We start from the raw sequence: 264604 nt of genomic DNA, 5'->3' as shown, positions 1-264604 counted from the left end.
CTGGGATGAGAACCCCGGACCCGTGAGACCAGCCCGCCCCACCGGCGGCTCTCCGGCTGCCAGCGGCAGGCGGGGCGGGCGGGGGGGGGACGGGCAGGCAGCGGGGGGGCAGCGGGCAGGGCAGGCAGCGGGGACGGGGACGGGGACGGCGGGGCGGGCAGCGGCGGGGGGGCAGGCAGCCCCCTGCCCGGCGCCGCGGGGCGGTGCCGCATCCCCGCCAGGCCGCGCCGGGGCCGGGCCGTGCGGCTCGGAGAGGACGGGCCGAGCCGCGGGTGCCGGTGGGGGGCAGCCCCCGGGGGGGGCGTTGTGGCAGCAGGGCGCCGCCCGGTGCCCCGCGGCCGCAGCGGGCCGGGGAGCGGCTTCGGCGGCGCCCCGGCTCCCGCCAGCCCCGAGCAGCGGCCGCCTGCCGCCTTCCTCCTCCGCCTCCCGCCCCTGCTCCGCGGGGGCCGGCGGAGGGGCCGCGGGGCGGGCGTCCCGCGGGACGGCGGTGTGTGCGTGTCGTGTCCCGGCCCGGCCCCGGCGGCGGAGGGCGGGCGGAGGCGGGCGCGGGCTGCACCTGCCGGGGAGGCGCGGGGCGGCGCGGCCGGGCTCGGCGCGGCCGGGCTCGGCGGAGCCATGCCGGCAGCCACGGCGCCGGAGCTGGACGCGCCGCGGACCGCCGCGCCCGGGCGGGACGGCGGCGGCCCCCACGGATACACAGGTACGAGCGCGGCCCCGGCTCCGCGGCGTCCCGCGGCGTTGCTCGCACAAGTTCCCCCCTGCGCCTCGCCGGGAGGGGGGGGGATGCCAGCGGGGGCAGCGCCGGACCCCGGGCAGGGTGCGGGACCCCCGCCCCCCCGCGTAGGGATGCGGGATACCCGGAGCATAGATGTCGCGGCCCGGGTTGCGTTACCCCCCCCCCTCATCTCCAGGCAGGGCACCCTCCCCGTCACCCCTCTGTGCCGGCTCCGGGGCCGGTCCCTGCGGCCGCAGAGGGCGGGGGGGGGGGGGGAGGCATCTCGCCCTCACCCTCAAGTTCTCGGGGGCACGACGACGCCGCGGGGCGACCGTCCCACAGCCGCCCCCGGCACGGGAGGGGGCTTGGCGGGGTCTCGGCGGCCCCGAAACGGCTCCGCCGGGGCTGCGTTCCGGGCGGCGAGCGGGGAACGACGGCTCCTGCGGGGAGAGGCTGCGGTGCCGGCCCCGGGGGTGCGGGGTCAGGCAGGCCGAGGGCCGCCCCGGGCACCCCCGGGGACGGGTGTCCGAGCAGGGCTTCCTACAGCGGCCCCCAGCGCAGAGCCACCCCGGCGGTCACCCCGGCTGCCTCCCGAGGTGGCTGCTGGAGCCCCAGGAGCGACTGAGGGAAGAGCCCCGCCTGGGGTGTCCTGCGCCGGAGGGCCTGGCCGGGCGGCAGCTCGCTGCCCGGGCCTCGGCGGGGCTTTAACCGCTCTGAAGTGGGAAGCACTGGGCTTCGTGTATGGGAGCGGGGAGTCGGCTCGGTTGGGGGAACGCGGGGTGCTGCGGGGCGGGCGGCTGTGAGGGCCGGGCAAAGGGGAAGCCGAGGGTACTCCTCGGGGGGAAGGGACAGCACGCATCTTCTCGCAGCCTGTCGGAAGCTGCTGGTCCTCCAGGAGGCTTCTTCTCCGGGCAGATGTCAATTGCCTGGGTGGAAAACGAAGCTGTCCGTGTCCTGATGGAATAGGCTAACACACTGAGGAGTGGGACGAGAAACCAGTCAAAGCTTTTTTGCTTCCTTTTCTCTCTCTTCCCCCTCAGTTTTGTTCCTCAGTTTGATCGCGTAGGTCATAGCACCCTTTGCAAACCTCTTTGAGTGGAGTGACCCCGCTTAGCGGGACGATAACGGGCGTCCGGCCCTGGCCCGGGTGGGCCGTGCCCACCGCGGGGGCTGGAGCCCCTGCGGGCGCCTGGGGCCGGGCCGGCGAGCTCGGAAGCCTGGGGGAGGGGGAGGCGGAGGGAAGGAGCCCGCGGGAGCGGGGCTGGAGCTGCGCACCCAGGGGCCTCCCTGCCGCGCTGCGGGTCGCAGGGCAGGCAGGGCTCTTCCCTGGCTCCGGGGCGAGCAGAGCCGAGCACTCCCGAAATTCAGGGACCTCCCTCGCAGCCTTGTCCCCACGTATCCCCGCGATTTCATTTGCTCGCGCGGTTCCAACAGACTTTATCAATGACCTGATTTTGTTTGGGCTGATAGAAATGAGCAAACGTGTTTGGGGCTAACAGGGTAGCAATGCTTTAAATTGCATCTGCTGAATGTGCTTAACTGTGCATTTAACTTGAATTTAATAGAGCAGTTCATTTCAAAAATGTGAAACAAGTTCTGGGAAACCCACTTAGAGAATTAACGCAAACACAAGTGTAGACCCTGTTGCTGTGGTTTGATGCTAATGTTACTAATTATTGACTTTTTTCTTTTGTAAAATCAAGTATATTTGGCTGCTTTTATTTGTTGTGTTAAATTGTCTTCTGGGGCTGGGTTCGCCCACAATTAAGGTGAGGTTTGGAAGTGGCCCGTCCCGTGTTGGACTCAGCCTTTCTGTTCCTGCCTAGGCTAATCTTGCCCTATGTAGATCTGTGGCAAAACTCCCAGAAATGTGGGATCCACCAAAAAAACTTGGCACTCGGACTAGAAATCCACCCTCAGTTAATCCCTCAGGTATCTACAAACCTGACTTCTCTCAGCCATGTCTCCAACCAGAACAGCAAACACCATTTTTTCCAAACCAACTACACCAAAACCATGGAGCAGGAGTTCTCAGTAAGGTGCTGAAGTGGGGTAAAAAGGGACTCTGCAGGATCAGAGCATGGCTGTGTCTGCACGTAGCTGCTCCATCTGTTGTAGGACCAGCAGAGATGCTCGCGGCACACGGAGCTTTGCCGGACCTTTGCTGGGTGTCCTGCTCCCTCGTCCCCTCTCCTGTCGTTGCCCTGCTACTTTATGGAGGTTTGTCTTGGCCTTCACCATCTGTGCAGATTTCACCTTTGTTGAATATCCATTTGTTACTATGAATGTATTGAGTTAGGTGGATGTGTTGCTGTTAAATCTGAGTGGCTTAGATATAGCTAAAATTATGACTACTTGTTGTATAATATTAAATTAAACTCTTGTTCGGGATGCTTAATTTAAATGCGACTGCGTTATTTATGCAGCAGTATTTGCTGGAGAAGTGACCTCTGGAGAAAGCTGATGACAACTGTTTTACAGTATCTTTCATTGTATCATGTTATTATTGGTGATCATTTTTCATGCTGCTTTGATTGAGTGCCCCTCTTGTAAAATTTCAGGCCATGAGCAATAGGGTGATAATAAAGATTTGCATGAACAAACTCCCTCACACATTCGTTTTGCAGAGGATGAAAAAAAATGTGGCAAGATTTCCATTTGAATTAACGTGTGAATGAGAGAGAAGTTAAAGGAAATTCCTTACTGCAGCCTGATGCCTGTAACACTTAGAGGGTCTTACAGCTTCCTGAAATGCAGCTGTGAAATTCAAACACCCTCTGCTTTTCCTGGTCTTGCCTACTTTTTGAGGACTGTTTTCTCCCTCTGACAGTCTCACCTTGAGCAGGGAGAATGATACCACCCTGTGCTTGAGGAGGTTCAGCAGTGCACTTGCAAAAGGAGCTGTGGCAGCCTGACTTACAGCTTGGGAAGGTCAGCGTGTTGCTTATATATTCCGTGAATCAGAAGGGCAAATGTGCAGAGCGGGAGCGTGGGGTGGGGGAAGACTGCAGCGCATGTCTTGAAGCTGAGAAGAAGCCTTCTTCAATTCAGCCTCTTACATTTTCAAATGATACAGATGCTTTTATGTGTTCCGTATCGTACTGTGGTTGTTTTGCTGTCACAGCAGCATTACAGTATTATTGCCTTTCTGCAGTAGTTTACTATGGACAGATACTCATCGACCATCTCTTGCCAGGCTCATTATATTAGCCAGAAAAGCCTCTGAAGTACTCATGTCACTGGTGACCCGCATGCTTTCCTGCCCTCTGGAAATTGCCATGAAGCGGGGTGCTGTCATCAGCCCAGCTGCTGCATTGTCACTTTGTTGTTGCCTCTAAAGCTGCTCAAATTATATTAGGGCCTCTTTGGGTGAAATAGGAAAAAGAGGAAGGAGTATCAAAGGTGTATCATTATTTTTAGTCTCCATGTTGCTGAAGCTGGGGGCTCTGGCCCTCTGTTTTTCCAGGGTAGTACCTTGGGTTTTGCTGTGATTCCTCTCTCATTCCTCAATGCAATCCTGTAGCTCTTTCAGACCAGGGCCACACGTACTTCTGTAAACATATAGATGCATCTACGAACACGTCAGTGCAGCCACAGACAAAGGGAATGTGGGAAAGAAATACAGGACGCGACAGAAACAATTGTTATGCCGGGTTATAATTAGTAGGTCTCTTGCCGCTGGGTTGTTGTCTGTGGTTGTTGTTCTGCTTCGTCACTCTGCCCTCCCAAACTAGGGAAGAAAAGAGACCGCCTAAGGTAAGGTGGAACGTGCTGCAGGACGCTGTGAATGCTACCTCCAGACCAAGTCATGGAAGAAATTATCTAGCAGACACCATTTAAAAGAAGAGACATGATGTCTAGCTCAGGACAGAGACAAGCTGCTGTTTGCTGGAGGATGGAAAAGGTATCCCCATGCATTTGCTCGGTTATACTCTGGATGACTGGTAGTGGCTATGGTGGGATGTAGGTACCAGGCTGGATGTATCTTTGGCATGACTCGAGGTGTTCGTTCTTCTGTTATGAGCCACTTTTTTTCCTGAAGTGAGTTTCCTTGTCAGTGCAGAAACTGTGAAATCATGTCACTGAGAACTTACAGTTGCTCTTCCAGGAAAGCAAAAGCAAAGTTGTTCTTCAAAGCTAAGAGCACTGCTGCTCTGCAGAAGGGCTGCAAAGAGGTTTCTCGCCCTGTTCCTGCAATCCTGAGATGCAGCTCAGTTTTTAGACTGGGGAAGAAAACACAGATCCCGAATTTCCATTTCCACAGGGCAGAAAGTGACACAACTTGGAAGATATGGGCTTGTTATTTCTTCAGGGTTATTTCTCTTTCCTTTTTCTCCCTTGAGATCGAAGTGAAACCTTTTATTAAGTAAGGTGAAAGAAGTGACAGTTGCAGAATTTCAGCTAATTGGTTTTATCTCCTGTACTGCAAGGTGCTAATCTTAGTGGTTAGGCATTTGCACCAGGCATTGTTACTGTTTTGAGGGAATGATTTTTGTGCTTGTCATAAAAACTCTAGAACGGTACAAAATAGAAAAGGGAAAGAGTTATTAGGTCTTCTGGCACAGTCCTCCACGGTGCAAGATTGTTCCCTGCGGTATTATCCGATACTTGGTCCTAGCCACTCTTAAATTACCTGGGTTATAGAGATTAATTTTGTCTAGACTTCTGAATTTTAGCTAGGGACTTAAGTGAGCTGAATGTTTTGGACCCAAAACATTGGTATTTCAAAAATCAGAAGTCAGCCTCAAAACATGGAAACAAACCCACCCAAATGACAACAGATAACCCAGCACTTTCCGGGTTAGTTGTGACCAGAAATGTGGTCCATTTTAAAGGACCAAAATGCTGCCGGTTTGGTTGTTCTCACCATGGCAGAGCCGGGAGGTCTTTGGACCTTTCCCATGAGAAAGTGGAGCCTCCCAACGCACATCTCCAACTCTACAACAAAGAGAATTTTAAACGTGCTGAAATTAGCACTACTTAGCTTATTTAGTCAACGATTGCCACTGACTTTTTATGTGCCTGGCACTACACGGTCTTGCCTTCAATAATTTGACAGGGACAAGCCAACATGTAGGACAGGTGCTAGTTTTCATTTAAGCACTTCATTGACATGCTGTCTTTCAAATGCAGTTGCAGATAAGCAAGCATGTTATTCTGAGGAGCAGTTTTGACTAGCTCAGTGGATCAAAAGATTGACAGAGAGATGATTTTGCAGTCTTGGTGGAAGTCTGCCTCCCTTGCGTTTTGTTTTGTTTTAAGATGACAGTGAGAAATGCAGAAGTTGCAGAATGAGCAACCACTCACCAAAATAAATCAATTCCTGTATCTGTTGAGGGTCTCGGAGATGGGGTTGAGCTGGTGCCTGGTTTACGTACAAGCTTTTGCGAGCAGAGCCGAGCTGGTGTGGCAGCTGCAGAGATGCTGGCCCAAGAACCCCCAGGCTCGGGGAGGCAGCGCTCACAGCTGTGTCGGTGTGAACTGGAGCAGCAGCGGCTGGTAGAAACACTCGTAGGGCAAGAGGATGGGTTAACTGCTTGCTTCTCCTCTAACGGAGTTGGAAGGGATTATTAAGTTATTATTTCTGGGGTGACTGCTCACATGTACAAGTCTCCTAAGCAGAGGGTCTTTGATTGGGAATGATTCTGAGGAGGGGTGAAAATGGGGCAGAAGCCGTGTTAGGTGAAGGGAGGAGATGGTGTACAAAAACCTGAGCGCATGCGTGGGTTGGGAAACAGTGTTTGGGAAGACGTTTTGGGCTGGGGTGGCTGAAGGAGGTGCAAGGGGTGAGTTTTGGTGTTTGATCCCTCCTGTTCAGGAGAGCAGAAATTGGTGCCTTCATGTAAAAGAACAGAATTCTACCCAGGAGAGCTGCTGCTCACAACTGCATTAATCTCCAAGGCTATGACCTTTGCTAGTTGGTTGAGTCAAAAGAGGCATCTGGACTGGACACCCAGGTTTTGCCTTGCTCTAAGAAGAGGTGCCCCGCAAAGCTAGGGGTAGTTTTGCATAGCCAAGAGAGAGCGCTGGTGTTTGGCCCGTTATCGTTAATAGATACAAAACTATAGATTGGGACTAAGTTTTTACTCATTTTAAATATGAATCAGGGACTATCCTTGCCCCATATTCTGGCTGTCCAAAAGCTGCCAGTGATTTAGCTGGATTATCTGATGCGGATCTTAGTTTCTTAGACATGTGCAGTACAAAAAGGGAAGGGCATGGGGCTGGTGTCCTTTCAGCTACTCGCTTAAGCTACTTGTCATTCTGCGTGTAACTCCCCTGCAATCATTGACTTTTTTAACAGGAAAAAGTAAACACAATGGACTGGTTCCCTGTCCTTATACTGGCATCCCCGTCAATCTTCACGCCATCTTTTACTAATTCCTATGGCCAGGGAGGCCAAAAGCAGATGTGCTTATTGACTCGTACTGCTAATCATTGCCGTGCTTGAATCGTTTCTGGCAGGATGCTGTGTGACTTTCACATGTTGCAGTTGCAGGTTGCTTTTGTGTCCGCTCCTGGCTGCATACCCCTCTGCCGTCATGGGTGAAGCCCAGGAACAGGAAAGCCAAACCCAGCAGCAAAAAAAAAAAAAAAAAAAAAAGAGAGAGAAGAAAAATAAAAAGTGATAAAACCACGGAGAAGGTTTTTAAATCTGGCTGTTCATTTCTCAGTCCATGAATGATTTCTATCACCATAATAAATTGCATGCTATTGCTAACTCTTTCAGACTGGTGTCTAAAAAAATCAATTATTCACAGAAATTCTTGCTGACAGTTACAAATGCTGGGTCACAGCTCTGTGGCATGCGTTTAGCAGCTTAACACAGCAAACCAAGTACAGGAACAGCTTCAGTTTGCTGTTGGGAAGCAAAAAGGACTTGCAGAAGCCAAAACAGGCCAGCCAGGGGGAGCAAATGCAGGCCACATCTCTAGCACTCAGGTTGGTTTTGCTTAACAGGGTGGTTGGAAATTCCCCTAGAAAACTAACAAACCTATATTCAATAGTCCCGTTTTAAAACAGGAAAGTAGTTTCAAAGAGAAAAGGTTGAAAAGTTTCTATATTCTTTACAAATAAGTGTTTTGTGCAAATGCAATTCCTACATTTGGGGGCTTTTTGGATAAAAATGAGCGTGTAACCATCAAGTAGCAAGCATTTCTGGCCCACTTGAAATTTCACGGTGGGGGTGAATTTTCAAATGCCTGAGGTGGTTTTTGGCCAGCTCTGGACCCTTCCAGAGCATTTTTCAGTCAAGGTAGTGTCGGTGCAGTGCTCACCCCATGTCCCCACCACCGGCAGGGATTTCTACCATCCACAGAGGTTGTGCCCAGTCTGGCAAACGTCACGTAGAAGCAAGAGGCCACCGGCTGCATCATCGGGGGACATCTGCTCTTATCATTGATGTTCATTACCCCGAGCATGTTTGCACTCTGCTGCGCACAAACCAGACCCAACAGTTGCTGCAGGCAGATAACCCGGAGCCGTCACTGTGCAGGGGCCAAACACAGAGCCGGGCCAAGCTCCATTCCTCCGTAGTGCCCGGCTTAGTGGTGAGGAGTGGGAGCACGTCGGGGTACGGGCGGTGGACGCGCAGGGATGGTGCCCGCTGTTCCGGGGGACGTTGCAGGAGAGCTCCCCGACTGGGGGCTCTGCGGGGGCACGAGCAGCAGCCGCTGCCCTGTCGAACTGTCTGGTAGAGCATCCTTCATCCCTCCGCCATCCGTGGCTCCTAACAGACACGTGCTTTCCCTGTGAAAATAGGTGTGAGGTTTTCTTTTGGCTTCTCCAGTGGCTAGCTTTTCTGTGAAGCACTGGATTTCTACCTTGTCTATTGCAAATTAAATGGACTATTGAAAACCATGTTAAAAGCCGGAGATGTCTGATGTTGCTAGGGCATCATAGTCAGACTCATTTTTCCATCAGATGTGTTCAGATAATAATCTTCTATCCTTTTCCCTTTAATTCCTGAGATTCTTAGCTAAGTTCTGCCCAGCTCTCCTGCTCGTTGCTGCAGCCCACTGGGACTCACCAGAAGCACCAGTGATTTATATATGGAATCTGTAGATCCAGAGCTTAATGGACATCATTGCTGCTGGTTTCTCTCTATTTTAGTTTCCTCATCTGCAAGAAGCAATACAATCTGAATCTTACTCAGTTTACCAAAGATGTATTAAAATGTTTAATTTTGGCAACAAAACTTCGATAATTATCAAGGGAAGCCAGAAAATGTTGCATTTGTTACTAGCTGGCTTCCAGGTTAAGTATAAATTTGATCCACTTAGGTGTTAAAAAACCCTGTCTGCTCTGCAGGGAAAAAGCCAAAGGGTTTTGCAGAGGTCCTTAGAAGTGCTAGGCCATTTTGTAGGTGAAAAGCCCCAGAGCTGAAGCTTTTCTGACAGCGAGCCCTTCTTGGGCCCATTGATCGGATGAGTGCTGATAAGGTATTTGTATTAGAACTGGCCGAACAAGGAGGTTTTGACATTTTTCTTCTTCCTGTGTTTTAAAGGGAACAAAAGCAAGAGAGTGGATTGTGTCAGAGCATCCCCTTTCAGACAAAAGGGTCAGGTTTTCCAATTCAAGTTCCTACAAGCAAGTGCCCACAGCCTTCTCCAGACCCCAGAAATGCCCATCATCATCTCTGTGTGAAGACAGAGTGCTGAAATAGTTTTGCTCTTGTAAGCAGTTGTTGGTTCTTTCTCACGTCAGGCTCCCATACAAGCACGGAGAAGGGCTCGCCAAAGACAGGCTGCTAGTAAAACTTGTCTCTTTTTCTCTTGGTACCTGATCCATGTTAGCAAGGTGCTAAATATTGAGTTTGATGCCGAAATCTGAATTTCCCCAAATCACTGGCCGTCTGTAGCAGGTTTGTTTAACTTGTATTTTGTTTGCGGTGATTGTTTTCTTGCAGTTATTGTGGTGATGAAAAATGCTTTGAGCATTGGTCCAAGATAATCTTTTATCTCAGCTATGGACAAGGGAAAATTTTAACATTTCTGGTCATCATAGTTTCCATTGGAAAAGATACGGGGTCTGGTTAATGGAGCCCATGTATCACTTTGCACCATCTGCAGAAATGTTACAGTCGGCTGCACAGGTTTAACGAATGAGAGGATATTCATGAGCACTGGGGAAAAATAATGGTGAAAGTTGAAAATACAAACCTACAGACTTCACTGGTCTGCTGTTTCATGAAGGAGACTTCCACCAGCAAGGATGTGCCTCTCAAAACCGGGCTGAGGACAGAGGGACCTGATGGCGGAGTGAAGGTGTGGGGGTGCTCCTAGTCTTTGTTTTTCCCTGGAGAGGAGGAAAATGATATAGAAACAGATTCCTGACCTGCAAATTTCAAATTCAGAGTTGAGCTGATAGATTCATTTGTCTTGCTTCATGTTTCTGACATCCCTGATTCTGCTTGGCTTTCCCTAAAGATGGGGTGACAGATCCTGGGGTAACAATCACATCTTGCTTTGGATTTGAACCTCTCTGGAGACTGCGGATGTAGAGGTGCATGGAGGAGGCTGAGGACCATCTGTAGAAGACTGTGGTGTTGTGTAACCAGTTACTTCTGTCCTCCTTCTTGTAAATACCAATGCTTATTATGCAAGAAGCAGTGCTAACAGACTTTGCAGGCAAGCAGAACAAGGGCTGGATCCCTCACTGCCTGTTGGGGATGGCGTGCTGGGACTCAGCTCTCTGGAGCAGTGGATTTTGGTTGCACCCCAGGGAGATCACCTGCCCATTGGGTCTGTCTGCTCCAGGACATTTGATACATTCAAGGTCTCCAGGTGAAAAGCTCATTTCAAGTTATTCCTCTTAATTTTAGTCTTTTTAGGATCTTTGTTTTAGAAACTAGGCCACAAACTCTGCATTGTGCAGTATGTAATTTATTTATTATCTGCTTTAGAATGACAAAGAGAGGGGACCATCAGCAATATTGGCTCCATTCACTAAACAATCAGTCACAAAAGTAACTGTTGGCATCACTTCCATGAGTAATTTTTAATTTGTAACAGTTTGAATTAAGGCATAATTCTAGTGTGCTCCATAGTGGAGATATAGAGAGAGAGACAGATAGATGTAGATATAAAATTACTTTTTTTTTCTTAATATGGAAGTAATGGTGAAGAGAGAAATAGATAAGCACTTCTAAATTGCTTTAGGTTTAACAGATCCTTCCTGTTCTCAAAGGTTGCACTATTATTAACTTTTCAGAAGTGTCATAACCTATTTTTTCAATTCTGTTTGTAAACAGACTAATAAAGCACAGAAAACCCATCTGTTCTTGCTTTAGTGGGAACTTCATAAAATACCTCATTTTTCAGTTAGTTCTTATTTCCCATTTAATTGTTCCCATAAGAAGAGAAATACTCAGTATTGCCCTCCTTACTAGATATAAAAGTAAAATCTACAGATGAGAGTAACCTGACTTTGATGTAAATTGGCAAAAAAATCAATCATGGAGGTGGCAGTACGGTGACTGGAACAAATCCTTTTTTAAAAGAGTAACATAAAAAATATGAATAAGAATCATTTTACAGCAATTCTGCACATTATTTTTGTTTGAAATAGGAGTGGATTGCACATGTCATCAAACTCTAATCTAGCACTTGCATGATATGTAGCGTGGATTTTACATGGATTAAAATCGCTTGCAGCCCTCTACTGTTTCACAGTAGAGTTGGGAAGTGCTTAGCGCTGACTCCTAAACCTTGCTGCATCTCGTTCACTACACGGAGCAGCTCAAAAGTCAGATGAAAATGCTGGAAGAGAGAAAAGAAAAAGGCTCAATATCATAAAGAGAGATGAATCAAATTTGTCTGCTTCAGATTTGGATGTAAGATTTTGCAGCAGGCATAGCACAAGGGTTTCTTTTGGAGGTGGAAGCCAAGAATTTGCTGCTGTCTGATAATCCACTGCCTTTCCAGGCATGAAAAGATCTTGAAGTAGGCTTTGCCATCCTTCATCCACCAAAGGGCACCCTGAGTTGTCAAGGACCGTGCGGTGGTCAATACATTACTGTGTATTTTCCCGTCTGGATGTAGGGATCGCAGCTCGACAGAGTAACTGCCAGCCCCGCGTGAGGTGGGTATGGCCACCCAGCAGCTCTGGATTGCGCAGGGGACAGCACCAGTACCGGCTCTGCTGCAGCCATGTTGACAGGCTGGTTTAATGCCTTGCCCACGACTTCTCTTCTCGCCGGCTTCACACCAGCTTTGTCCAGTTGGAGGATGAGGCTCGGGTGGATCAGATTCCCACTGAAGCATCCCTGGCATCCAGCAGCAGTTGGGTCTGGGCTTTTGCTCACTGATCTGAAAAGGCCGTGTTGGCGAGCGCTCCTGCCCCTCTCGCGCTTCAGAGCTGCGTGGCATTTGACGCTGTGCTGTTTCTTTCTTTTCTCTGGATGCATTTGCTTCTCTGTTCTTCCGTATGCGCACCGTACCTGCTCCAAGCCAGGAAGGATCCTGCTCTGTGCGAGAGCAGCTGCTGCCGTGGCCAAACTGAAATGGCAGAAGTGCTGCTGACGGAAACTAGCCGCTCTCGGGGAAGCACGTGGGGTGCTGAGATCTGCTCGCTTGTCCTGCGGGCTCCCGCCTCGCCAGTGACCTTGAGCGTGGTGAGACAGAAAGCAAAGCTGCCTGAAAAGCGACCGGCGTGACTCAGCCCAGCGTGGGAGTCCCAGCAGCCCTTCGCGCTGCGGAACTGTCGCATGTTGTTAATTATGTTGCAAACAGTGTGTTGAAAAATCAGTTTTACCTACAAAACAGACCACAGAAGAAAAAATTAGGGAAGTCGGTAGGAGCAAGCCTAAGGTGTAATAGAGGTGTGAGCAGAGCTCATTTGAGTATGGATGTGTAAACACAGAAGAAACTTGCTTCAGATACCTTTTTTCTCTCCTTTCTTCTTTCCTTCCTTCCCTCCTTCTCTTAATTGCACGGAAATTCCTTATCAATGGGAGAAAAGGCTTTTTTGAAAAAGCATTTCCACGAGTGTTTAATGGTGGCCTGTAAGAATGATCAGAAATTGATTTCCATTTTTCACAATTTTAGAATTTATTTTCAGTAAAAACCCAGAATGTTTTATAGGGATTATTTTCATTTGGAAATGCTGAAATCAGGCAGATGCAAGACCCATGTATCATTAACAAGCTGTGTTTCTTTTTTCAGACTACGTGCTCTGACAGATGTCTTCTGTAGGTACCTTCAAGTTTCACTGTCTGCAGTTGCCCAGATGGTTCTTCTATGGGAGCGATGCGGGGGACCAGCTGCCTGCATGGCTGCTGCTGCAGTTCTTGCAGGTCTCCATCGGACTCTGGAGCGCGAAGCTCCCCTGGGCCCGCCAAAGGTGGTCCTTACAGTGATGTGTGTGCAGAGGCCTGTGTTTTGGTGCATGTGGTTTGGGCCACACCTGGACCTCCAAAACCTCCCCCAGGGGAATAACTTTGTAGGGCCATACCTGTGCGTTAGATGGCAGACAGGTCAGTAAGAGCTTTCCAGCATCTCAGCTTTATAAGTGACTCTCGGAAACCAGTGAAATAGGTAGGAAGGGTCAAATTGTGTCACTGCTGACATGTACTTTTGTTAGAAAAGGTTGAAGCAGGTCATTACCTGGTGCCACCAAGCAGTAGGAGGTCTCGGTAACACACCTCCCGGGGGCTGCGGCACGGCTGGGGACCTTGTTCAAGCTCTGCAGCTTCAAGAGCCTGGACCTCCCCCCATCTCATTTACTGCTGGGGTGGTGGTCATGTTTAACACTAATTTATTAAAAAGCTGTGTCAGTGTCTGAGTTTTCTAGTGGGAGGATAAGCTGCTCCTGCAGCCATTTCTTGTTGCAGCACTTCATGCAATTAAGAGCTTGCTCCTGGCAGGACTCGTGGCCAGCTCTGAGGGAGCAAAGGCAAGGTTGCGAGGGGACCGATGCCAGGGCCAGGCAGTTTCACTCACACAAGATGCTTTACTACATCTGCTTTATTTCATATTTCACTTCTAGCTGCTTTTCTTTTGCTTTTTGACAGAGCGAGCTCTTCCAAGAGCTCTTCTGTGGATGTTCAACATTATGCCTGTGACTTCAGGGACATAATTTCTAAGGCGTGCTTCTGTAGGAAAACAGACTTACAGAAATATCAGAATTTTTCTTTTCTGCAGGGTTTGTAGAACCTAATGTTCTGTCTCTTTCTGACATCTGGTTATTCCAGTGTGTTTTAGTTGCATTAAATAGTCAACAATAAGCAATGCAAAGGCTTGAGTTATGTGTGTATGGGCAATAATGAGGTGAAGTCATGGATTGCTCCCTTTCTCCACAAACAGCAAGTGGCAATCTTGATAACATGCTTTCAGGTAATTATTGGTGTGTTTTAGATCATTTTGGTATATACTTATGCGATGTATTTGATTTTTAGTCTCTATGTTTCGCTGTGGAAGGAGCACAGGAAATGTTTAATGGGCAAGCATGCCTAGGCTGCTCTCTCATTTCTGTTGTCTTATCAGCAAAACGTAAATCTGCAGCTTGCTGACAATGAAACCATATGGTAACTCATTCTGACAAATCGATTTTGCAATACAGATAATCCTGGCTGTGCATGAGAAGAGATATTTTGGATTATTTTCTCTTAATTCTTGCATTACTCTTTATTTTTCAGTGGCTGGAAATTATGTATGTGGCTATTTCTGAACGCAGCGGTTTGGGTGAATTAAGAATTTATGGAGTATGCTACACTTTAGTGTCTTTACTTTGAGGATCGTTATTTGTCATACAAAATAATCTGTTTATTTGCTGTAGCCAATGCCCTTCTTCTGTCTTGGCAGGCAGTAGCAGCAGATTCAGATACTTTTTGAACACTGGATATCCTCTTAGTGTGAAGCCAAGCTAAGAAATGCATTTGTATAAATCAGCTCTTGCTTTACAAGAGGCTGCAGAAGTAGCTGCAGGAACTTGAAGGTGTTTGGCTCTTTGTGCCCTGAAGCAAACTGGCCAGCTGATGGCTGATGGTCATCTCAGTTCACCAGAGCTGATGCTGTACGTTGGCATGGTATGCAGAGAGGACAGGGTGGTTTGTTAATCCTTTTCAATGAGTAAGATGAGCAAGCTAGAGTCCTCACAGCTTCTGTTGGACTTAAAAAAAAAAAAAAAATTATTTCCAGCCTTTGCTTCATAGGGATGTATCACTAAGTGAGTTTTCTTCTTGAGCTTGGAAGTAGTAGTCAGTATCTGGACGTGTAAGCAGAGCACGAGCCTGGGAGTGGAGAACAGCAGTGAGGAGTAATGTGAACTAGGCACTGGAGACATGTATCAAGTCTAGGAACAATGCCATGAAGCTGATCAAAGCTAAACAACACATAATGAGCTTTCATGTTTATTGCAAACTATGTAGAAATGGCTGATAGGCTGTTAGTTCCTCAAGCGTTCCTCCTAGCTTTAGGTGCTGGCTCTCAGGCATGAATCTGTAGGGTTTGAAATGCAGCTATTACAAAAGCTACGTGAGCAATAATTGGGGTTTTTATTAAATTTTACATTTCGGGGTGCTAACAGTTACTGTTAAAACCAAGTTTAAACCAAGACCTGAATGTGATATTTTCTAGATGTTCAGAAAAGAAATATAAATCAAGATGTAAATCTCATCAGCACAAATGTTTATGCAGTATTTGCGTTTTACTTCAGGAGACAATGCAGCCTCAAACACCAGCCTCAGCTGAAAACAAAAATATAAAATATTATTTTTGAAAAAAAAAGATTCTTGATTGTAGTAGATCTAGTCAGGTAGACATGCCTGAAGAGTATTCAAAGGATAAGTCTATATGGAATATCTGCTTATATAAATATGAGGATGGAAGCTTATCTAGACAATGATTTTCCTGAGATGGAAGGGTAAAATTAACCTAGTAGAAAACTGGTTGCAACAAGTAACCGCAAAAACATTATAGATAGTTAATAGCAAAGGATGCTAGAGCTTACAGGAGACGTTTTACAAGTGAGTTACTAGAAGACCATTGCTGATGAAAGTTAGGGCAAATTTTATCCAGAGGTAGTAAATCCGAACTGGGATGAAATTCACAAAGTCATACCAGCAAAAATCCATCTATGCATTTCAATAAAAGCATTTGTAAAAAGCAAGAAGTAGTGACACATTTAATGTTTTTACTTCAGTGGGAAGAAATTGTGTTGAAAAGCCCTTAGAAGAAGAGGAAGAAGAAATGGTATTTCTATTCTGGCCAAATGCAGGTACATGAAATGCAGTGGATGAACTTTCAGCTCAGGATCTGTGGAAAGCCAGGCATAGAGGCTTTCAAAAGTTTAGCTCTCATTAGCTGTCATCAAGATGAACCTCTGGGGTTCCTGCCCCAATTACATTCATACGGGAATGATGCTCTGGACATGACATAATGCTGTCAGTGCCCTGGCCAAAGTGACGAAATATCCACATTTTCATGGCACACTGGCTCTTAGAAATCTTTGTAGTGCTCAAGTGAAGAAAAATATTTTAAAATCCACAGCTGAGGAATAATGCTGACAAGGTCACTGACATTCAGAGGTTCTAATCACTCAGCATATACTGTCGTGGGCAAGGACAGTGCGGGAAAAGGTCAAGAGCACCTGAACCAGGTACAGCTGCACTTATTATTCAGGATGGTCAATGCTGGATTAAATGAAGTATATCTTGAAAGAAAGGATCCAGTGCCAAATGATCTGTTCTTTGGAGAGCAGAGGCTGAATAACAAGTCCAGGTAAACTGGCAAGTCAACTGAAAGCGTCTCATGAGGGCTGTAATAGTGGCTAAGCAGATGTACTTTGAATCAAAGTTGGCTCTGAATTACTTTCTGCATCTCATGCAGCTAAAAGTGTCACTGATGTGAACTCTAAGTATGTGATCTGGTATCTAAAAATAGCCTTGAAAGTGCAAAATGCAAAAAGGTAGATATTTTGCAGCTTAGGACAGTGGGTTTTCATGGTAAGTCTCTGAGTGATTAAGGTAAAAAGAAAAGCCCAGACTCATAAGGCTGGTCTGGAGTCAGGAGGAAGATTGTCTGATGCACACATCCCATGTGTTCCAGTAATGGGATGTTGGAGGGAAGAACAAGAGATGAAGGGAAATGACCCTCTAGAAGATATTTATTCTCGTTGAGGCAAATTGCTGCTGTAGTAAGAGACTGAAAGAAGTGGCAAAACAGAAATAATCTGCCTGGAATTAAAACAGGCATGTTTTTAAAAGCTAGTCCTCAGTACATGTTTACTTAGTGGATTTGACCAGTAATTGTCACTGTGGCTTTTGTTTGGTCTTTTGCTGAGATTTCTTTGGGTTTGTTTTCTAGGGGGCTGAAGTTTTTAAGAGTGTAAATTTAAGATAGGTAGTAAGCCTGTCTGCTGTGGTTTGATCACTGGAAGTTAACATTAGTTAATGACCAGGGGGGAGTTTTAATATTAAAAATAAAATAGATTTGCTATCAACATGTGATTCTGTCAAGGAGGCTATTAAAACTCTAGGTGTCTTTTTGCTTTTAAGTGTGGGAAGCATGTGTTCCCCCTTTTAATTTAATAGTGCTTGGAACTCTGGTCTTCCAACTGCAACACAGTTGCCTCTGAGTCTGCTGCAGTCATTTGGAAATCCAGTGAAAGATAGGAAACTTGGGCTCTGAGGCAGAAGCAGTGCTGGTATTTAGTAAATGTTAAAAAAAAAAGATTATGTAAAACAGTTTCCTGATTCTGTCAGCACACATGTACAAAACCAGAAAATGTATTTATTGTTGTTATCTTTGAAGTGTATCTGGATATTATATGTTGTCCTAATGACTGATCATTAAAATTTGTGTTTAAAATGAGTGTGAAACAAGGAATGTTGTGAGAGTAAAACTCAATGTATAAAGTTAGTGGCTGACATTAGGTGGCCAAGAGAAGAGCTCTGTGACTCAAAGAACAGCTGTCTGAACAACAAAAAAATAAAAAGAACAACAAAGAAAGAGAAAAGCTGAATGAAGAAAAATGTACTTTGAATGTTATACTATAAAGCAGAGTTTGTCACTTGAAAATGGAGATAAGTTGAATGTAGTTGTGCTGTATATGTATGTCTCTGTCTGTCCCCTCCCTGTGGCTTTTGAACCTACTGGCTCATTTCAGCCAAGACTAACAGAGGTGCAGTGCTCTTGAAAGATAGGAAGTTTCTGTAGGATCTTGAAAAGATGCTACCAAGTAGACTGACATGCTAAAATATGTGATCAATCCATTAGATCTTGAAAAATTTGCATGGGGGAATGAATACTCCCAGCATGGAAGATGCTAGCCTGAATACTTTATTAAACACACAAAGTCCAACAAGACAGGAATCCGTAGGAGACCACACCACTCACAGAATGACTTTTTTTTTTTTTCCCAAAAAAATGTTTAATATGTACCAGTCTAAGCAGATAATGTTGCAACATGAGTAAAACCCCCCTTTGTGCCGGAGGTCAGGGCAGTGGAGCTGTTGAATGGCACTGAAGGGGGTTTGGCCTTGGGCTGGTACTTGGCAGAGCAGTCAGCATCACCCACCCCAAGGTCTGTTATTTGTTTTGACCATTAACTTGGACTGATTTACAATCTGTTCGCAATAAAACTAAGTGGACCTTCGCTTTTGGCTCTGGCGCTGCATTGTTTTGCTTTGTTTTTGTTCTGCAGGGCAGTGCAACCGCGTCTTCCCTCCCCAGTTCGGCATGCTACAGATCATTCATGGCAATGGCACGGCCGTGGGGACGGTGATAACGTTCCAGTGCTCAGGCGAGCACCAGCTGGAGGGACCGGGCGTCATCACCTGCATTTGGAAAGGGAACAGTACCCAGTGGACAGCTGGAGTGCCCTTCTGCAAGCGTAAGGTTCTTTCCAAACCATTCCCAGTCCTTTGGGCTGCATTGTGTTTATTTTGCCCTGCCTATCTCCTACAACGTTAGGATTAATTCTAGACATCTGTGCAAGGAAAAAGACAAATTCAATTTCCTTCAAAGTTGCCCCCACTGACTGTAATTGCGCTCCATATGTGTTCTGACATCATTCATTATCATGACACAGAAAAGATTCGGTCAAATTTATGCCTGATCTCACATCACTGGCCCTGGTAGTGTTGCACTTGGAATAACTGTGGCTCTGTAGCTGCAGGCTGTACCCTTCTTTAGAAAATGTATAGATATGACCAACTAATGTGCAAGCATATTTGCAAACCCTCTAATCTCCTGGCATTCTTCTCTGAAGAAATTTTTGCTGTAAAAGAAACACAGTGATATTTTTTGAACAATTGTATGTTGTTGCCTGTGGGCAGCCACATGGGAAGGTTACCATATTGACAAATCTTGTTTGAATGGCAACAACATTAACTACCTTTCATGCTGTGTTCCTTCTTATTTATTATAAGGTTGTTAGTAATTTGATGAGAAGTAGGCCCAAGCAAAATATGGTACCTCTGAGCTTTGAGAATTTCAGTCTGTGTCTCAATCTCAGTCTGTGTCTCAGACCTTGTGTAATTTTAAATCGTCAGTAGATGGATGGCTCTTTTAGACACTTATCGCGCTCTCACAAACTCAGCTATTCTTATCTCTCATTTGAGACATTCTATTAAAGAGAAATGAGAGAAATCCTTCCCTCCAGAGGCTGCAGACATACAATGCTTTGTGTGGTGCTCAGCTGAACCATTTCTGATGCTGGTCATTGTGGTGTTGGAAGAACTAGATGAGTTTTGAAGCAAGGCTTACTTAGTGCTCCAAATGAGTTGGCAGAGATCTGCGTTAGCTGTGCCATACCACATTCCCCCTCCTCCTTTTGTCTGGATAATTCACTTCCAGCATCAGATCACTGTGATCACTCAGCCCTGCAGATACTGTCCCTTCTTCCATCCTGCGTCTTTCCCCAAACAGAGGAAGACCTGTTGGTCGCTGCCTGCCAAATAGGATGTAATTATATGGAACTGTCCTTGCTCTAAAGGGCTTCTTTAAACACATTTACCCTATCAGTATTTGGTTTTGCAGCTCCAGTCCTTGTTAACAATTGCTCATAAGAGTCTGCTAGCTCATCTGCATTTGATATGCCGACAAAGTTGTGCTTTTTAGCTACTGCAGCGCCAAAGGCATTGTGTTTAATTAATTGCAGTGGTGAAATACTTGAGAACAATTCATTAGTAGCTTATAAACAGGAGATTTTTAAATAGACCAATTTGAAGCTTGCATAGCTCTAAGCTGAAGCCAAGATACTCTGGTATCTTGACACATACTAACGTGAAAGTCCTCACTGAGCTATTATTAGCAGAACTGTGAAGCAGGTAGGTTTCGGCATGCTTTAATGAAAATGTGAGTGATAAATTCATGGGTTGACCTTAGAAACATTCTTCTGTGTTTGCTTTCCTGCAGCCATATCAAAATATGAGACTTTTGGATTTAAGGTCGCAGTGATTGCCTCCATCGTGAGCTGTGCCGTCATTCTGCTGATGTCCATGGCTTTTTTAACTTGTTGTCTTATCAAGTGTGTGAAGAAAAGTGAAAGGAGGAGGACTCAAAGGTATGTCAAGAAAAGATTTTTAAAACCGGCGTAAGACTGTACGTTGTATGGACCCCATTGCTGTGATAGCAGAGAGCTTCAAAGGACTTGGTGCTCACAACACTGCAATGATGTTAATTACTTAAAATCCTTCATTTGTAGGTCAGGCTTTAGGCACAGAAAGACTTGGAATTAAAGAGTATTTAGGCACCAAATGCCTGTTAATATCAGATGACCTTGGTGGGCCTGGACAGATCTGGATTTACCCAGGATTATGCAGAAGCTGAACATACCAGTCTTATTTGCTGGCCAGTCTTTTTCTCCTTGAATTATTTAAGATTGGCTGCATTTTCCCTTCTTCTCTCTCTCTTTCCTTTTTTCCTTTGCTTTCCTTGGACACTGCTGGGAAAGTCAATCTACCCGTGTCAAAACCATCAAAGCCCTCACCATCTGCAAAGCATACTTAAAGCTGTCACAACGCTGTGCTGGAAGGACATAGGATTTTGTCTTCTGGCTTGAAGCGCAAGTCAGCGGGCAGGATTATAAACAGGCATGGGAAGAAGTAAAATTTACCAATCCAGTCCATTAGAAAAACTCAGTGCGAAGGGTGGCTGCATGACCACATCTGGCTGTACGCTAAAGCTGAGCCACTGTTGTTCATGAGAGCATCCATCCAGAGTCACCTGCTGCAGAAGGCTTTCCCTTGGCACCTCTTCTTCGCTGCCCTCTTGCTTTTCCTGCTCGTTGTTCCCACTGCTGCATGTAGCTCGGTGGGGTGGCTGCACCCTGTCCCACTGATGCCTGCTGTGCAGACAGTAAGCTGCACTTCTGGTTGATTTTAAGCCTCTTTTTGCTTCAGAGAAGTGTTTGGAGTGAGGTGGGGTAGTGGTGGAGTAGAGGGAGACTGGGGAGGACATGAGTGAAGGTCTCTCTGCTCTGAGCTGTGTTTTATCTAGAGCTGCATGGGAACCAGCTCAGGGGGGAAATTCTGTCATTTCGAAATCTGATTGTAACCAAAATACAGATTTTCTATTTCCCTTGAAAGGATTTTGTGAGGCAAAAAAGAAAGTCTTTGGTGTCATTCGTAATATTAGGTTTTCACTGATAGCATGAAATTTTATGAAATGAAGGAGTTGATCGGCATTTTTGGAATCACTGCTTTTCTTTTGATAAGACTATTCATATCAAAGTCCTTGTTTTTCATTTATTTTAAATGAAGTTTTGTCAAAATTAGCCATTCACATGACTTTGATGACTTGATATTTTTCTCTTACAAAAGAAAAGCCCTTCACACCGGACGTTTTGACCTGGTTCTGTCATCAGAACATAAAATGATTCCCTTTGCTGGGAGCTTCTCAGTTCCCTGCTGCCCTCTGTCCTCCCTTCACTGCCTCCTGAAGGAGCTGCCCCAACACAGCCCATCCATGACTGAGCCCCACTCCTGGGGGCACTATAGGCATAGTGTGGCTTGGCCCAGCTGTCAGAAAGCAACTAAGACGATGTAGAAACTGTCATGTCATGCGAGAAAGAGTAACGCATCCCTGTATGAAACTGGCTCAACCCGTGCTGCAGAGTGCCAGAGCCAGCGGTAGCATCTCTTTTGTTGATGTCGGTGGAAAACGTGGATTGACTTTTGGATGCACAAAGCATTAATCTGAAGAGAAGCTGCAGGCTTGATAACCTAATACAAAATGAGAATACTCAGTAGGGGATTAGTTAAATAAGTGTGTCTTAGACCATCTCTGAAAGAAAAGGTAGCCTGTACCTGTGGAGTAAGGAGGATGTCCTCATCTTGCCTTTAGCTTTGAAGTCTGCCTATCTACTTTTTTTTGGCTCTTTTAGTTGGTCTACTAGAAGACATCAGCTCTGCCTACAAACCTGTCTTGCAAGGTACCTGTTTGATGATCTTTGAAGTGCCATCTTATGTTTTATCCTTGCATTTGAAGAGAAAAAGGACAAAGGCTGCTGAAGATCCTCACGTATTTTAGCGTCCTTGCAGACCTTGTCCACTGCGTGAGCGTAACTGCCAATTTCTTTGGTAGCAGCAGGATTGCATCCTGAGAGGACAGAAATGGCACCAAAATCGGCATTGCCAACCCTCACAATTTAATCTTGTTCCATCAGCTAGTGTGAATGTCTGTGATTGTGTGAATCTTAGACTTCTTTTAAAAAGAAGAAAAGAATTTGTCTTTTTTTTTCCCCAGAGTTGTAGAGAGCAGCATGAAAAGTGCCTTGAGCATTTCCGAAAGGAAATCCTGAAGGCAATCGAATAAGCCCTGCTCTTAACAAAGGCAACATTACCTGTCTCCTCCATTTTGAAGTAAATTCTTCTTTTCAACCTGCCTGATGATTTTTGAACCCTTAGGAATGGCAGTGCTGCAAAAATTCACAGTAAATATTTTTTTTTCTGAAATAATTTATTCCATGAAATGCGGGTGGTCTGTAGTCTTTTCACGTACAACAGGATCTGGCCTGACGTGTGTCACTGATGAAGGTCACTGAGAACATTGACACAACATCACACCTTAAGTGACTTTCCCTATTATCTGTACTTTCAAAATCCACTGAATCAAATTAACATAATTATTGGGGTTTTGTTCCTTTGAACTATCCACAGGTGCTCATAAGAAAATTGCTCTTTTTGTTTGTTTGCTTGTTTTCTGAGGAGTGCTGGATAATACTTAAAATAACACTATTCTACAGAAAAATATTTATGCTTTTTAAGAACCCCCCACCTTAAGGTGTTTAAGCTGGTATTTAGGTCTCTGGAAATTTTGCTTACACTTGAAGTTTAAGTGCTGTCTTCAGTAAACCTGGATTTAGATTTAAACTCTAGGGAGTCAGGGCTGTGGTCAGATAAAAGCTCAGATATGCAGCCATTTATCACAGTAATGTATTTTACCCCTTGCTTTATTCACAGAGATATGCAGCTGTGGTACCAGCTCAGAACTGAAGAACTAGAGCACATGCAAGCTGCTTACTTTGGTTTTAAGGGAAGAAACAATAACAACAACAATAAGAAACTCAGGAATAAACCTGTATTTGATGATGTGACTAACATGGCATATGATAACCAAGGCTTCTACAGGTAAGGCTATTAAAATACAGTGGGATGGAATGAGTTTGTTGAACAAATTTTGGAAAGAGGTTTCCTTGAAAATGCATTTTAAAGGGATGCCCCTGAAGAGGACGTGATGCCAGTGGGTTGTTAGGGCTTTTCCTTGAACTTGCCCGTCTTTTGGGGAATTAATGTTCCTGAAAGGTGAGACAGCAGAGAAGCTGAGCGTGACCTCCCTTCTTACAGCTTCTTTCATCTATCCCCAGTAGTGCTTTGTTGAGCTTGGTCTGCAGAGGACGTTGCACGAGATTAACTGGAGAGAGGTTTTTAATTGGCTTTGTTAAATTGATGCTGAACTGCAGCAGGAAGTCACTACTCTGTATTGGTTAGTGGTGTCAAGGTGCCGGCTTGCCTGAAAGCCTTAGGAGAGGAGGCAGCCAGGGACACCTGGGGCTGCGGTATGGCTCAAGGTGAGCATTGAGCATCACTGTTTATCCCTCGGCGACTGTGAAAGCTGTCTTGAGAAGTATTGTTTCATTACCAGGGTGTGCAGGGCAAACACAGTGGGATCCTCATCTGAAAGGCAGCGTGAATGCTCACGGTGTGGGAACCCCAAGCCTGGGGTAGTCCAAAGAAATGTCCACACTGAAATAAGTGCATCATGTACTGTGGATGCATGGATGGTGGGCATAGGTATTTTTTGTGTCAGTTCAAAATTGACTCTAAAAGTGTCCGGATGTGTTACACTGGCTGTGTTGTTGCCAACAAAAGAAAAACAGAAAAACAGAAAAATGAATATGTGTTAAATTCTAATGCTGTTTTGCTATTACATTCATATAAACACACGTCATTGTGTCTTTCATATCCTTTGGGTTCTGCTTTGTCGTCATAGCACAATCCTTGTTTGCTTTTAATTCACTGCTCACTTGTACAGCTTTTATGTACAGCAGTATCTGTGATTTGTAGTGGTTACCTGCAGAAAACAATTTTATGCAGATTATAAACCTACTTCCATGTCACAGTGCAGCTGGAAATTATATTCATATGGAGCACTTGCACAGAAGTCTGATGGCTGCTTAATCAATTCCTAGCTTTGGGTGATTTCAGAAAGATGTATAAACCTAATTAAATGCTGATTATAACCTAAACAGTTTTTAGAAGACTCAGGATGCAATTTTTAATTTTGGGAAACTTCAATCTGCTACGATGTTAATGTTTTGTATAAGTGTAATCTGCTTTTAAAATAACATAGATAAACTTATAAAGGGCTGTAAACAGAGATTAGTGCTCTGCTGGATCCTTGAGCTCCTTCTGGGTTCTTATCTGCACCCGTCCACAGAGCAGAAGCTCCTGTAGTATGTTTACCAAATTCTGTACACTTAACTGAAAGTAGCAGGGAACATACAATTCCTCTGGATAAGCAGCTTTTCTGGGGCCAGAAATCAACAAGTTTATTATTTCTTTAGAAAACTGGAGAATATATAAACTTCAGTGGGGAATTGAAGAGGGCAGGAGGAAGGAAGCCTGCGAGCTCTTTATTTCCTACATAGAACAATACACATGCTGTGTTAAATACTGGTGCACATACCCACCTCCTGATGCATCAGGTCCACTATTAATCAAGGTCCACTTTATTTCCACCATGCAGAGGTGATGTGAGCCTGGCTAATCAGTAGCCAGAGCAAAAATCAGCTAGGAGAGCAGGTGTATTAATCTGTGCACCCCAGAGCAGTCTAGCCGTTTCGCACGTGGAGAACAGGCGCTGCTTCTAATCAGAGATGGAAATGGCATTGAAGCTGTGACAGACTCTGAATGAAACTGTCTTGGAATTGCTCTATGAACAGGTGTGACCCTTCATCAATTCGTACCTTGCTCCCTTTCTTCACTCAAATAAAATCTATTTAATCAAAGTTAGTGAAAGATGCTAATTTCTACTGTTTAATTCTGTTGCATGGATATATGCACAGGATGAGATGTGGGAATTCTGCTAACATATTTCATGCCATCTCTTGAAGACAACAAATGATCTGTCAACTTTGTGTTTCACTTACAAGACTTACTTTTTGTGTGTGGCAAATTAGGCTAAGTTTCATCATCATGTGCACATCCAGTTACCGGGAACAGCAGGACAGTGTAGGCAAGTCCCTGGGCAGATGCAAACATGAAGCTGGCTTATGCTGGGAAGACCAGCAGGAAAGGACATGTTCACTACCTGGGTTATTTCTGCAGTACCTTTCTCCGTTTAACGTGAAGCAGACGTGTTGGCAGCTTACGCTTGGAGGATGTCTCTAACCATGTGGCTGTTGCTGTAGGGGCGGAACTGTTATAGCACTAATTGTCCAAGGAAATAAATAAAGGCATGCAGTGTGGTTGGAAAAGAGCAGCAAAACTGAGGGCGAGCAAGCCCAAAGGAAAAAGATTTCTGTATATTGCTGGATGCATGTGAACCAAAGTGTGTGTCCATGGTCACAAACAAGCCAAAAGATAATTTAACCAAGGCTCCTCAAGGAAGGTTCAGACTTGACATAAGGAAGTATTTCTTTGCCGAGAGGGTGGTCAAACCCTGGAACAGGCTTCCTGGAGAGGTGGTCGATGCCCCAAGCCTGTCAGTGTTTAAGAGGCCGTTGGACAATGCCCTTAATAATTTGCTCTAACTTTTGGTCAGCCTTAAAGTGGTCAGGCAGTTGGATGAGATGATCGTTGTAGGTCCCTTCCAACTGAAATAGTCTAGTCTATTCTGTTCTTTTCTGTCCTGTCCTGTCCTATCCTATCCTATCTTAGTCTTGTGTTAAAGTTTCAGACATTTGGAGGAATTTGTGCAATGCATTGCTAGATCTCTGAGCAAATCAGAAATCCTGCTTTGATTTTCTAATAAGGAACTGTCCTAAGAAGCACAGGAGGCTGATCATTTTCTCCCTGCCTTTTTCAGGGCTGCAATATGTGTTGTTCTCTGTGTTACAGCCATGGGAAGTGACTCTGCAACCCGCTTAGAAGGGGAAGGCTGAAAGATGAGTGGTACCCTTGTCTGAGAAAAGAGTGGGTGGAGGCTTGGCAATTTAAGTCGTTTTTACGATAGCATTTCCTTTTCTTAAAGAAAATTGTTCTGCTGCTTCTTCATTTAACATATGAAGTATCTGGAAGAGTGAGAACTCCTCCACCCTTGAAAAAGACCCTCTTGAATATATCTTAGCCTGTTTTTGACTAGGAAAGGATGTAGGTCATGCTGCTTTTCAGACTTAATTGAAATAGGTTTAGAGATTAACTAGAGGTTAACATTTTGATTCACATACTTTCAGGATCAAAAATACTGTAAGAAAAAATAAAATGAAAAGTCAATTCTTTCAGGTAGGCCCATATAAAATAAAACAAAAAGCCAGTTCTTTCAGACAGATAAGATATTTGTTATGGTTTACAGAGTAATTTAGGATTAAAAAACTATCACCTGTTAAAGTAGTGCCTTAGTATGCCAATGAGATAATTTTGGCTGTAATGACGTGACATAATGTGGGTGGAGAATGCTGATGTATAGAAGTTATAAGTAATGTAGAAGCCCAGCTGTTGGACAGGAGACACTCCAGTGTGCTACTCTGGACCTGTCTGCCTCAAAATGAGATCGTTTTCCCCTCGTGTTAGAAGCATGGAACAAATGTGATGAATGTATAGTTTTACAGGGAAATGTTGAATTTTAGTGGCAACTATTCTAATTATAATGAGCTCCATTCTGGCTTCTTGGCTGCTTGAACAAATTGCTTTAAAATCCTGAAAAATATGTCTACAAATACCTGGGATCGTTAACTACAGAGTGCAGTCACTATTGATACCACCTCTTTAATTTGGATCTAAGGAATCCTAATGAGGGTAAAAATACCAATTTTTAGCATAAAGTCTTATATGCAGGAGTTGCAAGCATTGGCAGCATCTTCGCTCTTTTATAATATTTGAAGAGCTAACTAATACTGAGCAGGGAAAGACAAGTTACAAGGCATGGGGCCACTGGGCGGGACTTGTTTTCCCCAGCATTGCTTCTCAGAAGTTTAGAGCATAGAGCAGAGATAGCAAGTTTCTGCATGATGCAGAGGTTTGAGACAGATTAGCTGAAGAAAAGGGTCTGCTGTCTATGGGAGGGAGATTAGCTGCAGCTCTGGGCCACGTAGTTAGAGGAGAACAATGTGCATGAACCTCCAAAACAGCCCCCCCGGGAGGATTGCTAGGCAGAGGCAGGACTTGTCAACATGGGGCTATATTGGGAATAGCTCTCACAGCCTGACTGCAGCATGTGTCAGGAGAAAATCAGTAAATTATATTCTGCTCTCTTGAACATTTTAAAATTTAAAAGTCTTGCCAGTTCTGCACACGAATGAAGCCAGGACTGTTGGCATCATTCATCCAAAGTGAGAGACCTTCCTCAAAGCAGCTGAGAGCACCGGGCCTGCTTGGGGTTAGACAGGCACTGTGGCTCTCGCCGGGACGAGCCCTGAGCACCAGGGACATTTGGTATTGCAGAGGAACTAGCATTTGAAATGCCATGCTGCGTTTAAGAGTTTTGTTGAAAATGGGTACCTTCCTGAGCAGGATATGGGTTTTTTTAGTCAGTTGTTTTCTGATGAACAATAATACCTGCCCCTGCAGTAATCCTTCTCTGGAACAATTGCTTGGGCAACCACCACCTGAGATGAACAGTCCTCTTCCATCGCCAGCAAACAGCCATGTGGGAGAGCTTGGACTTAGTCAGCTGCCTGAGCAGACAGGTTGTCCTCTGCCCTATGACAGGCACAGGGTAAAATATCAACAAAGAGAAGCTTAATGACATCTGTCCTTCCTCTGGGCCAGCTACCGGTAATGTTTGAGAGATGGAAGTGAATGTCAGTAAGAAATTATATTAAAGAAACTGGTGTCGGAAAGAAGAATGAGGTCACCCTAACGGGGGCACGGGGGCACGGGGGCACACTCACCCGCTGCCATGGGTCAGCAGTAGCTGTTCCCCAGGTGAAAGGTTGGTACAGGTGGGCTGAGGCCAGTTTGGCCTTAGGATCCCCTGCCTGGAGTAAGGCAGAGAAACTCCAGCAGCTTGCTTGTAACTCCCAAACTGAAATAGCAGCCTCCTCTTTTCCATTAAGTAGTCCTAGCCATGCCTTTAGGAGAAATCATAAAAATATAGAATCATAGAATCCTAGAATCATTTAGGTTGGAAAAGACCTTTAAGACCATCAAGTCCAACCGTCAATCATGCCCACTAAACCATGTCTTGAAGTGCCTTGTCTATGCATTTTTTGGATACCTCCAGGGATGGTGACACCACCACTTCCCTGGGTAGCTTGTTCCAATGCCTGACAACCCTTTCAGTAAAGAATTTTTTCCTAATATCCTATCTAAACCTCCCCTGGCACAACTTGAGGCCATTTCCTCTTGTCCTATCACTAGTTACTTGATAGAAGAGACCAGTAACCACCTCACTACAGCCTCCTTTCGGGCAGTTGTAGAGAGCGATAAGGTGTCCCCTCAGCCTCCCTTTCTCCAGGCTAAACAACCCCAGTTCCCTCAGCTGCTCCTCATAAGACTTGTGCTCCAGGCCCTTCACCAGCTTGGTTGCCCTTCTCTGGACACGCTCCAGCAACTCAGTGTCTTTCCTGCAGTGAGGGGCCCAAAACTGAACACAGCACTCGAGGTGCGGCCTCACCAGTGCCGAGTACGGGGGGACGATCCCTGCCCTGCTCCTGCTGGTCACACGATTTCCAATACAGGCCAGGATGCTGTTGGCCGCCTTGGCTACCTGGGCACACTGCTGGCTCATATTCGGCCGGCTGTTGACCAACACGCCCAGGTCTTTTTCTGCCGGGCAGCCCCAAGCCTGTAGCGCTGCATGGGGTTGTTGTGACCCAAGTGCAGGACCCGGCACTTGGCCTTGTTGAACCTCATACAATTGGCCTCAGCCCGTCAATCCAGCATGTCCAGATCCCTCTGTAGAGCCTTCCTACCCTCAAGCAGACCAACACTCCCACCCAACTTGGTGTCATCTGCAAACTTACTGAGGGTGCACTTGATCCTCTTGTCCAGATCATTGATAAAGATATTAAACAGAACTGGCCCCAATACTGAGTCCTGGGGAACACCACTTGTAACCCGCTGCCAACTGGATTTCACCCCATTCACCACAACTCTCTGGGCTCGTCCATCCAGCCAGTTTTTAACCCAGTGAAGAGTACACTTGTCTAAGCCATGAGACACCAGCTTCTCAAGGAGTATGCCATGAGAGACAGTGTCAAAGGCCTTGCTGAAGTCAAGGTAGACAACATCCACAGCCTTTCCCTCATCCACTAGGTGGGTCACCTGGTCATAGAAGGAGATCAGGTTGGTCAAGCAGGACCTGCCTTTCATGAACCCATGCTGACTGGGCCTGATCACCTGGTTGTCACAGTCTAGGGTATCCATTGTGAGAGCAAACAGCAAACCCTTTTTGGCATGCAAAGACATTAAAGAACTGGGCACTCCACTGCTTGAGCCGTGGCATATTTATACATCAGCACGCCCGGAAAGATAGCTGTCCCAGGAGAAATACAGATAGCTAGTAATAAGAAAAAGCTGAGAGCGCTCTTTTCAGTTTGCATCAACTGCCTAATTATGAAAGAAATAGCCACACCTAGGGAAGCCTCTATTTTCTTTGCTGCTTCAGCATGATAGTCTTGTAACCTGTCCTGGAATAGGTACTCCCTTGACTCAGGCATGTGCTATTATTTTGCAAGGGAGAATTGATGGTGCAGTATTTTCCACACTGAGGGAGAACTGAATTTAGCTGTAGACTACCTTCTTTTCATCCTCTGTCAGCTAAGACGACAACCAGAAAGAAACTAGTCCAGCTCAAAAATACATCTAAAGAGCAGCAAAGAAATTTGGTGATTTTTTTTTTCCCCTGGTGTGGAAGCATTTGGAAGAAGTTGTGCGTTCCAAATTTGGACTGTTTTGAGGTGAATTATTTTACACAGCTCTAGGCCAAGTTATAAAACATTCTCTATGAAGTAGTTGATCTGACTGCAGGAGTGAGTCAAATGGAAAAGCCCGTGTCTCAGTAGGTTTAAAGTCCTCCTTTCAGATATCCACTACAGCTGGAGCATATTATCAAGAAGAAAAAATCTCTTCTGCAGAGAAACAGGCTAGTATATTCTCCCACAGAAGGTATTTTTAGTACCTGAAATTTTTGTACTGAAGCCCTTTCTGACTACAAGATGCATTACCAGTGTACCTGGCAAAAAGCAAATAAGGGCAATTCAACAACAAAGATGTCCAAGTGAAAAGGTTTTGCAAAAAAACCAAAGCCAGCATGCTCTTAGGAGAGGCAACTCAGTGTTTTCAGTCAACCCAAGAAGTCATGTGCAAAGTTGGTGAAATTGGCTCATAGCTTTGTCTTCCACAGTCAGATGAAATGTGTTTTCTTTTTCTGTTTGATTTAGTGGCTATTATGGTTGAAGTTTTCCACTACCTTGTGTAAGGGGTTGCAAGGAAGGCACAAATCAGAAACTTGTGTTGCTCTAAAAAATGTTCATGTCTGCCCAGGCTTGCTGAGGATCATGGCTGTGAGCCAAAGGACCTTCTAGAATTATGGACAAGATGGGATGGGACACTTAGCCACATTCTTACCTTGGCCCCTGCCCCCTTGACGCACTTGCCCAGCTGCTTTTCCCCTCTGAACACCTGAGTAGGAGAGCTGAAAAAGCTGAAGGATCTGAAGGAAGCAGGATAGTGTGGTGTAGATTTACCACAGTGAAAGGGGACAACACTTAAAAAAATACCCATGTTGGGAGACTGGCAGCTGCAAAGCTCAATGGAAAACCTAAGTAGAGCAAGAAAGAACCCCTAGGATACCTAGAATGACTGTCGGGAGGTGCATCAGTGGGAGAATTAAGGGGGCAGAACATCTTCTACAACAGTGCAAGACTGTTAGTGGGCCTGGGGAAACCAATTTATCTGGGTGGTTCTGAAGGTCAGCAGTTTCACCAGAGAGCTGGACCCTTCACTCCCTCCAAAAGATCCATGCGTTTTCCTTTATGATCGGCCTCACTGTCAGAAATTGCTCTTATTTGTCTGAAAGCTCAGGCGTGCAGAGCTCAGCCCTGCTGGCTCCTGCTGCCCAAGGCTGTGGTACATGTGCGGCGTCATTTGCACAGTGTACTTGAATGTCTGCGTGGGTGTGAACGTGTCCCCCCTGCTCAGCTACAAGGCTTAAATGCAGAGAGCCACCAGTGGGCAGCTCCCAGGGCTGCAGGAAGAGATGTAGGACCGATCATCACTGTGGTGTTTAATACTTCACTGCATAAAGCATCCAGTGAAATGGCTGCAAAGAGCAAATGACCTGTTTGATACAATTGTATGTAATTTATAGTTCCCTAAACATGCGATGTTTGATTGTGTGGCACTTAGGACCGGAGGGGAGGAGACCCAATGCAGGAGAGGGGCAGATTTCCTTTTCAAGCTTTTACACATATTGTCCCACTCTGCAAGTTGTCCCACCTTGAGCTTCTCTATTCATGGAGGGGTTTTTTTCCTCCAGTTTGTTATTACTGTGCTCTGTGTTCCCCACCACCACCTTTCAGAGACTAAAATCTTCCAGTAGCTCTTGACACGTTTCAAAGAAAGATGAGGCAGGGGAAGTGAGCTGTGGTTTCATCTTGGGGCCCTGTCACAAAGGGTAGGATAGCTGGCTGCTAAATTATACCAATTTCTGAATTTCAATCTTAATTGTCATCACAACGAGCATGGAGGGTGTGTGCACAGCAACATGTGCTTTCAATAAAGCTGCTATTATTGTTTTCATAATGCTTCCATGATTACCCCAGGGTCTTGTACAAAGTCACCAGACATACAGCAACAAAAAAATCCCCTCCCGTCCTCCAGTATCAAAATGTCTTTGCAGAGCCAGTGCCAGCACCAGGCAGCATTGTGGTAGCCCCACCGCTCTGAGTTCTCACACTTCTCAGATGTCCCCTTAACAGCGTTTTCCCCTCCAGCTAGGAACAGCGCTCAAGTCACACAAAGCAAAATTCTTGTGAATCCTCTGAAACCCATTGACAAATGCTATGGTGGCTGTTCTCCCCAGATGGGACCTCTGACTTTATATGTCAAATGAAGTCTGCCCTTGTCTAATGTATTGTGCATCTAGGCAGGCTGTTCAGCACCTAGCATCCTTGGGTGGGTTTGCATTTCCAGGTAAGAGGACAGGGAGGTCTTCTAATCCTCTTACCGTGATGTTTTGAAGTAGCCCAGCTGGAAACTGGAGTTAAGGAAAGCTGAAGCACTTGAAAAAAAGTCAGACTTATTCGGGATAAAGTACAGACCTCCCAAGGATGAAAGTGCAAACTGAAGGCCGTGTGTGCAGAGGAGAGCCCACTGCGTGCACATTTATCTGTCCCTTGTCACCACTGCAACCCTCTCAATAGCTCTTCTCAGCCTCTGCTTAGGTGGAACTCCACTGACTTCACTGTTCCTCTGACATCCACAGGGTTCGATGTACTGCAGTGAATGGAGGGTGCCTACTGTTACCTCATCCTAGAATTATTTCAGTCAATGGAAGCTTAATAGTTCCTGAAATGGGAGGAAGAGGTTGCTTAGCCAGGGGTATAGTTGTCTTCCAAGTACAGTTTTAGACAATTTGGCTTTCTGAGTTGGTGGTGGACTGTGGGTAATTGCAGAGTTTCACAATGTAGAGCTTTATAGGAGAAGACATCAGAATGGGATGAATTCTGCCCAGGTAAGCTATATTTATTGAACAATAACCAGAATACCTAGATTTGAACTATAATCCTGGCACGCCTATTTGCAAAGGCTGTGGCTACCCCAAGCAAAACTTTATCCCAGTTCTTCTTCCTGTACACACTCTTTTGATTTGATTTTTATGTTGTAACTATTGACTACCACCTCAAGGAGACAGAACTGAGTTCCTCCTACTATAAAAAAAAAAATACACAGTAGCAAGTATCTCATAAGACTTTCTTTCAGCAGTGAGATCTGCAGCTTTACTCCATGTAGCTTCTGGTCCCTGATGGCAAGCCACAGGGATACTCAGATGGGTGTGCTGGTGTCCAACACAAAGATACTTGAGGGCTTGTTGATGCACCAAGATTAAAAGGCACAGTTAGAACAGTACAGGTCAATACAGACTGGGTAAAGTTACCAGGCTGTTTTTTTGAGAAATAGATGGGTTTATTTTGTCCAAATTCCTGGTGGGTAAGTTGTGCTCATCTGAGCACCTCCTTGATGAGTATATTCTGACTACACTGATACAGCACCTTCTCGCATTGGGTGCAGAGGTGTTTTAAGACACCTTTACACTATCTGACTGTAGATCATGCCCCAAATAGTTTTGTAATACAGCTTTCCAGTGAAGAGCAAGATTTATTCTCCTTTATAGGAAAGATGCATCTGCAGTATACCTACTCTGTACCAGAACAGCAAAACCTTGGTTATTTGGTTTTATTTTCTCTTCTTCCCCTGTGGTTCCTACATGTATGCACATTTCATGCATGAGCATTTCTGCCGGCTTTCTGCAACTGATAATTGCAGAATGCAGCTTCTGTTTCCTGACCAGCTTTTCATGTACAAAAGGGTAAGACCACATTGTCCTGGATGTGGGTGTGCAGGCTGCTGCGTTCAGCGGCCAACACTGCCGGCTACAGAGGAAACTAGAGGAGCCACGTGAGCTAGCTCACCTGCAGTGAATGTGGGGCAAGCAACCTCAGCATCTGCCCTGTGTGCAAGTAGCTGCTGTGGAATAGTTGATGTTTTACAAAAGCCCACATGCTCAGACTACAGTATTTTGGCACAAACCCAAAAGGGCTGTGTCTTATCTGCTGGTTCACAGAGCCGTGTCCTTAAAGCCCGCTGCATCCATCATGCCTCTTGCAGCAGAGTTCAAGAACAAGCTGATCCCATCCCCTTGTTTTCCTGAACGAGTTTTGTGTAGTTTACTGAGCATCTTCTCAGCAACTCTGCCATTTCTGTCTGCTGCTGCTGCTACTCTGCCCACACCATCCACTGCTGGGTTATTTGCTGCCTGGGTCAGTAAACTGTGCTGGCTTACCCCACAGCTGGGAAAATCCTCCTTTCCCGGTGTGAAAAGGTGGGGTGCAGGATGGATCGGTGACCGCCAGCACTGCATACGCACACAGCTGGCAAATACAGAGTCCCAGCCTGCGGTCCCTTCTGGGAGGGCCAGGCAGTAGCCAAGTTGGGCAGTTCACGGGCTAGCACAAGCCACGACACGACTGCGCTGCAGTGGCATCGCTGGCAGCTCTGCAAATAATACCTCAGATCCCACGGAGCACAACTGGCTCTTGTGCTCCCAACAGTGCTCTGCTAACCAAGCAAGGACTTTCCTTCTGCAACGGTCTCAGCATTCAAGTGTTCTTAGTAATACTCTCCAGATAGCGCAGCATTAAATTGAAGCTGGGGACTCATTTGATGGAAAACAAACAAGTAACATCTGCCCCAACCTCAAATAAAACCAACCTCACAAGTCTTTTCAAGGTCTGCATCAGCTTTTACAGAGACACAATTATTTGCCCCACTGCTGCCAACTGGTTTCCATGCTAGGAGAAGTGTCCATATGTTAGAGCACAAGTTGTTTGCAAAATGCCTGATGTGCAAATAAAATGGATTAGGAAGTTCGGTATCCTCACCAGAGCAAATGAAACAGAAATAACATTTTCCTTCATGCTTACAGGTTCCAGGAGGAGTGGAGTCAGGACGTCATAGCTCCTGGGTGTTGCAAAGGCAACGATCATCTGCCTGTGTTAACCAAGAGCAGTAGTGCACCTGTGAGACACGCTGTACCAGGACACAACACTGCAGTACGGACAGTGAATTCAATACATGTCGTTGAAGTCTATGGACATAAAGATAGTTATAACAAACCGAGCTGTCAGATACCTGGATAGTTGATGGCTGAAATACAATTGCTCCTCTGGACCAAAATGAAATTTGCATAGAAATACGTGCCTTAAAGACAACATAGAAAGTTAATTATTCATATGAATTTGAAAGTTTTCTATATTCCAGGATGGTTATTTAACAGAAATGCTTCAAGGTCTGATACAAATAAAAAAAATGGACGTTGAGGCTGGCAGTCCATAGCCATTCTCTACGGCGTGCTATGTATTGTGACCATGGCAAAAGCATAATATCATTCTTCTGTACCTCTAGAGAGAAATGGTAGCCAGTTTGTATAGTTGCTTCATACAGAGTCACTGATGATAATTACACATGCGTTAAGATTGCAACCTTCTTTTAACCAGTGTTTTTTGTAAGCATTTCAGAATGACAAATCCCCCATATTTTTACACAGTAGTATGTTAGAACTACAATAAAATTTTGTTTTTAATTAAAAGCCCCTGTTGTTTTGTATCAGGAAGGCCTTTTTGTTTAATTCATCTGCTCCGCATTTAGAGACCATGTGAGACTGGGTGCAGTAGAGGCACATCTCCAGATCCACTAGCCTGTCGGAGAGGGGAGAACAGATGGAGGGATGCGCAGCCTTACTGTGGCCCACTTTGCCCTGCGAGGGAGCAAACCGTTGACCACCTAGAGCTGGCGTACGTGTTGCAGCGCAAGAGAGCAGCCAGTGTGCTGGGTTGCAGCTGGGGAAGGCGGCGCAGCCTTCCTGGAGCAGCGTGGCCCAGCTGATTGCTGCAGCAGTCCTGTAAGAGTGCTCCATATAAAGGGGTGATGTCATTTTTTGGAAACCTGCCTTCTTTTCCTGTTATTAATCTGTTTGCTGTGTGAGGAAACAAGGAGGGGGTGGGTCTTATTTTGTCCATTTTGAATAGTTAAGTAACTGATGTGGCTCTTACTCTGCTGTTTATATGCACGCACATGTATATCTTAGAGTTACAGTATAGTTATTTTTGTTCAAGTTGAAGCCTTATTTATTCTCCGGTCATCAGCTGTCTAATGGGTATTGTCACATTCCTGTCATCATGGAGATATGATCTTATAGCAAGCTCCAGTAACTGTTTTATTGTATATGCCGCTTGTTATGAATCAGGTATCCTCTTAAGACCTTCAGTTCTGAGGTTTTGGGTTTGAAATTCAAATTATTGTAGCTTGCTGGCAGGCCTAGAAATGCCCTGTTCATCCTGGCCATACTCACCAGAGATCAAAAACATGTGCTTGAACTTCAGCTATGTGGAAGTTGCAGCAAAGGAGCCTTTTTTGTTGTTCCTAATAAGCTCAGTTCTTCTATACATTACAGCCGGCTGCAGCCCTGCAATGCACTTCATAATATGTGCTGCAAAAAGGAGAATGGATATACTTCTCAACATTCATTCCAATTAAGTTCTCAATTCATTAAATTAATACTAGGTAATGTTTATCAGGACACATTTGTGCTGCAAACCATTTTGCCTGCAGTTTTTCGGTACCCTGCCAGACCCAGCCAGCTTCTGTACCCAGATGCACTCTTGCATCCCATGTGCAGTGTTTGCTTCTGGCTGTGTGTGGGGCTGGCACTGGCTCCGTTGCCTGTCCCACGCCGCCAGCCCGGCTGCAGCCGCGCCAGGCAGCTCGCAGGATCGCTGGCGATGTTTGGGAGGATGCAAAGGGGTCAGAAAGATTTTGAGAAAACGTGTTCTAAAGTCTTGGCGCAAGGCAGTCCTTAAGAGGGGCCAGCTGGAGGCCTTAGCAGGGTGCCCTCAAGTGGAAAAATGAGATGCAAGGATGTGAAATCTCTGCACAAAGCTGTGCACTCCAGCTGTCACAGCAGCAGCTCTTCCTCACTGCTGGTGTGGGGTTTTCTGGCAGGACAGCTGGGAATGGCTGGGCTTCATTCGCCGGAGGAAAGCACTCCCGGGTCCTGTTTGAGAGAGAAGGCTTGAATAGCGTCAGTGGTGAAAGTCCGCAGGTGGATGAGAATAAAATCAAAATGTGTGAAAGGAGCATAGAGACAAACAAAGGCTGGGAAAACCAGCCAAGCATCCAAGATGCTCCTGTACATATGGCTGGTACATTAAAATTAAATGCAAAGAAGTTAAAGACTTTCCACATAATAAAAGGTAAAACTGAATAAGAATTACTAGTGCTTGTGGGACAAATGATAGGACTAGGATCTTGGCATGGTAAATGATAGCTTGTTCCAAGTAGGACACATGAGAAGAAAGGTCTATACATTCTCTGAAGTTCAGCATGAGGTGAAATGCTCATTAATTAATGCCTGTGGTTGGAGAACGAAGGGCGAAGGAGCATGGAGCATGGGCTACTGGGCGTTCAGTGCTGTTTCTGCAGTTAGGAGGAGGAGCTGGGAGAAGAAGTTTACTTGGGGAACCTATCTTTAATACTGGGTGACTTTACTTGTCTCATTCTCTGCTGGAAGAGTGTACAACCATGAGGAGTTTGAATATATGTCTTGGTGACTGCTTTATTTCTGAAGGTGATGGGAAGTGGGGTGGCAGTTGCTTCTGACTATAGCAGGGAAAAACTTGTTAAAAATCAAAAGTGACATTTGGGTGAATGTGAAAATAAGTGACATTACATTTTTAAGAAAAAGAGGAAGAGCAGCAGAGTAAGGAAAATGGGCTTCAAAAAGGCAAATTTTGACATACTGAAATAACAAGTATAAAGGATCTATGCTGAAACAACCTGATAGATGGAGCGCAGGAGAGCTGGCATTCACTAGCAGAGACTGTTTAAAGGCATGCCAGACAAACCTGATGCAGAGGACAGCAAAAAGTCTGATACAGCTGCTTCAGGAACTCTGAGGACATGAAAATCAGAGTGGAAAAACTCAAAAAATGGAAATGTGGCAGATGACTGAGGAGCACCACAAAAAGAGGTGAGTGGAGCTGTTCAGAAAGGTAAGAGGTAATGTGAGTTACAGCAAGCAAGGGAAATGAAAGAAGAGAACACCACAGTGGAAGAAACAGAGTAAAACTACAGGTCAGGTATTGCTTGGGAAAAGCAAAAACAGACCAAGAGATGACAACCACTTAATGACTACTTTGGATCACGCATCATTGAAATGTTCACTGGTTAATGCAATTAATTTCAACACAGGACTGGGACTGCAGCCTAGAATAAAGCAAGAAAAAGATCACAATATTAAGATAAGTTTGATTCCATGATGAAATTCTTCCTAAAGCACTGAGGAATCAGCTAAGCAATCATTGATACGGCTTCAGGAAACTGTGAAGGGACAAGGGAGGTCTTAGATGATAGGAAAGGGCAAATTAACTTTAATAAGGGGCAAGTAGAAAATGTCAAGAAGTAGCAGAATGAAGGTGTGTCTCCGATATCGAGAAAGAGCGTAGGACAAATGATTAAACAATCAGTTTGCAAAGAAGGCACATCTCAACCTAGGATTAAACAGAGTTGTAGGCATGGGAGGGAACTGCTCTGTACTAGTAGTATCATGCCTGACTTTTCAAAAGCAGATAAGGTACATCTGTGAAGGGTGGCCCAGTTATGCTTCATCCTGCCTCTCTGCAGCTCTTCCGAATTTTCTTCCTCTTCCACATCTTTGTGATTATGTTAATTGGATTTCATGATTTAGCTCCCTGGCATTTTAATTTTATCACGTGACTTTAAAATGCGGTAATATGATTGCAAGTCACTGAGTGAAATAAATTCACTTCTTGGGATGTCTGGGGGAACACACGGTATGAGAAGGGAGCCCAGTTACCCTGTTCTACAGATGAGGCCAATCCGAGTAATGTTTGATGGGGGAAAGGAAAACCTTGAGATGGGAAGGACATTGATAGCCATGGGAAGCAACAGAGAACGTAGGTAAATTTACCATCTTTGTGCCAGAGCATTGGATTACTATCATTTATTTAGGCGTCTTAACACAAGAGGCAGCAAAGTTACAACAAGATAAGGAAACAACACCCATACTGTTTTTGTAAGATTTGTGGCTCGGTTCCTTCTGGGACTGTGCTTAGTTTATGATGGCTGCACCCCCTGGAGTTAGCTTTATTGCTCATGTAAACATTATTTATTGTCAGAAGAAAAATAAGTGCTGTGCAGGAAGGAGATGAAAGCAGCTGAGAATCTCAAATAGACATTTAAAATCTCGTATTTATTAAGTTAACCCTTAAATATTTGCCAGCCAGTAGTTTCAAATGGATTCAGGCTCCCACTTCTGCTACAGAAGACTTGCATTTCCTTGTATTTTTTATGGAGCTGATGGCTTGCACTTAAAGAACAAGTTAAAATGCTACAATCTACATAAACAAGCACAAGACAGCCCCCTTCTTGCATGGATGCTTATAAATTAATTGATGTACATTACAGTATGACAGGCTAATTCTTCACAGATTTAAAAACTGGCAACAGTGTTTATCAGAGCAATTGCTTATTTGCATTCCCTCACCCTGTATTTTAAAAATGTTTACCTAGAGCAGGTAACTCTGCTAAGGCTGTTGCACTCGTCTGTTGTTAAGCTTTGACTGCTTGCAGAAAACCAGAAGACAGTTTTTAAGATCCTATGCTAAATACTAAACAGGGAATGGTTTTGAAGCCAGCTTACTACTATTTGCTAGAGGGTATCTGATCCTTACTTCCTTTTAAATGAAAATTCATTCTTTGAGACAAAGGAAAGAATGCATTTGCCATGCTGGAAACCTGCAGTGCCTGAACCTGGGAAGTGCTGAGTGCTCTGCATGGGAACCCACTGAACCCTGTACCTGCAGCAGTAAGTCCTTACAGAAATACCTCCTGTGGGGAACACGTACTTGTATTTGTGGGATATCACAGCGTACAGTGTTGCCAGATCCTGTGATTTTTTGTCACAAGTCTCGTGATATTTTCTTAAGCCACAAATGGTAGAGTTGGATGAATATATGAAAATCACAGCTTCTATTTAAAAAGAAAAGTGTCTCACGCTTGAGTTTAAAGGGAGAAGTTTTGGTCCTGAAGTGTCAAACAACAGAAAAAACACACAAATCTCTTAAGTTTCTCTGATGGTAGTGACATGATGTGGGGGAGGCCTGGCTCATGCATGATTCATGAATACTTAAGCTATCAATGTATGTATGTATGACCTTGACATGTCTTGAATGAAAGGAAGCGACTACATTTTGATCTGGATGGAGCAATGAAGCTTGGGATGGACACTAGAGTATCTACCATAGAGTTAACATTGCTTTCATGGAGACTTCCACATGGATTTTTGGCCATGCAGGCTTTCTCCAGGACACCTGCCCCTTGGGTATTATCCTGGAAGTCTCTAAAGATGTTGTTTTCCTCAGCATGCTCTGCCACTGACAGTCTAACTTTCGGTTATGGGCTAGTATTGTTCAAAGTTTCCATGAGAAACCCAGAGAAGAGGCAGGACTGTGAAACTGATGGCATGTGACAACCTGCAGGAGGTGGCCGATACCACTGGTCTGAAACAGCATGGCATGGGAAAGCAGGAGTCCTCCACTTATACCAGACATCGGCTGTAAGAACAGGATATAAATGACTGATGATCAGGCAGAGATCTCTAACAATTTTGCTTCCAAAACATCCCAGTCATCAGTGATGTCTTGGAAGCAGAGTAACTAAATGAATCTGCTATAACTTATTGTCAGATGCAAATGGCTTTTGCAACTGTTTACTTTCTTTTAACAATGTGACGCAGCACAACTTTTTAATAACTTTAATTAAAGGGTAGATGTAATTGAATCTTCCGCTTGGAAGGACCAAGAAGAAAATTTGGCAACGTGCCAGCTGGTAGCTTTTGAGATGACTTACAATTGCACCCTTTCATAACATTGATAGCTCAGCATGAAGCTGTTGAACTGTGATACGTGTTTTATTTTGTTTAGGGATTTCTTAAGTGTTCTGTGGAAGTTTCAGGGAAGATCCACATAAATGCTACCTGATGACATCTGATACGGTTTACAAGTTATCTGCAGAATTTACACTACTTTAAATACCATAGTGCAGTGCTTCTTGTGCCCAGAAAAAACACCTGAGGCAAGAGTAGAAAGCAATGTCACAATGAGCACCTTGCAGATGGAGGACCTCCAGCCAGAGCTGAGACCTGCATGCTCCTCTGGCTTGCTTCATAAAGGTGGCTACACTTGAGTGCATCTATAGGCCTGTTTCATCTTCAGCACATTTAGTAACTGTTGAGAAGTTTAAGATCTTTTGGGGGGGGCAGTAGGGTAGGGTAACCCACAAATGATCAGAAGTCCAGAAAAGCTAGTGATATATGTTCAAAATATCCTTGGGACTTGTTTCCCCTCATCTTGGGCTTATTTCCCCACAAGAAACAGCTTGACAAGTCAGCCCACAGGCCAGATAACAACCTCCAACAGGGGTAAAGCAAGGTTCCTCTATGACATTTTAATAAACTCTTGCTATGGGGTGGAGCAGTACCTTTCAGATTTCAGGTGGTATTTTGAGCTACACCTCATAACACATGACTATGTAAAATCTGATCAACTCCTGTCCCCCTAAAAGTGATAACAAGGAACCTGATTTGTTTCTTCCTTCAGTAACCTGAGCAGGTGACCTTTTCTACTTATTTTTTAAGGACTATTATGAAGAGAGAGATTATTGAGAGAGCCCATGTTGAAAGGCTCTTGTATAATTATTCCACAACCAATAGCCATTTCTATTGTCACTGCACCCAGAACATATCAGCTGGTGGGAACACCGTGTAGTCCCCAGCGCCCTGCACATCAAGATGTTTCAAAAGCCAGTCTCCATTCCTAGTAGCTAACGCTAATGCAATGATGGAAACATGAAACTCCTCTGGCACAGCAGCAAGCGAGGCAGTGAAAGTTCATCTGGTGTAAAGCAGAGCAGAAGCAGCTTGTTCCCTGATGCTATACTTAAGCATGTGTGTATTCAGACTGCTCATGTATTTCAAGGTCAAGATCAAGGTCATGGAGTCTGCAGTGGCTTCTAATCCATGCCCAGATGCTGGCCTTTAATTCATAAATCCCTTGTGTTGCACATTAGCTGCATACCATCCTTTCTGTCCTTCCTGGCCCGTGGTGTCAGGTGAGGCACTGAGCTGGCAGGGTGATGATTTCCATGTGAGGACACCATAGACAAAGTGGCTTTGTTCTCTCCCTGGAGCTCTGCTGAATGTCAGTTGCTAAACCTGTCAGCTGTTTATTTATACACCTATTTTAAGGGGAGTATGCTCAAATGGCTTTATTTGCTTCCTGCCTTCAAAGAATTTCAATGTTTTGGGTTTTTTTAGAAAAAAAAATTAGTTGAGTATTTTTTCTCATGTGTATAATTTGATTTGTATTTTATAAGGGAGCAGATATTGAGCTAAGTGCACTTTTGAACATGTATGTGAAGCTGGCTGTTCATTATCCCATGTACAACCTAACAGCCAACACAGTAACTTCTACGATATTTTCAAGATGATTTATGATCAGCATACAAGGGCTTATTCTATATACTGACTTTTCCATTGTGCCAGGAACAAGAGGTACTCAAGTTTTCCATTATCTGCATCATCTTCTTGTTTTACTAACGCCACCAAAAATTTCAAGTATAGGGTGTCATACAGCAGAATCGAGGTGCATGTAATTCACTCATGTAATGAATACAAAAAGTTAAAACTGACCAGGGATTTCCAGACCTGTGGATGCTCCAGGCTGTGATTTCACCTGTCAATTCTGTTCACATCTAATACTTTGGCTTAGCTGGTCGGGAATAAAGAGCTGAGAGCTTGCGGCACAGCTTCTGCCTTTGTGTTTGGAGTCAGAATCATTTTTTTCGTCTCCTAACCAACAAAGAAATAAAAGGTGATTATACCAATAAAAATACTATGACTATATGAATAAGACTGGAAAATTACCCATTCTATATGCAAAGCAATCCTAGAAATTATTAGCACAAAAAAATATATAAACCCCATAACTCTGAGTAAACAAACATCTTAGTTTTCAGAGCTGATTACACGTCCCCTAAAATCAACAGCAAACTGCCGCTGGCTCCCAGGAGCGAAGGAGCAGCCCCACATTTGCACTGCTGGGGTCTGTGCTCCCAGCAGCCGTGACCCACAGACACCCGGGAGGTCTCAGCCGGCTGTACACAGCCGGACCGGCTCCTTCCCAGTGTACTTTCGCTTCTCCAGCTTGCCAGTGACCTCTGCTTGTCCAGGCAAGGAGGACAACACTCCAGCTGCCCCGCTGCTGCATGTGTACCGGGCACAGCACAAACCTGTGAAACCTATGGATGATGCTCTACAAGACATGTAAGTGCCTATTTTTAATGAGGAAATTGGGCAAAATGACCGGTCTGAAAAGTCCGAATCTGCAGGAACAAAAGTGCAGAGTCAGGAAGGGCAGCAGCTCTGACGGGAGTGGCCAGCCGGTTGCTGTCTTCCCTTTTTTTTTTCCCTTCTTAGAGTCTGTTTTTATAAATGATCAGCTAAAAGTTGCTGAAGGGAGCTTAGTGTGTAATTTGAGCTTTTAAGAAATATTTCATTGTATTTTCTTAAACACAAAGAAAGACTTTGTTAAAGGAACTGCCTGCACTGTCTGGATTTAATTTGCTCCTAAAGAGATCCAGTCCTCTTCAGCTGTGGGAAAATAAGAAACCAGATTGTGATTTAACAATTAACAGATAAAACAAGAAAACACTACATGCCGATGCTGCCAGGACAAGGGTAATATTTAGTAAATCAAATAATTCACTCAAATAAACAAATCAGCCAGTTTAGCAGGGGGGGGAAACAGCAATGGCTTTTGAGATTAGCTAACCAGGAAATACATCTGCTGTCCTTTAGACGCTAGGAAGTAAAACATTGTTGGGCTGGTCACTTAGCTTAGCCACTAAATTAGGAGATAGAAATCTGAAATGAACCACGGAGGTTCAGAAAGGAGTTGGGCTCTGCCGATGCGGCATGCTTGCCGTTGGCAGGAAGCGAGGGCTTTGCGCAGTGCCACTCGGTCTGGGAGCGGTTTGAAAATCGGTGTTATTCGCCTCAAAGAGCATAAGGGTTTTGCAGCACTATTTGTGTACGGCTCATTGCTGTTACTAGTACCAAGAGCGCGTGCCCTCCCTATCCGGCTGTGCTCTTTGAATGTCACAGATCATACCGTGGGAGGGGGTTCTGTGGCCCAGCTCCGGCCAAGTATGTGCCTCCCTGGGGACGTGCCCTGTGCATACGGACGGGTGTCCCTGTCTGCTGCCTCTGCCATGGCCGTGCGACTCCCCGAGGACCTGTCTTTCCAAGGCAAACCTAACAGTGATACAGCTGCAGAAGTCCTGCGTGCCATGGGCATGAGGAGGAGATATATTTAACCCTTGATTCTTGTTTCATTATCTGTGTCTGTAGGACAAAAATATCTCCAGGCAATGTGGCACTGTATGTGGCAGCACTCCTGAATGACTGATTTTCACTTCCATTTCACTCCCAGTGCTCAGAAACAGTCTGCTAAAAAGCATTTAAGATTTGGATTAGAGATTTCAGTCTATGTCACATTAAGATGACCAGGTTTTCAGTTTTGTGGTTTAGGTTCTGGTAGCAATTCCAGGGAAACTTTTTAGCAGAGCACAACATGCAGTGAATTCACAAGAGTATAAAATGGTCATAAAAACAAATCCTCAGCATGCCCATACTACCACTGTTTCTTAGTACTAGGCAACACCTCTTGCTGTAATATTTTAATATACATATGAAATAATCTTAAAAATATGATGAAAGGATTATAAAATGACAATTTCCTTTCCACAAGGTGCCTGTTTCTGTCACTACAATACATTGCCAAAAATCACTCTGATACAGGCATGATGAAGGTCTCCATGTGCAATAATAATAATAATAATTCAAAAAACTATATTCATGCTGTTCAGAAGATCCGGATTCCTGAGGGTAAATGGAATAAACTCAGGATGTTTATACTCTATTCTTCTTCCCAAGGACATGCACCATAAATGTCACAGCATTTGACAGCACTAAAAATATTTCAATGAGTTTTTTTTCCCATGTTCTTACACTTTCTAGATAAAGAAGCTGCTTTCATTTGTAGTTCAGAGGTATAGACCAACATTTTCAAGAGTAAACGTGGGGGTGCAGGTATCTCGTTTGTTAATGAAGATGCATATAATCGTGTGAGTTTCAGCAGTTCTCGCTGTGCTCACCAGGAAGGTCTCCGCGATGAGCTCCTCAGAGCCACGGCACAGAGAGCGCAGGGGTGTGCGATACGGTGCTGGGGTGGGACACCACTAGAAACTCCACCCTGGCAGGCAAGGCCAGGCACCAAAACCAAAGGCGAGAGTATCAGAGAAAGAAATTATCCGGAAGATAGCTTCAGGACTGTGTGGCTAACCCTGCTAGCTGGAATGCTGCCCCAGGACATGCTAGAAATGCCCCGGTACACCCCAAGCACAATCTCTGGGGTTGTGCTGGGTATGACACTTCCTCCGTGAGACCACCAAGTGGCAGCACTTGCAAACTTCCAGCAAATTATCTTTTTTCATCTTTTTTTAACTCCGGCTAGCTGGAGCTGTGTCTCATAAGAGGGTGTACAGCATGTATCCAAGCGCAAAGTCAAGTCCTCGCTAAATCCTTTCTTACCTCCCGCTTGGCAACTCGTGCCTACCCTGCAGGCTTCAGAAGTCCCGGCCTGTCAGTCGGCACATGCTGACTTCCAGCTTCAGTGCTACAAATTCCCAAGTCGCCACACCACTCCAAGCAAGGGCCCGTACCTTTTGTTATCTCTCTGTTTAACCAGTCCTGGTATATTGGTCTAGCTTTTACACGCTTGGGTTAAGATGGCACAGAGGCAAAACAGGGCAAATCTTTCAGGATCTTGTGGACTAGTGGCCATCCATGCGATGGTCATGTTTCCTGGGTAAGGGTGTGTCTTGCTGCCTGGGGACTTGCTACTTAAGCTGTTTCAGTAAGAGGCACCTGTGCGAGTGCAGTTGTGGGGTTGAAGCATTTTATGTACCAGTCTGGAGGCAGCTTTGCCTCCTGTGATTTTAATTTCTCCGGAAGATTTCTGTCCCTCTTCAACATAAACATTTTCTTCACGGTTTCAACACAAGTCATGATTACAAATCACCCTGTGCCTTTGCCATGCTAGAAATCTGCCTTTTCCAATGCATTATAGAACCACCAGATTTTGCAGTAAAAAAAAAGAAAAATCTGCAGTAATAAATAATATATCCCTTCCTTTATCGTGATTTGCAAAGCTAAGGTTCAGCCTTGCTCCTCTGCAGCATTGATACTTAGGAAGGCATATTGTCCTCCATACCTCGCTGGGTAATTAAATGCTGATGAAATTTTGCTCTAGCAGGAGCTTTTAGAATGCACAGATTTCCTTGTACTTCTTGCCTCATGAAGTTGATCTATCCCAGTTAATTAGATGCTCCACTGCAAGCTTTTCTGTGCTTGAGAGAAGTCGTCCCTGCTCCTTGGACTTGAATAACTACCTGGCAAATTTGCCTTCCGCATCAGCGCTGCATTTAAACAAACGTGCACAGCGCTGCAGCACGAGAAAAACCACAGGCTGCATGCGACCGTAACGACAAGGTACACGGGTCGTCTCTACCAGTTAAGTTGTTGTGGAACGACTGACTGTGCCCTGGACGGTCTCCGGCCCGCCAGCTGTGCAGGCCTCAATCGCCCCGTCCAGCGGCACCACCGCCCCGACTGACCGGCTGAGCGCAGCCGGCACAAGCGGCGGCCCCCGAACCCTCCGGGCTCTCAGGGCGACGGCAGAGCCGCCGCGAAGCGCCGCGGGCCCGCCCGCCGCCGCCGCCGGCGCCTCCTCCGGGCCCGGCAGGCGCCGCCCCGCCCGGCCCGGCCCCGCCGCCGCCCTCAGCAGGAAGGCCGGCAGCCCGCCGGCGGGCCGGGGCCGCCATGGCCGGTGAGTGCGGGGCGGGGAGAGCCGGGGGGGCGGCGGGGCGAGCCCGGGGGCTCGGCCGGCGGGGCCGCCTGCGGGCGGGAGGCGGTCGCTCTGCGGAGGCGGCGCCGCCGCTTCGCTCCGGGGGTCGGTGACTGGAGGCGGCGGGGCGGTGCCGCGCCCTTCGCGAGGGCGGGTGTTTTGGCGCGTTCGGCGCCCCGTACTCGGGCCGCCGTCGGCTGCGAGGGCGGCCGTGGCTGCCTGACGGCGGCTCGCCCGTGGGCCCCCGGGACGCCGCACCGGCCTCCGCGGGCGGTGGCGCTGCGTGCGTCCCGTCCCGCGTCCCCCCGGCCCTGGGGAGCGGGCGCCGCCCGGCCGTGCCGCTCGTGGCCTGGGCGCCGGTTCTGGGCAGCCTCCCGGCGGCGGGGGGGGCTGTCTTACAGGGGCGGGTCGGAGCCGGCGCCGGGGTTTGCGGCCCCAGCCAGGCCCGTGGCCGAACCGGGGCGCTTGCCTTGCCCCGCCGAGGGCGGCGGTGTGCCTGGACCGTGCCGTGCCCGCCTCCAGGCGTAGCCGGTGCCGGATTTCGCACCTCGGCACGCCGGGCCCGCGCTGCGTGCGGGTGAAGAGAGAGCCGCCGCTGCGGCCCAGCCTCCATCTTCTGCTTGTCAGGAGCGTGCCTCCGCAGCTGCGGGGCGCGCCGGCTCTCCGGCTACTGATGGCCGCCTTGTTTTAGCCGTTGTACGAAGCATCTCGGAGGACTGGGAGCATGTCACGAGTGCCACGCCCGAGTATTGGGAGCATTTTAATATTTTGCTCCCTGTTTTACCATTTTTTCCTCTTCTGTTTTTAAAAGATATCTCAGGTAAAGATGAGACGCTGAACTTGCTGTCAGAGGCTCTTGACTTCTGGTTACTAACTTGCCGGTAGCAGCAGCAGGTGGCAGTGGGTGAGGGCGGCACGTCGTCTTTCACCTCTGTATCGCCACTTCCAGCTCAGAGGAGCAGAGCAGTTGCTCTTCATCAGGGGTGCATTTGGTAACCAGTGCAATCTGATCATCTCAGACTGTTTCTCTGTAGCTGGATCCCTTCTTAAATCCTCAGCAGACCTTTCTTGGGCTCTTGAAAGGGAAAAGCCAAAACCTAAATTAGCATTAAGCTAACATTTTGTTGAGAGACTTTTTCAGCTCTTTGCTGAGGTGCTTCAGCAGGGCGTTTGTATGGAAGCGTACAAATGGCAGGTCACGTGCCTTCAGGCTTTGACTGTCAGCTTGCCTTTACGAAGTTTATGAAAATCACCAGGGAGTTTTACAGGAAGTTGTCACCTGTGTTTGCGCTGCACAGCAGCAGATACCATTGAGTTTTTTGGAATGGATGTATACAGATTATGTGTGTTGTTACAGAGAATGTCAGAGGCATGTGGTGGGTTTTGTGTCTGTTGTATTTAAATTTATCTGCTTGGGATGATCCTGTCTGTTTGCTTGGTAAATTGAAGGAGGCTTTTAAGGGAAAAACAAACAGAAGATGAAACCATAATAAAGATGCAGTGGTGTCAGAGATGGTGTCAAGAGTCCTTACGTAAATATTGGTGGAGTTATTAATTGGAAAGGTCTACCTGCCTGACTTAAGGCAGTTAGCAGCATTTATGCTCTTGGGGCCCAAGCGTGGATGAGGGTGCTTACATGTCACAGCCACAATGAGGAGAGGCTGATCGCAGCTTACAGATTTGAAATGCAGCTGTAATTATTTATTTACTGTGATAAACATGAGGTGGCAATGCAGACCCCAGCCTAAGGTGGCAGGTCCCTAGGGCCATGTGGTTTTATCCAGAAGGGCAGCGCAAGTAGATCATAGAGGAGCATATGCAGGGGACTGCGAGAGACAATATCGCATTTGACATTCCTTGTACAGAAAACAACGTGGGGTCTTTTATGGTAAGAATAATTAAGCAGAATCAAAATTACAAAGGGGTTTTTAACAGCTGTTCTAACCTGAAGGTTAGGTTTTGTGTTATCAGTGTGTTGTGCCAGTGGCTAGTACCACCTTTCAGGGAACAGACACCTTACCACAGGCATATGGAGCAAGAGTGCCAACGCCACAGTGCTTGTCTGATGTCCTGGCTGCTGCCAGGGTCTGGCATGCTGGTGCCTAGGTCAGGAGTTGTCTCTGAAAAGCTCTCGGTGAACACACTCTGCTGTTAAATTAGGAAGAGCTTTGGGACGGGTGGCTGTGTCGCCCTTGACATTTTTTCTGCAGGAGTGTAGAAGACAGTCTGGCATGTAACGATCACATACGATCAGATTTTTGATGAGCCTTGTTACTTCCAAGAGCAGAGTATATTTCAACAGCCTTAAAATGCCAGCACTTAGTATAATGGCTGGGTCATTCTGCAGCTATTGCCAAAAACCTAATTGCCCATTTGGAAGGAAGAACAGAGATGTGTCATTTTATGAAGGGTTGCAATGGGGGAGATTTTTACCTGCAGGTGAAAAATGATGAGTGTGTTGCTTTGTTACTGTCATTTGCTGCTTGTGCATTTATCATCACTGTTTTTATGTATTTTATTCTCTGTTTGAGGAGCTGCTGGCTACAAACAGCCAGTAATCTCTTGGTTTTCTCTGATATCTCTTAATTATACATGTACTTCCTTTCCTTCTGTGTGTGCGGTTAGGTGCAGGCTGTGTATGTTAGCATGGCATGCATATGCTGTATGCCAGAGGCCTTTTGTACTTTGACTAAGAAAAAAGCAGTTGTGTATGATGTGTAATGGGCTTATAGTAATTATAAGTCAATAAAGTGAATCATGTTTTCTTCTCAACTGTCAAAAAACAGTTCCTGGGTTTCCTGTCTGTCTCTTTGACAAGTTTACATTTCCTCTCAGTAAGGAAAATACCGACCTTTTTTTAAGCAAACTTTAGGTCAGCTTCAGTGATGTGGTATCCAGTCTTAGCTGTATTTGCTGCCTCTTTTCAGTGAGGCTGAGCTCAGTACACTGCCACCCCTCCAGCTACATCGAAGCCTGCAGACTCCCCCACCGCAGCTGCGTGCTTGAGCAAACCTGCAGCTGGGTCCAAAGCCTGTGGACAGGATTAAGCCCAGTTAGATTAATGTTCTGGTGGAGGAGAACGTGTAAGTGCCGTAACATCACATTACAAATTCGGAGTTAGATGCAATCCTTGTGCAGTCTGAGGGCATTAAAATGCCTGACAATGCCATGCCTATGCTGTAAGCTGTGATTAATTGACCTGGTCTCCTGATTTTGCTGCTCTGAACTTTCTAGGCAAGTACTGGCTAATGGCATGACTGTCCTCTTAATGCTGGGGTGACTCCTGCTTAAAACCAGAATCTTAGCAAGAAGATTTTAAATTTTCCTTGCAATAATTGTCATCTCTTTGAGGCAGGAGATAAAAGGTGGATAGGCAAAATATCCCAAACAGCTGCTCCCTAAATTCTTGAGACCTTGACAGCACATCAGTAGGTTGCTGCCGTTGCGAGGTTACCTGGTTTGGGGTTTCTGTTACTTGAAAATGTAAATAATGGGCATGTTCAATACTATGTTCAATGCTGCTTGTGGACAGTGATTATAAAACCTCTTAGTACGGACATGTTTGTACACCCATAACTGGGCTGTGACTGGCAGGGCACGGGAGCAGGTCCGTGCCATAACAAAGCTGCCAGAGCTGCTGGGGCAAGCTGAGCATCGTGTGGTGGCTTCAGATGCACACGTGTGCTTTCCAGATATCCTTATCGCTCCAAAGCAGGGTGCCATGTTCCAGCCGCTAGGATTGGTGGGGCTTTTTTTGTTTGTTTTCTTTAAATTTAGTAGCTGGAGCACAGTTCTGCACTGGTGGGTGGTGTTGGTGGGAAGTTTCACTTCTCTGGTCTACCAGAAGCCTGAAGGCAGTTCCTTGTGTGCTTTGGGCAGAGATTTCTCAGAGTTAGAGGTGAGATGAAACATTTTGGAAGAAGGAAGTGAGATATTGGAAATTACTTCTGCTCTGCTTTTATTGAGCTAGTGTTGAGCTTGATAACCTGTCTTCAGGAAATTTTGAACCTTGCACCACATCCTAAATACTGAACTGAAGTCATTTGGAGGAGGTGAAGTTGCAGGCAGGTGAAATGTCTCTGTGGGGACGGGGAGGAAGCAGACTGCTTCATGGGTGCTTCTTAAAAATGGAGCATCCCATAGGATGGGAGAAGTGTCTTGCAGATGCCTGAGCCAGGTGTAAGACCTGTCCTTGGTAGGCACAGTTTAGCAGTAGCCAGAGAGGCCAAGAGCATTGTCTCATTCTCTTCTCCTGCCTTTTGGCTTAGATGGGAAGAAGGCATAGCCACCCCTGAAATCTCAGAGAGGCTTATGCCCCATAATACAGTGCACCAGCGTGCAGGTTTCAGATGGCAGCAAAAAGCCCTCGGTAAGACTGGTGATGGTTTAATGAGTGTGTGTAAATGAAAAGTGCCGCAAGGACTTGGAGTGCTCGTGATTGCTCAGAAAATGATCTTGACTTAAATGCGATCTTCACTTGGTCACAGTTAACTTCACTGGTGTAATTGCTGGTAATAGACTTCTGCGTGCTGCCTGTGCAGGTATTGGTAATGACAAGGCAGCAGCAGAGCAAGAAGCAGGGAAGGAGATGACACTTTGAGCCTGCTTTTATTTTACTCATTCTGCCAGATCCTTGTCATGCTTTTAGCACTTGCTGTGGTTCGTTGTTTGAATGTCAGTGGTATTTGAAGTTTAATTGCTTTGTGAGCTGTAAGACCCTGGTTTAATGCATGTTTTTTGTAAGTTTGCAGAAGGTACAGAGTCGTTGGTGACACTGAGAGTCACTACAAATCATGTAGCTGAGGCAGAACGAGGAGGAAGCTGCAGGGGTTGTGGCACTTCATTCCCCAAAAAGTATTTGCATGAACAGACACAACTTCACAGTCTCCTGGTCCTTGCCTCAGCCTTTTGTGCACGCCAATGAGTTGATTCGAAGAGGAGAAGTTTGATCTCGGCCCTGAATCAGATAACATGGAGCTTCTTGCAACAAAAAGGACTTGCACAGCAAGTATGTCAGGGCAGTATGTTTCTGACAGTACACGAAAAAGCTGCCTTAAGAACAAGCCGTGGAAAAGTGAGGCATTAGAAACACATGGAAATAATAAGGTGTTCTTATAAAAAAGTAAGAATGTAACTGAAATCCTGTTGTGCCTGTAGAATCGCAGCTCTCCATGCAGTATGAATAGCTGTGCATTCTTTTTTGAACAGGAGTGACACTGGCACTGGAGAAGTTACTAGTGTGTGATGGCCACACGGGGAGGTTTTCCTGAGCCCTTTCCTGCAAATGCTCTTAGTCCTATAGAGATACAGAAAAAGGACAATGTAATACAAAAAAACCCAAACATGATATAGAAAGGGCAAGGGCTGTGTGTAGGTGCAGTGCATCATGCCAGAGTTTTCTGGCTCATTTCCTTCATTCTTATATCTTCTCTAAATTGCAGGGAACAAAGGGCTGATGGCTATGTAATTTCTGGTAGCCAAAATACCATAAAACCTATGCATTTGCTTTAAACAGGGAATGTGGTGGGGGTGGCGGTGTTTTGTTTTTGTTTTCTATGCTGCTCACTTATGAAGTCCTGTAGTGACATTTTAACACTTATTTCAGACACAGTCATAAACATTCTCTTTCTGAATCTGATAAGGGCACAATAACCCATGGAACCAGTCTGTGCCTGTATCTTAATCTAGGGACTATAGACAAGCAGCTATAGGGAAACCTATGCTCCTGCAAAATCCATTGCTGTCAAACTGGAATTGGTGCCTAAGGCAAGAGCAAGTCTGGATTTGTGTATTTGCAGAGGTTGGGGTTAATAGAAAAAGATGTGGTTTATTTGTATGTGTATTTGAGTGTACCTCCGTGTTAAAAATGTACTGCTTTTTGAATGCCCTTTCTCCCCACTCCTGTGTGAAGTGAAGGCAGAAGTCCTTCCCTAAAAAACTTCATGGCTCTTTGGCAGAGATGCTGTTCCTGGTGTTCCAGTTCTGTTTCAGTCTGGGCAGTTTCTGCTGGGCAAGTTGCTGAAGTCTCCCATTAGACCAAAGGCAGCAATAAACTCGTGGAGGGTTGGGTGATGTTAGGGTCAAATCACTCCGGCTCAGTCAGCCCCCGGCTTTGCCTGGCTGTGTGAGCTTCTCTGCATCCCCTCCCACCCCACGCTGTGCTGCAGTTGTCAGGTGCTAAGCAGCAGGCAAAGACCAGCCCTGTACTGTATACCAGTATCAGTAAAATACGTTATCTGAAGCCAAATTTATGTCCTTTTACCATTCTACGTCAGAGAGAATCTCTCTCTATGAAATACATATTTACATCAAAAAATTATAAAATGAACATGTTAGTTTCAAGCTCCATCATAATCTGACTTCATAAATGATAGAAAATTTATCTTCAGTGATTTAACAACTTTAGGACTGTATTTGATTAAATATCCATCAGTGCTTGACATCTAAATAATTTAGAACCTTCTCCCTTTGGAAAGAGAGAGGCAGCATGAGTGACCAGCCAGGAGTTCAGAAGTGTGTAATTTTAAGTGGATGGGTCTTTGAAAGCATGTGGCTATGTTGTGTTTCCCTAACAGATAGTCAGCTTTCCAAAATTACATGATGGTGGTAATTTTATTTTAGCTATTTAACCACTGCTAGGAAAACAAAATTTACAGAATTTAAAAATGGCTTGCTAATTAACTGGTGTGGTTTGTTCTTTGTATTATTTTATCTCTAGATCAGTCGTATTGTCATCGGCTGCAGCACGACATGTATTTTCTTACAAGCAACAGCCGACTGAATGAGCAAGTGGTTGATAAAATTATTCTTCAGCTTAACAGAGTCTACCCCCAAATTCTTAGCAATGCAGAAGCAGAAAAGGTAATTTGATGAATTTTACTGTATCTCTGAATGTTGCATGGTTTTTTGCAGGTCAGTAGCACGGCTGCCCTCTTCCTGACTTGACTCTTGGTGCCACATGCAGCCAATCTTCCTCACCTCTTACTTGCTGACCAGTTTATCTGGGATCTCATATCAGAGGAGAAGTCACAGGGCTGGCACATTCCCTGTGGCCCGTGGTTATGAGAGAGGTCACTCTCTTCAGCAGCAGCTTAATGCCACAGTCCCTGCCATGACATCTGATGCCATGCATGCAGAAACACACTATATATATATATATAAAAATATATATAACCACTTATATATGGTTATATATATATATATAACCACTCCTTGGGAAGGATTGCACCCATCATGTGACCAAATGCCCTGCATGTCTGCCTCCTCACATGAGTCGGTGTGGAGTGTTGTGTCAGATGATCTGTGCTGCATCCAGCTGTGTCCACAAAATCATCTATATTAGCTTAATCAGTTTTAGTTGCTGATTAATGTGATTAATAACTCTGAGTATTGGTAGAGAAAGGGGGCATTAGTCCTACCTATAAGTGTGGGAGCTGTGGGAAGTGGGTGGAATTAGTAATATCTTCCAGTGGTGCCACTATGTATGGAGGAAGGCTGCCTGCTCTGGCGTGAAGCTTTCAAAAATGGGTAGCCATTTTTAGGAAGAAAGATTTTTTAAACTTGTGTGGAGTGAAAGTTAAAGCCAGTTAAGAGCTTCCTAGATCCTACTTATAACAGTTTGTACATGCCCTCTGCTGACTTAATTGTCTGCACAAGGCTTGGGGTTTTGGCATACCAGTATTTTAAGAGTAGGCAAAATAGGTCTAATTCTGTCATAATCAAAATCCATGGGGATGAATAGCATTTTGGTGATGTAGAGCAGTGCTAGATCATCAGCTGAGCCAGTCCAGCCACTCAGTTATGATAAACAGTGTGACATGCGCAATTAAAGATCATCTCATTCCCTCAAGAGCTTCAAAATAAATGCATAAAGAATCTTTGAAATTGAATTTGTGACTTCTGCACTTAGCAGACAGAAATGAACTGCTTTCGCGTAGGTCCAGGTTTCTGTCAACTCTATTGAGTGTTTAGGAAGCTTACAATCTCAGCTATATCTGGTAGACCTTTTGTTAGAGTAAGGAGTGTTGTATAAGGTACGTTGCATTCCTGTCCCCCTAGAGCAGGAATTGATCCTAACTAAGTATACTACAAAGGTTATCTACTGTACTGGTCTGAAATATGCTTTGCTGTGAATGGCTTTGGATGTTTTCCAAATAAGCTGAAATTGGTTAGATGTGTGTAAGACTTCATTCTCTTTGTAAGCTCTCCTAATATTCATCACATTTTGACTACAGAAAAAAAGTGCTTTCTTCTGCAGCTGCTTACCCTGTTGCCTGAGTAATGAGAATTTGTACATGTTGCGCTGGGTATGCAGCAGTTAATTGTGCTGGAAACAATGAAACATGTAATCTTGGGGTGATGAGCACTCCAACATTGGAACTAATATAAGTAGTATAAAGTACCTTTTTGGGTGATCATTACTAGGCAACTAAGGGAATACTTAAGAAATAAAACTTTATAATAAGATTTGTTGATATTTTCTATCAACAGCTGTCAGAATCAAATTGTAGGATACTAAGTACCATGTTAGTTCGAATGCAGAGAAAACATCAAATGCAGAGTAGCTGTCACTTTGTTGGGACAGAAAAAAGAATGAGGGAAGGCAGAGGCAATATGCTCTCCGTCAAGCAGTGCTGACCAGATGGAGCTCAGTGTCTTGAAGACAGCTGTGCAATGCATGTATATCCTTTTTAGGTACCCCTCATTTTTTTGGCCCATTCTTTTAGCAAATGTAAAACATGCTGTATATCTTCACTCCCTGGCATATTGTAAAGTGATGTAAAATTGATCTTCAGCTGTTGTAAGCTCTCTTCTGATAAGTGCTTTTCTCTTACAGTTCAGGAATCCGAAAGCATCACTCCATACCAGACTTTCAGATCTGATAAAGCACCTTCAAAAGAAAGGAGACAGACACTGTCAAGAGTTTTACAGGGCTCTGCAGATCAATGCTGAGGAGCTGTATAATGACCTGCCAAGCAGGAAAATCTTGAGTAAGTTGATTTGTCAGTTGATTGAGTTGTGGATTTCCTCATCAGTGTATTACAAAACCTCATTTCAGATGAAGTTCAAGGTATTTAAATAACCTAAACAGGTTATTTAAATAATTTTTGGGGTATACCTTAATTCCTTCTGACTGGAATTTTCCAAAAGCTGTAAGGGGTTCTTGTTATTTGTTGACTAGCATGAGCAGTCTAAAACTCTTTGGTTGTTTTGAAATATTAAATATGTCTTAAAACAGTTTAAGTGCAACATTTAAGACAGCAATATAAGTCATATGAAGTACAATTTCTCTTTAAATAACCGTTGCTTCTTAATGGCTTGTTTGTTTCCTCTGTGTTTATTCTTTGTAGCACATAAGAATATTACAAACCTCAAATTTGTTAAGCTCAAAACTCTGGTGGCCCAGAAGCTTGGCTTTCCCTCAATCCATAAATCTCCAAGTTGTGTCTAGTTTAACGTGAAGCAAACATTCATAGGTCCTTGCAATGATGAACTGTGGTATTAATCACTTAGGATGTGACAGGCCTGACTGGCGGCCATAAAGCTGCCCCCCAAATATACATGTATGAACTTAAGGACTGAGGCTCAAACAGATTTGATTCTATACTGCAAAGGAGCTCATTTCTTTAAGGGAAAGTATCAAGCCTGACTTGCCAACGTGGGATAATGCTTGCTATGTGTTGGTGGTTTTTTTTTTTGTTGGTTTGTTTTTTTTTCCCCTACCTAATGAACTGGAGAAAAGAACAATGTTCCAAATGGATGGGAAATATGTTCAGGCATCCCACATACTGAAATAACTTGAGGAGCTTGAGGGAAAGCTCTCACGTTTAAGTTAATGAAGCTGCAAAGGGACTGCAGTTTAAGAAATCCTTGTAAAGTATCTAACAGCCCTAATGCTTCACCGGTCAATTGATTTCTAATTGTAAGAAACTCCACAGTTAGGTGCTGGGGAGGTTTTACACATGTGGGTCAAATTCCAGTGAGATTCAAACCATTACACCGAAAGTCCATAGGTTTAAAAAAGCCAATTAGGCCTCTCTTATTTCTGGAGTGAAAATAGCATGTAAAATTGTAATTACCTTTGAAGATACTGCATTGTCTAGGTTCATTTCGCTTTTCATTTTGAGGGAAAATGTTTGAATCTCCTCAGCACAAATACATACCAGTGAAAGACTACCATTTGCCTGCCTACACAGGGAGGCTGCAAAATTACCCCAGGTCTCCACATCCATACCTGAACCTTCTTGAACTGGGAAAGTCTGGGCCCATCCCTGCCTCCGAATCTCAGGTGGGCATGAATCCCTATTGATTCAGCCTCGCAGCAGCTTTATGGCAGTGATTTACATCTGATCTTCACCTTGCAGAAGTCATGCCCTTTGAGGGAACAGGCTTTTAAATCAAATAGTCTTGAATCTATCATTTTCACCTAGGTAGAGCTTGAGCAATAAATTTTTCAGCCAGGCTGACTGGAAGGCAGCAGACAGCCTTTATTAATTAAAAGCAACTTAAGAAGTCTTAGTGTAGTCACTAAGAATAAAATTTTAAGTGTGTTGATGGTTTAAGAGTTTAAGCTCTGTTAATGTTCAGTAACACCTTCTACAAGCCATTTCTGAAAGTGTAGCTTAACATACACATACACAGTAGCCAAGGCCTGACTACATCTCATATAGACAGTCTGAATTCAGTTGAGTACTAGAAATAGCATAGCTGTGACCGAGTTCATCCATACCCATAAAACTGACATTGAAAGTTGTGCAGATATTGCAAAGATGAACTCTCACACTGCCTCATGCTGTTGTCATGCCTGGACAAACCAGCTGAAAGGGGGGTCTGCATGATGTTTTCACTTTTAGCTAGACCATAAACAAGCTTATCCCTGCGCCTGATTTATGTGGTTACTTCTGAGAGCTTTTACTCAGGTAGCCACATGAGTTGGCAGGGTTAGGGCTTCTCATGTTCAGACTGCACATAACAAGTACATGTTCTAGAATTGCTTCACAGATAAAATAGAGCTCTTTGTGGTGCCCTGAAACTGTTTTGCTGCTGTTGTATTATGCAAAGGGACTCCAGTAACCATAAGTCATTAAATTCTCTGTATCTTGGTATACTCTCTTTATGTTACCATCCTCAGAACCATGAGAATAATTTAAATAACTGAGTTACAATGCTATGACATGCTGAGACTCTGCAGTTTCCTTACATTGACCTGAGAAGGAAATAATGAGATGATTGTGTTAATATGTTTGCTGCTTCTTAGGAGTTCTGTAACTAAAACAAATGTCTGCATTCTGGGTTAAATGGTCGATAAACTTCTGTGCAGGATTTTAAGCTAAAACCACAAACAATTCTGTTCTTCAGGAAAAGCTTCTTTTTCAGTATGAGGCATTATTTCTCATTTAAGTGAACTTGGGCATTTTGAATATTAAAAGCATTATCCTTCAGACCTCTAACATGTACAACGTTTATGTTACTCAAATGTTACTCATAGCAGGAGTTGTTAAATTTATCAAATTTAGCACAGAGCATTTACCTAATTGACACTAGAGTTTCTAAATGTGAGGAAAAAAGGGAATCCCTAACATGGGGACTTTGTTCTAAGTGCAGGTTGAATTGAAACAAGCAGCATTATAAACACCTGGAGAAATTATTGGTGAGGACACTGATGAACTATGGCCAGGACAGAGTTCTGTAATAGATTACATGCAGCTGTAGATACGAAAAATGTTTTCTATAGAGGAAATCCTTTCAAAGATTTCTTTCTCATTTTTAAAACAACTTTAAAATTCGTGCTAGAACAAAATTTCTTTGCCTCAAGTATAATATTGTAAGTGAAATGTTTAGTAATGTCTCAGAATTCCCACTAGAGGGTGGGTAAGGCACACGGCATGGGCAACTTCAGAGCTATTGAAGCCAAACAGGCTCTTCCAAGTGACTCAGAAAATGTTTTTATTTCTCTCAATGCTGACATGGACTAGAAAGATAAAGGATCAGATCAGCCCCACACAGAGATAGCCTGACAAAAGGGCAGAGATTTCGCTGTGCTCTCCTGTGAAGTGTGAGGATTTCTTAGCTAGAGTATATAGGGAGGACATCCTCCAAAACGGGCAGGCTGTGTAAGGTTGCCATTGATACAGAGTGCACCATGGAGGCTTTGCAGCAATCCTTTCTGCTTCAGTGACTCTCAAGCTTTGCAGCAAAGTGCTTTAGATGTTTCTGTTCTGCTTGAACGCTATGCCCTGTCACCCCACTGAGAGGGATGTATTTAGCATGGGAGACAGATATTCGCTGTCTAATGTTGGCTGACAACAAGTCCCCTTTGCTGACTTGGTGAGCAGAGCAGTTTCCCAAGGCATGTCACCTAGCTCCAGATTGTCACGTAGAAGAAGGAAATCAGTTGAAACCAAACAGTCTCAGATTCTTCCCTACTGACAGCCAGATTTGGAGCTCTCGCTTTTTTCTGCTTTTGGGTTTTTTTAACCCTCTTGACCACAAAGAGGTTTGGCTATAAAAAGTTGTTTTGCAGATTCGTGATGCATTAAAGGAAAGTAATTCCTCTGCCATTTATGGTGACGGTGGTGGTGTTTAGTGTTGCACACACATTCTGCAGACGATGTTATCTCCACATCTGTATGGCAAAGGCACCTCTAAAAGAGCTGCAAGTGTTTTTGCCCAAAGCAGGAACGGCTTTATTGCTACTAACTACTGAACACCTTGTCTTAAGGTGAACCTCTTTTTCTACTCGAGTTTGCAGAAATGTAGAGGCAAAAATTATGTGCACCAAATGTTAGCATGTAGTACCTACAGACTTTCAAAGAAGCTGTACATGTCTTTAGCTGAGAACAGAATTTAGATAAAAAATCTGCGCCAAGCAGTTTGTTTCAAGTGCTTCATCTGCCAGATACATTTATGCCCAGAGATTTACTTAAGAACAGAAAGAATGTTGATGCCTTTAAGGGGTGTTTTCAGATTAGCACATATATTAGCAAATAGTGTGTATTACAATGACAATTTCTGGCATTATGGAAGGATTAGCTCCTGCTTTCCTCACTTGGGAAACAAGTGTAATGTTACTTATGTGGTTAGTGCTTAACCAGATCAGAGGTGTTGCTGCAGCTGTTTCTAGTTGAATTCAAATGACTATGTGCCTGTGTGTTTTGATCAACATATATCCAGATTTAACTATAGCGATGATTTACGTTTGGAGGGGTTAATAGTTTATGTCAAAATTGGATATTTTTCTGAAATGTCTTGTTTTGCACAATTTTGCACGTGCTGATTGTGTTCATTTGTTTGCTTGAGCTGAGTACTAACTTTTCATGTGTTGCTTTTATTTCTAGAAACCACAGATTCCACAGAGATAGACACTGACAAGGAGAAATATATGCTAAGTGACAGGGGTAAATAAATGCATACAGTGTCACTGGATGGAATGGCTTTTCAGATTATGATGCAATTTATTTTATCATGTAATTTGCATTTCATGTAACAAATTGTTTTATGATGTCTTTACTGTCACAAGTTAAGTGGAATTAATGGAGGAAAACATACTGGGCTGCTGTTGAGGAAACCAGTGCCAGGAAATTCAAGAGACTGTAGAGTTTAATCAATATTTACAATGGTATTTTTGCTTACACTGTTATAGCTAAAGTCTTCATTTCCTATGATTTCTTCAGTGCTTGAATAGTAAGGTATATTCAGCTGTTGCTGCTGTCATTTTGCATAAGGCCATCAATAATTTTTTTATATAACTTTCAAATTTTTTCATGTCTTTTTAAGCTTTCAATTTAAGTACAAATCATTTGGAAACAAAGACAGAAAAGAAGATGGTGTGCCTGTGCATTTATTCACTGAAAGATATTTTGAAAAGGAATTGAAGATCTGAAAGCAAGCTGAAGAATTTTCAAAATTTATAATGAACTATTTTATCATTTAGGTTTAATTGATATTTTGTTGAGAAATTTGGATACAATTATGAGAGAATAAAAGCACCTTCTATGAACTGAGCCTTTTGCCAGTTTTCCCCTGAGAGAAAACTGAAATGAGAAGCAGAAACACAGTTTAACTCAATGTATTTTTTTACCTGTGGTGGTGTTACTTTGAATATTGAACCGAATTGCTATTCAGGTTTTTCACATCGCTATTGCTGACTGCAGCATAACAGTACAGGAAGAACCGAGAAAGCACTTGGAAATAAGAAAATTAAATAATTTCTATTCTTACTCTGCTGATGAAAGAGCTGGCCTCAGACTGGAGATTGTCTGGCTGCTAGCCACCCTCGTTGGGAGATTACATCTGAAGGAGCAATCACGTCCTTGCTCCTTTGCTGTTTCTCCAGAGTCCTTGTCCATTTGGTCAGCTCCACTAATTTGTTGGTCTGCAGTGTGTTTGTCCTTAAATTGACAGGTGCAGTTTAATTGTAGCTATAGTTCATAGTGAAGTAGTAAATACAAATAGATTATTAGATAATAAAGAAGCAGATGTAAATCTTTATGAGGTTTTATCTGTGGATAAGTATGAATTAGAAAGGTTTTATTGAACATCAATACTGAACATCAGCGTTAAACTGCATGTAATTCTAGGCAGGCACATGTTCCAGCGGGAGATTTGGTTTAGGAGTGTGTGTGTCTCTGCATTTCAGCTCCCAGCAGAATTGTAAACAGGAACAAGAATATTTGCTCTTGTCATGAAAGTGGAATTTGTGGAACATCTGTGGGGAAAAAACAAAACCCTAAAAATCTGCTTCCAAGGGACTGTAGTCTCACAATGTACTCTTACCCACAGGCAGTGCATTGGCCCAGTGGGGGCTCTTTATAGAGTAAAATGCTACACTGTGTGGTGAGGTCCCAGTAGTCTGGCTAGTATGTTGTTGTAGTGTTTAATGGGGTTTTTGCACAAAGTTTTAGAGTGAGAAAACATCTAAGGAAGTTTTCACTTAAATTTCATAGGATATAGCTAGCTGAACAGAGGCAAATGGTGAATGGTGTCAAAGTAACTGTAGTAAAAATTAATTACAGTATAGTAAATGTGCTTCATAGTACATTAGCTACAGAACATACATAATTGTGAATGTTAGCTTCATCTGAATACACTTAATTATGCATATTAATAGCAATTGATGATTTATGAACTGAGCTAAACTTCCACTGCTCTGTTCTGTCTTAATGTGTTTCCTTCTTTGTTTTCTTTAGGTCCAGTGTTTTTCCTCGCTTGTTTTAGCGTTGCTGCAGGATTTGCATTATTTTGGTATTGCTGTAATTCAGGTAATCTACTTCAGTGTTTTTTCTCTTGGTTGCCTTACTTTAGCACAGGTTGTGAGAGCAGTGTGCCTCTTGATCTACCATGGCTTACTTAATAGAGCAGGTCAAGGTGTCATCATTCATTAATGAGGCTAGAATACAAACTGCACTTCAGACATGCCAAGATATAAATAATGGATAGTTTGCCTACAGAGGATGCCACAAATAGGGTGTCTTTTTAAAGACAGTAGTCATGTGAGCTCCTGTTGCTATAGCAGTGGGTCATGATTCCCAGCAGCCATGAGACAGACCCAAACCTTCTGGCTTCCACATCCCTTGGGAGCTGGTTGAAGCATGACCAGTGCCAGGGCCAGAGGACGCTGGCTCAATTTGCTGAGCCTGAGCAGCTGCAACCATTGCCCCTGTTGCTGGCTCTGGGTGTTAGCTGTGCCTGGAAGCCACCTGCTTCACAGCAGCCAGCAGAGCAGAGCTGCTGCTCCTCTTCGCGGTCCTACCTTCCATTCACCCAACGTTGCTGTGAGAGTGCCAGCTCTTAGCAAAAAGTGCATCGATGTGTCCACATGGATCAACTTCAGTGAAGCAGTGAGTCAGTGCTAGTGGGAGAGATCCAGGGAGAGAGAGTAGCTGATTCAGAGGTGTCACTTGCTCTCGAGTCTTCATACAGTGCTGTGGGAAGTACCAGTCTTCACGTGGTAGATGGGGAGCAGAATCCAAACTCCGTTTTGGTTTAGTGCCTTCTGCTCCTTATACCTGGGTCACAGCAGTTACAGTTGGTCATTGTTCTTTACTATTTTTTTCCCAGAGCTGTAGGCTACAGTAGCACCAGTTCATGGACATTTCAGGTGTTGTGGGAGTCTGGGCTGTGTTACCCTTCATTCCCAGATGAGAGTCCCTCAGCTGGACTGTCCATGGAGTCAGGGTTTAAGGCTGAAAGGGAACCATTAGACCTTCAAGGCTAACCTGTGTGTTTCCTTAGCTGCCATCAGTTCCCTTCATCATATTCAGTCACCAGCATTCAATAGAAGCATTTTCAGAAAAGCATTCAGGGGCTGATACCAAAAAATCAGAGAATCCATCCCTTCCCTTGATCCATTAATTGTCCATAGCATTAGAAGTGTGTGTGTTATTCTCAGTTTGAACTGGTTTCAGCTCCAGCCTATCATTTTTATTAAGCTTTTCTCTACCAGATTGCAGAGTCCTTTAGCCCCTTGTTTCTGTGCCAGCTGACATTTCATATTTTCTCCCTGTGGAGGTCCTTGTGCCTCAAGTTGGCTAACTGTCTTTATTTTTGCTAAAATTACCAACTAATGTCCCCAAGTCTTTTGTTCCAAGGCTCTTTTTTCCAGTTTTTGAGGCTCTTTCCTGTACCTATGCAGTATCTCAATGCCCCATGTGTAACAGGGCCACCAGACCAGGATGTGGTGTTCCAGGCTTGCACCGTCCGGTGCTGTGCTCAGGTGTAAAGCGGCCTCCTTACCTAACTCAGTAATCTCCTCTTCCTGTGTCTGAACTTGCAGTGATGAATCCTAACAGATTCATTGTTATGCCGTCTTGGCAGCTGATGTATACAATATTGAAGGAAATGGACTTTCTTTTAGAGTTGTCTTTTTATTGATTTTTATTTTTTGTAAATGCTGCTTACTAGCTACTAGAATGAAACTAAACCGTGTTCACTTTCTCTTTTTCCTCCCATCTTCATTCTATTTTAGATACCAAAGTCGTAGGAAGAGCCAGGAGAATCTTGGGCTTTTCTCCTATTATCATAGGAAGACACGTTAGAAATATTTGTATGTTGTATTTGGAAGACATATCAAGAAATTAAGGAAAAGCTGCCTCTTCACTTGTCTGTACAGTATACCTGCCAAGGGAAGACAACAGTGCATGAATATTAATGTACTATACTCTCATACCAAAGATTTTTATTAACTAGCTTCATCAATAATTGTATTGCCTCAAGATGTATTCAGAATTTCAGCTATATATGTCCTTCCTTATGGGAATGGACCATTTATTTTTGTAAATGCTTATTTTAGAATATTTATCATTTGGATAAAAAATATTTTTAATACAAACTTTAAAATGATATCCTAAGTGATCATGGGTCTTAAGCCATGTTTGCATATGTGTTTTATACTGGAATGAAGGATCACAACTGTTTTAAGGAATGCTAGCCTGTCTTTTGTGATAATTAATTTAAGAAAAGCACTTAAAAAACACATGTACTCAAAGCCTTACTAAGAAAAGGATCTCCATCTCAGGATTGTCTGTTTTGTCTAGAGCCTTTATACTTACTGCCTGAGCTCAGGTGGGCACTAGCACCTACGAAGTTTATCAGTGCCGGTTACCTTTGTGTATGCCAAGTACTTGCTGTGTTTTCTAATTCTCCTCTTCGTGCCTCATCCCAGCCTGCCTTGTTCATGTTCACACTCAGCTGTTGAGTATGGTTTGAATGCTTTGGAGCTGGTGCAGACTGGTTCTCTCAGCCCGCTGAGCGTCCCAGGAACTAGAATGTCTGATCTGAAGCACTTCAAACTACCAAGATTTTTCAGATTTATTCAGCTTTTCCTTTTCCAGTGAAGTGTTTTACCTTCTGTATATCTAAGAAACTGAAGTAATCCAAGATACTTTGCAGGGACTTAAGTGCCATGACATGGGGCTTTTTTATGGCCAAGAATATGTATACTTACTTGAAGAGCCTGAGGTTGTTCCTAATGTCATTTGATGATGTTATGTTTTTCTTCTGTGAGTTGAAACCTGAAAAACTTGCAGAAACCGTTGTAAGACTAAAATTCTTGAGGGAGATGCAGGGAGTCAGAGCTGAAAGTGAAGCAGCTTGGGCTTTCTTAGCTTGCTCCTGCCTAGCTCAATACAAATGGCTTTCCTCTTCCAGGTGGAGGTGCAAGTAGTTCTGAGAAATGACATTTTGAGTGGATAGTTCTTCAATTACCCGCTCAAGAGTGTAAGGAGCTTGGGTAGACCATGTCCCTCTACTTGGTGAGAAAGATACTTTGTGGGTCTTCATTCACTGACTGAATGAAGAGATTTCCGGATCAAATCAAATGTCACCCGAATAAAAGTTGCAGCTACATCACAAGTTACCATGCACCGGAGGATCCCATGTGAAATTTTCAGTCATTTGGAGTGGTTTTCTTGAAACAGACTGAAAATTGTCTTCCAGCTTTAAACTTTATTCATGCTATAAAGATGTCATCATCTTCTCCAAAGCAAATCGTCTTGTAATAACTGTATTTCCCTCCAGGACAACACTCAGCCTGATACAGTAGCAAACATATAATATAGAGGAGGAATTGGGTACAGGGCTAAATTTTAAAATAAAAGACCCAAAGAGTATTTGTGGGAAATGTCTTGAGAGATGAAAAAGGGCTCAGAGGACCCTGATTTTACTCTTCTGATAAAGTGTTTTTACCTACGGCATTGCAGTGTGGTTGGGACATGAGCCAACCCTGTGTAGAGGTAGCCACAGTCTTCATTAGGTCAAATCTCAAGAACAGACAGTGCATCTTCGTGGCCATCGCTGGTGTGAGCGCAGGTCATCTTGAAACATCCAAGTGAAATCGGACGGGCTGCAGGGGTAACGCTACAGCCACACTGTAAGTCAGCACAAGCTATTTGGATTAAGTGCTTATTCTGACTCTGCCGAGCTCCAGGTTGCTGGGTTTACACTGTGAACGGTGCCTCCACCAGCCACGTTAAAGCTGGCTTGGCTATTACACAGCTGCATTGGCTCCTTTGACTGCGGAGCTGGCGTTTCCCTAACAGCTCCCCTGGTGTAACTGTGCAGCACTGAACAGAAGAGCTTTCTGCATAGACAGGCAGACGTACCCCAAGATCAGCAGTGGGCCGAGGGATAATATAAACACTTAATAGCCTGATTGCTGCAGTGTAAAACATGGAATGAGAAAAATGCCATGCGAACAAAATAACACCCAGCAGAGCAGTTTATTTAGACTTATTTTCCCCTGCCTCTGCCCCACCAGCTCTTGCATCTCTTCGATCTAATCTCCATGGGGACTCTTATTAGGGAGAAAACGGTGACGGAGCTGAGCGCATTTCCTACAGAATTGGCTAACCGTGAGGCTCTGCTGCCCTTGTTACACAACAATCTGCTGTTACGCTGCCTTCCATTTTGGGAAGTGCTTTAATTATATTCTGTTTTCTCTCTGCCTTGCCTTGTGTTTAAGGTGACAACAGGTTGGGTTTTTTCCTCCAGCAAACGAGCTGTAATTTACAACATTTGAAATGAAGTGTTCCTTTCCCCACTGCTGCTTACTTCCTATAGCAGCCCCTTTTTAAGGGACTGGAAAAAATGCCTCTGAAATCTAAAGGGGTTTTAAATCTTTGCCTTGAAGCCAACTTTGAAACCTCATTAGAGGAACGGTATTCTATTTTACACAAAAACCCATTATTCAAAGTAATCGCAACAGTCACATGTCATTTTAAAGCAGAAACGGAGGCCTTACTGCTGCTAGGCAGATTCTTTCTGTTTAGATTATCCACCATGTTACCTTTGAATAACAGGCTGCAAATTGTTCTGAGCTGTTACTAAAACCTACAGAAATTACCGGTGCCTTATTTCATCTGAAGGTGAGAATCTGCTATACTTACTGGTTCAAGGATGCCTTGCAGTGCCAGGAAGCCTCTCGGGTCGATCAGGCTGCTCCAGGAGCATGCTGGGTGTGCGGTAGGACACGGTCCTCTCAGTTCCTTAAACTGAGTGGCTTTCTTGAGCCTTGAAAACCATACAGAATAGGAAAGTTTACTAAAGGCTATGGCTATATTTCTTCCCTTTCTGAGGTTGCTTGAGATGAGGATGCCTCTCGGGAAAAAAAAGAAAAATCCAGGATGAGCTATCCCCAGGGTTAGGGCTGGGAGGAGAGAGGAAAAATGAGTCTTGGTTTGCCCAGGTGTTGTTCGTTAAAGGACCTGACAGCAAAGAATAGAAAATAATCTGTTCCTTTATCAGTGCTAGTTATTAATTTAAAAAGTAAAAGTGAGGCTAGCTATAAAATTGGCATGTGCATAGGTTCGGAGACATTCTTTTTCTTGGAAGAGTTTTCTTTCAGGCGCAAATACTGAGGTTTACTACACTACTCTGCAAGCAGATGAAGTGATAATTCCATTGTCAGTTCCTGGAGGAAGCCCATATGTACCTGCATGGGAGTCAGGTCCTTCTAGTCCTTCTAGGCAAGCAGTGTTATCTACTGGGAAATAAATGAGGCAGGGTCTTGGATGAGCCTGTCTAGATGCAGAATTTCAACTTCCCTGTCAAGTCAAGAATAGCTTGGCATTTGCTGCTGAAACTGTACTGGTATTTAGGAATGTGCTTTACTTTATGTGCAGGGAAGTTGTCCTGGCTGTGTAAAATTCAGTCGGTGGTTACATGTGCAGGGGTTAGAGGCTATAGTGAATGCCATGGTTCTTGTGCTGCAGGCAGTAAATGTATGGGAGCTAATAAAAAGCAGGCATGTTTTCAACATCCCCTCTCTCACCTTGTGCAACTCTCATTGAAGAAGTAAAATATTTGCCTTTCCCTGCAGCATAAGGCGCATTGTGCCTGTAGCGGCATTATGGGCTAAACAGCTGTTGGGTGGGTGATGCTGACTTGGAGGGCTGAACGTGGTTCTCGGGAAAGAGAGGAGCAAGGAGAAGCTGTGGTCTCTGGAGGGTGGGAGTGTGCAGGTTATCAAGCAGTTGGCTCCCCTGCCAGCTTAGACTGTGCTCTGCAGCGAGTGCCTCGCACGTGGACTTGCTGCAGCTCCCACTGGGGATCATCCCTCTTCGCTGCTGTGTGACTTGTGCATGAATCCCGAGGGGAGGGAAGGGGGGATGAGCTCTGCGCTATTCAGCCTGGAGGCCTCCTGATACCTAGCCAAAAATAATCTTCCTTCCCTGTTTTTTTTTGTTATAGATGGGCTTTTTGATTTAAAGTGAAGCTGAACTGCCTCTCATTGGCTCGGTGGTCATGTTGGGGCTATCTAGATTCAAGGACGGGAGTTAGCTGGTGTGGTAGCCCCCTAAGCAGAGCGTGCAGGCGACTGGTCCGAGCCATGTAAATAGTTAAGGTAGAGTGACGGGGCGCCTGCATGGCATGCAGAGAGCGCTGGAAGCAAAGTGACAGATCATACAATGAATTTGCACAATTCCATTTAAAGACAGACTGCTATTTAAAGTACTTCAGAGAATATGATGTGCCTGGAAGCCAGAGCTGGAATAAAGTGATGATTCATTCTGGGACATACTGGGCTACTTCATAGCTGCTGGCTGGAGTTTTCAAAGCTGCCAAGGCAAAGTTACTCCGTTTCTTTCACTTGTGATTTTTTTTTTCCTCATACTGTAATAAATTGGAAACATATTTGGTCAAAATGTGCAGTTGTGGATGCTTTTCACTGTTGTTCTGTATGCAGAAATGTTGTTCCAGAGAGATGCCATGCTGTGGCTGTGTAATCAGCGTTGCTGTTGCACTAACAAATACAGTTTGCTGTACTTCACAGGTCCTGTTTTGTAATCATTTCTCCTAATGTACAACTTCTTGAATTCTGTAGAAATTAATGGATTTTTTTTTTTAATGGGGTGAAGCTGGCAATTAAATTGAAATAAAATCTCTACTGAGAAAAAAATGCCACTGTTTTTCTTGTAGTTAATGCTTTGCGCTTCTTTCCAGAAGCACCCCTTGGCATGTTGTCCTCCTGTGGCTGCTGTCTGCTGACTGACTCCCTTCTGGTCTCTGCTCTGTGATAGTTAAATTTTTGGTTTGGGTATTTCTGGCAAGATTTTTAACGTTTTCATCTGGTTTCAAAAAGTCTTTGCAGTTTTTCTGCTTAACTTGTTTAGTGATCTGAAGTTAACAGGACACATTGGTGCAACGACTGGATGTCTTTTGGTTAAGCCTTGACTTTGTGTCATTTTGGTAGTCCAATGAATCATCAAGACTTGGGTGGAGGTCTACCTCTTGGTATAAAGTGACTTTGACACAAGATTGATTTTAAAGGCTACTTTGACCATCCAAAAAGGGACTCAGGTAAGAACACGCAGACGAATTTGTTACTGGCCTGTTCTTCTGGGTAAGCTTTGAAGGGGGAACTGCTGGCCCAGGTGCTCCTGTGGGCAGTGTTAAAGGATCCTACCAAAGCAGTGCTGTAGCAGGAGAAGCTTCAGGGGGAAGTTGCTGACCCACAGCCTGGATTGCATCCCCTGCTGAAACACTTTCTTTAGGGGCCAAGAGGAACCCCAGAGCCTTGGCACCTTCCCATAGCACGTGAAACGCTGTTAAACAGGAGCTGGGTTGTCAGTGCGAATGGAGGAGGATCTCTTGTTGATCAGCAAGAGACATCCTCTTCATCCTTTGCCCTCCCTTGGAGTGTCTCTGCCTGATGAGTTGAAAGGAGGGTATCTCCCCAACTTTCCTACTGCCTGGCGTGCAGCTTTTCGGGAGAAGAGGGAGAGGAGCAGCTTTATTACCAGGAGGCCACACTTGCATCTGTGCTGAGCAGGCATGTGGTGGCCTGACCCTCTGCCACTGCAGCAAAGGTCTCGTGCCTGGTGCCAGGAGAAGGGACTGGCGCAGAGCTTTTCGCCATGGACGTCACCAAGGTTCTGATAAGAGTGAAAAAACAGCTTGATTAAGCTACGAAACTGTAGGATTTGGGGGAGGGGGTAATTCTCATTATAGCTTCAACTCGTCCTCTTCATAGGGACATTATTCATGTCAAATGCAAAAGAAACCTGTGGCTGGAGCTGAGACAGGTATGCAGCAGCATCGCGCTCTTTAATTCAGTGTAGCTGCTTCAGCATAAAAGAGCATTTCAGGTGAATCCTGACCTGCCCTTTCTATTTTGGAGCACAGACCACTATGCACTGCGGTTGCAAGGAAAAGCTGTCTGCCATGTTGTTGTTGATAAATCTTTAATAACATTGTGCCTAGTAAAGCAAAAACCATTCAGACTTGGTCTGCACTTCGTGAGCTGCTAACAGGGGAAGTCAGATGCCAGCAGCAGGAGCACCACGGCATCTGAAGCCTCAATAAATAACTGGCAAGATGTGTCCTCATGGTGCAACTTACATCAAGTCCTCTCTTTCCAGTAGCAAGATCTTTCATCACACTCAGGTGGGGTTTTTTTCCATTTTTTTTAAGCCCTAGGTTTAGCTACCCTGGGGGTTTCGCAGGACCAAGCCCCGCAGCCCCTGTCCGGAGGATGCTCCGTGCCATCCAGCGGCTGTCTCACACTCACCAGTGCCAGCCCCAGCAATGGCCCTGGATGGTAGCACTGCCTGGTCCCTGCGGCTGCCTCCCTGCTGAATGCCACAGCTCTGCATTAACAGAAGGGGAGAGATCTAAGATTATTTTCCACTGTCTGCACTGGCCTAATTAATTTTAAAATTTCCTAGCCGATGTTGAAAATAGGATGCCTGTGCCTCTTAAATATTCCTGATCCATAATGGTTGTGGACAGCTGTATTACGTTTCTCATCTCTTTGTGGAGGAAAAAATAACACCCACTCAGGCTGAGATTTCCAAATCTACCCGGGGCTGAGAAGCACACTGGAAATGTTTGGAAGAGGTGTGTTACCGTGCTCCCATGGCTGCCTGGGGAGAGCTCAGCCCTCTGTCCCTCTCCCACCCTTCCCGTGTCCTGGGATGACCTTTCCACTTGCCTGAGTGTTTCATTTTCAATAAAGATTTGTTAACAGGGTTCCCAAGCACAAAATGGATTCCGGGTATTTTCAGAGAGGAAGAGGCAAAAAAATCTGCGCTCTCCATCCTACCAATTCCAGCATGTTCTTGCTTTGAAGGACAACACATTTTTAAAATTCACAGGTATCAAAACCAAAAGGTCGCTCCTGAGCAGAGCTGGTGCTTCCTGCCCCTTTCTCCAGCCAGGCAAGCTGGCAAGAGGGCACGGAGCTGCCTGCCCTCTGCTACAGAGGGGTACGGTAACCCCGGCCCTGGGCTGGTTCTTGGGATGCTGGCACAGGGGAAACAAGGGGTAGCACAAGGGAGACAGGCACCGTGCTGCAATAACCAGGAATGATCAGCAATAGCTCTACTCTCACACTTTTTCCTCTACACCAAGAGAGGAAAATCCAGAATTCATCATTACCTTCAAATGCAAAATTGAGCCCATTATGCACAGATGAGCACTGACCAGTCAGAAGCTGTGCTGGATGCTTCTAGATGTGTTTTAGACTCCAAAGGGTACCTTCATATGCTGTTGGTAGCTTTTGTTCTCTGCCCCACACCTTACACAAGCTGGCTGCATTCTGGTGGATTAAGGGTCCTGCAGAGGGGATGTTCTTGTCCCATTGCTGTGTGCATGGGGTCGGACCAGCTTCTGAATCTCTCACCTGGAGGGTTTATAAGGCAAGTACAGGAGCTTGTTCTCCCACCCCATATCATACACCACTCCATACCTGCTTTGCTTTAGTTTTATGCTGGTTTATGGTTGTGCAGCTAGAGCCTCCGGAGGTGAGAAGAAGCTCATCCTTCACTCTAAGGTCTCGCATGTGTTTCTTGGAGGTGGCCCAAGTCACCCTGTTTTATCACTGCTGCTTTGCGCTGCTCTGGAAGACCTCTACCCTACCAGGAGGCAGGAAGATAGTTTATGGTAGGTAGGAACCAAGTTCAAAGTCCAGGTATAATAGGTAGAATGATAGCAGAAAATAATAATAATTATTAATAATAATAATAATTTACATGATAGCAGTTTTCTATGAGAGTTGCAAAGGCATCTTGCAGGGTATTCCCAGGCAGGGACCACTGTGGGGCACAGGTGAAACTTGTCCTGACTAGCATGGAGTTGTTAAAAAACCAAACAAGTAGGAAGGAAATTCCTCATTCAGAGCTGGATGGAATTCAGCCCTGGATGAGTCTAGGCTGGTCCTGACTCTGGAAACAGAAACAAGAAGACTCATTATTCCATTACACCCTGTCTGTGCAAGTGAAGGGGACGTGCAAATTAAACAACATAGTAACAGTTTAAAGATGCAGGCATCGCTATTTGATAACCATGGTCCCTTCGAGATGTTGTGATGACATCTATCAGGGTGGCTGTGGGATGCAGGGCTTTCAAACCTGGGTTTTTATCAGCATGGAGAAAAAAGAGCTTTTACAGAGTGTGAAGGAGAATACTGACCAACACAGGCCTGTCGTGGCTTGCTCTCACACTGCTCCATTTAGTGCACTTCATACAGTTTGATTTCGTTTAGTCATGTTCCCAGAATTTGAATGTCCACGAGCGATGGAGAGGCCCGAGGGGAAATACAGTCATTTCTTTCCTGAACAATGCCTCTCCCTGGCATGCTTGATGAATCATATTTTTTGACACAGAAAAAAATTAATCCTGTTTCAGGGTAAAGACACATAGCTGTCCCCCTTCATAGCTTCCACAAGTCCGACACAAATGTGAAACATAAGGCCTTTCCAATGCTTTAAATTATTTTCATCCTCGATGCCAGGAAACTGGGGTAATGTTGGGTGGTGATGAAACTATTTATTCTCAAATATTTTTGGCACCAGTGAAAATGGTTGGCAATGTTTCAGGAGTCCTGGTGTGGCTCTTTGTACATGGCACCAGATTTATCACTCACCCCCTAACTAATTAAAACCTGTACTGTAGAAAGGGGGTTGGGGCTACCTCTGAACTGGAAGATTGGTAAGCGGAGGAGGGGGAGTGGAAAGCATCGTGAAGGAGGCTGGAAGAAAAAGTAACCAGAGTTTTTGCTGTCTCTGTTTCTGACAAAGCCCAACTTGCCTGATGAGCAGGCATTGGGAAATCTCTGTTCCCAGTTGGGGAACTGTGGCACTCTCCTTGGGAAGGCAGCTAGGTTATTAAATAGTTCTCGTTATTAAATAATCCAAGGGGGGGGGGGGAAATAACCATGAAAACAGTTCTTCTCTTCAATAAACTGTGGAGAAGAGGAAAGTGAGTTCAAAATAATTCATTTCATCCAATAACAGGGAAGGTAATTTTCTGTCACTAACTTTGGATAATAATTGGTTAGATATTATTCTTGAAAAGATTGTTTTCTGTGTCTTCCACTATTTATCATAATGTATCCTGCAATGACAGGTAGGCAATCCTTCCAATATCACAGCCAAGGGCCATTAGAAAAGTGGGGCCGAGGTTGAGCGTGTGCATTTAATACAGAGAAAAGCATCCAATCAGTGTGAAAATGTGAAATTCCTCCTTGCAGAAGAAGAAGCCTTTAAACACCACATTTATTCATGTCAGTCTTTTTGCTGTGTATGTACCTAACACGGCCAGTGTTTGCTCCCTGACACAGCCAAGAGCCACCTGCTAACAGTGTGAGTGTTCCACAGAATCATAGAATCATTTAGGTTGGGAAAGACCTTTAAGATCATCAAGTCCAACCACAAACCTAACACAGCCAAGTCCACCACTAAACTATGTCCCTAAGTGCCATGTCTACACATTTCTATTACCTCTGCCCATGCTCCTGCCTCCTCTGCTCTCCTGCTGCTGTTGAATGTGTTTAAATGTAAGCATATGAATAAATGACAGTGGGGTTGAGGGTAAAACACTGGGTACAGCTGGCACATCACCCCTGCAGTGTTTGGACTTAAACCAGCCTCTGATGAAAAACCTCCTCTAAGAGCCTGCTGTGGCCATGCAGTTATTTATCTCTTCCTCAAATGCTTTCTCTCATTTATTTTAATTTATTTCTTGCTCTAGTAATGTCTTGGTTTAGCTTTTGACTCTGGTCCAGCCTTGTTGATCACCTGCAACCATTAAAAGGCTGCAGCAAGACCCCCGCATGACACCAGGGTGAATGGGCTCCTCTCCTGCTCCTTAAATATTTCAGCTGTAAAGCAGCAACCTCTCCCTTTTCCAGGGGAAAAAGACAGCCTGCGCCTCAGACATGTAGCTTTCTGAGATAAAGGCGGTGGGAATATGAGGCACAGCAAACTTTCTTCTCCTTTGCATACTTCCAAGCTCAAGCTGAGTAGTAGTCCTGAGATAGTTTGCTTACTTTTCAAGACTTTTGACCATGGTGCCTTGCGCTGTTGTATGTGAAAGCTGCTAAAATCAAAATGACACGCTGAAATGTTATTTCATAAAGGAGAACATCATCTCATTTCCCATCACTGTGAGAGGTTTCTTCCAAGATACATACTGTCCTCTAGGGTAGTTCCTTGGGGCAAAATCTGTGTCTGAACATACTGGTGGTGTGGTCTTTGAAATGCGTGAACTTCACTTTAAGGTCATTAAATTTGTGTATGTTTAAGTGATGTTAGCCATGTTCATTTCTACTAGGAAAAAAGTAGTTTACAAAGAGCTACCATCTGGTGATATCTGGGGTACCAGTTGTTTCCTGATTATTCTAAGGGAAATGTGGTATCTACACTATTCTTTTGCAGTATGCTTTCCTGGATATTGGTTTAATAGTGATAATACTGAATGTGTTGTCTGAAGCACTAAACAGGAGTGCTTCTGCTCTGCTAGATCATTTCCCTACAGACAGCGTAGCAAAACTGCTGGGAGTATTCAGAAGGTCTTGGTTTATTATAATTTCTTAATGGAAGTGTAGGGTTTGTGGGGACGGCCATGCAAAGATGGGAGGCTCCATCTCCCACATTGGGATATTGTGCTTATGTATATGACCTGCAAATAATTTCTTTAAAAGCAAAACACTGTCATTTAGCAGCAACGTGGCTTTTTCTTGTATGCAAACAACTAAGGAGATGGCGAGCCTGCTTCTTTTTGGTCTCAGTACTTCTGTATGCCCGATGCTGCCTCTAACCTTACGGCAGAACTGATGAACTATTTTTCTTTAAATGTGCAGGTTATCAAAGATACGAGTTCATACATATGAAAATATATCATCAGTTTTCTTCTAAGTGTTCCTACTGCCCTGCAGTAAGTAAACACACTTTCAGTAGAGCCAGTTCTCCTGTGGTTTGACAAAATTATATTGTAGAACAAGGACCAGCTTTAGACATTGTTGGGGAGGGGTGGTGAAAACAAACTGTAAAACAGTGCATAAATTGGTACCGCATGTAGCATTTCCTGAACCAGATAAAACTTACAATGGCAACACCTTTGGTAAACTAGAAAATAAGCAGAGCTTAGCATTTGGATTCTGTCACTCATTTCTGAGAACTCTTTTGTACATATTTGAATGATTGAGATTATCATGTTTCTTCTTCCTCTAATACCAAAAGAGCATCCAGGCTTTTAGGGTAACAGAAAGTAACAAGCCCGTGCCCTGGTCCAAGGAGATGAGCACAGCACACCAGCACCTCTGGTACAGGGCAGTGTGCCCCAGTCATCTAGTACCTACACCAAAGCATGTTTGGCAGGGCTCAGGGCAACTTGTGGGAAGATGTGCCAGAACACAGGATAAAGCATTTGTTAGAATAAATTAAAACGAGTGACCAAAACCTTACAAATGATAGTTGAGGGGAAAACAGTAACCAGGATTCTGCTTTCTAGTTCAGCCCATTTTATGTAATACTCAGCTCCAGAATAAGCTTCAGGAGTGACCTGGTTTAGAAGACAAATACTTAAAAGTCAGTTCCAGTAAATATAGTTGTTGTCACCTGCTTCAATAAGTACAGCTACACCAAAAATTTCAATCCAGGCAGTCCTAGATGCTGAAGGGACTAATGAGAATGACCAGAGCGGCATGTGTAATTCTTACTCTGCTCAGAAGCTTATGAAACAGAAGTAAACGGATGACCTGGCATGAACCGTTTCCCGAGACAGCCTGTAAGAATTCATCTCGCTTCATTATTGATGACCTCTTTTTAAGTGAAATGTTTGCCTACAACCAAGAATGCTGGAGAAGCACAGCAAACCAAAGAACTATTTAAACCCAGGCATTTGTTTGCTGCCCCTAGGAGATATTTGCTAGGATTTTAAATAAGCACCTGACTTAAAAGAATAATAATCATGTGATTAAATAATTTATACTTGAAACCAACTTGCAGATGCCTTTGTCTGCTAAAAAATACATGATCTCTGAAGACTTCAGAGACTTGAAACACGGATTGCGTGTTTGAGGATGTTTTGCAAATGTTACTTAATCACCTTAAAAGACATGGTAATAAACCAGCATCCTTTTTATTTAAAAAAGACATCCAGCTGCAAGTTGAAACCTCCTGATGCCCAGTACAGTCTTGTAGTCAGATGGATGGCTTTCAGATCAGGTTTTCATGTATTTAGAACCAAAAGAAGAGACCAGGCCCTCTGAAGTTGCAAGTATCTCTGTTGTGATGCTTCAGCCACACTTTCAGGAGCTCAGGAGGCAGAAGGATTCATGACAGTTTTTTGTTGTTGTTCTGTTGTTCTTGTTTTGTTCCGCCCAGCTCTGGCAGACTTCAAGTGAACAGACACCTACCCCCTTAATGCTGATCTCCACAGCCAGCTCCTGGCACCCAACAATGAGTTCAAGCTTGAAGTATTTTTTCTTTCCCTCCTGTATGTCCCAAAACCTGTGTCTTGCAAAGTCCACTGGAATCTGTAGTTGACAAGTCATTGCCTCGTGACTGTTCCCTGCTCTATGGCGCTGGATCCAGTTAGTTCCACAAGCCGCTGGGAGATGGGATATACAAGCCTTGGTAGTTTCTGTTGGACAAGAGCTTAGCAGCAAAGATGCTATAAGAACAGCTATTATGTTTTTCAGGAGAAACCTGCTGTAACAGCTTGTTTGCTTGAGTGACCTCAAAAATTATGCTCCAATAAAAAAGGGAATAAAATGGGAAAAGACCTGGTATGTCCGTACTGCACCCCCCTCTGACTGCTGTTTCAGTGCAAGACAAACATGATCATGCTCATAAGAGAGGGCCATGGCAATAAGTAGCACAGGAACGGAAAGCTACATTCAAAACTGGGCCAAATCACCACCACGTGTAAAGATGGTAAACATCAGTACAGCCTGGGCATCTGTTTGCATTTGCCTTTAGGGTATTAAGGACAAGCCCAAAAGTGAGTGGATTAGCAAAGTGCCAGAAACACATTTCTTCTTATTTTAATGTCTTGCTAAAAAAACGCAGAGATGCAAATCTGGCAATGAAAAATATCTAATATTCATAACTAAGTTAAAAGTAACTATCTTTTGGACAGGTTATGTATTTAGGATGATACAAAGCAACCACTTCAGACACCTAGCTTAGGTACAGTTTCCTGTACAGAAGAGAGGTAGGTGCCTCTAGAGAGCCTCTCCAGACTGAACCAGATGCACAGATGGGCAAATATTCCAGTGAGTAAAAAGGTGAAGGTAACAAAGGTGGTACATTCGAGGATCTTATCAAAATTACTGCCCAATGTTGAGCCACAGATAAATTTGATGCTTGGAATGGCTCTGCTTATAGTTGCCTATTTTCTCTGAAAGAAAGGTTTTTAAGGTTTTCAGCACTGCTATTTGGCCAGTCAATTCACCACACTACAGCATTGAAACTGTGATAGCACAAGTATGTATGAATAGTCCTTCAACAGTTTGCTGGTTTGTTAAAAATAAGGAAAATTGTCCTGAGTGCTTCATTCAGAACTTGTTCTGAGCTACGTTTAAATTAGTACAACACGCACAATTAAAACCATTGCTTGGTAGATACTGGTTAAATACATGTTAAGTTAGAAATGAAGCAACAAAAGATGAATTAAAAAATGAAAAAGAGTGTCTATTCCATTACTAATCACACAAGTTTCTGATTTGTCTTCTGTTAGTAATTCTACAGAACATGTAAATGAAGATATGGTACATCAATGGGCTTTGAGACATAACTAACAAGAAATGTGACCAATAAAAACTGTAAATGAGATGAAACACACGGAAGTCAAACTTCTATTAACATGTGCAAGGGAACATTTAAAAATTAATGGTAAGGAAATGTATTAGTACAAATCTGCATCTACAAGTAAGCACAATTTAGAAAACTAGGATTTTTCTGATTGCAGATGTCATACTTCGGAAATAAAAAATGACTGAAATGTTTTTGTTGCAGAAATTTTTATAACCTACACCATTACTAGCAATACTGTATTTAGAAAAAGTGTCAGTCCCTGAGCCAGCAGGTAAGAACCTAGAAGATATAAATATTTTTATATATATATGTGTGTTTAAAAATAAAAATTAAAAAATTACTTATGCTTTTAGCCATAAACTCATAAGAGTAACACAACTGCAGCAATCAATCTTGGGAAGAGAAGAGGGAAAAGTAAGTTACAGAGGGGTGAACTTCTTTCAATTTGCTACTTGAAATGCTGACAGGTACTCAGTACCAGTTTAGCACGTAAAGTTCACCCTGTATCCTCTAGTTTTCCAGTTTGGCCTAGAAAAAGTAGCGCTTCTAACAGGGTTTCTAGAAATATATTAAAACCCACGGAATACAAAGTATAGCAGTTAATAGTAAGAAACTATTAGTAATTAGGTTATTTGTGTGTCTGGGCACAAAGGAGAGGAAATTTTAAGTGTGGTCCAGAGATGAAGAAACAGGACAAATGAGTACCTGTGAGCAAAACTGGACAAAAGATAGCCTGCTATTTCTGTTTGTCTCATCTTTGGTTTAGCTAGAGTGGACAAAAAAGAAAACAAGGCACAGCTCCCTTTGCACACTGCAAAGAACGACCACTGCTGCGCTTTGGAGTACATAGGTTTGGTGCCAAGCAAGTGAAACAAAGGACAATGTGACCATGCCAGAACCGAAGGCCTGACATTTCTTACCATGGTGGAAATGACAAAATGCCACAAAAACAAAAGGCATGGAAAATGGGAAGCCCTGTTAAGTGCCACGGGTTGCTTTTGCCTTGTTTGATGAGCTTATGCCACTTCTCTGAAAAACAATGAGTTTCTACAGAAACTGAAACGCCAATATTCCAGAAAAACGATGTCCTTGGATCAAAATCAACCTTTCCTTAGATGCCAAAGAGTTTAAATATTAACACATGGGAAAATTTAAGTACGCAAATGTGTTGGTTGTTAGAAACTTGAGAAAGCTGCTCGGTACGTCCAGCTTCTTCAGATTATCTTTTTTTCCCCGCTGTGTCCAAGTGTAACTGTCTCAAGTGCAAATGGCATCTAGAATGAATGATTCAGGTCTCTGAAATACAAAACAAAGATATTGAGATGTTAGTTAAACAGGAATTACAGTAAATGACAAGTTTGCCTTAAAGGGGGAATTAAGTTTTCTTCAGAAAAGTGTCCATAATAGTAAAAGTGAAGCCAGAAAATGGTGGCCACTCATGTCTCTCAGGGCTTTGAGGAGGTTGTGGCAGCAGATCGAAAAAGACTTATTTTCCAAGTTACATTCAGATGACCAGATGTTTTTAGCAAGGGCAATGTACAAATGAGCAAACAACAGATGTAATGTTCCAAAGCAACAAAGAACTTCCACATTGAAGAAGTCTGGAGCAAAAAAACACAGGTCCCAGACACCACATTTGGCCATTTTATTAGGAAACTGCATGCGTGAGAAGCACGAAGGCAGGATCACACAGCTGCTGGTTTAGTACGGATGTAAACTTGCTTTAAACACCCTTTGGTCTTGCCTCTACCTGAGGTTACATAAACCAGCTACTGTTTCTCCTTTATTGAGGCACTGCAAGTTTACTAAAACAATTTCAGCAGTAGATACCGATCATGTTTATGTATGTGAGCAAATACTGTGCCTGTGCATAGCTGTATGTGATATATGATAGATAGCTATATGAGCTAGTACCATCCACAAGGCAGAACAGTGTTTCATGCCTTCATGATGATTTCAGAAAAGTTATATGTGAAATGGTTTCTCATTTAAGACCGAGCTTTCTCACTAGGGATTCCACAATCCCAGTCATAATTAAGCCACAAAGCCCTTTGGGTTGACAGTTTATGGAGGACAGAAGGAATAGTAGAGGAGAAACTCCAACACAAATGCTGTGAAGAGCCCCTTCTTGCCAGATGGTGTCAGCTAAGCAGTAAGACATTGCACAAAACCACTGATGTTTCTGTAAGACTTAGCCACATACATGTGGGAAGGAAGGGGAAAGTAGACAAAATCCATGGACAGGTGGGAGAAATTTGCAGGGGGATGCACTTCAAGTGTTTAAAGAGCTAATGCACAGTAATGTTCAGAAGCCAGCCTGGCATGTTAGTGCTGTCCAAAGCTGAACTGGATTGTAACACAAAAAACAGATCTTCTGCAAATTCTGTAACAGCTGCAGGGTTCTTCAAAGCACTTCAGTATTGAGTTCTGCTGTAGAAAAATACAGCAGTTGTCTTTGGGAAATGCTGCAGAAGCAGCATCTCCTAAAAGCCAGTGAGAGATCAAAAAGTGAGCAGAGCTGGCACTGGTACTGGGGAGAATCAATAAGGCACCTAATTAGAGAATGTGGTACTAGTAGAGAAATAGCGGATGAAATGTGGGTGAGCTCACCCATCACTGCAGTATCCTGGTAAGGCAAGGTGTGTCATACCTACCTTCTGGATAGTAGCTGACTTCTCAATATACCATTATATTAAGGCACTAACTGGCTTGGGATTGGATTGTCAACTCATCTTCCTCTCTACTCAGCATACATCGGTGTGATAAGCAAAACCTGCTTCTCCTCTCTTCCCTCTTGAGTTTTTCTTTCACTGTATCAAAAAGAGGCACAGTCGGGATTCTGGTATGCCACCTTGTCCATTATTTTAATTTCTTGATGTGTATTTCAGATTCTTGTCTCTGCCTCTGTTCCTGGCTGTTGTGCATGTTTGTTCCTGTGAAGACAGCTAAAATTCCAATAATCCTTCATTCAGTTCTCTTGGCTTTGCCAGCGCAATTTTGTGGTTAGTGTTTCAGTATTTTTTTAGTATGTATTACTGAGATGGACATTCTACCTATAATTCTGATAATATCTCAGGTAATCTATGTGCTCTTGCCTGCTAAAATTATGTATTTATTAGTTTATTTGTAGAGACTGTGGCCAGAAACTACAATAAAACTATCTTGTTTCACTGCCAGAATTTCACAGGTTTTGGTTAAAGCAGAAGATTCTGCCCACACCCCAAAATAATTTCATTCTTCATCTTCCTAGTAATTTGTTGCACTGATTTCCCTCCATGCTGTTTAGAGTCCTGGTAAATTTTAGTCTGTTTTCCATTCTTGTTACAGATTTCTGCTGCACCATGCATCTTCAGATTAGGGGTTTAAAGGCCTTGTATCTTCTTTTTCATGGAGAAAGGGTTTCATCTAGAAGTTAACTCAAATTGATAATGTTATATGTATGGGCTGTCTGCCTTGTAGCCAGTGTACCATGGCTTGCCAGGAAAGTCAAGTGATTCCTTCTTCAGCAGGTCTTCTGAACGTGATTTGAGAATTGGAAGATAAAGAGCAGAGCAATGTTGGCACTCACAGACTTAGCAGTGCTATTTTAAAGGCAGATTTTGGACTATATAGTGCTTCTTGGGCTACAAGCCTACAATTTAGGTTTATCTTCCCCCAAATTGTTCAGCATAGCTATGATACTAGGAGGATACCCATTTTGATTCCCACAATTCCTATATTTATCCTTCTGTGTAAGTAAATAACAAACATTAAAATGCAGGTAGAGCAAACAATATTGTTCTAAATGACTGCATGTATCATGTAAAGTGATACTGCACATCTTTGCGGGCTGAGTCTCCCACAAAGCCAAAGCCCTGCAGCTTGGGAGGACAGAAAAGCCACACTATCTGCATAGGATCTGAAGGGCTCCAATGATGTGTAGTATTATATGTTGGACTTAATAGCCCTATAGTTACTTGGATAAAGATTAAGTCTTCAGCGTTCATAACAGACTGGATGTAGTATACTTGAAACCTTTCTTAAAAAAAGAAGAGGCATTTGGAGGAAGCAAAACAATATTATTTTTCTTCGTGGTTTAGTCAGCAATGAGGAAAAGGAGTGGCCAACCCAGAAGGACAACTTTTACACTTCCCGTGCATGACACGTGCAAGGGGCCCCTGACAAAGTTAGATGCCGTCATCAACTTTTGAACTCCTACATTTACAAATACACTGTAATAACTTAGCAGTTCCTAGTCGCTTTGGCTTTTGCAGTAGACTGAAGTAAACTCCTTTGTTTGTGAAGGCTAGAACTGTATAGATAAGCTCGTGGCTATTTTTAAAGCTATGCCCTAGTGTGCACTGCATTCTTGTATGCTATGCCCTACTACCTTAGGGTGCAGAGGCCACACTCACCTTGTACTTACTGTCTTGATGCTGACTCAGCAAGCGGCTTCTGCACTCCAAAGGCAGTGATAAAAATATTCACAACTACTATAATGAATACTAGTCCAGTTGCAAGGTTGTTGAGGAAATCCAGCTTTCCATGTTTTGCAGGGTTGTTAAGGTCATATTTTACTTCAAAGAGAAAGGAAAAAATATTTAATTATATGTATATTTCAAAATCCAGAATAAAAGTCTTCACTACTCATGTGGGTCAAGAATTTCTCTTACACTGAGCTATTTGCATCAGTCATACTCAAAAGGGAAATAAGATTCTGCAGTGTCAGCAAAAGTGCTAAGGAGATCTTTAACCACAAGGAGCCTATTAACTTCCAGTTATTAGCATCTAATCTCTGTGGATGCACATGGGAAGTAATGCATACACAAACATTACTAGAAATCTTCTGAGTTCTTGATCTTTTGAAATCTAGTTTTGTTGCAGATTTTAAGCATTTAAAAATTATTTCAGTCTTCTGACATGAAGCTTGAAGCCCTGACAGGGTGGAATGAAGTTAAATTTCCTACAGCTAAAATGCTACAGGTTCTTCGCAGGCAGCCCAATCTCTTTACCAGTGCTGGATTGGTTTTTGTACTGGTGCCCTTCCCCAGCTGTTACTCCCTGCTTTTGCACTGATTCTGCTTTTAGAAAGCAAGGGCATTATATCTGTTAAACAGAGGAAGATTTCAAAGCAGTGTAGCTGCAAGTTCTTTTTACAGAGAGCATCAGCTGTGTAAACATTTTCTTTTGTTTCTTCCAGTTCTTTGGTTGAACTGCTATAGGGAGTGAGGGAGGAACACACAAGGGAGATGATAGTATTAATTTAGTTTAAGCTTTGATTCCAGGCCTTGTGAAAACATATAAATGAGTTACATTGGACTGATAATAATCTTGATGATAGGGTAAAGCCTGTGCTTGTACAGGACAGTAAGAGTCCGGGGGCGCTTGCCTGGCATCATGTGGAAACCCAAGATTTTCCTCTGTCTGTTCTTTTGCAGTGAGGGGTCTGCCACTCAGACCCTCTGCTGAATTTGTTTGATGCTGGTGGAATGAGCGCCGATGAATTCTGGAGTGTGTTCTGAGAATGGGTTTTGTCTGTTAAGACTCCTAATTCTTAAACGTGTAGACCATTGGAGCTTGCGTGTGCATGTACAGGACATATGAAAGAAAGTTCATACCTGACAAGGTTTTACAGCAACATAAATAAAACTTTGAGCTCCTCCTGATAGGCACATACATAGGTGTGTAGCTTACGACTGTACTGCATGAGGTAAACTTTGCTATACACTTTTAACATAATGACCCTGTCAACACTGCAGAACTTAACCTCAGAACCAAGACTTGCTTGCTTGTTGAAGCAGTTAAGTAGAAGTGGTGGCAAACACTCATGATGCTGAAGTATTAAAAGCCAGGTTCACTTGGTGTCCCTAATTAAGAAGTCCAATGCTGTTTTGGTTTCAAAGAATTCTGGGCGCCTGTTCAAGTCCTGTTTGCTAAAGCAGTATAGTCAAACATCACAAGCCAGTCAAAGCACTGAAGAACAGCATGGGGGAACTCTCTGAAAAGCTTAAGCTACTGCACACCTGTGTAGGCATGAAATAATTTAAGCTCAGCAGTACTTAACCCTGAAAATGAGTTTATACATGTCTGTAAAGCATCTGGAGCTATGTGGATGCTTGCATCCCAGCAGTACCTGGAAGGACTCTAGTACTGTCATGTGAATGAAGTGGAATAAATGAAATGGAGTAATTAATCCTGAAGTATGGAAGAAAAGCATTTCAGGTGGTTGATTTAAAAAAGAAAAGGCAATAATGGGCTCACATGTTTTGTCAGTTAAAAGAAATCATGCTCAAAGGAGAACTGACACTTTCAGAGGTGTCCCCTTGTCCAAATAAGGGTCAGAGAAGAAAACTACTGCTTGTCAGTTTAGGCGGTGCTCTAAATTTTGAAGTAGAATTGCAGTAATCCTATCTTTGTGATTATAGTACTTAAGATGAGGGTGTTTGTGAAAATATTCTTAAGAACAGTTATTCTTTAAGTATTTTATTATAGTGGGATTAGATTACTATGATTTCATGCCACTTAAACTATTTCAAGACATTCTTTGCTTTTCTTCCAAAAAGTTAAGATTACCAAATCACTTTCAAGGACAAGTTTGCTGAACATTTTTCAAAATGTTTTTGTGAAAGGCTCTTTTGAAGGAGGAAAATCTTTTAATCCCTAGTAGAGAACTGTGAGAATGGGTATCTCCTGGGATAAACCTCTGTCTCACGGAAAGAAACTGGATGGTTGCACAGACTTTTGTTTGGACTTGTGAGAGCTTCTAAAAGGCAGTATTTTGTGGCTGGACAGAAAGGCAAACTGTTCCTGCAGGCCAAAACTACCAAACACACATTGTGAAAAGCAAGTTCTTGCTATGGTGCCTGTATCTTTGAGCCTTCATGTCCTGTTTCCTATCTTCAGTACTTCTGAGCTCAGCATGACAGCATTGCTCCAACAGCATACCCCTATAGGCTGAGGGCTTTGTCTTCCTCAGTAGGCTAAACCTACAGCCACTGCTGACTGCAGAGTGCAGGCTGAACCCCTGATTAATCTCACTGTTTGCTAAGTAAGTGGTCTGTGAACGCTACCTCGGCTCAACTTTGGAATCTCCTCTGAGCCATGACCTGGATTTTGCTCTTGTACAAACTCTACTCCAAATGCAGAGACAGCTGTATTCTGTCTCTTTCATAAGAAAGAAGCTGTGTCAGCTGCATATCAATATTACAAGCCTTACATATCCTGGTTTCCTTGGAACTTCCTCCTTGAAGTTTTTTCAGTTGTGCTAAAAAATGGAACATTGAAAGACTAACAAAGATGTCAAAGGTGGCACCAATAACTTAGTAAATGCCATGTGTGAACTCTGTGTAAGATCTGTCATATGGTACCCATTAATTTAAAGGGAAAGATTTGAAAAAAGTTATGAGAATAAATTATCATATATCACTAACAAAAGAAGTGATCCTTAGCTGTTTCATACCTGTGAAGGCGTCATTTATCTCAGTCAATAACAGTGTTCAACTGATGCTGAAACCTAAACATTCCCTCTGATTTCCACATGTATCTTTGATCCACTCTCCAAAGTTATGGTCTAGGGTTTTGGGTGCTGCTAATGAATGTCACAGGTTTTCAGCAACTTTGCAAAGTGCCACTGGATTCTTTTTTGCATTTTGCCTTGCAAAAGCATGGGGGAAAATATCACAGCAGGTTAAGATAGCAAACAAAAGTACTGAAGACTTGTTTAAGGTCAAAACAGAAAACTCAGATTTCCAGAAGAGTGCTGTCTCTCCACACTCTGTGGACTTTTAGTTGGGCTTTTTTGGGTAATCCATGCTCACTTAGTGATGATACTGTTTTAGAAATGAGCCTGGCTCTATAGCTACTTAGATCAATATTCTGCCTTACAGTATAAGGCAGAGGGTGTAGGACATATGTGTGCTACTAATCTAGCAATGCTAACTTAAAATACCTAATTTTTAGTGATAAGTACTGGTTCTTGTGCCTCATAGCATTGTGCCTATTAATACTGAATAGTAGAACCTCTACTTTTGAGAACAGCAAAGATGCTGCATTGAACTTCTAGGAATATCAAGGTCTGTAATTCAACAATTAAGACAGAAAGCGGGGGAGTGGGGGAGGCAGGGAGCAGGGAACTAATTCTACAGCTGTCTCATTAAATGTGTCCAAAGCATGCACTAACACCACTCCTGTCTGAACTCATTCTCTTGAAATGATTTCTAGCATACGTCAAATGTATCACATCACATTTCTTTGGTAGAAAGTAGAAAAGGTTTCCCTAGTGATAAGCAGAATTCAAGACAATCTATTTGTAGTCCCAGGATGCTACCTGGACTGTGTTTTCACATTCTACATAACTTCAAATTTTTTGACTGAAGTCATAGTATGTGGATAATAGATGAGGTATGTTCTTACGTTGAAATCTTGCTCTAACTAGCCTATTTTTCTTTTTAGCTTTAATTTCAGTTTAACACAGGTTTGAAAATGAACAATAAGAAGTACCTTTCTACCACTCCCCACCTAGAGATTCAGGATGCTTTGAATAATTTCATAAATCTAAAACTAAGGGGTTTTTTTCATTATTGTCAAGCCTTTGCTATCAAACCTTTGATTTGATTGCAGAAACACAAACAAACTGAAGACAATATGCACACCAACATGAAGATGGACATTTCAACTTCCACTACTGCTTGAGAGTTCTACATTCGCAATATATTCTTATAATATTACTTATGATATGACTGACACAGAACAAACACATTTCAGACATAAGATTAAGTAACAGGTCTTGCCAAAACCAGTATTATGAAACTGGGCAGGCTGCATGATCCTAGCTGGCCTATTAATGTTTCTTTTACAGTATTTCATAATTTTCCTTCCTCCTCAGGCCTTCTGAAACGAAAAATATTCATGATCTGGGCAAACGAGTATGAGGAAGTTGATCAAAACTGAAGATTCCACATAAAGCTGCCCTTACTCCTTTTGTTGCAATATTTCTATTGTCTTAAGAGAAAACCTTAATCAATTCTGAGGTAAAGCCTTTCAAATATAACAGCCTTTTAAAAATAAAAGGGGAGTCTATATACCATCTTATAGGTGTGTATATATATATATGTCAATGGTTCTTGCTGTTGCCACATACCAAGGAATATCAGGAGCACTCCCACCATGACTTGCAACGTCAGCGACAGGCTGATAAGAATGATAAGTGGGATGTAGAAGGAAAAAGAAGGTCCTTGCTCCATCACGGCTTTCAGCTGGGAGGCATTGGCCATCAGCAGGGCAATGTCCAACATACTCTCCGCAGCGCTCTTCTTATTTGCATAGTGATTGATATTCATAGGTCCATTTCTTTGAAACCACTGTGACGTTCTGCGCTAAAATTGGGAGAGGGGAAAAAGGTTATTCACATCTCTTTTAACTGGTGCAGTGAGCGAGAGATGACTTTGCCCATTGACTGATTTCTGTAATCATACTGATAGAGTAGTAGTGGTACTGAGACTATCAGTGCATCTTTTTCACTGTTACCACTGTCCTCCATCTGATAAGAGAGCAGTAAATAGTGTCTGTACTGGACTTTGGCAGATACACTTTTTCCAGCTTGTAGGATCAGTCTAAACAGTCAGTATGTTTCTACTCTGAGAAAAGGAAAGAGTGAAAAAGCTGAAAAGTTTGCACTGAGAAAAGTTGGGAGGGAAAAACCACTGCAAAACAATCAAGCAAACAACAAATTGTTGCAACTAACATACTCTGAAAGGCATACTTAAAAATACAAATATTTATTAAATTCACTGTCAACATACATCTACATAGCTCCTTAATTACTCATGAGTCTTATTTTGAGGATTTATGTGGAAGTTGGCCACTGTATGAGCTTTGCTTGACCTCTTTCCCTGCTACTTCTTACTCTGTCATGCCACTGTCCAGGTCCATCCATACACAGTGAACTGTTTTTCTGTTTAAACATCATATGATCTGTGGTTGCCAAGCACTGCCCAATTACAAGGAAACTTTTCTTTCCATTTTTGCATCAGCAGTTGTTTTATTTTTTTTTAACTCCCCTGCAAACAAACAGGGCAATATAAACCAACTGCAGGGCAAAACTAGAGCTAGTTGACACTGCAGGATGAATAAAATGAGTTTTTCCTGATGATGATTCATGTGACCCAACTTGGAATTTGACAGCTCATCTCCCAGGGCTGGCTATTTCTCTGCTGATTAGATGCAGCTTTGGGTAACTTGCTTAGGCTTAGATGTCTCACTCTGAGATGAAGGAAGAGTAGGTCACCCTCTTTTCTGCAGTCTCTGAACAGGTTAGGAACTTCACTCTCACTGCTCTCACTTCTAGACTTTGTTTTCAAAAATAATACACAAATACATTATGAGTAAGCTTATTCTAGCTGACTTCTTTAAACCTGCTTCTTAGAGACCTTTTTACTGCACAAATGTGTTCCCACTTGCCAGAAAATACTGTGAGGACAGTCTCTCTTTGAAGGTTAGTTCAAATGTAGAAAACACCCTCTAATTACTCTCTTCAGCAGTACTAGTAACTATCAAATTTCCAACTCCAAAGCCAGGTTTGCCACTGTCCAGACTTAGAAGTGTCCTTTTAAATAGGGCAGGTATTGATGCATACAGCAAACACATTGCCAGTTTTTCCAGGGCATTCAACTACCGAACTTGACCTATTTTCACCAGACACGTTGTAATAATCTACCACAGTCTAAATATTTTACTGAGAGAAAAATGTCATGGAGCAGTGGCAGACTTTTTTTCTGCAAAGGGGAGGAAGCCACATAATCATAGCTTCATGCAGACAGCTTCTTTACTGAGACCAAGGTCCCAGGAAGAAAATGGCTCCGAGATGGATACTGACTTGTCAGGAAGAACTCGACACTCATTTGGTTTTGTCTATATCCCACAATCTAAAAATGCAATTTGGCTGGGGAATCTGTCCCACATTTGTCACCTTTTCTCTCGTCAAGGAGAGTGTCCTCTTCCCACCCCCCTGCCCCATTAAACCACTATAGCATTTGGATGCTTCAGAAAAAATAACTGTAATTCTAGTATACCATCCACCAGAAGCACTAAACCAGGTGTGGATATTCATTTCCTTATGGAAAGCAGCATGGAATATACACTGGCAGTATTCAGTAGAAAAATCCAGGCTAACATTTTTCACTGTTTATTGTACAGTAAAAAGCCCAACACACACATTTAGCTCTTGGCTACCTAATGCTAGCAGTGTAAGAGGGGAGGGGGAACTACGCATGTAATAGCAGAATTCAATTTCTGGGCATGAATTTAAAAGAAACTTTTCTCAGTAGACTGTAGAAGTAATATGATCTATTTTGTCATAAGTTCATAATAGAGGAAGTTTTTTCCTATGTTTAGTAGCTAATTAACTCCTTCCTGCCAAAAATACTGACTTTGAAAAATCTATTGGGTCTACGAGGCTGCAGTGTATAATGCAAAAACTACACAGGCAGCTGTGACTGTTCTTAATCCTGATGGAAGGTGACTGCAGTCAAAACATGACAACCGGTTTCTTTGTTTACACTTGATGTAGAAGTGTGATCATGTTTGACATGGCTTTTTTTTTTTTTAAACTATACAGAAGAGTAAATAGTCTGGGCTACATCTTCCTTTCAGTTACATCTGTGACTACATGATGTAAGACAGTTTCTACATAAACAACAGAATATGATCTTTTCTTTTTCCTGGGGAAATGTACTGCTGCACTTTTAGGACCTCGGTGTTTGCTAATTTTCTGTATGGTCACGTTGCAGGTGGAAATAGCAGGCTGTGGCACTTGAACTATGGTGGAAGCAAAGGTTTTGAGTAATTTCTGAACTCCAATAAATGGAGAAGACTTTTAAAAGTAGGGTGCTGCTAAGGCAAACCAAGGCAAAACTTCTTATTCCTGGAATGACAGCTCAGCTATTTACTACGTTTGGATTCTAAAAAATGGCATTCTACTCTGTTAAGAGGCTTTCAGCTACCACTCCTGAAAGCAGACCAATTCAGAATCTGAACTAGGCATATGGAGAACTGAAACATTGGTTCTACTGTACAGAGCTTTTTCTCAGCCTGTGATCTTGCCTTCTGCCAGGAAAAAGGATCTGTAATCGTGAAAGCCCCAGAAACAATCATTTCCCATCTCCTGATTGAGAAATGGAGCCTCCTGACTTATGCTGGAAAACCATAAAACAAAACAAAGCAAAAAGCAAATTAGCCTTGCCTTCTGGAAGGAAGTTGAAGGCAACTGCCAAAAGTATTGAAACAAATGCAGTCAGTACTAAGGCAGCAGTTTTTAAGACCAGACTACGTGTTACACAGCAATATATAGACAGGCAATGAAAGAAGAGATGTTGCCTTAACCTCAGGATAATGACAGTCATGTACAACATAAATTATATGAGAACTTTGTTATGTGGCTTTATGGTTTCAGGGAGATTCCAAGCATGTAGCAACACACCCAGTCCACAGCACCAATCTACACTTACTGTGCTGCTATCACCTGTAGAGCTGCAGAGAGGGAAAGTGAAACTTCTGGAGATTTTCTAGGATGCATGTAAAGTAAGGCTTTTTCTGCAGGTGTCACTTGGCAAGAGAACAGTATGTATTCCACGTGACCTGCTTCAGTTTCAATGTAATCAAAACACCTCATTACACACTTTCAGTATTCAAATAACCTAGTACAGACAAGCTGATCCCTTCAGTCGAGGTCACCAAATGAGTCTGAGGAAAAACAGCATGTGTGTTCACATGTGTGTGCATAAGGGCCAGGTATAGCTGGAACTGCTTGCTGTATCTTTCTTTCCCTGTCAGTAACAGCCTGCCTTCAGGTCTCCCATCACCTGCAAAGCATCAACCTCTGAGCAGAACAACCTGCTGTGCTAGCCTACACGCAGTTATAAAAAGGAGAGGAGTGAAAAGCCTCCCCCTCTTGTTCCATCCGTGACTGGAAGAATCCCCTGTGGAAGAGCCTATTTTCACAGTCACACGATGCTGTCCCCACAGACAGCACCGCTCCACGTCTCCACACGGCAGCAGGGTCTGTTTGCTTGCCCAGAGCACTGCAGTTTGCAAGGATAAAGCTAAGATGCTACATCAGAAGCTGGTATGTTTTGCTTCTATAAAACCAAACCTTCACACTAGGATTGAATGGTATGGGATACAGTCTTATTGACAACTGTGTTGGTAGAGATTTTGCTGCTGCTTTGCTTCACTCACCATTTTAACCCAGAAGAACTGAGTCCCTTTGAAATACAGAAAGGATTTTTTAATTACATTTATTAAAAAATAAATAAAAGTGGCACTGAGGTGAATGTCCTTAGATGCTGAGTTTCATGAATCACGTCTAAGTCCCACTTGGTGATTCAACAGGAAGGAAACAGCACTGAAAATGGAAACATTTGAAAACAAATAATAAAGTATCTTGGCTAAATACAGTAACTTGTTATAGTAAGGATTTCTGCTTCTATTACAGCATTAAATGACTACTTGTGACAAAATTTACGCAGCTGTTAGTTCAACAGAGTGTTTATCAAACACTAGTGACTGCTGAAGTAGTCAAACTAACGTGCTGGAATTCTGACCAAAAAAAAGGAAGGCCCAAGAGTAAATTTTTTTTTCTCTTGTTCATCTTGACCTCACTGACTTTCCCAAAATGGTATCAGTTAGTCGGTCCTGAGAAGACAGGTGGGGTTTTTGACATGCCAGTCATCTAATCCACAGAGGAAAAAAAAAAGTGTGAAAATGATGTCTATTTTGCATTTGGATTTAGAACTTAGTTATGTTAGTTTTTGTCACTCTGCCCTATGAATTCAGGAGGAAAGAAATAATTTGGATTTTGAGTGCAAGTTTTTAGGATTCATTCCTTCTCTTTTGGTATGTTCCTAGGTACTTTACTCAGGTGTCTTAAATGTCTTCCACCATATATATGTTCCCCTAAAGAGATTGTTTAAGAAAATCTAAAAAAAAGCCAAAACAAAAGCCCCACAAAAAACATAAAAGACAAGCATTGCCTGAACCAATAGGACCCTGACATTTCCAAGTTAAGAGTCAGATCTGTTATGAAGACTGAATTTACTGTTCTTGTAATGAAGTTAACAGATACTTGCAGTAGCACAAGACTGGTTACTGTTTTCTTTTTAAATCTCACTAGAAAACCAGTATTTTGCAGTTAGCAAGGTGAAATTCCAATTTCCCAAATGAGCACTTAGAACCAGAAACTGCAAAGTATAAGCCAGAAGTACAGCCTGAGTTGCTTTAATTTTGATTTGCAATTTGCAATTGCAGCTGCTTAATATCAGCTGGGACTGCAGGACCCAGAGCTCAATGTGTTTTGCTTGTCAGGCCCAGAGTGTCATATCTGGGTTCTGAAAACACACAAATCTTTTATTATTCGTACAGTACTGGCACTAAACACTTTCACGGTATTCTAACTTTAAATCATTATGCAGTAGAATGCCATTACTAAATAGAGGAGACCACAGTTTTGTATGGGTTAATTGGGAAAATAATGCTGATTATTATTTATATATCCTAAACAAGCTGTGCTTCTGATTAATAACACCTTCCTTAAGCTGTCAGAAGGATCTTCGCCTTCAAGTACATTTACTCTGAAACACAGTCTTCATAATCTTTGGCTTGCTCTAACTCTGCATACAGTTTACTTTCTATTTTAGGTTAGTGATTACTGGAGTTGTATGGCAGATTTTAGACATTTTAATAGCCAAAAAGCCTTGATTCAAAATGAGATTGGACAAGACTGTTGACCAGTATGACCTCTGGGTTTGTAACGTCATGAAGCAAGCTTCCTTAAATTCTTATGTTTAGGGACAGTCCTAACTTTAAAATAATAGAAACATGGTACATAATAGTGAGGCTGTGTAAATAAAAGGCTGAGTCATACTGATCTTACAGCAGACTGTTCTTTACTGTGTTTTGCAATAGTCTTTCTAATTCAATCATCTAAAAAGATGCTAAAAAGCCCTTCTGTTTAAAAAGTAACTTTCTAAGTTTTTTAAGTGTTCACCTTTAAGAAAAACACTGCACGGCAAACTTTCCCAGATCTTTTAGTGGTAATTTCATGTTCAGGAAAAATTCCAGTTATATCAAAAAAGAGAAGAATCAGACATAAAAGGAATAACACAGGACTAAAAGAGAACACAACTTCAGAACTTTACTTTTATTTTTTTCTAAGATCAACCCTATAGTTACAGAACTGAACTAGTAACTTTATACAATTATTTAATAATCCTCATAGATGTGGGATTTCTGCCCACATCTCCATCACCTACATACAGAAAATGGGCCATACATGACCACTCTGAAATCAGACTTCCCCTCTGCCTCAGAGATCTTGCTGATCTAATAAAATAGGCAAAATATTCTACAAGAAAAGAAATACTCTTCCAGCAAAAATACTTTAAGCTATATCAGTTATGTAATGGATGATTAGATCCGTTCTACACCTCCTCAGAAGATATTATTTCTTTTCCCCCAGTAAAACATTAGATCACTTATTCAGCTTAGCACTGATTCAGAGAGAAAAAACCCTACATCTGGACTGAATCATCAGTTACATTTCCCACAGGAATTTCATTTTGGTGGGGGGCGGGGGAATCTGTCCATCCAAGTACCAACCTAGTGTAACACTGCAATCACATCTAGAGACAGTATGGTTGCAGGCAATTAACAAAAATAAAAATTAAATACTCGGCCTGTGTTCATATTTCATAGACAGCATCAATTTTCTAGCATCTTTAAAAGTCTATACTTAAGAAGAGCCACTTAAAATATATATAGACAGAAAATGCCAGTATGACTACATTAAGAAAAAAAACGTGGCAACCATGCTGATACCTGAGAGCTAAAAAGTTAGTATGAAAAAAGGAAAAAGTACAGTCATGTTAGTTCAGGGCAGAGCACTGTTTTCCTAAAGCCATACTGGTTCCAGGACCAAGTTAGAATATTTTTACTCATTAAAAGAGTTAAAAATAATCAGCACACCTGATGACTAACTTTGTGAAATGAAGTAACAACTTAAACTTGTTTGTACAGCTATTTAAATAGAAGCTTTCTCCTGTATGATTTTTTTTTTCTGTCTTGCATTACTACTGCTCATTGCAGTGATTTGTTCTTATAATACTGTTTCTCACAATTGGACTGTGGGCTGCCTATTTTGTGTTGTTAAAGCACTATTTATTTATTCTAGCTACTTAAAAAACAAGGAAACAAACACTTATTACCAATAGTTTCAATATTTGGAGTATATCAATTACTCCAAATGCAATTTGATATAAGTAATGCTTTAGAACATACCATTTTATTCTATATGCAGTAAAATTCTTTCAAGTTCCTACAAATTTGAAATTTATTACTTGCAGTGTGATACCAAGAAACTGCCACATCCCAAAATTACTTATGAATTAATATACAATTTTGAATAAATTTTTAGTAATAACATGACTATAACAGAAGCCAACTATTCAAGAGCTGTTCTTTTCTACTATCCAATTCTTATTCACCTTTTTCATAGTTCTTTAGCTCTTTCAACTAGCATTTCCTGTTATCTTGGAAACATTAAACTTGGTTTTACAACGTGGTGAATGTAGACTGTTTCAATATGGACCATGAACAAGGAAAACAAATAGAGGAAGATGAAAAAAACAGTTACTACCTGTATGTGTATAAACAGATCCTTTGCACAAGTGGCCAGACACTTCTGCCAAGTGTAACTACTCACAGTAGCGAGTGAGGTGTGCCAGACCAACCCAGTATTAGAAGCAAGGAATTTCTTGCTTCTAAAATCTTGACAGCTGCTGAAAAAATTTATCCAAATTAATGATGGAGTTAAAATAAGCCACATTAAGCCAATATGTGACCACGCATTCAGAATTACACTGGGCTTAACTAGTCTTTTTAAAATTCGTGTGCTTTGAGTGCTTTGAAGGTAAGACAACTATATCTGCATTTCATGTCAGCTCTTCTGCAAGAGAAGGTAGCAGTCTATTGCTGAAGATGTGCAGGAGAATCTATTTTGAGGAGAGGGCAGACACTGGGATGGGCAGTAAGCAAAACAGGGTGGCCCAAGCTGCGATGCCTGCGAGCATCCCTAAAAGTAGACACTTCCACACTTTCGACTCCAATACCAAAGATTTAGGCACCTGCAGATTTGTGGTCTCTCCAGGTTTAGTTGGCTGCTGAGCTGGGGTGTTCTTTTGTTTGTGTAAATTGTGAACTTGGTCAGATTTTTTAAGGTATCTCCTATTCACAGATTAGTTTTTAAGAAATCTGTTCCCATCTGTTCTACCTTGCATATACTTCTTTTTTGGTTTTTTTTTGTGAGAAAATGAAAAAAAGTGTCTGTAAAGTTCTCTGAAGTGCTACTGTGTACGTATAATACAATATAGTAATACGTCTCACTGCTTATTCTTTATATAGCACTCACATAGAACTTGCAGTTTCTATGGGAAAGATGTAACAAAATGATTGCTTGCAGCTGAAGATGAAGTAAAACAGGAAAGTTGCAGAACAATTCTTGGAGCAGACCAAGTTAAAAAAAAAAGAAATCCCCCAACTAGTACTTGTGATGCAATCACAACTCTATGTTAATAAAAAAAGAAAATTGCTGAGAAGTCAGTGGCTTAAAGGAAGCCCCTTCAGGCCACCAGTTTGACCTGCGTATCCCAGCCTTGATTCTCTTTAGGTACTTTCCAGGATTTATTAAAACCAGATTTTTTCTTCTTGGTATGATATTCATGACTACAAGGGCTTGTCAGGAAGGGAGGGAGGAAGGACAGACCTGCTACACAATCAGTCCAGTCTGTCTGTAACCAGAAACGTTTACCAGTGACATAGAAGGTGGTTTAGTACAACTGTAGCTATGTGGCAGAGCCTTAGGTTGGAATAAGAGCTACTTTTTAGAGTCTAGTCCTTTCCAAAACAACATAAAAGATGCTCTTTTACCAGTCTGGCTTTTCAGCTAAGTGGCATGCTTGGAAAACATCCTTTATGTGTAAACAGAAGAATATGGGATGAAAAGCTTTCAGTGAAGTTTTCTGGTCCTGTTTTGACTACATGGAGTAGTAAAAAGCTGGGTATTTCTCTTCTTGTTTTTATTTGTATTACTGTATGAAAAAAACCAAACCATACGGGCCCAGCCCTTTAAGTAATTCCTCCCACTTTCGTGTTCACTTATCTCCCGTGTAGGTATCCCCGAGCAGCTTTTCCATCCTCTCCCAAGTCACCCTCCCTGGTTCAGAGTGCCGGTGGGCTCCGAGCAGAGATTCCTGGGTGGGAGGACACCTGAGGACCCTCCTGCTGACCTGGGTAGGAACTAAGGGGTCATCGCCCCAAGGACTAAAGAGGATTTTCTTTTCAGTCCCCCCTTGGCACTTGCCTATCTTCGAAGTGAGACAAAGCGGGATGCTTGCAGCCGCATCCCTACAAAAAAAAGTGCTGAATTAACGGAGGGCGTGTTAAAAATAAATGAATAAACAAAAAATACTCGAGAAGTGCCGGTTACGGGGCCGCGGCAGCAGCCAGCACACCATCCCCTCCCCGGCATTTCCTCCCGCCCCGGCTCAGCGGGAGGGCTCCGCGGGGGCACCCGCAGCCGGCCGGGGCGGGGGCGGGCTCGCCGCTGCTGTGAGGAGACCCGGCGCGCCCCCGGCCCGCTTCCCGGCGGGCTCCGCCGCCTCCTCCTGCCCCGCTCCCGCCCGCCATGTCCGGCCGCCGCGGCAGCCCAGCCCGCTCCCGCCCGCCCGCAGCCGGCGGGAAGCGCCCCCGGCCCCTACCCGCTCGGCGACCGCCGGCTCCGCGCCCTCCGCCAGCCCGTTGAGCTCGTGGGTCTCGCCGCCGCCGGAGTCCATCGCGGCGCAGGGCAGGCCGGTGCGGCCCCGGCCCCGGCCCCGGCTGCCCGCGGGGAGCCCTTTCGCGCCGGCCGGCCCCGGCTCCGCGGGTGAGGGGCGGGAAGGGCCGCTGGCCGCTGAGGAGAAAGTTTCCAGTGAGGCGGCGGTTGCTGGGGCTGGCGCGGCGGGCCACCCCCCCGCCCCGCTCCGCTCCGCTCCGCTCCGCTCCCGTCCCTCCCTCTCCTCACACAGGCCGCCCCGGGGGCTGTCGTTCCGGCCCGCCCCGGGGAGGTTCCCCGCCGGTGGAGGTTTCCGTGCGGGGCGGAGAGCCGGCCGGCGGGCAGCCGGGGCCCGGGGCCAGCCATTGCGGCAGAGGCCTCTTCCCCGCCACGGCTTTGGTTCGGCGGGAGGTTTCTCCAGCTCCTGCTGGGCTTGGGGCTGAGGGGGAGCTGGGGTCCCGAGCGGCTGCCCCGCACCGTCAGCCTGGGTGTGGGACTGAACAGCTTGGTGTTAAGACCAAATTTCCAGTGTCGGCCAAGAATCATAGTTTGTGCTGTTCTGGGGAGGAGTACAGGTGGTTGGGACTGTAGGCAAATGTTTCATTTTAGAAAACTCTATCTGAACAAAATTAAAGTTGAGGGCTGGGGGTTTATTTTAAGAGCGCTCTCGGCGGTGGTTTTAGGTTTTCAGGTTTTCTGTCCTTTTTTTTTTTCTTTTTTCTCCCTAGACTTATTTTCCCACCTATACCACAGCAAAGGACACACATAAAAACAATTAACATCATACAGGTTTGATGGTGATGGAACATCAGAGGAACACTCAGATGCGCAGGAACAGCACAACTGGTAACAAGAACGATAAATTAAGCCTAAAGTATGAAACAAAGCAAAATAATTTGAATTCAATTTTTAAATGTCGTTTTTGCAAGCAAACCTTCTGCTACTTAAATTTAACAGTGTTCAGAGTAAAAAATAAATAAAGATGTGTCTTATGTGACCACATGTAATCTCTTTTAAGGCTAGGGAAGGACTGCTCATCTGCGCTGAAAATGTTCTTCAGTAGTTGTTCAGCGAACTTGTTCATATGTGTGGTGTCCAAACATGTATTCCTCAGGTTAACTCCGTCAAAATCTTCTATGTTAGGAATCACTTTTCTCACTCTCTAAACAGAATTTAAGGATATTCTATTTACAGAATGTAAATGAACATATAGAATATAAATAAACAGACAGAATGTAAATGTAAATAAATATAAATTGAATTTTTTAAAAAAGTTATAAAGGCCTTTTGCTAGACCTTGCGTAAAGAGAGACAATGTAGAAGCATTACTACCGATTCCTTTATCACCAAGATAGGGTTTTTACTTAAGCACCTCCTGTGGAGGAAAGCCCCAGTTGTATTGTTTAGTGCAATAAACACAAAGCTGTTGGACCTACAATCATGAACAGGTTGCAAGAGGCCACTGCTGAAAGGAGGTCTAGACACTTGGCTGTTCTCCCTTTATAGCCATTGTGCTTGGGAATTAGCCGTTAGCCTGAGTCTCACAGACACGCACCAAGACCAAGCCGTGTCTGCATGGGGGGATCTGCAGTTCACTTCAGCAGGTCTCCCAGCCAGCCTAGTCAGAAGGTTATATATGAGGTCTCGGACTGCAGCATACCCTACAAAGTGAGTCAGCCCAAAAATGCAGATTGAGGCTTCAGGATTGTGACACATCGAATAAAAAACTCTACCATATACCATATCGCTGCAGCTTTTTCCATGCAACAGATGGGCACGCCTCTCTAACATACAATAGCTACTGAGCAGATATGAGAGTGGAATTATGGCAACCACCTTGAATTTTATGAGTCTCTGACTATTTAATCCTTTGGAGTTTCTCCAGTGGGGTTTGATGGAAAGTCATATTCACCTCAGCATTAAACTGCACTGACATCTTGTATCTGACATTTGTTTTTGAGTTCACAGTGATTTTTCGCTAAAGCAGACTTAGTTGGTGACTGAATCCATTTTAAAGTCCACGCAGAAGCATATGGACAACAAGATGTGGCTAAGCACAAATTAAGCACAAGTTAGGCTTCCATTTTTAATACTAAAGGTCACTGAAGATTACATTTCACTGTACTCAGGACTGGGTTGAATTGATCATTAACTTTTGTCTCATAAAAACCCCTCGACACACTGTAGACTTGCAAGTTACTGTCTTCACAAACTGCACAGCAAACATTTATTTAATTAGACTTTATAGGAAATCCTCATCTATCTTGATTCCTAGTGACCTTCTCTGCCTCTCTTTAGTACAGTGGGCTATAAAGCACTTATTTAGAGAGAGAAATTCAGTTTTGTTGTTATAGTCCATAGAAAATGGAAGAAACAATGTATTATGAGAGCAAAGATATATTTGTATCTTTTGTTCTTAGGCTGAGGAGAGTATACAGTAAAAGGAGAAGAATGGATGTGAGCTGAAAAAAAAGTTTGTTGCACTATTTTGAACCAGTGCTATGCTGAACCCTCACCTGCCATGTTACCAGTGGATGGGAATATCCTGTTAATTGCTCAGGTGGTGTTACAACCTGACAGGGTGGGCACAATTTTGTCAAAGAGTAAGCAGAATAAGGTGACACTGGGGCACTTTGAAGCAAAGCTATAAACCACACTATGTTGTCAGTTCTTAACAAGTCTAAGGCTTGAAAAAGCACAATGCTTTCCTTAGTTTTTGGATTTTAGTAGCTGAACGTCAGTAATGGACTCAACTAGGGTAGCCTATATCACACACATTACCAGTTAACAGTCATTAAATATGCTTGGACCGTAATTGCCATGCTGTTTGGACCCAGAGAAAAGCTGGTCAGAATCCTCTCTGGCTGCAACTGTCAGTGACGTTTTCAGAGGTACTGCTATATTTTTAGTTGCCCCTTTTTCATCTTCTGTAGCTCTTCGCAAATGCATTTTGATAAACTTGTTTGGCAGTTGTAAAGGTTTTATTTGCTCTAGTGAAAATATTCTGCCCTTAATCCTAAAAATTAGAGATCTACTCTCTACAGGTGACACTTAGGAGTGATAGTGCCGAGTTATTCCTTCTCTGTGCTAACTCACATTTGTACTGCACAGTCACATGCCAAAGAGATCTGTGAGAATAGGACCTGTTGTTAATCTTATGGGAAATGGCTGTAATTTCAGTGGAACTGAGAAATAGCTTAGTTTGAGCTTGTGAAATGGCCTGTGAGCCAGTATTCACATACGGTCTGAAACAGTCAATTCTCTGTTGCATCTTTATATTGTTGTGCTTGTCAACCCAATGTCAATTTTTTAACAATAAATTTTCCTGTTATCGAAACTTTGAGTTAGTTCTGCTGGATGAATCTGAAAAAAAACCCTCACCAAACATATATATATATATATATATATTGCTGCTTATGAAAAGGACCTTGTGCTCCCTGTAGAAAAAACGGTGCAGACTCAAGCTGGTGCAGACTCAAGAGATGTAATAGGCTGGTGGTATGATCAGTCTGCAGCCATGTAATGAAGCAACAAGACAATACTGTGTGGTAGGTCATTCTTGTTTATGTGGGAATTTGCGCACAGTCATTATGGAATGAGAACTCTGCAAGTGTTATCACATGAGTCTGAGTCAGCATTTTTTCTGAGTGTTACGCAGAGCGGATACTGGAGGGTGCAGAGAGGGTCCTTTGGACCACTGTCAGAATAGCCACTGAAACCTGGATGGAACTACTCAAGACAAAAAAGACCCATTGCACTGCCTCTTTGCATCTTAGCCATGAAATGAATTTGCAGTCTGTATTAGATTTTCAAGCCAGTAATTTTTATTAAATGTTTTGTTGTTTTTTTCCTCAAAATTGCTGTGATGACTATGGGACAGGCACAGAATGACCCTAGAACACTAATGAAACCTAACTAGAAAGGACAACATTTCGCATTTTCACTAAAATTTCAAGAGTGGTTTGGTTTGGGGGAGGGATTTTTTTGGTTTTGGGTTTTTTTTTCCTAAAATCTAGGAATTAATTTTCTCCGAGTGAATACTATTTATGTGGCCAAAGAAACAATCTGAAGAAGCCCAAAATAACAAGTACATGGTACTACCTGGCATCTGTGGTCACTATAAAAACAAGTCATTATGCAAACTGGTACTTCCTAACTAGAGCACAAGTTTAAGTAAATAAAATGGCATTTGGTATAATCTCTCTATGGGAAAAACAGATGAGTCATTCAGAAATGTAGAATGAGGGAAGAATCTAAGGAGGAGGGTACTGGCAATGAAGAAAGGGAGCTGCTTGAGCTATTTAACATGGATATAGAGGCTGCAATTCCAAAACTGGTACTTTGTATCAGTTACCACTGCATCACCTTTTGTAATCTCCTCCTACCTCCCTCAGCACATCTTACTTTTTTTTTTTGCTGGCATCTAGATTTACATACCTGAAATTTTAGTTCCTTGCCCTGGCAGCTATTCCGAACAACCCACCACCACCGCCACACCTTTCTATCTACTGTAAGATGTGTGTAGTTTGATTGTTAATTTATTTTGGGAAGAGGTGAACGTGTGTTGTATCATTGAAACTACTTGGAGCAAAAGCGCATTGTTTTTTACTGTTTCTTCCTTTTTTGGTTTCCTGTTATTCCTCCAAGCCTTGTATTATACCCTGCAGAAAATCATGGTGTTTTAGAAATAATTTTAATGGCAAACAGTTAATTTAGGCAGTTCTTGCTCCAAATGCCTGACTGATTTTAATGAAAATATCATTTAAAAAAAATAGCTAGCTGTTAGTATCTGGTATCTTCTTAGTTCATGACTCCTGATAGCTGTGAACTCTAGGAAAGAAACTGACTTTTTTTTCTTTATATTTTCACCTGAATTATGCATTTAGTTGTTTTCTTGTGGTCTCCTGTCATAATTTCCTGCCTGATGCTTGCTCTTTGTGTTTATGTAAACTACTCGGGAGTTGGAAGAAGACAGACAAAAAGGAATTTCCATGATGCTCTCTGTGAATGGCAGGATGGGATGCAGCAGAGAGATATTCTTCACCTAAGGGCAAGAGACCTATCCCACTTTCCCTTTTCAAAGAAAAATTGTGTGGAGAAAAAGTGAAAGAGATTTGAAGGGCCTGACAAACATCTAGCCTAGCAGCAGCACTGCAATATTCCCTGCATCTTCCATTCATCTCTCTAAAATCAGTCTTTGCTTCATGTGCTTCTGTCTACTAGTTCCCAGCAAGGCAACCTGTTTACAGTAACTTCATAATGTGTATGAAAATGGTGCTTTTTTCTATTATGAATGGTGCCTGTATGGAATTACTTCTCTGCAGTTGGATATATCCAGTGATGTAACTGACACTGCAAGCTAATCTCCTGTAGTTCCTTTTGTGTCGAGGGGTCATGATACATAATTTAGATCTGACCTGTTGCATACACTGGCTCTTTAGTAGATCTATATTTAAATGATACTATTAATTCCACAGAGCCATAAGGTATTCTGCAATATTTATGTTACAAAATTAATGGCTTCCCACAAACTGCTACTTAGGCTGGAGCCACATAGGGCAAGTAAGAATGGGAGGTCTGGTGCGATCATGGCTATCAAGCACGTACTCACTGCAAAGAAGTTTAAACTGACTATCTGGATGAGGCTATACGTTGGAGATAAAGAAGAAAAAATAGACTTAAAACTGGTTTGGGTTATGGCTACAGCGCCTCTAATAGTAGAGATGGTTGTGGATGGAGGATTTGGTTGGACACACTCACTGAAAGATACTTAGATAAGCTGAAACTTGTCAAAGTTTTGATTTGAGAATTAGTTGTAGCAATACATCTACTATGGCCACACAATCAGAGAAGCAGGCCATTAGAATATTTTTAGGGGCTGTAACAAGTGTCTGGGGAAGAGGGATTTACATTTGTGTGTGTATAATATTGGTATGACAGAGCAGCTTTCTGTATTGTAGGCAGGTAACTGATTCTCTGCTACTTCAGAAACCATTTCATGAATGATTACCGTTGCATAACACAGGGGTAAGCAGGTTTATTGAACCCACTATATAATAGCCTACTTGCATTGCAAGTGGCTGGAGTTGCTCTGGAATAACTTAAATTGTAGGTCTGCCTGGCAGGCCCCAGGAATCAAGATACATGGATGGTTATGACAATATCAAAGTTCCAGAAGTGACCTGAAGGTTTTGATTTCCTATGAGCTTTCATGAAAAGCCAATGATCAAGGCAAGTGATAGTGCCTTTCACTTCTAGTCAGTAGGTTCTGGAAAGACATTTTGTTTATTCACATAGAACTGGTTGTGAGCTTAATGCATGAAGCACATACAGAAATCTCTGGCCTCTGTTATTCAGAAGATCTGATTCAGTGATCACAATTGTCCATTTTGGATTTAAAATCTGTGAAAGTAGTGATGAAATATATTCTTTTGCTTAAGATGTGCTGGCTTGCTTGGCACATATATGTCAAACAGACTTTCAGAGAAAGAGAAGGTTTCAAGCAGCATTAGACTCATGCCAGAAGGAAATGAGTAAGCTCTTACCTAGAAATATGCAGAAACATCTATGCAAATGGTTTAGCATTAAAATAGGAATGTCTGGAGTTTGTGAAAATGATCTGACCCAGGATATACAACTTAACAATACTCTTTTGGATTCATTTTTGATACATTTAGAAGTGTAAGGCAGTTAATTTTCTCAGTAAAGAGGAAGTGCTACCCGTTACGTAAATGAATCTTCCATGCTGTAGTGCTTTTTTCCCCTGGGCTTGCTGTCCTTCACACACTAACACATTTCTGTACAGTGCATTGTACTCACAGTACACATCAAATCAGCTGTGCACTCAAATAAACCTCTTAAGTACTCTATTCTGCATTGTGCAAACAGATGTTCACATAGTATAAAGTGCTTTGTATTGTTTATTTAAGCAGCTAGCATGACTGTAGTACAGAGGTTAGCTAGACCGTGCCTGACAGGATTGGCTTTAGGGAGAAGAGGGCCCTGGTGGCCTTGGCCTCCCATGGAAGGGAGGTGGCTGGGGTGCTATGCTGCACTGACAAAGCATCCAGAAGTGGCTGTGTCTCATACGAATGTAGAGTCCAAAGCAGCGGCACGGCCACACATCATCTGGAAACCAGAGAAATCTGCCTAGGGTTGACATCACATGTCAGCATGCTGTCTAATTACAAACCATGTGTACACACGTAACTGTGCAGCCCCCTAGCCTGGCCCATGGAGCAAAAAACCGTGCTTTGTAAAAATTACTGGCATTCCTCCCTGGAGAGTCTGTTGATCCTTTTTTTTTTTAGATGATGACAGCCAGCCAGGTTGTCAGGTGGTTCTGCTGTTCTCTAATTCCGGAGTGCACTTCCTGAGGAGATCTGGCACTGTTGGCTTAAGCTTTCTATTAACTCCATCCTGGAAAGGCTGCTTCAGTGTGTGCTTATGTTGCTGCATCTGTCTTTCCTGTAAGGGCACAGTATTCACTCTTCAAGAAGTGTTACCACACAGTGCTACCTGAGAAACTAGTTTCAACCTTTTACTTCAAGTAGGAAATACATGTCAAGAGTATGGATAGAAGAGACTCAATAGGAGGAAATAAAGCTCCTATTTTTATCCTCAGTCTTACGGATTTCATAACTTTTACATTTTCAGGCTGAAATAGCTTAACTTAGTCTATTTCTATATATTAATTTCTCCTTCTTAAAGTCCCAGTAAAATCACTGCACCTTTTATTAAACACTGTCTGTGTGTGTGTGTGTGTGTGTGTATTTACACTCTTCTACAATCAGAGAACACATGATTTTTATGCAAAAGTTGTGAAAAATTGTATAGCTGAAATAAGATGGGATATAAAGTTGCAAGTTTGGCATCGTCAGGCTGGTCTAAAAGTTCTGGTGAGCTTGAACACTGTCTTCATTAAAACCGTTTGTGAAGTACTGTGCTATGCATTAATGATTTATCTTAGCTGGTAAAGTACCTAGCTAAGAACAGCACGTTTGCATGCATCGGAAGCTGTGTAAATTAGCTGCATGCTGCAAAGTGTACAAGTAACATACAGGTTTAAGAGGTGGTGGTGCGTTTTTAGAGGGTATACACGTAATTGACTTTAGAGATGCCAAATCTACATCTAGGTATTGAATGTTAGATCAGGAATCAGTTACATCTAAATTTCCAAACTGTGTTGTCATTGTTTTATTCTAGCCAACAGAATCTTATTATCAATAAATTATTTTTATAGGTTTTATTACATAAAATAGATGGACAATGATTTAAAAACCTCTATGTGCAAACTCTAGGAAATAATGTTTATTTTTGAAAGGTTAATTTTAACTTTTATCATCAAATGTATACTCAGTGATAGGTCAGAGATGACACATTATCAATAATACTTTCCAGAACAATAAGTTTAAAGAAAAAGCAAGCCTAATGTATTTTCCAGATATTGTCAGCAGAGGTGGTGCAATGCTGTAGAAGAGAGTGGCAGGAGGTTATCTGTAAGCATGAATCAAGAATGCGTCTCTTTAAAATGCCAGGTCTTTGTACAGGTGTGAATCTGAATTGTATGTCCTTACATAGCTTGTCAACGATGGGGTAAATAAGAGAAGAATCAGGCCCTGGAGCTACTACTGGCAAAGTGTGATTCAATGAAAGGAATAATCCAGTTAAATGAAAAGGCCTCTGTATATGGAGTTACTCCAAAATGTAATTCATAGAACAATGCATGCTATTGAAATGTAGTTTAAAAAAAAAAAAAAGAAACAAAAGAAAAAAAAGACCTGTTCAAAGGGTTCTTTTGTATCACAGACTCATGCTTTTAGGAGTAGTTCCCAGCTCACAAGATATATGGGGAGAGGAGGGCGGGAGGAAGGAAGGAGAAAAGAAAATTTTCCCACAAGGTAGAGCACCAGTTCCACAGGTGCTATAGCAGTGGTAAGGTTCCCGAGGTCCTGAAGCACCTACCCGGCAATGGGCCAGAGGGAAGAAACGAAGAATAGAAAAGTAGACTCCATTGCCAGGGTCCAGCCCATCCCCATTCATTACGTATTTTATTAATTTTACTGTCTTTAAAAAAAAAGTGATCCTTGCGAGATATCACAGTCTTGCAGCAGTCAGTCAAAGTTTTTAGAGCTCTTGTATTGTAATAGGATTGTGACTGTGTGCAGGGCTGCACAGGCCGTAGGGTCTGAACCTGTTTGGTTTTGTTTGGACTCTCCCAAGACTGAGTTCAAGTTCCACTGTGTTTATGTCAAGTTTATGTGCGTCACATGTGCACTGAAATACTGCAAAAGAAGCTTATTAGTGTGACTAATGTATGCAACAGGGGAGACCATCTGTCTTGAGTAGGCAAGTAGTGAGGCTGTTTTCATTGTCTAGTAAGAATGCCTACTTAAGGTTGTTTTTTCCAGAATTTCCAGAAGTTGTATATTCCTAGATTCTTAGGATAATTCAGGTTGAAAGAGACATAAGGAGGTCAGCTAGTCTATCCTTTTGCTCAAAGTAGGATCAGCTGTGGGGTCAGACCAGGTGACTTAGGGCTTTACCCCATCCTGATTTTGAAAACCTCCAAAGCTGGAGACTCTCTGGGCAACCTGTTCCATTGCTTGTCCTCATGGTGAAAAAGTTATTTCTATTGTCTAGTCTGAATCTTTCTTGTTTCAGCTAATGTCTGTTTTCTCGTATCGTCCCACGAGGCACCACTGTGAAGAGCCTGGCTCTGTCTCCTTGGTGGGCTCATTGTAGGTATTGGGAGGGGAGGCTACTACGAGGTCCTCTCAAGTCTTTGTGTTGAACAAGCTCAGTTTTCTTGGCCTCTCCCTCATGGGGCAAGTGCCCCAGTCCTTTGACCATCTTGGTGGCACTGCGCTGAACTCATTCCAGGTTATTGATGTCTGGTTTGTAGTGGCAGCCCAAAACTGGATGCAGTTTTCAACACGTGGTCACTCATGAGTGCTGAATAGTACAGGGGGATAATCACTTCCCACGATCTACTGGCTGTGCTGCTGTTAACACAGCCCAGGAGGTTGTTGGCCACCTTTGCTGCCATAGCACACTGCTGGCTCATGCTCATCAGCTTTTAAGCATGTTTTTTGTAGTTTCTTTGTCATGATAACGTTCCAATATATAAATTTACAAATACCAATTTACATCCCTTTCACATTGTCTTTTTGACACGTTCATAGGCAGAAGTTTTTTGGAAAGCCAGGAATTTGACAGTATAATTTTTTGTTTGTTTGTTTCTTTGAGGAAACTACATGAAATCTTTAGGTCTGGATCATTTAAAATTACATCTGCACAGTTCGATTGCTGTTCATTAGTGAGACACAGTTTAAAGTAGCAAGAGGAAATTCCAGCTCAAATGTATATTTTGAAGCCAGAAATCACTATTGTGATCATTTTGCTTAAATTTCACTCAGCACCACTTACAGTTTCCCCAGTAGCTTGTGGCTGAACCAGAGCATATATTTTAAAAAGACAGTTGGTTTTGTTTAAGTCCTTGGTGTTGCTTTTAAAACTGACATTGAAGGTACTTGACAGCTTTGGAATGTGGTAAACAATCAGCCTATAGACTACACTGGACTGAAACTATTAAATATGATACATAAGGAATTTTTTTAATCATCTTAGACCTGAAAGTGTTCAGTGCCTTCAGCAGAACTTGTAGACAATTTCATTCCACCTGTGATCTTCATTCCCCTCTGCAGTTACACTGAGTGTTATTGGCTGTCTGTAGAAATACAGATTTATGTTGGTGTTTTACTGGCAGACTATCAGAAATACATTGCAAATGTTGTTTTCTTTTGGTTCCTATCTTCAAGAATACATATATATGTAAGCAATATATTCTTTAGAGACCTGTTGCCTAAAGAAAGGAGCGCCATCTGGCTTTTTGTTTCTTCTATGGGTTGAATATTTGATGCAGTATATATATAAAATATTCCCAATGTAGCCAGTTTACTAGCACTGTGTTGCCATATTTTCACTTCATTAGGTGCTTATGCTTGCAATTATTTCCCATTGTTGGCTTTTCTTCTTTTATCTGCTGAGTGACTTTTATATTCTTATTAAATCTTGATGGTTGCACTAGTTGTGAGTAATCTTCTCTGACTTAGAATATAATAAACAGGGAATTAAACCATAAGCCATTAATAGGTCATAAAATAAAGAAAAAGGCTATCAAGAATATCATAAAGTCAGTTACATAGCCTAAATATATAAAAACATCTTTGTGTTTACAGGGTATTTGTTGTAATTTGTTCATATCTACTTTTGTTGTAAGCTTTGTGAGGAGCTTACATGGAATGTGAGTTTAGGGTGACTGCCCCATTAAGATACGTATTTTACTTTTTTAACTTTGTCTGCTGTGTCAGTTTCTGCCATCTGCTGAACTGCACTTCAAACATCTCTGTTTAATGCTGTCATTGTTCATATGAAGAAGTTGAGCATTGGTCCAGTGTTACAAACTGAAATACTGAGGTATGGAGGAAATGAACCAGAACTGATAAATAATTTTTTAAATCAGGCATAGATGGATGGAGTTTAGATCAAAAAATGTGATTTTTAAAACCCCTGTCTAGTTGGAGATTAAAATCAATAGTTGTGCTTCTACCTAAAGTCAAGAACTGCTCACACTGAGCATCTTAATGCTGGAGCCAGACTGAAATCTAAAGGCTGGTTAATTCATCTCCCTGAGGGCTCTGAGGATGGAGGTCTGTTGCCCATCTACCCCAGGGCATGTGCAGTTTGTATTGACAGGACTGGGATCCCTCTAGAGTGCAGGGGTAAGATGCTAGTTTACTTTAAAACGTGGTCCTTAGAGGAGGTAAGGTGGTAGTTCTAGATAAAGATTTGGTGTTGGGTCCAGAAGTGGGAGGTCCAAGGTCTCAGCCCAACATGGAGCTGCTCAGTGGGTGCTTTGCGGAGCACAGGGAAAGCCAATCTGAAATCGCATTTTCCCTGATCCAGCAAATTTTTCCAGGAGTGGTGGCATGACTTCAGCATCAGAGGTGCTGAGCACCCCGACTAGCATAGTGCGAAAGCCATTGTTACAGTCTTCGGGGCATTATAATTATATAATAAAAAATTATATAATAAAAAATAATAACCTGTGTCTTCGGGGCACAGGTTTGATCCTCTCTTATTGAGAAAGGAATTGAACATAACTAAGTACTCTAACAACTACACTGCCACAGTTTAAAAGGGAAACACCGTTGCTTCTTTATTTTAGAATAAAGAATTTCACCCATCTCAGGGCGGGGGGGGGGGGTGTCAGAAAGTCATTCTGGCGTCTAGGCTATGGATCTTAAATGAAATCAAGTGACGTCTCACACTGTCTGTGGATAGAAGGAAGAAAAGTTGCTTGTTCAAAGCATTTGCAAGCCAGGCATACTAATGAAGGTGGGCCCCAAGAGGAAATCTAGCACGCTGGCTACTTCAAATCCCATTTTGATAGACCAGCGAGGTATCAAACACAGAATCCCCAGATTTGCTTTGGGATCAGTTGCTTCAGGAAGAAGTATTGCTGAATGTAAGTTCTGTACTGGATCTGGTTCCTAAGGGACGTTCAAGTGACTAAACACAGGCTACATCTGTGCTTGGAGCAGGATCCAGGTGTCCTTATCTGCAGGCCTGTGCTCTTATTCACTGCCAGCCTCCACAGTTCCAAGGAAGGCTGTTTTTAAGGCAGGGATGCAGGCAGAATTTAATCTTTTGGGCTAGAACTGTCTCTGTTGTAGGACTGTATGTGAATCACTTCTGCAGTGCAGCTGGTTGCCAGGAGGTCTAACTGTGAAACCCTAAATCTACCAGTCAGTGTGATGGATTGTAAAAGGGTTACAATAAAAGGGGAAGTCGTTAGTCCCTTCTGGGGATTTCCTTCTTGAGCACCACCAAATCATTTTTCTAAATTCCTAAGTAGGCAGAAGGAGTGAGATATGAATTTATCTTTCTCTCTGGCATTGCTTTTCTGCAGGATTGATATATAAACAAGAGGTAATCAATGACTGAGAGACAGGAAATGTTCTAATGCTGGGGCCAGGGCAACTGTGGTTTGGATATTGCTGCATGCTGCATTTCTAGGCACTTGTTTTTTATTTCAGAAGAGAAACTTTAATGGTAGTGTGTAAGAATAATGAATGCTTATACCAACACACTAGGCAATCTCAGAACCTTTATAAAGGCATTACTACTAGACACTCAAAAGTACAGAAGAGGAATTCTGAAATGCTTAAAAAAGAAAAGTTTGACCAAGTAGGGGTTTCTGGATGAAAACAGAAATAACCACCTTCACATTTCTAGGAAAAGAAAACATAAGAGTCTCAGCCTAGCTTAGAAACACTGCATTTTTTCATATCTGTGGCCTACAAAGATCCATCAGGAGGATGAGAAGGAAATTTGTATCTGGACTCTCTAGTCTGACCGTGTTGTAAAGCCCTAGTTTATAGTATGGTGTAAATATTTAAATTACCATCAGCAATTATAGTTAATCACTTTCTTGGTAAGTAACATCTCAAATTTGCTCAGCAAATGCTTCTGCAATGGTGCTGGCTGTATGGGAAGTGAAACATTACTTATTACTCTGAACATATACCTTCTTAAACATCTGCTGTCAGGATAAATACAAAATGTAAGAAATAAAACTGCTCTGATGTAGTTAATTGCTTCTGGTCTGCCACTTACCTACCTAAAAATGCACTACTCTAGAACCTAGCAAACATAGCATGAGGACGAAAAGCAAGTGCTTAAAACTGGTGCTGTTTTCCAAACCAATTGACTGGAAATATTGTAGGAAAACTAAGGATTCAAATTTATCCCCATCTGAGGGATGCCTATTTCTGATCATGTGTATGTTCCAAATAATTCTTGCCTTAATACATAAAAAAAGACCAGAATTCAAACTCCAGAAAGCTTCAGCTTTGAGACCTTTATGTCAGATCCATTTGCAGTATCAAAGCCCATGCAATCCAGACACCAAGAGGGACTTAACATAGTTCAAAAAAGCACTAAATTTTTAAGTGTTCTTAACTGTTTTTCAGACTAGACATATTCAAGTACATTTTTTTTATTTTGGTGGAGGCTTAAAAGTGGCTATATAATAGGATAAAATATAAGATGTATGTGTACAAGCTAGCATGTGAAGAGATCCATATTGTTCTGTTCTTCCAGAACAACAAGGTCAGGAAACTAAATGAGATATTTACGTCCATTTTCACTGAGAGAGGTGGAACCAATGTGCTCTCAAAGTGGCTTTCCAGGAATTGAACATTCTTTGGTAACCTTAGGGCAAAGTCTGACGATGAGTTCACAATTTTAATCCTTCCAACAATCGCAACACCCTGCCGCTAGATGGTATTTATCCAAGTCATAAAGAAAACAATGCAAAATAGAGACTGCCACTATTATGTGTGATGAATTATTGGAAACCAACTTCTAGGATTTTATTGTTGTTATTGAAACAGCTCCATTTTATTAAAGGAAATTTAATCCAGTAAGTATATACAAAGCTTGTCTGTCAGTTTATCTGACTATCTACTCTACAATATATTTTTTCCTTTTTTTCCTTTTTTTTTTTTTTTTAAATAAATCTGTTATAAGCAGAAAGGAAAGGGCATCTTTGGTCAGTGGTCTGAGAAAGTTTGTGCCAGTGCTGTTCAGGATACAAAATACATGCTTATATTACCATGTTATAGTAATGATCCCAAGAAAATATTTGCTTTGTTTTTAAGTGGTGTACCTCACTGTAGACAGTCCATTCAGGAAATTAATTGGAAGTATAATTAAGAACAGTTACACAAGGCTTGAAAAACATACAGCCACACAGAGCCAAATGAGCACAACTTAACCATGAGCATGTTGCAGTTCCTTAACCTGTTTTGATTCTTTGAAAGGATTTGGTAATGGCTGTGTTTAACTTAGATTTTTCACAAAGAGTTTAAGAAAGATATCTCTTAAAGCTCTCAAGTAATTGGGGGAAGGAGCTGAATTGCATTGCCTGTTAAACCCTGGTTAAGCAGCTGGAAACAAAGAAAGTCATAAAACTGTTTCTGTAAGTAACACTGCATCAGTGCTGAGGTCCTGGATATTTGCAGTTTTGGGAAGGCTGTGGGGGAAGCTGCTGCCTCTCTGCCAGGAGAGATTTTTCTGCATCCCTCGGCCTGGGAGCAGCTGCTGGCACAGAGCAGAGCAGGTGGCCGCAGCCCTCCTCTGGCTTTGAGACAAGGGGTGAGTGGTGCAGCAGCGTGTGTAAGGCTTTCTCTCCTGCAGGACCTTTTGTGCCATCCCTTCAGATGGGCTGTGGATAACAAGTACAATAAGCTGCTTGTATGCAGAGGCCTTTGGATACCTCAGTATTACTGCCCCTGCCAAAAAGTCGGGATCTGCACTGAAACACGAAAGCTACTCTCAGTGTTTCCAGTATGAGTTAGAAGCCAGAAATTCAGAGTATGGTGAAACCTGCCTTCAGAAATTACTCAAAGGATACAAAAGGCTTCTTAATAAACCAAGCCTGTAGACAGTACATTTGAGGATACTTTGGGTTAGTCTCTCAAAATATGATTCTAGCATACAATTGTAGGCTTTCAGACAGGTTTTCCTGTTATGCAACTGTAAAGCCAGCAACTGAATTAAAAAAAAGAAGAGTAAGATTTAAAAAGTATTCTATGTCTTCATGTATCTGTTCAGGTTTAGAGATACAGCTTGCTTTGCTTTAGTAACTTAAGGGTATCTAAAGCCATTCTCTTCAAACACAGTTCAGTATAAATTTGCTGTGAAAAGCAGCTACACATTACTGGAAAGACCAACAGCCAGGCTAAGGAAAAGGTTCTGAGTAAGTGCAGGAATATTTAACTGTGATAACACTGTTTCTCACTTTGCTATTGTTTCATGGTGCCAGTGATTTGAGAAGCAACCAGGCACACGACTGTGTATTATCCCACTAATATATATACTGAGACATACCAAGGAGAGAGACATAAACTGTCTCCCCCACCCAGTATTTATATCCTAGCTAGATAATACTGTAGTACAGAAGGTAGCTGTGTATTCTGTCTGCTGGACAACATTCCTGGATCTGCTAATGCAATCCCACTGAAGCGGAGCAATCATTCTGATGCATCTTTAAAGAGACTTTTGATTTTTAAAGTGAAATAACTCATGGGGAGGGAGCTGCTACCAACATGATTTCCAAGTAGTAGATGTATGAGTGAGCATCCTGCTTATATTGCCTGTGTACTGTGCCTCTTTCATGATAATGGGAAGAGAACCTGTGTTTTTGTGGGCTGTTCCAAATCTTGCTGAAATTGAAGGAAATCCTGCAGTGAGCTTTTGCTGAGTGCATTGAGCATGAACCAAGACTGCAGTAAAAGATACAAAAGGAAAATATTTCTTTTAAATAAATAAAAAAGACATTTGATACCTGCTGAGTAGTTTGCATGTTTTATCTCCTTTGCCTTACTCTTTAATTGCCTTGCCTACTTTACCTTTTCTAGGTCTCTCTGTTTTAGTTCATATGGAGTGTATAGCTGTGGGTTTATCTTCTTAGCTGGTAGTCTTTTGTAGGAATAAAATACACTAGCAGGAGGGAGAACCAGGCTGCTTCCAGAATAAAAATATACTGCCTGTATCAAATGTCCCATCTACCTTCACAGTCTGATTGGAAAAAAAAGCATATTTAAAGTCTGTATTGCTGTGGGGTTTTGTTTTGTTGGGTTTGAGGTGCGGGGTGGGGTAGTTTAGGGTGATGGTACTTCAGCAGAGTATCCATCTTGTTTTCTCCATCTCCCTCCTTGCCACTCACTATTTTGCCTGCTCCATCTTCCTGTGATGTCTTTTCTGTCCCCAGTGGTTTAACTGCTTTTTAATCCTCTGGAGCATATTCGACAGTTTCTCTATGTGTGCAGAGTGAACAACAATTCCTTTTGGTAGGCTCTGTGCAAATGTTTCTATCATGGCTCTTTGAGCACATGTGCTAGCTCACCATGGAGGGCAGAATTCTTTCTTTGTTACAAAGTACTTTAAGATTAGGGAGCTGCAGATTAAAATGGAAGTAGCAGATCTATGCTTGCATGGTATATGGTGACTGCGCTGCAGCCATGCATGAAGGCTTGGTTATGTTGGGCCCACCTGCTTTGGACAATAATGATTTTATAACTTTGTGGCAAGCAGCATAACCTTTTTCATTAGCACCATCAGTGATGCCTTTTTTGTATCAACAGTCCTGTGGAAAAAAGATTCATTGTATTGAAACAGGCTATAAGGATGCTTAGTGTGGGAAGAGTTCAAATGCTGCAGCAAGTGTGTATATCATATTCTCTCTGCAGTTTGTAATATACACTAATTTTAATATTCAAATGAAAAATGGAAGTGCATAAGCACAACCTGAAGCAATATAGTAGCTCTCTGCAATCTTCCCTATTTATTTATGTATAGCCTGAAATAGGAACACACAACGGAGGGCACAGATACTGTGGGTGGCAGGCAACAAATGAATGGTCCCGTCTTCGATTCTGAAACAACGACTGTAGTCTACGGCTGTATCTGTGTTGAGATGGCGATATCCCCCCACTTGGATAGTCACCAGAACGTGTTATAAGATGATAATGGCCAATTCTGTTAACCTTCATTTTTGTCTAACAGAATGTGGTTAGGATGGTTCATGGAGATAGTGCTTCAATATGGAAATGTGCAGCCCTAAGCGTCCTCCTAAAGGTGACATGGGCAACTCAGGAGGAGGTGGTGTCTGTGCAGAATGTAAATGCAGTTAAGTGAACACCTAGAGGGCCAGATGCCTTGGTGTGTGCTCTCCTCTGCCAGTTCTTTCCTTCCCCCTTTGACAGGGGAATCTGCACAGGTTCCAACTCCAGATGCAAAGGTGAGACTTGGTTCCAGCAGTGGGTCTTTTTCTGCTGAGACGTAGGCTGGAAGAGTAAAGATCTCCTCCTTGCAGAGCTTTTCAAAACCTTACCACTGAAGGACAAGGTCAGAGGCAATTGGTCAAGGGTTTTTTCTGTTCAGAGTGGAGCTGTAGGAGGTGTTAGTGCAGGTGCACAGTGGATTGCTGGGAGCTCTACCCATGGGGAATCACCACCATCCTGCTCAGGAATTCTAATCCATCATATAAAAATGAAAGGCCTTTGATTCCGAAAAAGGTTAGGTGTGTTACTCATCATTCTAAACCCAGGGTTTGAATTAAGTTTGGCAAAACGCCTGATGCTTATGTGAGCACTTTTCAGCTCTGGGTGAGTGCAAGCTAGGTCCAGGGAACAACACCCTGCAAGTCCTTGGAAGAGATGAGGAAATATCTCTTGGGGCAGATTCAGGTTGTCAATTAAAATTTAATGTTCACCTTTGGCAATATAAGAGCAAAGGTTGGGTCTAAAGCCTTTGTTCAGTCATATAAATAAATTAAAGCTGTTAGGTGCATTGGTCTTCATTTAAAAGACAGCTCTTGCCAGTAAACACAATCCCCTTCTCTATTAGACTGTGGAATCATGAGTACAACTGTACAATTACAGAAAATTAAAAATTGGCTTCTACTGCAAGTTTAATACGGTAAATATGTATAGTGACTGAATAAACACAAGCAAGATGGTCGAACATAACTGGAAGTAGCTGATTACTTACTTACCTGTACTGGTTATTGTTGTGCATAGGGGGTGGTGATGGTGGCAAGGTGAGAGAGCCAGCACAGTGTTCTTTCGGGATCTCAATAAGAAAGGCCTGACAACAAATGGCCTCATAAGATAACTGCTTTAATAAGATGGAATAATAAAAGGACCATAGATAGCAAGTAAATCTTACGTCCCTTTAGATGCTGGGTACCACACATTCATGCACATTGGGCAGAGCCCAGACTGATTTTCCCCTGGTGTGCTGCGCAGGGCAGAGCAGATGCTGTCCGTGGAGAGAAGCCCTCCCTGTTGGTCATTTGAGCTAAGATACAATTTCCTACAAAAAACAAATCTGTCCCTAATGGGGGTTCTCATGAGAACTTCTTGCTGGACTTTCAGATAAAGGCAAGGCTGGGCGGGTGGCGTAACCCGTGGTTCGCAGCAGCGGGAGCTGCCCGCAGGCTCCCGTGTCGCACCCAGCTGGCTGAGTCTCCTGCAGCCCGGGCTCTGTGCGCTGCGACAAGGCGCGGAGCTGCACCGGCGTGCAGCACCACACAGGCCCGTGCCTGCTCGGGTTAAGCTGTCCTGTGGGTCGCCAACTCCTAAACGTGCAACCATCTTGGTCAGGATCAACCTTCCACCCCTTGATCTGCATACAGCTTACCGTTCCCAAAGCTGTTATAAACTACAGATGACCTTAATAACATACGGGCTTCGCAAGCCCGAAGTATGAGGTCCAGCAGAGCAGACACAGCCTGCTCAGGGTCGCAGCCTCCTCGAATACCATGTCCTCTGCAAGGTTCCCAGTACAGCCACAGCATCACACCCCAAGCTGAGAACACATCTCACCACCTTTTGTTTAACATCAGCTGCACAGAGCTCCATAACCTACTCACCTTACCCATCGTTTCAGACAGAACAAGCATGGAGAAAACCTGAAACAGGACTGCCTTCCCCCCAGAAAAACAGCAGAAGATGTAAAGAGATGGTATGTCTTGGTAATAAGAGTGTCACTCCCGAGAGCATCCAGCAGCAGAAGGCTTGTTGCTAGGCAAAAGCACAAAGGAGTGTGTAATAATGTTCCAAAGAGGAGTCTGTAGATTTGAATTTCAGAAAGCAGCTGAATTTCAGTAGAGACATTTACATATTTCGTTTGTAGAGCTCGTGTTTGATATTAATTTTAAAAGAAGTCTGTAATTTGCCTTGCTGACTACTGTGTTTTAGCTGTGGCACTATTCTAATGCCACCCATTAATTTTTTTCCCCACTGCAATTAACTTATGTAAAATCAGGTTTCCAGTTTTTTTTTCAAATTTTATGAAGAAAATTGCCTTGAATACAATTCCTGTGCCATGGCTTTTCACAGTGTGTTTGTTCATTGTCTTATACAGTTAAACATGTGTTATTAAACTGCAGTAACAGCAAAATCATAGAGCTGCAATTACATAATGAAAACATTATCTTCATAGAATAATGGTACTTGAGGGACACAGTAAAGTACAGGTTTTCACAAAAGCATCTTGAGGTTATTTTACTGGCATGATGATGTCTTTCTAAGGATGTCATAAGACTTCTGCAATGCTTTTAAATTGAATGCATAATAATAATAAAAAATCCTGAAAAGTAGCTCTTGCTTAAACTTTATGACTTAATTTAAGCAATTTGACTACCATTTTGAAGTTGCTGTTAATAGCTGGAAGATTTTAACTGTTGAGAGAGTTAATATGTACACATATCTGTGTGTATGTACCCTGTATTTACATGCATATACAGACAACATCTATGTGTATGTGGGTGCCCATGGAAGTTCAGCTGGAATACAGACCTGTTAAGTGACTGGATATCAACTTTTTTTTTTTCTTTCACTTTTCTCAGCAAAAGAGAGACATGGTAAAATCTTAAAGCTGGCCTTACCTGTTGCCCTTGCTGGAGCTAGAATTTCAAACCAGGGTTTTTAACCCTCAGGCCAAGGGAAATATAAAAAAATTTAAACATTTGAAGTTTAAATAGGAGAATATTTTTTAAGATTTTGTGTGTGTGTGTGTGTTTTCCAAGCCCATCCTAGTACAACAGGGTAGTAAGAAGAGGGTAAAACTTTTGTAGCCTTTATGGCAAATTTTTCTGCTCTTTGTAGCTGATCTGAAATGTAGAGGCTGTGCCAGCACATGCTAAATGTTCTACAGACACCAAGCAGTGTCTTATTTCCTTGATAACGGCTGGTTCGTTACTTGCTGTAGTACGCCTTGAAACGGGCAGAAAGAATGACATTTCATTTAGGTAGAAAATTAACAGCAATAATTATGAAATCAATGTATAAACTTCTTTACATAAAAAATTAAGTAATTGAAGACAAAATTAACTGCACATAATAGCATGAGTCTTATTAATTCAGATATCTCTAGGCAATTCTATAAAAATGGCTTCAGCATTTATATTACTTACGATGTCTCAGCCAGTTCTGGCATGCAGCTAAGGAGGGAATAGATTATTCTGCAACAAAATGAAGTTATTTGGAGTAATGTTAATATCACTGCTTGTTTATAAAAAAGTAGTCATCTGTGTTTGTGCAGAACTAGCTCAAAACTGATCTCAGCTACTAGGCAAAACAGGGCCACAGGGAAGCTTATGACAAAAGGACTTGCGAGTGAGTCCATGCCTTGCAAGAAGTTTTCACCTGGGGACCGGGTATGTTGGTGTTGCTGCTTCTTTTTCTTCCATGAGGGTGATTAAAGACTTGATTAGTGTCTCAGACTGTGGTAGGGGGGAGGCTCTTTCCGCAGCTCTGCCTCTGCCTCCCCTTCACATCCATTTCCTTCATCCACCAGGTTATCCTTAGGTATGGGCAAAGCAGCCGGGCTGCCCCTTAAAGGGAATGTTGTGCCTTTTTGCAATACAGTGCCTTAGGTAACTGCCACCACTCACAGCTAAGGCTGCTCCTCTGTGTGTATTTATATGCAAGCGCACATATGTGCTCTCTTATCTTTAGCATACTTATACAAGCATTGTCCACAGCTGTTTAACTTGAATAAAGTTTTTTTGTGTCTCCTTACTCTTTTGTATGTCACCTAAGATTGGAACTACTGAACTGCTGAAGGAAATATTTGATGTTTGATGGAGTTATATTTATGTGATGTGTTTGCTTGGTATCTTTGTATTTTTTTCTGATAAATAAGCTTGTCAGTATATAAGCAGCAATCTGCTGCATTAAGCAGCTCTAACTCATGAAAGATGATGCTAAGAAAGTGTAGTTGGTTTATATTGCTATGTGATTTGCTTCTGAGGTGAAGTTTCAAACAATTAGTCTATTCAAATAGACAAAGGCAGGATGGAAAATTTTCTTTTGATGTAGTCTTGGACTCTTAAAGGTATGACAAAAATATTGGCACTAACAAAAGAAGGAACAACTTAAGGTCTTTATGGGTGGAAAAGCAGGAAACCATTTACCATCTCCTAATGAAATAACTGTTCTAAAAATGAAACATCTATTTATTCTACAGCTCTTTTAGAAAAGCCATTGCAAGGACATAGCCTAGCATCTATGAAAGGTTGTGGAGATTGGGTGGGGGGATCCCTGACTGCTGGAGAGATGCAGATGTCATACATATCCTCAAAAAGGGCAAGAAGGACAATCCAGGGAACTACAGGCTGGTCAGCCTCACTTCTGCCTAGAAAAATCATGGAGCAAGTCTTCTTGGGAGCTATTTCTGAGCATGTGAAACAGAAGGAGGTGATTGGTAATAGCCTGTTTACTAAGTGTAACTCATGCTTGACCAACTTGATTGCCTTCTGTGATGAAACTAGATCTGTGGATGATGGGAAAGCAATAGGTGTCATCTAGCTTGACTTTAGCAAGGCTTTTCACACAGCCTCTCACAGCATCCTTGTATCCAAGTTGAGACTTTAAGAGTTATTGTCTGGATGTGTGTTAGTCTAGTTATTATCTAGTAACAGCCTAGACTAACAGGTAAGTGAAAGACTAGCTAGATCGTTGGACTCAAAGAACAGCTCATGCTCAACCTGGAGACAGGTTACAAGTAGAGTTCCTTAGAGATTTGCACTGGGACCTGTCCAGTTGAGTGTATTTATCAATGACCTGGAGGAGGAGGTGGTATGCACCTTCATCTAGTTTGCAGATGACACCAAACCAGGCAGTGCAGTTGATGTGCTTAAGGACAGGGCCACCTTCAGAGGGACCTAAGCAGGCCAGAAGAAAGGGCCAGCGGGAACTTCATGAATCCACCGAGGTCAAATACAAAGTATTTGCCTCTGGGATGGACTAACTCTGTAACAGTGCACACTGAGGATCAAGTGCCTGGGTAGCAGCCTGTGGAAAAAGAATTGGGTGTTCTAACAGCCAGTATGTTAAAAGTGAGTCAGCATCACAGCCTGGTACCAACGAAGATAGGCAATGTGCTGGCCTCAATCAACAGGACCATAATCAGTAGATCAAGGACAGTGATTTTTTTTCTCTTTACCTTGCACTCATTAGACCACAGATGGAATTTTGCATCCAGGTTTGGGCCCCTCTGATGTTGATAAACTTGAATGAGTTTAGTGGAGGGCCCCTAAGATGGTCAAGGACCTGTACCACATGAACTACAAAGAGAGGCTGAGGGAACTGGGCTTGTTCAGCCTGGAGGAGAGAAGGGAACGTAACAGAAGTCTTTCCTCTGACGGGGTTACCAGGAACAACTTGCCTTAGGGGCATGATGGGAAAATGAGAGGCCATGGTCATAAATAGGTTTCAATTACATATAAGGAAAATATTTTTCATTGTGAGGATAATTAACATTGGAATAAGGACCTGGCAGGGTTGTATAAACTCTGTCCTTGGAGATGTCTGGGTAATGCCCAGAGCAACCTCATCTGAACTCATTGTTGACCTTGCTTTGAGCAGGAGGTTGGACTAGAGACCTCCTGATGTGCATTCCAGCCCACAGAGTCTCTGGTTCTACAGAGTAACACAGCAGGTTCTCTGCTGGAGAAGACTCTCAGAGTTCCACTACAACCCATGAAACTATCTCACATTATGTGACTTCCCCTTTTGCTCCTGCAATATGGAAATAGAGAATTGTTCTAATTTCCCTTTTCTGAGCAGGTATGTGGTACCCATGAAAGAGCAAATTTGCAGCACAGCTGGTAGGAAAAAGATATAATCCCAAGAAACTTCTCTGGTGTGATGGAGCCTCAGTGCATGGCTTGTAGGATAACTTTCAGGCCATGATGTACGTTTACAGCAGATTGCATCAGACAGCATTACATACCAAAATAACCCCAGCAGAAACCATCAGCAGAGATGCAAGCAATCTGGCAGCAACTGAATTGACATGAAGTGAATGTGTGGGGTAGGCCAACCTTGAGGGCTGGAGTAGTACACAGAATATGATATGTGTTCATCTCTTGTGCAATTTGTAAGGAAAAGGAGAAAAGAAATAGCGGCCATAGTTTCCAGAGAAGCAAGAGCAAATGAGGAAAGATCAGTTTCTGCCTTCCAATGTGATGTTAGTGGCATTGCCTTCTAGGGAAACAACGCTGCGTAAGACTTGGATGCTCTGGGTGCATGTAAATGCCCTGAAGCTTTAACTGCTTTGCAACTTGCAGTATCCAAAGTCACTGCTGCACCAGGTAGATGCAAGGCAGACTGCCTTACTTTTTGTTATGAGCAGTGTCTTTCACAAGAAAAACTTCTTGCTCCTTGTCACGTGAAGTGTTTTTAGGCTTGTATTGTTTTCTTTTGCCTGTGGCTTTATGAGCTGTGATGCAGGAACATGCTACACAAGACAGGAGTGCAGCATCAGGGTTTCATTTTATAGCTGAGAGGATGTAAATTAGTTGTCCAGGAGTGTTGGTACAGGCAGAGCTTTCAGACTTCTGTTTACTTCAGCCACAAGGCTTGTGACCTTGACTTCCACCTTCCCAACACATAATGTCATTTTTTGCTCTTCTTTCCCATTGTTAGGAACTGAGGGGAAAAAAAAATCTAAACCATGCTGCTGTTGTATACTTGCACTATCGCTTGCATGTCTGAAATAACGCTATTCCTTGTAATCTTTGCAATATGTAGCTGATATCTCACGCTAAACCCAATCCTGTAGTTGAACATACGACGTGCTATGACATACTGAGCTTACAATGATCTTGTATAGGTGCAGACAAGTGTACCGTGGTTAAAAATGGCCTTTTCAAATCTGCTTTTATTGAAATTACCTCTGCTGACTGCTGTTTAAGATTAAAAACACACTCAATGTTGCTGGGATATGAGGCTACTGACAGACGCCCAGCTTGATGGATTTCATGCACCACTTAAATATAAGCCGTATGTCCAACTTATTCATCTTTCTCACCATCCCTTGGGTTGGCAGGTATGTTTCATCTGAAGTCTATATGCTCTGCAGCTGTAGCAGCAGGTTCTCATCTGGGGTAAACTAGCACATCTTGCTACACTACCTGAGGATGTGGTCTTTTATTTGTATTTCTGGATTTAGGAATTGGAGGTATTCGAGGAGAGGAGCCCCGAAGTGTTTGGGGTTCTTTTTTTAAATTATTATTATTATCAGCTGAACAGCTGAATATATATGTTTAAAGCATTTTTTTAGTCTTCTCTAGTGACTCACACTTTCAATGAAACATGGTCTGTAATTATGTTCTCCCTTGGTTTTTACAGTGTCTAAGCATTCCTATTACATTTGTCTAATGCTTGTACTATTTCTTCCACCTCTTTTTAATTTTTATTTTAAGCCTATGACTAAGGGAAACAATTTAAAAACCCATTACAGTGTTGTCCTTGATGATGTGTTCATCAGAGAACAGCTCATAATGCTCTCCTAGGACTGAAATTATTGGGTATCTTCAAAGCTCAGCTGACAGAAACTAACCAAGCAAGGGAATTAGCCTGATCTACGAGATAGAAGAAATTCCTTTCTGCGTTTGCCAAAACATAACAGAAAGGACCATTGTTGGTGTGAGGGAAGCATCCTTCACTAGTGCCCTGGCCATCGGCCTGCATTGTGAAACATGGATTATCCACCACTGGAGGTCTTTTAAGAACAGGCTGGAACAACATGTAACTTGGCAGGAGTATTATATGCTTTGACAAGCCTGCCTCAGAGCATGGGGTTGGACTAGATGACCTCTCTTAAAGTGCTTTTTTATCCCTGCTACTCCAAGAGAGTTGTCTTTTTTCCCTGCGTGACAGGCACTACAAATGTAAATGCCCGTGTGTAGCTAAGCAACGTCTCCAATTAGATCTAAAGATTTGCCCCCAAAAGTAACTTTTTCCATTTTTGTCTTTGAGAAAACACAGAACTGGAGGCTGGCTCAGACCCCAGGGGAAAGCTGCAGAACTGATGAGGAGCGTATGTTTCCTATAGGAGTAGGGAGGGGAAAAGAGCATGTGCTGTTCTCGTGAAACCATGCTCTTAAGGCCCCCAAACCCCAGTTTCAAAGCTTAGGCTTGGAGCCTGGTTCAACAGGTCAGTCAAGAGGCCTTAGCGTGCAGAATACACAAAGAGAAGACAAAGGTATCTAGCTAGGTTCCAGGTGGATGCTCCAAAATCTATTTACATTTCTTTTGAGTCTGCCATTTGAAAACTTTGAAAGAGTTGGTCCAGATCAGGAAAATTAACCTGAATTCAGACTTCTGGGGAAACCTGGTGCCATTCTTCAAATCTGTCCCATGCCTTCGTAATTTTTTGAGTGTGCACTAAAGATGGAGTATATTTGGCTTTAAAAAAATTGAGAAGATACTTGCATTAAAATTTTCTCTAATTCAATTTAAGGCCTTTTGGATTCTTAAAATGACATACCCAGCTAAAGCCAGATGGGGCCTTATTTTGCTTGGGAAATGCAACTTCTGAAGTGGTTGATATTGTGCTGTTACCACAGCGGCTTGTTTAAAAACAATCTGACTGACTTGAACGAACCCTATTAAGTTATGATGCAGCAGTATTTATAATGCAAAAACTTTTTCTTTTCCTTTTTGCTCTGTTAATCACAGTCCAAACAAGCATAGCGATCATTTAGAGCAAAATCAAGCATTGCCAGGTTCATAATGCAGTAACTTAGAGACAGTTAATATGGCTTTTTACCTGTTTCTTCCTATCTTCTAGTGCAAATCCTCGCTGTGTAAAACTCCTGAGGAGGACAGCCAGAATGGAGGGTCCCTTGCTGCTCTGCCCAGCTGAGTGAAGTTTTTCCAAGCAGACTGATCGGATCCAGTCCTTGGCTGGTCCAGATGGGAATGTAGCAAAATCACTGCTCTATTCTACCCTTCTGAGGCAATCTAACCCCCAAAAGGCTTCTCTCTTAAGCAATTTTCAGTTAGTAACTGTACAATAGTGGTTTTATCCAGAAGTGATTACATTCTTTGGTTATTTGAATAATTTGGAGTACTCTGGAAATGTCACAGCATTCAGTGAAAACTGCTGACAGCTCTTCATATCCTTAATGGGGTATCCCATTGTTGTTAAAAATGTATTCAGTATAAAATAATTTAATGAAAATAGGCAGAAACTCTCTCTCTTGATCTAATCTAAATGTAACAAAAAAAAATCCTTGCTTAGTTTTTAATCAAGACAGCTTTGCTCTACTATCTTGTGCATACTAATACAGTCCCCTTTAAATAATAAAGAAGGGAATATTCTTAAAATTAACTTTATCAACAGTTAACGGGTTAGCGCCCATAATACTTGGCGTGATATTATTGGTTATGACTGTGACAAAAGACATCTTCCAGTTTTCAGGCCAAGAGTAGCAGACCTGCGCCGTCACTGCCATTAAACTTTTTTTTTTTTTACATGTTTGTATTTGGATATTCTTTTTCTATCATGTTTTTTTTAATAAAGTTTTTCAGGTCTGTCTCAGATTCTGTGTAAGTAGTGCAGCTCCCAGAAAAGGCAATGGACCAGATCAACCACTGATGCCATTTCACACATACAGCAACCTCATCTAACTTGCACATATGTTATCCAGTTATTTTATAACTTGCATTCAGAAAATGTTGAAGGGAGTATGCAGGTAGAGGAAGCACAACTACTGGAAATTTCCTCAAACAAGACTTGCCTCACAGCTTGGCTGTGATATGTGATAGGGATTGTTCTCTGATAATCTGGTCTACTAACTCTTGCCATTGGGTTGCCAGGTGCAAGGAAAGAAGAATCTCTTTTTTATTGCAAAAAGAAGATATGAAGAAAGTTAATATGAGTTATGAATAGAGCTGCACACCAATATAAGCCATAATGAAAATATACAACAAACTGGAGAACTGCTGAAAGCAGAAGGTTGTTGAAAGTGGTGCACTATGTACTTTATTTATGTTTTTGGCATCACAAAGTGTTTTGGATGGTGTGAATTCTTATCCATCTCTAGCAGAAAACAACAGCTCTCTGCAGTTGCACTCAAACTGTCTCTCTCTCTTTGGTAAGGTATGTCCTTTCTGACAGCAGAAATAATGCCCCAGTAAAGGTTTTATTCCTCCACATGAGTGTTTCTCTGCTGGTTTTCCTTATTTTCCTGTATCTGAAGCTGTTCTTTCCTGCTGCTATGTTCATTAACTTCACCTCCAGAATGAGCATCTGAAATCAGCCCATGTTTCCCTATAAAATGACAATACTTGGCAGCAAGGTCGCAAGATCCTGCCGCATCTTCCTGTAGCTGCTGGTTCGTGGTAATTTTCCATGATAGTGAGGAACAGCTGACCAGCTAGTGATCTGGGGTCAGTGCATGCTTCAAACAGGACAATTCCTGTGCACTGGGGTAGTAAGCCTAGACCAGTGAAGAATATAGCCATTGCATGAGTGACAGAAATCTGTATAACATTTCCTTCCTGTTGTTTTGTGGTAAGAAACTTTGCAAGTTATTTCACAAGTGCACAGATATGACAGTGTTTGTTATCACACTCATTTGTATTATAGCTGTTAAGGTCTTGGGTGTCTCGAAATATTATGTGCTTATGTGCAAGGAAAATGCCTCTGCTGTTCTGCTGAAAGCTTGCTCTGTGCAATATGTTTCCACCAGAGAAGATGCTTGAACCACCCAAGTGAAAGACGTAAAGAAAAAGCTTCTGACAAAACGAGAAGGCACCTTTGCAGGGTTTCAGCTGGTAGCCTGGATGGTAGGATCTGGGCAGAAGGGAATCCCTGTGTCCAGCAGGGAGGGTTTGACCCAGGGCAAGGGTAAAGTGATGTCTGATGTCTGTCTGTCTGCCCTCAGAGCGAGCAGTCCATGCTGCTACCCCGTGGAGCAGCCCGGTCTGTGCGATACATGGGGGGATGATGTCTCTTGCGCCAGATTTACTCACAAGGGTTGTTCATGTTGGGGAATTCTTTACAAACCTGGTCGCAGGAGATTTTGCAACCAGAAGACTGTTTCTATATGTTACTTTGCTAGATGGCTGCATTATGCAGGAATTGGTCGGTCCCTGCATCTAAAACTGACTATGTATTTTAAAGTCACAGTAATTAACTAAGCTAGAGGAGATGATCTGCTAAACCTTTCTCATAGCTAGCATCTGAAATGTGTGTAATAAGACTTCCAGAGTCTAGTGTTACTAAAGATGTGTCTACTTCCAATTACTTATTCCAGTAAGTCCATGCATTTTAGAGTGCTCAATTAATTTTCATCACAGCACTCTGCTGGCTTTTTGGGGTTTTATTACATCTACGGTAGATTAATTTTAGGCCGCTGTATTTGTTCTAACCAATTTTCATAATGAAACTGCAACCTCATTTATTTTTATTTACGTTGTAATTAATGACAGCTACGTATTAGATACTTGGAAAAACTCTGATCAAACACCTAGGATGATAAGCTGGGCAGATGTCTCCCCAAAACAAACTGCCCATGCAATCTGGAGCATGTACTTGACATTTCAGTGGTTTAAGGAAGGCGACCTGTGTGATTATTCTTAAGTATTTCTTCTTCCATTGGGGAGGGTCAAAACCAGCTAAAACAAGGAACTTCCAGAAAGAATGGGAAGGAATGAATTAACTTCTTGAACTTCAGAGTATATCTTTGGTCTTTTCTGTAGGAAAGTTTAATTGTTAATTTCTTCAGATCAATTCACCTACCTTCTGCTGTCTTAAAATGCCTTCAGAAGAATGGGAATATTCATTCTAGCAACAATACTCCACTTCAAAACTATAAAATCTTTTAAGACTGGTTACTAATTATCCTCATCTCTGGAACAGAAGAAATTACAGAAGCCATTAAAACAAAGAGGACAAGGAAATAAACATGAATGTCTTACATGTTACGGTTTTCAAGAAGAAATTTAGTTTAAAGGTTAAACCCTAAAGATTTCAGATAAACCTAACCAACCTAGAGACAATGTAGATATAATTCAGGGTTGATAAAAAGAACCCACAATGGAAAAGAAGCTTGAAGCACCTATAAACCTTGCCAGGATGAAATTAAGGGAAGCTGATCAGAATGTGGCAGTGGCTGTCTCATAAACTGTGAGATGATAGATAATGATCTAGATAAACACTATAGCAAATGTAATCATGTGATATTTGAAATCCACGCCGCAGCCTCACCTGAAGCACAACATTTCATTCTGTGTGCAAAAGGATTTTCAAAATAAAAGCTAATGAGAAAAGTAGGAAAGAGCTAAGCCAGACAAATGGTAGGCAGGGAGAATATGGGTATGAGGGGATATAATGGATGTGCTTAGAGAACTGAAGAGAAATCTTGCACTTCTATGTACTTTTATTGCAAGAGCAAGCATTTTAAATCAAAAGGCATAAAATCTGATGTATCAAAAAGGCAATACGCAGTTTCACTGAAGAGCCACTTGTCTTGAGACAGTGCCTATTTTCTGGACGAATGTACTGAGCACTAGAAAAGAGGTAAAAAAACCCACCTCTAAAAATTGTTTGATCTAGCGTAAATGATTGTCATCCTCAGAAATCTATTTCTTAAATCTAGAGCAGGCCCCGGGGAACTGCAGATATATGAAAGGTTTTCTAGGCACCATATGGTGGTTATGAAAGAATCTAACACAGGCCTATTTTTGAGTCAGAAGAATGGAAAAGAGGAGGGCTAAATCTTGGAAAGCAGTATGTTCATGATTATGAAACCAAATGTGGTAGACAGGCTTAAGCCCTCTACATTTCAGCAGCACTTGCTCTATATCCATTTATAAGTAATTTTGTTAGAAGGGCATTAATCATGTGAGAAAATACTCTTCTGCTCCAGCTTAGGATTGAAGAAACTGTTATGACAAAAGAAAAGCAAATAAAGCTATTTTAAGTTGTTGCAAGAGGCATTAAATATGGCCATATACTTGCAAAAGATTGTTGCCTTTGCTGTTGTCTCGTGTCCTGTGCTGCAAGAGCAGCGGCTGCAGCCCAGCCCCTCCCCGAGCAGGTAGGTTTGCAAAGCTCGCGTCGTATTGCTCTTTGATAAAACAAAGGCTGATATTGCACACCTACCTACAAAAATGCTGGCAAAGCATTTCAGAGAATGTTGATAAAAGCAGACTGAGTGCCTTTAGGACATCTGTCTTGCGCTAGAGGATTACTGTCTCTGTGATCTTCTCCTATCTCGTGTTAGAGAGACACCATGTTACTGGTTTGCTGGTATTGGCACTGTCCTTCTCCATGGCATTCCCAGCACCTCAGTTCCCTTTGTTGCTCTTCCAGCTCTGGGAGTCCCCATAGTGTTTGGGAAGGATGTGGTTTATGTGCTTTAACTGTCCATATCCCTCTTAACAGGACAGAACCTGCTGGGGCTTTTGTTTTACCATAACAATAAAAGCGCTGCAAAGCATCAGTTGTTTGCTCATGACATTCCTCCCATCAGCTTATACCGGCTCCCTGCTTTGGCAAAACCCAGCTCCTCTGGGTGTTCCTTGTAGGAGAGAAAACTTTCAGGGATACTTCCAGGTTGGCTTTGCCTCTTTTTTACTGGTAGCAGGTTTCAAAGAGGACACCGGGAAGAGGGGTCTTTCTGTAAGGCGATGTACAGCAGCGTACCTCCCCAGGCTGAGCAGGGACGAGCAGGATAACTCAGCAAGCTCAGCCCAGCCGAGCTCAGCTCAGTCCGTTTGTCTCTGACTACTGATACCCATGGGAGAGAGCTGTGGGGAGCAAGGAAGGGTACTCAGTCATGTTCACTGTCTTCTAGCAAAAAAAGGTACATTGGGCACACTGGGAAAATGCATTTCCAAGCAGTGGTGATTTCCTTGCTGTGATGCCGTCCTTGATGTTGTCGACTTCATTAATTCCTTTATATCCTTGGTATAAACAATCTTAAGGACAACCACATATATTTAAATAGGTCACACTGGAAATTGAGCTTTTATTTTTCCACTGTTTCTATTATTTAGTAATTAAACCAAATGGATCTGTACCCAATAGCAGAATTTGGCACTGAATAGTTAATCCTGCTGCAAAAACTGCAAAATCAGCAGGAAGAGCTGACTTCAACCATCAGGGTTTCAGTGCAGAGGATAAAGGTATATTTTTGTTCCCCTGTGGTTCAGATCAGGGATGTCCAATCTACTGAATACAGATACAGTTTCAATTACTTATTGAAGTTGGACTCTATGGGTGAAACTAGAATAACATTTTAGAAAATATAAAACCTTAAAAGAAAGAGCTTGAAGAATTCCCTGCTGAAGTATTATTTTACTGCCTTATATAGAGCAATTCTGCCTCACAAAATGAAATAGCAAAAGGCCCAACTGTAACTGGATATTACACCAAAGGGATAAATGAGGATTTTACATTAAAATTTTTAAAATAATTTATAACTGCTTTTCATTTAATTTTTTTGCAAATATTTTTTGCAAACTTCTGAAAAAACTTTGTAAATCCAACTATACAACAGCAAATTTGTACAAAATATTTTATTCTTGAAGTTTGTTCAAACTTGTAATGAAATGCAGTAAAGAATGCTCTGTGCCCTGTTGTCAAAAGCTGCCAAAAATTAATTAGAGTGCCTCTCTGACGCATGACCTGAAAGCCCTATGTTTTAACTACTTTTCCAGCTTATAAGATCATCTTTGGGGTTTTTGCGCTACACCCTTGTTTACAGCAGCATTTAAAAAATAATGATAATATTAAATAACACTATTTGAAAATGAAGACATGCTTTATAAAGTGCAAGTAAGTTATTGAAAAACCATTCACAAATAAGAATAGCAGAAGCATTAGTTATTCTGCTTACCATAAATGTCAAGCTATAAAGCCCGTAGAGCACATCTTAAAGAAAGGATGGAAGGCCAGACAAAAACTGGGCATCCTCATTCAAATCCACGATTGTTTCCCACAGTATTTTCCACCATTCAGCAAGATGACAGGCTTTAACTTACATCTCCTTTAGAAATCTGTGCTTTTGCCAGTTTAGGCTCTATATTCTAAATTTCACTAAATGTTGTGAACTGGTTTAACTCATTGGCCAACAAGTGACTTCCCTGGTAGGAAAGAAGAGGATCAGCTCCCTGCAAGCTAGACTCAGGTGAGCCTGTGCCCGGTGCAGGGCTGAGCCACCTCCAGCTCCCAGTCCGTCACAGGATGGCACATTCACCCTCTAGAAATTATCACCCTCTTTACAGTTTCTTATTTATCAATGTAATGAAAATTGTAGCTTAACCTTTTCAGTACGCACTGAAATACAGCAGCCTCTCATTAATTTCCAGTGACGTGCTCACAATTTCCTGAACCTTGAAAACCTGCTGCTCGAGCATTTAATTGTGAGAGCTACACACTGCTTCTTTTGCCTGTCTAATTCAGATTTCCCTGTCTAATAGAAATATGCTTTGCCCAGTTAAAAAGGTGATTTTTCAGGTGATGTCCATTGTTATAGCAGAGGATTGTGCTTACGGTGTGTTGTCAGCTGATACTGTCAGAAAACATTATCCCTTCCTCACTTTCATCTCCAGTAGCAACACAGACTTCTCCCTCTCTATGGTGTTCTGACAGAAGCTCTGGAAGGTTATATATAGTTTTTAGACAAAAATCCTAGAAGTAAAACAATTCTTATCGTTATGGAAATAGTGTGGATTTGGAAGCCTTTGAAGACCTGGCATCCTTTTCAGGAGAGTAATGAAAGAAATCATTGAGTTTGTCTTAAATGCCTAAAGCCATTCTGGTGTTCAGGGACAGAAAATACTATGCGCATCATTTGAAATAATCAATGACTCAGCAGCTTGGTTTGCCTCTCCCAGGATGATGGGCTCCCAAGCCATTGATCTACCCTCCAATATGCAATTCTGTCTCCCTCTTCCACTCTTTCCCTGGGGTTGCACCCACAATTAGTATGTGTTGATTCTATACCAATGTGGAGATGTGTGTATTTTCATACTTGAGGGGGATGCACATGATTTACTGAGTTTTGCCGAGCTTGGACGTTAGCCTTTAAGGGAAAACATGTTTCATGGGAGATGGATGTGGAGGGTCACAGTGAACAGCCGAGGCTTTTCTTAGTTCTACTTCATTCTCATATAACATAACATCATTGAGACCTCCAGTGAAAGGATGATAATGTTCACAGAATTTAGCTGACATCCAGAAAAGAAATTAGGGTGTTGGAAAAAACCTGTCTTTTAAACTGTTCTAATTTCCAAATTCACTGTTACTTGAATTAAACATTCTGTGCTAGCTTTTCATGTTGATATTATCTTGGAGTTGGGAGGCTATTATTGGAGTTCCACTCCCTAAAACAGCCATTCAATTATTTTGGTGTTGTGTACTACTTACGACCTTTTTAGTATTCTGTCATTTGACTGCCTATTCTTATTCTTTTTGCTATTTACGGTTTTACAGCCCCATGGGGAAGGAATAACCGCACTGACTATTAATGATAATGTAGACTGCTGAAATGAGCAAAATGGTTTCTCAAACTGCTACAGCGCAGTATATTCATGAAGCTTAGGAACAACATCAGCCTTGTCACAATGGTATGCCTCAGCACTAGTTCCACTAAGGTTTCTGAGTGTTTTGCCATTGTCTCATTAATTTGCAGAGAGCGGAAACAGCCCTAAAGAGCTGTTCCAACAAAATTCCTAACAACATCCTGTAAAATTGTAAAGAAAATGAGAAATTATGAATACAGGTGTTACTGGGTTTTTCCTTCTGAAGTTCATAAGTTTTTTTAGAGCAGCACAGAGTACAAGTAATAGGAAATGAAGTCTTAAGATGTGAACCTGAGAAAGAACAAGAATATCTGCAAAAAAAAGTCAGGATCAGGAGGTTAAGATTAACTTCATGTGCCTGGTCAGCAAAATTGAGATCAGAAAGATACACTTGGACTTTCAGCGTAATTTTTTTGTTATGTGAGAACAGTATCAAATAGGAAGGAAAATTGGCGGAGACCTTTTGGTCTCTCTTGCCCTCGGTGCCTGGCCCATGGTAGCATGAAGGAGAGCGGAAGCATCTAGAGCTGAGGCAGCCCGGCGGCTGCTGAGGATCGTTCCTGCCCCCGGGCAGAAATGGTCCGCTCTGAACAGCTGCAAGGGCTCGGTGCTACTGAAAGGTTGCAAAGTGCTGGGAGACCCCTCGCTCTGCTCCTGGGGGCTGGCTTGTCGAGCTAGGAGTTCTGTCCTGTTTTGAATAGTTTATTTTAGAAGAACCAAATGTTAGCAGAATGTTGAAGATATGTTATTGGTAGTGTTGTGTACACAGCTGAAATCCAAGTGATGGTTTTAGAGCAGAGAATTGACAGTATGTATGATAACAGGCAATTATGAGTTTATGAAGGAATTCTTTTACACCTGTCTGAAAGTAATAGTGCAGATACTTGCACACTTAAAGAAGGAGGAAAGGAATGTGAGCTTAGAGTATAATAGGATCCAATTTTTTCTAGCTGTTGTATTACAGTGGCTTTGATAAGATGCGTGGGGTAGCACACCTGTACTTGGGGGGGGGGGTATTTTTTATTTGCTTGTTTTGCATGTGGCACAGGATAGAAGCTGTAACACTCATAGTTAACTTTTGAAGAACATGTGCAAAACACCCAAACAGTGGAGAAAACGTGTGCTTCAACTGAAGGGAGAAAATGACCTCGTACCATGAGCTATCTGCACCATATTTAGCCTCCAATTTTCCCATATGTGTGCTTGCAGACTGTAACTTGTTAGGTATATGTTTGGCTAGAAAGTTAGTTTTGCTCAATTGCTTTGTATCCTGGTAAAGATACAGGTAGCCCACAGGAGTAAACATGTAAAATCACAGGTTGGGATTAAAAGTATGGTCTCCCAATGGTTGATTCTTTACATGTGTTGTCTGTCATGAAGCAAATTACCCAAATTACAAACTGGGAGAAACACAGCGCGAAAATGAAAGAGGAGAGGCACATGCTTTTGATTGACTTTGTAATATCGTACATAAAGAGTATGGGAAGTAGTACTGAAAGAGGGTGTCTAAGCTGGTACGGGGAAATTTGTGACCAGAAATGGCGTGGTTTATATCCTTCTGTATTTCTAATCGTATTGTTGTCTGATCTAATCTAAAGCCTGGAGGCTTCTTGCGGGGTGAAAATTGCATGTGGAAATAGAATCTAGATAAGATGCCTGTCATCTTAATATCAAAGCACTTGAGTCTGGGATGAAAATGGCAGGTTTTTATTTTAGAAAAAGAAAGACTTTTCCTTCTGTGGGATTCTTTGAACAACATGATTCAAAATGTCCCAAATCGTTGGGCTGCAGAGAGTCTGACAGAGTCAATTAGGTTTCAAAAACATGACCATGGCGAGGTATAACTAAACTAGCCCTGACGAATTCAGTACCTCACCAATAAATGTTTGACAGCCATTTCTTACTATCTTCATCTCATAAAGGAAAAGCATAAAATACCTGCAAACACTGTTCTCCAACAGCGTTTTCTTATTTCTCTGGAGTTTATGGAGACTGTTGGCAATAACTGGTTCCAGCCATTTGTGCCACATCTCTTGGCTTTCTGGAAAAGCTGCTTAAAAATCTGCACCAAACTGAAAGTGCCTTGTTGCAGAGATTTTTGATTTAGAAATAATGGCTTTTAGGTTTGCTTTACACAAATTATTTAACACCATGCCTCAGAGTATTCTGAACAACAATGAGAAAAGTCATTGAGGCCCCTTAATTGTTCAGCTGAAATGCAACCGTAGTGCAGCACATTGCCCCAGGCACAATGTTTAGACTACAGACCTCTCTGGTTAGTCCTTAGTTTCAAGGCAAAAATAAATGTATTTAGTAGCAGTCATTTTGGGGCTGTCTTTGAATAGCGCTGGAAAGAGAAGAGTGATGATAATAGAAGAGTGATGATAGGTAGGTGAAACATATGACCAGTAAGTGAAAGATAGCAGTGCAGAAGCCTGGCTAGGGCCAAAGCTGTTGTATGAGGAAAGGCAGATATCTATAAATAAAGTATAGAAGATGTAGAAGCTGATAAGGGGAGGGGACAGCATAAAAAGTTGCTCTGTAAGCCAAATGAAAACATATGGCTTAAGCTTTGGTTGTGTGTACTGCAATTATCACTGTAAAAGTTATCTGAATATTTTCCTCCCATAGCAAGAACCAAAAATATCCCTTTTATCCCTGAATTAACAGAATCAAGAAAAAATACAGAATCTCCCGGAGTCCTTTTGCAGCCCAGTCCCTGGGAGAGAAAGGGAGAGGGTGAGACACCCCTGACATTCAGCAGAGGAATCCTAGTTATGCCTGCTCTTTGCCAAGTCCAAATCTGTCTCTTGTGAGAATGCTGCTGGATTGGTAACATTCAGCATCAAGGAATTTGTGTTGAGAAAGCCACTGGCTCCCAAATGGTGGTGGCTGTGGGCTGATTTCAGGGGTCAAAGGGAAGCCCACAGCCTTTCTCTCCTCCACCAGCCTCCAATGCACCAGGAGGACCCTTTCTCTAAAGTTATTTGTGCTTCACATTTGTCCTAATCAAAGAAAAAGGACTTGCATCTTTATTAGCCAATGGAAGAAATCCCATTTCTCCTGTAGGCACATGAATTCTCAAAACAGTTGCAGTGGGTTCACGAATCTTCTCACAGTTTGTGTGTTGGAATTTTTCTAGGTAATTTTGACTCCTCCACAACAAGATACCATAATGCACGAATGAGGATGATTGCAGTGGTTGGTAATGAAAGCAGGTTAATGTATAGAGTATATTGCATCCGTTTTATAGCTTCTCTAACATTGGGACCACTTGGTAGGTAGACAAACCCAAAGGTTTCCTACCTATCCTAAGGCAACTCCAAAGCCTGTTCAGCCTGCAGTGGTGGTGGGCAGGTGGGGATGTGTGTGTGTGCTGAGTGATTAAACTCCGACTTTGCATCCTCTGCAGCACCTAGCAGGGTCCGGAGCAAACATGGCTGGCAGTTAACATTGGGCATCTTCATTTAATGGGATGGGCTACTGCAGTTCTTCTGTTAAAATGAAGAAATTGAGAGGTATTCTGTGACATTACAGATGAATTTCTCAATGCAGGAAGTAATTGAGTAAATTGAGTGTAATGTTCTTCAAGGCATCTATAACTCAGCCTTTTGGTCTTCGGGTGAGGGATATATTAAAGCAAATACTGTACTACAAAAACACTGACAGCATACCATCTCAGCTGCTTTTGCGTAACTTTGTGTTTTCACTTCACTCATATGTTTTTACAGTAAATAAGTAAGAAAGTGATCCTAAAAGAGCTCAGATGTTGCTCCTGTATGCTGCTCTGTAGAGTGTTTGCTAGCAGTCTGCCTCCTGGTTTAGCCTTGTAGTTAGAGGTTTCTCATAGCTGTTAAATGGGATTAAACCCAAGCAAAGAGCAAATTGCACAATTTTCTGATATTTCTTTCCACATAAGGAACTGCTGGAAAAGTCTGGCTTGGCAAGGAGCTGCCCCAAATCCCACTGCCCTCCTGTTCCTCTGAGACCACGCAAGTGCTTTGAGTGGGCTACTTTCCCTTTGGGATCTGGATTATTTGGCCTTTGCACATTGTACAGTTCTTAATGCCCCACATCCTCAAGTGTTCCTGGGATCTGTGGAAGCCAGTGAAGACTGGACTTCCATTTTAAGCTCCAGACATCCACCCTCCAGTTGCTGAAGGACCACTGGCATCTAGATGTGGGTGAGGCACAGTCCCCTCTTTCTCAGGCTGTGCAATTGCTCCGTTCAATCCCTAAACATCTCTTTCTGCTGGCATCCCCTGATCATGGTGGAGGATCGGTACATGCTACTTTTCTTTGTAGTGTTTTTTCAGGTTGCCAGGGAGACAGTTGTCTGTCTGCACTTTACAATCCAGGCGTTTGTGCCCAATTCCTCCAAGAAATAGTCAGGTGTAGGATTTTTTCCTCTCAACTGTAACTAATTCCCCAGAATCACATCTCTCTACCCATGCCCTGTCATTTCTCTCAGCATTTAGAAAGCCCTGCTCGTGACAGGTGAATGGTCTGGGATGGACAGCGTGATGGCCCAGACAGGGGCTGCTCCTGGGAAGGAGAAGAACCATTTGTCAAGGACCTGGGTCTCCACACCCATGCATCAAAAGCTTTTCCTCAAGACTCAGTGACCTGGCACAACCCTTTCAATCCTCTTCCCTTTCAAAGGAGCTACAGATTAATGTGTGAAGACATGGTGTCACGCAACAACACAAGACAGTGTAACATACGTTTGCTCTGTCACAGGGTGGATAAAGAAAGCAAAACAGATGTGTAGCTGATATCTCTTTTCTTTTTGGCTCGTCTTTGGCCATGACTAATTTCTCTGTCATTTCATGGTCATAAGGAAATTGCATCCCAGGAAATTCTGTCAGTCCCATCTTCCTTTCCTTTCCTGCTTCCCCAAGCATATTAAAAATCTGGTTTGATAAGACTTTTTCTGTGTTTATTGCTCTGTGTGTGGGATGCAGTTCCTGTTGAGGAAGGTGCTCTTGCTGGCCACAAAGAATGTTGGAAAACGTGGTGCTGCAGGTGGATGAGTGACAGCGCTGGTCCGGGACGATCCTTAAGCTGTCCACAGCCTTGGAAACGGAGATAAAATAGCTCCCTAGTTTGGAGAATGTACAGGCTAAGTAATGTGAGATCCAGAAATATTCAGGAGACTGATATTCAGTGAGAAAAAAGGAGATGCTTCCACAGAATGATGGAGAAAGGCAGAAAATACACATTGCTAGACAAGGGTGGGTAGATATTTTCAGGTGTAAGACCAAAGTGGGAGATGGTGAGAAGCTGAACCTAGAAAAAGAAGGCTACTGTTCTGTGATACTATGGGTTGTAAAGGCAAGGATGACAACAGAGCATAGTGACTAGGTCAATCAGAGGGATAGATACAATACGGAAAGCATCACCGGTCTTGGAATACATTCTAGGCTAAGAACACATGTTGCTAGGAAACTTTTATATTAAAAGGCATTAATCTTTAAACCTTGGGAACACAGTAATAGCTTTTCCTCTGTGCTAAGGAAGTTCTTTTAATGTCAGTCCTGACGTTACTTACCCGAGGAATATGTGTGAGAGAGACAAATAACTTGAATTGTCTTGGGCAAAGATTAAAATCCAACATTATTTTTAGACAGCTTGCAGGGTTTTACAGAGCTTTAGTTGTTCTGGTCTGACTAATAGGAGACTGATAAACAAAGAAGACCATGTTTTGTCTGATAAGGTGTTACGTGGAACAAGAATTGAAATATGTCTGGAAAAAGGTTTAGTTAGCCCAACCCAGAAGACAACTTTGGCTTATGGCAAGATTCAACAGGCTGCCATCTGGAGAGGAGGACAGTTAATCAAATTCCTTCAGGTTATTGCATTGTCATCCACAGGTTTTCTGGCTTTTAGTTTTCTCATTTTATACAAGTTCTGTATACAAGTCTCAATGGCTCATATAAACACTTTTAAAAATCCCCAAGCATCAAAACTCTTGAGGCTGGTTTCTAATATTTTTGCTGCTGTTAAAGACCTGCTTCCTGAGCAGAGAAATCTTTAGAAAAGAGTGGAGCTATTTATGGGATTCTCTGCTCAAATGAGACATCCAAATCTGATTCTAGTAGTTCCTAACCCTAAAACTTTAAGATGGCATTACCTATTTTTCTCATGTGCTTTACCCTGCATTTTGTTCACTCCTTTTTATGTTTGGGGTTTCCCCCCCCCCTCAGTTTTTCTTTCTTTCCCTCCCTGACTTGAGGGCAGCTGCCATCCTAACAGTCCCTGACTGATGTGATTATCAGCCAGCATCCTCAGACGCCTGACTGTTGCAGTGAGAGCTTCAGCACCTCCCTCTTACTGCTGCCACACTCTTCATTGCACTGATTCAATCGCCTGGGGAATTGCATGGTAAACCAAAGTTACTGCTTTTATTCTCCCAGTGTGCTCTCTCCCTCTATGCCCTGGGCACACTGAAGGTCTATCTGACTTATTTGCCATGCTAAATTCAGAATTTAAAACACGTTATATGACATGTAATTGTCCTCTTTAAAAAAAAAACCACAAAAAACAAAACACCAAACAAAAACCCACCAAACAAAAAAACCCCCAAAGCACTACTGATAAGAGTATCATGAGTAGTTTTAATGGACTTTTATTAGTAGTATCACTATGTGACATGTCGCAGGGTATTCGGAGCTTTCCCATAGTATGTTCAGCCTCAATCTCTTCACATGTGGCAATGAGAACAGAGAGATCTGCCTTTCAGTCTGGCACCTCCAGAACGCGGGATATTCTGCTCTGGGGGAGCCCTGCAATTCTGAATGATTCACTGAGAGCGGAAAACACCATGTTAGGATTGATATTAAACATGTTGTTAAATGAACCTAAAAAGTAACATCCTTGGAGTTCTGTGCAATGAAGGTGGTTTTTTTCGGGGAGAAGATGATAGTCTTTATCACATCAGCTACACAGCCAGAAAAAGCAGACAAGCTTTTGGACTCAACCTAATCATAACTTAAGACCTGTCTAGAAAAACCAGAGTGGAAGAAGCAATTTGAACCTGTGTGATGGAGTAGGGCTTCTGAAGGTGCTCCTCCCTTGAGGATCAAGACTGTCAGTTAGTGCTTGTGGTATGCTGTTGTCTTTGTTAGCTTCTCTTGCATGCTATCTACTTTTCCTAGTGTTTCATAAAGGGATATGGATTAATTTAAGGGCTGGAAACCTCTCAGGGCAGGAGCCATCTTTGTTTTCTGTGCTGGTAACACCTCGCATGTCCTACCTGATACGCTGCCAGAAGAGAAATGAGTAACACTGGATGTTTGTGTCCCAGATGTGTATGTTCATAGAGGCACTGATTCTGCAAACAGTTATGCAGGAGTGCGACACTCACACAATTAACCTCATAACCAGTGGGATGGATGAGTAAACTTGTAATGCAGGATCACAAGCTGAATATTTTATGAATAATAATTATATTGCAGGGCATCTTTCCCCCAATGCCCTACTCATCTTCCATGCGTGAGTTAGAGAACAAAAGTAGCTGCATACTTAATTATGGCAGACTAAAGGGAGATCACAGTCACCTTTGAAACCATTCCAAAGCACGGACGTTATGGTAACACCTTCTCTCTTATGCCACTTGGTGGAGCTTAGTGATTTTTGGCTATCACATACATCGTTTTGCAAACTTACTCTTTGATTATACAATCGGTTGTTAGTGTATCTTGAAAATGGACCAAATCCCTACTAAGGAAGTAAACCCAAAAGTGTACCATAAGTTCTAACGAACAAGATGCTGATTCCTAGCTGCTAATGAATTTGGTAATCATCCTTTCCCCTCTTGAAAGCAATAAAATATATGGTGTTTTAATTTTTTAAAGAAAAAGTCAAAATACGGGCTTGGGGTCTTGGTATTTATGATATACAAGGTGAGAGATGGGTAGAATTATGTCATGTTTGGTTTATTTTTCAGATTTAAAATAATGTTTTAAATTTTCAATATTATCTTCCCTTGCAGAATTTTGGGAATGTGTAGATGTATCTGGGTGAAAGACCTCACATTTGTTTGAATATATGCTTTTCCTCAGCAAGCATGTGAACAGTGAGCAGATTGACAGTTAAATAGGGAAATGATTACAGCACACACTGGTCCTGCCTTCATTTAAATCAATAGCTAGTCAGGTCAATAAAACCAGAAGTGGGACCTTGGCTAATTATGTGCTCAGTCAAAACACTTGCGCTCAAAGCCTATCTGGAAATTCAGGATACTACACCGATTTGACTCTGTTATCGTCTGAACTATCTGTTGTTAAATATAAATCAGTAGCTCTACAAACCTTACTGAGTCCTAATTTTGAATGTTTACCTAATAAGTTCTTCATTCCAAACTGTCAGACAAATAATATTGTCAGACAAATGCTATCTGGTGTTTTGAGGATACGGACTTTCCACATCTGAATCTGAACTTCAGACCTTGGAGTTTTGCACCCAAAGCGAGATCTGCTGCTTTTATTTTTGTAGGGATGTTGTAACTAACTAACAGGTCTCAACGATTCTTCCTGAACCCTTTCTAATGCAGGATGCCTACTGTCTAAGCAGAGTCGTGAGAAATAAAGCTTTCATACGCTGTCTCTTTGCTGTTGTCAGGAAAGAGAAGGAAAAAGAACAGAGGATTCAGTTCTGAAATCTGTCGTCTGCGGTCTTAGGTGTCTTCCTGTGTAGGCGACTTAGGAGCGTCGGTGGCTTTTCTGGCTTCCTCGTAGGAACTGGAAGCAGTAAGTGCAGCTTCTTTTCACCGTGGTATTGCTCAAATTCTTTTTTGTCGTGTTGGACTGACAGATGAGAAGGAAATTTTTGACATAGCAATGTACCACACATAGTTATCAAATACTGAAAACTGGTAGTATATTAATATTCTTCTGGTGTGGCCTGTTACAAGGGATGAGAGTAAGAGCAAAATTCTCTAGAAGCAATCCAGAGCTGGCTGTAACTTCTGTAACACACATGTACCAGTGGCCAGTGTTCAGTGCCTATCCAGTAGTACTCATTACAAGAAGAAAAGCAGCGCAAGTAAGTCTGCCCAGAAGGACGACACAGCTTAAATTGACTTTTCCAGATGTCTACAGGGGAGCTAGCAGAGAGAAGAGCAAGATTATACTAAGCAATTACATATGACTGTATGCGACGACACTCACTGTGCACATGGCCACCTCTCTCATCAAGTCCACACTCCTTGTCCATGCGTTGTTTCCACTGACGGCCCTCTCTTACCTAGATCGTATTGCCTATTTTCTAATGATCCCCTAGCATTCCAGCAGACCAGCCAGGACCGAAAGGCCAGACGTCGTGCACTTCAGTCACCTTGGGAGCGCGGAAAGCTCCTTGTTGTTTTTGTGACTCCTTAAACAGGCTTGGGGCTCTGTGTGTCTGTGTGGTGACACCTCTCGGGAAGTCAGTGGTGTATGCTGCTTACTTGAAAGTACTTAAAAATGAAGTGTCCGTGTGCAAAATAGGAGATTTCTCATGAAGAGGGCGGAGGACGAAGGCTGTTTGGAGCATAGGCGTTGACTCTTCAGGTGTTTTGTTTTCATCCATGTGTGACATAGTCTCTATACTACTTACTTATGCGGTTTACCTTTGCAAATATTGTCATGAGTTCAAATTAATGCCAAAGTAGATGTCCTTCTGACTTTTGACTGTTGATCATAGTGGCGCGTTCAGAGTCACTGGAACCAGTCAGACGAACGGACGCAATCCTCATACCACAGCGCTGGTTCTTACTCTTGTGTGTAAAATGAACCTAGTCACTTGAACACTCCTTGGACGAAGGGAGGGTTTTGTGCTAAGGTTACATGCTCTCATCACTTCTTCAATTCATAAGAAAAAACAGGATCAAAGAGCTAAGCACAAGCAGCAGCATAGCACAGAGATGGGATCAGCAGATGTTCTTACTAAACTTAGAAGAACTTATGCCCCATCTTTTATGTTAGGAGGAGTAATGGCATTGTCATTATGTCTTAAATCTGCCTATTTTGTAGCACAGTGTGTTACACGGGGTCTTTGATAAAATACAGCTTCGTGCTAAAAAAAAGAAAGTAAAGGCTATTCACTTGCTCAACATAAACACTTGGGAAAGTCCTAACTGTGCTATGAAGTGCCACATTTGACTCATTGATTTGGTCTATTTTGCTCTGTTCCTTATTTTGCTTCAGTCCTTACTTTGCTCTATCCATCTATTTTATTTTCATTACAAAGGTGCGGCAGGGATCATAGGGGAAAATGGCACAAGAAGAGGGAGAGAGGTTTTAAAAATACCAATGTGCTGTTTGAACTCTTGCAATCCTCGTGACCACACAGAACCATTGGGAAATTAATTGGGGAGTTCATCTGAGTTTATTGCAGGCTCAAAGCCATAATTTCCTGGCAAATAAAAGCAGATAAATAATTAAATACAAACTTTCGAATTACGCCGTAATTCTAAAACAACTATTAATCATCGGTCAGATTTGGGGTGGGAAAGGTGATAGCTTGCCTGTCTAAAAAATAAACCTCACCTTCATGAATTGGGGTGGGGAGGTGGCACTCCATGTTAATCATATAGAAATGCAAAATAACTGTGGGCTGTCACTTTGCTGACTCAGCTGCCCTTCAGGGAGGCCTGAACATGGCTCCCTGGGGCACAGCTGTTTCTTGGGCAGGGGAGCGGGGAACTCGCCTCAATAAATCCATAAAGCAATGAAGATACTGTCCATTAACTTCTCTGCAGCACCATTAAGTTTGTTTATTTTAAGGAACCTGAGAGGTAATATTATGGCATACTGTTATGGGCTGTATAAGATCCCATTAAAATCTGTAGGAATTAAAAACACAGTACATTTTTTGAGTTTAAGGTTGTCATGCCTGTTAGGACGATATATTGTACCAGTGTCATACTTGAGGGCAAAGACAAATGGAGTTTATCCCCTCCCGAGGTGGGTGATGCACATCTTCCCCCCCACTTGCTGCTTGGCTCACATTACCTGCCAGGTGATTTCGCCAACGGCATCCGTCATTTTGGCGTACAGAGATGCTTTTTTACACATTTGTGCTAAGTTTGTATTAACTCAATGACTTGAACTATTGTATCTATAAACAAATAGTGAGAACAGAATACAGATGACCTAACTGAGAATATATTGTGAAACTGGGTTTTTAAATTATTATTATTGTTCTTTTAAAGAAAACACAATTGTTATATAACACCGCATTAGGGCCAGTAGCACACGTGCAGTGGTAAGAGCCCACCCTGGGTGCAGCTGAAAGTAGCTCTCAATGGGTATTTGACCTGTTTTTAATCAAGTTATAAATTATATAAAAACAAGTTAATAGAAAACTGGAGGCCAACAGAAATGTTTCCACAGTCCCCTGCAAACATTTATTTTAAACAAATAAAAAATGTCTTGGTATCTGAGAACCCAAAAGCCAAGCTGTTAACACGGAGAACTCGACTTAACTTCCTCACTCCAAACTAACAGATACGGAAAGAAAATAATGGCCGTTGTCAGGAGAAAAGGGTTATTTTCCTCCCTTTTAAAAATAACACTGGCTATTAACTCGGACAAGCTGTCCCACTCTGTGTTGGTTAGTGGCTGACTGTTCCTGCCACCAGGCAGCGGGGCGGTGAGGGGAGTCTCAGACGGAATGGTGTTAATCTGCTTGTCAAGTGGAAGTACCCATCTGTGCTCCGGGGGCGATGTGTGGCTCCTTCAGCTTCTTGCAGGGAGAGAGAACTTCATCCAGGGGACGAGCAGTTTGGCTTTCATCCGCGCAAAGAATGGTTCTCCAAGTCAAAGGCTTGACTAAGTTCTCTATGTCTGAGGTCGCAGCTTCACTACCTTTTCATTGAAACATGCTATAATTTACAATGCCACCTGCATAGCAGCGTGCTCTCAGGGGTGAACCTACTTCCAGCTTGCTCTGCTGATGCTCTAACAACCAGGAAACCTGTAACCGTTTATCTTTTTCTATGCCCTTTGGTAATAAAACATACTAATACGATGTAGGGGTCGGCGTTCGGAAGATCTCGCGTTGTCACGGAAAGTTAGAGGGTTAGTCGCAGCCTTGTGATGTACCTGTAACCCCACCTCCCCTTGTTAGTATAAAAGGAATTAACTGCGCAATAAAAGCGGGAAGTTGGCGCTCACACTGTGTGTGTTATCTGTCTCTTTCCCTGGTCCGGGCCGACCAGTGATCTAAGCGTGGCACCTTGATATGTAGCGAATGCTACAATACGGTATGCTGTATTTGGTAATATAGCATACTATCTGTCTGTCTGTCTGTCTGCTGGCTCGCACAGAGCTGGAATCAGGACGGCAGCAGAATCAGTAACGTGTTTCTGTTCTGGGTAAACTGAGGCAGACAGAGGCTACCCAATAAAATAGCTTATGAAAACTTAGCTTGTAGGGCTCTGTTGACATCTGCTGAGGGGTCTTTGGCTAGATGGTGGAAATGAAAGGTGTGTCAGCCTTTACCTTTAGGTTTCCTTAAAGTCCACCCTGCTCTCGTTACCAAGCAGGGGTGCAACCGGAGTGGCAGGCTGCCTGTGGGGCTGCACAAACAGAGCGTTAGAGAAGCGAGCACGGAATGTCTCTCCAGCTGCCGTGTCCTCTGTGGTCCCTGACACCTGGGAAGGCCTGGACAGACAGCTCCTGAAGGCGAAAGACCGATTCCTCACCTGCTAGGGAGCTGCGTTCTGCTGGGAAAGGCCATCGTTAGGTGCCGTAGAGCACTGGGTCGGAGTACGCACCAGCTCCGGAGCTGCTCACGCTCCAACACGTCCCTCTGCAGGCGTAGTACAGGCCCAGTGCTGTACTGGTCCCGGGTCCTCCTGACGCCGCACATTGCCGCATGTTGTCAGACTGCTGTCCAAGGTTACTCACTTGAGGATGTTGAGCAAGTGTATAGCAGCATGGAAAATGTCAAACAGTAGGAGTGTGGAGAAGCTTTTTCTTTCTGTTTAAGTACTATTAAAAATCCTCCCTGTAAACAGATTCAGAGCACTGGATATTGGGTCACGATTCACTTTGTGACGCGCCAATTATTTTGTTTTTTCAGTAGCCAAATGGACATGGGAAGAGCCCTAGGCACCACCTCAGCATAGGACAGCACAACAAACACCAGAGGAAACTCAGGCGTGAGGAAGCTGTTGTGGGGACGGCTCTTGCTGCGCTCACCCAGCACTGAGGGCTGCTCAGGAGTCACCGGTGCAGCTCAGCCCTGCCTGCATGTCCTCCCGAGGCTGGTTTGTGATGCTGTCCTCACCTGCGAACGAGTAGGTATTTGCCTTCCTCCAAGGAGGCCTGGCAGTGAGAGGCAAATGGGGGAATCGAGTCTCTTTTTCCCCCCCCATATTTTTCTTGATTGCGGGTTTCGGGGTTTGGTATTTGGTTGGCTCTAGAATATTCCCCATTTTCTTCTGTCCACCTGCTGAGTGAAATGTTGCCCTGCTACTTTTAGTCGTCTCATTAGCCTGAATCTTGTCCTTTTTTCTACATGGTGGTGGGAATTTCTCTAGCTGGGAAGGGAGTTCTAGGTCAAGTTTATGTAATAACTAGGAGAAGGTGTCAGAGCTCTTAACCTTCCCTGCTTTTCTCTCGGTAACTTCATACTGCTTTCTGTTTATTACACCTCTGTCTGTGGAGTAAGAAGAGCCCGGCATACGGAACTAACGGTAGGTAATCCTGTATTTCTATACATCAAGCAGACCTGTGTTTTATGCCACAATTGCAAGCCCTCGCAATATCGTATATATTTGCACACTTTGAAAAACAAACCGCTGAAAGGTCAAACGTATCCATAACGCTGAATTATTAGTCATCAACCATGTTTTTTAAAATTAAAACACCAGCGACTCTACTTAAAATAACCACCTGTTTTCTTATTTTAAAAGGGTTTTTTTCAATCGTCCTTAACTGAAAATGCATTAATTGAAAGAAAAACCAATTATGGCTGCCTGGCAGTCAACTTCCATTCCTTCAGAAATCTTGGGGAATAATTACTTGGTAAACCTTCTCTTCTTTTTTTCATTTAGTGAAATTTTAATCGCTCATAAAAATGGTACGTTTGTATGAACCTAGTCCTTAAGAAAGCAAGCCTGACAGTAGTGGACACCAGAGTCCTTCCGTGACCTGATGGAGCAGGACTGTCACAGCCGCTGATGGGCGCAGGCTTCAGCGGGTTGAGCGGCCCCCGACCTCCCCGGGGGGAAGCGCGGCGTGGCCTGCCCACCCGAGTTTGCCCCAGCCTAGCCCAACGCCAAGCTTCAGTCACAACGAACCGCGAGGTCGGTATTGACAGAACGGTAACACGAACTGCTAGGAAGGAAGGAAAAAAACCCCAAAAACCGAACAAAGAAAAACCCAGGCGCGTGTCGAAGCCCACGGCACCGAGAGGCAGGGTGCTGCATGCCGGCGTTACTGCCCGTCCACGCTCTCCCATCTGAAGGGCTCTGCAGAACGACGAGCAGGGAGCGCTCTCCGTTTCCTCCCGGCAACCTGCCCCTCACTCGCGCCCAAGCACAAGCGGCCGTCTGCCGCAGGCACCCCCGCGCCCCCCGGGGGGCCGGGGAGCGGACCCTGCCGCGGGCCGGGACCCGCACCCACGCCGCCCCCCCCCCTCCTCCTCCGTGCGGGGGCACCTGCCCGCGGGGGGCGGGCGCTCCCCCCGGGGCCCCTCCCGCGCCGCGCCGCGGGGCCGGGCGGGGCGCGCGGATCCTCCCATTGTCTCCGCCGGCGGCGGAGGGGGCGGGGGCGGGCCGGGGGGGTAGGGGGGGCCGCCCTCCGCCGCCTCATTGGCGGCCGCCGAGCGCCGGTGCCTTAAATGGGGCGCTCGGCGGGGAGCGCTTCCCATTGACAAAAGCGCGGCGGCGGGGCGGGGGCGGAGGAGCGGGGCCGGGGAGGGCGGGGGGCGGCGGCGGCCGTCGCCCGTGGGGGCGCGGCGGAGGCTGCCGCAGGGCTGGCCGCGGGCAGGGGCGCAGCCCGCGCCCTGAGCCGCCGGGCGCGGAGCGGCGCGGAGCGGGGAGGCCGGCACTGCGGGCGGGGGCGTGCTGCAGCGCGCAGGGGCGGGCCGCGGAGCTCCGCCGCCGGCAGCCGGCTCCCCCGGCACCCTGTCCGCGGCGCGCACACCCAGCCAGGCGCACGCACGGCGGTACCCGCCCCTTCTCCCCGCCGCCCTTCTCATCCCCGTCCATGGCGCTGAGGACGGCAGCCCCCCGCTCCGCACGTAAGTCGGCGGCTCCGCCGCGCCTTTGTGCGCGGCCCTGCCCGCCCCCGCCGCAGGTGAGGCGGCCCGGCCGCGCACCTGAGCCCGGGGCATCCCGCGGGGCCGCCCGGCGCTCCCGGCCCCGCGGCCGCTGCGCTGCGCGGCTGCCCGGGCAGGCGGGAGGGGAGGGGGCGAAGGGAAGGGGGGGGGGGCGGGCAGGGCGGCCGCGGTGGCTGCGGGGAGCCCGGCTCGCCGCAGCCCTCCCGCCTCGAAGCCCCGGTGTGGCTCTGCCCGCTGGGGCGAGCCCTGGGGCCGGGAGTGCCCGCGGGCGGCGGCGGTGGGGCGGGGGGTGGGGAGCGGCGGCCGGCGGCCGGGGCCGAGCCCGAGCGGCGGCCGGCGGTGCGTCAGGGCGCTGCGCTCTGCTTTGCCCCTCGCAGGTGGCGGTGGGGCGGCTCGGCGCGGGCATGGACCACGGTGACTTCCCCGGCCCGGGGGCGGCGGCGGCGGCGGGCGCTGAAACCTCAGACCTAATGGAAACTGGGGGCGATGCCAGATCGGCACCTCGGCGGGGAGGCAGAGGAGGAGGAGGAGGAGGCGGCGGCGGCCGTGGCGGGGTTCCAGCGACTGCCGAGCCCAGCGCTCCCCCGGCTGCGGAGACGAGCATGAATATTGATGGGCCCGTCGGTGGCGGGAGGAGCGGGGCGGCCGCTGCGGCAGCGCCGGGAGCCCCTGCCCCGCCGCTCCGCGCCCCCTGCTCCAGGGATCCCAAACTGGTCCATCAGCGGTTCCTGCGGAGGAGCGTGGTGGACTCGGACCAGGAGGAGCCTGCTTTCGACCTGCCCGAGGCCGAGCACCAGAGGAAAATTATCCTGCTCCCCAAAACCCGGAGGATAATTGCGGAGAGGGCGAAGGCAGGGCACGGGGCCGCGGAGAAGGTGTGCCTGGGGGCCGAGCCTTCTGGGGAGCCGAAGGCAGCGCCAGCCCCCGGCAGCGTCGTGGGGGCTGAAGAGCAGAAGGAAGCGGGCAGAGATGTGGAGAGGAAAGAGGCGTCGGACGCTGCCAAGGACCAGAGCAAGGCTAAGAAAGAGGAGCCTGAGGAGGAGGCCGATATGAAGGCGGTTGCCACCTCGCTGGATGGCAGGTTCCTAAAGTTTGATATTGAACTCGGGAGGGGATCCTTCAAAACGGTCTATAAGGGTCTGGACACGGAGACGTGGGTGGAAGTTGCGTGGTGTGAACTTCAGGTAAGCCGAGCTGATCCTCCTGTGTTTTTTCTGCTTTGTAAGCCTAGGAGCTAAGGGCAACATGCCGGTGTCATCTACAGAAGCTCGGCTTTGAGCAGCCTTTATAGTCACCATCGCTTAGTATCCAGTGTCTAACTATAGCGCAATATTCTCATTGGCTCCCAGTCCACCACCTTATGTACACTCCTCCCAGGCTTAACCCTCTCGGCCCTGGGACCTGACCGCCGACGCTAACGATGTTAGTGTAGGGCCTGTCGTATTGCATAAAAAGGTCATGAGTTACTCGCTCTGAATGCGCAAAGCATGCCGACAAGAGCTGAACGGAGCGCCTCTCTTCCCCCTGACCCCTAGCCGCTGTGGGCTGATGCTTCAGAAGGCAGCGGCTTGATTTAGCAGGAGTGGAGCAGCAGGTCTCTATTAAAAAGACGCTGAACATAAATGAACTTGGGAGTGCATTTGCAGGGGTGAACTTTCCTTTTGCTGTGAATGTAAATGCATTATGCTTTTATAAAGATTGAAGACCTGCTGCCCCCTTGCTCACCCTTTCCCCTGCTCTGAAATTGTGACTGTTGCCACCTTCTTTTGAATCAAACCTCCAGAAGTACCTCAGTGCTTGCCTCTTTTTAGCCATCATGAGCTAGTGCTTCAGTTAGGTCAAAGACCTGTCTGTCCAAATACCTTTTACAAAGAAGATTTTAAATAAAAGATTCGACTTGAGTTCTAGATCTTGAGAGTGAAGTCATCCAGTAATGTCTAAAGAGAGTGAAGGTTTAGATACTGTCTTTTGCTGGTTGGGGACATCGCCATTGCCCTTTTCTTAGTGATTTTTAGATTCTGTAAAAATGACAGTAGCATATGCTTAATTTTTTTTCTTTGTGAAGCTTTTAGTGGCTGTTACTTACCTCATTTCTGTTGGCATCTGTTTGAATGAAACCTATCTAAGAAAGACCTGAGACAGAATTTTTTTTAGCTATTACTTAGTCTGAGTTACTTCGTAATTTTGGTGGGAACCAAAAGATTTAACTCTTAGTTATAATTTGGGGTCCTTAAATGCCCACTGGCTGACTGAGCTGTATGGCCTACCAGAGTATTTGAGAATAGCATGTAAATAATGTGATATAACAAGCCTGAGCTTCTGATTGTTTATTTTTAACATTGGCCCAATCTGTTTGTAAATTGCTCCTGGCTTCCTGGGATAGGTGGGGAGGGATGCACAACCACATCTATTCCCTAATGATTTCATTACACAATATAATCACAATCCACTGCAGTGCTACTTCCTTACGGAGTATGAGGAGCACTTCTCAGTCTTCGTAGTTGTGCGTTCCCCTGGCTTTTATTAGACAGGGATGCAGAACGTAGAGCCGCAGCAGCTGGGCAAGGTATGGCCGCAGAGCGGAAGATGCGATGGGCTGGTGCTGAGGGGTTTAACCCCTCTCCCCCAGCCTGGAGGGGTTCTGGAGGGCTCATGGGGAAAGGGGAGAGCCTGTGGGATTGCCAAGGGGATTTAAAGGGGAGTTGAGCGAGGTGGGTGTTGCTGGGAGGAGAGCCTTGCCGGCAGGCCTGGTCTTTGTCTGGCTTCTGCTTGAAGCTGAATCGCCAGCGTGTAAGGCTTTTACTTCGGCAGCTTGAGATGTATTTTGGATGATAACTGGGATGCCGTCGGAGGGAAGGTTTGTCCGTAGGAAGAGGCTGATGTTGTTCAGCTGTCGGCCTGAGCAGCGCAGCCCAGCTCTGTCACTGCAGAGCAATCGCACAGATCAGGAATTCATCTTGTTGCCAAATTTTCTAGGTATGCTCTAGCAGGGGAATTGAAATAGATGCATTTTCAACATATTTTCTGTAACAGAATAGCTTTAATGACAAAAGACTGCCAAATGTATTGGAGAACTCGGTGTATGGAAATGCCAGTGTTTGGGTCACACCTAAGAAAGAGATTGGGAAGGGAAAATTGCAGTGTGAAGCTTACCTGATGATTGGTTTTCTCATTTCAAGTTACACTGGTTTAGGAATTCCTGAACTGACTGCATGTGAAGAAATAATCTGTAATAATTCCCTGATTCCCACTAGTTTCCATTATACATGCTTCAGCTTAAATCAGATCTTACTACTAGATATTTTCAATTTAATACAGAATTTATTTTAGGGCTCTAATCGTAGAAAGAAAACTCTCTTTATTATTTGACTGCTTTAGAGAAATTGGTGTGAATCCATAGAAGTAGGTGAGGGCTGCTGGTTCTCAAACACTGCTGTCTGCTTGCCGTGCAGATTTGGAGGTGATGCTGGAGGCCAGGTAATGTGAGATGGTATGTGAATTTTGAAAGCCAGTACTTTAGTCTGGATTAGGAAAGCCTGAATGACAAAAGGCTTTACTCACCATGGGATTAAAGCCTTTGCTTCTAGGATGAGTTTGCATGAAGGAAGCAATCAGGAGAAGGTGTGAATAGCTGTGTGTTGTCTTGGGCTTTTTGGTTTGTAGAGTACTCTCTTAATTCGACTAGGGAGTTTTATTGGGAAAACAGTCAGAGGGTGCTGTCAAGTAATTGCTTCATTCATGGCATTTGAAAATTTTTGTAAGCTGTGCCAGTTAGGTATGCTTCCGTTTGTCTCTTTTAATGTTAAGTTCAGGTATACACAGCAGAAGACCAAGTGGAAGTGATCGTCACCATCCTGTTGAAGACAAAGTGACTTCACTTCCTCTGCAGTCTCCACCATCAAAACCCATCCCAGAGCCTTTTTGTGGAAAAATGGCAACAAATTGTACTTTGCCCTCTGGAGATGCACTTGTGCTTGTTACTTCCAGAGCTGGAGAGTTAAAAACTAACAGTATTGAGGTTCTATGCAGGCATTAATCCTCTGTCCTTGCTCAGCATTTTTTTCAGCCCAGTTGTACTGTTGCCTGTGTGTTTATCTCTTTTTGTCCGTCTGTACAAAGACCTTGCGAGCCATTCTTGTTCAGTGGTTTTATTTCATTGAAAAGATGCCTTTAGGGTTCGGAACCGAAGTTGTGGCTTGGATTAGGGTAGGATCCAAATGCTAACCAAACTAGATCTGGGGTTTAGGCCTGCCTGAAGATGGGAAAGCCCACATGTTGTAGGTCAAATTCTACCTAGAAAATAAGTTTATTGTTCCTTCCTGAAACTGGTGTATTGGAGCAGGATTAGTGTGCCCTTGCAGTTTGGAAAGGTTTGCATTCTAAGGTTTTCAACAACTATAATTAATTTTAATTGGTGGCATACAATTGCTGTGTGGTGAGGCTTCAGTGTAACAGTATTTCGGTGTTGTGCTCCTGAGTAAAATGTTAGGTCATGAATAAGGAATATAGGCTTTTGCCAGTCTACTGCTGGCAAGCCAAATACTCCTTTTAGTTAGATGAACGGTTTCAAAATCCCCATCCTATTTCCCTTTGGGAACACATAGGGAAACTGCAGAAGAGTCAAACCTGGTACTATCTCAAATGCAAGGACCTCAGTGTACTTTATGGTTCTCGCTTGGACTGTGAATATTGAGCTGCTGTTTGTATTTTATTTTAGTTTTTTGTTGAAAATGTGGAAGGGATGGACTGTCTCATCCTGCTGTTGCTGTACCCATGGTGGGAAGGTGAGAAATGCCCATTGTTGAACACCACAGGGGAGCCAGGCTTTTTCCACTGGTTGCCCAAGACTTGTTCTCCACTCCATGTACTGGTGCGTAGATGGATGCTGGTTTCTTCAGGACACTTGGCCTCCAGGTGCTCTGTGTGAGAATGCGTGGGAGTCCTTGGTGCTCCCTGGGACAGAGCTCAGTTCAGGTATCGGATGTTAGAGGTATTTGGGGAGCTATGTGAGAGAGAAGGATGGGCAGAGGTCAACTCTCCTTCCCCCGCCCATATAGCTGAAATTAGAAATCAAGGGTATTAGAATAGCTCTGATGGCATTTTCCAAATGGCCACCAAACCAAGGGGTCTGTAATGGTAAAACAACCACGGATAGACATGTTGCTCTCTAAGGTGGCAATTTCTCACCCCCTGCACCCGCAGCTTTTCTGCCAAGCTTCTAGGAGTATAGTTCTGTAGGAAGAACTTAATTATCTTTACAAGATAAGCATTTTACTTCATAGTATTATAGCACTTTCCTCTTTATGTCATTGCCAGTCTTTTCAAATGGCCTGAACCAAAGAAAAAAACGCAGAAGTACAGTCACTCAGGTATTCAGGAGTTTCAGATTTTTGGAGGGCACAGATCTTAACTGAAAATTAAGTTCTAAATGTGGATGCATTTCTGAATGCTTCTTTCACTTGATTCATATGCAATATTAATATGGGAACAGGTAATGTATTTTCTTGATCTCAGTTTTTATTCCTGAAATGAGAAGCTCATTCAGATTGGCCAATAGCTGACTGATTTTAATATGGCATGCACATTCTAGAAGTACAAGATGAGATTAGACTTTGTTTTACTACAAGGTGATTAAAAAGGGCATTTAAAATCATTAGTGCTAGACCTATGTGAACTTGATCATTTTTGTTTCTAAGGCTGATAATCTTTCCTTGAAGTAAAATTGCTAGTTTGGGTGGAGGAAGGGAGGAAAAGCATGCAGTTTATTTGTAAGTGTGTTACCTTATGTATGAGAGAAGGCTATGATGCTTATGTAACTATTTTCTTAAATTTTTAAGCGGTGTTTTCCATCTTATGTCCACTTAGATCTGTGATAGTCGTTTAGAGTGATACCAAAGGTGCATGGCTCAGATCTTTCTGTGTAAGCAGGTATGTTTGCATGGTTAAAAGTGGGAGCCTGTAAAATGGACAATGTTAAAGCAAATTCACTTTGCGCTATCTAGCAAGCCACTTCTGGCAAAATTAAATTATATGGAGTTAAATTATGTGGAAGGAGAAGGATGTCCTCTGCCCCTGTATCAAGAATCCAGGGGATTTCTTTCTGAAAAAGGTAACATCTTTCACTGGTGTTGTATTTTGGCTTTTGGTGGTGTCCTTGTTGGCTGACAGCATTCATGTGATGTTGAAATAGTAGCTGGTTACTATCTATGCTTTTAATTTATTGGCTGGGTAAACTTTGTTGTGTAAATGAACAGAATAATTTAGAAAATCTGTTTGGGAGAAGAAAGGAGGGAGACTGCATTTGAAAGCTTGAATCTGCTATTGCTGTGTGCTCATATTAAATTAACTGAGACTAATTTTGTCTGCTGCAAGTTAATTCTTGAGACAGTGAATTCTGTTTAAATTTAAACAATTGGGTTAGCTCTGCTTTACAGTGTCAATGTGAAAACATGTGCCTGTATCACTGGTGTTTGTTGGTATAGCTGTTGCCCTGACATGGAGAAGCATGATAGGGATATGGTAGCAAACTATTAATAGACTGCTTCTCAAATTCAGTAAATGAAGTAGAGCTGGGTCAGACTTCAGATTCTGCTTTTGAATCAAACAAGACTCGTTGCTCTTGCTTTTGAGTACATTTTACCTAAAGACTGATTGCATGCTCTTTTAATTCTGATTAAACTTTTCATGCTAAATGTGTGGGGTCCAGTTGCTGCAAGAGGAAATGCCTTAAAATAAAATCAGAACTTGGTGGAAAGGATATTTCTGATCCCTTTGGTCATCTCTTGTCCACAGCTGACAGGGGGAAAAAAGTTGATATTGCAAGCTGTTCCCTTAGTAATGTTTGCACTTGATATGCAGTCTGACTTGTGTGTATAATGTGCTTATGTTTATGGTCTGCTGCCTTGTTTTGTGGTTGGGGTGTAACAGAGGTTTGAAGAAAGTTCAGTGGCACTGATCTTAAAAGAAGGGCGGCAACAGCAATTCAGCTGTTGGTTGCTGAAGTTATCAGGGGTTTTGCATGCTCTGACAGATTAGAGATGCTGCAGAGGCTGGGAAGAGTGATTGTGGGGTGGGTAGATGGAGGGCAGAGGTCCTACCGTAAGGATCAAGTGTGAAGGGGCTGGTGAGGAGGGAGGTGGTGATAAATCTCCCATACTTCAGGAGTCCCGCTGGAGTGGTAGGTTTGGGTTTGAGTCCTGAGAATGGCTTGCTACAGCTGTCTGATCGGGGAAGTTTGGTTTTTAGGCTTGCTGTGGCATAGCTGTGGATTGCCGGCAGCAGGGTGGTTACCTGTGTGTCCAGGAGGCCTGTGGTAGGTCTGACTGGCCAGAAAAAATAAATTTAAGGTAAGTGCTGATGCATGATACCCAGGCAGCCTGTAGGCATAAGAAAAGGGCAGCCAAAGGCATGTCATGTGAGATGTGTGACACTTGGCACTGCTGTCGGAAGAGACATCTTCCTTGCTCTGAAATAGGAGGGGTTTATGCAAATAATCTTTAGAGAATATCTGAAATGGTCATGCAGAAGCAGAACTGGTTTTCTTGTTTAAGTTCGTACATGTGAAATTGAATTACATCTGGAAATGCATTATTTCCCTGAAGAGAGATTGGCCTACTAGAAAACGTGAGTGTTATCCCAATGTTGATTTTGATGTGCCTGAAACAAGGCAAGGGCAAATTTGGTTTGGTTTTGGTTTTCCCCTTCCTTGGCAAGGAAGGGGAAGTTGTTTTTTTCAGTGGAGTTGAGAAGTTGGCTAGAAACAACCTTTATCCAACAACCTATATCTTGCTATTCCTATGTAGCTCTGAAATGGAGGAACCATCTCACTACTTTCCTACTGCCTGCTCTGAGATGAGAAGCCTTTCTGCCAGGAGTGAGTTTTACAATTATTTTCTCTGCAGCAACGAGTGGCCGCAGCCTCTTCTGCGGTGGAGTCCAGACCAGTTGTTAAAATGGCAAGATGGCAGATACTTTCAAATCTCTGCTGGATCTGGTGTGATGATTTTTCTTTATATTTAGAGAGGAGAGAAAAGAGTCTTAGCTCCTCATTGCCTCCATTTCATTTCTGTGGAGCAAATAAGAAAAAGGCTTTGTTCAATTGGTGAAAGTGTGAGTGTGTACCCTCATTCTCCATACCTCTCCTCTTCCCTAAGAGTACTCATAGATCTTTCTAAATCCAGGTTCCACATAAACCACAAAATAGAGCCCATTTTATGTGTTAGATTGGTCCCTTGCTCTGCAATGGACTAATCTTCAAACCATAAGCAGCTTCACATATCCCTGAATAAAATCTCATTGTTCTCCAAAGAAATCAAGTCCATACCTCCTTTTTGGCATGATGTTTATCCAAAACAGCTTGCTTGTTGGGAATGTTGTCCATTCCAAATTAGCTTAGGTGCTGCCTAGCTTCTGAGCTGTTCTTCTGACTTTCTCCTTGCAGATGATCATGCTGTGTAAAAGACACTGAGAATTTGGTGCAAGGAGGGGATCACAAGTCCTGCCTGTTCTCCTGTCTCCTGTGTTGTGGACACAGGGTGTCACATGTCACTGAACTCCTCTAAGCCTTAGGAAGCATCTTAGCTGCCAGCCAGTTGTCTGTAGGCATTGATGAACTTAGACTGAGTTCTAAATCAGCTGGCAATAAATGTGTACCAAAAACTTTCTAGAGTGACTGTTTTGCTTGTTAGCAGTGACTTGCATTACTCCAAATATGTACAGTCAGTGGTGTGTGGTGAAATCCCTTCTACTCAATCTCTGAAAGAAAAAAATAAGTAAACTCATGTAATTGTACCCATCTTGAATTTTTATTTTTTGAAGATGCTCTGTCTCAGGCTTGAATGGTCTCACATACCTGGGTTTTCAGTTCACCATCATCCCTACAATGCTTTTTAAAAAAAATTATTACCCCTACTAAATATGCCATAGCCCGTCTAACCCCACTGTAGCTACAGTGTTACTACAAATAAATGAATTTCTGGAGCTGATGGGATTTCTTCCCTCCTTCTCAAGAATCTGCCATACAAGTGTGCATGCATTTTAATTCATATCAGGTGTCATAGTGTACGCAATCAGATTTTCATAAGTGATTTACTAGAAAATAATTTTGCTATATTGTGTTAATACAGTATAATGGCTGTATAATATGGTGGTTAAATATGCAGTGGGAGTAATGGGTAAAATGAAATGCCATATTATGGCAATATACATCTTGTTTAAACTATCAAGGAAGGAGTAACTTAAGACCTAATACCATCTGTTCTTCAGTTGTTTGCTACAGAGGGATACAAAACACTTATTCATGAACTCTGAGGAAAACAGATAGGAGAGCGCAGGCTCAAATAACATTTGTGGGGGGGGTTCTTATTTGGCCACTTTTTGTGAATTCAATCTGATCTTCATTCTGGACTTCTTAAAATTAAACCGGCTTTAAGTCATATTTGATACTATTATGAATCTTGGCAGCACTTCACCAAAGTTAATTTGAATTTTAATGTCATTTTTGGTTAGGTAAATAAACTTTAAATGGCTTTGATTCCTAGCTTTTTCTAAGAAAAGGAAAACCTGAAAGGAAATGGGCATGTTTCTGTTACACACTAGTCCTTTTTTTTTTTTTTGCAATGTTTTTTTGGGGGGGGGAAGGCTGTACTGTAGTTGGTTACTAAAGCTACCAATTTGCCTTTCTCAAATTCTGAAAGTCTTGCTGTAGTCCAGCTCTCCTGAAAACAACTTAAAATGCTTTTTGTTTCATCTTAACCTAGAGACTTTGAATGCAGATCTGTATGGATGATGGCTGACTTTTTTTCTAGCCATGTTTATGCTTTTGGGGTACTATCTTACCTTTTCCATTAACATTTTAGCAAAGTATGGGCCTTAATAAACTGTGGTTCTGTATCAAGCACAGTAATGTTGTGTTCTGTGTATTCCTGTACTAACAGGGCTTGTCCAAATGCCATTGTCAGTGTGTTTTCAAGTGCATAAACCTGCCTAAAACCCAGTAAGACTGAACAGATGGAGGAAGGTTTTTTCGTTAGCTAAATAATAAAAATTTGTTTATATTCTATAAAATAAGGTTTTATTAAAAAGAACAAATGACAGTTGGTCACTTCATATATTGAGAACTGAGTATTTATTTTACAAAAGCAGTATAAACCAGGCCTTGCCTACATCTGCTTCTGAAATGGATGTTCCTTTCTCTTACTGGTGTGTGCTTGAAGGATTAAAATTATGGTGTTTATTCCAGATTTTTGTACAATAAGCAGCTTTTTAACGTTGCTTTTCCTGATGCTGTCTGGATTTTTTTCAGTTAGAGCAACATTTTGGGTGACCCATTGTACTTGCTGGAGCTGATACAGCTGTGGTGGTTGACTGAGCAGAATCAATTCTGTCTGTTAAAACAGAACAGTGTAAAAGGGTGGGGGAAACTACAAAATTTCCAGTGGCTGTATCTCATTGCTGCAGGCCTGTGCAGCGCTCTGCTGAATCATTTGATAATATCTAGATCTTGTAAAACTGATTCCAAATAGGTTTGGTTTTGTTCTAGGCTTTACTGATTAATTAAGGAAAATTGCCATGGTTATGTGCATTTGAACTTGTTTTGTTTCTCTTTCGTATCAGTGTTTGTTTTGAGAATTGTAGATAATAAAGCAAGTGTTGCACTAATAAAATGGACTTGCTTGTCTCTCAATTACGAAGACTTATATTGCCTTTGATTACTAATGGAGGATGAGAATATCTTGTCCTTTGGCAAGCAGCGTGATCATGACTAACGCGGGTGGTTTTGCATGTACTTAATGTTGTTTGTGCATATATAAAATTACTAGTAGAAGAAGAGAAAATACAAAACCACTTGTATTAAGCCATGGGATATAGGGTAAAATGAATTGGTAAGAATGACCTAAAATGGTTGCTTATAGCCCACCTGTGACCCTGCCTCTTCAGGTTATGTTCTCCCTTGTGTGGTGTCTTTTTGCAGGTGCTTCTGGGGATGCAGCATCAGTCCCTGCTACCCTCCAGGCTTCTAACTTTTTTCTTGGACAAGTTGTAATAACTTGTGTAACATATTTCATTGACCTTAATGAATTTAAGTCATTGTGGCAGTTCAGCCTAAGTGAAGCCTGTGATCTCCAGGAAGTTCCAGCACAGGCAGGTGGGGGAGAACACCATATGATATTTGGGATTTATTTGTATCGTAAGGGCCTTGTTAATTTAAAGCTCTTGTAGCACTGTTCCAGGAAACAAATGGGATTTCTTCTGTAACTTTGCTCAAAAAAAAGTGAGAGGAAAGCTCCTGCTGATAATATGCTGGTCCTTGGATGTGTGGCAGACTCTTGAACTGGACTAAAGTTATCTGAAGCAAGTCGGAGCTGTAAATTCTTCTAGGCTGCCAAGAGCTGCTGAGCCCCATCGGTGTCGAGTAGCAGTGATCGCTTGTCTTTAAATAGAAGACTTTGGAGTCTCTGTGTCAGACCTGACGGACTGTCTGCTGAGGCTGGTCTCAGACCCGCGTGGGGCAGCGGGTGGTGAACTTTTGGGCCGGTTCCTGTGGACAGTGCACCCTTTAACCTGTTAGGCATTGGGGGGGCTGCCTTGGCGCAGGGCAGGGACCCCAAGGAGCGGTGTGCTGGTGGGAAGGCCCCCCCGACAGCTGGCCACTGCGTCTTCAGGCAGGTGAACTGCCTAGGAGGGAGGGGGGGCCTGTGGGAAACCACCCTGCTGTCCTCTCCAGCAGGCTTCGTTTCCTCTTGGGAATTGCTTCTTCCCTGGGAATGGAAGAATCTCCTGTTGGGGAGATGTGCTCCTCACCCTGCCCTTGGCTGCAAGCGTAGTGGTTTGGAGGCTTTGGGAAAGGCTCCAGTGACTATTGCAGGTGGGGATGGGAATTTGGAATGAACCTCCCCTGTTCATGGGAGTCCTTTGGTCTAAGTATTGCCATCATGGGAGGGGAGATGGGCAACACCTCGTCTAGGTGTCACGTAAGAGGACAGTAGGTGCCATCACCTGGCTTTTTCACCGTGTGCCAGGGAGCTCCGCAAATGTCTTTTGGCCTCAACTATTTGAGGAATGGATGAACAGTTCATTTCTGGGTCCCAGCTGTGTTTATATAGAAGGGGGGCACTGAACTAAGTTAAGACTGAGGCCATTTGGGGTGTATGTAAGAGACCTTAGCTTTTGCAGGTACCTCACCCTAAGAAAAGGCACGGTGCCTTTGGTATGCTGGCTGCTGGAGGACTGGCTGTCAGAGCCACAAGCACTTTCAGAAGAGTGCATTTGGACCCAGGTCAACTCTATGCCTTATTTTTACAGTCTCATGTTAAATTAAGCCAACTGGATAGATAGATTGCCGCATGATACAAGATACTCCTACAAAGGCACCCTGCAGTTTCCTCTAGGCTATAGACAACTCTCTGAATCCTTGTATGTGGAAGAGGATTAAGCCTTCTCTTCAAAGTATTGAAAGAGGAAGGAAACTTGTAGCAAATATCTGTGGTTAGGAGAGGGCAATGAAGTGAAACTTCTTTTTAACTCTCTGGAATATATGATAGGTATTTTGTGAGGTTTTTTTTTTTTCCTGTGGCTCAAATGCTTGTTCCCTCTCCACCCCCCGCTCTCCAGCAATCTGCCAAAGCCCGTGCCCCTGCCACAAAATATGTGATGTCGACACCTGGGCTGCTAATATGGAAGGCTGCTTGTATGAGAGGAGAAAAGCAGTTGTGCTCTCTGCTTCCAGACATAGTTCCAACACTGCATACCATGTGAAAGAGTTAATATGTAAAACGTGTGTGATCTGAGATGTATGTCTGTTTACTTAGATGAAGCCAGCATTACAAGTTTTTAACCACAGAAGCTACAAAACTATTAGAAACAGCAATTCCACCTCCAAGTAACATTGAAAAATTAAATACAAAGCTTCATTTATTAAAGTATATGTATGCTTTTTTTAGAGTTCTTTCTCAGGTGGTTTGAGGGAGGGAGAGAACAGGCTATTGCTCACTCACATGTGGGCTTCAAAGAAAACTTTAAATGGCTTTGGGTTTGGGCTGCAAACTCTTGTGTGTGAAATGGGACACTTGAGATGATGGAGTCTGTGTATTCAAAAGCAACTAGTGCAAATAAATGGGTCTGTGGATGTTTATTGGCTTTTGCCAAACTAATAGCTATCTGTGGTTTTCTTCCTTTTTTGTGATGTTGTTGAACAACAACTCAGTTTATAACAAGAGCTGCTAGGGAGCGCAGTCCATGTTAGGAGGGAATCTCTCAGCATGAAGATGGTGATGGAGAATGATTGAAATGGGAGGGTCTGTGACTGGGGGAGCTAGCTGTGCCTGAACAGGGCATAACAGAAAATAACAGCTTTACTAACTCAGGACCTAAAAATGAAATTGGTGTTGTTGCTGAATTCCAGATTCTCAGCGTGAGGGGTGTGACTGATGCTGATCTGGTTTTGTTACTGATCGGGAAGGATTACAGGGTGGTTCATCAATACCTTCCCACGTTCCTTTGTGCATTTTTAGGGAAACTTTATTAAAAATGGATGCTGCTTCATAAAAACTTTCCAGTAGGCTTTTAAAAAGCAGTTTAATGCCTTCTTCCTTCTCATTCCTCCTCTTCCCTGTCCTCCATCGCCGCCCCAAAAGTTACAAGGACAGGGTCCTGCTCTTCAACACCCTCTGCACTGCCACAGGATGTATACGAATACACTTGTTCTTTTTTCACATCCCTTTCTTTTCTTTAGAGGGTCATCTTCACAATCACATGAGATTATCTTCTTTGATTAATCTCCTAAGATATTGTTTCACCTAAGTCTTCCAGTTGTGCATGGTGTTTTCTTGGGCAGGTGCTTTGCACAGTGATGAGGCAGTTAGTGACAGCCGTGGTGGTAGCTTCTGGTCTTTTTGAAAATCCTGATGAACCTAAGATGGAAATCAGAATTTGCAGGGAAATAAAGGAAAATGAAGTAACATCTAGTGAGAGGAGATTAAAAGGTATTTCATAACCTCTTGTGCAATAATTGTTAGTTTCTGATTCTTAGCAGTGACTGATACTTGTAGTCTGACTGCCTTGATGCTTAGTTACCCTAGTTCTGATGCTGCAATTAATGATTCAGCAGTACACATGCTATAAATTTTTTTTTTTAAAAAAGGCTTTGATAAAATTTATATATGGTGTATTTTACCCATGCTTTTTCTGTGATCCTAGCTGCATTACCTCTGATTTTTAGAGGTGAAATTGTAATTTATGAATTCTGTTAGAGAAAGGAAAAAAGCTATTAAAACGTTTCCACTAAGCTAATTTTTGTGTGCAGAAAGAGAGAACTGTAATTTCTTATGAATTGTGACCTTTGTACCTTAAAAGATATATATAGCTTATATTTCAAAATGGATTTCTGTCAGCAGGGTAACTAATGAAATCATCTTGTAGTTGGAGTCCTTGGTACCTAATAAGATGTGAATTCCCCATGAAGCTGCTTCTCACAGTTTGGTTATTTCTGAATGTGCTTTTCTGTGGATCTTACAGCTACTAGGGTGGTGCTTTTTCTGCAGTTTTTCCTTCAATGGGGGCAACTAGAAAATTTCTCTTTCCCTTTTATATCACTTTTCCTGAAAAGTGAAAGTTGCTTTGTTTCCCTGAGTTGCTACCCTGATTTAGTCGCTAAATGTGTTGTGGACAACAGGGGAGAGGTATGCGCACGCAGCATTAGTGCAGTCTTATTTCCCAAAGAAACAAAGGCTGAGAAACAACCTTTGACTTTTTTTTTTTGACAACCAGTAGAAATAACTAGAAGGGATGAGTTTTCTCAGTCTTATCTTGTTCGTCATAAGGTCATTAAGCCCGTGAATGATGCCAAACTCCCAGTAATTGGGGGCAAGTGCCGTAACGAGAGCTGCAGCCTGCGCCGACGGCGTGTGCGTCCCACGAAGATGCCGCTCTGCTCCTCCGGGGGGGTCCAATGGGGACGGCGGGCGGCAGCCGGACAGGGGTGCGTCGGGGACCCCCGAGTGCCGCTGGCTCTGGCCGCTGCTGGAGCAGGGCTGTAGCGGGGCAGGGCTCTTCTGCGTCGCACCGACAGCCGGGCAAAGCAGAAAGCGCGCTGCATTATTTATAGGGCTTATATAGTGCTACAAAGAACATGTTGTATAATAATGGGTGGGTGACTGTGCAGCCTATATGGAGGAGGCAGTGGAGTGCTTCAAGTCTATTTTAAAGTAATTTCCCATCCTGGATGAATTAAGTAAAAAACACTTGTTTATCATTGTTGGCATCAATTCTGAACGTGTATTCAGTTTTTCCATCAGCTTAGTACAGTTTTGCATGTATTTTTCTTGGAGGATACATATTTAAGGGTCAGAATGAACTATAATCTGTGACAAAGCAAGGTGTTTAATTGCATGAATGGAAAAATGGAAGGACTGGTTTAACTAGAAGATCTTAAACATGCTGAAATGTTAATTACTCTTAGAGGTCTAAGACAGTCAGATGAGTAATTGGTCATGAAAGCCCGTTCACCTGTTTTAATGAGCTCAGTGTAAAAAAAAAAAAAAAGCTGCGTACTACTTCTAAGGTGCTCATGTACGAAAGTTTAAAAATCCCTCAGCCAGGGTTTATGCGTTTGTTTCAATAAGAATTATATTCAGTCCATGTTTTAAGCATGCTATATATTTTGAAATGTAACAAGATTCCCAGAGCAGCAGCTTTTATTCTTCAGTCTGCCCAAAATTGCCATGCAAATTTACCTGGTTTTAAAATAATTCCTTGCACTGACAGTAGTGTGACGATAGCAGGTCTTGAGAGTGTTATTTCTCTTGCAAGATTAAAGTGAACAAACAATTTTTTTTAATTGAAGAGAGATAATGTAAGCAACTATATAACTATACACAGTATACAGCAGCAGCAGTATGTAAGCCTGTGCCAGAGCTGTAATCTCCACAAAGGAAAACACGATGCAAAGTCAGCGTATTTGTAAATATAGGTATTTTTACAACATAGCTAGAGAGTCAGTGGTTCAGTTGATTGACTTCTTAACCCTAGATATGGAGGTGAAAATACATGCTCAAATGCTTCCCTTGCTTTTCAGAGAAAAATCCAGTAATTCTACCTTTCTTTAAGAAACTTTATACCTGCTATCTTGGTTCATTTTGTAGTGTTAAGCCTTGTTAAATAGCTGATGTGATATTTCTGGTAACAATACTGCAAATGGAGTGGGGAATTCTTTAAGTAATGGCTGTGTTGTGATTTGATTTACATTACTTTGGTCTCACCTTTAGAGTTGCTGTTTACTTTCGTATTCATGGCAAATGTTTACTGTTTGTTTGCTTGGTCTCTGCTTATTGCATCTCCATAAGATGGATGTAAGAGTTACATTAAAAAAAACCACACACAGATGTGCAATAGTAATCATAATAAGGATAAAATGTTTGCACAGGTGAGATAAATACAAGAATCTAAAATTGTCAATGTCCTTCTAAATTTAGCAACTATCAAATAAGATCATCACCATGAGTATTATTCTTTGTTAAAAGACCCTTTAAAGTATGTGGGGTTTTAAAATTAATTGCAGTATGTGGCACTCTTAATTGTCGTGGTGCGGAATATATAAGGTACTTCTGGTAGGCAAAGCATGCCTGAATGGTTTTTAAAAAAGTAATAGTCGTCTTTAGTTTGTGAATTCTCATGTGCTTTCTTTAAAAGGTACCTAGAGCGGTTTAGGTAGATTGTGAACTTGTTAGGTACAGTTCTACCTAGGCATTTCTTTTACAAATATTTTAACTGTTTCTTTACACTGCAACTGATACATGAACTTTCTCTTGAATACTATGCATAAGATGGTGCTGATCATGTGCTGTCATACTCTAAGATGCTAGAAAGTTGAGAAATTTCATCTTTAAAATGACATTGCAGCTCCAAGGAAGGCTGTGCTGTATCTTTTGTTTCATTGCAGCCAATAAATTGTTCTTAGAATTTGTAATTTTGAAAACCTCCAAAAACAAAGCTTTAAAACACTTTAAGTAAATCACTTTGTGACTCATAAGAAGTTTTTCTTCAATCTTAAAAATGCTCTGGTGTTTTTGTATGGGATGATAATCTGTATCTAGATTTTGATGTTTTGTTATTATTACTTTTATTTATGATATTCAAACCATTGAGTTCTTTGGAAATTGACTGAGTCTGCTGGCAAGACTAATCCAGCCTCCTTCTGTAAGAAGTCCTTTGCTGAATACTTCTAAGCACCCTTTTCTGAGATATCTGGAATTTAACTACAGCTACTTGGAACCTCTTGGATCTCCAACTTGTACATTTTTAGTCTTGTAGACTAAAAATACATCTTTTAGAAAAAGAATGATATTTGCAGTAAATCAAATTATATTTGTTTCAAGAGGGCTAATATAAAAGGAGTGGTCTTTGAAAACTTTCTCATCTAGAGCCTGATGAAAACCAAGCTTTTGTCAAAATAAAAGGCTCAGCATAGCGTGCTGATAGTAATTAATTCCCAGGGAGGCTGCTCACCGCTCTATTTCTTTGCATCACAGCAGAGAAATGCCGCAGATTATTTCTATAATCAGGTTAATTGAAAGAGCGGAAAGGGGTAAGGAGAAATTCTCTGGATTTACTGTCATCGTTGGGAAAACAGTGGGAAGGGCTGACCTGGCATGTGCTGTGATGTGCTGCCTTCCCGAGTAGGGGATGTGTGTTGTGTCTCGGTAGCTGGCAGCCTGTAACGCATGCTGGGAGCTAGCACCTGAAACGCTCTTTTAATAACATACATTTTACATGTGTATTATTAGAGTGGGAATTACTGGGTTTTTTCCCATGGAAATGTCTTGGGAGAAAGGGGTGTGATGAGAAAAATTTCTTCAGCCAGCCCTGACTTAGTTTTCAGGGAAGAAACTCCCAGACTCTTACACTTGAGTTTCTCCAGCTCTAGAAAAGGCTATGTGAATTTAAACACAATTAAGAAACTACCCTAGGGTTGGGGTTTTTTTTCCTTTTAAAGTTCAATAGGTAAGGGTGTTTTATTTCTTACACCTGTATTTCCTAGTTCCTTTCAGAAGCTGCAGATCAGGGCTAGTCTTTTCCCATGGCAGCCTCCTTAGTTGGAAATATTAAAGCCTCTTACAGGCTGAGCCTGCGAGGTTTTTAGAAAACTTTGGTTGTGTGGGTTTAATAAGCTGCAAAATTGTAGCTCCATGTGAAATGTCTTAATATTATGGTGCATGGACTTAGTGTTTCTTTCTTTTTATCTACTCACTGTCCTACCTGCTGGTGCCGAGAGCTGTCCCCGGCAGTGATGGCCGTGCCGGAGTGCGCCCGCGCAGCCGGGTTCCGGACCGGAGCAGGGCTTTGGGTCTGTCACAGCGGGAGCAGGGGCTCCCCTTCATCATCTGTAGGGTGGAAATCCCGGAGGTTTGTGAGTTGAATTTGTAGGCCAAACCTCTGTTGACATATTTATTTCCTATCCTCTTTTTTTCTCTTACGTTTGAAACCATTTTTATTCAGGGTAAAGTTCTGGAGGACCTAATGTAGTTAATAGCCTAAAAAAAAAACCACCACCCAACAACCAAAACACCCTATTGGGAATGAAAGGTCATCACAGAGCTTTTAATTTGAAGTCCAACCAAACAGAAGTGGTATTTAATCCATCTTTCCTTGGAACAGTGGCCAACTTATAAAAGCCGTAATAAGAAAATTATTAGTTACATCCTCTTCTCAGTCTAACTGAACGTCCTCTAAACTAATACATACAGGCCTGTGGTGGTTTCCTTTAAATGTGGCTTTTTTTTTAAGTTTCTAGTAAATAATGAGAGGCTGTCCTGGTTTATCCAGGATAACTAGCTGTGCTTCATCAGTTTATTTCCAGCTAGTTATTCTTCCAGATGGGTATCCCTATTGTAAAGGGATCCCAATTTACTAATGTCACAGAAAATATTTACAGTATATTACCTAAATTCTGAAAAGACCTATTCCTATAATTACTTCTAAGTCATATTTCATGCTAGTTAAACTCTGTTAAGTACACACTTTTTTTTTTTGAGATCACATGCATTCTCCGCGTCTGTTTTTCACATCTTTTTTAGGTTGAAAAGTTCCTGAACTTCTTTCTCAAGAGCCTGCAAATTTAATTGGGTGAGGAAATCCTTTCCTTACTTTACACAATGATTTAAATACACTATTATGTCTCAGATCAAACTTTTATTATAAAGAAAGCAAGGCACATTGTAATACTTGGCTGTACTGTATAATACTCTACAATTAATGAAAAATCTTCTGTATGAAGTTAAAAATATGAAAAAAAATCAAGTAGATTCTTCTATGATAAAAGAACAGTATTTCTCAGCTGTTGCAGAGAAACAGAGATTGGCTTAAGAGGAATTTATTCAGGTATCTGTTTTTTAATCATCAGAAATGGAGCTTTGACAGCAGAGGCTGAGACTTTGTCTCCCCGAATGGGCTCTGCATCTTCTCCGTTTCTGCACTGTGTGCCCGGCGGGTTGGTCAGGTCTCCGCTGGACCACCCTCTCTCCGTAGGGCAGCGAGCCCGGGGAGAGGGAGCCCGGCAAAGCACGGAGCAGTGCAAGAAAGCAAGGATTAGCTGGGTTACCTGCTAGGAAAGCTGCTGGTTTAGCAATGCCTGTGTCAGTATTTCAGGGGTGGGAACCAAGCTGCGAAGGGGTCAGCGGGCGGTGGTCGGGCCACCCGGCTGGGTTCGTGGTTGGTGGTGGTGGCCGCTGTGAGGCTCCTGGTAGCCCTGCGGACACTGCTCTCCGTTGCCGTTCTGCTGGCAGGGGCAAACAGGTGAATAATTTGAGCTGTTTTGAAACAGGGAATTCTAACAGACCCTCTCTGAAGATAGAGCTTCAGGCTAGACTGCCGTTAAGACCTTTTCTTCCCCCTGCATGGGTTGTTTCTGCAGAGGCTGTTTCTCTTGGTGGGCAGACTTTGAAAGCACAGTCACGTGGTATTAAGGCAAGGCGGTGATTCATGAGAGCGAGTTCCTAATGTTCCTTCCTCTCAAAGTTGCGATGAATGTACATGGGAAAATGTGGTTAAAGCTGATATTGGAGAGATCTGTCCACATGCAGAGGCACAGTTACATAACGTGGATGTGAAGGACAACAAGTCCTGTTGTCTGCTAGCAAATTGTAGGACAGCTAAAGTGTGACCGGTTGGGAAAGGCAGGCTCGACATTTAACACCAACGCACAAGGCAAGGGGAATTTGATTATTGCAGACTGATCCTCAAATGTTTGTGTACTATTTGCCACTCTTTAGGCACAGCAGAGGGAAAATGCAGTTCAGGAAAGAGTTAATTAAGGTCTTTATATGAGTGAGCCATGCGAGTGGCACTGCCTCTGTCTGCGTCAGGCCTTTCTGCCCTGCTGGTTCGCCTATGGGCCAGTTATCGTTACGGGCTATACAGTAGCCTTGAACCTGATACACGCCCAGCTGTGTCAGCTTGAGTTTGGCCACTGTTGGAAATCACGTTGCACTGATCTGGCTTTTGGTTTTTTTTTTTTCTGAGAGGTAAAGAGGGAATAATGTAATGTCAGTGCGGCAGAAAATTGAGAAGGTGCTCCAAGTGTTTTCGAAGGGAAGATAAACCGTACGAATGGATGCTTGTGAGAGGGGTGACTTGGGGACTCGGCAGGGCATGGAGGGAGGAGAGGAATGAGGGGCTGGGAGAAATGGGGTGGGTGGTTGTGGAGAGGGAGAAGCCCAGGGGCTGGGAACTGTGGGCAGCGTGCAGTCGGAGCGGGGGATGCCTTCCTATCCCCTCGCTCCTGGCATCGTCTGAATCCTGTCCTTCCTCTTTCGCTTGGGTGGGAGCTGGCTTGATTCTTTAACGTGAGATGGGGCTCGCAGGATTTCTTCCCTCTGGGTAACATTTTGCCCGAATTGCTCTTTCTCCTTGCCTATGCGTTACATTTGCAGTGGATGATGGAACAGCTCTGAGCCCTCTTCTCTGCGTTTGTGGTGTGACACGGGATCTGTGCTGCTCTTAGCTGCTTCCCCGAGCAGCATCTCTTCTGTCTGACTCGTCACCTGCCTTGCGGCGGTGGGAAATGAAGGCAGGCATCTCGTGCACAAAGCAGCGGTGCTGGGGGGAAGATGCAAACGAGCGAGCTTGCCCAGATGGAATGGTTGTGAACAGAGTCGCTAGGAAAGGAGGTGATGAGAATGAGCAGCACGATCCCCTCTGAGCTGCTGTTTAGGAGGACATCTAATTGGGATGTATGAGGCTCTTCAAATCTTTCTGAAAAACTATTTCTGTTTAAAGATGAGCATCCCAAGTCCTGCAGGGCTTTTCTGGATTTTTCCTCTAATTGAGGTGTCTCGTCCCGTGCTTCTAAGGCAGAGTGAGAGCACCAAGATAGCTGAAAGGTTTTCCAGAAAATGGATTAGACCAGTATTGTGTTCCAGATCCCACAGGTCAACTAAATCAACAGCTCAGAGTCTGAACAGTCGTATTAACCTCAACTGGCTGCTGACCATTGAAATGCTGTCTATTTTTCAGATTTAATGTTAATTAAGAATCTGTGAAACACCCACTGAGTCTCTGCTCTTCCCAAAAGCGGGGATATGTATCAGGAGGGGGGTTGTGAATCATGAACTCTGCCTTCAACTGACGTTCTCCAATATCCCAATCTTAATATACAAAATATTGGACAATTCCCTCAGATAACTAACAGCATGCTATCCGGTGCAAACCACTTCATGCATCTCACTTCAAGGAAGGTGTGGACTAGTCAGTCAGAATTCAGCATTTGGTTACAACAGGAGGCAGAGATCTGGAGTACATGGCTGGTAGTGAGAGATGGTTTGTCCAGTCTGGGGAGGAGGTGACTGAGATAAAGGTACTGAAGATAAAGGCATTTGAAGAATAGCATCTGTAAAAAGCCCCAAAAGCCTGCTTAAAGAAGCAGTTGAATAAATGATTCTTCGTGCCCGCTATGTGCAGGCAAATAATTAATGGGCTTAAAATGAAACTAGGGAGATGTAGGTTGGACAAAAGGGAGAACTTTCCAACTAAGAGCAGTTAAGCATTGACAAATATTCCCTAGGGAGACTCACTGGAGTTGGTGTACAGGTCTTTCAGGAATAATTTAGAAATCATTCCTCCTGTCTTAGAGCAAGGGAATAGACTAGTGATATTTCCCAGTGACTTCCAGACCCACTTGCTGGAATTCTCTTATTCTGTGCTATGGCGTTGGTCACATATTCAGGGTTACAAGGTTTGCATTTATATTGATATGGTGAGTCCTGTGAGCACTCTTATTTCAATCATCACATGGTTTATGTAAGTTTGGTTTAGTTTGGTGAGGAGCCAACCTAAACCGAACAGTCATAAGTCATCTTTAAATTGAGCTGTTGGCAAAGTATATTTGCATTTATTTCATTAAGAGTGTGTTGAACTGGTTTCAGATAGTGCAAGGATTATGGTGCAACTTCAATAGCCCAGCCAACAAAAATTGTCCCCATTTTGCTTACAGAGGAATCAAGCACCTAAGAGAAGCAGTAACTTGTCTGTGTGCAGAGACTACCCTTACAGTTGAGGTCACTGTCTTCAAGAAGGAAGAACATGTCATGTAGGGCCACCAGAGTGGTTAAGTGAATGGAGAACCTTGCTTATGAATTAAGGCTAGACTTCAGCTCGGTTAGCCTGGCAAACCAAGAGGGGATGTAATAGCTCTGTAGAAAGGCAAAGGGAGGGAAAACTCCCTAGAAGGAAGAGAGCCATGAATGCTAAAGGATGAAGTTGGCTTGGGAAGCAGTGTATGTCAACTGGCCTTGAGTAAACTAAACAAAGAGGAGGAATAAGGTTTTAGCACAGCTTTGCTTTACGAGTGGCATAACAAGAATTCAAACTGTTTTAAGATGAAGGTTGCTGAATTTATGAACAAGATTATCTGTCATGTCCTGCAGTCAGCCTCAGAAGTTCTTATGTAGGAGGCTTCCACAGGAAGAAACTGTTCCTGCTAAGAGCTTGAGCTATTGCTTGTCTTTTTTTCCAAAAGTCAGGAGCATTATTGTCAAAATTTTCAGGTTTCATCCAGCACCTGCAACGTACTAGCGCAAAGTGGAAACTTCAGAGAGAGAAACATTAAAAAAAATGACTTTAACTTGGAAATCTCTTTTTTTTAAGTGCTCATATTGCTTCTGAATTGCTGTTTAGTTGGTTTGGTATGGGTTTTTTTTTTTTAAAGGTCTGTTGTATCCTGAAGTTAGGTCAGGTTTGCAGCTGCATGAATCACTGGGCTTTGAACATACCTGTAAAAATAAAGCTTTGTGTTTTCCAGGTAGTGCTTCCTATTTAAAAAAATGAGGAAGAAAGGCTCTCATTCTGTTTGTGAGCCATGATGCCTCGCAGGTTACACTTTTACACTTCGGTTTATAGATTTGATTTTCATTGGAGTTATTGGCAATAGCTGGAGGCTCAGAGTCAGAAAACTAACCCAAGTGTCTGATGCCAGCGGAGCCTTGAACTTGAGAGCGGAGGTAAACTGATGTAACCTGATGGTTGCTTATCCAGCACAGAACATATAAACTATTTTTAAGCAAAACATTGTTCTGTGCAAGTAAAGTGTCCAACTTTCTCAGCATGCAGAGATGATCACGGTGCTTCAGCAGTTGCAACACTGAAGCCTCAGAGCAGAGGAGCCAGCAAGGGGAGCGGGCAGCATCGTTGCATGGCCCTGGCTCTTCGAGTCTCACTGTTCCCCTGGGGCTTACCTTTCAGCCCAAAGTGATGAGGTCATACATGAACTACTGTTGTCATCCTTACTTTCCCAAGCTTTATTTCTATGGCTGTGGAAGTGATTGTAGTGTTTTCCCTGTAGATGTTGACTTTTACTGCTGTCTTTCTGATTTTGTTTTAAATAGCCTGCTTGCGCCAAGTCTTCAATTCCTTTTTTTTTTTTTTAAACTACAGGGTTGGAAAAAGTTTTTCAGTCAGTGTTTCTATGACTTAATTTGAAAGGGTAACTGCGCATCATATGGCAAGCCTGCAGGATGAAGGAGCCTTTTCTTGATACTTTCTAGAAATGCTGTGTCTGTGAGCATTTGCCAAGGTCACTGTTTGTAAGGACAGGATCTTCCTGAGGATGGTGTATCAAGTGTCTTGCTAGATTCTGCTCAGCATAATTTGAAAATTTAGAGCTGGTGTCTATACCGTCAGAACACATATGCTGGGTTTTGGTTGTAGTACAGGAAAAAAGCAACACTTAATGCTTCATTGCTTTTGAGATTTAATATGTAATTTTTGGCTGAGGCTAAAACACTGAGGCTAATGCTTGGTTCTCCACAAAGCCTCATCTCTTGAGACTAGGTCTCCTGTTACTGGCTGGGCACATATTTAGCGAAGCAACCAAGTAAATAGACTAGAAGAAATCATTGGTTATTAACTTAAGGTTGGTTAAGAGAGACAGTAGTAATAACAAAAGAGAAACTAATCTCATTTGTTATAATGGTAAATCAGCTCTAAATTGGTTACTGTAGTATCTTGATGTTGAAGGGTTTTTTTGTGAAATAATAACACTTTATTGGAAAGATTATTGCTGGTTTTACTAGGCATTATTTTAACACACAGTATTATTTGTATAAGGACACAAAATGAGTGTGGATTTGCCCTTCTCGCTTCCTGTCTCTCTGTCAAAGTGATACAATTGCTTTTCTTTCTTCTAAAGCCTTGATATAGTGCAGGAATTGAATGGAAATGGTGTTCCTGTTGTGGCAAAAGTTTGTTTGTGAGCCATCTCATCAATCACACCTGGTTTCCTTCTAAATGTTTCCTATGGCAAGAACATCTGTTTAGGAGAATACCACCAATCCCTATGGGATGATTTTCCATATGCTTCTGTTTCAGGATAAAATTAAACCAATGGACCTTGACAGTGTTTTCTTAACCAAAAATGGGTCCTTGTGCTTCTGTTAACAGAACATGAACAGTATTATTTGGTAATGGTGTGAATCACTTCCACTAGTGCTCTTCTGGAAAGTAACGCAGCATCTATGTGACTTGAACCGTTCTTTCGTACACGAAGGCAGATGGTGTTAAACAAGTCAGATAAGCGTCATGTGTCCAATCTGGTGCTGCCTGGCATACTAACAGGGTAATGATTTATAGGATTGAGAGCTTGGAGGTATGGTTACCACCAGAAGGAAGAAAATAAAGCTCCTGGATGCTTTCCTGCAAGACGAGTAGCGCTGTCAAGCGCCCAGGTTTCCTTGGGCATCTTCCCTTTCTGAGTCTATAAATTTCTGTCCCAGAAAATGGAGGGCTTGACTGCACGATGGCCAGGGATCTGAGGCAAGTGGTCAATCTGCGCTCAGACTAACTCTCAAATGGGGCTGTGTTAGTCAGGCTGTACAGGCAGAATAAATCCAACATGTTCTGGGTGACTAGGCTTGCAGGGTGGGCTCTGGCTGGCTGTACCACGGGTATGTGGACAGTCCTGTATGGAAATCTTGCAGAAAAGGACAGCCCAAATGAGTTCAGACTGGCTGTGATTTCTCCCTGCATCTGTCTCATCCTGCAAAATTGTGACCTGGCAAAATTAGCATCTGTAAAACACTTTGTGGTCCTGGTGTGGCTGAGAAATGAACACTAATACTCTGCATGGTATTTATAATAAAGCTTTCCTTTGGAAGCTAGTATGAAGGCTGAGAAATCCCTCGTAGCTTTCATGAGAGTGAAGCCCATTGATAGAGAGTGTGCACACAACTAGGATAAACAGCTGCCAAGTTGCACAGTGGTGGTTTTTTTTTTTTAAATGCATTTTCTGAACTACTTTTGTAACTCTCACCCTAGCATACACATCAGTGTGAGCTGAAAATTAAAGCAGAAACTGCTGTTTCTGACTTCAGTTGCATGGACTGAAACTGCGGTGTGTGCTTTGAACTTGTGTAGAGTCAATTGCAAATGAGTGCGTGGCCTCGGATTTTAATGTGCCAATGAGTTTTAAAGACAGCCCTGCCCTCTTATGTAAGCTTTTCAGGTATTTTCATGCCTTATTTGTGCTATTTATCATGGTATCTTACCTGAATTTACTATGCAATTGTACAAAAAGAATATGTTGGGAGGGTTTGGGGGGAATTGGGCAAGAATTGATGACAAGACATTTCTGATCGCTCTAGGGATGAGTTGAATTAGACTCAGAGTTAAATTCATTCATCCTCTCCATCTGCTGTACCTTGTGTTAATTCAGGTTTTGCTGAAATCTCTATAGAAAATGTGTAATGAAATAAACTATAAAAGAACTAATTCAAACATAAAAGCGGGATTTTTAATACTTCATTAAAAAGGAAGAAAATATTAAAAGTGAGACCCATGAATGCACACGTAGAGACTCTGAAATCTCTTCTTAGTGCTGTTTCACAGAGACTGTATCCTTTGGAAATTCTGAGCAAAAGCACTTTGTGCAAAACACACACGTCACCACTTTCTTTGATGTCCCCAGGAAGGTTTTAAAATTGTCGGTGACAATTTGTCATCTGCAGCCTAAACCTCATTTTACTGCATCTGTAACTGTTCCTGACCTCCTCTTCCACGTGAGCTTGGTAGCTCCGTGGTCTGAGACGACGAGGCGTGATGCTGGGTTAGCGCAGGGTGAGGCTGCCTGGTGCCAGCCAGCCTAAGGCTGAGCAGCGGGGAAAGGCAAAGCTGAGTGAGTGCTATAGAAGTGGTGCTGTATGGAAATGATGATTTTATTGAGAAAGAGGTAAATAGAATCATTTGAGGGTATCTGCTTTGCTTTTAATTTCAGTAATGGTCTCGAACATTTTCCTGCAAGGATATATCCTACAACATTTCTTTGTCCCAGGGTAGGGCAATAACTAGTAATGTCCTGTCATACATGGTTAAACACTGCATTCTTTTTTTTTTTTTCAGTCTACTCTGCAGACATCTGTGCTTTCATTTTCATGTATGAGTACCATTTTCCCCACGACTGAACAAAAACTTGTTGACTGATGAAGCCCTTCTGTGTACTCACCTGTCGCTTATCCTGGGGACTGTGGGAAACACAGTTCCAGGATTTACGTTCTTTACAGTGAGCGTCCGTTACTGCTGGTGATTAAAAAATATCTTACTTGAATTGTTGGTTCTCCTTCACTAGTAATTAAGCTGTTGTTTCATACTAGGAAAAAGCTTTCATGCTATGCAAGCTACAGGGACTTCAGAGAGACCAGCATTTGCAGTCTTAAAAGGGTATATTGATTGATCTTTATTAATAGGAAAATCTCTAAGGGGAGATGAAATACCTGAGTTTTGGAAAGTCTAAAGAATAATTATTAAGTGCTTTAAAATCATATGAAAACTAGGCAGAGTTCCCAGGTAATTTTTCCTAACTTCTAGTCAAGTTTTTCACTATCCTGTATTTTGTGTTTTATAGGCGGTTAACTTTTACTGAGCAAAGAGATCCATCTTTGGAAGAAAAAAACACCAAAACAACTTTATAACTCCTTAATGAAAGTGTTTAGCAGTAATATTATTTGTATCTTGAATACAGAACCATTTTGTTTAATGTGCATTGAAATAAATGGATCTTCAATCCTATGTTTTGCAGGCAATGCAATTTGTCTTTAAAAAAACCAACAAACCCAAGCAACCAAAACAGGTGGTGTCACTCAAATTAATATGATATTTGTATGCACTATTGGTTTTTTCTTTAGTTGTTTCAAGAGATTTTAGTCTTTATTTACTGAAATTAATAGAGGAGGGTAAACACTTCTGTTGGGTTACTTCTCTGTAGGTGGGTTCTTCTGTTCTGTAGTACCTTGCACTTGAAGTCAAACACGAGCCAAACTGAAAAGAGTTTTTATTTGCTTTGTGTAGGTACACATCATTACAGAGTGTGCAAGATAGCCAAGAATAGTGTCATCTTTATATACCCCCTTCTTAAGGGAGTTTGTAGAGTAAAGCTGGTTTTTGCTTTTTTTTTCCTGTTTGCAGAGTGTTTTGGGGGAGTGAGAGAGAACAGAGAGGAAGGTTTCTGTATGCTTTTCTAGCTAGTATTGGGTATTACAAATGTAGGAAATAATATGTGATTAAACATACAATAAGCCTTTTTTGGCAAATGATGTCTCTGTTGACAGTGTCTTCTCCTTGCACTACTCGATGAAATATGACTGTGAAGCCCAAACTACCAGGCCATTCTTTTCCATAACGTAAGTTTCCCATTTGAAAGTCTTTTAAGTTTTCAATACTTAAAGGGGGTTGTAAGAAAGATGGGGATGGAGTTTTTAGTAGGGCCTGTTGCGATAGGACAAGGGGTAATGGTTTTAGACTGAAAGAGGGTAGATTCAGACTAGATGGAGGGAAGACATTTTTACAATGAGGGTGGTGAAACACTGGAACAGGTTGCCCAGAGAGGTGGCAGATGCCCCAGCCCTGGAAACATTCAAGGTCAGGTTGGATGGGGCTCTGAGCAACCTGATGTAGTTGAAGATGTCCCTGCTCATTGCAGGGGGGTTGGACTAGATGGCCTTTAAAGGTCCCTTCCAACCCAAACCATTCTATGATTCATAAACTCACATACAGTGCTTTGTCCTCATAGTTTTCTGATCAATGTTGCTTTCTGTAGAGTCTCTGAATGTCTGATGCTCTCTGTTAAATACAGTATATGGAACATTCCTTGCATCACATCATAAAATCCAAACTTCTGTTGGCTACACATTTTAGTGTATTAAACAGCTGTGATCAAGGGGTCTGAACACACTGACTCGTAAGAAATGTATCTATGCCCACCAGTTATGAATCTGCCAGTGCAAGCTATGGTTTTTGGTTTGGTTGGGTTTTTTTTTTTCCCTATCCAGTTTTCAAACTCTTGTCATGATGGGCTGCAGGAACTCCTATCGCTAAGCGCTGCTCACATTTGTTTAGATTTGGTGCTGCTGACTTCATGTTTTCATAGGTCCTGTCTAGCCAAGATTTGAACTATCTTGTTTGCGTTTGATAACTAGCATTTGAATTAGTATTCTGGGACCTTAGCCAAGGGTATCTATCTTATAACATAACTGTGACTGTAATGTAACTATGCTACAGACTTCGAGTCAGAAAGTGCCACTCTGATCATCCAGTCGAGTCTCCTAGGTACCTCGGTTCGTACGTGTTTCTTGGGTGAATCTCTGATGGCCCCTTACCCTCTCTCGGATAAATTGCGCAGACTGAACTCCTTAGCCACGGCCAGCATGCCACGTGAGTCTTCCATGAGTCTCGCGGCCCATCCTTAAGACTGGGTCCATGCGAAGGGGGATGCTGAACAGCGTGCTCTGGGCCAGGAGACGCGTTTTGCGGCAGGAGAAGAGGGCAGACTCTCCTTGCTTTGCCCTCCCGGCGTTGGTGCGCCCGGCCGGCTGTACCTGGCCACGCCGGCCTCCCCTGGTCCGCCGTAGGACCTTGCTAGGCGAGGCCGGCTCTGCGGCCCCCGCACCGGCGGCCCCGTGGCCGACCCGAGTTCCACCACCTCCCAGCCCCGTGTTGTCAGGCTGCTTGCGCCCAGCTCACCCAAGCATCTCCATCCCTGTTTGCGACCTGTCATCTTTATGCTTCAGCACTCTCCTCCTCTTTTCGCAGTGTAAGATCTGTTCGTGATGATGGGCTTCGTTCACAGTTCTTTATAAAAACACAAACTGCTTTGTCAGAACAAAACCTAAGCCCTGCAGAACCTCTTGAAAATCGTCAAGGATGTGTATTTTTATATGTGTAACTTCTATTTTGTGACTGATCGCTTACCCGATTTTTAATCGATTTATTTAAATGGATATTTTCTGTTTCGTTCTTATTCTTTCTTAATGTGAAGCAAATGCATTGCAGAAATCTGAGTTGATTATGTCAATGCCATTGTCTTTATCAACCCAAACATACAATCTCATTGGAAAGTGGCCAAGTTCTGTGTCTCATAAACCAATGTTGATGTTACCCTTTCATGTGCTGATGTTACCCTTTCATGCTTTCCTGTTCAAGGGATGGGAAGTTAAGTTTTTAGCTGTTAGTATGTTTTAGCTGACAAGCTAGTGTTATTCTTTTGGGCAGGCTATAGAATGTCAAGCTTTGCAGGAGGGAAAAGAAAGAAAAAGGAAAGCTTTTGTTACAAATGTGATGCTTTCAGCTTAATTCTTAACCGCTATGGGACACTTTGATTAATGTTTCCTGGCCAGGAGTGCAGCGTTCGTCTTTGAGTGTTTTCTAAAAGGTTGTCAGGTGGTGTTAGGAATGCACAAAAAGTGACAGCCCTTTTCAGCGTTTGAAAAGGTTCCCAAGTAAGACATTTCCAAACTCCAGATAAACTACTACATAAGTGTTCAGGAGCTGGGATACCCCAATCTGCAGTGTCTTTGTGGCAGTGAAAGGTCCCTGTCCCTACTTTCCAAGAGTTTTGCAAGCATGCTGCAGGGAATGCTTGTTTCCCGTCTTTGAGTTGTTACAGCAGAAAAGATGGCCTAATGGCTTGTTCCTTCATCTTTGCACTATATCCTGCCCACGTATCTTTTCTGTTGAATCTTATTTCCAGCAGCAGCAAGCAGTTGCTCCTCTCTCGGGTGCTGCGTGCTGTGGAGCAGGGCTGGAACGAGAGCAGAGCGTTCCTGGGGCAGCTCTGAGGCCTCTGAGACTCATGACTTCCCACGTGCAGGAGTTTAAATTGGATGTTTGCAATAATATGGCCTTCTGCAAGGTTTTGTTTGTTGTTTTTTTTTAAAACAGAAAGGGCAAGTCATGTTAAAGGACTGTTTTCCTGTATCCTCTTCCAATGAACTTCCCCAACAGGTCCCTAGCAGAAAACAGAAGCGATTTGGGTGGAGGAAGAGTTCATGATACTGCTGGTTGTGGTGCATCTGTCTTATCCATCGATCTCCAGAGTGTACCGAGGAACTCCATATTGGTTTTTTGTGTCCTAGAGATGTGAACCATGGGCACAGAAGAATTAATGATTATGTGTAGGTGGCTCAGCAGGCCACAATGTGAGGAAGAACTGAAAAAGTTTCTCTCCAGGGTCCATTAAGCCACTGTTACAGTTTAAATTAAGGTCTGTGCAAAGACCCATCACTTTTCTGTTGCCTAGCTATTTTATATTCCTTTCCCTCAATATAATTAATTTCAGCATGTATGTACATAGACACACATGCACTTGTTCAGTCTTACTTGCTTTGTGAAAACAAAGATGGGAAAATTTATGAGATGCTGAACTTATATCAAAGGCTGCGTAGGCAAGTTCTCCTTGCTCACCTGGCTTGTGCACCAAGACAGCTCTTTTCCAGGAGGAAAATAAAATATGTCCAGCTAAATAAAGGCTGCAGTCATTGGGGTGATGGAGGAGACAGAAGGTGCAAGTTGTTCTCTTGCCTGGAGAGCTCAGGGTGGCTGCTGCAGCCCCGGCCGGTGGGACCGAGGGGACCTCCCGATGTTCTCCCCCGGGCTCAGCTCTGCTTTGCTGATGGGTTTAAGGTCTTCAAGTATTACGCTGCATTGGATGGACAGGAACAAGTGAGAAATGGCTTTTAACTCCTGCTTTTATGTGACTCGAGGTGGTTTTTGTGGCAAGAGTGATCAAATTAAAGGTATATTCATCGCTGTGTAAGAACCATGATTTGAAGAACTCTGAAGATATCTTTCTACAGCCTGCTACAGGCAGGGCTGTTAAATGGTGTTAGTCCAGCTCTCTGGTTCGGTAGGGAGTCTTGGGGTTTTTTGTGGTTTTGGGGTGGGTTTTTTTTTACTAATTAGAAAATTTTTGAGGTAGTTTCCTAAAATAAATGTACTTAGGCTGTAATTAAAGACTAATTCTGAAGGCCTGTTCAGTGGGTATCTTCTTGGATTGGTAAGGCTGCCTAACCTGTGGCTGATTAGCGAATCCAACATGGTTCAAGGGCGTCATTTTGGAGGCAGAAAATATATGTTCTGACTTGAATGATCTCCATTACAAACGTGCTAATATATTTCCCATTGCTGCATTTCTTGTTAAATAAAAGTACCAAAGGGAATGGTTGGTTTTAAGCGACTTTTCTAAATTAGCATATTTCATGAATGATGAAAACTAATACAAAGTAAAAACATTTAAAAGTCATTATATATATGCCACATTTATGTTCTTCTATTTATAAGGTGTCAGCAGATATCTGGTTTAGCTGAGCAGATATCTGCTCAGCTTTGCTACTTCTGCAAAGAAAATTTTAATAATTTACAAAGTATTTTGCTGAAACTGTAAAGTCATGCAAATGTTTCCGTTGGGTCTTAGCAGATATACCATTTTGATTTTACCATTCAGAACACCTACGATGCTGGCAGGTACATGTTATGCGGCTGCACTCGGGTTACGGTGAAACTGTTTTATTACTTCTGAATGTTTGTGACTGTAATTGAGCATCCTATTCTCTAGTTAGGGTTATGGTGGATTATAATTAATTTACTGGTAAGAATATTTCACTTTAAGTATGTTTTACAAACTGAAGTATGGAATTGCTAGCTTATAGCAGGATGGGAAATGGTAGCACTAATGGGATGAAAATGAAGTTTGCCTGTTAGAAAGGCAGGACTGAATGCTATGTGAGACACACTCAGATTAAATTTGCCAGGGCAAAGCTAAGTGAAACTTGCCTTGTTCTGCTAATTCTTCGTGCTGGGTTAATTTTGGCTGGCAACACTTATTGGCCAAATGAGCATTAACATTTACATGCTGAACGGTAACGCGGGTTAAATAGCAATGTTTTCAGTTCACCTGGGAAGGCTGAGAAAGGCGGTCGTGCTCCTGTGGCTGGGTCTCCCTGATGGGCGAGGAATGGCACCCCCTCTTTTTTAGGAAAGACAAGACTTCTACTTGGCAAGCACACAGCGATGAGAAACTGAAGGGGATTTCATAACCATAAAATAAATCAATTTGAAAATTGCCTTAGAGTAAGGAGAGAAGCGGAAGGACGAAAAAAATCAGATGGCTTCTCTCCGCATGCGAGCGCCCTGCTGCTGTGCTGGTCCAGAGACAGGTTTTATCTGTTGTTTATACTCATGTTACACTGGGAAACGCCAGCCCTCATTCTCAGCTCTCTGAAGATGATTTTTAGGCAGCAGCACTGAAATGTCTCGTTCCATTCGTACTGTGGCCCAGGCCAGAAGGACTGAGCCTCCAAGGGATGGCTGGAGCCACCACCTCCTCTGTCTGGCCACACGGTAAATAGCCGAGTCCAGTGCCGAAGCAAGGACGATTTGTAACCACAGGGGTTAAAATTGCAAAGGCATCAGCCATTGTACTTGGAGGTATTTGCACCTTCTTTCTGAGTATTCCAGCCTGCAGCTTGTGCTCTTCCAGACCCCTTAGGTAGGAAGACAGGAGTAGGAGCTTGACTGCAGGTGGGTCACAGGCACGTCGCCGTTTGGCTTCATCTGTTTGAGATGTTATGACATTTTACATACCCAAATACCGTGTTTATGGATGACATGAAGTAGGTGAAGCAAAATGCTTTTTAAAAACAGCACAAACTGTTGCATAGACTTTAATGAATGCTAGATTTAGAAGTGAATTCCAGACAATACCAAAATACCAAATTCTCACGACATGTCTAAAATGTTTATGTGGTGGTTTGGTTTTTTTCTTTCTGTGTGAGCAGAGGTGATCTGGTGTCACCGGTTTTGTTCAGCTTTTTTCACACATTGATTTCACAGTTTCCTTTGAAAAAGTCATTTTGTGAGGCAAGCCTGAACTGTTTCTGGTATTTCATCTAAAATTACAAGCTTATGTGGAACCTGTGAAGCACTGGTAATTAAGAGAGTTAATGGGGTGCTACCTGCAATTAATTCAATTGCTTGTGACATGAACTTTTTTGTTTAATCATAGGTTATCGTAGTGCAGTTGTGTTGGGAGGTTTTCACCTGTAAAACACGGTCTCTGCCCATGGTGTTGGGTTTCTTGGGCGTTTTCACGGCTCTCGCGTTGAGATTTGAGATGTTGACTCCCCTTCCTCCTGCACCTTGCAGGATGAGTTTGTTTAAGTTCTGATGTTCAGTAGAAGACGTGAATCTCATTGTTCCTCTGTCATAAGGCTTTGACACGTCCGTTAAGCAATTTAAGAAGTAGCAAGCTGTACTTGTGTCCAGCAAAAAAGCAAGCTCAGCCTTTTCTACAGTGCCAGATCTAGCTGTAAAGATCCAAATTCAGCTCTTAATTTTCTGTGGATTTCTAGCAACAACTCAGGCAAATAAGTAAATCTCTCTCAGCCTGTTCTGTAGCTCCTGCTTGTTGAATTGTGAGTATCCTTGGGGGCAAAGGCTGCTTTTTATGCATTTGGAAAATGAGTTACCACTGGGAAACCTCACTGTGCTTCACTAATACAGCTAACAAATAGCAGGCTGTCACTTCACCGAGGGTGACTTAGTGAAGAAGAATGTTGGCTGAATGCTGATATGATATGTAGTGAAGCTGTAAAATTTTCTTCCTGATTTGCAAGTTGTTTGATGGCATCTGCTGTTCACAGAAAGGGGATTTCTCCTTTAGGATCGCTTTAAATGATATGTGCTTATAATTGAATATACAGGGTGTGGGAATAAAAGGTCCTGACTGCTATTAAAAATTTATAGCATAGGCATAATAATAATAAAGGCATAGAGCTGGTACGTGAGAGCAGCTACTTCAGTAATATCTGGAGCTCTTCAAAGTCCCAACTCCTGCGTGTCTGATCCTGCTTTTGCTCCCAGTTATGTCTTTGGGAGAAATCCTAGATTCCTCTGATAGTGGATTAGACAAGTTTTAATGTGAAATACAAAAGGTGATTGCACTAAATGAGTAAAATTTTCATTTTAAATATGAAAATTGTTTTTATTTTTTTCTTCTAAAATGTGTTATTGTTAATCTTTATTTCTAAAGGCCTTCAAATTTTTAGCATTTGAAAACTTTTGCAAAATTGTGACGTTTCCCTGAAGAGGCAGTACTAACAGTACAGAATTCAATGAATTAATAGTCATACGCAGGTACCAGCTAATGCGTCTTAAGTTCACTGTCGGAGCAAAGCAAGTTCTTGGCTTACACTGCAGGATGTCTGGGAAGGCTGCTGTCTGTTCCCACCAAGCTGGGTGTCTCGCTATCAAACTCGTGACTGTAGGACAGACCAGAACCGCACTTCTGTTCCTAAATTCACAATAAACCAATAGACAGGCTACATGGGAGAAAGCTGTCAATGGATCCCACTGCTGATTTCATATCTCAAGGCAATCTCTGATATGAAGAGTAGTTGCGGTACATAAGAAAATGTACATATTGGCATGCAGATGTGAAAATGTAATGATATGAACAGATGTTCATTCTGCTGATTTAGATATTTGATTCTGTTCTGTGTCAGAAGTTTCTCTTCAGTTTCCTTTTCTTCACCACTAATATGGGTAAGAGATGTTACACCTTCTGCATGATAGCAGTGAGCCCTTCCCTCATCTGCTGACCTGCTGCTCTTATTTGCTTCACCAGACAGACCTTATTCTGTTCGGAAAGGAGGACTTTGTCCTGTTAGGCAAAATTAAATAACCATCAGTAAATGCAGCTATGTGAGTTTAAGCACACAGAAGTAGAAGTCCTTAGGCCAAGAAGTCTAGGTAAGATATCCGAGTTGTGTGCCAGGGAGGGAAACGTGCTCGTACAAATGTGTGGGCAGGAGGAGAGGATTCTCAGGTGTCCTTAGCGAGGCTCTAACACACCAAACAGACAGCTTGAACCCGTTGGGGCTGGGGAGGGAGCTCTCAAAATAGCGAAGGGTCTTTTCAGACCGAAGCCAGCAGTACTGTGGCCCAGGCTCGCTCACTAGCAAGTGTGAGTTTATTCTTAAGTCATTGCCACTTATAAAGTGTTTAAAATAGTTTAATTCTTTTTAATGTTACTGAAAATCCAAGACTTTAAAAGGAGAAACTTAAACACTGCAAAACTGCAAAGCAGCACAACTTTCTAGTTTGGTAACACCTGTGCTTCAAACCCTGCTCTGACATGGTTACAGGCATTGCTATGTAAAAAGTAATTTTTTGTGTGGTCTTATTTTTACCTCTTTCATTTGATCCCCTTTCCTCGTGGGGTGAGGGTATAGTTTATTCCCAAATCTGTTAGCCCCTCACAAGTAAGTAGGCAAGAAACTACTTGAACAACCTCAGTTGTTAATCTTTCTTAGAAATCTTCTAAAGACTCGGGTGAAAGCCAGTGTCTTGCTTGTGTAACTTTCAAAGTCTTAGTCAGAGCCCATATGTTATAACCTGGAGGAAATGATGCTTGGGGATGACTAATAGAACATGTTCCTGCTGTTAATTTGGGTGTCATGCCAGAAATTTAATTCGTAAGCTCTCCCTTTTGTTTTGTTAACACATTTACTTATTAATTCCAGTCTTTGCTGTTGTTCCCCACTAAGGAACTTAATGAAGGGATAAATTTTATATTAACAAAGAGAGGTATTTATTCACCCTACCTGCAATGAGTAGGGAGAAGCAGAGAACATACCTGTGTTAGATGAGCAGAAAAATGATTTACAGATAGGAAATTTACTTCAATGTAGCTTCCTGCCACAAACATTGTTTTGCTCCAGTCTCTCTGTATGGGTGTGTAATTTACCAAGAGTGAGGCTGTAAAGTACTAATCGGGAATGATTTCCTCCTTCCAAAAAGAAGCGAATAGCTTTCAATGGTTTGATGCTTAAAACTGACCATGCAGTTATAATCTGATTTGCAACAGGAAAGCTAGGAAAATTAATGAAGAAAAGGTAGCTTACAATTTATAACCTCTTCTTAATTACTTGTTTAGTATCTGTCTGTTGGCTTGCCCTTCATAGTGAAGGATACACTGTATAACTGCAGCTCAATTAAGGCTTGTTTATCTATATGAAAGGTGAAATCATGGAGCAATCAGCCAGCCAGGCTGTATGTGTGACTGGTGGTGCTGTGCCCAAGATGCACCGCGAATGCTTGCTGTTGTGGTTTATTCCGGCAGGAGCACTCCAGAAGCACTTAACCGCCGGAGCCCAGAGTAGCTGCAATAATAAAATGTCAAATTTTACACAGGGTTAAGGCAGCTGACCACAGATCCATGTGGCTGCACTGGGGAATGCCTTTTGAAACCAGTCTGCTTTGTAGGCTGCGTGGCAGTGGTTGCAATCTCCTATCTGCTCTTGTGTTTCGTATGACTTAGTGCTTTTTTGCTGCTGGGCATGATTCTAGCTATGGCATTGGAGTAAAATAACGGGTGATTGATGAGTTTGCGTTGTGTTGGTATTTGCAAAGCTGATACGTCTAAAGCTCTGGGGGTGAGAAAGCTCCTCGTTACCGTGTCCACTCCCTCTGGTTCCAGCTGTGTGGCTGACAAAGTCTGTAGTGAAGCCTTTTAAACTGACTTTTCCTCACAGTTTATTCAGATGGAGAAACAACACAAACCAAGCAGCTGTCTCGCTTCTTGCTTGGTTCTGTTTAACTTCAGTTTGTCTGGAAAAGTTAAACCAGCTCAGTGCGATTGCTGTGGACTTTTGAAGGTTGAAGTTTATTTTAGAAACCTTGGGGCTAAGTGGTAGGCTTGAGAAACTTTCACTTATTTGAGATGAAATTACAATGTTGCCTCCTGAGCCAAGATTTTGTGTCCCAACGAGGAGGGAAAGAGCCAAGAAGTGTGAATGCCTTAAAACGAGAGGGAGCGTGTAGATATCTGCAAACTAATATGGGTATCTCCTGGACCACATTGAGAGGAACGTTTTCCAAGTTTCAAGTCTCGTCTCTTGAGGAAGCTCAGAACAGCAGTAATGCCATAAATGCAGTGGAGCAGGGTGAGCAGCGAGCTTGTTTGTCAACTTGGCGTGATGCTGCTGTTGCACTTGCTGAAGCCGCGGAGGAGCAGGGCCGTCACGTGTAAGTCGGCGTCCGTGAGCGTCCTCGTGCAGCTGTACGATGTTGTAAACATCTGCTGCTGCAGATAGCATGATAGTTGATGACTCCTTGGGCGAACCTGGAAACTTGCTTCATTCCCCTGAATTTTGATAAATTTGGGTTATGCAAAGGGATGCCTTAAATCCAGCTAAGTGAATTAGCTTCCTTTGGCATGACCTTTCCAAAGAATCCTGTTCCCCATCTTAAAATTTGATGTCCTAAGGTTGTTTCAGGCTTACACCCTTACCTTCAGCATAAGGACATTTTGCCTTGTGTGGATTATATGATGGGAAATAAGTGTCTGTGACCCCAGTGAAGGTTTCTTGGGTTTGGATTAAGCCCCAAGTGAGTCATGCAGTTAAACGGGTGCTTTTCTGCTTCCATAGAGTAGAAAACAGTTCAACTGTTAAGCCCTTTCAGAAAAAGCTTATGCTCTAGCCAACGACTCATGGGTCAGGTTCAGCCTGGAGGAATTTAGGAAAGGTTGTTTGAGCCCTTACAGCGCCGGAGACCCTTCCCGTGGTGGGGAACGCAGCATGCAAGGGCGGCTGCCCTGCCCCAAGCCCTGCCTCTATGTCTTGCCTGCCCTCACCTCTCCTCTCAAGTGTTAGTACTGGACCCAGGCTTTCTTCTGAGAAAGATGCTCAGCTATCATTTTGATAAAAAAAAATCCAGATTCTTTCTACTGTAGTTACAGATAAAATACATATTTGTCCTCCAGAATCACTTCGTTGCAGTTGCCCAGCTTGCTGTCTTAGCACTCTGAATTCAGACAGCAGCCCAAATGATCCAGCGCTCATAATATGTAGAATATACAGAATATGATTGTCTGCAATGTTTGAAGGATATTTTTAGAAGTTACCCTTAAAGTAGCAGTGGAAAATTTCTCCCAGTGCTCAGAAATCTGGAAATGAGTCAAGGGGTGTGTATTACTTTTTTTTTTTAATTAGAAGGTTTTTAAAAAACTGCTGGATCTGTGTTGCGGCCTTTTCCTTTCTCTGCTAGCCCACACTCTGCTCTTCCTGTCTCACACAAGGACTTACTCCTTTTCCTCCTTAATAGCAGTGTGTCTGATTTATTCTACAGGGTTTAAATTAAGAGGAAACTCAGCAGTAGGGGAAGAAGTGATGGATTTGAAAGCAATTCTCAGGCTCTTCTGCCCTGGCTCATTAGGCAGCCTGCCTTTTTTTTTTTCTTTTTTTTTTCCCCTTTCTTTTCTTTTCTTTTTTTTTTTTTTAACATAGAAGAACCGCCTTGCTCTCGGCTGTCAGCGTTCAGCACGCTGCTTGCCCGCCTGTCCCCGGCAGCGCCGCTGGGTGCGGGGGGATCCGGGCATCGGTCCCCATGGGGCACCCCGCTGTGCCAGCCCAGATGGCTGCTGTTGCTCAGGGCGACGTTAGCTCTGATGCTGCTCGGTAAAACGTAAAGAAAACTGAGAACCTTCTCAGTGGCCACGGTGTAAAATGGAACGCTCCCCCCACGCACACGCACCGCTGGGGAAGCAGGTTTTCTGTCTTCCAAGAGGCAAAGCATCGTCATTTCAACCCGGTTACTCCTCTCGTGAAGTCTCTGCAAAAAGCTGACTTGTTTGTAGCCACGGAAATTCTCATTGCAGTATTGAGTTCTTTGCGATTGCAGATGAGGGCAGGCTATCAAAATGGCAGTGGCCTGATCCCTCTGCGTCTTGGTTACAAATCAGCTAGGTGCAAATTTAATTCACTACATATATGCTCTTATAAACATCCCTAAGAGCACTGAGAAAAGGAAAATGTCTGACGTTAAAATATGAACTAATTAATCTTTGTGATTTGTGAGCCTTTGCTTTTGTAAGTAAGAACAGTTACACAATTGTGCCTTTTAAAGAATGAAAAAGCTTCGTTTCTAGGGCAGTGGAGGGAAACGCTCCCAGCCCGACCAGCCGTCCAGGGGAGACGAACCAGATGGTGACGGCAAAACTCCCATTTTGCTCTTTTACATCATGTAAAGAGGCTAGAGCGTGGATCTGAGCTGCCTGCCATACGGGGCTCCGTGTTGCTAACGAGGTCCAGGCGGCCCAGGAGGCTTCTGCTGCTCCGTGGGGAGGAGGAGCTGGGCTCTGTGTGCTCCTGGCAGGGTCGCTGCACGGCCTGGAGTTTATGGTAGAAGGCGCCTGGAAAACCAGACCCGTAGAACATGACATTCCTCACATTTGTAGTCTAAAAGAATAAGTGTTTCCATGCGGCCAATGTGCAGCCTGCAGAAAAGGCTGAAGGACAGCTTTAAGTCCTTCCTTTGTCGGCTTTAAAACTAGGCAGAACAGCAAACAAGTAGCAAAATAGATGTGTTTGTTTTTTTGGAGGGCAGTATTGTTTTAATCGGTCCCCGGAGGGCTGGGCTGGGCTGTGGAGCCCAGCGTGGTTACTGGGGGACCTCCCCTGGTGGTCAGTGCCGTGGCTCCCAGGAGCAGCCCTGGAAGGTGGTGAGCAGTCCCAGCTGCAAAAGTCAGCAGCAGCTTAGCTGTGAGGACATCCATACCTGGAAATGAGATGCTGCGGGTGGTGATCTCTTGGATAACGAGCCTCACAAAACCAAAACAAGGAGTAAATAGCTGTGTGTTGATCCATCAAGCCACGGGTGTTTTTCCGTTGTCTGAAATATTAATGCTGTCATGTAGCGTAGCATAGCACAGACATCTCTTTGTTCAGAGGCAAGTCTTTGTCTTCTTGACACGGGGTTTAAGGCGAGTGCCCTAGTTCATAAACACTGCTCATCTCTTACATAAAATATTTTATAATTGCTCTTGATACAAGCGTAAAACAAATCTAAAATTCTGAATACCCTAGCAACGCAGTGCCTTTATGTTATTTTTATCCGTTCACTACTAATAATGTCTTATTTTGGATTGTAGGACAGAAAACTCACAAAAGTAGAGAGGCAGAGGTTTAAAGAGGAAGCAGAAATGTTGAAAGGTCTACAGCATCCAAACATTGTGAGATTTTATGACTTCTGGGAATCCTGTGTAAAAGGCAAAAGATGCATCGTGCTGGTTACTGAATTGATGACCTCTGGAACACTAAAGACGTAAGTACTGTGCTCCTGGTGAGGAGGCTAAGAATAGCGATGGAAATTTTTAGAAAAATCCTACTTTCATATTCTGAAAAAAGGCATCTCCAGATAAAAGAAAAAAATGGAGCTGTTCTCTGGTGTCTGTCACTTGTCCCTGCATTTGAACTGCATTGATCTGACAGGAAGAATTTTGGCCTCCATCTCTCTTTCCCTGCTCTCCTGTTTCAGTTATGCAACGAGAAGCTGTTCTCTGGTGTGTTTCATCTTCTGCCTGTGACGTTTCAATTTGTCAGGGTGTGTTTTTGTGATTGCTTTTGTGTTTGTATTTGCATGTTTTGTTAGAAAATTCAGATAGAATAGCACTTGAATGGTAGCCTCTCTTCTTGAATCAGAAGATGCTCTAGGTTATCTACTAAACAATATTAATTAATAGCTTTTGGTTCTGACAATCTTGTTAAGGTTGATATAAAACAGTTGGCATGAATTCTGGAACAGATTTGCAGCCCCAATGGGAGCAGTACTCATCGCTGCATATATCCAGTGTGCTACTCTGCCAGTGCATTAGCAGGTTCTACATTTTTCCAAAATGTACCTCCCCAATCGGTATTTTAGGTAAATGGAAAAAAATGCAGGTGCATGGTACAGAGGTCAAAGTCCTGTGGTTAAAATTAAACTTCAGTATTCTTCTGATTTGAAGATATGAAACATATTCTAAAGCGTTTCTCTGCATGAAGTGAATTGCTGTACTATTAGACTTGTAAATATTTGGTTGTATTTGCACCAAAAATGGTCATTATCTTCCTCCCTAAAAATGAATGCTGTAATTCCTCCTTTGAAAAGATCTATTTCTTTCAATTTTGTGATATTTCTGAGCTGCTATTATGGCATCTAAGAAGGGGCTTTTATCCAGAATGGCGTTTCAGCTGTTCAAGCCCCTAGAATCTCTAACAACACTTCATTTTCTTTATACCCACTTCTGTCTATATTTGTGCTCTAGGTATCTGAAGAGGTTTAAAGTGATGAAACCAAAAGTCCTGCGTAGTTGGTGCCGGCAAATCCTGAAGGGTCTTCTTTTCTTGCACACAAGAACTCCACCAATAATTCACAGAGACTTAAAATGTGACAATATTTTTATTACTGGACCAACTGGATCTGTGAAAATAGGAGACTTGGGCCTGGCAACCCTCAAGAGAGCTTCGTTTGCCAAAAGCGTAATAGGTAATCCTCCTGTTCCCCTTGGCGTCATGCTGTTAGTATAGTGGGTGTCTTTCTAATATCTGCCTTTCACATTTTGCATTAGTGGCTTTTTCACTTGTAAGTTGGTAGTAGAGATTAAAATGGTTTTGTGATTGTTCCCTTTATACCACTATAAAAAACAATCAGGAGGAAATGGTATCATCTTCTTCCTTCTGTATCACAATGGTAAAACACTTCTTTTGTGTGTTCTGTAATTGAAATATTACTTGGTATCCTCGTATCCTTCTCCGCTCTACTTCAAAAGGAGCAGCAAGGGTTCTCAGCAACTTCTGTGCATCATCCTCCTGAGGACAGGCTCGGTGCCTGCTGGACGGGGAGAAGAAAAGAGGGGGGAGAGGGAAGAGAAAGGATGCCCTGCTCAATCCCTAACAAGGGAGTGCTGCAAAAGCCTGGGAAAGCGCCCGGGAAGTCTTCAGCGGCGCTGGGATAGGGACGGGTACTTTTGCCGAAGGGAGAGGCAGGCAGTAGTGCCCCGCGGAGCTGGGCTTCTCTCCTTTGCAGAGAGGTTGTAGGGGAGCTGGTCTGGCTGGAACACCTTATCCCCGTTTATTGGGACATCAGCAAAACAGGCTGCTTCTGCAGGCAACTGCAAAGCTCGTCCCTGCCTCGACGCCATCCTGGCAGAGTTCTGCTGAAACAACGTTTGCAATTTATTAAAAATCAGTAGGTATGAAATTAAGAGAAATTTCCACTAGGATGTGCAATAGCTGATGCCCTTAGGTGGTGCCTGCGTGAGGAGTGTTAGAACCTGGGTTTGCTTGAACTGGGAGGACGTTTTCTGAATGACTGTCGAAGGAGGTCGTTTCCTTGCAAAAGTTACATTTAATGTTTTCTGTGTAAATGTAATGTTTCCCTGAATTCTCAAACATTTTGTGTTTTTAACCCAAGCTTCTGTAGCAAATCTCTCTTGTTCAGATCTGTAGGTGATGGTTCTAGGAAGCTGCAAATTCCTGGGAAATTATGCTGAAAGTAAGGGAAGTTATAATGCACGCAGTTGTATTTCAGCTTACAATATAAATGGAAATTAGATTCTAGGTAATTAGAGTTAGCAAACTGATAGTGACAACCGCTGTTCCCATACTATATATGAAAATAGCGTCCTATCTTTCAAGTAGTAGTTGCTGAAATAATTATTTTAGTATCTCAAATTTTCAGAGATTATAATTCTTTACAATTATTTATACAAAAGCATTGACCTTAATGCTTAGTGAGCCCAGTATCTTTGAAGTCAAAATGATAGAAATTCTGGATATGTGCTTGGCTACTGTGGGTTTGCTCTTAACCTTGTTGATTTTAGTGAAATCATGTTGGTTTATATCTGTTAAGTTTCTCTAGTTTTTTTACTTCTAATAATTGGTGGGTTTTTTTCTGTTGAGGGTCAGTAGTTCTTCACATAATTTTTTTTGCAGTATAACAATTGTCCATGGGACATAATGGAATAATATTAGTAATACCAATACTGGGAATAATGTCAGTAATACCAATACAGGTTTTTGTAAAATTGGTTGTTACCACAACACTGTCAAAGCACGCTCATGCCTAAAAGAAATTCAATACTGTAAAGGGCTGCAGGTTGCTGGTGAGGTGTCTGGATTCATTTGGCAATATAACCGAGCTTATCTTTTCCATGAGTAGTGCTGCTCCCAGTAAAGAATTAGGAGGGCTTGGAAACACTGGTGAGATGAGTAATTCTGCCATAGATGTAGCTTTAAAGGAATATTAGTAGCTGCAATTTTCCATCGGCTTGAACGGAATGAAGTCAACATGGCTGAGGTCCAGTTTTTCCCTTGCTGCGTTCGTGCCATCGCTGATGCTCGTCTGACCTTGCGGTGTATCTCTGCAGGGAGCTGAGCCAGGGCAAAACTCCTTCTGCCAAGAGGAGTTGAATAGATGCTGAGCGGCTTTACATTTAGGTGGTCTGTTTTGTTTAAGGATACTTGTATGTATTCCTTCCTGCCCCCAAGGGATGGGGGGAAAATGTCATTTTCATGCTGTTTTGGAATGGTGTCAAGAATTTCCTTTTCTGCTTAGACTATTGCAATCACTTTTTCAGATTTGCTTTAAATGCTCCGTAATTCATGAGATTCACTGCCTCTGAGTCTTGTTCCTTCTAAAACAAGGTAGCAGCTCCAAAAAACATTCTCTGTGGCAGTTGTTAACTGTTTCAGAGCAGCAGCCACCGCCCGTGTGACAGCTGGGAGAAAAACCCTAAGAGCAGGTACTAAGTTAAGCTTTCATGACACGGGTCTGGCTGATTTGCAAAGGCTGAAGGAATGAGTATCTTTGAGGTGGAAGGAACATAAACAAGGGGAGAGACTGATCCCAAATTTTGCAAAATGTATTTTAGGGGAATGTTTGTGCTGAGGCTTGTTTTGTGTTAGGCCAAGTCTACTTCAGAAAACGTGCAAAAGAAGAGTTTTTACTGACAGACACTAATTTTGAGAGACATCGTTTATGTTGCCATAAAAAAACCAAACTTAAATCAAGTCCCCAAACATATAAGAGAAATATTTTTTCCCGGTATATGTTAATTTAATTACAGCTGTGCTTTTGCTGCTGGTGTAGAGATGTCGTAACAAAAGACAGACGGACCCGCCAGGCTGCCGCAGGGCTCTGGGGGGAGGTTGGGTGCCGAGGTGGCTGCTGCTGGGCTGGAGGGGCAGAGTTTGGCTGGGTCCTTCGCGTGGTCCAAGACCTCTCATGCTCCTTTTGGCATCCCAGTGCTCGCGGCTCGCTGGTCTGCTCCCTCAACACATGGCTGCATTGTTCTCCTTTCCTTCATCTTTTCTAAATGTAAAAAGGAAATAAATTAGCCTCGACTCCTAAGCATAAATTACCTTACGAGATACAGTTCCTGGAATAAATTACCTAGGTGTTAATTTTTTTTCCCTTTTGCTTTATAAGACCACGCTTTTCAGAGTAGTTTGCTGTGCAAACATTGCAGGTGTTGTAAGTCACTGCATGTCATAAAGCTGCAATTTCCCATTATGAAGCAGTAAGTACAGTGCTTCACTTAATATTTATCCAGTTGCATCAGATTTCTGACACCCTAATCCCTGTTGAGTAGGACCTTATTCTGTGAGTAGCCTCACTGATTTGTCCCACTGAACCAGTGATGGAATTAGGTTTAATGTTTTGTGCCTGACTTTGTAGGTGGTTTGTGATACTACTTGCTTTCAAAGTGCTGTCGGTCTTCTGGCTGGTTGCTATGTATCTCTGGAGGGAAAAAAAAAAAAGAACATTTGCATTGATAACAACAAGACTGAAGGTTCTCGTTTCTTCTCTCCTTTTCACCACCACAAGCCTGTACACATCCCCCTCCTCACCCAGAAAAAGAAACCATTTCATGACTTCCAGTATGGTCAGGCAATGTGCCATATCTCATTTTCTTGTTAATTTTTGAAGTTTTGATACTTTTTTTTTTTCCCCACTTCCTCTTCCTCCTTGTGTTATTACCAGTGAGCCATGGGTATGTAAGTGTGTGTGTTGACTTTGGGTTTCTTCCCTGGAGGAGGATGCTTGAGCTTATTCTAGTTTCTTCCCTCTTTTGAAATAATCTTGCATGCACCCTTACACAGCTGTAATGGGCATACTCCTTATAGGCGAAAAAGGTTGTGGTTAAAGCCTTTTAGACTTCATACAAAATTTACATTCTTTTTGTGCATGTTTGTGTAGGTACACCAGAATTTATGGCTCCAGAAATGTATGAGGAACACTACGATGAATCTGTGGATGTCTATGCTTTTGGAATGTGCATGTTGGAAATGGCTACCTCAGAATACCCTTACTCAGAATGCCAGAATGCTGCTCAAATTTACCGGAAAGTAACCTGTGTGAGTAAACGTCCTTAATTTGTATTGGGATTTTGTAATTTGAAGGTTTAAAAACATATTTTGATGAGGAGTTGGTACTATCGAATGTGTAGTGTGTTGAGAGTGTCCGAGCTCTGGGTTACACAAACCTGTTGCAGGTTTATTTGTAAGCTTGCATTCCCATGGTTCGATTGTGTTAGACTGTACTGCAGCTGTGTAAAATATCTTCAGTAATCTTTGTTGCTGATTTTGTCTCCATCAGCCAAAAATACATAAAACTTGGGAAGAATGAGCAGGGAACATTCTTTGCTCTAGTTTTGCCTCCTAAATGGGGACTTTTCAGACTTGATCAAGTTTCCTATAAAACTAAAATGACTAACTTTTTGGTTACAGCCTAAATACTTATTTATATGGTGGAGGATGTTTGATTCAGATTTCCAGCACAGATTCCCTCTGTTTGTATGTGTAACAAACTATCTGAAGATATAAAAGGGAAAAGACAGCACGGTTTAGTTTTGGAGTTGGCCAGAGGAGCTTTATATCTGCATTTTGGAATTCTGTGAGGTCTGGTAATCGCCAGACAGGAACCGTGGAAATGGGTTTGCTGCATTTTCAGGTGAGGTTAGGCTGGAGGAGAAGTCAATCTAAAATAGTTTCTACACTGAATAAGATACCCTCTCCAACATTCTCACCCCCCCAGATGATAAATGTATTTGTCTACATGAGCTGTACTGCAAATGCCTGAAAAAACTCCTGAGTCTGTAAGATGCTATCAGATTGCAAATCACTGACTGCAGAGAAACGAGACTTGCCAAAGGCTTTGGCAGCTGTGGTTATATTCTGTTCTATTTGGTTAAATGAAACCAAGAGTTACAAGAGGTTTTTTTCAGGATAGGTTATGTCCAACAGACTGGTTTGTCAAAGATGTTCCCAGGTACTTCTTTCCACCTGGTCACTACAAAAGAAGATAGTGAGCTGTGTGGTTTGGCCCTCATGCATCACCTAAAGATGCAGTCTGCACACTCGGGATGTGAAGAGGGTAATCCTCGGAAGAAAGCTGCACTAAAATTTGCAGAGATTAGCTACAGATAAGGTTGCTTTTATTTCTTTGACCTATAAGGTAGAAAGAGTAATTAGGCTTACATCTCTCAGTCTCCAAAAGTGTGGTCCTGAAATTAGTGTGTATTCCTCTTGCTCCAACTGCTTGTTATGAGCAAAAATCTTCCCAAATGAAAGTTAGTAGTAACTGGTTGATTTAGAAAGGTGATTGAGACCACTTGCCTTGTCCAAGAGGTTTAGTGAATCAGGCTAGTACAAATATGGCTCTGTGAAGTCCTGCAGTCAGCAAACACTGCTCGAGGTCAAACCTGCATTTCCTGATTTGCTGTATGCTAACTCTCACACTGGATATAGAGATGGTTTCATCAGATACCCAAACACTCGCATGTGCCAGGTGATGGGTTTATGTGCAATTTAATTTTTATAGGTATAGTTTGTGTCGTTCAGTATCTGTCTTTTCCCCCCACTGAAGACCGGGATGCCGGGAAGTTGGTGCTCTTGTTGTAGATTGCTGTGCTACCCAGCTGTGATGGTGCTAACCTGGTGGGAGGGGGAGGATGCAAACGATTTGGGAGTCTGTGTTTAAAAGTTGAAGTCGGTATCACAAGACACAGGAGGATGTCCCTGCTGGAAGTGGGAGAGATGCCATGACTTTCTGAAAGCGGGAGGACACATCTGAAGAGGGGAAGCAGCTTTATCAAATTTTTGTGTAAACTGTTGCAAGCTGACATTTGTAGCTTGGTAAAGCTGAATCTTTCCCAATGGACTGGAACCCTGATCTCTGGTAGTTTAACTCTTCTTAGAGTGTTTCTTTCAACCCATAGCTACTCAGAAATAATTTAAAAAAAAAAAAGCATCAGAAGCTGCTCAGCAGTGCAGTTAGGTTTGTCGCTATGGCTGGAGCCGGTCCCTATGGCGCTGTAGGGACGGGAGTGTGAGCAGAGGTGGGTCTGTGGGTTTACGGATTGTGTGCCTTGTGCTCCGCGCCGTGGGCTGGCTGGAAACGCGTGCTGCGTCTTCTCCAAGAATGAAGTACGTTTGATGGCTCAGTGGAGTTGCTTGCCTGAATCCTTATGAGCGTGGCCGCTTGATCCACATGGTTATTCCATGGTGCTTTACTACATTGTTATTCCACTCACTCCTCCCTGACAAGGAAGTTTCTTTCGTTTGGCACAGCGGCTTGTTGGCTTCATTTAGATATCCAGTCCTTCAGGTGTCCTCCAAATGCAGTCTTTGTAGGTAGCTTAGGAGACATTTCCTTGGGCTCTAAAGCTTCACATGGTGACAACAGGCATCTCTTCTAGTTTTAGGCTCTGGGGCCTCATCTCCTGAATGTGATACCGGTCTTGTAACCCTAGATACTGCATTGCTTTCCTGGGAAGTGTAGGGTGTGTTACTGGCTGCCTTGGGCAGGCGTTGCGTGAGCAGCGTGCCGCATTTGTTTGTGGACCTTCCGTCACGGTTAGCTGATGTTAAGGCGACCTGGGTATACGTGTATGCGTTTAGAGCTACAGATAATATAGATATCTTCCATTGCTCCACATACCCAGAGAAACCCTGTGTACAACTCTTAGCCATCTGGAATATTGGTAATTAAGACTTCGTAAGACTCCTAAGCCTCATTTATCAAAGCAATATCCAAGATGGCAAAGAATAATGATTAATCAGAGGATTCCTAATTAGATGTTGTATTTCAATTTGCAGACTTAAGTAGTCATTTTTTTAAACACCGGTGAAAGCCTGAGCCAACTTATTTTCTGTGGCAATAACCTTTACATAGCTGAGGATTATATGGTAAATTACTGTAACTTTGAAAAACTGGTCTTATACTAGCAACTTTAGGGAGAGGGAAAATAATGTTTATCGTGAAGACCAAGTAATGGCGGAGAAGCTGTCGAAAGGTCACTTTATAACTTGGAAGGGGTACTTTTGAAACAGAACTGTCTAGCAGGGAAAGCTGAGGCAGCAGGCGTCAGGTGCAGGCACGGCGGGTGTGTTCACTGCCTTCTGCAGCCGAACTGCGGGCAGCAGCAGCGGGAGCAAAGGCGCTGGGGTTCCTTAGATGGAAAAACGGGCATTACTGTCGTTCCAAGGAAAGGGTTAACCAGCTCCCTGTGGAGAGGGAAAAAGCCCTGTCGCATGCCATGAGCTGCATGAACTGTCAGGCGGGAGGAGGAGCAGGGGGTGGACCTCTTGGTGAGGGTGCAAGAGGAGCAGCAGCGCCCTGGGGGAGATCCTCCACCCCAGAAGGAACCTCTCTGGTGGGCTCCACAGCTTCTCGAGAGGAGCTGCGTCCGTGGAAGAGCTGGCGACAGCAAAGGACCCCGCTTCGACCCGCGTGAGTCGCCCGGCCGGCACAGCAGGGGCTGAGGGAACCCGCTGCAGCTGCGGAGGTGTGACGGTTAGGGTCTGGGGTCCTGGGCCAGCGCCCCGCCGCGAGGGCTGCCCTGTGAGCGGGGCGTCAGCCACTTGCAGACGGAAAAACTTGAAAACCACTTTTCATGCAGCGTTAGGGTCGCTCACACGGCAGCTGTTGCTAGCGCTGGACTGAAATACAGCACAGAAATGGAGCGTAGACTGAAACCAAGAGGCTGAATTAGACCGTTTTCGTCCCAGCCATAGATGTGGTTTGGAGCTCTCACTAGAGCAGAAGGTGGCCCTGACCCTCTCAGATGGGGGCGATCAGTGGTGCAGTGCTCCTGAACACTGTCACATATTTCAGCTCGGCAGTGAGAAATCAACTTAATTTTTGATGAAACTGGTTTTTTGCACCAGAAATGTAAACACTCTTTCTAGTGTTTTAAATTGAGGGTCAATGTAATGTAAAAACGTGATTACTGTGTCTAGTTTCCTGATACTTCTATTTTAAAAATATAAAATAAAATAACTTCTCCTGCCTTGGGCTCAGCATCGTGAGGGCAACCACTGGAGGTGCTGAGAGCATCTGAAGGGGTCGGAATTGCTTGCTAGTGTTTGCATCAAGCAAGCAATTGCTTAATAGTGAAGGTAGGATAATCACCTTATTCTTCAGACTGCCTCTTACCTTACTTTGGAGTATGCTGGGCTGCACGTTCCCTCTGCTGCCCAGCACAGTCAGTGTACTACTTTGGTTTTGCCATTAAAATACCTTTTCCTGTTGTTTCTACTCTGTGTCCTAACACTCCATCAAACTCTTGCCTGCTAATAGGATGCAAGATACTTCTGAAGTTGTAGCTGTTCCAAGTCACATGCATTGGTAGTCCTTATTGGTACTGAAAATAGAAATGTTACCTTTCTGAGACAGTACTGTTTTAAGATGCTATGCATTATGCATGTCTGTAGTGTAAGATTATTATACTTATTTATTTCAGTGACCTTTTATTCTGCCTGACCATATTCTCATGGCTTAAAAATGCTGCCTTAGTTTTCCACTTTTGGTTTTGCATATGTTTAACTGTATGTATATAATAGTCCAGCATAAAGTGGCAGTCATTTTCAAAATGTACAGAGGGGTTCATTTCTTTGCCAGATGAGACATGCTTGTTATGACTTGTCACCTCTCTCTCTGCCCTTTCAGCCTGAATTAGAGTGTAAACGTAAAAAAAGTGAATATGTAACATAAACAGAAAATCCGTGTTTTTCAAGCAACAGGTCCAAGCCACATTTACTGCAGTTAGCTTTGAAGTGATTTCCTAGTCAGCATATTTGCAGTGACCTTCATCTGATGCCATAATCTCATTTTTCATGCATAACTTGATGGTTTTTCTTAGTCAGATTTTTTTTGTGTTTAATCATTCTGCCAAGTGATTTTGATGTAGACAATAGTGATGAAACACCAGAGTCTGTGACCTTCCCATGCAGCTCCGGTCCAATGTTTTCTTACGCATGCACTGCAGAATGCACAGCAGACCAGCTGTATCTGCCGGGGGTTCATGGCGACCTCGTTGGGTTTAGCAGCACAAACCTGCACTTTAAAACAACCCACATGTTTGTAGTGTTCTGGTTTGCATTTTCAGTTTTCGTATTGCTTCTTTTTTATAAATGTATTGAATGTTTTTGCAGCATTCGCAGGCTATTTTCTGTATCACTCATACAGGCAGAATAAATGCTATAGCTGTAGCACAGCACCAACAGCCAAATAATGTTACGAATGTCATTGCATTGACTTGTGTGTTTCTGGTATCTTCTTAGATCTGTAGATAATCTTCTTAGATTAGCTTTAGGATTGAGTACCATTTTGGAGTGAGAGATGGGTTTAGAATTGCACACAGTGATCTTGTTGCTGAATGTTGTGGAACAAAACCCTGACAAAACTGAGAACTTACCTCCACTTTATTGACTTCAGGGAGTGTGTGGTAGCGTGGAATTTCAGTTGGAAAGACGGTTTCAGCTTTTTTGGAAGAAGGTTTTTTACTTTTCTAGGAACTACATGAGTCTAGAGACCACCTTCAGGTAGAAGGTGGAGTTTTAGTCCAAAGCAGACTGTATTTAGGCTAGGAGGGCACCTTCTAGGTGAGAGGAGAGCCTTTAGAAAAATTACTGACTGACATGGGTCAGACTTAACGTTGACTTGTCTGGCATACGCTGTGCATCCTATAAAGCATTACGTGTTACTCTTTCAAAAGTGTGCTCTGCTGATGGAAAAATGACAAATGGCTATTTTTAGACCTCTGAAAAACAAGCTTCACATTTTTGCCCCCAACATGGAGGTTAAAATTTTAATGTCCTGTATGTGCCTGACTGTGGACTCAACCATCTTATACTGGAGTGCAATGTATTTCAAACCTAATCACTTCAGAAGGAAGGTGAGGAGACTAAGTGGTGGTGAGGGATTCAAAGTAAATCACCCTGTTTGAGACAAATTCTTGAAAGAGAGTTTATTTGATCTTCTCTCATTTTGCTCTTGGATTTTATATATATAAGCATTTTTACATATATAAGCATTTAAAGAATTTGTATGAAAATATCCCCATGCACCTTATATCAACCAGTTAGCCCTGCATTTCAAATGCAGTGGTGTTGAATTTACTTTTGTTTACAAGACAGCTGTACAGTTTTCAAACTGTCATAGATAATTCCTTGGCTAATATACTTTGAATTTTGGTGCCATGTTTCCTTGGGAATGCTCAGGAAAGACAGATGGCTTTTGTATAAATGAATGAGATGAGTCCTTTGACTGCAAATAGAAATCTGCGTTTCACATAAACCCACTTCATTGTCGGGAGGCTTGTAAACACCAGGGCACAGCGCTGTAGGGAGGGTTTGCAGCATTAAAATGAGATGGCCTTGGAGATTTTAATGAAGAGTAAGGAGCAAAAACATACTATAGCATATGGGCATTGAGAAAACACTTTGGCGAAGCAGTTCTGTTCAGTACTTCACTGTGCATATTTTGTCCTTGTTTGGTTTAGTCATTTATTCATAGCTTAGCTGTTCAGTAGATAAATACAATAGATGTTCAGAGAGGAGTCAGTATTCCTTCAAAAGATGTTGAAAATAAAATGGTGTTTGGAGGAGTTGCTTTTGGTTTTTTTTGTGGAAGCCATTTGTAAGGTCAAAAATCGGTATCAGTCATCAGGGATCTGTCAAAAGGACCATTTTCAGGCAAACCTAATTTCTAGATTCCCAACACGTCCTGCCCCTCCATCCCAGTCATGTCAGAGTTCAAGCTGAACCACGTAACTGAAGATCGTTTGTGAATTCTGGAAAAGAAAATTAAATCGAGAGATACTGTGATATGCCTTATGCTCTTCGTGTCTCTCATATGTTCAGTCTGTGTTAAGATAGCCATGAAGTGCTTTGCAATTATAAAAAGCAATTGGCAGGTTCCCTTGAGTGTGTAGATACGTGAGCGATATATTCCTCTAGGTAGCTGAAAGCACTTCAGGTAGTATGGTGAAAGTTGCCTCTACTGCTTTGTTGGGGGTTTTTTTTGGTGTTTTGCGGGGGGTTCGTTTTTTTTTTTCTTCCCTTAGTTAAATTGATACCAATGCACGTTTGTGGGATATTTTTCAGTAAACATTAAGCTATAGCAGATGATGGTCTTTATTACCCATTCTTAGTGACAAGTGACACTAAGATAGAAATCAATGGTTTCCTGTAGCAAATTGGAGTGTTTGAAAATGGAGAGATTTGTCCTATTGCTTTCCATTGTGAATTACCGAAGATTTCTTCAAATTCCTCCCCATCTGAGAACACAATAGGCTCCTGTAGCTTTAGGGTGTATTAGGGTATAGAGGATTCATGCTAAATATGTTTTTTGGTACTTCTTTGTTTTCTTCCATTTCTAACCCAGGTATCGGAGCTCTCTCAAGAAACACTCTTTGACACACTGTGCTGTGCTTTTGCTTGTTTTGAGCAAGCCTGGGCTTTGGTAGGCTAGGCACTCCCTACCATTTTGACACATTTTTCTAATATACAAAATTTGAACCCTCATCTCATAAGTAAGATGTAGGTTGCTTAAGCAAATAATTCTTTTTAGTAGGTCACAGCTAGCCAGCCAGATGTACGGATTATTTTGTTTTGTTCCCACAAGAAAGGTTTATTTGGATCTCAGCAGCTCTCTGCCTAGGCAAAACTGGGAAGCTGAGTCTTTGTATGACTATTCTGTCTTCCCCTCCTCCAGTATCTATGAATTACATATTTCACTCCCAAGTTTTAAGACAAAAAAGGAGTGGTTGACCTGAAATAAATAAATAAATAGATCCAAGTTTAAAGTTGAATCTGAGGCTTGAATGGCAACAGAATGTTAATAAAAAGATAAAAGTATAATCTGATGTTGGAATACTCAGAAATTCTCAGAGAGGTGCCAGCCCTTGTTGAAATTCATCCATAAAATTTATTCAACACTAAATTCAATGAAGTACTTGCAGACACTTTCTGAAACCCTTTTTTTTTTTCCTTATCTAAGGCAGCATCAGGTGAGCCAAAAGTCCACTCTTCAGGCCTCCTTATCTGCCACTGCATGATCCATTTTTTACTGTTCTTTCAGGGTGAAACTTTAAAAGGATTTGAATGGAGTTAAATGTCCAAATCCCATTCAGTTATATACTTAATCAGATTCTGGGGTTTTTTTTAGATAAAGGAAATCATGTTCCCTTTTTATTCTGCTTATTGACTTCATTGGAAATACTTGGGTCCTTAAGTAATAGGGTCTAACTGCAGAATCTGTTCCCAAATTAATTTTGTGAAATTTTCATCCATATCCATCTAGGTTTAGTAGGTGAAGATGTTACGTGATTTTAAAACAGAATCAGGTTTTTTTGTGATTGAAGCTGAACATTGCAAAAAAAAAGGATAACTTCTTACGTTGCCACTCTTGTCATCTATAGCTGAATATATACATGAAAAGTATTCAGAGGAAATCTTCTGTGGAATGGAATGGCATGAGTTACCAGCATTACAGATGTTGGGTATCTGTTAGTTGCTCCTACATCGTTTGACAAGGAGAGAAGTAGGGTGGCTCACTGGAAGTGATGGCTGTTCCTACGGGAACATCCCTTCCTCCCTGTCTGCAGCCTGGCATCAGAAGAAATGGTCAGCTTGGGCTTTGAAAATGCACAGCTGCACGTGTGTGTTAACTGCCTGGGTGTTCCTGATAATTAGTTTTTTAGTTTATTTTGATTACATGTACAGAAAGATGATATGATATATAAACCATTGGTAAAGATAAATGTTATTTTAATTAAGAGGCTACATACCCTGAGGAGGATCATGCTGAGTTAAGATATTGGTCCTGAAATATTAGAAAGCAGGGAGAGAGGACCTATGACTGCCCTACCCCACCTAACCTGAAAGAAATGCAAACCGTTCTTGTTGCACCTACATCGAGCCAGAGCTCTCTGTGTGGAGAAGCGGATTCTGCTTCTCTGTGTTTTCTTCTGCAATAAACAGTTGGGTTACCTCCTTGAAAGGCCATGCTCATAGGTTAGCTGTTCCACATCCAGAACTGAACACTTTTCCCAGCAAAAATGTTAAGATTTGACAGAGATTTAACTTGATTTATAGGTTACACCTGCTCTGCCACTCATTCCCAATGAGAGTCTAACAATGCGCAGGGGAAATGCAAGACCAACACAGAGCTGTTGGGCATATTCTCCTGCTCGGTTTTGGGGTTGGTTTGGGGGCTTTGTTGGGGGAGCGGAGTATTGGACAGTGTTGGAGACATAGAAAAGCAGAAGATTTATGGGAAACAGCAATATTTCAAGGTATTTTTGACTCATTTGTGAAGCTGGCTGCCTGAAGAAAAACACGATTATTTGTCTTTATTCATTTAGTGTTTTGAGAGTTAAGGCAAAAAACATAAAAGGAATAATTTCAGAAAAGAGTTATTTTGCAAATTGAAAATTGGCTGTTTCTTGACTATTGCCTTCAGAGTCACAGGATATAAAGGTAAGGTTTGCAAAGGTTAGTAAAGAAAAAGGGAGATGTGCCCTATGTATGGCTGAGTTCATGTACAAACTAGTGTGCTTATTTTGAAGTGCAATGGTACTTAGAAATACGGTAGCCCTAAATTTTCAACTCAATTTTGCATTAAGACTAACAACTTCAAAGTATTAGTTAGTCCAAGGGTTGAATGGACTGTAAAATGTAAGAAAAATATCCTTAATGAAGAGCTATAATGTAATTCTTTTTCAGACTGAATTATTTTTCTCTGTCCTTTTAGGGTATAAAGCCAGCAAGCTTTGAGAAAGTTACTGATCCTGAAATCAAGGAGATAATTGGGGAGTGCATTTGCAAAAATAAAGAAGAAAGGTTTGTTTCAATTAATCAAGTTTTGTATTAAATAATGTGTATGCAGGTGTTTCAAAGTTGTCTGTGGATTTTTGTTCTGGCCTCTGGGTCTCTCCTGTGCAAGAGAAAATGCAGAATGGAACTGCAAATATGAATGATTGCCTGCTTTCCTGCCATGTAATGTCAGGATAATTGAATAAATGCCATTGTTGTGTCTCTCAACCTCTCGGCTTCAAAGAATAAGGTCAGAAAGCATCGTTGTGGACATGTGAGCTAGTGTGTTCTAGCACATTCTGGCATAGCTGTCCGTAAAAATCTCACTCAGGAGGTTCTGTGTGGAGCATCACGTGTGGTGGAGGTCGACCACGAACGCGACATAGTAGATTCACCACAAGCTGCTGTAGCAGATTCCATTACTCATTAGCCTCTAGATATGGAGACAAATTGTGCCTTGTTTCCAGCTTTGGTTTTAAAACCTAACCTTTTTATGCTGGCCTCTCCTAAATGAGTGTGTCTACTGTTCAGTATTTCATAACTTTTACAAATAGAGTTTTTAGGGAATCTCAACTGACTACCTAGAGGGAACCTCTTTTCTTAGTACTCTTTAGGCTCAGATACTCAAGGAAAGTTGAGCAAAGCTATAATCTGCGTTTCTGTACATGCTTATGGTGTAGGAATATTGCTGACGCTTTGTGAAATAGGAAACGTCATTTTTTCAGCAGTCCTCAGTAACACTGGAAATACTGTGTCTTTTTGCTAAGATGACAAATTTGTTACGGATGAACACCAAACATACTGTAAATGTTTTCACCTTCAACAGCAGTTTCTTGTCACAAACCTCTTGCAGCATTTGAATATTCTTTATATCCATTGCAGATACGAAATTAAAGATTTATTAAGCCATGCCTTTTTTGCTGAAGATACTGGGGTAAGAGTGGAACTTGCAGAAGAAGACCATGGTAGGAAATCCTCTATTGCCTTAAGACTCTGGGTAGAAGATCCTAAGAAACTGAAAGGAAAACCCAAAGATAATGGAGCCATTGAGTTTACTTTTGATCTGGAGAAGGAAACTCCTGATGATGTTGCACAAGAAATGGTAAAATAAACTTCTCCTGACAAAAATGTATATATATAAAGTAGTGCATAAATCTCAAAGGACAGCAGGAACAAGTCTGGTAAAGTTCCTTCCACTTAAACCATTCCAGGTGTCTAGTTTAAACAGTTTGCATTGATTTTAGAATGAATGCTGTAAGAAGGGGGTAAATGGGGAAGAACTAAGAACTGAAAACTATTGTTTACCAAGTATGAAAACAGATTCATGAAGTGGCATTTCAAATAGCTTAGGAACCATAGAGGTCTCTTCTACTTTTATATTTCGGAAACTCTTCTGCCAATTTCTGTTAGCTGTTGAATGTCTTTAAATTTGTTTGGAATCTGTTTAGTTTCAGACAGCAGCTTGAAATAAATTAGAAGAGTTCAAAAGTTCAATAACAAAATATTCTGCACTGAATTCTTCAAAACACTTCTTTCCATCTTTTCTGTTGATGTTGCTTAGGAGGAATGTAGATGAGGAAAGTATGTGGTCAGCTACTCTATCACCAAACATAAATAGGAAACTAGATTCAAGCCCACTGCACGGAGTTAGGAATAAGCTTTGGATTTTTTAACAGATAAGTTTAACTTGGTGAATTTCTGTATCTTCATAACTTACGGGGTTTTGTTAGGAAAACTACTCTGTGTTCCAGTTTCACTATATAGTCCTTGAACTCATATTTTAATGATGTCTTCACTGCAGTTGTTTAGGTTTTCTAATGTCATGGAGACAGAATCAGTAAGCACCGAGTGAAGGGTCTGAATTTTCTTGCGCTTGCAGAAGTGTTCCTATTATAATCTAAATCCCAAGGGATCCCATTTAATGATGTTGTCATCACCACTCCTGTTCTGCTTAGGAGGCACTCATTTTGGTAATATTGCCTTACTGTGCTTGGACTCATCACCACATACTCCAAATTTAGTGGGAGAAATTCAGGCTCCTCTGTCTTCTTGTCATTAGTTTGCAGTAGGTCCAATATTTTTCGAGCAATGTATTGTTACAGAGCTCATTTCATTTAAAAGTTGCTCTGGTACAGTTACTTGCTGTTATATTTTGCTTTTAAATATTTATGGAAATAGTTGGAATTTTGAACTTCTGTAGGTCACTTGGCCCATAGTTGTGATACTTTGTTTTGAAGAGGAAATAATTCTCATAGAAAGTGTATTTAAAAGGATCACTACCAAACTACTGTGATACTATACCCTTTCCCAAATAATTTTAAAACCTGTGTTTTACTATTACATTAACAGTTACCTAAGTGACTGCATATGAAATGCTTTCAAGCTTGAGGCTGTTGGGGGGTTGGGCAAAGGGGGACATTCATTCCTAAATGTCTTTTTCTAGCCCTTATGAATTGTGGAACACCAAAGCCATGTGCTTTCATCAATTTGTGTTGCTTTATGTGCTGTGGAAGAGAAGAATGCAGGAGACCTTTTGAGTACAGGGAATTATTTATCATTATCGATGGATTTGCAGTAGTCAGGCATTGCAGCCTGTCCAAACGAGGTGGGCAAAAGGAACTTGAAATGTTCTGGTGGGTTTGCAACCTGAAGTTACCTTTCCCAACCAGCGGGTACTGTAAAATACCATGTCTTCATTAAACTTTAACCATTCTTTATATAGACATGTAGGAATAAGAACTGTTTAAAAAAAAATTGTTATTGTGGCAGGTTTTCAGTGCCTTCCCATTAAGCTTTGTCATGAAGAATCTACTGGGCACGTTAGTACCGTACAAGGTTCTCTGGACCTACGTGGTTCTTCTCTCGAGTAGCTCCCTTCTGTCGTTAGCATTTGCTGGATCATCGGTTCAGGAATGTCAGTAAGGTCTGAGGGCATAGGCAGTGGAAAATACCCATATCTATCTGCAGCTGTATTTTAAGCTGCTTTGCACCTATTAATTTTAAACAGCAAAAATCTAAGCTGTAAAACTGTCTCGTGTTTGGGCAAGAGCAAAGAAGGAAAACCTCTGGATTTCTTCCATGTATATAAGCGCTTCCAAATCTGTAGAATATGCATTTTAAGAATCTAGGGAGAGCAGACGAATCTCCGGTGGGTCGTTATTAAACTAAAATCCATACCCTGTGCTGTAGGAGATTATGCAAACAAACAGGACAAAGATGAATTTCCATTTTATCTGTTGAGCAGTTGAATTCTGGGAAAGTCTGGTCCCCTTTTCAGTTAAATGTGAACGGTCTGCATTTGACTCGATAGGCTTTTTCTTTATAAAAAGTCAATCAGTACTGACTGACATTACCATTTAAGAGAAGTTAATTTGGGACAAAATTCTGTTAACATCTTTTCCTTCATGACTTGTGATATCAAGCACAGCAATTTGGGACACTGTGTATACTGGAAAGGTTAAGGCAATAAATTCTGATTTAGGGGTATTATGGTTTACTCCAGTTGCATTGCTCAGAGAACACTTTTCAAAGGTGGTTTTTTCCTCTTTTGACTATTCTGTTAGTCTTTCCAAACAAATCAAAAAAAAAAAAGGGGAACGTATCTGCAGTTAAACTTGCTCTCTTCTTCTCAATGGATGTTAACGGGTGAACAAATTGACCCAATATATATTCATGTCTTAGAAATACATATTATTGTTTTAAAAATGCATTATGGATAGAATTTTTGTTCAGAAAAGCCCCCATCAAGCTCTTGAGTTCCTGTTCCTGTGAGGAATAAATATGTAATTCATGTTATTTCAAACTGATGTTTTCTCTGTTAGGAAGAGATTCGAGTAATACGTATGTGTGCACATGTGTGCGTGCACGTCCATGCACACATAATCTTGCTAAGTTTGTGCCTCCTCTGTAGATTGACTCTGGATTTTTTCATGAAAATGATCTCAAGATAGTTGCGAAGTCAATACGTGACAGAGTAGCGTTAATACTATGGAGAAGAGAGAGAATTTGGCCTAGGATGCAGTCAGAGGAACGTCGGGACTCGGAATGTCTGGAGAAGTTGAAGACGCCGCATGCACAGCAGGTCCAGGTCACCTACCTTTCTCACACTGGTCACCATGTCCTCTCGGAGTCGGAGGAGCCTGAGGCGGACCAGCATGCATTTCAGCAAAACCTGCCCACCAGCGTCACGTCTGTTGCATGTAAGTCTCGTGTTGGTTTTGTCACAGTGATGAATGTCAGAGGGTAAATAATAATATAGTATAATATAATCTGAGCTCAGCAGTGAGACGAACTGCTGTGCATGTTTTTGCACAGTAGGTCAAAGAACACAAGTGTCTCAGATGCATAACAATTTTGAAAGAAATAAAGTTTCAAGAAAAATTGAAAATAGAGATAGCTCCTCCTTCAGTAGCAATAAATGCAGGAAACATAATATATTTGTAAATGGAAAAGCAAGCAGACCTGCTGCTAGACACAAAAAATACGTGTTTTCTGTGCCAGGTGGTGGGATCAACACTAAGTTTGTGTGAAACACAATTTCAGAGCCTGGAGAAGTTGAATTGGCACCAAAGTGGTCAGAGCAACTGGTGGCTTATTCAAATGATGTTGGCAATGTGGAGATGTTTATTCAAAAGCAGACCTTGCTGAAACCAAAGTGCTGCAGTTTCTTGTGTTTTGCGAGTCAAGTCTTGATGGCTTGTGTGAAGTTTTTTGTGAAATTTGTGCAAAGGTCTACAGCAGGAAAAAAAAATCCATCTCTGAATGTTACATGATGTAATTCAAGATTTCCCTGTTTCGTGGGAAATATTAACTGTGGCTCAGTCACACACGCTGAGAGCACCAGACCCTGTGGATTGACGCTGCAGTTGTTACTGGGGTCCTTAGGTCGTGATGCAGGTGCTCTCTGTTCCTCCAGGCTCTCGATTTTGTCCTGAGCTCATGGCGTTGAAGCAAGGGGGTTGTTTGATCTTTGTTGTGGCAGGGCAGAGTAGGTGGTTGCTCTTGTTTGTCCAGGCCCTGCTAGCTACAAGCCAATGCTGTGCCAACTCTTTACATTCAGCTGGGGGCTGATTCAAGAGTGATCGCTGGGCTATTTCAAGGCAGTTGGATTTATGTCTCCTATTTTAATTTCAAGCACTGATTTTAGTCTATCTCTGAATAAGAAACTACCTGTCTTTGCTTGCAGAGCTTGTTGTTTCTTTGTTTTATTTCTGAGCATCAGACTTCTCTCCAGCAAACAGCAAGGCATGAGGAAGTAGTGGTTTTATTTCCCGAAAGTAACATATCCCTGTCTCTGTCCCCTAAAATCAACCTTTGTTACCAAGTCAAGCTCTGGTCTTGAAATCTTAATTTATCTATACTTTTAGACATCTTGAAGGAAATGTTGCCAGATACTTTTAGCTGGGAAGATTTGAAATTTTATGGGAGTGCCTTTTTTTCTAGCCAGTTTTTCTGATAAAATCTGATATATGTATTTTGCTACTAAACTATTATCATAATGTTTCTGTTTTACTGTTCTGGACTTTTGCATAAGCATATTTAAATTAAAGGTGTATTGTCTTTAGCAAAGAGATAGCTGCTGCTTTAATTCATGTATTGTATAAATTGCTATACAGAAGCCTGCTTTGAATACTAAAATAACCAAGCATGCCTCTAGAAGAAAACAAACCTTTACAAGATATGAGAAATGGCCATATTTGCATAACACTCAGAATACTGCAGTATTTACAAAGCTTTTTTTATGAACCTAAATTGATCTCATTTCATTTTTTTGGATCATATACTTACTTAATGCTATCTAATTCCTTTGAGAAACTCCGTCATTATGACTCTCTTCATTTCCAATGGTACAATGAGGCTACTTATGCTTCCCATGGTTCTTTTGGACATGAGTTGGCAGAATTTTATACTAAATATAAACCCCACAGTTTTTTTCCTACTCCTCCTCAACTTTTAACCAATACTTGGTATTATTTGACAATTCACTATCAGATGTCTTCGAACGTTTTCTTAGTGATGTTAGCCTTAAGACCTCTATAAATTAGTGTTCTACTAATTCATATAATCTGAGGTCAAATATAAAAACGTAAATTAATAACTTAATGTGTGTAATGCATGTTGTTCTATAAAAATCTGAGACTGACTCACAGCTTTTACTTTAGCACTCTACCATTATACTCTTTTTTTTGTTGTTTTTTCCCCCTCCTTTGAGGTCTTGAATAATCGTTTGTAATAAAATGGAAGTGTATATGCGGCACAAATCCCTGCCTTCTTAGAGTAGGGCCATGTTGATTCTTTTTAGAAATGAGCTGAATAAATATAGAGGGGAGTTTAGTTTTGCAAAAAAACAGTTGGGAGAATAGTTTGCGAGTACTGAGGAGAATGTCATCTCAGGTGCTATTAAAAAATAATTTGTTATTTAAAAGCCAAATAAGTAAAACCTTATTTGGAATATGGAAAAAAGAGAAGATGGAATGTGTCAGAAAAAGAAATAGCATTTAAACTTAGCTGTAATTTAAGCTGGTTTTTTGTAACTGTTTACAGTTTTCTTTCAGTTTTGAATTTTAAATCTCTGTTACAAGCTCTTTGTCTTTTGGGTACTTAGAACTACAGTCTTGATTGTCTCATTTCATTTCTCAGCTGAAGAAAACAGTAGCTTATGCTCAAGAAGAACTAGGTACCTGTACTTTACAGGCTTCAAAAGTTGTGAAAAGGCATTTTTAAATCGGTAGTACTCAATGGTACAGCTTTATTTCCATTGGACAAATGATATGATACTTGCCCAGTACCTGTAGCTGTGCAATTCTGCAGGTAGCTGGACAAACACTCTGCATGAGAAACTCTGACAGAGCTCTAAATGGTACTCCTAAATCACTGCAGACCTGCAAATTTTTTGTTATCTGTTCTTCATCTTGAGATATTGCTACATACTCAAGTAGGGTATGATTTGTGGAACTAATAAAGCATACAATATAAAGAAATTTGTAATTTTCAGTGCTGCTAATAAAAGATGTTGTCGAAGTCAGTGCATTTCTGGGAGATCTGACCCTAAAAGACTCCATGATCTGCTATGAACGTTACAATTGGGGTTTCCTTTCATCCTACAAAATCTATAAACATCTGCAATTCTTAATGTCAACCTTATGCCCTTTAAAGGAAATATCAATGTGCCTAAAATACCATCATGCAGAGAAATCCGTGGGGATGGTTTTTGGCTTAAGAGAAGCAGTGTGTGCCTTTTGTGGAAAATAACATTTGTGTTGTATAATTTATTTATATAATGGAAAGGACTAGGTTAGTAAAAATGCTAATTACATAAACCAGTGTTGACCTTGCTCTAAAATCATTACTTGAATGTTTGGAGTTGTTGAGCTTCTAATAAAAAAATGCTGTTCTTTCAGCCGACAGCACATTTGACAGTGGCCAGGGGTCCACTGTTTATTCAGACTCCCAAAGCAGCCAGCAAAGTGTCATCTACTCGTCTCTGCCTGATCCAGTCCCTCCTGCTATCCAGCGGGTGTACAGCCCACCTCTGAGCGAGAGCCAGGCTGTGCCCCATAGCCTTCAGCAGCTGGGGCACTACCAGCAGCCCTCAGGAGTAAGTCTAAAGCATTTCGAAATCATTTTGTATCCTAGATCATACTTTATGGCTCATTTATACTCTTGTTTTCAGCAGGTACGGATTCCAGGGCTTGCTTTATATATTCCTCGCTCACCTCTATCGATGGTGACTAGCTTAGTAATAGGTTTCTAGTTGATCTGAAACGTGCACTTAGATGGTGTATGGCTAGCTAGATTTGCCATTCTGAAGAAGTGCTTCACTGGCAGCTGTCATACTTTCAGTAAAAAAGCTTCTTCTCAGTCCATTGTTGCTGAACTACATTAGTAGCTTTGCAATGATTGGTTTTAAACTCATGCATGTAGTTGAGAACTCTTCTGTTTGTTTTTGTTCACTGTTAGTATAGCCACATGTTATTATTCCTTCGTTTGTTCAAGACTCTTTTGGGTCTGATGTTTCTTCCAGCTGTGACAAAGGTCACACATCCAGTCCCTGCCTTTCTGGCTCTGGGTTTGGATTTAATCTTGCACAGAGTCAGCGATGTATATCCATTACTGAGGCTCCAAAATCAGGTGCTGGTAGCACAGTCAGACGTTCACACTTGCTCCCGTTTTTGTGCCGTTATGACCTTGACCAAAAGCAATTAATGGAACTACTGGTGCAAGAACAAACATATGCGAGTGAACATAAATCTTCAGGTGCTTCCAGTGAGAGGTACAACACGAACTTCAGAAGCTGTGGCAGCACGACGTTCCAGTCCCAGCCTGCACCCAGCCCACAGGACAGGCAGTGCTCACGCTGCTTTTTGCCGCCACAGCGACCCTGTCGTGGCTTTGACTCCAAAACCAACGTCCTTTCCCCAAGACCTGGGTGAGGAAGACACATATGGGCAGACTAGAGAGGAGGTGGCAGGCTCGTCATCGCTTCTGGTGGCACTGGGGACCTCTGCAAACCCTACAGAGCTAAGGCTTCCTCAGCAGTCTCGTCAGACATGCCTAGCCTCCTTATTTCAGTCTGGCCAAAATCAAAACACATCAGAAGTCCTGATGCTTGTTGAAAGTGCTCGCTCCCCAGGTAGCCAGCTCCCGGAAAACTTGGTGTCTCAACCTCTTCCCTAAACAAGCAGTCCATGCGGCAGAAGTTTAGACCTGCCTCTGTTACATGAATCTTTACAATACATAATTAGCCAAAAGACCGGTACTTCTTCCATGAGATCTGCAAGAGTTGCAGAAAACATTTTGCCTTCCGAACCCTCCGATGGCAGAGAAGCCAACGTGCCTGGACGGTCCCAGCCCTGTTGTAAAGTCTGCGCTGGCAGAACACCACTGGCAGAGAGCAAGCTGGCCACTGCGGCTACCCCGAGCAGTGGAAGCAACCTGCCTAGTAAAAATGACAGTGATGATGTGGTAGGTTAATTTTTTTTGTTTCATCCTATTTGACTTAAGAGAAGAAAAAATAAAATCCAGGACCAACGTTTTTTTCCTGCTCGATCCAGATTTACCCTGCCTACTTGGGAAGTGCATCATTTTCCCTGGGTTTACCTTATATTTTCCAAAATGCCTACAAGAAATTATGAACTGTATTTTGTGAATGCATTGAAACATGACTCCATTTACCTGAAGGAAAAAAATTCATCCTTGGCATCTGTAGCCAGCTCCCTCCACTGTGGACACTACCTTTCCTATGTGCATACGTCTCCTGGGATACATCCTTCCTCGTTTCTTGTTCACCTGAAGCACTAACTAATTTTTTTTTATTAGATTGAGCTGTACAGCATACTCTTTTAGAGCAGACTCATTCTTTCCATTGATAGGTTTCAGTAATTTTAACCTAAATGCATTACATCTTTTTGTGATTGAGGGTTTGGAAAGATCATAACCTTTTATTCATGAGCAAAATATTTCTCATAGGTTTTTATTTTCTGATGGGGTTTCCATAGTTTTTTCTTCCTGCAATAACTTAGGTAAAAAGTTCCAAGGTTTGAAAATCTCAGCACAGGAAACAAAAGTCTGACTCAAACCCTTCCATTTTCCAAGGGAAAAAAAAAAAATTCACTTTTTATCTGGGAGATTATTTACCAAGATAATAAGCACATAACTGGAGCTGTATTAGTTTGAGGGTTTTTTTAGGCTTATGAGCCTCAGTCCAACATTCTGTTTATTTTTAATTTATCTACTTTGTTTGAGCTGAAGTTTTAGAGAACTGCTGCTGTTACAAACCTTATCTGAATTTCCCCTTTTTTTTTTGTTTTCACTTCCCCTGTGGTTTTCATTTGGTTCTCATATCTCTATATGTTTTCTTAGCATCCGTTTCAAGTAAATTACCTGCTTTTTTGGAAGATAAAGATTCTTTATGAAATTATAAAAATCTCTGTAAAGATAAATTTCTGTTTCACCCACTTAACACCTTGTTGTTGCTGTTGGTATATTCTCAGTCACTGTGTGTGTGCTTTCAGTAGTTTTACTGCTCTGCACGCTTGCTTCCAGAAAGAAATGCAATGCAGTTTGGTTGTTTTATTTGGAATTTTCTGACTTTTTCCCACATTTTTAGATTAAAAAACTTTCCATTCCTTGCAGATAATTTTTCTTTTTTTTTTTTTCCCCCCCTCTGTTTTGAACCGAGTACTGAGTAGACTGTTTACTTGCAATTCTTTTCTTGATGAAGAGTCGCAGAGGCTCTTAGCGCGCAGGTTGCTCTCCTCTAAAGCAGTGCTCTCCCTCCTGCAGCCTGGCCTCCCCGCGGTTCAGGCTGCGCCGGCGGTGGTCTCCCAGCGGCCCCAGCACTACCAGGAGCCAGCCATGCCGTTCCCCGTCGTCCAGCCCACCACCGTCTCCTCCCTGCAGCTGGGGCAGCCGCAGCCGGTGCTGGCCGGCCAACAGGTGAGAGCTCAGCTGCTGCCGAAAAGCGCTTTTCTCCTCCTGTTCCTTGCCCGTGCTCTGCTCCAGCCCATGCCCGTAGCAAGTTTGGGGCGTTTGAAACCGCTGAACTGCCACTTGAGAGACTTAGGGATGGGGCAGAGGTTGTTGGGTTTAAGGCATGGAAGAGCAACGAGCTTGAGGACAACTGTTGGGTGGTACCTTGGAATGTCTCGATGCAGTTTGGAATTCTCTTCCGTTGCAGCTTAACAGCATCGGCTTGAAACCTTGGATTGATTTCAGTGTACTATCCTGGTCCTTAAATATCAAATAGTTTTTTATTAATTTTGCGTTATTATTTGGCACCTCCTTTCTAAACGGTTAGAAAGAGACTCTGTTGCCTGGTGTCAGTTGTCTCCAAATCCTCAGTGATGCTGCTTTTTGAGTTGTGTACGTGTGTTAAATATAGCTCGGTATAGGCACCCAGCCAGTACCTTTATCTTCCAAGGGAAGAGTCTGTCTCTCTCCGAATTGTCTCCAGATAGTAATTCTTTGTGCATTTTGAGTTATCGAATTCCCCCCAAACCTGTGTCCCTTAAAGGTATTACAGAACAGCTCTCAAGCAGCGGAGGGGCGGCTGCAAAGGCTGCGATTGCCTCCTTGTGCAGAGGTGGAGTCAGCCTGGCGGGAGTGCAGCCACGGACCTGTACACGTGATAATTCGTGGCTCTTTTCTGTCATTCTACCGAAAGTTTGGCTTCCTTTGGAAGAAACTGTTGACCGGGCTGGGGAGTGTCTGTATACTTTGTGACTGGCATGTATCATACTCCTCCAAACTTCTTTAGTTAGCAACGTTTCTCTCACAGATTGCCCCCCCTTTTTTTTCTTTTTTTTTTTTTTTTTACATGCCCTGTTCTTCTGAAAGCATCAGTATGGGAACAATGTAATTTGGTCTCATTGAAAACCATATGCTTATGTGAAGTTTTGTCATATATCAGGGTTTTTTTCTAATGGGCAGGGATATTCTCATGGTTCTCTCAGCCAAAAAATTTTACACTTATGCAAATTTAGGACCTCGTCAGTTGCACAGATCTCTCTAGTGGCCTTTGGAGCTTTATGATGACAATTTAAAATCTGTTAATTGTTTTCCCCCATGAGTAAATGCTGGTTTGGAATAGGATATTTGCCCAACTTGCTCAATTTTTCACATGCCCTTTCCTCACAGTGTTGCTGTCTCTTGAAGTAATTCTATCCCTGATAGTAAAAGGATTTAGTAACTAGCCTGTCTTTGTTTTCTGATCTTGCCGGGAAGCCCTAAAACAGACTGACTTTTTACAATATTATTATTACAGAAATAGGTAAAATGATAAAGCTTCTGTGCAGAACTTCCCAGAGCACCTGTGTGCCTCAGAGACAGAAGTGGGTCTGGTGTTCCCAGTCTCCAGCATGATGCCATGAGCAGGAGAGATCTGCATTCTTTTGTATATTAATGGTAGGGCAGGTCAACGAAAGAATGGGAAATGGGGGTGAGAAAGTTCATCTGTCTAACAGAATGAAATCTGTTGATCTTGTATGAATATACACTGATGGGTCAGACACATGGGATCAATGTTGCATCTCTTTTTTTTTTTTCCCCCCCAATTTGGTTATCTGTGCATTTATAATGTTAAGGTTATAACGAGGCAAAGTTAGCGTGATTCATTTGGATATTTTCCCCTCCCTACGCCTTGTGCAATCCACAAGCGTTTCGTAAAACACAAATTCAATTTGAAATGGAGGCTTTCGGCTGCTTAGTTCCACGAGCGCAGTCTTTCTGCTTTTCATGCAGTGTCCTCTCAGGTTGAAGGTGGGTCGAACAGCCTGTGTCCGCGTGCTCAATCTGCCGTTATCTGCGGGCAGCCTGTCTGAGCTGCAGATTAACCCAGCCAGGGACGCCGCGATACCTGAGCTGGCTTTGGGTGCTGGCAGGGGCGATCGGCTCCAGCCTGGCACCGTGCGCATGTGGCTGTCCCGCTCCTGAGGTCGGGCTGGGCCAGGCAGGAGCTTCCCGTGGTGCAGAGCTCACGCTGTGGGACGAGTGGGGTCCGTCCCCCCCACCTTGCTGGTGTGCTCTGTCTCCGCAGCAGTACCAGCCCAGCTCCTGCTGAGCCCTTGTTTGCATCGGCGCTGCCGTTCCCTTGAGTTTGGGATTTTAATTGGGTGAATGCCCCTGCTTTCCCAAAAGCTGGAATGGCAGAAACTGCAATACAGAGCCATGTCATTGGTTTTTTTTCTTGAATGTGGCAAGCTGAATACGGAGGCAGGACTGATAAATGCTGCAGGAGCTGAGCTGGTGCTGTGCAGAGTTCCTCAGTGCCATCCCCAGCACATCTTGCACTGCATGTGGCATTCCGTGCCTTCAGCCCCAGACACTCGATACCAGCTGCCAAATGCTCTTTTGTTCACCAGTGCTTGTATTGGAAACCTACCAGTCGTGGTTGAGTTTTAGCTGTTCAAGGGTGGATGGCATCTTGCTTCCTTGATGCATCTTCTACAGTTTTATTGTATTAATACCCAAAAACTGGTTGAAGAATCCTGCCACTAAAAAAGTGCAGAGCAAAATATTATGATGCTGATTTACTGTGGAAGTGGCGAAGATGAAAGATTAAAACGCTTGGCTGTTCATTTTAAAGTTACCTTTTGACCATTGGGCATGGTGTTAGGTTCTATGGGCTGCAGAGCCCAGGTGAAGCAATCAGTCTTGTCATCCCAAGGTGGTCAATCCAGAGCCAAGCCGGTGCCTCGGTGCCATGCTTCTGAAACAGAAGATGTTTTTTAAAGTCCTTTCAGCATTAATTAGAGGGACTGAAGAAGGAGGTACCCGCTAGCATGGAAAATGTGAAAGTTTGTTACTGATTCTTTTCAGCTTTAATGCAGCTTTTTATTTCTGTTCTACTGTATAAAATCTGGCAGGCCAGTGGAGCACTGTTTTCCCTGGAAGGGTAAACCTGCTTTTTTGGCTGCCACATTGTTACTACAGCACCTCAGAAATAACTGGGATCCAGCTTTTACTATAATTATTGTGTTTTATTCATGTCTCAGATAATAAGTGTTGTATATTTCAATGCCTGCTACATTATGTAGTCAGCTTTTGAATGCCAAGATTAGCTGGGTATAATCTGCATAGTAGGAATCTTTGAAGTTAGTAGGTGGGGATTTTGCAGGGCCAACTAGAACAATCTCTGGGATTTAAAGAGTCTGAGTCATTACAAATAACCTTTCCAAGACAGTTAGAACTTGTCTTTTCAGGTAATGTATCTTGCATTTAAATGTGTTTTAAACATAGGCTCTTGTACAGTGTTTAAATTAGGAGCGCCCTTCTCTTCTATAAACCGTCCCTACTCCGAGTGGCAGTTCTGTTCTGACTGTGTGGCTTGAATTGGAGAGAGTAGCAGGTGGCTGCGTCCAGTGAACTGGTTCTTTCGTAATATTCAGGCTATAACATTTTTTATTCTTCTTTTCTCTCCTAGCAGCAACCCATATCCCAGCAAGCTTCTCTGCAGCAGGTGCTTGCCAGCCAGCCAGTTTGCCCAATCCAGCCTGCAACCCATCTGTTACCCCAGTATCAACCCCAGACCTCTCAGGTGGCAGCTAGCAGTACACCACTAAAACCCCTTCAGATTTCAACTGTGCCACAGCTTCCACCGGTGGCCCCCTCCCAGGTAATATCTTTGAAAACTGTGTGAATACATCACTTTGAGTAAAGCTTTCCAGCTAATAATTAACATGATTTGCAGTTTTTGTGTGGCTATTTTGAATGCATGCTGATTTAATTAGTCCATAAGAGTATAGCTTTTTCCTAATTCCTGTATATTTCTTTACTATTTGTCTTTGGTGAAGCAAAAATCTCCTTTGTGAGTAATCCTGTGTCATGCCTAGAGAATCCAGTTAATGGCAGTTACAAAATTGCAATAACTGCATTTCTGCTTTTTTGTTGTTGTTGTTTTTTGGTTTTTGCGGGTTTTTTTGCACCTTCCCCTCTGGCATACTCTCTTCCCCATCCCAGGCTTAACAGCATGAGAAATTGCCCATTTTTTTTTCTTTTTCTGAGCTCCTGACTTTACCACTTTCCCCACCCTCCTCCTGCCCCCCTCCCTAGCTCTCAGCCCTGTTTCTGTTTTCAGTACCAGGGACGGACCCTTTCCTTGGCCTGGAAGGGTTTGTTGGTGCTGTTAGCATGTTTGCTAGTGACAGCCACCGTGATGTGAAGCAGCTTGTGCCGAAGGGAAGAAGCAAGCTGCTTCCACGATGACAGTGTAGTTAGTCTGCTATGTCACTGGGAGTTTTGATTGTAAAAACCCTTTTATGGGATCTTCCGTGCTGCCTGGGTTGCAGCCAGCCTGTTTAGAGACAAGGGTTTTAAATTGTCTTACCGAATTTTGCATGACAGAGTTTTGCGTTTTGCCTGGTCCGATTCCTTTTCATTTCTGTTAAAATGAAAGCAACTTTTAATTAGTATGTTGCTTGAGGGCTTCAAGCTAGCGTTAGAAATAGTCATAAGCTTCTAAGGTATAAAGACGTCCCCCCCGAAAGGAAATTTTTTTCTCTTTTACTAATGATTTAAGCATAAATCAGAGTTTATTGCTGTTTATAAACCTCAGGAAATGAATGGAAGTGATTAACAAACAGACATAATTATCATCATGGCGCAGGTGATTTCTACGTACTTGTATGGCAAATGAAACTACTTTGTACCATCAGAGAAAGCACTTGCAATTTATGTGATATTATATTTTTTTCAGATTCCTCAGTTTCCTGTCATTCCTGCAATTACTCCTCTGGCAGGACTTGACAGCCTTCCTCCAAACCTCTCTGATATGCCTGCTGCAAACGTGCCCCCCATACCTGCTCCTTCTCAGTATTTTGCTCCAGCCGTGATTTTACCCAGCCTCCCCATGAACCCCACTCTGCCTATGGCACCAAACTCCCCTGCCCTCCCCATGCAGGCAGTCAATCTTCCTCATACCACCGTGGCTTCTTTGGTCTTGCCCTGCCAAACGATAGTGCCAAATATGTCGGCTGCTACAATACCGCTGCTTGCCGTGGCTCCGCCGGGAGTGCCAGCGTTGCCACCGCATCACGGGGTGCCCCAGCTCCCCCAGCAGCAGATGTACCAGACCACCTTCCAGCAGATCATTCAGAGCGAAGCGCCCTCTCCCCACCACGCACAGAGCACGCAAGCAGTGTCCCAGCCGCAGCAGCCGCCTCCTCCTCCTCCTCAGTCGCTTCAGCCAAGCGTAATTCATCCTCCAGAACAGACTCTGGCTGCGCCTGGGGCTGGCCACCAGGTAATCAATCCACCGGGCGCGGGGCCGGTCGCTGCTGGACCGGAGGGTGGTTTCTGAACGCAGGCGTTCCTGGGGCTCGCTCCGGTGCAGACACACAGCGGGGAGGTTTTCTTGACCTTGCTCTTAGGACGTTTTGTTAACTTCTTGTCCTCAGTCCTGGAGGTGGTTGCTGGAGCTGTGAGCTCAGGTGGAGCGGGTGAGGTCTTAATCCAGGGACAGGTGGATATCAAGGATATAGGGAATAAGCTAAGGGGCTTTGGGAAGCGAGCCGACAAGAGCACTTCTTGAATTCCTTCTTCCTTCTCCTCTCTCAAATACGAAGGAAGTGTGAGCTGTCGTTCCGCTGCGGCAGGAGAGCCGGCAGCCGCCCAGCCTCGCTGGTGCCTTCGCGCCAGGCTGCGCACGACGCGTAGGCTGTTGTACGCTCGTGGCAAAATATGGGTGAGCTGGTAGGAGTGATAGAGTTGTTTTGATATAGAACTGCTTTAAAACAGTAAAGGGAAATGGCCGTTCGATAACGACTCCAGAAAACTGTGTGGAAGAGGTCTATCAGACATGAACAGATTCTAGCTGCAGACCCTTTCCCCCTTAAAAGAAATGAAGCACACAATGGAGCTTCCAATATTAGCAGTATTTACAAGAGAACTGGTTCAGGACTTGTTGACAGAGTCTGTAAATACTTCTATTGCCACATCTGTGATACGACAACATGAAATGCATCCTGACCCAAGCAGGAGAGCGTGCTAAATCTGTTAATAATAGCATTCTTGAAAATCTGTGTTCTACTATATCACTTTGCCGTAACATATTGATTAAAATTCATAACATCCCATTTCAACCTGCCATATCATGGCATCTTCAAAGCAGTACATCATTTTTAAATTTCTCTCTTCAGCCGTATTTCTGGTACAGAAATACAGTTTGTGAAAATGTAGGCAACATGGAGCCCGAGACAGTTACCGCTGAGCTCATTAGCCGTAATGTTTCCAATGGCTTTAGAGGGAATTGCATCAGGCTCGTTATGCACAGCAAGCATGGCGAACACCAAAACTGGAGAACTGATGATATTCCCAAACCACCCTGACACAGTCATTATCTATCAAATAGGTGTGGAAGAATTGCATAGTAATATTTTTAGGATAAAAAATAGCTATTACAAACGAGATGGACAAGTGCAGAGGAATAGTCAAAAATACGTTGTTCTGTGTTTTAAAGTACGTTCAACGGAGAGGTATTTCTGTAAATAAAGGCTTTCCAGTGCTGTGCATTTTTGGCAGGTGATGTTTAGCACCTCTTGAGTTCAGTTTTGCCCAGGTAAATTATACATTGAAACATTTTGTGAATTTTTCTAGTTATATAAGATTTTTAAAAAAAAATAAATTTCGCTGCTCTTCTGCAATGTACACCACAGTTGCTATTCTAACAATCTCCACTTAGGCAGTCTTGTAACCGTTATGTGTTGGAAAGCACATCGCGTCCTTATTTTTATCCACATTAGAACCTGGAATAATAATTTCAGCTCATATCCAGAATCTGCAGAGAGCATGCAGTAACGAAATTGTGTGGCCTAGTTCTTGTCTGAGTCTTGATTTTTTAATTTTTTTTTTTAATCTCCAAATAGTCTAAATCTCTAGATGGTGATACTTTAAAAAAAAGTAAAAATTAGGCAGAGTTATACCTGGTACTAAAAAGCCTTTTTTCTTCCATATTTTCCTTTCTTTTCTTTTTCCTCTTCCTACAAACTCCATCCCCTTGGAAAAATACATAATGTACCTAAAAGGAGAATGTTCTGTTCTTAAATGTACAACTCAAAAGAACTGTTATGCAGAATAACAACATAGTTTCTAAGGTAGTTGGCATCTAATCGCATCGGTCCAGTTCCCACCCACAAAGCGCTTATGCACAGGAGTTATTTTAATGCACTGGAGAAATCCACTGAGATAGATGAAACTTCCTCTGTGCGTGTAACACAAGGAGGCGTTTGCAGGATTGGGGCCTTGGTGCTTAGCACGTCAAGAGTTAAGCTGTGTCTTAAATGTTTAAACTAGATGGAAAACAACGTGTTCCATAAGACACTGGTATGTATTCAGTAAAAAAGAGTTAATTGTGTGGTCTATACCAGCTACCGATTCTACATTTATAGAGGATTTTTTTTTAAATCCTGATTTAGATTATGGGTAGAGTATATTTTTCTCTGCATGGACATTGTGGTAGGCTTGTTGAAGACAGAGTAAATTATTCAGGACAATGAATTCATAATCGAAGATTTTAATTTCTTGGCAGAATACGTCTTTGTTTCTACAAATTAAATAGTGCCTAAGCAATACGCACATTGTCATAATTATATAGGAAGAACCCTTAGATTTTTTATTTGGTTGTTTCAAAGCAAGTTTAAACTCATTAAGTAACCTTTCCAAGCAGAGACCACACAAATAGTCTCACTGCAGAATTATAATCCTTTCTCTGTGAACTCTGGTGGCTTTAGTACCTTGTCATGTAAGTCACAAGCACTCTAAGCAGAGATTTGTTTTAATAGCTGTCTGTTGTGTTACAGCAGATTACTGGACACACTCAGTATGCTTTGGAAGCTGGAGCCCAGGTGCCCGTGCTGCCTGTGCAACCTTCAATAGTCATGTCACCGCCTTTGCAGTTGCAGCCTGAACTGTTGCCTCCCCGCGTCGCTCCAGAAGGCATTTCACAGATTCATGGCAGCCTTGCTACCGCTAGTCCGTCTGTCCCCATAGATCACGGTCTGCCTCTTCAGCCTTCTGCTCTGCTGCAGCTTCAGCCCGATCTTTCCCAGCCGCTGGGTCAGCAGCTCCCAGCTCCCTGCTCAGCCGTCCAGGCAGTCGCAGAGACATCTCAAGAGGTAGAGACGTTTCCTCTGAAGTAACTCACCAGCCTCACCTTAACCTTCTTTCTTACTCCTTGGTGAAGTAGTGGGCTTATTTCACAAGGGAGATTATCCCCTCTCAACATATAGAGCCGCTTGTCCAAGATGCTGGCGACGCTGGGTTGGCAAATAATGGGCTATTTCAAATGAAGCTGGAAACTGCATGTTGTACCTTGTGAAATGTCTCCCTGAAGGAATGAGGCAGCAGGACTAAGTACCTCTTTGTCCATAGCTGAGCGCAAACAGAGAGATAGAAATTACTTTCTTTTAAGTCCTGGGGCGGGGGGGGGGTGGGGGGGGGGGGTGGTGTAAGAAGCTGTTCTGTAGAGTTTCATCCATGTTTTGTCCAGTCTTGTTTTAAATGTCTCAAGCACTTGTGCAACCAGTCATCATTTGCCTTAAGAAACTGCTTCATAATCTGATTCTTCACTATGTAGAAGCTCTTTGTGCTCCTCAGTTTGAACCTTATTCCCATTTCATTTAGCGTTGTATCCTCCTGCATTGCCTGAATTCTAGTCTAGCCCTGGGATTTTTGTTTCTTCAAATATTCGTAGGCATTCCCAACTTTCAGTGGTCATATAAGCAAGATACATTTTATTGTTTTGCTTTATCAAACTGTCAGCTCCTCCTGTCTGCTGTTTTGACTTTTCTTTCCACTCCCATAATTGTGTAACCTTCAGTCTTGACAGAATGTCACAGAACATTTCCCTCTCTTCAACTCTTCAACAGCTATCCATACACAAAGCAAAACAAAGGTTTTGGCATTTGTACTGGATTTCAGTAAATAAGCCTGATTTGTTTGCCACTTCTGAATGGAAATGTCCCTCAGCAATTCTGCTTTCAGAATTGCTCCTCTTGAGGCTCTCTGTTCTGAGCTACCTTTCCTCCCAAAGTAACAGTGTCCATCTTTTCAAACTAAATCTCTTCTGGTTTAACCCATGCTTTCATGCCCTTGTCGCATGCCTTGACTGCGCAGTGCAGCCTACGAATTTCATTAGAGATACAGCTTAACTCCTCTTCCAGAAGGTGTTCAGTAAGGATGCTGCTAACACTAAAACTAGATTCTAGTTCCCCCTTTTGCTGGTCCTTCTAATGGCAGCCTAATTCTTGTCAAATAAATATTCGTGCTGTGATACAGAAAGTTTCCTGGTGAATTTCTGTATGCTGTGGGTTAGGTATAGCAGAAATGGTAGAACCTGTCTATAGTGCTTCACTTGCAGAATCCCCATGTAAAGCCTGGCTGGGTCAGGCGCATCCCTTAGGGTATTTCTTCTCCAGCTGCCTTTTTTTCTGTATGCACAGCTCATGTCAGGTTCAATGCTGATGCCAAAACTACAGCCTTCAATGCAGGGTCCATCCCATTAGAGATTCTTGAAATATGAATAAACCTTGTTGTTACTGTGCAGTGTGATATGGGAGCTACAAGTTATCCTATATTACCTGAGAAATCCAAGCCCACTGAGGCACATGTCTGTCCTGTCACTTCATCATTTCCCTAGGAACATTTAACCACTGTTTTGCTGACTTCATTCTCATATTCCATCCATAAGTTAACTCCCTTCTCTTTTTCAATTTAAGGAAACAATCCAATATCATAGGATAGTCAAATTCATCAGCGTGCTCCCCATGCTGATTTTATGACATATATTGCTAAGGTTTTCTTGGGTGTAAGAGGAGTTTCATAGCTGTATATATTTGAAACACTGCATTTCATTGCCACTCTGCCATAATGTTTTTATCTTTTCTCTTTTGTTTAAATGTGTGGCAGTACTCACATCCAAACCAATCTGAATTGATCAGGCAAATGAGATTTTGTAGGGCACTTGATCAAGTGCATTACTAAATTTTAGATACATTATGTCTGTGTTCTCACTGTTCATTAATTTTGCAGTTTTATTGAAACTGCAGTCAAGCTTGGCATGGCATATGTGTGGCATTATAAGCAGCGAGTGGGGTTGACTGGTTAACCGCTAAGCTTTTAACTCCAGTCTACCAACTGCTTTGGTATTAAGATGTAGTGATGACAGTCAAGGGACTTGTTTCTAGCTGTGTGTCTATAGAAGGATTTTATAGACATATGGTTGTAAATATATCTATAAATATATATAAAATTATATATATTTATGAATATATTTGGGGTGTGTGTACATACATATATGGTTATGTACATGCACAGGTGTGTGTGTCTGTGTACATATATAGTAAGTTTGTTATCATAGGGCCAGTAGCACCATCATCACAAATTCTGTGAAAACAGGTCTACCCGATGCGAAAGTCACGTTGTCAATGTCTGTCCTAGCATTGCAACTAGGGAAGAGGGAAGATTATAGGGAAAATTTCTATTGTGTAGAGAGCAAGAGGACATCGTGTGAGGGCAGTGGTTTTAAATGATGAATTTTCATCTTTTATTTGTAAGTTCCCCCAAAATTTTTACGATAAGCAAAATAGAATGAAAATACTTAAGATATTTCAGGAAACTAAACCAAGCAATGAAGCAAAATAGCTTATTCTTTATATCCATTCATAAATAAAATTAGGTAGGTGCTGATGTGGATTTGTCCTGCAATCAAGTTTTTCCACTGCGGTGAGAACTGTTTTGTTTCTTTCACCACCTCCTCTGCTTTAGAGACAGCAGAAGGAAACTAGCAGATTAGTGGCTCTGTCTTAAAAAGTGGTTGTGCACAGATACTGATGCTTTGGACAGAAGTAATGTCGGGAGGGTAAAATGGGACATTTATTTTTTATCGAATTCCAAGAACTGGTTGAACAGAATGGTTTAGGTTTACTGGTGTCTCGACAGCAAAGCCTTTCTTAAAGGTGTTTTTCATCTGCCAATAAAATGCATTTACTTAAATGACTTTTTCTTACATTTTAGGAGCAGGCAATACAGGACAAACTTCAAACTCTGTCACAGAGCTGTGAAAGGTATCATTATAATCTCTTTGGCATAAGAAATGTTTTCTTTTTGGAGGCTGTTTTTCCTCTCTCTCTTTACAAGGCTGGGCCAAATGCCTGGCCTTTGCCTTGGCTGAGAGAAGAGTAGCAGGAGCGGACCAGAAGATGAAAGGGTGCACATCTAGGGAGAAAGCTGCAAATGTTCTGTGCGCAGTGTGCCTATTTTGGGTCCCCCAACTCTTAATTCTTCAGTTTGGGTGCTGCATCCTAGCCTTGCTGTATGTACAACAGCTTTCATTTCAGCGTGTAACTTCTCTCTTTGAGATAACTGAAGCGGTACAGTCCCTGGTTTTGACACTGTTGAATTTGTATGAAAACATGCTACACTAGTATAACTGGGTATATAGTTTATTCCCTCTTTGCGAATAGCAAAGGTATGCCTGTATCACCTTCTGTAATCATCTTTCCCCAGGTACGTTACGGGGAACGGTGTATCGGTGAGAGTTGTGTGTTGAGCCACTCAAAGGTATCATTACAACAAGTGTCAGAACACGTGGCCAAAGCCTGTTCTGTGGTTTTGCAGCACACGAGCTCACACTCGAGCCTAGCCGTGCTAACGACGGAAGTAACGATAAATAACTCCCAGAGCCAGCTCAGCACTCCTCAGAAACAGAAGCAAGTTTCATTTTTTGCCAGCCCTTGTCTGCCTGTTTCTGTACTCAGAAGGAGAAGGGGAAGCAGCAAGGTTTGGTGGAAGCAGTGAGGAGGAGTCCTGGAGAGGAAGGCTCGCTGCTGGGCTGGAGAGGGGCTGACCGGGGGCTGCTTCAGGGGCAGGACTGCCCTCCCCAGGCATCTGCTGCTCCCATGCTACAGCTCCTGCCTTAGCCCCAGCAGTAAGCCAGATTTTTCAGTGGTTGTGTATGGATAAGGTAGATACGAACAGTGTGCGTTCATAAGCAGCTGAATGCCTTGCCTGTTGCAGGAGCCAGCACCAACTTCGTCCTTATTGTGTATAAAGCTTTCGTGTTAGGATTTTAGTGACCCTTTTCTATTTTCCTGAATAGACAGGATAAGTTAAGTTCATGAACTTTGAAGACACCTCTCTCTTACTGTTTTCTTTCTACCCCACCAAAAAAGTTAGCCTGACAGAAGTCAATGCAACCCTGCAACCTTAAAATGGAACCTTTTTTCCCAAGAACTTGCTGCTTTTAAATACTGTGTGGAAAGTGAAATCTAATTTTTTGTGACCATAGGTTAGTTCTGGCTATAAATAAGTTAGACAAAATGACTTCATTTTGTCTATCTAGTCTGTTGTAGAAAGGCACACCAAATTTTCAGTCATCTTTTGAATTCTAATTTGCCTGTTCCACAATTGTGTTTGAAAAGCTGACGTGACTGCAGCAGCACGGAGAGCCTGTGTCAGCACCCATCTTGTAGTCGTAGAGGGAGATCTATAGGTAACTCAGTGCTGGAGCTGGGTTGTGGTTTAGTAGAGCAGAGGGTAATGGCATGCAAATCAAATGGCTGGCAGTTGCAACAAAAATGTGATCTAGAGTATAGCCTGTGTGCAAAATGTGTTCACTTTGAGTTACACGTACAAGGTAGCTGCAAAGGGAGTAGAAATAAGCTGTTCTGTGCAAGTAGTGCAGAACAAGAAGTAAAAGCCTTAAATTTAAGAAAGGGATCCATAAGTTAGACTTAAATTCTTTTATGCCTGTGTGGCTAAATGAACACGGGAATAAATTGTCCAGGAAGCTTATGAAATCTCACGGGAGCTTTGTAAGATCAGCTTACATAAACCTCTGTCAAGACTGGTTTAGACAGAGCTGATCATACCTTGGGGTAATAAATAGGCCAGATGGGCTTACAAGGTTCCTTCCTGACATGGTTTTTATGAACCTCTGAAAATTTCCTGCAAATTACTTGCATGTTGACGTTTTCTGTACATGTCATATTACAATAAGGTTGTTAGCAGCTTCTGTTTTGGCTGCTAAAAATAATACACTGTTGCTGGCTGGTCATCTGGGATATTGTGGCATAAAACCTTCTTTCTGATCCTTGAGAACTGCAGGGAGAGGAGAGGCAGGCTCTTATGGGATACTGTACCGACTTCTCACTCTTTTCCTTCATCTCCAACAAACACAAACTGACCCTGTTTAGACCTTCTGCTGTGAGTGCAGACAGGCAGGAGTTAAGAAAACTGGACCTTAGAAAGTCAGGAACTTGTGCAGTTCAGGGAAGGACTGTACAGATCCCTGAAGTGAAGGGATTAGGGGTATGTAGTGATATATTAAGAGTGATGGGACTTCCCCTGTGGTATTGGCAGAAATGTTAACAGATCATTTCTTAGTAGGTGTGGTAGCCAGAGTACATGCCTGACTTGGAGTAGTTCCCTTTACTTACTGAGCATCTTTCAGTAGCTGGCTCAGTTTGGGCCAAAAGAGTGCAGATGTGCACTTCTTTTTGCAGTCTCTGTTGTTGTGTATCTTACCTATGCATAACTCCATCGTGTGTGACGGTGGTTTTATTTTGTGGTTTTTCTTCCTTTCTATTACAAAGCTACATGAGTCCAGATGTTGCTTCGGGTAAAGAGATGAGTGACAGCTTTGAAGGAGCAATAGGAAGTGGAAAACAAGAAGGAAAGTCTTCGAAGAAACATAAGAAATCTACACGCGCTCGTTCACGCCAGGAGAAGTCCAGCAGACCAAAACTGACCATATTAAATGCAAGTACAACCTCTTTGAAGGTAAATTCAGGATTCCTTTGACTTTGCCAGAAATAACTGTTGTTAATCTTTGCCTGCAGGTTTGTAACACGGGCGATAAAATGGTGGAGTGCCAGCTTGAAACACACAATCACAAAATGGTGACTTTTAAGTTTGATTTGGATGGTGATGCACCAGAGGAAATTGCTACCTACATGGTAAGACTTGGTGATGCAGCTGCCTGCCGTCTCCTAATGCACCAAGTTGCTTCAGCCAACTTTATTCTCGCATGTGCTTGTTCCCTGAGCTTTCTGGTAGCTGTGGAACAAGGCATTAATCAAAACATTACTGTTTTCCTCTTTATTTTGATGTGGCCTTGTAGGTAGAGAATGAATTCATATTGCAGAGTGAAAAAGAGACATTTATTGAACAAATGAAAGATATTATTGATAAAGCAGAAGATATGCTCAGTGAAGATACAGAAGGAGAACGAAGTTCTGATCAGGGAACGAGTCCCCAGCAAGATACTGATAGACTGGAAATGAACGAGGTAAGAAATGTTAAGAGCCAGTTACTGTAAATTAGTTTTACATCCTGTGTTAAAAAACCCAAAAGTTTCTTAGCTAGAAAAATAATGCTTTTACTCCATGAAGGTTTAGGATATGAGTGCTCCTTGGAGTGATACTCCTCTTGCATTGATATGAGGAAGTTCGTTCTTCTATTTTTTTGTTGTTGTTTGTTGTTTTTTTTAACAGGAGAAGCGGCAGTCTCAAATGAAGACACCCGTATATCAACAAAACGGTAAATGTGCCTTTGAATACAAACTTAATCTCAAGCTTTAAGGCAATGATGAGTTTATGCAGAAGTTTGCTAGATTCAGGAAGAAATCCACGGGTTACTGGTGTTTGGAAATAAATCTAGAAATATAACAGTGGTCCCTGCTGTTAGCAACCTGGAAGATCGGAGGGCTAACCTGGATGAATCTAACATCTGGGGATGTTTAGGGAAGCCCTGTGTTACACAAGCTGATAATCAGTGGTGGAAAAGTCAAGAAGGTACGGGCAAGTGTACTCTTTTCACAACAATAACTATGTTTGCAAGAGAAAGCTAAAAGGTTATGTTTGCGTTGGTAATTTAGCTGAAATTTCTAAGCCATAAGTTTTCAGCTACTTCGGTATTACGGGAGGGATCTTGGCCTTGTGAACACAATCGTGTCTTATGAGTTTTACAGACAAACTGAATGGGAAGGCAACTGGCCTTGATTCTCTCTGTAAGTGTGTGATGGTGGGAAAAATGAAACCTCTGCTGAAGAAAGCATCGTTTCCAAAATTCTTGTTATTGCATGTGGCGCTGTGTATTTGCTCGATGCTGACAGGGGAAGAAGGATAACTTAGAACTTCTCTGACAACTGCAGAAATTGGGAATCCTTCAAACTAGACTTCCTGCGCAAAAGATCTTGTTTATTTTTTGGCCTGTAAACATCACAAAATTTTCTCAGTACACCTTTTTTAACATAACAACTGTATTTCTACTAATGAAACTTAGAGTCTGTATAGTTCTGGTTTGCCATTTACATGTGCCAAGCTTTGAGATAAGATGTGGAAGGAAATATTAGCTAGAAAACTTCCAACATGGAAGAGTGTCGGGGTTTAACCCCAGCAGGTAACTGGAAGAGTGTTGTGGTTTAACCCCAGCCAGTAGCTAAGCACCACACAGCTGCTCACTCACTCCCCCCACCCAGTGGGATGGGGGAGAGAATCATGTAAAAAAAAAAGGTAACACTTGTGGGTTGAGGTAAGAACAGTTTAGTAGAACAGAAAGGAAGAAACTAATAATGATAACAACAACAACAATAAAATGACAATAATAATAAAAGGATTGGAATATACAAAACAAGTGATGCACAATACAATTGCTCATCACTCACTGACCAATGCCCAGTTAGTTCCCGAGTAGCAATCCGCCCCCGCCGGCCAACTTCCCCCCAGTTTATATACTGGGCATGGCGTCACATGGTCCGGAATAGCCCGTTGGCCAGTTTGGGTCAGCTGCCCTGTCTGTGTCCCCTCCCAACTCCTTGTGCCCCTCCAGCCTTCTTGCTGGCTGGGCATCAGAAGCTGAAAAATCCTTGACTTGGTATAAACACTACTTAGCAACAACTGAAATCAGTGGGTTATCAACATTCTTCTCATACTAAATCCAAGACATAACACTATACCAGCTGGTAAGCTACTGGAAAGAAAGTTAACTCTATCCCAGCTGAAACCAGGACAAAAAGTTAAGCTGGATTAACTTTGCAAAAGTAACAAATTTTTCATTGTGAGAAAACTGTCCATAGTACAGTTAAGAAAATTTTCATGTATGTAACTATTACCCCTCTAAAAGTATGAACACTTGAAAATAAATTTTCAAATAACTTAAAATACATGGCAGAATCAGGAGGCATCACTGTCTCCCTTCCAGAAGAGATGAGAATCAAATTAGGAGCCATTGATTTAATCTTGGCTAATACTGTAGAAGTTCTAATTTTCTTTCTAAACATGGAAATTAAGACTAGGTTTTGAGAGATGATCTGGAATGAATGGAAGCTTTTGTGTTTACTTTTTATTTCCTTTTCATCTCTAGTTTTGCATACTGGAAAAAGGTGGTTTATTATATGTCCTGTTGTGGAAAACCCCACTACTGATGCACCAGAATTTTCTCCACCCGTACCTCAGAGTACACAGCAGTCTGAAGGGCCAGGTATTTACAAACTTTATAGAACATGTTTTCTTCTCTGAAGCCGCCGTGCCACCTCTCTTCTATTCTTGCCTGACTTAGCTGTGATTGTTTCGCTTCATTTAGTTGGAGGAAGAAAATGATGAATTTTAAGTTACGCATCTTAAGTATGTTCCTGGTATAGAACCAAAGTAGGAATGTTTATTTGAGTTTCAGGACAGTCTCAGTATTTTAACTCTGCCTTACACTGTAAGGTAGCCGAAGTTCTAGTCACTGATGTTTTAATAAGCAGTGTCTTTTCAGTGAGATATTTTTGCACAACCTGCAATTTTGGATTCTAATTTGACTTGTATAATGGTTGTTTTCTGACCGGCGGCACTAACGTGTTATGGCTAGATGTGGTTGTCGCTGCAGCTAGCCAGGGGGTTTTGCAGTGACCTTCCTTCGTTCTGTGCGGCTCCTGAAAAGTCAACCCGATGTTTGTGTTCCTTCTAGACCTGGAGCAGTCGGACGATCAGCAAGCGAGCTCCGCGGTGACAGATCCGCCTGGCGCCTTAGCTGGTCAGCAGCTTCCCCTACAAGCAGGCGTATGCGACAGCCCCGTCGGAGCCTCTCCAGCTTTGGCACAAGTTCCCGCCGCAGCACCTTCCACCGGCTTACCGAGCCAGGCGGAGTTCCCGGCTCCGGTGCTGCCGGGACCCGCTCCGAGCGTCCTGGAGCAGGCGGCTGCCAACAGCGGCCAGCCGGAGTATTCTCCGCTGAAGGCGGCGATGCCCGCTCAGCCGGGCACCCCCGCGCCCCGTGCCGCCGCGCCGGAGGAGCCTTCCGACGCCGCCCCCGCGCCGCAGCACCCGCACGGCGACGAGGGCGCCTGCGTCCCCGACGTGGAGATAGCGTGTTGCAGCGTCGGGCCGCACAAGCCAGCGCCGGTGGCTCCCGCGAAGGCGGCGGAGCTCTGCCCGCCGCCCGCGCTCCCGGAGGCCGCCGTGCTGGAGCGGCAGCCCGCGGCGCAGGTCCCTTACCTGCCGGAGGCCGGCCAGCCCGGCGTGGCGCAGCACTCCTTCGTGAGCCAGGCGTTCCCTGCGGCCGCCGCGGCCGATCCTCTCGGCCTGGCCGGGCCTCAGCTCCAGAGCCCCACGCAGGTGCCGGCGGCGGCGGCCCAGCAGCACGCCGTGCTGCCCCAGGCGCAGCCCGCGGCCTGCGCCGGCGTGGGGATCGGCCTGCTGCCGCAGCAGCAGCCCGGCACCGCCGAGTCCGACGGGGAGGGGCCGCCCCGGGTGGACTTCGTGGACAACACCATAAAAAGCCTCGATGAGAAACTGCGCAATTTGCTTTACCAGGAGTACGTTCCTACTTCTTCTGCCTCGGCGGGGACTCCCGACACCTCTGTCCCACTAGAACAGGGCGACGCTGAATTTAGCTTGCCACCTTTTCCTGAAGACCGGGTTCCCGCATCGGCGTTGGATGTGAGAGAACAGGAGAGAGGCCAGGAGGCGAAAGCTGCTGCCGAGGCCCAGTCGGTGCCGCTCGTCCCACCCGAGGTCTCGCCCTACCCAACACCGGTTAGTCCAGTGACAGCTCTGCCCTTCTTACCCCCAAATCCGGCTGTTAAGCACAGCACCGAAGCAGAGCTCAGACCCGAACAGCCTGTGGTAGGACATGTATAGATTTCTTGCTTCTCTGAACATCGTTATGTTTCTGCTCCTGGGTATATTGCCTTTTGGCTGTTGACTGCTTTCCAGCGAGAAGGTTCTCCTAAAATTTTACTGTCAGATGCATTCTGACTCCTTTTACATAAATGCTTGTTAGTGAAAGCCAAACTTTTCCTTCGGGTTTAAAAGTGGTATATCATCTTAATTCATTCTCCTCCTCTTGTGTCCTGTTTCTAAAGCAGGCAGAAACATGATGATTTTTTTGTAGCTTATGAATGTAAAACACGAGGGGTATAGTCATTCAAGTTCTGATGAAGACAGTCATGCTTCAATAGGAAAGTTGTTGGTTTGGTTTTTTTAGTGTAAATTAATGTCAGTGATTATAATGCCCGCCTTCCAAGTCAGTCTGAATAAAATAAACACTTCAGGAGCCTTTGCTTTGTTCAAGTGCTGCAGCTAAGGGAAGACCCTCCATGGGTAGAAGCTTGCTCTGCTTCCAGTAATGATTTCTTTTGTCTTCTCCTGAACTTGGCAGAGCAAGACTTCACTGGGAAGCATCTAAGGAAAGCTGGAGCAGGTGGTCTGGGTCATTATTTACTCGGTGTCTCAACTGTGCACCTGTGTTGCATTCTTTCAGATAAAATCCTGAGTTTATGAAATTCAACAGATTTGCAGCCCTTTCTTCTAGAAGATCAGTGCTCCTTGAAAAGTAGCATTTCTGGAGATGATTACATCCCCACTAGCAAAGAGGAGGCTGTTCCGTGTAGTGTCAGCTGGATGAACTGTATCAACTGCTTGAAAGATGCTGTATGTTACAGGAGAGACAGCTGCGCTTGAGTAATGCTTTAAAGCATATTGTTTATAATGATAAATTACTTTCTACGGCAGATAAAATTCTCTCTCTATGAAAGGTGTTAGGTCTCTCCAGTAATTTGAATTTGTCCTATTAAAATCTGTGCCAATAAGAAAAGAGACACATAGAATTTCTGAAGACAGACATACAGAGGAATAATGTACAGTCTGGCTGGAGAAACAAACCAGAGCAAAACCCAAACTGATATATATAATTCAGTGCCTGTTTTTTAGTAACTTAGGCTGCAGTTTCCTCTGTGACACTGCCACTGCTTTTTTCTTCCAAAGGCGGAAAAAAAATGTAGGAGTTGAAGGAAAAGCTAGAAGGCCACCTCCACAGACACTATAAAATAGTTTAATATTCCACAATAGCGAGAGGGAGAGAGAGGGAAGGAGAATGCATTGCCTTTCTGCTTTGTGCATGAGACTGAACTTCTTTTTCTTTTTTCTTTTTACCAAAAGTTTGAAAAGTCGGAGGTCACCGGCATCAGTGCTCATTCCTCAGAAGCAAGAGGTGGGTCAGCAAGCAGAAAAGGTAATGCTCCTTTCAGTGATGAATGGCAATGATGCATCTGTACTAGTATGTGGTCCTCTTCTCCGGTGTCCTCTTGCTGCTCATCCTTCTGGTTAACTGCAGAGCACTGCCCAGCACAAGGCATTGCCAATCCTATTTGTAATATAACTAATATTAAACATCTCAGTTCTGTCAAGCTTCCTGGAAAGAAACTGCCTCACAGGCAGATTTATTTTAAACCATAAATATATAATATATGTCTGTGGTACAGGTATAGAGTATTCACATGGAAGGCTACATTCCCAATAATAAATTTCCAGTGCCCTGAAAAAGTCCAAACAGAAAATCCATTGGATTTTCTAGGTTTCATAAAAACATGTTGACAAAAATAACATGATTGAGGGTAGCCCTTGGGGGGAAGCCGGTAAGATTTTCAAGAAAGCCCCACAGAGAACTAGTAAAGAGTACTTTTCTTTCGGTACTTGTAGATACAACAGCACTTCCTATAATAACGTAGTAGGAGCCATAGTAAGAAACTGGGTATTTATTATGCTCCATTTACCTGTCTTGCAAGTCATGGGAAGTTTTAAGGGTTGAGGAACCCAAAACTGCTCCTGCTCTCCTGGGTGGGGTTGGGGAGGGCTTATAATATATATTTTTTTGCGATTGTTGTGGCAAAGCTGGCTACTGGGTTTGTGCAACAACGTAGATCAATCTTGTCCTGGTGGACATAGGCCGTCCACTGTTTTTAAGTCAGTGTGAGAGGGGAAAACTTTGGGTTGCCTGCATTCATCTGTCTCGCTACGGACAAAGAAGAGAGTGTGCAAGTGGAATGTAGCACTCTGTAGTAAAATTAATGTATCTTAGATACCATCAAGCAGTGATGTATTTCACCATTTCAGAACTATGAAGTGACAGATTTTTGCCTTATGTTCGCTCTGTGCAATGTGCCATAAGAAAGCAGCTTTCTGAAAAGCTTGCCTTTATTGGTTTAACTTCAAAACCAGTGTCCAGGTCATGAAATAATAGCATCTTGATTACTGCCACTGATATTTTGCTTCTTGCGTGCTTCTGTTGTCTGAGAGGCTGTCTTTTGAGCTTGTAATTTCCACTTTCAGCAATGTGCGTTTAACTTCATTTCAGGCACTTTTAATTGTTGGTGTCTGTCAAATGAAAGGTGTGAAATACCAGTCCGCCTGTGGTCAGCTGCAGCATTTTGTATGCACGCATAGCCAAGTGCAATTACTTTTTCGAGACATCAAGAACACCTTAGTAATGCAGGCCCAATGTACCATGCAGATTTCATTCTTCTTCAGGTTTTCTACTTAAAAATTTTCAACTGACTAATGAAATTCCACACTCCTATTATTATTTGAATTCCCCAGATCAGTAGATTGAAGAGTGCCTACCCGCAGATATTTTATATTGTCCTCGATATTGCCTCCTGCATTATAGATCCTGTATTACAGAGATTGGCTATTTAAATTATTCTTCAGTGCTACACTTTATCACACTTCAGTTTATCACAATAAACATGTTGTCTTTTATTATACTAAAGCATTCCAGACATGAATTTATTTTTTTTTTTCCCAACTTGTAAAACAGGTTCAGCTGCGAGCATCACTTCAGCTCCTGCTGCTACAACAAAAGGCCTCCTTCAGGTAACCAGAAACTAGGAGCAGTTTTATGTTTGATTGTTACAGTTACTTTCAAAATTAATCTCTGTTATTTTCTCCAGGTTGCACCTACACCATCAAGCATAACTAAACAGATGGAAACTTCTAAAAGGAGCGAGAAGGCAAAGACTATGACTTCGTCTGCACACACAGATAATGTAACACAGATATCTACAGCAGATGGGGTGATAAATAACCTTCAAAGGGATGACTCTCTAGACTCTGGTTCCTATGGAAAACAGGCTGAAACTCATGATAGCGGTACACCAGCCAAAACAATTGGCAGGTTTTCAGTAATCAGCACGCAAGACGAATTAACTTTAACAGCGCCGCATTGCTTACGGTTCTCGGCACCCCCAGATGTCTATTTGGATGAGCTACCTTCCAGCCCTGATCTGAAGACAGCTGTCCGACGGGTGCAGACAGCCACTTCTGTCGATGTCCTCTGTGACCAGGGTTCAAGTGATTCTGCTGATGAGCCTTTCCATCGTCAGTCGGCTGCTGCTGCCCAACTGTCCCCCCCAAGCAGTAGTGCAGCCACTGACTTAATTAAAAAAGCAGCTGCTTTCCTGCAAAGATCTGGCAAAGCTAGCTCGCCAGGCCTCGATTCACCTAATGGGCAAGGAACAAAAATTCCTACCATCAACATAACATCTTTCCACTCGCAGTCATCATACATGAGCAGCGACAATGACTCGGAATTTGAAGACGCAGATATGAAGAAAGAATTGCAGAACCTGAGAGAAAAGTATGTTGTGTTTGCAAACAATGCTAGGGAAGCTTGTGTTAAGATACCTGGGCAGCATCTCTGCATATCATCCTATGCAAATATGTGGTTTTCATAGCTGTGATGAGTAAACTGGTTCTGGGCAAATTAGGCATCGCTAGGACCTTCCCCCAAATGTCACACTGCATCCTTTTATGCATCCCTTTATTTGTCAATTCCATTTAGAAGAATAATTCAATAATAACTTTTTTAAACCCCCAAATATTTCTGCTGTGATATCCAGTTTCCTTACTGAAAAGCTATGTTGATATGTAGCAAAAAATAGAACTTGTAATGGATGTGATAGTAGGTTCCCACATGGACGCTATTTGAGGTGACATAAAACAATCTGGATGCCTGTGTAGACAGCTGCTGTAGTGTTCTCTTTGTGCCCTCTCTGCAAGGGTGATTTAGACTATCAGATCTACAGACTCATCACTGTTCCCATACTTGCTTTTACAGTAGATAACCAAGTATCTATTAGGCAGGTAAGACCCTCGCTTCGCCTCCCATCGGATCTCTCATCAAGTCATCGGTCCAGTCTCAGCGGCAGGCTGGGTGAGCCTGGCAGGAGTCTGTCGTGCTGCCAGTCCTGAGAGCTAGCTTCTTTAAATTTGAATGTTTTCTTTCCTGGTGGATGAAGGGTAAAAACTAGCATTAGATGCTAGTTTAACCAAAATGTTAAACTTTATTTTAAGGTATAATGGTTTTATTGAATACAGATGGTGCATCTTTTTAAAACAGAACTACAATAATACAAAACCTTTAAACTGACTTGGTGGCATCATGAAATCTGCATTATAAATAAGGTAATGATTCATGTGCTAATGGCATTTTTATGGGAAACACTTTTGGTTTTCTTCATGTTGAACTTCTTCAAACTGATGTACATGCCTTGAGACTTAACTTTTTTGAAGCAACTGGTTTAAAGAGAAAAATTCTGGAGTAGTTTGGAGTTCCTGTCAGATCTCATGTCAAAATCAGTTGATTTTACTGAGGATGTTGAAAATCTTTTTAGCTGTCCAGGATTCTGTCTTATAAACGAATATTTGAGAAGTCAGTCACCACTTTTGCCACGTAGATTGTTATAGTTTCACATACTTTTGGATGAGCAGTTGATTGTTTTATAATCAAAGACTGTTTTGTTTCTTTTTTTTATAACTAATTATGCTGTCAAGATGTGGTGCTACACCAGATACATCACTAGCAGGGGTTGTTTTGTTTTTTTTATGTTTAGGCATATGAAAGAAATTGCTGAACTTCAGACTCAGCAGAAGAATGAGATAGAGGCACTGTATATTCGGTTAGGGAAACCCCTTCCTCCCAACTTGGGGTTCCTTCACTCAGCCCCACCAAGCAGCCGTCGCCGAAGAACCAGCAAAAACAAATTGAAAGGTGGAAAACTATTAAACCCTCTGGTCCAGCAGCTCAGGAGTGGAACATCAAGCACAAGTAGGTACACTAGGTTGCTTTCCATACACACGTTGTTTGTGTTGGTTGTGGTTCTACTGTGTAATTGCATGAACTGCAGGAAAGGCACTGAATTTTTATTGGTTTTAATACTATAACTCAAGTTTGCATACTGCAAACTGTTTTTGAAGTGGGCTTCCTTTGGGACAGGCTTATTACAGCCACCCAGTGCTGAACCATACATACCTTCTCTGTATTGGTTATAATGCTTGGCAGAGAAACAATACTCCACTTTAATTTGGAATACAGCCTGGTTACATTTTCCCTTCCCTTCTCCAAATGCAATTTATTGATATTTGTATTCAATTCTTAGGTGCTATTATCCTCTATTGATTATGTGCTGTATCTTGTTGTTGTTTATTTTTTCCTACAAGATGCCATATAGATAAGATTGGATTGCATTTGCTCCCTCAAAGGGTGGGTTACCAAACTGTGATAGATGCTTTGACCACCTGAAGTAGCTTGAGATTTTTCAAACAGTAGTACAGTCTTGAGTCACTATCTCTTTGGAAAGTATGAAGATAAAATTTAACTGGGAAATGTTGATATACCCCAGTACCTATTTCTTCAACAAAATATAGAATAGAATATGAATCATTTTTCTTCAACTCGGTTCATGCTGCAGTTCATGCTGCTATTTAGAGGAGCAGCAGCACTTCCAGCATTAGCCCTGTATTTCAAACCTGGTAGCTCTTGTTTTGAAAGTCACTGCTTCACAGGTCCACTTCGAATTTCATTGCATCAATCTTAATTCTAGACAGAGTGTTTTGGAGGTTTTTGCTTTTAATTAAGGATTTCAACTGAGATAGGAAAAAGAAAGACATTCAGAGGCAAGATATTCTGTGATCCATGTTGATCTCAGTATTCTTGCCTACAAGAACTGAAGCGATGTTCAATGCTTTATACCTCTTTAGCTGCTGCTTGGCTGACATGCATGGGGTTTACTTCCTTCCCTTGTGATGAGATACTCTGAATGTCTGTTATCCTTGGTCCATTCATTTTCCAGTTTGTTCTTGGGTTCTCTCTAGCCATTTTTCCCCTCTGTCTAGTCACAAAACCCACATCTGTCTCCATTCATGGATCTTGGCTTATATCAGTGTGCTACCCCAGTCCAAAGAGTTATAGCTTATTTCTGCATAAAATGTCCCAATTCTCCTTTTTTTTTTTATTTTTTTTTATTTTTTCTCCTTGTCACCTTCAGTTAGAGAACAGAAATCTGCTCAGTCAGACTGCTACTTTGGTGCATGCTTTCCTTCATGCATTTCTTCTGTGTTATTTTCCAGTTTTTTGAGGCACTGTGTGAAGTTCGCATTATCTTTGAGAATCTGTATTCATGCCTGAGTCTTCTCATCCTTGACTACATAGATTCCTCATTTTTTGGCCTTCCTAGGTCCTTTCTCAGGGATCAAGGGCAGGCAGTTTCTAATACAGTTACTGTTGTAATTGTCATTTCCACTGTTAGATGCTTTTGCTGATGAATCCACGTAACAAATGGTTACAAAGGTATTCTGGTGGTAAAGCCTCTTTACCCCGGGATATCCATGTAGATAGATAAAATAAAAAGTTCCTCATGTCTTTGCAGCAACTTTTTATTTCTCTCCATTTGCTTGCTTTCACCTTTCATGTTTGAGAGCAAACCTACATGCGCTGCTCAGCCGTTCTGTGCATTCATCCTCCTACACAGGCACTTCTGCAGCTCTCACTTTATTTCAGCAGTGCTCCTTGTGAGGTCCTGACTCCAGCCTTTCTGAAAAATGCAGAAAAGAAACTGTAAAAATCAAACCTACTCCATAAGCTTCTTGGAGAAACTGGATCAGCGATAGTATGTGTAGATTATTTTCTGGTGCAGGCTAGCTGTAAAGTCTGCGCTTCATACAGTACTTCAGAATTGTAAACCACTGTTCCTCTTGGTGGCAAATTAACGATTATTTTTAGGCACTGACTTTTATGCAGTGATTTCCTAGCACTTGCCATTGCTTGTATTTTGTTTGTTTGCTCTTTCAGGTAATCTTTCAGACTCTAAAGACTCACCCCACAAAGAAACAACTAAAACTCAGCCTGGATCTCCCGAAGCAGCAGCGGTAACTTCCCCTGCATCAGCCACCTTTGGGAAGGCTGTTCAGACACAGCAGCCGTGCTCTGTCAAAGCCTCTTTGTCTTCTGACATCTGCTCCGGCTTAGGCCCCGAAGGAGGTGACGTGAACGCAAGCTCTGGCCAAGGTGATTTTTTCATACCAGCTCTTCGGCATGTCTTCCAGCACATGCTAAAATTAATTTGCTTCCCTTATGCTTGAACTTTTTAGGAGTGGATTTCACTTCTAGTGATATGGGAACATGAACCTTTGACAATCCAAATTACTGGCTTATCTTTAAAAAGATTGTTGCAGTATTGTCAGAAGAACAAAAGTAAAGTGTCTTACCAAGTGTTAAGACTCAACACTCAAGAGGGCATGCTAATTTTTAGGAAGGAAATACCTTTGATTTTTGCCAGCAGTGGCTTTATACTGACACCTTTTCTGGAGTCTGCCTTACAGATTTCTGAGAAAAAAAGGAAAACTAAAAAGATATAGAAGGGTAGGAGATTGTTTGCTTTGGTTCATGTGGGGCTTTCTTTTTTTAGCCCCTTGATACTGGTAGACCCGGAGTTCCTCGTTATAAGCTACCAAACCATCTTGGTCATGAGAAGAAAAAAAAAGAAAAAGAAAAAAGGGGGGGGGGGGGGAAGGCAAACCAAAACCAGAGAACTAAGTTATGTTTCCTTTATCTAAGGGGTTAGCTTTGTGCATGATTTTGGAGTCCCAGCTAAATGACTGTGGATTGGCTGTGTTCTCCAGTCCCAACCTCTGATACTTCTGTGTATTGCACACCTCCGTAGGCTTTGACTGATCTCGTTGCCATGCATATTGGAAGTTATAATGATGATTAAAATACCTTCCTCTCATTGCACATCCTGCCAAACTAATCTACAAAATATCTATCTGTTCTCTTCTGCTGTTATTGCATCCTTTGTGTATGGTCAATTAACTTACTCCTCTTTGGCAAAGTTAAAATGGAGATGTGGATGTTTAACTAACAAAGCTGATTTGACTGATGGTATAGGACATCTGATCACAGCTACTTGTACTTTATAAGTGTCTTTGTTTTCTTCCCTTTATATTCATTTGCAGGCTGGACGGTTTTCCACCAAACGTCTGAGAGAGTGACCTATAAATCTAGTAGCAAACCTCGTACCAGATTCCTCAGTGGACCTGTGTCTTTGTCCATCTGTTTGTATTTGTTCTTTTGTATTTTATCACAGTCCATCTTTCTTTTACCCCTTTTTCCAATTTCATGTTTTATATCTCTAATATGTTTGGCAGGATGCCCCTTTTTCTGACCCATCTTTTCTTTCTTTTTATCTTTCTTTTAAGTAATCATCATGAACACACCTTATTTATATTAATTTTTCATATGAAAGCTTTTTTTGCACTGCTTTTGGCTCGTGCCTGGGCACCAAAAGCATGTGTGGAAGATCTCATCATTTATTATTATAGCCTTATGGTAAATTTTACCCTGGACTTATCAAAGCTTTTGTACGTTATGTGATTTATGTTGAAGTAATTTTATTTGCAATGTGGCAAATATACATGTCTGCTGTCCCGGTTCCAGCGACAACAAAAAGAAATCCATCCTGTAGACGAATGGTCTCTTTCACACATGTTTGGACTATGAAGACATGCATGTAGCAAGCTGATACAATACTAGAAGGTCACTGAAGGGTATAACTTCCATACAAGGGCTGTATTAACACAATATACAGTACTGTTTATATCCACTCTATTTTCTTTAATTTTTTTTCCCCGCTCTTTGCATGTGGAAATGCTGAGACAATAGTGCTCCAGCTAGTTCTTTCAAAATCTGTTTTCTAGGTGGGCTTTTCCCCATGCATTCACTTTAATTACTTTAAGTGAGCAGTTTTTTATATACTCGTAAGCAGCAGGAAGAACTGGTTACTCCAAGGGAGAGTACCATCAACTTTTTTTGTGTAAGCTGATCTGGCTGAAGCACTTTACTCAGTTTATTTTCTTATGACCTTATGTGACCTCAGAGATGAAGTCAATTAGCAGTTCATCAAAGCATAAATAAGTAAAAACCAATATCAGATTTTCAGATGATACTTTGAAATGGATTGCTAGGATCCAGTATTTTTTGTTTCAAATAATTGTGCACCTGCTATTTGTACCCTGTTTGTATGACTTCTAAAGTAATTGGCAATTCAACCAAATGATATCAAGCTATTTAATTAAAAAATTAAGACCTTTTTACCCAATCATATATGCTGCTTTTTAGGCAAACAGATTTTGCTTGTACAATAAAGATATGTTGTGCTGAACAGGTACTATAGGCCACTTACATATAACATTAGAAAGGCTAATAATGTTCTTGAGAAAATGTTTGGTTAACTAACTGTTCATTTGCATTAATATCAGATCTCCCATTGGAGTTCTACATTGCTCATCATTATCCAAGTGGTACAGATCAAAGGCACAAGACCACTCAAATACACTCCTCCTGATTTTATGAATAAATAATATTTTAAGAAAATAATCTTGATTTTTTTTTTTTGTTTGAGGTCCCTAAAAGTCCAAGCGCTCAGGTTCTTGAAAACTGATGTTTACTGCTCGGCATACTGAATTTATTATTGTGCGAGTTTTTAACGACTACTGAAGTCGTGAGACAATTTTGCATTCAGGGATTTTTTATGAGAACCTGAGGGGAATTCTCAGTTCACAGATTTTCCCATTTGGTATTATAACGGACACAGTAGTTTCTTCCTCTGCACATGTAATTCCCAGAAGTCGTTCCATTAATCTTTCGCAGAATTACTATTCAGTAGGATGCAAAAAGACTGGGAGATGGCAATTAAAAACCAGCATATTAAAAACGTTTGGGTGCATGGATATTGTGAATGAAACCAAGGGAATATGTAAATCCTTCAAATTGTGAAGTTTTCCGATGCTTAAATAACTCGGCACGACTAATTGCTTTCTGTTCTCAGCCCATATGCTCTCTTCTCGGTTTCTTCTGGGCGAAGCGTTTGGAGAGGAGGTTCGCACTCCCCCATTTCTGAGTCATATGAGGAGATGGACTGAGTTTCAGGCACTTAACCCTGACACGTCTGTCTAAAGCCACCGCTGCTCAGGGAGCGCAGCTTAGTTTCAGACGCTGCCTGTCACTTGAGTTGCTAGACAGTTTTCCGCAGCGGAATTACTGGTAGGTTTTGATGGGGATAGGAGGTTATTTTAGCCAATTTTCCCAGTGAGTCCGGGGGGTTGGTAGGGTGTATGTGAAGGAACAGAGATGGGCCTGCGTGCAGCCCCGTTGTTCCCCGCGGGCGGCTGGGGCTGGGACTGCTGCGGGAAGGATGGACGGATGGACGGTGGTTCCATCAGGCCGGCGTCCAGAGCTGCCATGACCGTGGCCCTCGGGAAGAGCAGCGCTAGACAATGCTGCCGCTGGGAACGCCAGCTGGCTCGTGCTCCTTCCCTCGGGAAGGGACGTAGGTTGGCCCGGCGCGCAGGCAGAGCCGAGCGCTCGGACTAGGCGCGGAGCGTGGTCGCGCCTTCGCCGCGCCGGAGGCGGGGGAGTGAGCCTTGGAGAGGGGCCATGAGCGAGGGCTGGCGGACGCGGCTGGGACACGGCTGGCCGGGCCGGCAGCTTGGTGCCGTGTCCGGGCGGTTCCACACGTCGAGGTTTCCCTGGGATTTTTTTGTTTGTTTGAGAGCCGTTGGGAAAAGTTGCGCTGGATTTTCAGAAATGTTCTGAATCTAGGTGTTTGATTAAGGAAAAATAGCCCTCTGGGGAGCCTTGGATGTTCCAGCGTGAGGCCTGTACTGTGTTAGCAGACGAATTAGCAGCACGCTTTTATAGAGAAACGTTCAGATGCATGAAAGATAGTTTTACAAATATCTTGCCCTGATTACAAGATCCATCAGACTTGGAACACTTTCACAGGGTTCTCCAAGAATTGCATTTTGATCTGTTCCCACGCCCAATATTGACTTTTCCTTTGTACTTTCCATGGAATAAAATATTTTTGATGGGCTTCAGCATAATTTTAGCCTGAGCTTCTTCCCTGGGTTAAATTGCAAGGGCATCTTAGGGAAGAGTGCGCTGATTGTGAATTGGAATTTTCAAAAGCTCCAGTTGGCTTAGACTTGTAATCCTCTGTAAAGCGATTTTTGTCAAATCTGTAGTAATTAATGTATTGTATGTGCATATGCAGTTATGGAAATGGTCTAACAATTTATTGCCATTTCAATTTTATTTTATCTTTCAAGCTTTTTGGCAGCTGTTAGAGTGCAAATATGGGACAGTGGATTTTTTTTCTGTCCTGTATGATATAATAGCTACTTAATTTCTCAGATAAGAAATCTGGAATTGGAGGTAAAACACTCTGCTGAACTTTTGCAGTCTTAGATTAAGTCTTAATTATTATTTATCACCTTAACTTTACAGCTATTAAACACCTTGATTTTAGAAGTAATACAGTTAAGCTGGTGAATTCGCTTTACCAAGTACATTTTTAATTGAATTTGAATTTAAAACCAATCACAGCTGATGATTGTCAGTCCCTGCTTCAGGCAACATCACCACTTAGATAATGTTTCTCATCTCCCAAGCAACATGCTGGAGTGATACGGTTTGGAAGAAATAGCTCTCTTTTTGGGGATTGACTCTCCTGTAATATTTTCCTTAATGTTGGCTCCACTCATGCAGGTATTTTGTGAATCTGTCTAGTATCACCGTTCTCTGTTGCTTCCCCACCCATATGGGGGCCCCAGGTTTGATTTGGCACCTGAGGTGCATATAAACTTGTGACTCGGTTTTCAGGAAGTGAAGGGGTTGGTGATTAAACTTTTTTACATGCATTTGAGCACGTACTGTAGTCAGCTGCCTGCTTTTATTTTTCGCAGGCAGTTGCTTTTCATTTGCATACATGTTGTGCTAAATACTACCTATTACTACATGCAGAAATGCTGCAGAATAGTCAAGAAAATAGCATTCTAGTATTACTGCCACTGATGTTTCCGTAATGGGAGTTGCTAGCTAACTTTGAGATAGGCAAGGTAAGGTATATCTGAGGGAAAAGAGGGGAAAAATTTAAAAAATGCAACGCAGATTGTTGAGTTGTGAATGTGACTTGTATTTGTTATCTAGGCTTTGAGATGAGAAACTACACTTGGTCATGCTTGCATAAGACATTACTGTAGTCATGTCCTTCTGATTTTCCTGGAATAGAAACCTCATTAAACTATATGAAATAATAAGAAAATCTTTCAAAGCAGTCCTTCTGTTCCTCCTCATGCCACCCATATCAAAGCACGAACATGTCTTCTCCCTTTTTTTCCTTCCTCTTTACTTTCTCTTCCTCAGTCTCTGACTGATGTCTCTCCTTTCTCCTTTGAAGACTCATTCAGAGCCTATGTCAACCTGGACCTGCAATCTCCGAGTTTAAAGCTGCATTTCCGGCACAGTAACATAAAATATCTATGGTGGTTGGCTGTAGAGAAAAAGCGCATCCATCCTGTATCTTGCTTTTTGCCCCACTCTCTGATTTTGCTCATGTTTTCAAGTGCTTCTTCACAATAAACTTGCCATGCCCCATGTCAGATACTCATCTCCTCCCATACCATAACAATATTCTTCTTACCATGTCCAAAATACCTTTCAGGAAATTTGGCACTCAAATAGAAACGGTGCTTATGTCTGGCAAGATCTGACAGTCAAGTAGGGTTCTCGGTACACTTCTGGCACTCTATCTATCCAACAGAATATGTAAAATCATATGAAGGATGTAATGAGATAATAATGAAAAAAACACATAGTCTGGTTAAATGAAAACTCAGCTACTCTGCTGGATTATTTTTCTGCACTTGGACAAGGCATAAGGGAAACTCATTCAGGGTTACTTTCAATTGAAGTTCAGAATCTCACATTTAGACACAAATCCTACTAATAAAGTATTTGGAAACAATTGGCCTCAGACCTGCAGAACAATGTATCTTTTTGGACTCGTAAAACAGGACTTTTAGGTTTGTTTTACAGTTTGTCTTTGCAGCCAGACTAGCTTGGCTTGTTCCTGAAAGCATTTTTGGCCTCCTATCACAAACTGAATTGACATCATTTCCTGCATAAATAGAGTAGGAATCAAAACCTCCTATTAGGAAGCCAAGGCAATTTGGGAAAAAAAAAAAAAAACAAAACAACAAAAAAACAAACCAAACAAAAAAAAAAACCCTGAACCACACCAAAAATAAAATCCCAACACCCAAACAAAACCCCCCAAAAACCAAACGAATGCATCTTTAATTCATGGGACCTTGCTTTTGGCATGCTATTGTACTTCTCAAAGCTTCTGAATGGCTGCACATTAAGAAAGGTTTGAGCTGTCCAGTTATTTAGACTTCCTTTACTCACCTGAACTGCTGACTTTGTCTGTCCTTTCTTGCATAATAACTACTTTTTGATTGCTTAAAAGTACAGAAGCTTGTCCGTCAGATTTGTTGTGTTTAGTCTTACCTAATTCTGTATGTCTTGTATTGTTTTACCTTGTAGGGTCCACCTTGAAACGACTATGTCTAGGCAAAGATCACAGTAGTAGTAACTATCCCATTTTTGTTTCTCAGTATTTCCTTCATGGCATGGGATGTTTTTTGCTTTTTTTTTTAATTGTTTTTTACTAAAAGCTAGTTGTTTAATAAATAGAGCTGATGCACTTATACTGATATGAAATTAGACTATAAATTGTGATACTTTCATAATAATGCATGTGCTGTGATGTCTTGGGAACCACGCATGCTGCAAGACAGTTGTGATATTCTTTGTGTGTGAGACTGTGCACGCATGCAGCGAGAAAACTGGATTCAGTGTTTGTCTTTCTGAAATACACACCTTTATATGACTGCAGTTCTCTGCTGGAGGAATTTATAGCTTAAAACGATCTCGTTACTGTTGAGCTGCATGAAATTTTAATCACTAATTGAAGAGCTTTCCTGTCAAAATACTTATTTTTCTCACTGGTCCCTTTCCCCAAGCAAAGGAAAAGGAAATGAGCAGTATTCACTTAGAAGTTATGTTGCAGGTTGAATGCATGATCATTTAAAGGTTATTAATGTATTTTATATAACCATAGGACTAAATAGTTTACTCGGTTTCATTGGCGGGTAACTGATTAACAGAAAAAAGAAGACTGAATGTTCATGTCTGCTTAATATAGTAATTTTACTACAGTTCTATGAACTTTTTGCTTGGAGAGATGGTCTTTATTTCAAGTCTTTAGCTATATCAAATATGTTAGTTGAAAAGTTACTTTTTATTTCTGCATAGGTCAAATTTAAGCACCTTCAGCTGCTGTTCCTTGCTGGTCTTGCTGTGTCAGACTTGTAGTTACCAACACATAAAAAGGACAGATTTTTTTTTTCCCTAGTTCTAGAAATAAGTGAACATATAAAATTAAATCTCTGTCAATACTCTTCCTGTCTGGTTTTATCTATACCAAAAGTTCTGTATCTTTATCTTTGTCTCCAAAACTCACACACCCACTTATGTCCTCCTCTCTCCTCTTTCTTCTGTACATTCATGGTCCTGATGGGGTTTTTTCCCCCAAAATATGCAGATGGCAGAGTAAATGGTGCTAACATCATCGAGAGAGATTGTGGGTTCCCACAGCCTTTGAAGTGTAGTAGCCAACCCTGCTTGTAACCTATATGACAATTATGTTTTTCCAGGAGGACAGTAAACTTATGCAAGTAAAATAAATGATAAATGCATTTTTTAAATGCGTGCAGTTTAAGTAAGTAATACATCCTGCCTCCCACTCTCTCGTGGTAGTCTCCTCTGACGAGACTTCGTAAGCCTGAAGTTGTCAGTGTTACTGGGACTGCATTTGTTTCTTCTCTCTGAGTCATTAATTTCACCTAGAAAGAAGGTGTGGGCACAACAGCTAGTGGCTGAGGTAACATAATGTGATAGAAAATATGAACACATTGGACTTGGACCATTTCTTTAAGCAAAGGTGTTCTGTAGGAAGGAAGGGGAGGGTTAAAAGTCCGAAAAGCCGTCATTTGAATTGCAGTAGATGAGAAACTGTTTGAGCAGCAAAGTGGTGAAGCAGAGATGCCATCGTCAACTTTCTTTGTGTGTGATTTTCCAGGATCCTCGACAAACAGTCTCGTAACATGTCCTGAGCCCCTCCCGCAATCAACCCTGCAGGTTCAGGCCAACAACAGTAACAACAAGAAAGGGACGTTCACAGATGATCTTCACAAGCTGGTTGACCAGTGGACAAGCAAAACTGTTGGAGCTGCACAGACAAAACCTTCCTTAAACCAACTGAAGCAGAACCAAAAAAGGCAAGACATGGAGCCAAAGGCTAATCCCATGCAAACGCAGAATGAGACATGTGGAGTAAGTGGCACTCCTTGAAGAACATACCTTTTGCTATGTATCTGAAAGCCTTTGCAGAACTCAGATTTGGAGGAGGACATAAACTAAAGTTGCTTCAGATAGATGCTTCCTATAAATGTCCATCTCTTTTCGTTAAGTACTAAACCAGATTTTTTTTTAAATTGTCTTTTCAAATAATCTTGAGGGATATATGGGCTGCAATATATATATATATAAAAAATATATATTTTTAAATTGCAAACTGCTTATTAACAGCAATATACAGCAATACTCATACCATTAACCATATGTTGCTCAAGTTTTAACTATTCCTAAAGTTTTCTTCTTTTTTAGGTTTAATATTAATCTTCCTTAGGCAGAACAGTGGCTGCGCTGGTGGCTTGGTGGTAGTGAGCCTTTCTTTTAGTGGAAGTGGAGTGAGTACTGCGCTGAGCTAGGGGACAGCTGGATGTGTTTCTGACCCTTGCTTCTTGTACTGGGCATCTTTGAGGCTCTCTGCCTCATGAAAATACCACCTTCAGAAATGCTGTGCAAGTAAACTACAACAAAATGGGAATTGGAAGCACCCCTATTCATCCCCTCTTCTTTTCAGTTGCAGGAAAAAACCTGAAATTGCGACGTGCATTCATGTCTGCATTCGGTGCTTGGTTTCATGACTGAGTGATGGTATGGAGGCAGGCACAAAAACTAATGAAGAATCCCAGTTTACAGTTCTGTCCCACCCTGGTCTGTGTTTCCAGACCTCTTCCTCCTCCTCACGCTCAGATGATTCTTTGACTAATAATTTTTGCTGGATTTTTTTGGAAGACTGGAAATTGAGCCAAAGTAGAGGAAAATAAATGAATTTTAAAAGCAAATAAATAGTGAAAAGAAAACCAGTGAGGGACTGCTTTGTAATCCCTTAAAAACAAGATAACTGGGTCTGGATAGTAAACCATTGCCTTTTTGGCATGTAGAAGGAGAAAAAAACCTTGTGTGCAGCAGTTGTAGCTCTGTAGATACTTGTGAGGTGAGATGTGCCAAAGCAAGAGCTGCACCAATGCGTCTGCTTTGGTACCTGTTGGTTTTGGAGTCGGTGGGGTCATTGACTTCACAGGGAGAAGCGTTTGTGCAATTTTCTGTCAGTTCTTAGTTACCAGAGAGTAAATAATCCTTCTGCATAGTGATGGTTTAACCAGTATAAACTCATTTTGGAGTCACAGCGACATCTACTTAAGACCCTATTAGTTCTCACAAAATAAGTCAAAGGAGGTGCTAGTAAACACAAATTGAAGATTTCTAGAAAGTGATGGTGAGGGCAGATTTTGTTCTGTTAAGTCACTTCTTACTCTCTTTTGACGTGCTTTTTGCAGCTTGATGTCTTTTCCCCGTGACTCCTGCAGTTGTTTGAAGTATTCGATGGAAGTGTTTTGCCCACTTATAACGCTGGAAAAGAGAGTGGTTATTTTGCTTATTTAAATCATCCATTAGCATCAATTTAGGGTTAATTTTACCTTCTGCGGTCTTGGTGTCTGTGTTTCAAAGCCTGTGGAGAAGGCAGAGTATTGCTGTGAGAGGAACAGGGATGTCCCTGTCTCAATACACTGATTTGAGAGGGTTTCTTTCTAGAACATGGCAGTTGTTCCAGGGAATTAACAAGGCTGATTGAAGTCTTTTAGAGTTAATTTACCAAGAGCACAGAGCAGTTGGGATTCCCTGCTCTTCATTTCACGTCGTTCCTTGTTGCCTTGAAGAGTGGCAGTCAGTTGGGGCCCTTGCAAGCCCCATGCCAGCTTGCCCTGGGTGGTTTTGTGCATAAAGCCCTCATAGGGCCACGTGGGCTGCAGAAGAGTTGCGAAGGTAGATGGCAAATATTCTTAGCGTGGTTATTGTTGGGGTATTTTGGCCATGGAGATTGCACAGCATGCCGTAGGTGATAGAAAACAGGGCAGTGGATATGATTTAAAAGACTTTTACAAGGGTTGTTTTGGGGGTTGAGCGTCATTCTGCTGTTTGTACCTGTTGAAATTTACCCTAAAGGGGAAATTGAAGTTGAGGGAGGAGAGGGCTTCATGATGTTGGAAGAAAAATAGGCAAAAGAGGAGGAAGGAAATTGTGCAAAGGGACCCTTAGTCTGGACAGCCAGACAAGTGACCATCAGTCCTTGGAGTGATGAATTACATGGGGAGATGTTATACCTGCACTGAATCACCATTGAGTCCACCTTTTAAAATGGTATTGAAAAGACAAAAAGTACTCAGGAAATCACATAAAGGATGGAAAAAATAGCTCTCTAACAGGGAGCATATAAAGCTCAGGCTGTACTTCTTCAGTCCATCTGTTAACACCATCTTTTCATCGTCTTTTTGATCAGATACAAAAATGCCTTTGCAAGAAAAGAATAAGGAGCACTAAACAGATTTCCAGCCCATCAGAGAAAGTTATAATAAGATTTTATGTTGGAAATAAAGGCTAGATAAATTGGAAACATGATTCTTATGCCTTTTTTGTTTGTTCGTTTGTTTGACTGGAACACACTAGCGGGAAACTATTAGTGCAGGTTGTCTCATATCTTCAGACCGGGTGTTTTGTTTTAGGAGAAGCTATTGTTGGTCCAGTGTGATGATCGGGAATGAGGTCCAGTGCGATGATTGGGAATGAGGGGCAGGAGGCAGGCAGTATTCATACCTTCACTTCCAAATTGTCTCTGGAGGTTATTGGACAGAAAGATGTCTCCTTGAAGGGTTTTTAAACAAGAGTAGGAGTGATGTGAGTTGTCCCATGGCGCTCTGTTGGTTATAGGTCCCCTGGAATTAGTACCGCACAGAGCTCTTATGTGTGACATAGAGGCCACGCAGGCGATGAGCATCCTCCTGGGGTGGAAGTCTACGGCTTCTGTTATACAAGCTATGACAAAGAAGGCATTAAACAAATGGCCCCTTTCTACTCTGTATTTGGGGTTTTTTTTCAATCTCTAGGCCAAAGGAAAATTGCCACAAATCCTTATTGGTTAGGGGTAGAGTTATTTTATTTATTTTTTAGTTTATTATTTTCTCTTACTGTCCACCCACTGTTATTAATATGCAGGGTAGTTGTGGGGCCAACTTCAGGTCTTCTCTTTCACCCTGGAAACAGAGGACTAACTTTCCTGAGTTATCTTTTTTCTTGAGGTGCTTCTACCACCATCAGCAAATTGTTTGCTGTGTGAATACAATATATTAGTGGTACCTTTTTTTAACTTAGTGAAGGCTACTCTTTAAGGTTGGAAATCAGCTCAGAAGAGAAATTGGTGGTGTGTTTAGTAAGAGTTAGTGGCTTTATTTTTGTCCTTTTTATCATCAGAGGTGTAGAAAGCAATAAAATAATTGGGATGCAAAGGAGGACTTTAAATTCTGCTTTGTTTCTGTGGAAGTTACCTGTCAGTTTGGCTGCAAATCATGGTTGATACATATCAGAAGTTTGTGGGGGAACCTTCAGGCATCCAGTTATGTCACAGGAGCACTGAAATGTTCCTTTTCAAATGTTTTCTTTAGACCTGGAAATACACATAGATTCTCATCACTGGTAATTTGAAATGTAATAGGAGATATTAGGAAGAACTGAAGTCAAACTGCCTGATAATAGTTATTTCTCTCATGCTCATCTATGTTGAAGACATGATGAAATAATCCTTTTCTACAGGTATTACCACCAGTCAAGGAATATACTTAGGAACATGAGCTGCCTTGTGTGTAAAGAGTACTGAATGTTGTGTAGTTAAAGGCATTATTTGAAGATGCCTGGGAATAAAGGGCTTACCAAAAATGTTTTCTGTTCTTTATATGGTTATGTAGCTCCATGGGTTTTAAAGAAAAAACTATTACCCCAAAAAAAGCTGTAAGCATGATTCAAGTCCGTAATAAGGTTGTTTCTGTGAACATGCAGGTCTGTGTCAGTTGGTGACATGTGCTGGGGCTCAGACACCATCAGTAAGAGCTGCACATCTGTTGCATTTAGTACATCTTGATTTTAATGAGCTGGCTGCCTGGGAAGCAGGCTTTCTGGAGATAGCCACAGATGTGAATATGGAGCGGAAGGACTATTAACACCTTTTACTGTGTCTTCCGTCTCTTTTGGATTGGAAGAATAATAAAAAATAGGATGTATCTGTGTTTGAAGCTATTCAACACTGCCTTCTTGGTCTGAATGTCAGAGTGGCTTTCCAGGAACCTGGAAGAGCACAAACACAAATCTTCAGTAGCACCTAATAACTCTGGGTTTTCAGCAAACTGGAAAAAGGGGATAAAAAAGATGTATTAGCATCCTTGCCCTGCTCATGTTGGCAGCCAGCTCTTACCCTGTCCTGTGATTCAGTTTTGTTTCAATGGTAGTTGGACTATACAGAAGTAAAACAGTAATGCTAATAATGTAGCCATCAAAATGCAGCTGGAAGAAAAATAATCAAAATCCTGCATTTTTAGAATGGGTTGTGGTAGTTATGGTCAGCTTTCACAGCAGAATTACCCAGTTTCATCTGTTCTAATATAAAAACATAAATACTTATAATGTTTATAAGTCAAACCAACTCTTAGCTATATACTTTCACAGTACTGTAGCTCTGAATATGGCTGATGTGGCACTTCAGAGCTTGCTTGGTAAAGCATGAGAACAAGGTAGAGAATTAAAAGAAGTCCAAAGAACAATTTTTTTTTTTCTTCTGAACTACCATAGCCTTTGTCCAGTGGGGTTTGTTTCATTTTTACATATGCTTTTGTGCATATTCTTCTTTGTGTATATATTATTCTTGTTTTCTAAATGAGTATGTGTGATTATTTGGGGGAACAGGAATAAATGGCAGCAAGGGAAAGACTGGCAGCAGAAGGCAGGCATTTGGGGAAGCAGGAGCCAGAGGTGGCTCTTACCCAGCAGGGACTTGTACAAGCCCTCAGGGCAGAGGTTTATTAGCGCAGGGAGAGTTTGGCAAGTGCAGAAGGGGAGGCAGCGTGAGCAGAGGTACAAAGGCAGCAGGCAGAGATGCCGCCATAGGTGTTCATTCAGTAAGTATACTGCTTTAATAGGGGAGGCTAATTGAGATGCAAAGGGGAAAAGGAGGGAGGGAATTTCACTTCCTTCCCATGTAATATAGGAAACATATCAGGTTGTCAACCCAGACTCCCTTCCAAAAAAAAAAAAAAATCCCTATTAAATATCTCTAGCAGACAGACTTTTTACATGGTGATGACAGACATAAATTTTGCAGTGCATTTGTTAAATTCATTAAGTTTGAGACTGTGTCTACCTTATCAGCCTGCTAAAGGCCAGGGCAGCTGACTTTACTAGGCTGTAGACAGGCAGCAGAACAAACAGAAGTAAATGAATATTGTAATATTAAAAATTAAGTAATGCCATCCATAGTTGGCTAAGTCCATATAATCAGTTGCATTCCTCATTACTAGTGTTGTATCATCTAAAGTTGAATTAGGAAGGGAAAAGACCACTTCTGCTTTACACTCCTGCAGGAGAATTAGTGTATTTTAAATAAACCCCAAACACTCCTATATGACTGCAGGCTATGGCTATAAAGATCTTTTGTATTTCAGTGATCTCTAAACATTGGTTGCTTGAGCTGGATACAGGGGTCTGATATTGTACCACTTGTTTCCAATTCCTAAGATAACTTCAGTATAAAAGAAACAATGCACACCCATATCTTCAAGCTGTGGGTAGAATACAAAAGCCCAGAAGATGCGCTGGAAACTGAAGCCTTGTCACCACTAACATATAGCGTGCTGTAGTTGATGCACATTTTGGAATCAACAGCTTGTGCCAGAACTGGCACCTTTTGAACAAACCTGCAAAAATGACAAGGTAATAACTAAGAGGAGAGGTCACCTGGGCAAGCAGGGAGCTACAGATAACAAACGTGTCCTTTCAGCACAGAATTAGCCAGCTTGTGAGTGACGGGAGAACTTACGGGTTCACAGCTTCACTTGTGAGCTTCAACCCCCTGGCAGCTGTCGGGCTTGTGCGCGGGGTGAAACACCCTGACCGTTGACAAGGCACCCGGCCGTGCCGTGCTGCTCCGGGGCTTCCTTCGGTGGACCTCCGTTAAAATACCAGCCTGATTGACTGAAATGCCCAGCTAGTTCTGTTTACAGCTGTGACTTTGACCCCAGTGTAGGTACACACCTTGTCCATCACTGTGTGAATGTCCATCTGCTTCCCCTTGAATCTTATGACTTGTAGTCTCATGGCTTTCCTATCTCCTTGTGCTGTTTTGAGGACTAGTCCGGTGCACGTTGGTTTTGATGTTTCCGTTGCCATCTACGTGCAGGAAGAAATGGATTGTTTTGGCCTCCATCAGTGTTGAGTCATTATAGCTGGTTAAAAGATGATGGTTAAAAAATGGCTTTGACCAAGAGACTTCTATCCAGGGGAAGGTGCAAGAGCGAGATGTCTTGTTGCCTCTTAAAGTGTGTGTTTTGCTCCCTTGAAGCATGCGATGAAGGTAGAGGAAGCAACCTTAAATCATTAATGTGCATTTGTCATGACATTAACAAGTTTTAATAAGTGTGTGTAGTGGTTGGTTTTGGAGCATGATGCAGCGTTATTCCGGGTTGCACATACGTAGCCTTAAATACAGCTGCTGCTTTTCTAAGTGATTTAGCTGAGAATGAAATAGTCAAGAAGCATGGATTGGGTAGAAGTAGATTCTCGTTTTTTTTAAAATAAGCTTTTTCAAGTTAGAATTTTTAAATAGGACCGCTTGCTAAAATGTCACCTTACATTTTCAATGCTACTGTATAATCTATTGCTCACATTTACGTGCATCTGTTGTCATCCACTTACAGTTGTCTAGTTTGGTGGAAACCATTATTTTGAGGATGTTAAAACAAGGGTCTAATAATAGCTTACAGAAGTCTTCATGTCTTAAAAACAAGTCCTCAGTTCCTCTGTTTGTTGTTCTCTGGCTTCTGCTGTTAATTTCGGTGGATTTTTATACATTAATAATGTTAAATTCATTATACCAAAACGGCTATTTCTCTTAGTCTGATGCTCACCATCAGATTCAGGTTTCAGAACTAGAGACAGGGAAGTGAAGAAGGATTTTGAATATTTTGGTATTTTTCTAAAATTTGCTTTGGAGCACAGCACTGCCCCAGAGCAGTAAATCCCAGAATGACGTTGCCATTTTTGTTTTTCATTGAGAAGAAAGACGAAAATCAGAAACTTAAAGTAAGCATGCCACACAGTCTTATACATATATTCTTTTTTTTTTTGCTGAAATTTCACCTTCAGACCAATTTTATCAATTTAATGTGAAATATCAAATTAATGGGAGGATCCCAGACTTAAATAATACCTTTTTTTCTTATGCCATGAATAGGTGCTGGCTTGGTGGGAATCACGGCCCGGAGTTGTAAATTCTGTGAACTTAAAAATGTAATGAAATGCTGCAAACACCATATGCAGAGAGAGCAGGCAGCGTTTTGGATAACAATTGTTTCCGTGGCATTGCTCATGATGGAGCGTATAGTTTGGGAAGCTCTGCCATCCCTGTATTTAGGAAGGAGAGCTCTTTCTCTGCCCCTCACATGCAAAAACTGAATAATTGAAGTGGATGTTAATAGAATTTTAGAAAAATAACTGGAATTGGTTCTGGCAGCCCCCGAGGCAGGAGCAGCTCCTGCTGTGTCCTTGCTGGTTTTACCTCGCCTGGTCTCAGCCACCACCTGTGCTGGGTATTTAACTACCGCGGCAAATCTCTTTCTGTTCTTCACAGCCCTTCGTTCAGTGAGGGCAGATAAAACAACTTCTTAACAGAAATACGTGCTGGAGTTTTTAAAACCTGTTCTGCGGCTGGCTGTAAGAATATGAGATATGGGTTAGTTCTGCATTTAGTTAATTTGTTTGCTTTTGCGCACAAGACCGAGCATAAAAGATACTTAAGTTCCTTGGGACGTTTGAGGTTTTTCATGGCTTTTTGTGGTGTTCAGTTCTCGCTTGTTCGGTGATGCTTCCTGCCTCCTTAAATGGTGAGACTATATGCCGGCAGCTTTCCCCTCCTGCCTGTATCAACCTTTCCTATTGATTTCCAATTTTTTTTTCTTTAAAAAACAAACAAACAAAAAAAGCCAGAAGGAAAACCCAGGCCCCAAGCTCTGAAGATGCCATGCCACTCCCGTGCTCCCCGCCGGGCTTGCGGGTTCCTGTGCGTGGGGCAGGGATGCCGCGCCGCTGGTGGAAGCAGCACCGGCACGGACACGCGAGTCTCGGCACGGACACGCGAGTCTCGGCACGGACACGCGAGTCTCGGCACGGACACGCGAGTCTCGGCACGGACACGCGAGTCTCGGCACGGACACGCGAGTCTCGGCACGGACACGCGAGTCTCGGCACGGACACGCGAGTCTCGGCACGCCGGCGCTGCCCGCGCCAGGTGGGGAAGGAGGAGCTTAATAGCGACGCTTTTTGTATTTTTCTTTCTGTAGGTTAATTCGGTAAGAATGGGATCGGGGAAAAAGTGCGTCGTTCCAGCGTCTCGCCCCGTGCCCGCCGCGTTAGCGCCTGGAGTTTCGCCGTCCCTGCCGGTGCCCGTGCCAGGGCCTGCCCTCTCCGGCGCAGTGACGCCTTACGTGATGCCTCTCTGTCAGTACGGAGGAGTTTTCCCGACGCCCGTTTACGGAGTGCGGTGGCCGGGGCCGGCCACGCGGCCGGGCCTTGTCGGAGGCGCAGGCGTCGCACGGTTCTCGCCTCTGGGCAGAACCTGCCTGCGCGCGTTCCCGCTGCCGCTGCAGCGCCCCGCGGCCGAGCCGCCGGGCCCGCGCCTGTGGATGACGTAGCGTGCGCGGTCGCCCGGCCGTGGGGAATGGCGACTCCGGTGGCGGCGCGCGGAGTGTTTGACCCGTAGGTGCCGTCCGCGTCGGACGAGGCGAGGGTCCGCGTCAGGCCTGCTAGCATACACAGCCATACGCTGCATCCAGCGATCACTGTGAGGTGGTTTCACACAAGGTAGTTTGTCCGTTCCGGCAATATTTGCTTATATTTTGTTGCTGAAGACACTTTATTCTGTTGCGTTCCGATGTTTTACACTTGCGATCCTTAAAGTTGATGTACTTGAATTGATGACTAGAAAATTGTACTAACCCCTGCAGGAGTACAGTGCCTTGAATTTCAGCTTTTCAGTTCCAGCTGGAAAGAGATGTAAAATTATTTGAAAGGTGTATTTTATTTACAATCTGCTTGTGAGTTGAAGTTCTTTTTATTTGCAAAAATATCGAAGGTTTGCAGTCAGTGTTCTTCATCAGTTTCATTCTGCTATAAATGCTTTTATTTTAATTCATGGGTTGAATTTTCATTTCTGAAGCTTTTGAAAAAAATAATAGTTGTGAGGTGAGATTTGTTTGAGATGCCGATGAAAAAATTGTCTGTGTTTGTACAAGGAGTAGTGAAATGCACATATTTTGAAATAGGAGCATTTACAGAGTGATCCAAGTAACTTGTATATAAGGACAGGTAATAGCTTCGGGCAGTGCAATTCATTCTCTTCCCCAGTCTTTGGTAAGGTGTTGTAGATGGCAACTTATTTCTCTGGCAGGCAGGCAAATACTGTTTTCTTCTGGATCAGCAGCGAATTGGATTACGTTTTCTTTCCCCTACTGGGCTTTTATAATTTAGTTAAATTACAAATTCATGCATGTTTTGTAAGTGAAGAAATCTAACTAAAATCTTGATTGTAGGAGAACGTATCTCCAGGTTACTGTAAGAACTGTGTAAGTACAGCACTTGCGCGTATTCTGGCTTCAGTTCGGCCACCAAGGTTAAGAATGGTGTTTTGCCACTGACCTGCTAGCCGTATTCACGCTGAAACAGAATAAAAATGTGAAGCTCTTCTTTTTTATATCTGATACTTCAGTTTTGGAGTCTCACCATCTTTTGTTTGAAAATTCTTATTTTTTTAATTTTTATTTTAGTTTTAATTAAGTTTACGCTCTAGGTGGTATGGACACATCTCTCCTGTTTGAAAGTTGCTTTTTGCCAGTTTTACCGTGCATAGAGTCTCCACCTGCACCTCTCAGTCTAAAGGCACAAGATAACCACTAAAACTGATTTGCTGATGGTAAGTCTCCTTTCCCTCGAAAGCGCTAAGGGAGAGCGTTACAGGCACAGGTCACGGACCATGTGGTCACATCTGAAGGCACGTTGCTCTGTATCTCTACTGCGATGACATTTTATACTGTCTGCTGAAGGGCAGAGATGTCTTGTGCTGCCAAGCTGTGAATTGTATAGTTCTATTGTACTTTGAGCATTATATCTGTCTAAATTATTTTGTTTGTACCCTTTGAATATATTATTCCATCAATTCAGTTAGAATTGAATTTTATAGACAATTATGCAGAGTCTTCTGCCTGGGCAAAATACTTACTGTAGTAAGAGATTTCTGTTCTCTGTAACATGTATCTTTAATTTGTTTGGGTTTTTTAGATTCATGTCTGTATGCTTCATGAGCAAACATGGAAAATATGTTCTCACACCAGTTTTCCTTTGGCTTGCACTGAATCTTACAGTTTATGTCGCTATTGCCTGTTGTATAGTCCATCCCTTGTATACTGACAAAGTCAGTGGCACTAAAAACCCCAAGAAATTGTATAGATTAAAAAGAAGAAAAATAAACATTTTGTGCTTGAAAATTGTGTGAAAAACCCAGTGTTTTTCTAAAATGTAGAATTGTGTCAATTCCCAGCTGTTCCAGGTAACTCTACATTTGTTTTCCAGACTCTTATCCCTTGACTTGCGTAGAAGGAGCAGATGTGATGCCTCCACTGTTCCTCAGGTTCTGCCCATAACTGACACGTCCCGCCTCTTGGCAGCTGTAGAAGTGAAACGGTGCTCCAGAAGTCGCGTAGTGCCACCTTGCAGGTTACATTGCTTGACATCCCCTGCCTGCTGTGGTATTTCTGGCGTTATGCTGCTGCAGACTGGAACATTAAATGGGTTCCTTTAAGCAGATAGTATCTTCAGTATTGCTGGTGGTACACATGACGATGTTAGAGTTTGGTAGGTGGTGAAAGAGGCACGTGGACTGTGTCTCTCCTCCACTGAAAAGTGCTAGGGAAGCCCTTTTAACTTGATCCTGGCATCATCTAAATGCGAGGAAGCGAAGATATGAAGTTCAGCCCCGGTGCAAGCACCCTCTTGCCGGTTGCCATCGTTGGTGTTAGGCTGCAGGAGAAATTAGGGAAGGACATGCAGGAAGAGGTTTGATACTCCTGCTTGTGTCTTCCTGTGCATCCGACCCGTGCGGCTTTGCTGTATGTGCTGCGTGTGTTTGAAAGTCTGCGGTCTGTGCTGCAGCTCGCAGGGAGTCCTCTCCTCCGAGGCTGGCGGCTGCGTTGCATGTGCTGTGTGCCCGGGCAGAGCCAGCGATGGGCAGGGGGGACAGCCCGTGTGAGCAAGGCTTAAATGCAGCTTCCAAATTTCTGGTGGGTGTGTTCCTAACTATTGCATCTTTAGCTGGCATTGGGGCCAAATAATGGCTCAGAGGTTGATGCTTACATTTCAGTATTCATGATTTTAACTTTCTCATAGCTGTCTTGGCTGCAATTCTTCTGACTATTAACTTGAAGCTACGTTTTGTTACCCCTGATCGTGTCAAAGGGTACTTTGACCCTTGGTGGCAATTAAGCCAATGACGTGAGTTGAAACAAATGGGACAATTTCTTGAGCAAAAGGCGAGCAAAGGAGCGAGAGGGACCTGAGGGGCCCGTGCTACACCATCAGAGGTGGGGGGTCTGTACCCCAAAAGACATTCCCCTGGAGATCCCAGAACTGAACTAATTTTATTCCTGACTCTGAATACTGCTTTGATGTGCAGCAGACGGGTCAAACCCGCTGGGTAGGATTTGCCACCTTGCCAGTTGCAGGCCTGCAGCCATGTCCCGTAGCTCTGCCGTCTCGCAACGTTCCCAGCGCTGCTCTGCAAGGATGTGTGTGAAGTCAGCACGGATCCTCAGCTTTAAATACGAGGTATCGATGAGGGAGCTCGCAGATCCCCCAGTTTTCAGTCTTTTAGAAGTTACAGAAACTTAATACAAATACCGAAAGAATGTTTTAAAACTGCCAAGTCATGCACCCAGTAGTTCAGAAATGCCAAGTTAAGTTTTCCCGTATGCCATTAATTTGGCTTTCCGATTGCTGTACATCATGACGGAGTATCTAAATGCGTAATCACGTCCTGTTTTCCCACTGCATCCCTGGCTTGCTTGGGCTGGGCAGGGAGGAGAGCCGCTGCCGCCGGCGCTGCTTGTCTGTCTGCCGCAGGGATGCAAAGTGGGGAGCCGGAGATGGTAGGGAGAAACATTTGAGCTGTTTAAGGCTCTTCTGCAAATCCTGATTCAACATCCCTGATGCGGATTTCATTCAAAAGACTGATGTAAAATTGGCCCTTGTGGTTTCTTTGCATTATTAACTCTGGTCTTCACAACTTTAAAGAGGTAATACTACTAAACTATTACTTTACACCTATCTCCAAAGTGCCCCTTTTTTGCTGTCTACTGTATAACTTCTTTACTTTTCCCTGACATATTTGACATTGGCTGGTATCAAAGACAAGATGAGGGATTGAATGGGCCAAATGTGGCAGTCTCTTTGCTCCTACAGAGATATTCATGTTGGGGAATAGGGCACGCTTGTGCTAGATGGCAGTATTTCTGAATGAACTTCTTAAGTTGCAGGTTTTGCCATTTGGTATTTGTGGAAGGAAATCACTAATACTTCTGAATCAGTCATTAGTCTACCTTGGCTTTGTCAGTGGTGGCTCTTTCCCTTCAAGCTTTTTTTGGTGGTCCCTTGTGCGCTATTTTCAATTCTGAGAACATTCAGGATTTTTCCAAACAAGCCCTGTGGACTTAGCACTTGGTGGGTCCATGTCCGTATTGTTCAGTTAGCGCATGTTTGAGTAGGAAAACGATCCATCCTCCTACATTCTTTGGAAGTTGGCTTTGGAGAGTTGTAATCAGAAGTCTCCCTTCTGAAGTGATGTGACATCAGCATTGCTTTCCCTGTCGTGTCCCCCCGTCCCCCCCCCCCCCCAATTAAGCAGAGGGTTCAAGTCTTTTTGAGTAAGACTGATGTCTCAGATGTTAGCTAGTATGGCAAAAACCTACCTAGTTTTCTTCCTTGCTGCCAAATACTCCCCACCTGAGTTTTCAACAGATACTGTTGAAAGTGTTTGCTTGGAGACAGAAGGCACAAATGAAATAGTTCATGACTATGTTTAATACCTTTGTAAGGTTTCCTTGCATTCTCTGGTTCCTTGTCTGCCCTTTGCAGTCCCCGATTCCTGGCGGTGTTTGTGGAGAAGGATGGCAGTGCCGGAGAGGTGTGTGGTTGCTGAACGTGAGCAAGGTCTCCCTGCAGAGCAGGGAGTTCGTGCGCTCTTCGTTGTCACAGGTGGATGAATCTCTTGCTATGGGATTGAATTTATAAAACAGCAAAACTATAATTGTGTGGAATTTCTTGCTATGGTTATTTATTATTGATTGAATCCTTGAAGAGCATTTCTTTAATTTGTGGTGTTGGGCTGTGGTTGGCTGGCGCTTAGGCAGGCTGCGCTTCAGTTGAGTATTTGGGCAAGCTGTCTGTTGTGCTGATCCTTGTGGTGTTTCTTCTGAAGGAATCTGGTAAATACAATTATTTTCCTGTCTATATATATACTCCTCAAATGAACCATTGATCAAATGGGAATTGTATTGTGACTTATACATGTCGGTGACTTTTGACTGGGGCGATACTTGCTTTTTCAGGTAGGTCTGTTTGTGGAGCCGTCCCTGCAGATGCAGCAGGAAGGTGACATGCCAGCCCTGACCATGCTGGTTCTTTTATTAATACAGATAGGCTCCAGAAGTGCAACATAATGAAATGGATTTTAGGAGCTGCCAGGTTACAAATTCTGCGTTATGAAAGAATTTGTTGCTCAGAGGGATTTGGATGTCCTGTGATGCTGACGTTAGCTGTGTCGGTAAATAGATTACTTATAACTGATTCATCTAAAAGTCAGGTTTATACCAGGAAGCAGCAACTTTTGTAAATTATGTGGTCCTTTCTGCTTTTTTTTTTTTCAGTGACAGTTGTAGTGTACTATCAGGATTGTTGCTATATACGCTTAGATCTATATTTGACTATAAAACTTCTCCCTTGAAATAACTTTCACATGAAGAGTGTAGAGGCTGCGTAATTCAAACCTTCAGTCTTACACGCAAAGCCTCATTAAGCTTTCGATTTTGCTTGGTACGTGTGCAGAAGCTATGCACAGAAGACTACCTACTATTTTGATGAAGTATCTGTTGTAACAGTGAAATTCTTGTGACAAGTTCTTGGTTTTTCAAAGTCTGGTGAGCAAGGGAAGTTATATTAATTTCTTTTGATGTAGTGCCACCGGATGGATTCACAGTGTATATTTAGCACGTTGCTGTAGTTGTACATGAACAAGGCAGGAGGAAAAGTTAGGATTTTTTCTTTCCCCTCGGAAAGGAGCAGATCCCCATACTTTGCCTTTCATTATTGAGGCACCACTGGGTGCAGCTACGGGAACATTGCTCTTGAGGAGTTTCAGGTGACAGGATGAGCATGGTGAGAGCCTTCTGAGCCACTCTTCTGGGGACTTTTTTGTGTCTATCATACTTTTTCTGAGATATCCAGGGCTCTGTCACCTTGTAAAAACCTAGGAAATTTAAGAAGAAATAATCAGCTGCCAGTCCTTCTCAAATGGGTGTTCTTTAGGTCTGACATAAAATACCCAAAAAAAGTATTTCCTTGTGTGTTGTTGGGTTTTTAATTTACTTTGCAAATAAGGTGAAAAATTCCTCGGCATTCAGTTTTTATTTATCAGGGTAGATAGACTATATCTAATATCTTTTTCACTGTTAGTCGCAGCTACAAGATGTGCAATGACTGCCTTTTTCCCACAGTTCTTCCCAGTCCCAAGAAAATTTTGAGTATAACTGAGTTCACTCATCTCCTTGGTGCTGTTGCCTGTTCATTCTTTCAAAGTTCAGACTGACTTCAGAATAAGAAGTCCAGAGGTTGTCCTCGGGACATGGGCTAAGCATCTGCGAGGGTTTGTATGAAGAGCCAAGGCACCTGGAGAGCTTGCTCTGGTTTTGGCTTTAGGGCTCACCTGTGGTGTAACCAGGAGTCAGGCCCATTGCTGTTTTAACATTATTCCCTGTTACCTGAAGATAGTTAATTTTGTCTTATTTTCCTGGATGAACTTCTGTGCCAAATGCTGGTTATCAATAGCGAGCAGATGTTGAGAACGGTGGTGGATTCAGGTGGATCTGCAGAACTGATGTTGATCAGAAGCTTGGGGAGGAATTACGACCAAGACATGTTTTTACTTCCTTTAAAAGTGATTATTCCTACAAGCAGGCAGAGCAAGAAATACGGGAGGGAGAAAATTGGGACTGCATTTGATAAAAGCAAAGCCTAAAACACAGAGACCCACCAGGAGCTATGCCAGACACAGACGGCATCTGTTTGCACAGTGCGCTTTCCCCCAGTGTCCCTCGCCTTCCCTGCTGTTTTAAAAGACCCATTGCATTTTTTCTGAAAGCATCTAGCAAACCGTATGCTATATAAAACCCATATATGCTTGCAAATCCAATAACAGCATGCATGTTTCCGTGCCATAGAGCGAGGGGCTTTGGTGCACGTCACTGTGAGCATGTCCCCAGCGCAGCCGATGCGTACCGGTGGGGCGCGTACGGTGGGATGGGGGGGACGTGTGGTGGCACCCTGTGTTGCTGCTGCTTCAGCCTTGTGCTGTGCTCTCGGTGCCCTCGTTACGTTTTATTCTGGTACTGTCATTTCAAGCCCTCGGCATCTCTGTACCCTTTCCTGTCCAGCCAGCCGTCTTGTCCTGCGGTCTGCAAAGGGCGGTGGAGGCTGACGGGTCCATCCCCACGTAGTGTTCTGCCGGTGTGGGGTATGGCACCCTGCTTCCCGGGTGGGAGGGGGATCCCGGGCTTGGCTCTGTTTCCATCAGACGAGGGAGGCAAGCTCGGGCCGTGCTGCTGAGCCCGCAGGCGCAGGGAGCCGGTGCCCGCGACTTGCCCCAGCAAGTCCCTCCATGCCTTCAGCATCGTCCCGCAGCAGCCGCCACGCAGCACCGCGTCCCCCTCCCCTCCCTCCTCCATAAACTGAGACAGACGCTGGGCATCTTTGCTGGCTTTCTCTATTTCTGCCTCTGAGGAGGCCACCTCTTCCCCCGTGGGAATCGGAGCTCCGGTATGAGGGACTCCACAAGGTGCTTAGATTCTGCCACCAACATAAATACGTTTATGCTTCTAAGCTTTCAGTACAACATGGATGATGTGTTAAAAGAGGATTTCGGTTTCTGCTTCTCTGCGGTACCCAAAACGTGCGCAGCGGCTGGCACGCGCTGGCAGAAGCATCTTCCGCGTGCTCCGGGTCCACGATCTCATGTGGCCCTTTTGGGTTTTCTTTGGGTTTTCCTATATGTGAAATCCATATATGGATTTTTTTTTTTTAGATTCTGAAAGTGAGATCGTCAGCGACTGACACGTGGCCCCCTCAGCTACAGTGCCAAGCGCGAGGCCCTGCTGCGGCTAAGGAGGAGGAAGAGGAAGATGGGAAGTGATTTATCATGTGTGAGAAATTCTGTGCCGTTCTGGTCCATTCAACGCAATTTTGTAACTTCTTTCTAATCATTTTTTTATTTATAGTTGGAAATACAAAAATGTTATGCAAAAAAATAAAGGAGAATTATTTTGGGGGAAAAGGATTTTGTTCCAAATTGTTCCCTTCTGTTGTGAGCCAGGTTCCTGTGAGCAGCGGCTGGAGAAGAGGGAGGAGGCACTCCTTCAAATACTTTTTGTTTCATGCAGTTAATTGTAATTTAAGTAATTTTCCAAAAGATAAGCTAGGCACGCATATTCAGATTCTAGTACAAAGAAGATAAGTTCCAATTCCATTTAGATTTCTCACAGTTCTTTTGTAAAGATAATACTCTATTTTAAATCTGCTTAAATCAAGTAAAGAAACCTACAGAGACTTCACCGGCGAGTAAGTTTGTACTTGTCACTTCCCTTTTTACCTCTTTCTTTTTCTTATAGACTGGCTGCATTTTCCTGCCAGAGTTAAATACAGTTCTCGAGTCACTTCTAATTTTAAATGTAAGACTAAAATCCTTCTACAGATGAGTTGGTAATTGGAGCAATTTTTAAAACTTCAAAGTGCCTTCAACAAGCTAAAATTATGTAGTTGGAGATTTCTTTTTCTTGATTCACTGATGATGGGTTTCAGCTGTCTCCTGGGGTGAGGTGATGTACAAAGTAGTTTGTAGCAATAATCTCATGAGTAATCATTTATTATAAAGGACTACTCAACTTTTTTTTTAGAAAGATGGGTTTTAGCACTGTTCCTAAGGAGTGGGAAAGAGTGCTGCTCTTGCTGTTGGGCCCCAAACTCTTCTGAACCTCTGCTGCTGTGCTATGCACCCAAGGACCTCAGTTGCTTCCCCCTTAGACAGTTCCATGATATTCTGACCTTTTCACTCTTGTTTTTGATACCAGAAAAATAGGAATTTCTATTTGCCCATAAGACTTTCAGTACCATCCTTTCTCGCAGCTGGAGCCTGGCATATTGTTTCGTTGTTATCTGCCATGTCTGTCTCTTCCAAATCTCAGTTCTAAATAATAAATCTTATTTTGATGCCGTTGTTCCCTATTTCCTTTCCACCTCGGCTTCTCTTGCCCATCAGTGAGGGTGATGAGAGCACAGGTGGAGTTAGATATATTGCTGAAGCTCAAGAGCCCTGAAGCAAGGAACCACTCAAACACTTTGTAAATTCAGAGTTTTGAAGCCCC

At 42.7% G+C, this 264604-nt stretch overlaps 3 protein-coding genes and 1 long non-coding RNA gene across 15 annotated transcripts; 3 read left to right on the top strand and 1 right to left on the bottom strand.

Moving 5' to 3' along the window:
* The first annotated feature begins 527 nt into the window (after positions 1-527).
* Positions 528-35651, top strand: SUSD3 (sushi domain containing 3). 3 transcript variants are annotated; one of them, XM_075052734.1, is made up of 5 exons: positions 528-700; positions 18359-18547; positions 20074-20221; positions 23121-23288; positions 34969-35651. In XM_075052734.1, the coding sequence occupies exons 1-5, from the start codon at positions 616-618 to the stop codon at positions 35180-35182; spliced, it is 804 nt and encodes a 267-aa protein (XP_074908835.1). In that variant the 5' UTR covers positions 528-615; the 3' UTR covers positions 35183-35651. The 3 variants fall into 3 exon arrangements, with proteins under 3 accessions (XP_074908835.1, XP_074908833.1, XP_074908834.1); XM_075052732.1 differs by lacking the exon at positions 528-700 and adding an exon at positions 2078-2935; XM_075052733.1 differs by lacking the exon at positions 528-700 and adding an exon at positions 12936-13057.
* Positions 35652-46872: 11221 nt separating this feature from the next.
* CARD19 (caspase recruitment domain family member 19) lies at positions 46873-97958 on the top strand. The gene is made up of 7 exons (XM_075053568.1): positions 46873-47068; positions 53805-53947; positions 55923-56076; positions 60424-60483; positions 62275-62346; positions 96322-96441; positions 97690-97958. The coding sequence occupies exons 1-7, from the start codon at positions 47062-47064 to the stop codon at positions 97728-97730; spliced, it is 597 nt and encodes a 198-aa protein (XP_074909669.1). The 5' UTR covers positions 46873-47061; the 3' UTR covers positions 97731-97958.
* Positions 76429-82511, bottom strand: LOC142042958 (uncharacterized). The gene is made up of 2 exons (XR_012653890.1): positions 80778-82511; positions 76429-79419 (listed from the first exon to the last, which is right to left on the bottom strand). It is a non-coding gene; the product is annotated as an uncharacterized LOC142042958 (long non-coding RNA).
* Positions 97959-146342: 48384 nt separating the features above from the next.
* Positions 146343-263520, top strand: WNK2 (WNK lysine deficient protein kinase 2). Of its 10 annotated transcripts, XR_012653861.1 has the most exons (30): positions 146343-146658; positions 147075-147881; positions 187439-187611; positions 188594-188814; positions 192529-192686; positions 202369-202457; positions 203313-203532; positions 206341-206629; positions 209831-210027; positions 212715-212867; positions 216352-216543; positions 217624-218169; positions 220724-221038; positions 223938-223987; positions 226517-226682; positions 226763-226879; positions 227044-227211; positions 227417-227462; positions 229287-229403; positions 229875-230941; positions 232346-232418; positions 234003-234058; positions 234136-234821; positions 236077-236291; positions 238314-238529; positions 239477-239575; positions 244908-244952; positions 246505-246758; positions 257493-257636; positions 263269-263520. XR_012653861.1 is itself a non-coding variant. In XM_075053121.1 (29 exons), exons 2-29 carry the CDS (start codon positions 147102-147104, stop codon positions 263273-263275), a joined length of 6660 nt encoding a protein of 2219 aa, XP_074909222.1. In that variant the 5' UTR covers positions 146343-146658; positions 147075-147101; the 3' UTR covers positions 263276-263520. The 10 variants fall into 10 exon arrangements, 9 of the variants coding, with proteins under 9 accessions (XP_074909222.1, XP_074909220.1, XP_074909221.1 ...); XM_075053121.1 differs by lacking the exon at positions 257493-257636 and having other exon boundaries at positions 246505-246703; XM_075053115.1 differs by lacking the exon at positions 257493-257636 and having other exon boundaries at positions 146349-146658; positions 216355-216543.
* The last annotated feature ends 1084 nt before the right edge of the window (positions 263521-264604 follow it).

The sequence above is a fragment of the Buteo buteo genome, chromosome 21 (genome assembly GCF_964188355.1).
Source record: "Buteo buteo chromosome 21, bButBut1.hap1.1, whole genome shotgun sequence".
In the NCBI taxonomy this organism is placed as follows: domain Eukaryota; kingdom Metazoa; phylum Chordata; class Aves; order Accipitriformes; family Accipitridae; genus Buteo; species Buteo buteo.
This window is presented reverse-complemented; position numbering and strand designations above follow the sequence as displayed.

Bases quoted from the DNA above. Each gene is read 5' to 3' on its own strand.
- SUSD3 (XM_075052732.1), top strand. From the start codon at position 2,584: ATGTGGGATCCACCAAAAAAACTTGGCACTCGGACTAGAAATCCACCC. The intron at 2,936-18,358 runs GTTTGTCTTGGC...TTTGTTCTGCAG, and splicing joins TGCCCTGCTACTTTATGGAG to GGCAGTGCAACCGCGTCTTC. The intron at 18,548-20,073 runs GTAAGGTTCTTT...GCTTTCCTGCAG, and splicing joins TGGAGTGCCCTTCTGCAAGC to CCATATCAAAATATGAGACT.
- WNK2 (XM_075053114.1), top strand. From the start codon at position 147,102: ATGGACCACGGTGACTTCCCCGGCCCGGGGGCGGCGGCGGCGGCGGGC. The intron at 221,039-223,937 runs GTAGAGACGTTT...CTTACATTTTAG, and splicing joins TCGCAGAGACATCTCAAGAG to GAGCAGGCAATACAGGACAA. The intron at 244,953-246,504 runs GTAACTATCCCA...GTGATTTTCCAG, and splicing joins AGGCAAAGATCACAGTAGTA to GATCCTCGACAAACAGTCTC.
- CARD19 (XM_075053568.1), top strand. The intron at 62,347-96,321 runs GTAATCTACTTC...TCTCCCGTGTAG, and splicing joins TTGGTATTGCTGTAATTCAG to GTATCCCCGAGCAGCTTTTC. The intron at 96,442-97,689 runs GTAGGAACTAAG...TTTTCTCCCTAG, and splicing joins GGACCCTCCTGCTGACCTGG to ACTTATTTTCCCACCTATAC.